This window comes from Oenanthe melanoleuca, chromosome 10, assembly GCF_029582105.1.
Source record: "Oenanthe melanoleuca isolate GR-GAL-2019-014 chromosome 10, OMel1.0, whole genome shotgun sequence".
Taxonomy (NCBI): domain Eukaryota; kingdom Metazoa; phylum Chordata; class Aves; order Passeriformes; family Muscicapidae; genus Oenanthe; species Oenanthe melanoleuca.
Window position 1 is genome coordinate 14,030,208 of NC_079344.1, and position 281,059 is coordinate 14,311,266.

Below are 281,059 nucleotides of genomic sequence, written 5' to 3' on the forward strand. Positions count from 1 at the left end.
AAAATAACCTCAAAGCAACATGGACTTTTTTCCTTTTTTCACTCCCTCCTTTAAACTCCCACATACATAATTCTTGGATGCATTTTTCTATTTGTGCTCGTGGATATCACACTTTTAGTAAAGATTTGGATAAGCCAATAGAGGGGATCTCCATTCTGATGAGTTAACCCCTTTTATCTTGTGAACCAACAGGTCAGCCTGGGACTGCCTGCGCTGCAGTAAGAAAAAAAACAACAACATTAATTAGGAAGGTCAAAAACTACAGTTTGATGCAGAAAGAGACTGACTTGCACAAAGGCACTGTAATTCCTCACCCCCTTTTCTACAAGCCAACAATCTCATTCTCTTCCTTAACCTACCATCCCACTAAAGCTCTCTCACCCGTGCCTTTGCAAATGACTTGGAAGCTTTAAAGGAATTTAATAAATACAATTAAAATACACCCTGGCTAATTTTCCCTCCCAATCAGTTCACTCCTCAGCAACAGAAGCCACAGATTCAACTGGTATTTCTCAACAAGTGGTGCCATTAGATGGCCACTCACTGTAGCCCGAGCATCCCTAGGTTCAAACTGCTTCCTTGGCAGCAGTGCATGGTGTGGGATGCTGGCTCCCAGGAATATCCACTGCCAGGACATGGTGGGGCTCAAACTACCCAGAGGCTGTGGTCAAGCAGCCAGGACTGATGTGCCCTGGAATGGCTGCTGAACAAGCAAGGTCAGTATCAGAAAGCAGCGACACTGTGACTTTCACCCTGGATGAGTTCCAGCATTCAGGAAAAGCCTTTAGCCAAACTGGCACTATATCGTGTGCCCCTGGGTTCTTTTCTGTGCTTCTTTGTTTTCTTTCTTTTTTTCAGGCTTTTTATATAAAAGCTGTCAGTCCATGCTTAATTTTTAGGACAAGTGAATCCCAGGTAAGTCGTTTTGAATCGATTGCAGATGCTGGCAGGGCTCTGTGAGGGAGAGCAGCCTGCTCTAAGGATCTGTGTAACTCCTGAGCAGGATACAAAAGGGGAGAGCAGAACTGTGCCTGAGCAGCAAAAACCTGCAGACAAAACCAGGGGGCTGTGAAAAATCTGTAACAACAGTGAAGAACACAACTCAGCCCATGCCACCACCATATGAGCTCATTGTCCTGGGCAGGGGTTCAATCATGGGATTTGGCAGAGAGGATTCTTTCTGATCAGAGTTACACCAATCCACTGCCATAAGTACAGGGAATAATCCAGTATCAAAGCTGCCAGGCTTGTATTTCCCTGCATTTCCAGGTCCTGAGCAATAGCATGCTGTCTGCCTCCTAGATTTCTAATACCAATGACCTTTTCCCTTGACTAGGACAGGCAATATTGGTTGTCCTGACCCTGCTATGTTGAGAGGTGAACTATCCATGTATGTGTTACCTCTCCTTCAGATCCCATTGCTGGGATCATCTCTGCCACTGTAATTACACTGCATCAAAGAGACTGACTGGTCTGAGACTAAGCCACTGCAAGGCTACAACCAGGCAAAAATACAGAGGCAAATCAAAAATCAAGCACTTCTGTTGCTGGGAACTGATGTCAACTCTGTCTTTGGTAGAAATCTGCCTTCCCCTTCCTCTGTAGGCCCACTGCACCACTCCGTGAGCTTAGGCCTATAAGTCAAAAGCCAGGCAAGGACAGAGCACAGCATGGAATATCCATCTGTGGAAGCAAAGGCTCTCTGAAGCTCTCAGTCTCAGTTACCTCAATGACTAGAAAGACATAAGGTCCCTCCCTCCCATGCCCAGCATGGCAGAGCAACGTGCTTTGCAATCTATTTGACAACTCATGAGGATATTACCTATCGAAGTGTTCGTGTCTTTGATGCCTTAACTGTTCAGGCAGGACATGCTAAATATCATCTTGCAGAAACTTCTGATGTCTACAGGGAGCAAGACCCCTTCTTGACCTTTTCTCTTGCTATTTTGCTGGTTTTGTTCTGTGCTTCTCAGAGCTGCTCCTCCATCCCAGATGCACAAAAGGGGTCAAACTAGCAGAGGTGGCTTGTGCCAAAGGCTTTGGCTTCTACCAAGAGACACTTTAAAAGGAAGATATTTGTGCTTGTGACATAGAGCAAAGAGGGACAATGCGTCTTTCACTCCAATTGATTTACCCATCAACCTTCTACGCAAACAAGGATAAAAGCAGCATTTCAGTCTGTATTACAGCAGATGGGCTCTGCATGCAGCACAAGAGAAATAGCTTTAAAAAAGATTGAACCAGCCCCAAGATCTGGAGAGGGCGGGGGAATCAGAAGGCTCTTTTTTATCATGAGACTTGAAGACAGCATTTACCAAAAGGCATCTTGGTTAAGATACTTATCAAAGAACTTGGATGAGAGGGGACATGTCAAGCAAGTAGAAACTCAGAAAATTAGGCAGTTCAACAAATCCTTTTAGGAAGGGTTTTTTTGTGTTGTCCCTCTGCACTCTTTGCAGAAAGCTGGGACAGGATTACTGGCTCCAGGTAGGAGGATTGAAGGTATGCTGCACATCTGTATCTTTTAAAAGCAGCATGAAATTAAAGCCATTAAGCCACGGCCACTGTGCTGACCAGAGGGCACACACTGCTCTGAAGTGTTTCTCCTCTCATGGTCACTGACCTTTAACATACCACAGTCCAGAGAGGCTGAACTATTAATTTACAAATCCAGTGTTGGTGAATGAATGCCGACATCCCCAAATGCTCTCATCATGGTGAATGCAACCTCTGATCTCCTCCCTGAGAAGGCAAAAAAATCAAAAGAGAAAAAGTTCAACTTCATCTAAGTGTCAGGTGGCTGGGAGAAGAGAATTCTTCCATATGGAGTTTATTGATTTTCCAAAAACGGAGCCTTCAGTCTAAATTAAAACCAAAAAGACTTCTTAAAAAAACACCACCAAAAGAAAAAAAGACCAACAACTTTCAAAATAGAAAAAGTCAATAAAGCCTAATACATATAGAGGAGATTAAACTGGGACTTCACCATCAAGCTGGACTGCAAGAGGAAACAAACAGTAGCAAAGCAGGCTAATTACAAACTCCTAATTTTTTTTCCCATGTACTTTAATTTTATTGCATGCCCATCTGTAACAAGAAATACATAAAGGAAGGCCTAAGACAGTAACAAACAATGAACTACAGCTGGATGCATTCTTTGCTTACGCAGTTGAGCAATAAAGTTGACAAAGCAGAAATTCAATTTGGACATGTTACTTTCCTCTTTTTCTGCAACATCGTTAATATGCAAATGTTAAGAAGTATCCAGGTAGATGAAGTTCACACTGCTCCCTTCCTTCTTCATCCACAGGAAAGGACACTAAAATGTCAATCTAAACATCCCTGATTCTTTTCTACTTTGGCACCTACTTGTTTGGTAGACTTTGGGATGGCTCACTTCTCAGAATCAAGTCATAAAAGTCAAAAGTGGTTATTAAGTGGCAATTTCTATTCCCAAACATCTAAAAATTTTGCACAACAGAACCAGAATCATCTGCTTGGAAACAATGAGATACAACATGGAAAGTCACCCAGGGTTCCCAATGAGACAAGAGTACAAAGGAGCAAAATCTGGGTGCAGTTTGCATTTTGGGCTACTCCGACCTCACCTTGACTTCACAAACATTTGAAAAAAAATCATCCTGGAGCCCACTGGAAACAAACTCCACAGAGAAATGAGCCTGAATGACAAACACAAGACAAGCTTTGCCACATCCCCATCCTCCTTCCCGAGGAAGCCAAGCCAGCCCGGGATGCCTTTAAACCCCAGGCAAGGTCTGCAGCCCCGAGAGATGACGACAAAGTTACGCTGTGTAATGGTGCCATCTCGTGGTACTGAGACAGGTGACGCTGCAAAGGCTGCATTTTCATGCAGATACCACAAACCAGCCATCAAAACAGATTGGTTTAAGTTTTACAGGGCATGGTCATCCAAAAGCACAAGAGAATTTACAACCACAGGTCACGGCAGCTCCGCACTGCTCAGTGTGACCAGGGACCAGAACTGGGGCTCTGATGGTGTTTCAGCTTCTAAAAGGAATTTGAAAAATTGAAAATCTATCTGAAAGGACAAGAGGAATGCAGCAAGGTCAGGAAAAGCTGCCTCACAGAGGCAGATCCAAAAACCAGTGCTGTTCACTGATGTTATGATGGACCACAAGGTCTCCATCCACATATCTGAAAGTATCTTGACAGTACAGAGCCACAGCTCAGTGTTAAACAGAAAACAAAAATACATCACAGGAGGCTGAAACAAAATTAATTCAGACTAAAGAACCTGGATAAACTTGCAAAGACGAAACTTTAGAAAAACTTGCCAACAAACGTTGGGCAGTGGGAAATCTGCCACATCTGAAAATCAAAACTGCCAAATCAAAACAATCCCTCTTAAAAAATGGCTTGCTTCAACCAAAACCAATGATTTTTTGACACAGCAACCATGCACGAAATTGTCTGGCTTACATTATGTGAAACATGACAGATTAACGTAATGAAATTTCTAGCCTTAAAATCCATATGTTTACTTGTCTTGAGAGCAAATGAAATCCTTTTTTCAGTTGGCACACACCCACCAGATGACTGCTAACATTAATTTTGATGTTTAACATCTTATTTGCAGGCCAGAGTTCAGTGTCTCTGCTTGTAAGAAGCATAGATACAAACTCCCTCTCAGCAGATCTGCCACCCCTCTCACCTCCTTGTCTCCTGAGCAGAGCCATCACCATGTCTCCTCATGGCCAAAGAGGAGATTCAGAAAGAGATTAAATCTGAGCTTTTGAAAACTTTCCTCCAAAAACTGGAATGTTCTTTCAAGCCTTTGCCAACTTTTTCAGCACCCTGAAACCATGCTATCCTTAAGTAAATGCAGATTTGTTTTAAATAAAAGATCTTTCACTGAGAGAAAAAAATATGTTTGTGCTGTTGGGTGTCTTTTTTCTACTCTGTTCTATTAAGACAGCGAAAATATTGGATTTGTTTTTGCTTCAGACCCTCTTAGGATTCTTCTGATCTCATACAGCAGTGCTTCAGACTGCTAAGAATGAGTTGCAGGTCCAAGCTTCTGCATTAATCAGATACCCTTAAAGCACTAATATAACAAAAAAAGGGGGAAAAAAGGAAACAAAATCAATATTTAGACTAATTGTTCTGCAAATCAGCATTTCTGAAATAAGATGGAACAAGCCCCTGCCTCTTGGAAGCTGTAGCCCTGGAGTTCAGTACAGCTAAGTAGGACCTCAGAATTCCTGTCTCTAATTGTCAAAAGTTTTGATGAGAAGGATGATCTCTGTGATTAGAGAGAGAATCAAGCACCTGCCACCACAACCTCAGCAAATGCACCTTTAATTACTTCAGCTGTCATCATGAGAATTTTTGATACTTAGAATACAAAGAGATACTGAGAAAACAAAAACCTAAACAAAATCGAGGAAGGAGATTCATACACAGAGCAAAGAAGTAATTTTTCTGTGAGAACAGCCAGCAGTGGTGGTTAATTTAGCTGTGGATCACTGACTAATAGGTGAAACAGAAATTCATTTTGGGGACTTTGAAAAATTTATCCTCTAAATAAAAGTGTCTCCAGACAGTACTTTATATTTCTCCTTTATCATCATGTAAATTCATTTAGAGTTTCCTGGGGCCTTCTTAGACAAAATTTTGTTGAAAGACTTAATTCAGATTAAAATTCTTAATGTTCTTCACTGGAACAACCCCACTTTTCCTTATGCTGCCATTATAATACAATGTGTAAACTGGACATGAGTTCAGTTTGCCAGGCTCCTGCAAGTCCAGCTCAGCTCTCATGAGCAGAGACATAATTTTCTATTTTATTTCAAAGCAAATGGTATTGCAACTCTTGACCAATTTTTTTTTTAAAGTATGTATTTAACCATACCTTTAACAATAATACAGGCTGTTCCACAGGAGGACATGGAGTTTCTAGCAGTCTTCACAGCACGCTCTTGGTGACTCTTCAACAACCTTAAGATTAACCGACTTTAAAGTTAGTCCTAAATGCACTTTCTTTGCAAAAAGAGAACCATAGCAACATGATTAAGGCTGGCACACGATCCAGTGTTTTAATTCTCTTGGCAAAAACTTGTGAGTTCCAATTATAGCATTTCTTTTATTTTTTTTTTTTAAGAGATGCTTAGGAAGGTCTGATTTCACTGTGTCTCAGGCATATGGTTTACAGAGCAGCTCAACAGGGAAGGAGTTACTTGGATACATGAATAAATGCTACATTAAATCACAACCTTAAACAAAAACAGGGTGATGGGGCTATGTGCTAGCAATTATGCTGTACAGGGAAAAAAATACACATCTCTACAGTGTACATACAATGCCTGCCTACAGAACTGTCTCCCTGGAAATGCTGGATTAGTTTCTGGAAAGAAACAACTACCTCTCCTTGTTCCAAGGAAGCCACTTAAGAATTACAGGCTGCTGGATCTGTTCAGGATTATCAGGACCCTCCTGCTGTTCACCTCTTTGCAAAGCCTTCTCTCTGCCACTGGACTAAAGACCTGATCCTTGGGAGTTTCACCTGTAATTCATTAACACAACATTCAGGGTTTTGAAATTCCCCACTAAAAAAAAAAAAAAAGTCAATATTCTAACACCAGAACCAGCCTGTGGTAAAAGAGCAAAAATTCTTTACCAAGCCACAGCATGATAATCTAGTGAAGAATGTTATATTTCCAAGTTAATTGAATGCAAAACATACAGAAAGAGTGTACAGGAAATAAAATATGCAATAAGGAATCTACATGAAGTTCTACACCCTGAGCTTGCACACAGAATTATCACAGTGCCTGAACTGAAAGGCAGTTTAATGCCTTGTTCATCTTTTTCTCTGCACCAAACTTTTTCTGCATGAATGGCCTTTGTGTGCCATCCTGTCCACCACAGGGTTTAAGGCAGATTTTCCTGCTAGAAAAGCTCAAATGAAAGCAATTCGAGATCAATTGTTCACTCTGAAAAGAAGGTTACAACTGTCATTCTGATACCAACGTGTGTTGTGGTATCTCTCTTCCATAATGCAGGATGTGGTTTCCATAGAAATATCTTCTTACATCAGTACCTACAAGCCCTCCAATTATTCTCCTTTGGACACCTCATGCAATCCAATAAAATCTTTTCAGAGCAGGGAAATAACTAGGCTCAGCTACTACTTAATTACTTGGTGAGAAGAAAAAGAAAAGGACACTCAGTAAACAAAAGCTTTATTTAAAACAAAACATAAAATTAAGAACGTGTGCTGCAAAAAAAATTCATTGTAAGAATAAGAAATTTCTCCACTGTTACAAATTAAGAACAGTCAATTATAATTTTTAAGATCATACTGAATTTTGATGATTTCTGAAATAGCAATTATGGTGTAGTTTTAAATTGTTTGGTGGCTTTGTCTACAACTAAGTCCCCAGGACCTGCTCTTTTCCTGAGTCCTTTATGTTGCTGAGCATCACCTGCACCTTGTTCCAAGTCCTTCTCTTCAGGACCTTGTGAGTTTAGAGTCTCTGCTGCTGCTGTATCATCCTTTTTCTCTGTGGCATTTCTTGCCACTTGCCCAACCCCAGGAAAGCAGTCAACACCCTGAAATTAGAGCCAAGACAGAAGGAACAGCAAATTATAAGAAAATTATATATAACAAAATTATAACAAAATTTGTTATATATATAACAAAATTAACAGCAACTTGATCCTAGTATCAAACACCTCTATCGACCATGGTTGCCATAAATGTGCAAGGCAAACTCTTTTTTGTATAGAACAGCTTCAGTCCTGCTGCTCTGCCTGCCTTCCCAGAAGTGTCAGCAGAAGGAAAACTGGGAGCACAGGGAGCCTTGATCTGGCTGAGTGGGCTCTGGAGCTGTGGCCATAGCACACAACAAGAGTGTGCACTGCAGGAGCCAGAGCCACCACAGCTCCCCCAGCACACTCAGGGCTGAAGGAAACAAACCACTTTAATTGTGTGGCAACCAAAATGTCCTGGGGAAACAACCCCATGGGGCAGCTCTCTGTTGCACTTCCACTCATCTCTCATTTTTCTTTATTACTTAAAAAAGCTTCATTCCTGTGATTTGTTTTCTTATATACATGGCTTAGGCTTCATTTAAAGCTCACTGCCTGTTTCAGGCCTCAATGCTATAAAAAGCTAAACATGACCAGATCTGCAGCTCAGCAGTGAGATAAAATAATTAGGACCATAAAGAGTTCGGCTTATTCATTCTAAAGTCACACTCAAGCTGCACAGAAAAGACCACAAGTAGAGTTCAGAAAGCTACTCCATGTGCAAACCTTGGAATTCACTATACACCTGCTTGGTTACAGCTCCCTTATCTCAGTAAGGATGAAACTAAAGCTTTTAGTGAAAACTATGCTTTCTTTAGCCTCTCAAACTAATACAGCTAAATAAATTAGCTAAAAATATCATTTGTATGTGTGCACATATATATGTATACAATATAGCTGTGACTATCTACATAGATAAATGAGTCAGTAGTAAAACACACCTGTGGAAATCTCTCATATTTAAACCTCTCCACTAAAAAGGAAAACAAAGTCATAACATGGCATATTAGTCACTGTACCTTATTCATCTGGTCCACATCCGATTGTCTGGGTTTACTGGCTGAAGTCTTTTCCATACACGAGCCCACTTCAGCCTCTGGAGAAATTGGAGGAATATTTTTCCCCAGAAGGAGATTAAAAAGGAAAAAACATTATCATACTACCATGGCCATTTCTATTAAAAAAAACTAAACAGAAAGAGTCACCTGACTGCTACCTTCAATTCTTCTTGCCTTGTTTTTGTTAATTAACCAAAACCAGGGTGCCCCACGACACAAAATCCTAAGGGGAACAACTATACTAGAAACAAAATCTCTGTGGGTCTTAAAAGCTCTGCTAAACAGATAATCTGTTCACCTCTTACACCTGGAAAACCCACATATCCCTTTCTCCTTTTCAGAAAAAAAACAACGTACTCTGACCAACCCCGATAAAGAATTATATACAATCACTTGAAATTTATTTTAATTCTCCTCAGCCTGTTTGGTTTTGCATTAGTTTCACATTTACATGCTTTATGTATATTACTAAACTACTTCAAAACAACTCAGATCACTGACTGGTAGATTTAGTAACCACGACCAAACCATGTGAAATGATTTCTGTTCCTCCAATCAGCCCCAAAAGAGAAATGTCACCATGTTCCTGTTGCTGAGACTATTTGCTGAAACTGAATCTCCTACATTTTTCAAACAATAAGAATTAATTCAAAATGAATGACTGCAGCTATGTGTGACAACATGCTAAAAAGCTTGATTTTTATAGATATATGTATATGTGCAGACAGAAATATGTGTGTGTATTCATGCCTATGTGTCTGTGCACACCCAAATTGAAGTATCAGCTGTAGCAGAGGGCTGCAGTTTATATGAACTGCCACTAGATGCAGCCACACAACCTTGCAAAATTGGAAATTCTGACCTCAGGATTACAGAAACCTGTTTTGGAATATCTATGACTGTAGAATTCTTACAAGAACACTAATGGTATTCAATCCTGAATACTGGTATGGGGAAAAAAAATACATAATATGAGCAAAATATTCAATTTTTCTTCTCAGTTATTTTGTTCCAAAACACGGCATTGCAAATGTCAACAGGAATCTAAGAAATCAGAGCAGAATAAGACTTGTCTATTTCACAGTTGTTGCCATAGATCCTGACTGGAGCTGACAATATTAAATTACATTGTGTTTTGCTTTCTGCATAACAGAGAAAGTAGGAATGAAGCCCTTATTCCCAAGACACCCCCTAAAGATAGAATCATGGAATCACAGAATAGTTTGGATTGGAAGAGACCTTCAAAGGTCATCTAATCCAATCCCTAGCAACGAGCAGGGACATCTTCTACAGGACCAGGGTGCTCCAAGCCCAGTCCAACCCGACCTTAGACACTTCCAGGGATAGGGCTGCTACAGCCTCTGTGGGCAGCCTGTACCAGGGTCTCAACACCCTCATAGTAAAAAAATTTTTCCTTATATCTAGCCTAACTCTATCCTCTTTTAGTTTAAAATCATTATACCTTGTCCTTTTGCAACAGGTCCAGTTAAAATCTTTATCCCCATCTTTCTTACTGTCCCCCTTTAGGTAGTGGGAAGCTGCAGTCAAGGCAGTTTCCCAGGCTCATGTGTATTTTTTACCAACAGCCATTCTGGTGGAATGATATTTCCCCATTCTTCGGGTCATTCATCTGTTTGTTTTTCTAGAAGATGGCAAAAAGAAGAAAGAAAAAAGAAAGCCTCCTCTCCCTCAGGATCTGCGGAGTTTTGATCTGATCATAGTTCTGTTCAGTTGCCATTAATAAACTTCACTTAGCAAGATTAAAGGAAAGAGCAACACCAGGTTTTGCTGGTTTAAAGCATGAGGAATACAGATATAATGGCTTCAGAGGAACCCAGCCTAGGGCTAAAGTCTGACTTAACTCTCCTGTGGGTGCTGCAGACAAGATGAAATGCGGTGTCTCAACTGAAGGCTCCTGAGCCAAAACAGAGCAGGATGGATGTGGGAAGGCATGGGAGCAATTTGCTCTGGAGCACTCCTTGCTGCACTTCCAAAAAGAGAATGTGTGCCCTTCTTTTGGAACCCAGTGCTTATCACAACTTGTGTGCATGCAGCAGAGGGGCCTGCCTGGGTCCTCCAAGCAGTTGAACAGATTACATCAATGACATCCCCATATGAACTGTCAAAAGGTTTCCCTACTCTGTCGCTTTTGTGAAGCAGGCAGAAAATGCTCCCAGCAAAAAGGACTTACCCTGTAGGAGAGTACTTGGAATCTTCCAAAACCCATAATGAAAACCTTTGTGTTTCCATCCAAGAATGGTATTGGCAGCAATCGAAGGTAATTAAACACACTGCCCACTGGCCATACAAATTTCTTTTTTGTAACAATTTCAGAGAAACAAACCCCTGTCTATAACCCAGACAATGTGTTGTGCAACAGGGATTTTTTGGGCTAACTTCTACCCTGCTCTAAGTGCACTGCAACAGGAGTTACAGCCACTTTATGCCAAGGCTGTCTTTGTTCAGGATCTCTCAGATGCTCTGCGGTTCCATTTCATTACCTCATAATTTCTAAGAATTGTTCTGTTTACTGTGAAAAGATGAGGGCACTGGACTGCACACTCAGTAGTTTCTCCATGTGCAAACAACAGAGACATCACCTCTCCATGATCACTACCTAACCCTCAATTGCATTTCTTATCTTTATAGAACTGTAACACGGACAAGCTCACACTGCTTGTTTTAACTCACTTCCTGAAGGGGATGACTCCATCTGAATTTTTAACCAGATATTCACTCGCTGGCTCCAATCTCCTGGTGCTTCCACTTCCCACAGTCGCTTCTGCTCCTCAGGATGAGCCTGCAGGAATTTCTGGCAAACTGAAAGGAGAAACCAAGGGGTAAAGTATGAATAAGTGAAAAATACATTGGAAGAAGGAGCATGTTCTATCCCAAAAATTCCCTCAGACCTTCTTTTATTAGTTCCTTTAGAAATCTTTCTTCTCCCTTCTCATCCTCCTCCTCTTTGTTTTAGCTGGGACTTTTAGTCAAAGTCTACGTGGAATGGCCTAAATAGTCACAAGTGAATCCTGCCATCTGCCTCAGTCTAGATTATTTCCTTGTGAGTGCAGAAAGAAAGGACTTGAAATGATTTGCTGAGCACCTTCTACTGGCACTGAAGCACAGAACCATGTCCAGATACTCAGCAGGTTTCAGACTAACAGCAGTGTGGGGATTTTTGCAGTCACTATGAAAGGAAAGGTGTTCCTCTATCTTCCAGCTTTAGCCATTCAGAATGCTGATTTAATTTCTGTTTATAAAGAAAAGCTCTGCTTCAGTTTGGTTTTGGGCCAAAATCACCCTCCTTTTCACAACTGTCACCCTATGCCCAATTGTTAGGTTCATTTCTTTTTTTGGATGTGGAAAAAAAGGAAATGGGAAGAACCAAGAGAAAAATTACAGGATACCTGTGACAGATGTATAATTACCTTCAAAAACCATATTGCCAGAGATTCCTATCAGTGTCTGTACACACTGACCATCCAAAAATTTGGATAAACAATCAAATTTAGGTCTGCTTATGTTATCAAACTGAAGTATGTTCTATTTAGTGTATCCTTAGGATGTGTGCAGTGCCAAGAGGAGGCACATGCTGTAGAACAAACAGTTCATAACATTAAAAGGGTTTTTTTAAACTTAACCACCATCCTATCAGTCACATCAATTGCATAAAGATAATGATCTGTAAACAACAAAATTACTGTCACACTCTGTCCACTGTAGTTCATCCTACTACAGAATGGGTAATTTATCTTCAACATTCAGTTGAGTTTAACAATAGGATGTCAAAACAAAAACCCTAATTCTGGTATGTAAACATTTGCCTTACAGTAATGAGCAGATTGCAGACATTAATTTTATCCAAGGATATCCAGACCAAATTAATAATTTCAATAAAAGGTACTAAAACTAAAATACATACTAGAATCCAGGTATCTGCTACACAGCTTTTTCTTTCTTTTTTAGGCCTCTACAGCAGCTTATATACCATGTCCATATTAAATAAACTGCCCACGGCTTCAGAGATTTCAGTACAGAGATTTAAAGGTTGTATTCATTTGTCAAAGTATGAAAATGTGGTTCCAATGAAATTAAAAACAGACAGTGACTTCAATACACTCAAAATTTAACTAACAGTATTGGTATTTTTATAAAAGAAAACCTAATTAAAACATGATGCAAGTCAAATTTATTCACTATTAGCTCTAAACTTAATTGAGAAAAAAGCACAGTCTTCCAATATACTGCTAGTGTTAACACATAAGAAATGCAGCTTTTTCATCCAAGGTTTCTAAAGCCCTGAGGTCTGCCAAAGGAAAATGGATATTATTGGGAGAAGAGAAGGAATGCTGTCAATACTATTCTCTCTTGAATTTAGAAGTAGCAGTACCTGCTCAGGTGCTTTTGAATACATTCAAGGGTACATAATAACCAAGAGAAAGAACAGATGTGGCCAAAATTTTGTTGACATTTACTAGGAAATAACTGGAAAGCTGTAAGTCAATCAAAACATCTCCCCAAAAATGATGGTGAAGACTGCACCACACAGAGAGCAAGCTCAGAAAAAAGTACTTTTCCAAAGAAGACAGTTTTATAAATAACGTGAGCACAGATTTTTTCTGTGAATTTTACTAGCAAAACCAGAGTTTTGACCTGAAGACAGAGAAGATATATGACTACTTTGTGATCTTTTAAAAGTGACAAATGTTCAAAGACAGTTGATACAAAACAAGTATTGATGTAACTGGATGACTGAGTAAAGCCTGGGTATTTGGCTTATTATAAGTAATTTCTTAAAAATGCACTAAAAAAGATCTACCAGAGCATTATGTGGGCTTGACAAGATCTTATGAGTCTTTTCCTTTACAGAAATAAAATGTGTAAGTCCCTGTCTAGGGCAATGACATAGCTCTAAAAGAAACAGTTCTAGGAACACAAAATGTCAAACAGGCACCATGAGTTTTGTGCTTCTTGTTGTCTTACATAAATATTGGCCTACCTTTCCAGAGGAAATTCCAGATGGCTCTGGAAAAGGAACCAGTTGCAGGCTAACAGTTTAGTTCAAACAAGGGCACTGAACTCTTACACAGTGAAGACAATCTTACCAAGACCATATTGAAAGTTATACATTATACATGACCCTTACCTAACGTGTCCACATCAAAGGATTTACCTTGATACATGGCAGCAGAAATAGGGCAGCTGATCCCCAAGGCATCCTCAGCCAGGAAAGACTGACAGAAATCATGCAACATTTTCATCCCTAGGCCACCTCTTCTGTACTTTCTCTGGACGAATATAGTATCCAAAACAGGCAGCAGGTAACACTGACTGGTTGTACCATCACACAGGCTCCCTGAAAACACACAGGGAAAAACACATCCATTTGCAAACAAAACTGGAATTGCTGCACTAAGTGCTGTGTGATTTCAACCACACACACTGCCCTGGTACCTCTTCACAGGCTGTGAAGATGATCCCAGTTAAAGTCTATTTGCATAGGCAATAAAACACTTTCAAGGAGGATGATTTGTGCCATGAAATGGAGAGGACCTGCCTAACATGTGGCTGAAAAGTCGCACCAGAGTCTTTTCCAGACTCTGATTCTTCAGAATCACACTACCTTGGTACACAGGCAATGTATATAGGAAAGCTCACTGAAAAGATGTAAATGTCTAAACCCAAAGAAACGTAAATATTCTGAATGTAGTGTCAGTATACTCCTTTAAATAAACAACTGAGTGACACATTTTAAGAAAGCACTGTTAAGACTCCTTTGTAAGTCACTCCATTTCTACTGAGTGATAATTTATCACATATGTAGGTGCTTCTATTCCATCACTTGAACTACCTCTATCAGTGTTACACCAGGGATTTCACTCAAGGACAGTCAGTCCTTGCTAACAAACACATTAAGTCAGTTAACTGAAATCACGGGGTCGTGACATAACGCTCTACATGTGGACAAAATACACTCAAGCATAAGCCTCCAAACTATTAAAACTAGTTCTCAGTGAAAACTGTCCAAAAAAACCCCAAAACACAGAACCAAGGGATTTATTTTGCAATCACAAATGGCAAACTCAAACTGGAGTCAAGAGAGAACTGATTAAGAACAGACATTCAGCATCCAAAGTTTTGATGTTCACCCTAGCCAACCTAGGGTCCTACTGCTGCACTTCCATTCAGTGCAGAATACCATAAAAATAGAACTTCCAACTACTTTACAGCATAAGCACTCAGTACTGAAGTGAATGACCAACATCAGTTCAACAACCACCTACACACAGGAGGAGGTCCCATAGAAAAACCTTGCTGATTTATCTTAATTATTAGAAAATATTTATGAAGATTTTGTGCTGCTTTTGAGTATAAGGCAGGTAAAATACAAATGTATATCCAGACCCTTATAAAAGAAAATGGTTACATTTTCATACTTTGTTGTTTAAGTCTCATCAAAACCTTCCTGGTTTATCTTTCTTACCACTTCCTAGTGGACCTGACTCAATCTAGTTCCCAGTGTCTTGAGACATGAAGCTTTCATCACTTCACAGTTTTTCATCACTTTCACAGTTTTATCAACATCCTGTTGAATGTGTGTCCTAAATTTCAATAAAAGACTTTTATTTAACAGGTCCATTTTTCCTTTGTCACATTCCCACAACTGTCTTAAACTGGGGCCTATTTCTGCCCCTTCAGTTGGTGTCCAGCACCCTTCATCAATAATGGACAGCCCTGACTTTTATTCCTCACTTTTCTAGAATGCTAATTCAGCACAGCATACATGACTATGTTTAATTCTAGACCTCCATTTGTCAATCTCATAATTTAGCAAGAATCCACATCTCACAGACTGAGCCATACAACAAGAGTATGTAGCTACATAACCATCCATTCACATCTTGATTAAGTTGGTTCACTCCTGCTTAATCAAAGTGCATGCTTAACTTCAAACACATGTTCCAGCACATTGTTGGAAAAGGGCTAGTTGTGGTGATGTTTATAACCTTTCAATACTTGTAACACATGATGGGTAGATACTCTTTTTGTCATAAGCCAAAAAATTGAGTATACCCCCAGTCCCATTGTTAGCTGCCAACCCAACAGAGATGTCAAATTCCAGCAGAATTGCACCATACGTTCTAAGGGACAAAATTTTCCTCATGGAGTCTTTAAGAATTTCTGCATGTTGCAAGTGTTCTTTTAAGTTTATTATTATCTCATATAGTCTGTCTCCTATAAATCCTGATGAGAATGCTGTGCAGCAATCCCAGGAGTTGAGTGATTTATGTCTGAGCTCCTAATTTTGTGTTGAGAAGATGACAAAAACTTGTCATGTCTAAAGGCACTGTAAATAAAAGAACCATGAAGCCATTCTTCACCTTGTCCCTGGGAAACACATTAGGAGAGTCACAGCCCACAGGCATTTGAAATAAAATAAACAAACAAGCCAACCTTTGGAACAAAGGCCACTTTGTCCCTGTTTCCCATCAAATAGCACAAGGTTACTGTAAGCTAATGGTGGCCCGAAGGTGGCCACTGAGCTCTCACACATTTGGTTGAGAGGTTTGTTTCACTTTTGGAACACACAAAGTTTTGAGGTGAGGGAGGAGACAGGGAAAATAAGGGCATTGGTGATGGAGAGGGAAGCATTCATGCAGTCTGCCCTTTGAAAGCCTTTGATCTGCTTGGTTAGGTCACGAGTGCCAAATGACCAACTTAAGAGCCAGCAAAATGGCAAACAGATATTATAAGGGCAGGAAAGCAGACAGCCATTAGCATTCCCAAAGAGCCACAAACCAGAAAAAAAAAAAACAATCCGGTCCCCACATCCAACAGACCCAAACAAAACAAGGTTGTGCACACCGACTATTTCCCTGCTGAACAACTTGGCTTGGCACACACATGTTTGGACAGGCCTGGAGCAGACTGAGCACTTGTGTAAAGGGTGGGGAATATTTCTGCAGAGCAGAACCCAAGGTCAACCCATTGTGTGAGTTTGTATGTGAAAAGGCGAACAAAGGTTCTGGCTTCAATAAAATTAAATGAATTCATGTCTGGACTGGTATGTAGTCATTTCATTTTCATTACAGCCAGAACCTTCAATCCGCCTCAGAAATGCACATTAAAAATATTATTGCTAGCAAACAGAGGGAGACAAAAGCAATTACTCAACAAGATTCCAGCTAATTATCTGTCAGGTTAACTCCAATGCCAAATTAATTTTTTTTTCTGAAAGAAATTTATGTAATCGATGAAAAAATAAATTCCTGTTATCTTCTTAAGGATCTCTTTCTGCAGAATAGCACCTGGGCCACAAGTAGCAAAAGTATTTCCAAAGGCTTGCATGAAGAAAGGTGTGAAATAAATTTGATCTCAAGAAGCCATTCCAAAGACCATCTCTAAGGCTCTGGTGTAAGAAAAAAGCAGAGATTGGGCCAGGGGTGCTTTTTTTGCCTACTCCATGTCTGCTTAAGAGTTTTTGCAGTCAGGTGTTCCCAAATTGTGACTAGTGGAGCATTTCTAAGAAACTAATGAGAAGCCAACAATGCATTTACTCCTGATACACCTGTATGTTTTACAGCCTCCTCAGAGGATTCAACTTAAGGCTGGTTTGATTCACATCACTCCACACTTTTACTACTAAGATTTGTCAGGAGGGAAGGGACAAGCTTTGACAATCTCTTTTGTTTTTCATACTACAGACAGCTTGGTCTGCAGCTGGGCAGCTCATATGTGTTACAGAGACAGTAATATGTAACAGTAGGAGAAAAAAATGGTCCATAAACAAAGAGATTTTTTTCTGGTTTGTTCTTAAAAGCACTAAGACGCTCCTGGCTCACTGCATCCTCCTACTTCCTTATTGATTTATTTGCATCATGAATCTTCTACATTCTCCTGGCATGTATGTGAAGGTGGTAAAGTGCATTTTCAGTAATTACTAGTCCTCAGTAAATAAGGAAGGAAAAACTTTCAGGGAATTACATGGTCTCACTGCACAAGAAACAAGTGTCAGTAACCGTGGTAATTAATCCTACATCACTACACAGAACACATTCTTTCTGAGGTTTTCACACACAGCACAAAATAAGTACTTTAAACAATACAAAACAGATCCCAAACCCCAAGTACCTCTAAGAAGGCTTTCTACAAAATATTTCATTTTCAGGTTGCTGCCTGCAGAGAAAGGTACAGGAAGAGGGAACTGTCATTTCCTTTTGTACCTTTAAGTAGCTCCATTTAGTGAGGTCTAACTGCTCAGCTGTCTGATATGGAAGCCGCTGACATAGATAAAATTGGAGACATTTATCTTGGCACGTGACAAAGTGTCTTATCAGCCTCATTAGTGGCTTAGTACATCTCATCAATCTTTAGTATACCCAGTGGTAAATGCTGCATGCCTGTCATTGGACAGAAATAGGCACATTCCAGAGAGGCCAAGTTGATGATCTGTGTAGTCATGAATAAATTTTGCTTTAATAAAGGTGTCTAATGCTCACGAAAAGTGATAGCCTTGAAGAATGAGACTTATGTTTATCTATACAACAGGTGCAGGGTGACCAGTGCAAGAAGTGGCCAAATTGTCTCAAAACCTTGACTTGCAGTTACTGCATCTGAGCAAGGCGGGTGCTCGAGACCATCTGTCCCTCCTTAGCTGGAATATTAAAAGAGATCCAGTTAAGGATGGTCATAAGATGGATGGAAGCATGGAACTGGACCAACATTACTGAGTTCACTTTGTACAGGCCACCTAGGAACTGGCAAATGGAAATGACATTACAATATTGCCAAGACAGTTAATTGGAATCACTCAAGTCCATTGAAAATTTAGTTTGCATAACGACACATTAAATCTGTAGCAAAGACAGAACAGACTCTCTGTTCCTTGGTCACCACTTCTGTGATTCACCCAGAAGACTTATGTTTGAAAGAGCCATGCTCCACAGACCTTTTCTGGCTTACTTGCCTCCACTGAAGCATGTTTTTTGTCATGCTGTAGATAATGGAAAATTCACAGATGAGAAATACAGTTAAATACAACATCAATATGAGAATCTCAATTACCCAGGGAAGAAAATCAAACTGGAAAGAATGGTCAGGTAATTGCAGACCATGGAAATAAAGGGAATCAGAATCACATGGTGGGCACAAAGGAAAATGTCCTAGGAAAATTTCCTGGGACCAGAAGCTGTAACAGAGGTCCAGCACAATATAAAGTCCTGTAGTTAAAGCTGCTTCTGCTAAATGTTCTGACCAGGACAGCAAAAGGAAAAAGAATTTACACTATGATTTTAAAAATAAATTATGAAAATATGTAAAACAACCATGTGAAATACAGCTTCTAAGCGAAGATATTTATCTCAGTCTGTTTTGGGCCTAATAAATCCAGGGCTCTTCTTAAAAGTAGAGAGAATAGAATCAGCCACAGCCTGGCTGGTATGAAATTGAAATCACAGAACTTCAGAAAGAGGAATTAAATTCTAAATGCGTACATCAAATAGCAAAAAGCAGCAAAAACAATCAGTTTCAAGCTTCCCGAAAAGGCTTTGGCAAAAGACTGCAGTAATTTGTGACACAGGCCAAAAACTAACAAATATAGCTGCCCAGAGAAAAAAACACTGGCAAGAAAAGGCAGATGCTGACAAAGCTGGACTTGAAGGATTTGTATTTTATGTGGACCTGGTTTAAAACCAAACTGTGACTCTCAACTTACTCAGAAACAGTTTCAACTTGGCTAATACTCCACCCATAACAGACTACTGTGCACATTTATTTTACTGAAGCATGAATCATTACAGCCCCTACAAGTGTTTCTTTCCAAAAGCATTGCTCAGGAATATTTATGGACTTAAATGAAAATGCACTTGTGTTTGCCATTACAAACCAGCTCATCAGCATAATGAGAGATGCACACAAGGCTCCTTGATCACAGGCTGAGTCCTGATTCCTCAGTGATGGTGCAGCAGCACCAGCACAGTGCTGTACAAGCCACACCTCTGTGTGTATCAGGATTTTTCCATCCCAAGGATCAGAACATCTTATTGTTGCTGGCCTTTGGGACTGCAGCAGAGAAGGCACCTTCAGAGTGTCCTCTGGAATCCCAAACAACCCATCTTTCAAGCCATTTCTTTTTCTCCCATTTTGGATGGATGGCTATCAAATCCTGACTTGGACAATATTTTACTTCCAAAGATCCCACTCTTTATTTTTAAGCTGCTGGTATCAAGGTGATTCCCATGAATCTTAAACACAGACTGGTAACCAGCTCCCACATCAGGGTACAGGCTCAACTGCATACCTGGAGTTATTCCAATTAAGCCTCTTCCACTCCAGACTGGTTAAGAGCAATTATTTGCATTAATACAGACTCTGTGTTTAATGAAAGACCTTTTCTAAAGCTAATCAAGTATCCCTAAAGAATTAAAACACATTTTGTTTCTTTTCTATGTCACTTAATCAATTAATTATGAAATGAATTAATCATCATCCTTTAAACTAAGAGTACCACAACTGCACAAAGCACTCCAGGACTGATCTAGTGCACACACCTTCCTCTGCACAAACCAGACACTGCTCCTTACACATTCAAGGATCCTTCCTCTTCTTGCCACCACCAACTCCCAATATGTTTTTCCACTGAGAACTGCACTCCTTTTACAGGTATCATTCTTTCCAGGATGCAGTCCTCCTTCCTGTGGATAGGCCCTACATTCTTTGTTCCTAGATGTTCCTCCTACTTGGCTGCATTAAAGCACATTTTATTGGAGTAAGCCAGTACCTCAGATCACAATAGGGTTTGGAACTATCATGTTTAAATGAAAGTAACATGGATGGCTTCCAAATTCTGGGAAGGTTTGTTCCCCCGATTAATTCTGAGGGAGATTTCATATAAAAATGTAAATGAGAGCCAGGATTATTTATACTGAAAGATAAACAAAAGGATTACATTTCTAGCTATTAGGAACCAGTGGAAATGTGTCTCTCTAAAATGACCTTACCTTTCATCTTGACCGAGTAAAAGGCAGCAGCCTCGCCGTTTCTCCAGAGTATCTTGGCACGCTCGGTGGCAGAGTGAGGTAGAAAGAATGCATCATTAGCTGAACTCCCTTCCAGCATTCCAAAAATAATGCAGTTCAGAACAAAGAGGACAATCCTTTCTCCAAATGTCTGGACCTTAGAGAACAAACAAAAACAGACCAAAGAAAAATGAGGCAGAGAATAGTATTTTGCATCTCATAAAAGGTTTCAAAATCAAAAGAGGCTGGGAAGGAGGAGGTCAGGAAACATGTACACTTAATTTGGGGAAAATACCTCCTGAGTTGGTTCAGCTAAAATAACAAAAACAGTTTTTCCTAGTGTTTCACCCTCTATCCAGAGGGCATAGAATAGTTTAGTAACTATTTATAAAGCTTGACATATCTCTTTTTGCCACAGAGAGGAATTGTAAAGCAGCAGAAATATCTTGATTGCAGGCACAGTGAACTAGTCACAGATTTGGAACCAGGATCAAGGCAATCTAATCCTACTGAAAAATGGAAGGAAGATTGGATTCATTCTGTGGCCTGGTCACCTCTCCCCTATTAACTGTGTTGCCACAACATCAAAGAATTTCATGGGCCAGGACCTTACTGAGATAGACACTATACAAAACAGAGAATAGTCTATCCCAACCAGCTATAATCTAGGTGTAACATAAACAATTATGCTGTGCTGGGCTCCTTAGGAGAGAACTGACAGGAGAGAGAGATGGAGGAATATAAAGGCACAAGATTATATTGACCATGAAGGTAAAAACTGGTTGCCAACAAGCTTCACACAAATGTTGAAAATGCTGAAAAAGAAGTGAGTATTTCCTCAAATCACGGCAATTTACCTTTTAGCAATGAGCTACAGGGGGTAAGATTTCTATTTTCAGACATTATTTTCATTCTCTGTTGATACAGAGATGCTTGAAAGCCTGAAGGCCTGTGTTCCTGAAGGTCCATCTTGCAAGGATTGCTATCTCAAAATCCCTCCAGTTCAGTTACCTATAAAAAACCTACTTAATTCTGCAAATAATTAAACACTATGTGTCACATGAAAAGATGATAAAGGAATGGAATCATTAAAGACCAAAGACACTGAGGGCTGGGTAGGAAACAAAACTGACTTAATAACCTCACACCAACACAAAGCTCATATGCAGCAGGTATCTGACTTTTCTGTTGCAAGCAGACTACAGGCTACCCAAATCTTTCAAATTATGAAAAAGTAGTTCTATCTTACCAAAATAATTTATTTAGAAGAAGAATTATGGATATAGAAATTGCTAAATAGCAACCACTTCATAAAATGAACCAAATATAAGCATTATCCAAGGAAAAAAAAACCCTAACTAGATACATAAGACATTGTTCCAAAGGGTAGTAACACCTCCCACCAGTCAGTAATTGTGAGAAATTATTGCTAATGTAGTAATTCAGTTTATGATTATTCCTTTAGTAGGCGGTGAGGGTAAACTAAAAACCAAAAGAAAAAAATTCCACAGATGAATCATAAACTGCATGCACAGAGCTGTTTAGAGAGGGCTAATGTGCATGTCACTGTGTCCTGGAGACATGAAGCACTTGGTGAGCCACAAAGCCCAGATCCCACAGGTTCAGAGCAGGAGCTGTAGGAAACCAGAGACAATTCTATATAATTGTTCTGGCTGGGAAGCTCCAGGGTAAAAGCAACTGTTTAAAATAGCATCCTCACCAAAACAAGCCCATCTCTAGCAGGATCAGCCGTCTTCACAACATCTTCCACAGGCCACCAACGCTGGCTCAAGTAAACTGCCAAAACTACAGAAACAAAAACAGGGGAGCACGTTACCAGCAAAGGCAAAGTAGTTTCTGAATTTTTCCACAGGCAGCCTCAGATCTACTTCTCCCTCCAGCTGACTCCAGTCTGTTCTGCTGTGAGACAGCAGAACAACAATTGTATTTCAATTTCACCTCCACGTCCCTTGATATCCAATTTTCAGTACTGCACGAGGCATCAAGTGAAGGTAATTTTTCTCAGAAATTGATGTGACTTTGGTGTGACAGCCTGCATTCCATATGAATAAAGCACTTCCTGCTTAATAGTAAGTTCAGTAGCAGAGTAGGTTTGAGTGGCATTTGGGACAGTGGAGTTACCTGGATAAAGGTTACAGTTTTCAAGTTTCTTTCAAACTTTCCCCTGCCCACACACACATATTTGCATATATTTGAGTGCACATATTTGCACTCATGCAAGTCAAACACAAAAATTCTCATATCTGCTTTATCAAACAGCTTTTCAGCTCTCCCTCTGATTGAATTTCTATCTACAGACTCCAATCCCTGCACGGACAGATATTCTCTGAGGTTGAAATGCACACAGAGAGGTTTCTATCAACAAAAGACAGACATAGACACACATAATAAGATACACTTTTGCTTCAGGGCAAAGTGTATCAGCAACCCACGTAAGTCAAGTCCTCATGTAGGTGTGATGCAAAACTTGCACCCCACTTCTTCCCATCCTTCCTCAATTTTTCACATATGCAGGAACAAGTATTTAAACCCTACTCCTACATGTTCATCTACAGAATTCATTGCCTGCCAATAGATTTACAAGTAAAAGACTTGAAGCAGCAACAGTGACACTGAAATTACTTCCAAGCCTTGTTCAGAAAGAAAAGTTTTGCCATGGGGTCATTTCAAAGGATAGAGAATAAATTTTAAGGGTTTAGATGAGGTTTTGGAATAAATACAGAAATATGATCATTTATGACCACAAGCATGTCAAACAGCAAGTATTTCAACAAAAAGAACTTTTAGTATCTGTATAGTGGTGGCATTCTCCTAAAGTACATGGCCACAATTTCAGGATTGCTCAAGAACACCAGTATCTTTAATATCTTCAAATAAACCATGTCCATTTTTATACAGAAAGATAGAATATATGAAAAATGTTGCAAAGAACAGCACAGAGTCCACATGTCTTGAGTCCTAAAAGAGTACTCCAACAACTGGATCTAACCCACCTAGCTTGGGAAAAATATAAGAAAGTTCAAAACCATCTGTGAGTTAGAAACAAATTCACATACAAAGAAATGAAATTACTTTAAGGATAGGATTCATTATTTACCTGTTTTAGCCTCAGGTTATACAAATGTCACTGATACACACAAGTTAATTTCCCCTTTTGCTTCAGACTCTATCACTCCTGCTGGCTTTAAGGCTTAGCTAACTTATATTTCCAATAAATTATTAAAGCATGTGCCAGAAAGCATTACACTTTGTGTGCTGGGTTAACAAGGAAGAAGTATTGCACGCAAGGGCAGATGCCTGTTTATAGCAGCAGACTCAATTCATTAAATATTATGCACTTACTTGCATGGGATTTTCATATTCTTTCTGTGATGGATTCAATCTGTTCCCTGAAACCCTTCCCTCTGCTTTCAAATGCAGCAGCCACTGCTCCATTACACATCCATGAAACATGCAGCTACAAAGGGAGCTGAGTCACACAAAGGGGACATAATGGGCCAAATGCTGACTTTAATAAGAGCTGCAAAGAGGTTTGGCACCCAGTTCAGACATACAAGACACATAGTAAAGGTCAGAAAAGTTTTTAAAAGCTTTGAGGAAAACAGGAAGATGTATAACCAAGTTGGAAGGAGTTGCTTTTATAGAACATTTACTGTGCTATTCAATAATTTAAATGTGTGGAAGGGAACACTAGTTGACATAGCAACTGTCACATCACATTACTTGAGCAACCTTATCTATATGGATGCCTTCCTTGAAGGAAAAAACATTTCTCCAGATTTCACACAAACATATGTACTTTGCTTTTTGTTATCATTTTTCAAGTCAACATCTGGTCCGCAGTTAAATCCATCCATGCTTCCCCATACTCTCATTTTCATTTTATAATCAACTTTGAAGAACACTATTTCAAATGCAAACATGATTTGTGAAACCACATGTTCCCTCTCTCTCCCTTCCCAGTCTTGCTGCTCTTTCCAAGACATTCAGTTAAGTTCACCTGATCATAAGAGATGGAGTTATTGCCAAAACACATCACCTGAACCCTGTGAATCATGATGTGTGTGATTATAATGACCTTGCAACTGCAAGACCTGATGTGCTGGATCTTGCAGTTGCAAGACCAGGTAAAATGCATTTCAGGTCAATTAATGGGGTTTACACATGCTCAGGTGGGTGGCTTGCCCTGTAAGCAACAGCTTGCTAAACCTCTGCACTTTCATCACCTGCACTCAGACAAACAGAGAGTGTTGCAAGAAGCTGACAGGCAGTGGAGCACAGGATTCCACAGCACAGGGTGTTCGGAATCCAGGACTGAGCTGAATTAGGCACCAAGCATAATGCAATTGTGATTATGAAATGTCTACTTTTGCTGGGCAAATATGGATCCCTTCCCAACTCAGGCCTGGATTATATTTTTACTTTCTAGGCTATGCTGGCCAAATGTTCCCACACTGGTGTGCAACTATTTAAATGAAATGTGCACATCAGGATTCTATACACAGAGCAAAGAAGAAAAAATAAAGCAACATCCAGCTCGGCCTTTCTTTTTTCTCTGCCTTATCTGAATTGCTGAAGCACATCCCTCACTTACAAACTAAATAAAGGTGATGTTACATACGAGAGATGTCATTAGAGTTTGTTTAATAAATATCTAAGATAAAGTAGTGGTACTTTCTGTAAAGTCCTCTTCACCTAAATTCTGTCACTATTTCAGATTACTGACACACTTAAAGAGGTTGCTTTTGCAAGGCTTCCACTCTGGAAATACTCTGACACTGGAGGAAACTGAGAATTTCTGCTGCATTCTCCAGCATTGACACATCCTGAACTAGCTGGGTCCCACAGTTCCCTGTCTTTAAAATGGAATAAAAGCATTTCCCACTCTTTTCAAGGAATTTTATCAAAACAAATACATTAAAGCTTGGGAGACAGGCAGATTCCTGCTGAAATAGCAGCCATTCAAGCATCTCAGATAGATCTTTCCTGCAACCAGTTACATTTTATTCTACAATTCAAGCTTCACTCAGTGATTTGTTGCAAATGTCTTGTGATAAATGTTCCAAGGCATCTCACAGTTATTGTGAATTATTACATGCAGCATACAGAAAATGCCACAATAAGGTATGTTTATTTAGTGTTATAAAGATGTTAATCACCCATGTTATGCTCTGTAAGCCCTAACAATGCAATTTACATTCTCATAAAAATATCTGTACAGATATACTAACAGAACACAACACTCAGCCTATCAAAAATAAATTAAAAATGCTTCCAACCAAGACCAAGTCCTACAGAAAAGCTGCCATACCTTTTTTCTCTTTGAAATATGCAGATCATTTCAAACCACAAGCTACACATCAGTTCTGGACAGCCCATCTTATCAAGATGACCAGAAATAAATCTCAGTGGTGGAATCCACCCCTTTTTAAAACCAATTTTCAAGAATTAAACGCCATCAAACTGAAACACAGTATGTAGGGACAAATAGAACATTTGTTTCTAAGAGTGCTCCTGCTGTGGAAGAAAACTAAAATGCAGATGCAGTGGTCAGGTAGAGGAAGAGAAGAGATCAACTACAGCAAGATTGTTTCCCTCTTCCATCTGGATGTTTCACAAGAAAAGCGTTAGGCTCAAGTAAGGAAAAGAAAATTACGTAACTTGTTAAATGTTTTCATTTTCTGCCCTTAAAATAAATGTCCTTAAAGTAACAAAGGCTAAGTTAAAATACATTGCCTTTCTCTGAAGGAATTGGTCTTGAATTAATTCATCTGTTCATTGGTCAGAACAAAAGGCCATGTAGGTGAGCAAATCCAGGTGGAGTTGCCCCATTAGCACAGTCTGCCACCCTAAGAGTAAATTTCAAATCTGCTGAGCTGTAGGAAAATTTTAAGACAAAATACTTCAAACATATATGTCCACATGTATAGGTATGCACACACACCCCAGCAGGTTTTAAAGAACTAATGAAAATTTATTAAAACTCACCTAAAGAAAAAACAAATCACATCAGTCAAATTTAATGTGTGCAGAACACTGGCCACATGTTTATAGTATATAAAATCCAGAAACAAAGAACTTCCAGAAAATGCTTTAAATCACACTTTTGGAAGGAAATATCAAAAGCCAGGTGATATAGGCCTTATTTAAATAACCAGGCTTAGAGAACTCTCTGTTCCTCTGACTCTGGACTGGTAACTTAAGCTGAAATTTTGCAAGCAGGAGGTCACAGCAGTCAGTCAGGCTGTTGTTTATAATATAATAAGGTGTTTATTCTGCTAGGTTTAAGCTTTTAATGAAGATAGCTATCATGTAATTTAGGCTGCAATTGGACTTGTTTGACTTGTTCCTGTGAGAAATCATTTTTCCTTGTGTGCTTGTATCTCATTAATACTTATTGTTCCTAATACTATGAGATCATTTAACTGAAGAGCTGTGCTAAATGCACTTTCACCTGCATTCATTTAATAATTCTTTATTTCTGCACTGTACTTACAGATCCCAATTCCTCTTGTGCAGCCTGAATTAAATCAATGCTGTTTTCAGCTACATTCCTTTGAACATGAGTCAGCAAGCACAACTGCACTCTGAGCAAGTCTGGCCTCTGGTGCAGATGCTTCTCCCCTTTATCACACCAGTGAGCATCTCTCTTCAGAAAAACATTAGTGGGATATATAAATTAGTGTCAGAAGAGTAATTCTACATCAATAGCTCTAGAGAAGCCAGAAAGTCTTTTGACTCCACTTGGAACTTGGAAAGGTCTCCTACCTTCTCCTGTGGATCACAGCCCATTAGCAAAGGTCCAACTGAAATCCAGTGTAGAATGAGCTGGAAAACTGCAGAGTTCACCTCTAACCACAGGTGATTTTAATCTACTTTTTGTTCTTCTGAAGAAATTTCCTGGTTACAGAGTAGGACTGAACATTGAACACTTACACTAACAGAACCTGTTCTAGAAGTGCAAGATCATTACCTGCCACACTTAGAAATGAACAGAGAATTTTGCTTTGCCCTTGCAGAATTATTAAGAATGCTGGCTATTAAAGACTTTCAGGCATAATTTATAGCTTATCCTTTAAAAAAAGTACACCTTTAATGACAGATGTTATTAGTTTGCTGTCACATTTGGAAGCTGAAAGCTTAAGAGGTTTCAAGTGTTTTGTATTTCCTAAGTGACACAGTGAGTCAATGCAAAAGTTCATGTCCTCATTGCAGATATTCCAAAAATTCTACAGCCCATTGCTTCACAACAACACCAACACTCCTCACTTAAGCTACACACCAGTAGATAGCCATCAACACCAGCACTGGAAATAAAAAACAATTAAACCAGGACTGAAAAAATATAAAGTAAAAAAAAATAAGAATATGAGTAAGAATCAATAAGAAGCAATACAATTTCATACCTGTATTTTACTGTTTAAGGATTTCAGGATTCTACCCAAACCATAATGTGTTAAATTTCACATCATTCTGAATTAGAAAAATATTATCCTGTTGAATAAAGTCAGAAAGAATAACAGGTTTACCCAAGGTGATTTTTCAGCTACCAGCAGAGATTTTATGCATAGAATTTAAAAGCCCTGATTGTCAATTCTTCCAGCTAATCAGCAGCCCACTGACACAAATCCTTGACAGATAAACTGAAACCACTTCATATTCAAAACAAAACCCAGAATATTTAAATACATAAACAAGTAGACCATCTTAAAGGTAAAGAAATTACAGCTACTCAAATTTCAAAATATTTTGACCAATTCTAACCTGTCTCTTTATCCTTTGGATCAGTTAACAGCAACAGTTTGCAAGTAGGATTATTTCGGTAGAGAGGGACAAAACACACACAGGAATCTTCAAGTTTAACCTAAAAAACAAACAAGCCCTGTAGCTCTTTGTACTGCAAAGCTTACAAGTACTTCATGTGTAAGATGCACTTATGACATGTTTATTGACATGTTTTGCTGACATGCACGGTACAAGCACAACACCCTCTTAACTTCAAGCCACTGAAATACACATAATATTCTAATATTATCCATAAGGAAAGTTAATTTAAAAGAAATCAAGCTACTGAAGTTAGTTAATGCTGACTTGCCCTGATTAGTACACAACCTGGCTTTGAACACTGTCACATGCAGACAAATGGTGTTATGAAAGACCAGACACATCAAATGAAAACAAACACAACTTGCACTTCTTACAGCATCCTCCAGCTGAGTACTTGTGGTGTTTTGCAAACAATGAATTAAGCCTCAGGGTACAGGGAGTATCAAAGCATTAGGGCAATGCCTGGGCAGTTTATCTTCGAGGCACAGCGAGGGTAGATAATTGGCACAAGGTGGTTAAGTTGAAGGCAAAGCTAAAATCAAAATGCAGCTCTCAAGCTTTTGCTCTTAGACTAAACTTCTAAATGATGTGACACATAAACACAAAATTACTGTGCTCAAACAGCTCTATATGCATAGAAATGACGATTTCCATATGAATATTGCAAATGCTGTCATGTAAGTTTAGGTACAGGCAAAGAGCGTGCATGACTTAGCACAGTATGTACTGTACTTTCCAAAATCTGGTCCATTGTGTATGTGTGGGTGTGCCTCTCTCTCTAATTGCACCCATTTGTCAGTTTGCTATGAAACTCAAATCAGTCACGTGTTACATTTAATATTTCTTGGTACATGGAAGAAAAATGAATATGGATTATTCAGGATAACAACTCTAAGCTGAAACCAGTGTTCAGTAGTTGGCAAGTGCCAGAATCCTGGAAGCATCTATGCAAACACTGGACTCCAGGAAAAAAAAAAAAAATAAAAAAAAAAAAAACAACTTGAAAACTGCTTGAAATCTGTATTCATGAGCTTGCCTAAATCTGAGGATTCAGTTGCTCTTTGCATGCTTCAAACATTAACAGCATCGATGTCATTAAGGCACCTGGGTGCATTTCCATAATGAAAAGGCCAGGACTACTTCCAGTACTGCCACGATTGTTATTTTGTTTGATAAGGTAATGTGCACTTTCACAGGTGTTAACAAGAGCAGCACAAGCCAAGCATAGCTTTGAGTGTGGCTGCTCTCCCATCCTCACTCACACTAATCCCTGCTATTTGTGTCCTGGATGCTTGACCAAGTCATACCAAAAAGAAGTTCTGTGACCCCAGCAAGTGGGCTGACAGCCACTTAACTCCTGCTAAGCAATTATTCACTGTTGCCAGTCCTGCCACTTGAAACCTGCTTTAATTCATATGCAGAAGGGGCAAAAGATGCTTGGTAACGCAGCCATTATTCAAACATCAAACTCCTCATCTTCCAGATTGTGGGTCTATAATAAAGACTGTTAATTAGGGTGTTCACTGGGAACAGGAGTTTTGCCTTATTACATTTAAATTATTTTAAATTCCAAAATTTTAGCTGTTTATTATAGACTATGACAAAAAAGACAGCAAGGACACTACCATTACTTATGCCCCTGACTGCATATTAGATTAGACCTGAATTAAATGAATGCAAAGAGAAATGTGTTGCTATGAGACTCAAATCAGTCATGTGATACATTTAAGGGCTGGTGACAAGCCACAAAATGAAGACAGTTGTGAATCAAAAGCCAGAAGTCCACCTTTAACTGATCTCAGTGTGTGTAGCTATTGCAGGAAAACACAGAGCACTGCCTGGGATTTTAACCTCCCCTTCCCTTCTACTGGAACAGCAAATGAATCTAAAAGTACAAGCAGGCATGGAAGATAAGGACTCAGAAGCCCTGAACTGGGGGATCTTTGCATGTTCAGTGTGTTTGTATTTAGCCCTACAGGCTCCACTAGAGGGCATTAGAAGAGTATTTAAACCCTGCTACATTCCCGACTCAAAGCTGAAGCTGATCCCACCTGGAACAGTATTTTCTGGAAATTACTGCATATTATTTTCCTAAATTGCAGAAAAGCTATGGTATTCCAAATAGTCATTTTAACTAATCCAATTTCTGCTTTGATAGTACAGTAACAGGTACCTCAGCACACCTTTTATGATCTACAAAATGCCAGAACTAAAGATTTCATAGGTTGACTGCAGTAAAAATGTTTAATAGACCTGTTCAGTCATCTCTATTCCACCCAGGTGTCTTAGGAACAGCATTCCTTTGGGAGAATCCACACTCAAAATTACCAACATAAGTATTGAAAAGAATAGAAACAAAAGATAGAGTGTATCACAGTGCCTGTGTAAACTGCACAGTAGAGGCAGAATACAGAGCAGCACCATGGTATAAATGTCTATAAAATTTGCTTTTGATTCAGTCCTGTAAGGAGGCAGGTCAAGATGCAAAGTTCACCAAGTACTTCAAACCCTCTTCCACAATCAGAGGGTTTAGACTTGGAGTTTAAGCTTGTCTCTCATTTACAGCATGCAAATTATTTGAAATAATGCTGGATTGATGATTTTAAGAGATCTGCAATCCAGTCACACCAGTTTACCCCTATTAGCAGATCAAGAGCACAACCAAAAAACTAATCTGCAAGTATCTAACTTGCAGCATGAGAAACATCAGCCTACTACCTCTCCTCCTCCAGGGATGGAAAAAACTTCAGGAGTGAATGACTTCTTCAAGAGTTTTTCATAGTATGTTTCAGCATCTGCTTGAAGAACCTCTGGATCTCCTGCTATTGTATCAACCAAGTAAAGTCGACCTGTGATTAAAATAGAACACAAGATATTTTTACTTTTTATATTAAATAAGAAACAGTCTTAAAACCTCAGTTTCCCCAGCAGCTGTTGGTATGGCTGGGCCCTTAATGATCTCATTAGAGCCTTTTGTATAATCATAATCTAAAATAGTAAGGATGGTAAAAACCTGTCTGTATGTTATTTATCTATACGTTATTTACCTCTTGACATGCAATTTTACAAAGCAGAACCATGACAGCATCAAATCACACTTGTCTTCTTTGAATTCAACAAGCACAGCCTCAAATTTCTATAGGTGTAAGTAAATTGCTTTAATGCTGGAAGAGCAAAAAAAATTCTTCAAAACACAGCCTGAGTTTAGCACTGTCCAAAAATATAACAGGGAATGAATTCCAAAGCTTCCATTCTTTCTTGGAAGACTGCCCCTTTTTGGGTCAGTCTATGATCTACTGTTTTGTTAACTTTTTCCTTCCTTTTTTTTGACTAACATCAGTTGGGCACTTCCACAACAATGAAATAATGTAAAATAATTACCTACACAAGACTTTCCAAAATAGTAACATCATCTTTTATAAAACATAACTTTGAACTCATGTGACTCAGTGCTGGCAGGTATTTGTTAATGGTATGCAAACAAAAATTATATATATCTGATGCCTGTTACCTAAATGTCAAGTCCACAAGTAGTGTTCCTAAAGAAGCAATAACCTCCTTCTGATAAATTAAAACAGACTGTCTGGTGGTTCATCACCAGCCCAAGAAAAAAAAACATGACGAGAAATGTGTTAGCAACCCAAATGGTGACCAGCCACTCTTCCATCACAGGAACAAAATAGCTTCAATTTCAGGGGTTTTCAATCAATAGACTACACCTGCAACTCTTGTAATCCCCAAAGTGAGGACCAAATCTTCTACCACACAGCTGTAGTTGGTATCTCAGTTCTGAATCCTCCCTTTTTAATGATGGCTTGGTCTCACATGGCAGCTCCCTTGGTAAGTTAAATGTGAAATAACTACACTGATAGTAAATTAAATGGCTGAGACAAGGAAGAGTCTTAAAAGGACCAGTGCAAGACCTGACTATACCAAGATTAAGAAACCATGAATCATATAGGTACCATATTGAAAACAATACCTTTCCACATAAAAGTAAGAGCATGGGATTTGTAGTAGCAGGTCAGACTATCCACCCATGGTCCCACCACTCTCCCTCCAGCACTGATCAGTATCTGATTCCTCAGCAAAAGGATGAGAAAGTTAAAATGCTTTAGACACTATTTTCCTGCCCTTTGCAGGCAACCAGCTTCCATCCCGAGGCTTGGCAGCAAAGCTGTGTACTCAGAATGCAGAAGAGAAGCTGTTCTGTAAATGGGTTTCATAGCATATTTGTATGTGACAAAATGGGAGAGAAAAAGAGCATTGCAGCACTGGCAAGTCGAGTCATTATAAAATCACAGGCAGAACTTAAACACCATTGAGCAAAGAAGTTATGTCAGGAGAGAAATTAAAGGTTATTATTCCAAACTTTGGTAATTCACAAAAGCAAATTTACTAGTAAATTAATCCTTTACGAAACAGCAGCATGTAAAACTTGAGTTTAGCACAAAGAAAAATATTTGCCATGCTAATAAATACTGTTCATGAGGTGCTGCTTACAAGGCTCCCTCCTGCCAGGGTGCAGCCAATGCAACTTAACAGCACAGTCATGTTTTCTCCTCACTGAACAAAGCAATTAACTTTCTGCTACACAATATGCTTGTACTCTAAGGTAAAAAGGACCATTTGAAGGACAAAATAAAGTCACAGATTAAATAATGAGGCTTTAGAGGAAACTTCTGATCAACTTTCCATCAATACAGCTTTGCACAGAAGTAATCCTTCCCTTTAAAAATGCTTTTAGATTTCCAGTGAACCTGTCTTTCCTGTACAATACAATGAAAAGGCCCAAGTGGGTTAGGAGCATATGTTCCAATAAAAGCAGCACCAAAAAAATGCATTGTGAAAAAAAAAATGTTGAGGGGGGAGAGAGAGTGAGGTTCTTTTAGGAACACCATGGAACAGAAGGGTCACTTTAGATACTCTAGAATCAAGAAGTCAGTGATGCTAAGGGTGACCTCTGTGAAAATACCCTCAAAATGTGCACACATGCACATACCACTTCTCAGCTGCCATAGGCAGGGAAAAAAACACTTGTCTGAATTGCTTTTTATGTCAACTAATGTGTTTCCCAGTTTTTCCCAGTATAAAGTGACAAAATAACATTTGTCCAGCTGTGTATGTTCCTTTTACACTTCTTTTGTATACAGGCACAAGAAGAAACCCTCAAAGTCTATCCATAACTATTGTTACTAGGCAAACAACTAAAACTATAATTATTGCTGGCCTACAGGATGTTACAAAGGTTGCTAAATCAAATGCAAAACAATCTAACCTTGCTTTAGAACAAAAACAGTGCTGTTCTCACAGTGCTTAGTCCAAGGCCCAATCAGCATCTTGGGATATCAAAATTACGATGTTCCAAGGACAGCCTTTTGACCTAATTGGAATTACAGGATTTTATTTGAATTTGATCTTACCTAGCAGCAACAAAAGAGCCCATGGTGGCAGCCAGTCTGCCAGGACCCTGCCAGCAGCTCCTGCAAGGGGCTCTGCGCACAAAGGGTTACCAGAGTCACAAAAGGGGCCACCTGCTGCAGCCACAGAGCAGGGACCATAAACCAGGAGAATAAATTTAGAACAGGAGCCTCCTGCACCAGAGGGATTTCTGACATTGGGGCTGACATCCTGAACAGCTAAAGCTGCTAAACAAGGTCAAGGCATCCTCGAGGTGGATGGTGCAGCAGCAGTGACAGGGAGGGGATGACAGGCAGGTACCAGCCTTTGTCTTCCACAGGACACCTGCTTTCAGGGCAAAGGACATGGAAGCTCTGCAGTTCCACAGGGAAAAAATATCTAGAGACAAGTAACTGAGAAATCCAATGAGCACATTTCCATTTCAGGCATGCAGAATAGATTTTAAAGCAAGAACTAGCAGCGCATCTGCTTCTCTCTTTTGTTTCCATGGAGCAGTCTGGGCCACATTCTCAAGCGAGGATGTGCAAGTACATCTCATCTCACTCTGGTGATCTGTCATCAATTTGCACTAAGATTCTGATTTTTTGAAGTGAAAAGCTACAGCTACAGCCAGCTATAAATATCAGCAGGCATTGCCCATACAACTCAGTCATCTTTAGGAGATTCTACCCTCCAAAACCTCAGCCTAAAACACCGTCCACCTCTGCCAAAAAAGAATAAACCAAGGCCCCTGATTCAGTCTAGACACCTAAACTCAGCTTTTTCTACTCCCACTGCTATTCCACACCTAAACTCAGCTTTTTCTACTCCCACTGCTATTCCACCCCTTGTCTCCTCCAGAAGAGAGAAATTAATTTCATGGGGATTTCATCAAGTGGACAAATATCCTCCTTGAAAGGTAACAGTCAGACAAATTTTACTTCACTTATCACCCAAAAAGATCAATATGTGGGAATCCAGCTATATCGCATCAGCACACATATGTTCTGCATGAGGTACATAAATGCAATCACAAAATGGGAGACAAATATTCTACCCTAAACTAAAATTAATTTTTAAGAATTAGAGACAGACCCCCATCATTACAGATTCAAGATTTTATTCTATCAGTTAAAGTAAGCAGGAAATATTTTTCCATGGCTAAAAGAATTTATTCTTAATACAATAGAAAACATATGGTGCATACAGTCATATGTGAAATTCCAGAAGTGAAACTGCAGACTATTGTAATGTCCAAAAGTAAAGGACATCCTTCCACCTAATCAGATACTCTGAAGCTTCTTTGCAAAGCTATTTTTGACCATGAAGCCAATACACAATTTACTAAACAAGGGATATTTCCTGGAACCATGGAATGGTTTGGGTGGAAAGTGACTGTAAAAATCACTTAATTCCAACCTCCTTTCCGTGGTCAGGGGCACCTTCCACTATCCCAGGTTGCTCCAAACCCTGTTCAACCTGGCCTTGGACATTTCCAGGGATGGGGGTATTTACTTTCATTGTTAAGAATCTTCTATTCCTGTATTCACTCATAGATAATTAATACTGTTCCCTTAAGCCAACAAAGTTGGTGATGCAGTTTTTTTCCAGACTAGACACAACACTGGCTTGATTAAGACACACTGAGGTATTGCTGGTCCTTCCAGGAAAGTCAGACTTGTTGAAATGCCCATTTCAGAGTAAGGACATTTAGGATGCAGCCAGATTGTAAAGCAAAATACATCAACCACACCGTAGATGAAGCATGAAAAGTGTTATGTCTGAAGTGAATTAATCATTTATCCTACAACTACTTTTTCATGTTCTACAAACAGAGAGAAGGATACTACATGCATCCATTAAGAGCTTATATGTTTACAGAAGACCCATCAGTCACCACAGGACTTGTTTCTGGATTTTGTACATTTGAGCAAATTTGTGCATAATTTTACATGTAAAAATATGAAAAATACCTCAGTCAGATTTCCAGTGGTGTAGGAACAAGAGAGATAAAAAGAACTTAACATTTCTAATTTTCAAGTTTCATTATTTTTTAATTCAGTTTTGCATTTCTAATGCTTGCAATAGCAGCAATGGCTTTGTTGATTGGCTTTATTTTCAGGCCAGTATATTTCACAATAACAACAAAAAAAAAAAAAAAAATCAAACAAACAAACCACACCAAAAACATCTTCAGCAGGTTTTAAGTGTTTCTGATGATATTCTGAGGGGGTTTGTCCAATAAGTATTTTCCTATTTTTTCTTTTTACATCAAAAGCCACTTTGCAATATGAGACAAACACATACCAAAACAAAATGATAGTATATCAAGTCAATATTTAGGAGGGAATGTTGTTGTAATCAAACCATACAAGTGAGACTCAAACTCCTAAGATTTATTCTTATCACAGGTGTGGTTTTGTGGTCCCCAACAAATCACTGCATCTTCTGACTGGTTTCTTATCAGTTAAGTGTATGTCTTATCTACCACTTCAAAAGGGTGTGATGCTTTCCTTATCAGTGCCTCTGAAGCCACTACCTAAAAAGAGCAAGAAGTCACATAACATAAATTGTTCTCAGTTCTCCATGGGCTGTCACTGCCATACTACAGAAGCACACCCAGGATAGTGTCTAGGATTAAATAACTACTTTTTTTTGCCCTTCTGAACCATACACACATGACTGAAGTGCTGTTCCTCACCCTCTCACGGGAGCAGGAGCTCTGTGATGAACAGCAGGGCTTCACATCAACTCTTCTCCTTCCCTTCCCATGAGCCTGAACAACTGCAGGCATGTGGTTATCGTTAGACAACCGTATTTGTTTAACCTTCCAAAGGAAGGAAGAGGTCTTTGGCACGCTCCCGGGAGTACACGCAGAACCTGACTCTCACATCCTGAATTTAACTGAGCAAATACATGTCAAAAACCCAAATTCTGGTGCAAGTGAAACTGCGGGATCATAACAGCGTGTGGTGGCAGCAGAGCCAGCGGGTGAACACCGTGGTGTGGTATCTGTCAGCACAGCAAGGCAGCTCTGCACATCAGCCATGAAAACAATGTCCTTCCCACTGCTCTGCTTTCCCCATTTCTAAGAGAACAAGGACTCCTGGAATATTCAGGATGTAGGCTTCAGGTTTGTATGTTTCAATCCCAAAATTCCATTCACATGTCACTTACTGTTCTATCACAAACAGCCAGAAAGGCTTCAGGAAACAAACTAAATAAAAGTTTCTGTCTGTAAATAATCTTCAAGTGTGTAATCAATAACTGAAGGCAGAGGGCAAAAACTACTCCTAACCCCACTCCCAATCAAGAAACCTGTTTGATTAAACAGATGAGTTTATCTATATATGTCATTAATACAAATTTTGTCACTCAAATGGAGGTCAAACCAAATCCTAGGTATGCCAAACACAGGCTGCTATCCCACTTGCCATGCTATTCCCACAAACACATCTTTACTACTGATTTCAGAAAAGAGAAGAAAAAAGCTTTATGTATACACATATATTTAACTGGACATAGATGACAAAAAGGAAAATGCCTTCAATTTTCACACATTTCCATGAGTTCTGAAGGCCTTCTGAACCCTCTATTACCAAGTCTATAAAACACATGGTTTTCATTTCCCAAAACTTAAGGTAATCCACAATTTTTGAAATGGAAAAAATAGATGTGGAAATGAAATAATTGATTTAATTATTTAGCTTTTTTTTATAAAAATACTTTGCTGAAACCACACTAATTAAAATGTTTTGAAGGCTAGAAAAGCAAGTGCATATTGAGGGGAATCATGTAATGGCGAGTGCATACTGAAAGGATATTTCCTCCACTCTACCTGCACTACTCCCATTGTGAAAGTTCCAGCAAATAGGTTCCAACCATATCTATTTCTCCTCAGATGGATCTTTAGCAGTGTTACACTCACAAATATAAAGCCACATCCAACTCATAGTAGAAATAAACTAAAATACATCTGTGTAAACAGGCTACCTCTGTCCTATTACACACACAATGCACATCTGGACCGCATGTTTAGCACAAAGTTTTAACTCAATGTAATTGAAAAGAGCTGAGGTGTCACAGCCCACAAACAGACTTTAACAGACAAATAAAAACTGCAGCATACTGTTAAACCATGGAAGTGCTACCAGCTATAGCTATGACATATCAGAATTCATACTTCTGCACATTTAAGTTTGTTTTTCACAGAGCTTAGATGTAAAAAAGAAAGAGGCAGCTTACAGAATTATTCAGGGGAAAATGCAGTGCTGGAGAAAAGTGAGATTCAGGACTGTCATTAATTAAGGCTTTGAAGTTCATGTTCACATCAGGTTTTCCAAGGAAATTCTATCCATCTACTGTGATTGCTGCTAACACCTCTGAACTTGTGAACATCAGCATCAAGTTCTTAATAATACTGGTTTTTATACAATCAAAACATGGGCAGAAGTGTTCCTGGAAAAGTCTAACTTTGAGTACTGAAAGCAGAGGTATGGATTTTGGAATCATAAAATGATTCAGGTGGGAAGGGACCTTAAAGAACATCAATTCCCTGCCATGGGCAGGGACACTTTCCACTAACCCAGGTTCTCCAAGCCCTGTCCAAACTGGCCTTGGACATTTCCAGGGATGGTGCAGCCACTGCTTCTCTGGCATCAAACTTGTCTTTTCTTGCATATGGAAGCAAATATTCTAATGGCAATAATCTGTCAACTTAATTATTTGCCTATCCCCTAAACAAAATAAAATACACAAGTTTTCCAGAACAACTGGGAAGAGGTTGATTTGAAAGGCAAATGGCAGGAAAGATTCTGTGAACAGCAGCAGATCTTTTAGGAAGCACAAATGCAAATGCAGATAGTGGCAACTCAATCCTCTACAAAGATGGAAGGTAGAAAGGAGCATGCATTGGTCCAAAGTCATTCTGTAACTTGAGGGAAAGAAGGAAAACAATGACTCCCATTGTGATAAACAGAGAATAGTGAAAGAGCAGGAAATGACAACTGAGTTTGACAAATGGTCCAGCATGGAGATGAATTCATCCCACAGGGAGAAGCCAGACAGACTGACAGGACACTTTCAGAAAATAGCTGTGTTTGAATAATTAACAGTTATTACTGAAACACACAGAGTTACAACCTGGCACCAGGGCTAGGATTTAAGTACCACATCAAATATATTTCCCCATTACTACTATCATCCAAAGGAAGTGTGAGAAAACCTAAAGTCACACCACACACCCTTAACATCACCTCATGCAAACTACAGCACTGTGTGGCACACCAGGAGTACCTGAAAGCCCTGCTTTGCTATCAGAAAGGACAATATTCCCCAAACAAAGTAGTGATGAAAATATGAGACTGTCTGGATTTTCAGATATACCTGCTTCAAATACCACATAATTTGAGTTGCAAATGCTTTATATGTGACAGGCCAACTGCTCCCACCAGCAGAGAGCATAAGTCTGCCTAAGAAAGCCTTGCAGCCTTTCTCCAAATTACTTGCAAGCATCAATTTGCACAGCCAAAATAATCTCAAAATAAAGCAATTAACCGGGGGGGAAGGGGGAAAATTAAAGAAACAAAACCCAATATTCCTTCCCCCAGTTATTTCCACTTTGATAAATTTATTACACAGCTGTAAATTAATACATCACCTGCACCAGCTATCACAAGGCTGTCTCAGAACTTGCTGTAATAAAGAGCTGCCAGTAGTGGAGGAAATATGTAAACATTGCTCTTGTTTCTCTGTGCCATTGTGTCAGCTATTCTACATGTCTTTGAAGGTGCTCCAAAATCAGCATGGCTCTGCTTTTCCCTTTTTCTCCTTTTGGGAGGAGGAAAAAGCAGAGAAGGAAAGACAGGCTGGCAACAGAGGGCTAACTCTGTGCTTGCTGTGCTCTTGATAGTGAGGCTCAGTGTGTTCAAATTCAGTTTACACAGGCTCTTCTGTAAGGACAAAATAAACCACTGCTGGTGGTTAAAAATGCAAAAGGTTTTGATTGCAATTGCTTGACAATCAGCCAAAGATATGACTAGGGGGAAAAACACAGCAAGGCAGCTATGACCAGAATGGAAGAAACAAGGAAAAACACATGGCTCAACTTCAGAGCAGAAAATTGACTTAGGCTTTGCATAAACGACAGCATACCTCCAAGCCTGCCTGATCCACAGTCTGCCTGGAATGGGAACATGTAGGCTAAAAGCAGAGCCTATTAAAAGGCATAATGTTTCTAAATGGCATCTGTTACGTACTAATAAGCATTACTTAAAGGACACAGGCCTTAAAATTGCTACCAAACGTGCACTTATCTGAAACTGCTGCAAGGCAATCGTTACCACAGTGTCACATGACACCACTGGAATCTGAATAATAGAAAATGTTTTTATTTAGTTTTTGGCTTGAAATCATTACGCAGGAAAAATATGGAGGCACTTTCTGAGATTTTGAAAGTGTGCAACTTCACAGGAATGAAACACCAGCAAGAATTACATCAGCGGAGCCATTTGCCATCTGTTGTCAGGAATACTGTAAAGCCCAGCCACCAGACAGCAGTTTCAAAGGTTACAAACACAACGTTTTTAAGCATCCACAGACCTCTGGGTAACTGAGCAGGACACAGTTTCCTTCAGATATGTGCGACCTGAGGGTCTGCCAATCCTTTTGCAAAGAACAGCATGCCAGAGCTGGGAACTGCCAGGCGAGGAGTTTGGAAGTCTCTCAGTATGCAACCTTTACACAATGTGGCAAATACATACCAGCCTCATCACGTAGGTTCCTATAACACTCACAGCCATAATGCCTGCACACCTCCCACTTGCAAATTGGAAACAGCCAGACTTTCTCCTGTGCTGTTTGTTTTCCCAAACTTTCCCTTGAGGCAAGGAGTGTGTTCACTGAAATGCTACTATGGAAAGGGACTCCGGTTTGTTTGCTGGGGTTTGGGCTGTAGTTTTCCTTTGTGGGAATTTTGTTTCCTGGTTTCTTTTCTTTCTAGACCATAACTATGTATTTATGTTAAAGACAGCAGGGTTTCAACAACTTGCCTTAGCTGTGGCAATGTTATGGCAGCCCTTACCTCTTACACATACACAGTCTGAGTAAAATTCTGTTCCATACATGAGATTTTAGTTCCACTATAGAAGTCTGGTTGTTAATCAGTCCCATCTTGAGCTCTGAGAAACTTTTTAAGATGCAGAGGCCACATTCCTGATAGTGCCTGTATACTACCTGAATTTTGTGTTTCCACCTTCCAAGCTGTTGACCTCCTTCCTATAAACTGATTAACACGGATTTCATGGAGGACAGGGAGATTTCCATCTTCCTAGAGAGACAGATGGAAATTTAAGGCTTCATTAATGCAATTGCCAAACTAGATATACAGGTTTCTCATCCACTATTTCTCAGGCTCCAGAGCTGCATATAAATGGTTTCTCACTGTTTCTCTTAGGTGGTTAACACATACAAGCCTGACTTTCAAGGTGTTCTATAATCAAAATGAATTTGCAAGAAGGCTGAATTTAAAACAACAATCTCAAGTTCTAGGTCAACAGCTGGCCTGGTTTTCAACAGTGAGGTTTGCCTAGGAATTGCAAAGGGGCTTAGAAACCTGGAAGTGTAAATAATCTTCCCCTGTGAAAAACAGTTACAGAACAGTCATCAAGACTGAATTGTAGCATCTCACAGCACAACGCGAACTGAAAAGCAATATTTGCACAAGAGCTAATGGCTGACTCTATGTGCTCTCAAAGTGTCCAGCATACTCAACTTGCCTATTGCCAACTGCACCATAATTATTTTAAACATGTATTTATGCAACTAAAAAACTATGCCAAAACTCAGACAACACCTAAAAACATCAGCTGTCCCAAAAGAGGAAGGGGATGGAAGAAGAACTATTCTAAACATTCAATCTGAGGGTGATGAAAAAGTCTGGGAAAAATGTAGACATTAATTGAATCACCAACACTACAATGCTTCCTTAGACATGAAAACCCAAGTTCTATTCATCTAGAGATATTTTATTTAAGAACACCAGTAGAATTAAGAGTCCTCCCCCCGCCAAAAAAAAAAAAAAAAAAGCATTATTACAAATGTTTGGCTTCCATAAGTGGTTGATAGGAGGGGAAAAATAGAGCAATCTGACTGCAGTGCATTTAGCCATGAGCAGCTAGAGGAACTAATGAACAATATCATTATTTTACTGAAGGGGATGAAGTAGGTGCTTTAGATAAATGGCAGCAACCTAAAATGTGTTTCAGAAGATAAATTCACTTTCTCTCCATTTACCTGCTAGCGTGACAAATTAAGAAAGAAGAGTATAAAAACAGAGCAGGAGGGAAAGCAGTGCAGAAGCTAACTGAGGTGATGCAATGGGCCCTTATCCAAACAAGTGCGTGAACAGAGATTCCTGGAAGTCCTCCTAGTCAAACACACACCCAGAACACTGCACATGCCAACTCCTCTGGAAATCCATGGTGGAGCATGTGCAGAACTGATCCACCTAGGTGAAAATCACCTCCCTTACCCAACACTGGGAGCTTGGCCATTTGGTAACTGATACAATGTGCTAGGAAGCTACATGAAAGTGATTTTTCATTTCAAAGCACTGTAAATCCACCAGGTCCTGAAGGGATGAGTTCTGCAGGGCACCACTGCCACAAACACCAGCAAATCAACTCCTGCTGAAAAGAGACACAGGGACAGTGGCTTTTTCACAAAGTTCATCCTCCATGTCCCTGTGTCCTTGTACTAGTCACCTCGTCAATAGCAAAGAAAAGCTTTAATGAATACTTTTTAAAGGAAGGATACTATATATATAGTATACATATACAGTAACATATTTGTATGTTACACTTTGTACACTACTATACAAAGCCTTTTCTTTCTCATGTCAACACCAAAACAGTCCAACTGTTTTTGTGTGGCCAAGAACCAACGTGTTTACTGCTCCTGTTAAACCCTGGTTTTCGCTCAGTTTCGTAAACAACTGTCGATGGTGCCTTTGAAAATGAGTATTTTTATGCAGTGCTCCCAATACTCCTTAAAGGCTGAGTACTTGAGATCTACTGAAGTCTTGACCCATCCACCTGTGCTGAGACCCCAAACACACACTGCCACCAGGTCTTCGGGGATCATCCTCTGCCCAGCATCACCTGCCGGGCAGGAACCACCAGGCCGGCTGTCTGTGGGCAGGCTTGGACTAGCCGAACACCTGGTAAAGCCACCTGCACGCTGGGAAATGGGAAAATAACCCCGGCAGCACCTGCTCCGTGCGACCTGTGCTGCGGGCTCGGGCTGTCCGCCTCCCTGAGGCGCTGCCGGGAGCGCGGCCATGAGGGGCCGGGCCCGCCGGGGCACGGCCGCAGGCGGCCGGGCTGAGGTTCCCTGGAAAGCCCCGAGTGTTTCGCGGCGTCTCGGCGGCCCGTGGCCACCCCGAGCCGCCTCCTCCCTCTTACCCGCGGCCGCTCTTCCTCCTCCCTCGGCCGCCATCACTTCCTGCAGGGCGGCGCGGGCAGCCCTGAGGGCGGGCCGGGCGCGGGAGGGCGGCTGAGGGGAAAGGCGTGGAGGAGAGGGGCCATGCCGGGCCGGGATGGCGCTGAGGGGAAAGGCGGGGAGCAGAGGGGCCATGCCAGGCCGGGATGGCGCTGAGGGGAAAGGCGGGGAGCAGAGGGGCCATGACGGGTCGGGATGGCGGCTGAGGGGAAAGGCGTGGAGGAAAGGGGCCATGCCGTGCCGGGATGGCGCTGAGGGGAAAGGCGTGGAGCAGAGGGGCCATGCCGGGCCGGGATGGCGCTGAGGGGAAAGGCGGGGAGCAGAGGGGCCATGCCAGGCCGGGATGGCGCTGAGGGGAAAGGCGGGGAGCAGAGGGGCCATGACGGGTCGGGATGGCGCTGAGGGGAAAGGCGGGGAGCAGAGGGGCCATGACGGGTCGGGATGGCGCTGAGGGGATAGAGGATGATGGAAGGCGAGGAACAGAGGGGCCCATGCCCGGAGCGGCGAGGGCAGGCTGGCGAGGCCGGCTGCGGGCTGAGGGAATGCCCTCAGCTCGGGGAATGCCCTCAGCCCCCGCCATGGAGGCACGGCCCACGCTGCCTCTGAGCTCACAAAACTCCGACAAAATTCCCAAATTATTCACTTAAAAGACACAGAATGAGAAACGATAAACCTAGAGTCAGTTTGTGTTAACGCGGGTGGCGTGAGGCAGAAGGTTTAGGAGGGGGAAATAAGTACAAAAGTAACATTTTTATAGCGTTCTGCAGTGACCACTGTTAAACTGAAAGAGGCTTTTGGAAAGCCTAGGCATGCCTGCCGTTCATTACCACAAACCATGAAACTGAGGTACAGGAGCTAAAAGCAATACACAGTTTTCAAAATTAAAAGCAGAATTCAGGAGGTGGCTCGGGAGCCTTCATACGGCCATAGTACTGTCACTCAATTATATTTAAAATAACAGATACAAGTATCAAAAGTCACAGAGGTCTAAAGTACATGGAAATAGCAGTATGTTTACAAAGAAATAAACTCACCTTTGCACTTTAAGCACCCAGGTATGCTGCTGTGACCTGGAGACCCAACTCAGTAGGGACTCATTGCCTGTCAGCACAGCAACCAAAAACTCCTTAGCATTGCTCCTCCTTTCAAATACTTTAAAACACACGCTAGAGTAAAACTGTATTTTTTTTTTTTTTCCTGTACAGGACAAAGTGATTTCAGCCCATAACACTGACACCCCAAGGAGCAGGTGTCACATCACCACACCTTAGACCCTCAGTGGATTTCAGCACGTGCTCGTGATCTCTTGAAGCTTTGCACGTTCCAGCTGTTCCCATGTCTCCCACAGCCCAGAGGTTTGGCCCTCCTGTGGTCCAAGGTCTAGTTTGATGCAGCAGGAAAGACAGGAAGCTGAAACTATGAAAGTACTATTGGGATGACAATGGTTAGCTGGTAAAAGATTCAAGAGAAAAGATACAAAAGAAAAAGGAAAAAAAACAAAACAATCGACCTAAAAAACATGATGATAACTAATGGTGAGGATCAGAGACCGACTTTCCCCAGCCTATTAGAAATTTCCTGGCCAGCTAAAATTCATCCATTTTCTTATCAGCAGTGGTAAGCAGCCCAGCAATCTGTTAGTTCTAACTATTTTGCATATTAGCTGATAAATAGTTAATTAAAGTGTGTGTATCCTGCTGGCAGAGTTTCTTTGTGCTGGTAAATGACACCGGAAAAAAGCAACCTGTTGATCATGGGTTGCATGTGCCCTTCTAAGTCCTTTCTCTCCATTATAAACAAAAAATTAAATTAAAAAACCTGTCCATTACATACACAGCCATTAGTTTTGATAATGCAGAACTGATATTGTAACAGCCACTGAGCAACTTGGCTACATTCAACCCATATTCCGTTGAATTTTTTTCCATCAGTGCTGAGCAATAGGTACATACCAATGGATTCAATTGTCAAAGAACTAAAATAAATCATTGAACATAAAATATGTGACAATTTCTATCCAAAACCAGACATTGGCACCACTTGCCCAGAGAATCTGTGGCTGCCCCATCCCTAGAAGTGTTCAGAGCCAGGTTGGATGGGGTTTGGAGCAACCTGGTCTAGTGAAATGTGTCTCTGCAAAAAAACCCTGAGTGAAACTGCCATTATATTTTTCCATTTACCATTTCTATGGATTTTGTTGTAGAAGAGGCCTCATTCCACAGGGAACAGTGAGCTTTACACTGAAATGTTTGTATCCCCTCTTTTTGTGACATTGCTTTCTATCTACATAAAGACCAGCTTCAGTCCTTCCTGAGGACCATTTATTTTTATTAGAATGGAAAAGAAATATGGAGTGTTAGAGCCTGAAATTTCTATTTAAAGTCCCATTATGGTTGAGTGTTAAATAGCATAACAGCTTGATTTCTCCCTCCTCTCATTAAGTATTGAGCAGCTGAGATAAAAATTTGAATATATTAAACACTTCCACTTCACAGTTTAAAACACTGGTCAGTGCCTGCCAATAACAAGAAATAAAAAAAAAATATATAAGTAATAATAAAAGAGATAAAAATTAAAGAGCTGTTTCTAAATGAAGGGCCATATTCTGTTCTTCTTGCCATCTACTAAAAAGCTACTCAAGCGTTGTGTTGCCAGCTCTGCGGTGTGGTCAGAATGCACTTGCAGAAAATATATTTTTTCTCTTACTCAGCAATTCAAACAATCCTTAAAAGTATCAGACAACTGTGCAGAAAAACATTCAAGGTGATAACCAGGATTTTCATAGTTGAGTTGCTTCCATTTTTTCTCTACCTCAAGATGAGTGCCTTGCCAATCACATCCATGTGTAGCAACAAGAAAAACAGCCAGTGTTTAGCTGATTCAGCTGTGTCTGTGACTTGCCTTCAGATAGCAAGGACTTGGATTCTTAATTATGGATGGGGAGATTAATTTGCACAGACCTCAAATATCCAGTGACCCTCAATCCATTGTTTTGGGCACTGATACACATGGGAGTGCTAATATTAAAGCTACAATAAAACTTTAACAAAAACTTCAAGAGTTGCTTCAACTTCAGCTGAAGAAATGTTAGAGGAAAGAAAATATTTCATTTCTGAATAATTTCTGAGTAAGGCCTAATTCAAATTTTTCAATTCTTTTTTTTAACTGTGTGGCACAGCTGTAATAAATGCATTAATCCTCCAAGTTTACTACCATGCACCCAAAGCTTGGGAACATCAGCAATCAATTAAATCATGGCAAAAATTAATTTCGGTGGTCTCTGTCAAATTCCTGGTTTATTTAAACCACTGGCATCCCTCCCACACTTGCACAAGCATTTACCAACACTGGAAAAGCCTCAGAATCTTTACTTTCAATTCAGCAAACATCTGCTTAGGAAAAGAGACTAACTTAACTATTGAAGGCAATACTTCTCCACCCCCTCCAAAATTCTATCAGCTTCTTCATAAAGGCTTAGTGAATTAATCTTTGCTACTCTATTTTTTTTTCTACTCCCTTTTGCCAGCTGTGAAAACTTTAAAAACTAGTACTACATTCCAAACAGATTATATCAGTTGTTTCAGAGTGCATGGAAGCAACAGACTTTTATCTCTCTTCTGGAAGAATATCTAATGAAATACCTAATATTTTACAGCAATTCAAGCAATACCCTTCAAATATAAATATAAATAAATATAAATATAAATATAAATATAAATATAAATATAAATATAAATATAAATATAAATATAAATATAAATATAAATATAAATATAAATATAAATATAAATATAAATATGGATATATCTAAAGCAGCTTTCACATCCCAAAGAAAATAGAAATTCTCACTCTGGAAATCAATTAAACAACTATAGACTTTAAATATTGCCTTATTCCTTACAAATCCTTTGTTCATCAGACCACCCTGTACTTAGATTTTTCTAAAAAAAAACAGCACAAATGAAAAATATCTATGAGAAGACTGGTAAGTCATTGCCCTGTTCAGAATCATAAGAAGTGTTTTAATGACTGGTCAAGCAGAAAAATTAATGGATCAAAATCTTGATTGACATAGGAGTATGAAGGACTGTAGGTTTTTAAAAGTCATTCAGTGCTGCCAGTAGCAGATTTCACCTTACTTAAAGCTGCAGAAAGCTCTGTTTCCTGTATTAGAAGCTCTTTCAGCCCCAGCAGCCAGCAAAAGTTAAGTCTACAAGTTGTGCTACTCAGGGGAAGAATGGAATCAGTCTTTTAAATAAAGAGACTCCACACATTTCTTTGTGTCTCAGCACAGGACAATTTAAATGACAGACACAGGTCGTAGCTCCAAACCTCATTCAGCCACCACCCAACCCAAGGGATTTCTTCAGAGATTTTTCTTTTTTTCCCTAAGGTCTCACAATCATCAGCTCTCTTGAGATAATATAGTAGCTTTCTATTCTTAGCTTATTTCTCCCCTCCCTCTCTCTCTCTCTCTCTCTCACACACACATACACTTCCTACTCAAAACAAGACCCAGTGAAACCCTCTGCCCACATAGTTATAATTCCCTAGAGAACTTGCATATGCTTTTGTTTTGGGCAGTGACAATGTGCATATGTTTTGATTTCAGCCCCCCCCATTGGCTCTCAGGCTCCACTTTAATGAAGACAGACCAGCTATTAAACTCACCAGTTTCAGCAAGCTACAACCCAGCTTCTAGAGTTCCTCTGACCTTGCAAGTTGGAGTGAGATTTTCTAACATGTTGCCTGTTAAAGGATATGTTTTGGGTTAGCAAATACACACATTTTCCTGTTGGTGTTTGTTTGTTGGTGTTTGGTTTGAAAAGTGTACAGTGCTTGGACTCTTTCATAACAAGCCTATGATAAAGATCAAGAGTAGTAAATCAGGTAAGTGCTGTGAAGAGGAACAGCAAAGTTACCCCTGAGCTTAAGTTAGTAAAAAACAGTCCAAGAACAGTGGAAATGGAGAGATAAGTTTTTGTAGTTGTCATTCTCCACCAAAGTGAATTACAACTGCTAAAAACAGAATACCCAAAGAGATATAATCAAACTGATTCAATTAATTTTCTGTTTACTTGCATATAAACAAGCGATAAAAAATATTGGTGGATATTTTGAAAGAAATTTCTTTAAGCTTTTCTTCCTAAAATACTCCATGCCTGGGAAAGGAAAGAGTTTGGGGCAGTCCCAGTCAGGCAGTCAGTCAGATTTCTATCTTTAATAGAGACGTAATAATTTTTGCTTTAAAAGTTACATGAGTCACAATCATTCCTGTCATGTGAAGCCAGTCTCATCACAGTTGGAAGAAAAAAGGTGCCCCAAATGAAGTTTGCCACAGATACCTGAATTGTAATACTGTTTGGAAGACAAGAAGATTCCACCTTCTGGAGCATAGATTTCATGGATTCAAATTCCAACACTGTGGTGGTGACTGGTGAGATTTTTATTTTATTCTTTGAGTCAGAGATAGTATGCACGCATGCTTGATCTTTGTCATAAACAGTTTCCTGGAGGGAAAAAGAGTAGCAAATGGTCATACTAGCATTTCCAAATGGAAAATAACTTGCTGTGCCTTCCTAAGAAAAATCAGATGCATGTCAGAGGAAACAGACTGCAGTCTGCCCTCTTTAGTGCCATCCAGTTTGGTTTGTTGTTCATTCTCTCCATGTTTTAATCTTTGTTGACATTCTCTCTGATCCAAACCACATAGCTCAAGGCAGTGTAGGCTACTATTAGATAAAGCTTACCCAAGGAAGCTCTGAAGCAAGAAAACTAGGTTGCATCACAATGTCATACAGTCAGTGTCCAGAATTAGAGCAGCACATGGCAACTTTCAGGGGCTCAGTTTCATGGCAAGGTAAGGGCCTTTTAAACAGGAGATGCTGCCTCATCATTGCTAAACTAAACCATTCCTTTTAAATATACCAAAGGAACATGCCTGAACATGCAGCACAAGGGACCAAATTTGGAGTTTCTCTTGCTGGCTTCAACTAGTGCAGCATCACAGAGGCAGAACCACCAGCTCAGAGAGTGCTGAGCTTTAAAAGGTTAAAGCTCCTAAGGAATGCTGCTGCTCGCTGTTCCTCTTGTTGCCACTGGCTCATCTAAGGGCAATCATTACACATATCTTGACATGTGAGTTGCTGGATAATTTTCCACTGCAGGTCATCTGAGGATATAGGAACGAGGGTGAAGCTACATCAAAGAGATTTGCATCTTGCTGTTTTCAATTAAACACTTTTTTTTTTTTTTTTTTTTTTTTTTTAATAGCTGCAAGATGGGCAGAACTAGTCTGGCTTGCTCCAGACATAACTACAGATGAGCTGGATGGGAGTGCAGGAGAGGGCAAGAGGTTTTTGCTAACCTCCTAAAAGGCTGACAGTCTGGTTCTCTCCTATGATATTTATGGCACATACCCTTGTTGGGAACACTTCTTAGCACCCTGTTCGTTTTTTCCTCCCTTTAGATCACCATTTATGTCCAGAAACCTCCTTGGTCAAAAAGCTTTAGACTAGTTAAGACACATGTGCATCTTCAATCTACTACAGAGATTATCACAGCATGTCTCTGTCACATTTTCACCTGCTCAGAATATAAACCTGCTGGCAGGGAGCCCAGTTTATTATATGGAGCCCAGTAACATTCAGCCAGTTAGCCCTCCACATTGCTGCAGGTATTGCAGTAAAACTCTCATACATTTAATAATTTTTCATAGCAATTTTAAGCAGTAGTTTCTTAGGGCCACCACTGACACAAGTGTTTCATCGTGAGCTACTTAATAACTTCATTATAATTCTGCAACTGCACACACAGGTAGCAAAACTTGTACAACTACAGCTCCAAAATGGAGCAGGTGCCACCCGAATTTTGCTCTCAAAGCAGAGTGGGACTAATGGGGTTTTATGTTTCCTGGAAATATGAAATGAGCACCATTTGTTCCCTCACCATAGGAGAAACTCAAACCTGGAGAAAATATTGTCAAAAATATAAGCTTTTCATAACATTAAAGAGAAAAGATGGAGCAGTTATGAAATAAATATTAGTAAATTAAGAAATGCTTAAAATCTAGCACTAATTAAGCTGTCACAAGTCTGCATTTAGGCTTAATTGTCTCTGCATACAAGTAGCTTTCACTGTGCAAAATGGCAGTCATCTGCTGTCAAGTATTTACTTGTCCATTTAAGGATTTTAAATATTTAAGAGTTATAGCATTAAAACCATTTCACAAACTCATTTTCCTGACACCCAATATCTAGGACTTGGCAACACTCTGGATTGAGAACATTAATTGAGATTAATAAAGACAGTGGGAGTTTTCCATCAAACTTTTTAATGACAAAATGCCCATCTGCTCGAAATTAGGTCTTTTCCCTTTTTATTAAAAAAAAAAAAAATCCTTTCACAAAGAAAAAAAAAGGCATAAAATTGAATGTAATACTTTGGATTCAAAGTGTTCTTTCCCCTTTTCTCCTCTCTTTTCCTGGGGGAAAAAGTGAACTAAGACATTTTTCCTAGCATCACAAAAAGCACATTTTCCCAGATAGAAAACTCTAAATTTTCATTGCTTGCAATTAAAATAAATCACAAATTAAATATTTTTTACTCTTTCCAAGATTTTCATTAAATATGCATATCTTCATGAGCTTTAACAATAAGAATGATACATTAACTGTGACCTGGGAGTATTTAATACCTTTTAATACCATAGCTTTTAGTAGTGGTATTTCTATGGATGATGATCCTTCCCCAAATCATCATTTACATGATCTGTCCTATTGGTTCCACTAAATTTAACCAGCTCCAGTTAAGGCTCTATCATAAGAAAGTCTTGACATGAATGAAGATTGCAGGATTAGTTCTTTTATCAATGAATATACAAATGGAAAATACTGTTCCCTTAAGTGTTATAAAAGCTAAATCCTATCTAAAAAACTCAGCCTCCATAACCAAAAATAGGAAGACAAAGATCAAATATGTGTGTGCACACATCAGCACTTAATCTGCAATTGCAGAGTAAGCACAGGTTAAAACCAGCTTGCTTTCTTTCTTTTCAGGTTTTGGTCCCTTCAGACACTACCTCGTTAATTCTAGCTGGGAAGCAGTGAAGGTAGGTATAAAAAAAGGAGGGAGGCATTTTATTTTTTAGACATCCCAACACAAACGGGTTTTAGGCTTTCCATTCCCTTTTCATGACTCCTTAAAGAGAACTGTGCCTCATGGAGCAGACACCCAACATGGAACAAAGAGGATAATGAAGTCAAGTATTATTTTACTTGCATTATTTTTGGTGCTTTTAAGCACTTCAAAATATTATTCTTTATTTTAAAAATTTATTTTTACTCATAATGCCTTCTCTACAACTATTGCATATGCCACAGGTTATGTCTGTCTTCAGTAAACTGATCATCTGTCCTACCACAGTTCATTTTATCCTGTGTGAGGTGATTTCCTTCTCACACAAGTGTAGCCTATTGAGTTCTCAGTGCCTGCTTCAGAAACACAGAACCTCAACTGTGCCAGTTCTAAGTGTGAGTTCACATTTCAGCTTTGGCTTCCACTTTCAAATGACAGTGAAGTCTACAGTTAAATTGAAAAAAAAGGTCATTCAGAGGGGGTTTTTTTCCTCCATACACCTTGACTGGCAGTAACAAGTTTCAGATGCAGTCTTGAAAATTCCTGCCTGTTTTCTAAATCTGTGTATTAGAACAAATTTAGCTGGGGGATACAGAGACATGGTTTGGATTCCTGGCTTTCAGCATCAACTGATTCATTCTCCCTGTCACTGACAACAGCTTTCCTGGAGTTCAGTTACTCTCATAAGGTACCTAGGAAGAGAGTTATTGTGAGAGGGTCTTTCACATAAGATTTTAGCAATCCCAAGGTAGATAGAAGGTTACACAATGAAATCTGAAACTAGTGGGGAAACAGTCAAATTATTAAAATTAAATTGGAGCATTGGTCCAAAATGTACAAGAAATGAGAGATAATACTAGTAAAATAGAAAGCAGGACATGTGAAACAAACCAAGGAGACTGTATTCTATTATGAAAACTGAAACATGTCCATACATTTTTTAATTCTTTTGGACACTGAAATGAGAAAGTCAGCTATGGGAAAGTATGAGTAATGACAGAAAGGTGGTGGCTGTACAGGACTATAACCATTGTACAAATTTTGGTGACAGCTACTGAATATCTGTTTTGGAAATGAAGTGCAATCAAGCCAAGATGATTGAAAAACAAGAAGTCAGTATGTTTTTCCAAAGACCAAAGCTATAGCAATTCCACCAAAAGATACATCTTTTCTATTCTAGCTTTGTTGGGTGAAGAATGCTGAGTACAGCTTGGTGTTTGGTGGAATTAATCTATTGCCCCTTCCAAGTCATGTGGGATGTTATCCCTGTAGGCTAACAAGAAACAAAAATACTGTGATACCTTTCCACACCCCAGTCATGACAGGAGACCCATAAATTATCTTAACTCCAACTTGACATGTGCCCTAAACCACAAATATTTGTCAGTTGACAGTGTTCTTGCTCATTATTTCCTGATTCCTATTGGTTCTAATTTTGGGTGCAAGATCATCCTCTTCTGGCTGAAAATAGAGCATGTTCTTTATCTGCAAGCAAAACAGCCTCGGGCGAGAACGCACCGATGGGATGAGTTTCCTGTAACAATGCCATGAGCTGGCTATGCCAGGGAGTTACATAAGGGCCACAGCATTCCGTAACAAAACAGATGTCAGTCCTTGTGCATGGAGGAGAACAAGTCCATTTCCCTCTGATGTGGCACCCTCTATGTGGAATTAATTTGTATTCAGACTGGGGATGCAGCTTTGATTTCCTGCTCCCTGGTAAAGGTGGTTAATTCAGAGAAATTTGCTGCAATCTGGAAGCACTTTGAATTTCTATAGGCTTCTCCACACTGAATAGCAATCTCATAGTATTGTTCCATTGGCCTCATTCATAGGAGTAGCCCTATGATCTTCAGGAAGCTTATGCACATATATTAAAGATAGCAAAATTTAGTATTTACATCTGGAAGTAATCCTGTCTTGGCTTGGGGCACCTGCATGGATCACTGGGGTGACATAAAACCCTCCTGCCAAGTCTCTTTGCTGTGAACCACGCAAGTGTGCACTCAAATTCATCCTCAGGAACGTGCTGAGAAGCCAGAACAGACCTACTAAATATGACTGGTCAGGCTTAATGCCTTTGTAGCATTACCCAGAACTATCCTAATTATTACCCCAAAATGAAGTAGGTGCTTATCAAAAGCCTGGATACCATGGCACCCTCAGTGATGATGTAATGCTGATACACAGAGTCTTAAAAGTTCACATCCCAGAAGGGTCCTCATACCAAAAGCATCTGAAATCCTGTAAAAATATATTTAACAGTCCCAGTGTCCTAATTCCAAAGCATAGCCTCACTCTCCATGCTTTTGAAATGGATCCTTTGCCAAAGAACTATGGCTGCCCTTCTGTGAGCAATACTTGCTCTTACTCACAACTGCTTCCTTAAGCTCCTCCACAAGATGCTGCTGATGGGATCAGCTCTGCTCCTGGACCTCTCTTCTCGCTGTAGGGAGGATTGGAGATTGATCCAGTGAGCACACAGCCCATTCCAATAGCTACACCCCTTCTATGTCCTCATTGGGCACACAGAAAAATATTATTTCTCTTACAAATTAACTATTTACTACTACAGCCTTTTTGGTGAATAAGCCAATTTCCCTTGAAGCCCGCAGGAATCCAGTGATAACTGTGAATAAAACTCTACAAAACTCTGTATCAACTGGTTTAAAAAGTTTAAAAGAGTATTTGTCCAGAATTTCCTCTTTAAGAATATGAAGATACAATTTTCCAAGAACATGAGGAAATACCCCATAGTTTTTGTACGGACCCAAGTTCTCATGACGGAGACTCTCACACAAGGCATTCATCAGCATTGCATTCTTCATCCATGGAGCTTTTGTTCCTCAGCAGGTACCCCTTGAGTGTTCAGGGAAAAGGGGGTCAAATGGACCCAAAAGCACAGACAAACCTGGCAATTCAAGGTCATGGAGAAAAGCTTCAGGGCTCTTACAGACACCATCACCCAGCCCAGCATGGTTGTCTAGCACTAGAAAGACAGCTTATCTTTTAGAAACATGTCTCACTAAGTTTTTCATGGTTATCATAACTTCATTCACCTGAAATACCCTCCTAAGATATCCACAAAAGCTCTGCCAGCAACACTTTTAACTCTAGAAGTGCAGGACATTCTCACTAAATGGAGAATGGTGTTTACAGGTATGTACTCTGCATTTGCTGACAGATCACACTGAGTTATCATGATGTGTTAGTGCTGCAGCACCACATGGGACCTTCAGAATCCCAGATTCCCTCATTTGTTTATTCCATTGATGGTCCCACCTAATAAGCCTTGATCCAACCCTGTTGCTGTGTCTCCTCCAGAAAGTCCTGTCTGCAGCTTGGCAGCAGAATAACCTATCAGGGCACTCCACCATCAAGGTCAAAGTCCCCAGTTAATAGGGCACAAATGTAAGTTGAGTGACAACATTCATAGTAATTAAACTGTTAGTGCAAGAACAGGTCACATTTCCAACTGCTTCTGGGAATTATGTTTGCTATCAGGAGAGAAGGATCAGATCTCCCAGTGCAGTTTTTCATCTGCCACTGACCATGTGGTCTTTGGAAATCTGTCATTTAATCTGTCTGTCTCCCTCTCTGCTTTAGTTTCATCATCTGTGAAACTAAGACATTGCTATTTAGTGCCTTCATATCTGTTTTGGAACTTTCTTACATCCCTGAAGTTTTAAGAAGGTTATCTGCAGGATGAAAAAAAAAAAAAACCCAACAGCCTAAAACAACCAAAAACCCAAACCAAACACATAAACGAAACCCCACTAACCAGCCACACAAAAACACCTTGGTTTGCAATGTACTTGCAGTCTGGCTGGGGCAACTGAAACCACCTGCTTTCCTTTCTGCACCAACACAAGCAGTTCACAAAATTAACACACACTACCACCTTCCCAGCAACCCAAATCAGTGAGAACTCAGGCAAAATCAGTGATGTTTCCCAGAGTTTTCCAGAAGTTCAAGCTATTTACAACACAGTGCTTCCAGCACCAACCTGAGCACAGTGCTGTGCAAATCACTTCTCTTTTGGCCAGAACACCAGTGGACCAGGACTATGACCACAGCTCACAACAGCTCAAGGTCAGCAGCTGGTAGTGCTCCTTTCTAGAAGAACTTCCCAAAACGTGGCTCTTTCTTTTCCTACAAAACAGTCCTCCAAAACTTTTCTCCTCCTTTGAAATTTCCTTCCCTGTTTCAGCTACAAAAGACAGGCAGTTGTTTACTGAATTCACTCCCCAGTGTGAGCTCTAGTTTCCAGGTGCAATTACTCTCCTCTAACCATCTTCAGTCTCCCACCTTAAATGCAAAATTGGTTCTGGTTAAGGCTGAGACAAAGAACAACCTTTCTTTTTTCCTCCATGTTTACACAACATCTGGTCTAATGGGGTAAGCCTATGGCTGGGATTGTTAGACAACACAGTAATACACATTATTGACAACACACTGAAATTGCTTAGGACATAGAGAATCATCTTCCTTTGACACAAATTCTCAGCCATTTGCTATTGGCCAGCTTCAGTTTGGTCCTGCACAAAAGTATTTCTCTGTGTTTCTGCCATGGCAGCTGGTGACAACAGAATGTCTCGACCCAGAGAGCATGAGAGGAGAACAGCATTACAGCTGGCTTTGGGTCTCCACACTCTGCACCCAAGTAGTAGTCGAGTCCTCTAAGCCTTGTCATTTAAAAGAAAGAATTTCATTAAATGTAAAAATTTAAAATGCTTTGGAAAAGAAAATGCTAATTGTGAACCAGCTGGGGTTTTCTTGTGTGGAGGCTCAGGCACAGTACAGCATTCTTCAGTGAGATGATGCAATGGGCTCTCAAAGGCTGTCAGCGCCCACAGGAAAAAAGGCTGGCACTGTTCTCCAAATGTGTTTACTTCCCTGCAGGCATTGTTTCCTTGCTTGTGTCAAATAGTTTATTGAGCACAGCTAATCAATGCTTCCGCTGACAAGAAAACTGGAACAGTTTATATAGGAAGCAAGTGGTAAGGGGCAAATTTCCCAGAACTGTGGGCCTCATCCACGTGGGAACTCTGAGAAACAAAAACCTGAGAAGACAGTGACATTGAATACAGTTACAGGTCTCCTGGGCTAATCAAACACCTCCACTTTTGCCTGTGCCCCCTTAAAAACTTAACCTGTACCATCCTTTGGTAGTGGTTTACTCAAATGGGATTTTCAACCACCATTCTACTTTTCTGGAACAAAGCTTTCTACCTCAGATGAATTCCTTCTGTATCTTGCCACTGCAGCTGCTTACCTTCTGCTGAGGCCTATGCTCTGTTTGTTCACCCTGTTCCACTGACAAAATCATTTCAAGTCAGTTCCATGTGACATTTATTCTCCAAACCACCTTCCAAACACCTGACCTACTGGCTGCTTTGAAGGGTGCCTTTACTCCATTCACTCAATACTGGGCATAATATTTCTTTGGGAAAATAGGTCCTGTGTAGAAATCCAACTGTACAATTGACAGAGAACTAACATCTCAGGGACATTTCCTTCTACTAGAGAAACATTCTAGACCAAAACAATAAATTAAACTCATTCTAAATGTGACTTCCTCATGTTAACAGTGACCTTCAGCACAGCTTACCTGAACCTGGTCAAGCCAGCAGATCTTGTGCACCTGGAGTGAAAAAGTCATGCTTAAGGTGAATTCTTGGTTTTGTCCCTTGGCAGTGCAGTTTTTCTACCAGATCTTTCACAGAAACAGCTCTTATCTACAGCAAAGCCTTTTCAGATGCTTTCAAGAGTGGAGCTTTTCTGAGAGATGCTGTCTCATGGCTCCCCAGGGACCACTCCCAAAGCAATAACCCCTCCCACCCTCTGGAGGCTGAATATCTCATTGGAAAACACAACAATGGTTCCACATGCACAGACGTGACATTAGGAAACTGCTTAGCACATTTTCGTCTCTTCCAGTTAAAACAGAGGGAGCAACCATAAAACAAATCTCATTGCAGACCAATGTTCAGGAACTATGGGCTAAGGTGTTGTTCTTTCAGGTGTTTTCTCAGTTGAATCAGCCCAGTTGCTTTATCACAGTCAGAAATCCAGTGCTCCTTCAAGTCCTCAGTGGCTTTTTTGTAAACATAGGAGCTGTCCAAGAGAGGCCTTGGTGAAAACATCGACCTCCGGATCATGCAGCTGCCAGTGGTTTACCAAAAAGCAAAGAAGCAAGTCTGCAAGATATGGACAACTCTTCAGCCACTGGTGGGTAATGAAGTTACACAATTTCCTCCCCTCCCCTGAATACAATGAAAAAAATCTCCAAGAGAGTATTGCAAAACATCAAACAACTCCGGAAAGTGACTATTGAAACTGTGATCAAGGTTCCAAGCTGAAATTCGGAGCACACACTAATTAGTATGCTGGTTTAACCCTGTGCCAGTTAAACACATAACTGATGCTGAACAAAGGAAAGGAAAATATCTACCATAAACTGCAAAAAAGATACTGCAGCTCTGCAGTCCTGACTAGACACAACAAAAACTACAGCCTAATCTGGTTCTCATTTGTAATCCCTTATCACAGTTTTCTTTAGACATGAGGAAAACTTCCCCCCACCTTGAAGCCAGTAATTCACATAATGCTTGGCACTTTTGCATCACATGTTTTTAAAAAACAGGTCTCATTTTTAATTTCCTGTTATTCACTCTGGTGGGAAAAACCAGCTTACAGTTCACGTTGGGCTGGCTTCATCTGCCACAGCGCTCATCATCCTGGAGCAGTGTGGGAAGAACAAAGGCTACCAGGAGAGGGATGCTTGTGGCTTTCACCCAGAAGGTGCCTGCTGTGTGCTAGATGGCCCAGAAAAGATTGAATCTACAATTAATATGAAGACTCTCTGGAAAAACATCTCAGTGGAAGGGATTGATATCATCCTTTCCAGAGATGCGGGAAGGTAAACATCACCTATCAGGGAAACAACTCAGTTCATTTAACCCTGGAGGATCTTTGCCATGACCTCTCCTCCAACCAAAATCACTCCAAAGCAAAGTCTTCAGAGGGGCACAAGTATGAAATTGGGATGAATTTCAATTTTATGTAAAGAAGCCTTCATGAAAAACTACAGCCAGTAGATATTTTTCCATAGATTTTTAAATTCTGAAAGAAACAAGTTCCAACATAGCACACCCTGTGATGAGCAACTCCAGTAAACCTCAGCTATTAATAGAGTCTGAAAGCAATACCGACTAGTAGCAGATTTTAATCTATTTTTTTTCAACTGGGAGGGATAAAAAAATGTAAATAGATACAGTGCAGAACAACAATCACAGGTACTGTTAGAACCAGGCCTGTGATCTCATCCTGTGTTCCAGTAGCACTGAAGCAATTTTCTACTATGCCAGTCTTCACTGGAAAGGAAAACAAAACAGTAACTTTTATTTTATGTTAAATAAAAATCAGCTAATACTGGCCCTTGAATTCAAGATTTACACCTGAATTTTAAAAGGTGGAATGATAAGAAAAATCCCTTCAGACAGAGAGATTTTATGACTTAGACAAAAACTGTGTTACATGCTTGTAATTTTCAGCAGGGTGTGTTACCTTTCCCACCCCACAAGAATGCCTGTCTTGTGATTTTATTTTTTTTTTTATTTAAAGTTCTTTGTGGGTGGATGTCTGAGAAACCAAACCATCAGATAAGCAACATTTGTTTCTCAAACTTGGTTTATTTCAGCATTTCCTTTATTCACTAAGTAAATATGTTCTTAATAATTCCATAAACCAGATCTGGTTTGGCTGCTTAGAATATTTAAATTTAATCAAGGTTTACTGAGCCTTAATTCAGGTTTCTGGTTTTGTTTTGCTCTTAATATTGCAGGTACATCTGTGATTACACCTACTACTCTTCTCTGTATTACGGCAATGGAAGAGCTGCTTTCATCCACGTCCCTCCATTATCTGAGTCGGTAACAGCAGAATTTCTAGGAAAAGCATTACAGACCATTATCTTAGCAATGTTAGAACAGTGTGGGGAACAAAGAGAGATGGATCACACAGAGAAAAATTGATGATTTCTTAGAATGCAATTCCTTACCTCTTAAATGAAGCAGATCTAAAGATTATTTAAAACCCACACACAAAGGATTTTATAGCCCATGTTATTTCAATGAAATTTCCTCAGAAAACCCAACCAACCAACCAACTCTTAGAAAAGGCTTGAGGGGAAAAAACCAAATGATTGGTGGTTCATATTACCAAAAATAAAGTTGTTCAGATTTCAGAAAGTGTGAAACTGGATTGAAGCATTTTAGTTGTTTAATCCGGGTTGGTTACAAAGACTTGCTGACCCCAGATGGATGCTCACAGCTGTAAGAACTCAGCACAGGATGGATGTAACAGAAATCTCCCTCAGCCCCTGTCTGAGTCCAGAGTTCAGCCCACAAAAAACGTGGTATGGGAGAAACCAGAACACACTTCGGACTTCTGGTTTGTGAAGTTTTACAGTTCTGTCTTACTGACCTGCTGTAGATGCTGCTTTCCACATCAGCAACAGGCTCTGACCCAGAGTGACTTTGGAGTACAGAGAAAACTGGAAACCAGCAGGATCTGTAATGTTCTTGTTGAGTTTCAACCCAAAACCGCCACTATCCCCAAATTCTCAGTGCCTGTCCCAAGGGAAAACCCCATAGTCCTTCCACAGAGTACAGCCCAAAGGTAAATCCATCAGCAAATCTGTCCCAAGAGAGGCAATCCTGAAGCCCTGTGCTGTGGGGAGGGTTAGGGCACATGAGGTTACCTACAAAACAGGCACCAAAGGGGACACGGGACCAGACTCCTCCACATCTCAGACAGCTCTGTACACAAGTGCTGGGTACCACAGAGGGTCACAGCACTGCCCCTCAGCACACAGGGAATGTCCACGCTCTTCTCTGAAATCCTGCTGCCAGCACACAAGGACAAGATGAAATCACTCAGTGGAACAGCACAGCAGCAGCTTTATCTGGGCACCTGGGATTTCTTGAGGGAAACAAAAGCCTGTTCCTCATGCACCATCAGTAAAAAGGACAAGAGGCAAACATAACAGCACAGATAGCTGCTGGGGCTTTGGGCCACCACTGAGCCTTGTTTTAGTCAACACTTTGATGCCAACAGTCTGAGAACTGGAAACTCCAAGATAATGCTTGTTTTCTTGCCACTGCCTTTTCCAGTGTTACAGAGAGCTGAAAACCAGGTGCTGGCTGGCTGAATGCCTCACATGGGGATTGCTCTGCAGGTAAAAAATAACTAACAATGCTCACCTTATTCACAGGAAGCTCCTTGTGCAAAACTGCTCAAATCTCAGCCATGAAGGATCCAAAAGCTCAGTGTCTCTGGATGAAAATGCTTTTGATTTCAACCAAACAATGGCAGTACTGACTCCTATTAAGAGTAGCTCAATTAGACACAGCCAGAAAGGGCAGAGGAAAACCAGAGCAGCTTTACTCTGAGTTTTCTAACCTGTACTTGCCTTACATAAGGAGCAACAAAATCAGAAACAAGCAAATGCATACAGAATTCTTTTATTTAACTTAAATCATGTAGTACTGAAACTACTAGAAAAAAGCAGAGTAAGAGAAACTAAAGGAGCCTTAGCTTCAGCCATTCAAAATAGACAAAGTTTCTTCTTTTCATAATGTAAAGAATCCCGAGTATATCGCAATAACAGGAATAAATTCTTACAACAGAATATACAAAAACATTTTGAAATTTTTTTTATCTACTGATTCATTTTAATATAAACACAGGAATTTCTTTAGGAATAATTTATACACAGCAAGTCTTTTTATGTAATAAATTGGCCACTTTGTTTAATTTTCTCTTAAAAAAATCTAAACAAGAAAAATTGGAAAATGTCTTTGCAACTGCATCCATTCCTTAGCACTTTCTAGATTTTTGTCCCAGAGGTAGACAAACTCTGGCCAATCCTTTCATCTCAAACCTCACTGGTTCAGAAAACAGAAGAAGAGAAAGGTGTCCCTGTCCACAGCAGAGAGGTTGGATCTTCAAGATTTTTAAATAACAATAAATAGGGATCCTGCCTTGCTCATTTCAACAAAGCTTCCAATGGTGCTCAACAGCTTTAGAGGCTGCACACAAGCATTTAAAGTGATAAGAAATTTGCAAAGAGTTCTTCAATAGCAACTACCAAAACCACCTTCCCTCTTTCCCTGACGCAGTTGCATCCTTCCAAGCACGAGGCCCCCAGAGCCGGGGGAGGAGCAAACCCCGCTCTGTTTCCAACCAGTGAGGTTCCTGCCATCCATCAAGGTAACTGCCCTGGACAGCAAAGTGAAATGACCAGGTAAGATGATCCCACCCCAACCAGAGGGCTCTGGAAGACCGGATACTGAAGATACAGAACATTTTCCCATCTCCTTTACTCACTCACTGTATACTGGGTCACAAAGCTTGGGCGGGACGGGGGAGAGGGACAAACCATGAATTGGACAAGTCAGCGATTCCTTTTTGGCATATTGTAAAGCTAACTAGTAACTGGTACCATGGAAAAACTGATCACAGACAGACACACCCACACACAGACACAGAAAAGTGCCCTTAAATTATATTTTAGGCATTTATAAACTACAAACATTTTATAAAATTATTCTATGTACTTACAAAACTCAATGAAACATTTAATTAGTTCTTGTAAACCAGATCTTCGTCAACTGACTACCCGTAATCTACTGGACTTAAAGCCCTATTGAAAATGCTAATTAATGGTTACTAATCAACAGAACACATACCCAAAAAAATATATATGAGCACACACGCATATGCACACACACAAACTAGTGAAGTCCTAAGGTACTTGCAGAACCGACTGTAGGTGAGAACGATCCGTACAGGCCAATGACCAACCACTGTCACACTCCTGGCAAGGAATTTACTGCTGCAGCTTCAACGTCCAGAGGTTCAGCTGCAAGTACCAGCAGTCACAATTGTGACACCTCAGCGCTGATGCTGTCCCACCTGTCCCACTGATTAAGCTCAGGGTACTGCCTCAAACTTCTGCCAAGCCCTGTGTCTCTGTACATCCCCACTGCTGCGTCCTTTGTTTTCACGTGTCTCCCCACAAACACTGTGCTGACTGACCCGGCTGCTCCATGTCAGAGGCTGCTCCACCTCTAAGCAACTAGTTCTGAACCAAGGTGTCCTTCAAAGCCCTCCTGTCTACTTGAGTTCTGTATCTTCAGCACCCCTGGCCACTCATGTTGTTTCTACACATCATTCTTCAATCCTTGTCTGCACATCTACTCATGGGTTAAGTTGCAATATGTGGCTTTATCACTGGTTAGTAAGGAGTGGATCCCTTGCACCCTCCTCCACTGTTGTTCAGCCCAGTGATTGAATACACAATTAACAAACAAAATAAGAATAACAGGAAACAAGTGTTACTCGTACTAATGGAATGAAAAGGGTTTAAATATAGATATATATCTATATTATAGATATACATATGCAGATATATATATGTATATATAGATATATATGTATGGAGTTACACCAACAATAGGAGTGTTGTTCACTTAGACTCTGATTGTACCCAACACCCCTCAGCAGTTCCCAGAGGGCCTGGCAGCAGCTCCCTCTGGTCACCAGTCATCCTGGGCAAACTGGGCTTTCTTTCCTTGGTTTTAAGAGACCAAGAGCAGCATCAGTGCAGCCACACCTGGAACCACACAGCACTTGGCACCAGCTGGGAGGAGCAGGGGCATCACTCAGGGTGGCTCCACACCTTGCACCGTGCTCTGGTTTATCATCCCCCCCCGCAGCACCTGATGGAGTGGCACGCTGTGTTTGCACAGCAGTCGTGTTCCTGCCACCAAACCCCTCCTCTGCCACAGGCACTCTGCAATGCCAGCCAGGACAGAGCCACAGCCCAGCCCTGCAGCCCCAGCCCCTGCTCCCCTCGGCGACGCCAGCTCCTCATCCCACTGCATCCAAACATCTCAGTGCCAGTCGTCAAAATGCTGGTTTTCAGGGCTGGGTGGGCTTTTGTGTTTAATTTATAAACAAACTGGATTACTTTAACTTTATTCAAACATAGCTGAAGTTCTAAATAAATTTTCCATACCAGACAAGCCAGTGGTCTCAGGGAAGAACAACATTACAAACCATATTATGACTCTATCAAGCCAACATTAATTCTCAGTTGTTCACATGCACAAACAACTCGATTTACTGTCCAAGGGAAGTCTGCATGAAAAACCCATGTGAATAAAGCTATTCAAAATGCACAAAACACAACAAAAAAAGCTATGGAAACAAACAGAACAAAACAGGAATTAAGCTTGAATTGCAAACACAGAATGCAATGGTATCATGAAGGTGGTTTGGTCCAGGAGAGCTGACTGCCATCACACACACGGACGTGAGGCCTCGTGGCTGTCTTCTACTGAAGTGCTTTTTGAAATGCTTCTCATGATGCTACGTCATTAGTGTTTCTTCCTAATGCATTGTAAAACCACCTACATACAATTCTACAAACCAGTAACTTGGACAGTTTTAACGAAACCCTCCTAGCCAGCTGAAAGATCTGAGGATCTCCAGTTGTGATAATCAATATGTGCAAGGGAGAGGAACAGCCACTGCACCCAAAGGTCACTAGAACATCATCAAACATGGAAAACCAAACCAATCTAGTGAAAGTTTCCAATTTTGCTGGCTTCTCAGGACTAGGGAGAAATGCTCCCTCCAAAGACAAACTGCAGTAGTTAACCACAGCACTGTGTATCCAAGAGGCTGGGTACAACTCCAAGTAGCCAAGCACCACATTACTCAGATACCACAACCAACACCTGCACGAACAGCTGCCAGAGCTGGAAAAGAGGAAACATTATACAGCAAGTTGATGGCAAGCTCATGTTAGTCCTGTGTGCTTGTAAACCAGTTACACGCTGTCAGAGGGCAGTTAAAATTTGATGGCTGGTCCATCAGAATCCACAGTTATAATGCATATAAACAGGGGAAGAAAAGGGAACTGACTTTTTACTGGCACATTAAAAGAAATCAATTCAATGTAAGCTTGGAAAAAAATAATTAAAAAAAAAAAAATCAGTGCTCTCATCAAACAGAAGCAGCAAAGACCAAAGCTGCATATTCGATGTAGAATTATCATCAGGCAGCCTATGACAGGTTTTGGTCAGGAAAGCAATGCCATTCCATATCAGCCAATTTATTTTGGGTTTTGATTCAGCCAAATATCTTTTTGATGCTTGTGACATCTGAGCAAGAACTGGCAGGAATGACTTAGTCCATTCTACAGGACAAACAAAAAGACCATTCCCTTTAGTATTTCTTCTGGACCTTCAAACACTGTAAACATTTGATTTCTGTAACAGATTTCAAGAAATACTCCTAATTTGAAGTTCCCATATCAGGTCAGCTGCATTTCCACTCTTCCAAACATGCAGTGTTTAGCTGCTGACTCAAGGGCTGCTGTGACAGCACATTAAAAAGCCTCTGTGTTTCCTTAAAGAACCCTAAGTCAGACAATTCTTGGATTTCTTCTCACAACAACAGATTTTAAAAAAATTGGAGAAACGCCTTGGAATTGAGGGAAATATTCTGAGTTGACTCTCTGTGACAGGCAGTGACTGTTCCCCTCCAGAACCTAGAGCATGTGGTATATGGAGTGAGAGGTTACCAGTATCAACGGCATTTATTGGCTGCTGAGAAATGTGAGATGTATTTTTTTTATATACACACATATAAAAAAATAAGAGTGAGGTAGATAAATGTTTGAAAAAAAAAAATCAAAAACTGTCCCCCTGTCATACTCTAAAACCCTTATCTCAGTATTTAAATTCATTATGGGGCATCTCTACAGTGATTTAAACTGATATCACAAAAATAAATAAAAAATCCTACATAGAATACCTTCTTAATTAACTTTTTTGTCTTTTTCATTTTCAAAAGGGAAAAATAACTATGGGACAGAGGCAAGAGAAGATAATGGGACCTAAACTACACAAGCAAAAAGCACTACAAACTTTTAAAAATCTCCAGTCAAAACTAGCAATCAGTATATTTTAACTCATTGTTCTTACTCGAAAGATTTGAACATTTCCATCCCAGAACCACCTCTTCCTGCCATCGTTTGGTTGGATCAGTGCTAAACAAAGGCCTAGACTGGAACTAAGGTAAGATGAGCAACTGGTACCACTCCTTGGGTGTCGACTTCCTGACAGCCCCTCCTTCCCCTCTCACCAAGGCTTCTGCAACTGAACAAACAAGCTCACTCGTCTTCTTTTGTTCTGAGGTTTGGTCTGTGATTTAAGCCACAAGCTTGGACTTGTACAGGTTTCCATAGCTGCCAACACTTCACTGTTTGCCAGCCAAGCTGCCAGCCCTGAGCTTCCCTTTGCTTGGGGGTGGTTTTCTTCACCAGGGCTGGGAAGTGCAGCCCAGGTGCCCCCACAAAGGCTTCCCTCCAGCAGGGCTTCCCCATCAGGAAGGTGAAGAGCTGGGGCTGGCTGGAGCCACCCTAGGAATGCCTGGCATCGCCAGCTGCACCTGGCACTTGTTCACAGGGTAGAAGGGTTAAAAGAATCTATTTAAGGATCAGTGACCCAAAAGCCTGGTGTCTGCTGTTGTACCCAACTAATAATTTAAAAAGAATACATGTGTGTGTGTGTGTCTGTGTGGGGATGGGCGGGTGGATGTGTGCCACGACCAGAACAAGCGGGGAGGGCAGGAGGGGCAGGACCCTTGTACAACAATGAATATAAACACTGAACAAGAATGTACTAAATAGTTAATTAACCTTTTGTTTCTGACCTGAGTTTGTATCACGCCTTGCACTGTAAGAGACTCACGTGCTGTCTGGGCAGAGGTGAGTGGGAAGGAAGGAAAACTGGGGCTTAAAAACACCACACCACAGCACTGCCAGAGTGTTCCCATGCGGGGTGTCCCTTCTTTCTCCTTGTCCCCCTCCAAAGCCCTGTAGCCCACACAGCCAAGATGTTGTAAAATAACTAATGGGAAGGAAAAAAATTAAAAAAAAAAAATAAAAAAAAAGAGGAGGAAATGTATTTATAAAAAGGCATTAAACAGTTCATGGCAAATCATATGAAAGGTATCAGTTACTGGGAAGGAGGAAGAAAAAGTTACACACTATAGTACAAAGCATAAGAAAATTTGTTGAAGTGGAAGGGAAGGGAAGGAGGGCAGACCTGAAGGTTTTCATAGATTAAATCCACAAAGATAAAGAACAAAAAAAATAGCAGCTTTTTTCTGTACAGACATATAGATGAGTATCTGAACCGTAAGAAAGTTATAAAAGTGACACAAAAGACAATGTGTATGCAAATGATCCATGGTCTAACATAGAACTGCAAGACCCTTCGAGAAGTCTTAATAATAAAGAGAAAAGGTCAACAAAGCATCATATACTTGAATCCGGTTACTGCTTTTTTTTGTCTTCTCCAATTTATGTTTCTAGGTGTTTTTTCCTGGCAAGCCTGTGAAGGAAGGCAGGCTGCAACGATGGAGATCTCGGCCGCTTATTTTCAGGTTTTTCGTAACTCATTTTTGGCAGGCGGTTGACTTTTTTTGTACGAAATGCACGTGTTTGTTTAGCTCACCACTGCCAGTTTTGTCCAGAATTCACTGGGGTGGGGACAGGGGTGGAGGGAGGGCTGGTTCTTTACCCCATCCCTTTTATCTTCTCCATCACAAGAAAAAAAAAAAATAAATCACATTTTGTCCAGTTTTAAAAAACGATCTAGACAATTTGACTTTTTAATTATTTTTTTTAAATACCAGTGCATGACTGAGTAGAACATATTGGTCAGGATCTGTTTTGAACAGAGCAGTTGATTACTGTGCTCCTTCCATGACTACAAAAAAAAAAAAACAAAACAACAAAACAAAACAAAAAAACAAACGAAAACAAAAAACAAAGAGTTCATTTTTTTGGCAAAATTTGGCAGCGTTGAAAATGGTAACAGCCTTGGACGAATGATGGCCCTTTTTTATTCTTTTACATGTTCCTAAAAAGATTAAAGAGCAACATTAAAAATCCAGTCTTTTTTAGTTTAGGGTTTTTTTGTGTGTGGTTTTTTTTTTTTTTTTTTTTTTTTTTTTGTTTGTGTTTTTTTGTTTGTTTGTGGTTTTTTTTTATAAAGACCTACAGTGTTAGGCAGGTGCTTGCAGGGGTACCGAGAACCACCTGGCCTGCAGTATCTTTGATCTGATAAAAGTGCTGTACGGTTGAACTTGCACGCAGATATGTTTCCCATTATGAAGCAAAAAGAGACAGAAAGAAAGAGAAAGAAGAGAGGAGAGAGGAGAGAGAGACATCAGATCTCAAGTTTTCTGTTGCTATTAAGTGTTAACATTAAGAGTTTTAAAAGGCCAACTGTGTGCCCCATGACTGGAGTCCTTGACTGAAACAAACATCTGCTTGCATATTGAAAAAAAAAAAGAAAAAGACGGTAACTTGTTTACTGAAAAAAGGGTTCTCCCAAGTGCAGCTATGGCAGTTCTGAAGATCCACTGAGGTACAGTAGGCTTTTGAATCTATTGTGATTTTCTTTCCGTCTTCCCCCGATGCCTGTTTGTGTGTCGCTGCGGGGCGCCGGCCCCGGATCAGCAGGCCGAGGACTGGGGCAGCGGCAGCGCCCGCTCGTTCTTGCGGCCGCCGTTCATGTGCGCGTACGGCTGCCGCTCCTCGAAGCTGGCCCGCAGCACCACCACGCCCGGGCCGTTCTCGCCCTTGTGTCCTGAGTGCTTCTCACTGGGTTGCAGGGTGGAGGAGGGGTCTAAAGGAATGCTCTCCATGTTTTCAGTCTCCAGGTCAAGCTCCTCTGTGTCTGGGGGCTTGTTCTCCTCACTGTAGAAGAAGGAGACCTCTTTGAAGGCTGGGTCCAGCTCGTCTTTGATGCTACCGATGATTTCCAGGAAGGAGGGTCTCATCTTCGGGTTGTACTGCCAGCACATGCGCATCAGCTCGAACCTGGGCAGGGAACACACGGGAGACACGTTTACTGAGGTGTTTCAGAGCCATGACTGGGTCAGACCACACATTTTAGAGAATCCTTCCATTCCAAGGCAAGCCCAAGTGACAGAACTTTCACAGACTGAGATCCCCAGGGCTGTGGGTTCAGCCATTTACTCAAGAGTTGAACTTGATGATCCTGCTGGGTCCCCTCCAACTCACAATATGCTGTGAATCTGTGCCACACTTCCATCTTCCTCCCCATCACCCATTTACTCCCATACCTCACCTTTTCTGCTCCCTCCCACACCTCATGTCAGAAGGGTACCTGACATTCAGAACCATTTCATACTTTTATTCTGACTTGGTATTTCTCTTTTTCCTCTAAATTACTTTGTGCTTACTCAGCCATAAGCTACATGATTGCACCTCTTGGAGTATCTTTTTCAAACAATTCATCCCACCCCATCAATACCGACTTGGAAAAAAATTTGAATAGAAAATACACGCAAGGTAAAGCACTGCCTTTTTCCCCTGAAAGAAGAAAATTATATTAAAATTAATTGTAATCCCCAGTGGACCTTTGCCAATCTCAAAGACATTCTCTAATCTTTTTATTTTAAAATTAGGTTGTTTTCATTTACGGCCAGGGATGCATTAATATTTCACAGAGTGTGAGATCATCTGTTTAAGCACATCCATGATTAGATCTGTACAATGTCCCATGCTGGCAAAACAAAACCACAAAATGAAACAGTAATACACACATAATGAAAACAGCATTTTCATGACACAGCAAAATTGGATATTCCCAGGAGATCGCCCTGAGCTTTAAACGTAACACAAGAAAGGATTTCACCGTCTGTGAAGGTGGAATAGGGATGTCTTCTGCTAACACAGCGCAGTAATAGGACAAATTTAAATGAGAAAAGGAAGATTAGCATTAATTCTTCAAGCCAATCCTCTGTGTACACATTGCTCAGAGGAACATGCTGTGTGGAGGAAATCACTGCTGGCCAAAACTACTACTCTGTGCTAGAGTAAGAATGTAACTAAAAATAAAATAAGGCCAAGAGAGATCTCTCAGTTAAGGTAATGCACAGTCTCTGACTCACCTGCCAGCACTGGCACCTGCAGCCCCAGTTAGATCCCCTTGGCTTGCTGGGGGTTATTTCCCACCTCTGCCTTCCCTTAAGTCAGGTCACCTGAAGTTTCAACTTAAATTCTAGAGAACACCACTGTATTCCCAACTTCCACAGATCTTCTGAGTGCAAACAAACAGTTCTATTTCATCTTTTCATTACCTCTCACTGCCTTGTGCCCTCAGTTTACCAGATCTCGGCATCAGTGTGGAAAGATTTTATTTTTTAATTAAACAGACAAAATCAAAACAAACAAACAAATTCACTCTTTTTGTATCGGACCTAAGTTCATTCTAGACTAATGTGCCTGCTCTGGAATAACCTTTCCACAGAAAGGTCATTCAGACTGACACTGAGCTGGAGAACCCTGGGCTCTGCAGCCCATGGTGGGTCTGGAGAGAGCTCGGGAGCCCTGGCCCGAAACAAACCCCAGCAAAAAAAGCCCCTGCCCAGAAACTCGGGAAATTGGGAAATACTGCTGCACCTCCAGTGTGTTCTCAGCTGATGGGAACCAGCAGACAGGGCAAGTGCTTGGCTGTGTTTGGGCTGCAAACACTGCTGAGTGCTTCAACCAAACCCAAAGCAATCTTCACTGAAGTGCATCTGAAGTGCCCAACATCCCTGCCAGAGCTCCACTGGCAGCACTCCGCCAGAACAAACGTCAGCCACCTGAGAATGGCCTTGTGACACCCAACAAGAGCTGGCAAAACCAGTCTGTGCTGGGAGAACTCCCCGGGTACTCAATGCTGCATTGTAACCGCACGTAGACACGTAAACACTGCCCAGCTCCTGCTTGTTTCTGAGTCTGTGAAAAGCCTTTCAGAGCAAAAGCAAAGCCAGACTATAAAACTGCACCGTACCCTCACCCACAAGCGGGGAGGAAAGCTTGAGACATAAATATATAAAATCCATTTCTGTTACTTCATTGCTGTTTCCCTTCCAGCTGACTGCTGTGTCCCTGAATAGAAGCTTGGCTGGAGCCAGGAACTCTGGATATTCGCTGGCGCCGCGCCCCGAGGCCTAAGGGCAATGCTAAGGAGATACCACAAGCAGCGGAGTAATGCATGTGACATCAGCACAAACAAGGACATGTGATGTTTCTTTTAAGCCATTCCAGATTTAAAAACCCTACAGAGTTCCCATAAAAGGATTTTTTTTCCTTTTTAACTCTGTGTGTTCGCAGGCCTTGTTTACATTATCTTAAACAAAATAAAAACCTTTCCAATAGACAATGGAGGAATTTACAGGCTGTTAATACAACCTGAGCAGATTTATAAAGTACGTTCCTGACTGGTGGCAAGTGAGCTCCAGGGAGCTGGAGGCACCACCAGGGTTAGGGGAATGGCCAGCATCCCTCTGTGCATCTTTTGCTCAAGGAACTGAGCTGAAACTGAGTTCTGTTTTGCACCAAGACAATAAAAACAAAACAAGCAGAAAATGGAAAGTTCCTATAGAAGCTGCATTCCATCTGTGCTTTGCAATACACTTGATTTGGTGGGGAAAAGCAAAAGGACCTCTCCTCCCCTGCTGGTGCTGTGTGCTGCCAGTGCCTCTGCAGAGCAGACCCCGGGTTCTAAGCAGGAACAAAGGGAAATCAGCACTGCGTAAATAGTCTACAATGCATGTGGGGGAAGCAATCCTGCTTCAAAAACAGAGTGGAATTCCAGCCTCCACAACTTTTAAAAGCCCCATGGGAACACACTGTCTGAGAGCTTCAGCTGTACCAAAGCTCGGTGCCACGCAGCCGTCACCTGATGAGCAGTGCCATAACAATGGGAGGACATAAAAACATCACTGAGTGCACAGGAAGAGGAGAAAAACAGCAAAGCTTCTCCTGGCACCGTTGTACTGAACCATCTGTCTTATTGCATGGCTCTGTCTGCACAGCCACACGAGCTATGCCAAGAGGGTGTAGCATAAACACAACTGAGGCTTGTTTCACCCTGTACAAGAGTAAAGAGCCCCCAGAAATACCCTCCCCTTTGCTTTGCCCTTTTCACAGGATTCACCACCTCCCAGCCACAGGACAACCCCCTGTAAAACCCCCCTTTGCCCAAGCATCCTTTGCCCTGCACAGCCACACTGCAGAACCAGCTCCACCTAAAAGACCCACTGCTGCCAGGCTCAGGGGAGCACAGGCACAGCCAGCAGGGCAGGGATGCAGACAGAGTGCCCCAGCCTGCCTGCCCCCTGCACAGCCCATGGGGAACACGAGGTCCTGAGGGGAGCTCCTGCTCTGGGGCTGGAGGGTGCAGGGCTGTGTCAACATCACATCACCTGCACAGCTAGAAATAGCAGATTTGGTGACAGCAAGAGTCTTCTCCATGTTCTCATCTACACTTCCCCACAGCAGTTACCTCCTCCACCTGTTCTGGAGGTTTCTCTCTGTCAGCACACTCTCCCCTCTCCACAGACAGATCCACTGATGTTTTGACCAGAATTCCAGTTGCTTCCAAGTCAAACTAACTTAAAGAACAGTCCCCATGCTTTTGTAGCTACCTTGTGAGACACAGGAGCACAGAGCTCCCCTTTTCACCTGCTTCCAAGCAGCACCAAGCCCAAGTGACCTCCCTGCAGCCAGACTTTGCTTTGGGACATCTTGAGTTAATATCAGGACTCAACATTAAAATATCACAGCAAGAATTTGTGCTGCCTAAAAAATAACTCCTACTAGCACAGACATGCCAAGAAACCTGCCTTTAAACACAATCTTTTAGCAATCTCCATAAAAAAAAGACGATCCCTTGGTTTACAAAAGGTTTCATAAAGCACTGGAGAAAGCAGTGGCCTGGAACATGCTGGGATGCAGGGTAAGATGCATGTGCAGTTTCAGGGCTCTTAGACACTGCTAGAAACTGTTCTGCCCACGTCCTAATTTTCCTGTAGGTCCCAGCTGAGAAGGAGGTTACTGGACCCTGGAGAGGATCTCTGCCTACAGACCAGGTCTGCCCTGCCAGCAGTGTGTGGGTGAGGACTGGGAGCAGGGGGGAGGTCACCGAGGCTGGCACAGCACTGTCACAGCATCCCAGGCAGGGAAAGAAGTGACAACATGCAAAGAATAAAGCACCACAGGAACCTAAGAGGTTTTCTGATTGCCAGTGTGCAGGGAACAAAGGTGAAGGTTACTCCTGGAGCTCCCTACTGTTATTTCTACAACTGCCTATTTGAATTTCAGCAGGTTTGGGTGTCTGTACTAAAACAAAGACAAAACAAGCTGAAAGGGAGCAAATGCAAGTCACAATAAGGTCATACTTTTTTTTTTTTTTTCTTTTTACATTTGGGATGTAAAGCCAAGATGTTTTATACTCAACTTTATCACTAAAAAAAAGCAAACCAAAAAAATCACCACTAATGTGGATGGGCCTTAGGTCTGAGTTCAGCCTCTTTCCTTTTTCTGACAGAGCAAAGCAGCACAATTCAAAGGCAGATATTTTTTTATTCTGCACCTCTGCACTGTCAGGCTGAATCCTGCTGGGCAGAACCAACGTGTGAACAGCTTCTCCACGAGGAGCAGCACAAGGAAGCCTTGGCTGTTACATACTGGTGCAAAGATTTGCTCTGCCAGATTTTAACCAAGTTCTCCCAGCTCACAAGCCAGGACCTTGAAAGTGGATTCATCCAGTAGCAACAGCCCTGGAGCAGGAGATTCCCTGAGGAGGGGGAGGAAGGAGAACTGGGTGGGCTGCAGCAGAGAGAGCTGCCAGCCTGACTCCCCTCCCAGCCCTGCTCATACCACACACACCCCAGCTTAGCAGGGAATTTCTAGTGCTGGATCTCTCCCCAGAGAGTGTTCTCACTGCAGAGGTGCTTTCTCCTGTGAGCCCAGGGAGCTGAACCCGTCACATCCCCATTCCTCCCCATCTGTGCCCACCCCACTACACAGCTCTGTCCCTGTTAAACAATGTCCAGTCAACCCGACTGCCAGGGATTCTCCACAGCATCGGAAAGGGAAGGAATGTGAAACCAAGGAATCACATGGCAGCTACACCTCCCCCTGCATATACCACCCACCCCCCTCAAACAACAAAACAACACTGCCTGTCATCTGAAACCACAGCCAGGCTCCAGCCAAAAAAGCTATTTTCCTAAGAATCCCAAACAGCTGAGGCCCTTAAGTGATTGTATCCCTTCTGTGGGCCTCCAACAAATTTCAATAACTGCAAGACACAGTATTTCCTTCCCAAAAGTCAGTTTGGGAAGTATATCAAAGCAATAAAGTCTGAACAACTGAAACTGCTGTACACAAAGGCCAGCAGAAGTATTTCAGCAATGTAAAGCTAAAAACTGAAGCTGCTGCTCTGCATACCCTCTGCTGCTGTGAGGCTTTGGGTCGATCCTGGGGCAGGGAGAGGTTTTTCTGTGGAAAATCTCATCCTGTGCTTGCAGGGAAGGAAACTGTCAGCAGGGGGGATTTGTTTATCTCAACAGGACAAGTGTTGTGATTGAAACAGCAGATCCAACCCAGCTTCAGATACACTGACTTACCAACTAAAAAGTTGAATTCCAGTGTTTACACACCTTTCAGCTTGTCCCCTGCTCTTTTCTCTCTTTATGCTCAACAGAATTACTTTAAGCAGAAGAGACATGATTTAGGCACAGAGCCTCCTGATGTACCAAATGTCACTTATGAAGTGACATTTTTACTGAGCCCAATTTTATTCAGCAACACAAAGCTTGGATTTTGTCTGCTTATTAGAGGAGATGGCCCAAGGTGAGATTCTGGCCACAAGCAAAGCTGTTTTCTGGAATGTCTCACTGCCATAAAATACTGGATTGACAGAGACTGACTGAGCAGCCCCTCCCACTCTCTAACAGCCCCTCCAGCCGTAGCTGGCAAGAGCAGAGCCTGCAGGGTGAGGAGGCACAGGCTGTGCCTGCAGGGCAGTGGTGGCACTTACAGCATGTCAGGACAATTGTCAGGCTTCTCCAGCAGCCCCCCTTCCATGACGAAGCGCAGCACCTGCTCGTTGGTCATGCCCTGGTACGGCTGCTCCGCCAGCGTCGCGATCTCCCACAGCACCACGCCGAAGGACCTGCAGGAAAGCACAGTCAGGGCTCCCAGCCACCTTCACAACGCTCTGTTTCTGACAAGATGCTGAGTGCTGGGTGTCTGTAGGGATTTTGTTTTACCACAGTAGCCCAGCTGCTCAAAAACCATGTGTCTGGGGTGACAGTCCCTCCCTCAAGAGGCTGCTGACTTCCAACACCTCTGCTCTAGTGGGAAAAGGGCTCAGGTGAGAAAAACTCAGTTACCCCTTTGTGACATGCATGTAACTGTGTTCCTGAAACAGTGCCTCCAGCTCCTTCCAGATAACTACAAAGGACAGCAGAAGTGAAAAAAACAGTTTGTCTAATAATAGGAATTGATTACTGGCGAAGGAAGATAAGCATAGTTATGTAATTGGGTAGTTTGGACGTAAGTATGGACGTATTGACACTTTCTAAAAATATCTCCATTTAAAATTAGATTATTGAGCAGACACAGCTCAAATTGTCTGCCCTGCACTGAAGAGTCATCTACTTTTAGAGCTGCTGGGCAAAGAAGGAAAATCTCGATGCTGTCTGACTTGTGTGGTAAATGCTGAGTCAAGCTGAGTGAGAAACACACAGTTCCACTGGGGGGGGTTATGAAAACAGGAGTCCAGTGTCATTAGCTGGTTATGGCCCAGTGGTTTTATCTTTCAGCCATCCCTGGGATCTAAACTGGTTTGCATTTGGAGCCAGAAGCCACAAACTGCCTTGCAATTGTTTTCCTTTCAGGGGAGGGAGGGACAGGGGGTCAGCTCAACATTTGGGTGCCTTTGAAGCTTCTTTGATCACTGCAGGGATAACAAGGACGAGTCTTGCACACCTACTCGTCAGATTATCCTAACAAATAAACTCAGGTTGCTCCTTCCAGGCAACTACCAGCCCTGAAAGAATGCAAGATGCTGAGGATTTATTTATAGAAATCCACCCTCACCCTGAACAGTATTACATTAATTTTATAATGTCCTCCTTCCCTAACTACAACAAAAACAGCCCTGGCTAATTACCTCATTCTTCAGCCTGAAAAGCAATAAAAGAATGAGTTGCTAAAATAAAGCTCCACCCTTCAAACCTCCAGACACTCTTCCTTCCTGCAGTTGCCATTTCACCTTACAGCTTATAAATCCTGGACTCCAACCACTCAACAGGGTTTTGTCTTTTTGACATCTTGGCTTCCAAAACTGATCTCTAAGAACATGGAGCTACATGTCACAATATCTGCCCAGAAAGGCAGGAAAAACAATCTCAACCTTTTGTTTACTGTTTGATGCAAATAAATGGCCCCCAAAACAGCCAAGCTCCACAGTTTACACAGAGCAACTTCAAATCTGAATCAACAGAAGGATTCAGGGAATTTTTCCTGGCATGAAGAGACTTCCAATGTATAGTGCCTGATGTAAAAGTCACTGAGAAGGAATGATCCTTTTAGCCATAAGCAGATCAAGTAAATGGACAGTATTTCGTGACAGTGTTAAGTCAAGTTCCACTACATTTGGAATTTAGATTGAAATTTCTCTGTAGCTGTGGATACATGTTCTAAACAAACAGCAAATTTCTTGTGTTGAGCCCATTTTTTTGTGTCTCCAGACAAGTACACCCCTGTGAACCAAATTTCAGAGTAAATCACTTCCAACAATTAAGATGCCAAACCCTCCCAAGGAGAAACTCTGAAATACCCATGAGTACTGTCAGCCTCCTCTCCATAAAGAAAACAATTTTTTTACTCTCTATGTTTACAAGTAAAAATCTGTCAAGATTTTACTGCTCCTCCTCTTCAGCTTTCCAATTCTGTAATCAGTAAATTACTTTCCAGGCCAGGATATTCACTCAGATTGTCCCACTGATGAACTGCAATACTGTTTGCACTGCTTTGGACTGAGCAACTAACAAATGCCAAATCATGGAATCCCAGGATGGTTTGGGCTGGAAGGGGCCTTAAAGCTCATCTTGTTTCACACCTTGCCATGGGCAGGGACACCTCCCACTATCCCAGGCTGCTCCAAGCCCTGTCTAACCTGGCCTTGGACACTGCCAGGGATAGAGCAGCCACAGCTTCTCTGGGCATCCTGTGCCAGGGCCTCACCACCCTGAAGAAATTCCTTCCAATATTCTAAATAATAAATAATCTAAATAATCTAAATCTCCTCTCTTCCTTGTTAGGGAAACACTCACGTACTTCCTGTAACAACTACAGCACTAATTTACATCTGACACCTCATTTGGTGTCACACCTAGGGGTTTTCTGTTTGGAATTTCAATTATATTTAAAGAATAACATCACTTAAGAGTCCCAGGCTAAATGAAAGCATGTGTGGGACACACATGGAACACCCCCACTGCTCACCCTTCAGAGGCAATGGCTGGACCTGAAAATTCCTGTTGTGTGGTAAGAACAGGCAGCTCTGCCAGCTCCTCACTCCAGGCTTGGTCAGTTCTACATCTGGGGATTTTCTAGTGATATAGTCCAAATTTCTGTCTGCTTTGTGAAGCCATTACAAGTCCCAAAATTCTTTTACTGGGAGGCTGCCAAAAGCATGCCTGCACTGTTCCATCAGATAAATGGTTGATACAGGGCTTCCCTTCAACTCAATGTGGTTGTTTTCATCTGCTTCCAAGTCTGAGGGTTACTGGATTCAAAAGTAAGTTACTAGCCATATGTAAAATAAAATTTAAGCATCATTCTGGTGCTTTGCTTTTTCACTTAAATTCCTCTTAGGAACTTTTTGTTCAGAGCTGGTGCTGTGAACTACAGACCACTGACTTCAAACTCCTCAAGCTGCTCAAGGAAAATGCAGTTTACTCCTAAAACACCATTCCTACTGACTTCTAGACATTTGGAGGCAATCAGCTGCCAATTCTGTAACAGATCAGCAGTAAAAACATCTTGTTAGGAAGGCAGAGAAACCATAAAAGACAGAGGAGAGGTTTTGCCAGTACACAACCATCTTCTGCCAAGTCCTCCCTACCTATCTCCAAAAGCTGGGGGGTGTGTGGGGAATTGTTCCAGGGGATTACTTCTCCTAAGTACACGCCTCTATTAATAACTGCACAGATACAGCAAGCATGCAGTGTGCTTTGAAAGAAAAGCCTTTTTCTCCATCTTGCAGTACATAAAACAAGCAAACAAAGCTCCAAATGGAGAGGGATATGCACAAGGGAGAACTCCCCAAAAAAGCCTGCCAGTGTACACAGCCCATCTGGGGGAAAGTGATGCTATTTACACAGAAGGTTTTGATGGAAAAGCAGGTCAGCACTAGGAACCTTTCTATATTTTTGGCAACTTTTAATGCTTTTCTTGAAGGAGGACAATTTAAAAAATGACAACTTGCTCTTCCAGGTGAAGGTAATGTTTTTCCCTGCACAACTGATTTTACAACTAACAGCAGGAAACATGCTGCCACCCCCAGTTTTGGAAATCCATTCAATTCAGCTCTCCCCAAGAGCAAAATTTAACCTCAGGAGTTCCTGCTGAAATGTGAACTTGTGGAACAGGAGAGCTACTTTTGAATGGACAGGAGAAGCAGTACAGTTAGTTAAGCCTACTAAAACAAGAAGAGAGGCTGGAGAGGAGTTAAAGCAGTTTTTCAGAGCCCTGTTTGGTTACCAGACGTCGGAGTGCGTTGTGAAGACTCCATCCTTGAGCGATTCCGGGGACATCCAGCGCACAGGCAGCAAACCCTTCCCTCCTTTCCGGTAGTAATCCGTCTCGTAGATATCTCTGGTCATGCCAAAATCTGCAAGGTACAAATACTCTGAGTCTGGGTGAGAAAATGATGAACACTTCCCCTTCCTACAAGGCAGAGAATCACACTTGGGTGTGATGAATCTGTGCTGTGTTCCCACGACACTTGACTTTGCAGACACTTCAGCTGCTGCCTCGGGGCTGGTGACCTTCCCTCCCAACACCAACAGACTGTGCCACTGACTTCAGGGGTGACATGAATGGTTTAAATATAGGAATGTGAAAAGTTCCAGCATTTATGCTCAAGCTTTGCAGTAAGATGAGTCTTCTGAAGGTCATATAATTCACTAATTGAGCCTCAAATTCAGCGATTTTCTTTTTTTTTAAAGGAGCTCCTTTAGTACTTATAACTATTATGTTTAATTGAACAATCTCACATGCTGAAGGAAATACCTCTCTTGGTTCTCTTTTTCTTATTTCCAAAGGTAGTTCCCAGTTTCTGTACAATATTCCATTTCAAGTGCTACAGAGGATTATGCTGTTCATTTGTGATTAACACACCCAAATATTAAAAACATACTTCCAGTTCATATTCATGCTTAGCTGTAAATTCACAAGCACTTGCAAGACTTGGATCTAAAAATATGCATTCCCCTGACTGTAACTCAAATTTAGTCCAGTGGCTTTTTCCCTACAATCAGCCTGAGACAGAACTGCTGGGTCTCCCACTTACCTATTGAAACCAGTCACTGCTTTCTCAGACACCAACCAAAAAGTTAATAAATTAGAGGTCATCAGTCCTTTGACTGATATTAAATGCTGTCTGATGACACACAGGGCAAAATCCATTTTACCAACTCAGACCTGTGATTGCCCCCATTTTTCCCCCAGGAAATGTGTACAGAAGTCCCCTAGCTCTCTCAGCTGTCACCAGGCTGTGGTGAGTGACCAAGCAGGGGGACCAGGGACACCAGTACCCTCAGTGATTGTGACTAAAACCCATCTGTGCAGCTCTTCCATCACTCCCACACAGCAGGGTGACTTTATCCTGGCTGAACAGAAGATTCTTTCAAAATGTAATGCAAATAAGAAACAGACACACAGTGAGCACAGGGTAGTGTGGCATAAAGCTCTTCCTCTGAGATCTGAACAGTCTGAGTTGGTGTGTTCCAGCTAAGATGCTCCTCAACTGTTTCTGCATGAGGGGATTTTCAATGCTGCTACATAAACAAGAGCAGTGCAGCACATTTACAAAATGCTTTTGGGGTAACCATGAACATGTTAAAGGGAAGAAATGCACCATATCTTCAGTTTACAGAATTGCAAAACAAGCTGGTGGGGGCAGGAGGAGAAAACTGGAATGGAAAGGATTTAGGCTGACTTCCCACGAACCTGCAGAAAATACACAAAATCCCCAAAAGATCTTATTTCCTAATTAACTGACTCAAAATGAAATCATTTTTTCTTTCTCCCAAATGACAGGATTACTTACACAAATTATCAAAATAGCTGAGTTAAGCTCAGAGAAAAAGAATTAGTTTCCTACAGCAGAAGGCTGTTGCTATACATGTTATTTTAATATGCACAACTCAAAAACAGCCAACAGCTTAAAATCACTCTCTCTGGAGAGAAGACTGAAAAAACCCATCTGACACTATTTTGGAGAGATGGTGAAAGGAAAAAAAAATTTGGTGATCTAACAGCAGAGCAGAAGAAAAGCCATTCAGCTGTCTGGGAAGCAGAACTCCAGTTTAGACTGGAAAGCACCCAGCTGAAGTCATTCCACTTCCAACTCAGATATGATTTAAAATAATCCTAAAATTCTAATTCTTGAATCAATAAACAGGAGGTAGAATTATTTCTGTGCTTTAACAGAGACATGAATGACACACCAGTGGTAACTACACCACCCACCCAGATGTCTGCAGTACCTGAACCTAAATCACTGCCTCACCAGCCCTTTTTAAATCCACATGCTGTACTGTTGCCTCACTGGAACAACAGCAAGCAGAGGTATTCCAGAGGTTTCAACTCAGTGTTAACTGCTCACAGGTCTTAAATCACAGCAAGTCTTCGCAGGGAACATATTTCATTCCGCAGACATTCAGAGTAGAGCTCAGCTACAAATAAATGAATAAATAAAAAGCCTTCCAAGACACTGATGCTGCAGGATGGTTCTATGAGCTGTGTAAGGCTCAGGACAGCCCACCTCCAATTTTGACAGTGAAGTCCTCGGCCACCATGCAGTTCCTGGCGGCGAGGTCCCTGTGCACGAACTTGTTGGCGTTGAGATAAGCCATGCCGTCCGCGATCTCCCCCGCCATCTGGATCATCTTCTTCAGCGTCGGGGGCGCCTGCCCAGGGTTGTTCTGAGCAACAGCAAGAGCAAGCAATTAACACACCACAACCACTCTCTTGTGCACACACTGTCCTCGTGTTCTGTTCCTTTCATTTATCCACATTGGAATTTCCAGATCAAGGACAAAAGCTGCTGAGCTCATTTTCTACACTGGCTGCTGTGATTTCAGTGGCAAGTGACCTGTGTGTCATCTTTATCCTTCAGAGCCTGTATCACATGTTAGATTTTAGCTGTTAGACTGATGGCCTATGCATAAGAGTTTGCACAGGAGCTAAGATAACAGATATCTACTTTTCAGCAGGGGCAATGGGCAGGACACACAACATGAAACAATTATCCTAACACGTGTTCTTAAGCCAGCCAATTTCTGTAACATCTTGATGAGAAAGTAGATCAGGTAAGAAATCTAATGCAAATCTGGAAAAGGCGACTTGGTGACACAAGAAGAGACCTATTCCATGTGGCACCCTGGGCTGCCTCATGAAAGAGCTGCTGGAGATCACACAACAGCTCATGTTTTGCCCTTAGACTGAAGGAGAAGGGCAGGAAAGGCTAATTGCCTGCTGCTTCCAACGTGAGGCTGTCTTGTTCAAGATGATTCAAACTGAAGAAATAAACATCCAGCAACTCATGACTCACCTCTGTGTCTGGCCTCAATGATCTCAAGTAACTTTTGAGGTCCCCACGTGTCATCAGCTCCATGATAACCAGTGTAGGCTGGCCCTGAGAAACAACACCAAGCAGCCGAACCTGGCAGAGGAAAAACAAATATTCAGTACAAGTACAGCTAATTATCATTTATTCATATTGATATGCAGCCTTGTGGGAACCTGTGGGAAAGGTCTGAATGTAGATCTGGTTCCACTTTCTGACTGGGGTTTCATGATAATGTTACAATGCTGCACAGAGTCAAAGCTAAAATCCCAAATTCTCAACTCAGGGCAGACGTGCCCAGAACAGCCTCGTGTCGATGAGCACCAGGGCTGGGTGAGTCACAGCCTGGTCACATCTTCAGCACTCACCACATGGTGACAGTTGAACTCCTTCATCACCGAGGCCTCGTTCAGGAACTCGATCCTCTCGCGCATGCTCGCCGACTCATTGACCGTCTTGATGGCCACCCTGGTCTCTGGCTCATCCTTCACCACTCCCTTGGCGATTCCCTCGTAAACCATCCCAAAGGAGCCTTGCCCGAGCTCCCGGCACATGGTGATCTTCTCCCGGGGCACCTCCCACTCGTCTGGAACATACACTGAGGGAGAGAGAACAGCCTGTGATGTGCCACTGCCCCTGCTGGGATCACTGTGAGGTGTCACTGCCTGTGCTGGGATCACTCCCTGCTCCACTGCCCCTGCTGGGATCACTGTGATGTTCCACTGCCCCTGCTGGGATCACTCCCTGCTCCACTGCCCCTGCTGGGATCACTCCCTGCTCCACTGCCCCTGCTGGGATCACTGATGTTCCACTGCCCCTGCTGGGATCACTGTGATGTTCCACTGCCTGTGCTGGGATCACTCCCTGCTCCACTGCCCCTGCTGGGATCACTCCCTGTTCCACTGCCCCTGCTGGGATCACTGATGTTCCACTGCCCCTGCTGGGATCACTGTGATGTTCCACTGCCCCTGCTGGGATCACTGTGATGTTCCACTGCCCCTGCTGGGATCACTGTGATGTTCCACTGCCCCTGCTGGGATCACTCCCTGCTCCATTGCCCCTGCTGGGATCACTCCCTGCTCCACAACAGCAACTGTCCCAACAGCTCTGGTGTTCAAACCCCACACAAAATGCTGAGACCTTGCAGCATGTGTGCAAACAGGTCTGTCCCATACAGAGGCAGGGGGATGTATGATGGCATACAAATAAATCTGAAAGAAAGGTGGATTTGAAGTAGCCTCACTATGGTACTGACATACTGGGACAGAAATAAGGAACCTCAAAGCACAAAATCAGGGTGGGAAGAGGCTCAAATCAATGCTTTAGGTTAAATCTTTTCTTGGACCCCTTGCTCTCCTAATTCTCCCAGACAGCATCAAACATACTTGATCATCTGTATCAGTTCAGTGTCTGCTATATTCTTTATTAACACTGATTTTATGGCTAGAGGGAAGCAGACTCTGATCCAGCAGCTCTTTGCATGGCACTATTCTGATCCCTTGCACACACACCAGTGCACCAGCAAAGGCAGAACTTGCTGCTGCTGCTGCAGGTCTTTGATCAGAGGCAGAAGAGAGCTCTCAGAAGGTGACTGCCAGGAGGCAGGACTGCCTCAGGCAAGAAGACATCCAAGTACTCACTGATGCTGCTCCTATCAGTCACCAAAGGAGGGGACAGTAGTGTCACATGCTCTGCATGGGTTAAATGACAGGATGGAAACAGAGGGCTATAGCATGAACAGTGACAGACCTTTAACCCCAATGGTGTTGCTATAAAAAATAAGAGTAAAATAGTCTGCTGCCACTCTGGGTAAGCCCATTAGTCTCCTGAGGGCTTTTGGAAATACTATTTCAGCAAGAATTCTACAACAGTAGCACCAAACCATAAACAGAAAAACTGAGGCCTCAAGGACATTTGTCTGACGTTGTGATTTCTTTAAATAGCAGGTTTGTTTCAATAGGGCAAAACAGAGCTTAAAAGGGCAAACATGAAAGACCACAAATTCATTCATTCTTCCTTCATTCCAGTGAAAACATCACTGGAAGAGTAGATGATAATCTGAAAGTGAAACTAGTGAATCGGAATTTGCCTCAGGTGAATAAAACTACAGGAAAAAACAATTCAAAATTCAACAGGCAAGTGGCATTTACATATTAGCAACTGTGAATACCAGGGCTGTCCTAATAAAATAGGGAAAGTGGCTGCACAGCACATCTTTTAGAGTTTCATACTGAAAGTTTCATACCTTTCCCAGTCAGACACCCACAGAACACAGGACAGTAAAAGCATCACAAGTTCAGGTCACACTCACCATCTGAGGCACTGAAGTACTCGGGGTTCACAGAAGCATAAAGTACCCCATTGCCCAGTCTGTCACTGTTCCTGTAGAAATATTGGGGTTTATTTCTTTTATCTTTAAATCTGAGTATATTTCAGACCATCTCTTCTACAGCTTTTGCACTGCTTGCTCAACCACAGAATATTATTTACTGCATGTGGAGTTTTTCAGACAAAGGGGACAAACTGAGATCTTATCTACCTCACACAATCAATGGGAACACAGTCCAGAACAGCTTCCCAGGAATTCTGGAGTCTTTTCTACATCAAATCAGCACCAGGAAAATGTAAACACAAGGTTATTTTAGCTGCTGGGTAAACTTCTTTTAAAAAAGGCAGTTATATTTTTATACAGCCAGTAGACCTGTGGCTCAGAATGCACTTTACCATCATCAGCTCTGCTGTGAGAGTGAAGTTTTACAGCAAAAGACAAGACTCTTTTTAGTGGGGGATTCCATTCAACTATTTCTTAAGTGTTTCTAATATTTTATTTTAAAACCACACAATGCCACGCCTCCCAATTTTACTGAGGTGACTTTCAGAATAAGACAAGTAATAAATGCACTTTGAGAGCTTTTGAAAGAGACAGGCTCACAGAGAAAATATTCTTGTGTTAGAACAACAGTTTAAACAGGGAAAAATTATCAGGAATTTCACCTAGGAGAGCCTAAGGAAGGCAAAGCAGGTATTGTAATCACCAGAGACAAAGCCCTTTCTGGAGAGCTTGAGCAGAATTGGTACCACTGTCTGCAGTGCTACCAGTGAATTAGAGCTGGAAATCATGGGATACTCGATGAGCATAACTAATGTGAGAGTAATAAAAAAACCTCCATAGCCAGAAAGTTGCAAGATTGAACATTTGTACTGCTATTAAGTTCTCATTATGTGTTTCAATGAGATTTAAAAAAAATAAATCACTAGTTACAAAAAACAAAATCAAGGAAAACAAATTAACAGTCCTAATGACTGCTCTTGGCCAGGATATAACTTTTTAAGTGGATGTAAAGACTTCAAAAAACACTACAGAATTTGAAAAAAATCAGAATAACCTAAATGGAACTAACTTTTTGTGACTTCTCTTGACCCATATTTCAGTCAAATCTGATTATACATGTCCAGTGTGTGCCATCACTGCCCCACTGACATGTCCCTTACAAGCTTTCCTCTTCCCACTCAAACATGATACTGCAATAAAAACTCTCCTCATATCAGCAGCAGCAGCCAGATGCTGGTAACTCTAAACCACCTCCTTTTCCATACCAATGAAAAGCCTCTCAGCCTCTCAACTCCTCTGAATTCATTTCTCTTTTTAATTTCTAACTCACTCCATGGGCACAGATTTGAAAATAAACAATTCCCCTCCTGCAGGTTTAAGCACCAGCACATGGAACTCACCTCTTTTTGTTAAAGACATAGAGCATTATCAGCAATCCACCAAGGATGAGCAGCAGAGCAATTGGGAGCACAATTACCAAGTGCAGGAAGTTTCCATAGTTTGCTGCTGCAACCAACAAGAAAACAATTGTATCAGGGTTTCTATAAAACCTCTGTTAACAAAGAAACATTCAAAACCCACTCAGTGTATTTCCATACAGGGAAGAAATCAAAGTTCTCATTTTCTTGTCTGATGTGGAAAAATGTACTCAGAAACCCTCCCTGACTGCAGATGAGTGAAACAAGAAAGCAGACACTGAAAGGCATTAATTTTTTACAGAACAGTGTCTGTCTGGGCTTTGTTTTCACAAGCTATACTTAAAGGACTTGCATTCCTCAGTGAACAATATCCAATTGTTCACTTGCACATTCACCTTTTTTTCCACCTTTTGTTCACCTTGCAGCTGCTTATATTCAGAATACACATGCACTGCACTTTACTTCCAATTGTTCAAAGTTCAATAACCAAAAAACCAAACAGGGATAAAAGATGGAGTTGCAGTTTTCTGGGGATATACCTGCTCTACAACTAAACACAGAATGTCTTAAAGAGGGTCTCTGTGGTTATGTTCTTCCAAAATATGACTCCCATTGCCAGGACCAGCATTACCCTTTCATCAGGACACTTTTTTTATTAAATGCCACTCAGAACAGGTCAACCCACCAGCCAAAAACCTACACAAATTACTTGTTCCTCCAATTATTTTGCAATTTTAAGCAGGTTAGCCTTGTTGTCTGTACAGGTTTTGTAAATGGCAAAATGTTGTTATAACTAACATCACATTCCCAAGATAGCTGCACATCACAGGAAGCCACAGCAGGGTGTTCTCCACACCCACACCTGGCTGCACCTCTCACTGACACCCAAAGCTGCAAGGAAAGGACCACACCTCACATACCCCTTCTGGCTGTCAACACTTGCCAAAAAAAAATGGACCAGAGAAGACCATCAGCAAGTAAGAGGAATGTTCAGAGGCAAGAGGCTCAGATACCCACTCACACAAACATCAGCAATTATTAGAAAGACAATAAACCCCCAATTAAACAGACTACAAACACTTGTCTTACATTTGGGCTGCACATAGAAAGAGATGGGCTCAGTCCAGGACCCATTCCCAGCTAAGGAAGTGGCCTGAACTCTGGCAGAATAGTTTCCAGGGTTCAGGTGAGTTAGTTTAGCTCCTCCAAGCTTCTTGTATTCCTGTCTGGAAACACATTCCCGCTTCTCCTAGAAGAAAAAAGCAATTTACACATGTTATTATCTTCACATTCTGGAGAAAGCAATATAGCTGCAGGATAAGCTCATTTTTATAACTAAAAGCCCCACCTGATTAGGTTTACTTCAGCCACCACAAGGAATTTAAGAACTCAAAGGAAATGCTGGCAGGTGCTGGGTGTCTGAAACCACAATTTCTGCTTGTGCAGCACTACACAGAAGCATGTTAAGATCCTTTATTGTGTATAAATTAAGAGTTATGAGCAGTAATGTCAGATCCTCACCTCGCCGTGCTGCCCGTATTTGATTTCATACATCAGGATCAGCCCATTTGGATTTGCAGGCTCCAACCACTTCAGGTAGACAGTATTTTCCTCTTTTGCTTCCCATGATACTGTTCCTGGAATGTTATCTGCTCCCTCTGTAAAATATTTACAGGTGATGTGAGAGGAACACCTATGACTGAAACAGGAACTTTGGGAAGAGTTGGGGAAAATGGAAGGTTCATGATATTCTTCAGGTGCAGAAGCTCTGCAGCAAGAGCCATTCAAATCCAGGCAATCCACTGGCCAAACTGGCCTGCTGGAGATTAGCTCAGTCTGAACTACTGGTTCCCAAAAAATCAGTGCAGAGCACACAGCTCCACCAGGCATGGGCTCTGTGTGCCAAGACACCCTGGTTATCAGCACCTGATTCTTCCTTCCCAACTCCCTCCAACACCAAAACAGCACAGGGAGCTATTCCCACCAAATGGCTGCAAAGAGCTGTAAATACACAACATCTGCCCCACTGACAGCCTTTTCCTCAAACTGTCATAGGAAATCCATCCCCATTTAAAATAGCCTCAGTAGCAATTCAGGAACTGCTTTATCCCTATTTAGTTCCTAATAATTTTATGTGACTTATTCCAAATTTAACAGGAATGTGAAGTGTGTTTCAGTCTGGAAGGAAAAAATACCACCTTCTCAAAGATCTCAAAGATAACAGAAGAAAACAGAATTGTTTAGCCTTTAATTTTCAGAGGCATGTGTTGAAGTCTGGAAAGAGTTCTTTCCTTTTCCCTGATCTCAAGATTTCCTTAGTTCCTTGAAATAAGCAATACTTTTTGGTTTTTTTTACTGACACAGCTGGATCTGGATTATGATAGCCTTTCCTTCCAGAAACAAAACAAAATTGCTACCATTCTGCATCCAATATCCCCAGACATCTGCTGGAGTCAGAAGCTCATTGCATACGAGCTTACACTAAAATCATCTCTATTCTTCTCAGAAGTACAATCTGCAAAAGTCCCAAAGACGAGCACAGCATTCAATGCTTCCTATTTGAAGTAGTCTAGAGGCCAGGGATTGGGCACAAAGAAACACAGTATTCCTCCTGTTCCCAGGCTGGACAAATGCATGGTCGTTCTGTGACAGAAGAAACATTTGGCAAACATTCCCACCAGCAAAACTCCAACATCTGCAAACAGTTCCGAGTGAACACAGCAAAACCAAACATTAGCAGAGAAACGTTGCCTTGGCTCTATTCAGCACACTGGGAGCTGAGGAACAAAACCCTCCAGCCCACCATGTCTGGGGGTCTCACTTCTACTGCTGGGAAACAGTCTCTCCTAATTATCCTGGCAGTCAACTTCTCCCTTTCTGCAGCCCCCAGCACAGACTCAAACACATCACTCAGTACACACAACACACCAGTTAAGGACATGAAACAAAAAAATCTATGCAGCTCCAATTTATCCTACTGCAGTTTTTTTTATTATACCCCATTGTTAATTCTAACTGGTTTGGGAGAGCTTGTCCCCCCGAGCCTGATCTCTGCCCCACGTGAGCATACCTGAGGGCATCGTTCTGGCAAACACGAAGTTGGAGGCGCTGCAGCCAAGCGTGTCGGCCTCGTGGTTGCAGCTGTGGATATCGATGCGGTAAAGAGTGAAAGGCTGCAGGTGGGAGATCACAGTTCTCTCCTTGCCATCCACCTTGGTCTCAAAGAAGGGATATTCCACCTCGCTCTCCTCCGTGTCAGAGGCGTTGCTGAAGTGGTCGGTGCCCGTGGCGTTCCTGCTCCGGGTGGCCAAGGTGGCGTTGGCGATGCGGAACACGTCCCTCCGCTTCCGGTCCGGCCTGGGGAGCACACGGGACAGAGAAGGGCTCTGAGAAAATCCACTTCTCCACAGGGAAAACTGTGCCAAGCACCCCAGCAAAACAGGCAACAGCTAATAAAAAAGCTAAATAAAGCAAACTGCAAAACAAGAGGAAAACGTTCTCTAAATCTGAACTTTCCACGTGTCAGCACATCTCATTTCTCTCTCTTTTGGTCAGGAACCAACCAAAACTCTGAAGCTCACACTGCACCCCAAGATGAATGTGCAAACTCCTGACCTCACACAAACCAACCAGCAAAGAACAGCTTCACCTTTACTCAACAAGAATCCTGGATTTGTGTCTCATGACGGTGATGCTGATGCTTAAAATAAAAATCAGATGCTGGAGGTTGAAAAGGTTAGGGGGGAAAAACTGTTTTGAAGTTTGCTGGATTAGCAAAGGAAGCTGAGCCTACTGAGAGTTAGCTTTGCAGTTGTGATGAAATTAGAATGCATTGCACTGAGAGGAGAAACCTTGGAAGGCAGCTGAAGGCCATGAAGGTTCACCACCACTCGGGTGGTCATCTGTGCATCTCTGCTTCTCTCACCCAAACAAAAGCTCTGCAGAGGAACAAGCCTCATATATAAGAAAACTCAGCACTAATATTGTGCAGAGAAAAAAGTTCAATGAGGTGCTTTGCCTTACAGGCATCTGGGTGAAATTCAAGCAGAGTTAAAAAGCTGAGGATTTACAGCCACACCATTCCTTTCTCAAGCCCATGGAACTGCTGTAGCAGACAGCCCCAAGTGACAGGATAAGGATCAAGACACTCTTAGAACCACGTGGACCAGGTAAGCAAAACCCTGTGGCCATACACTGGACCTGCCCCTTGGTCCTGCCCCAGATCTGAGGCTGTTCTGCACAGGGCAGTCTGGCTTTACTGCTCCTGCTCCTTTGTCTCCAAGGGCTGCAGAAATGCTCACAGCCAGAAACCAACACCCCAGGGGAGGTAAAGGAGAAAGTAAGAAAATTCATACTGCAAAACCAATCTGGGCTGGAATCCTACCCCTGAAATCACTTCAGCAGTGCCCATGGAACACCTGGCCAGTGCAACAGGTACCAAGAGCATGATGTCCAACAGCTCCACCAGAGAGCAAGTTACAAAGCAGGCAAATGAAGCCTCCCTCGAACACTCAACAGGAGGAAAGATGACTCAACAGGAGAACTGAATTCACTGTCAAATATATCATCTGAGTACAGGCAGCCACAGAGCAGCATGCTGCAGAGAGAGCCAAGAACAGGCTCACTCAGTTTTGAAACCTCCTGGCAGAGGGTTGGATGAATTTTTTTCTTTAGAAGCTCACTACAAAAATTTCCAAAATCCCTTTACTACGTCGTGAGTAGTCGTTTTGACACTCTAACCACCATGTAAACCACGTCACACAAATCAACACAGACAAGAAAGAATTTCCTAAGTTAGCAACAAATTGTTTTAAGCAACACACAAGTGTCTTGTCAGTTAAGGCAATTTCATAGGATATAAACATTTGTGCCTCATCTACACTGGTATCTATGAAGTTACTAAACCTATTCACCCTGCTTACAATGTGTATTGATTTATTGCTTTAGCTCAGTGGAAAGAACAAACCTATCAGTAAGAAGTTGGATGCCTAGCCCTGAACTGATGAACATTTGTGCAGACTCTGTGGTTAAAGCAGTGAAAATAACAAGTTCATTTTCAATCAACCACAAAAGCATGTGCCAGTGCAACAACCCAAAAGGCCTGACTTTATCACTGCTTTTATGGGATGCAGGGAGCTTCAACTCTTAGTGGCATCTGAGAGTGGAGGGGAGTACAGCCCTACCCTGTCTTTGGAGAAAAAGATAAAGGAACACAAAACTTGGTGGTGAAAACTACAGTTGTGTCAGGAAGAGAAAAGAGCTGCAGGATAACCACAAGGCAAACGTAATTAAAACATCATGAGATTTGACATCAGTGCTTTTCAATCAAGCAGCTTCCTGCATTCATGAAATGGAGAGATAAAGGCAAAAAACAAGCATCCAAGGAAGTAAGAAAAAGTCAAGAGAAAAAAAACTTGAAAAATCATTTATTCCATTAAGGGAGAGGAAGGAAAAGAAATGCAAAAGAAAAATAAAAAAATAACACTATAAAAACTAAAATAAAATAAAATAGATTTTTCTAAAAAACTGAGCTATTTAACATCAAAATTCACTCTTTTTCTACTTCATGGCAATTTTAGTATTACTTCTCAAACTACACACAGAGCTTGTCCCATCCTGCTCATCAGAGCAACAAAAACCTTGGAGAAGAAACTCATTCTTCTCTGGTAGTGAGTGTCTCTCCAAGACTAAGCAGAGTCCTGTCTGAAATCCACCATGGCACTAATACACATGGGGTCATCCAGAAGTTGCACAAGAGATTAGATATACAGACTTCTTAAACAATCTTAAAATCACCCAGCCAAATACTTTCATGCTGTATTACATGCTGCAAACTCTTTCATAATAACCTGGAGACAGGTAGAACACTGGAAACAAATACTACTATTGAGGCTTGCATTAACACATTAATTAACTTCTCCCCTGGGAAAGAGAGAAAAAAAACTGACATCAAGTAACAAGCTGCTTAGATTTGTCCCATGGAGATGTCTCACCAGCTCATAAACTTTAATTTCCCTGACATACAGTCTCTTAAAAGTTGCCTGGCTATGCAGCTATTGCTGAGCATTGTCCCTTATCTGCCCCTGCTGTTACAAAACACCCTAATGGCAGTAATTTAAGAGAAAAGGACAAGCTTTCAGGAAATTCTCTGTGAACTGAGCAGTTTATTTGTTACTGAGTTCAAGGTTCTATGAGTTTTCTTGGAGGGGGGCAGGACTGCAAGAAAGTTTGAGAGAGGACAACACATTTTGAATTACAAATGTTTGGGGAATAAGAAAAACCTTCTCTGAACAGACTTCCAAGTAGTTTAGGCTTGACACATGGCTTTCAAACTCCCCACTGTGCTATTTCATGGAGTCCAAAATCAGATCTTGCCATTTCCCATGGCTCAGGATTTACATCATGATCAGACACAGAGGCTGTAACTTCCCTGTACCTGATCTTGGCTGCTGCTTCTCATTATCACTGGGGAAACACTGTACAAATGCTCAGTGTGACCCAAACAGCTCAGATAAGATACTTCACACCTCCCAACAGAGGCAGTATTTAGTTCCTCATTTTTTTGGATAAAGCTAAGAAGCACTACAAATATCAAAGTCTCCATCCCAACAAGTCAATCCAACACATCCTTGAATAAAGGTCCAAAAAAATCACAATGGGGAATTATATGAACCAGTATCAATGAGCAGCAATGGCAGACTTTAGAGTTCTCAAACACAGGATTTGACCACGGGCTTCCTCTGCCAGGAGGGAGAATGAGACAAGGTGCACCACTGAAATCTAACAGTGTATTAAAGACTATAACACAACAGCTGTACACTGTGTGCCCTGCCCCAGCATCCAGTCACCCAAAGTAACAACAGCTTACCTAAAAGATAAATTGGAAACTCAAGGATCAAAATCATCAATTAATTCAATGGGATCTACTCTTGTGCTGCAGCACAGAATCATTACACTTTCACTTAATATGCAAGCAGGTGTTTATCATGGGAGAGTGGAAATATTTAATACTTCTTTGCAGAGCTGACCCAGGAAACACACAAGCCCTTTGCAATTAGTGCAGTGAGTCAAGAAAACCAGTTTCAATTCTGTGAGGCAACTGTGCCCTTAATTTCACAGATAAATCTTCAGATTAGGAGCACAAGCACTTCAATGGTTATTTAGAGAAATCACATCTGAAACCCTCCGTCTGCCTCATGTTGCTCATCTCTGAAACCCTTACAGACAATGAGCTCCTCAAGTGACTCTTGAGTCTGAAAAGAAGCCATCACTGAAATCTTGATCAATACAGCTAAGAACCCTTACTATGGGCTACAATTGAAAGAAAGAAATAAAAATTGGCAAATGAGAGAAACTGCCAAGTAAAGCAAGGCTGTGGATCGTCTCACATGAAAAGAAAGGCAATGTTTAGTGTTTCAGGTATTTCTGTGTGCTTTCATGTCCAGGAAACCTCAGTTCTAGGAAATGCTAAAAGATGAAATTATCAGCCCTATTTCCAAAGAAGTGTCCAAAATCCATTACCTGGGGACAAAGATGGAGTTATGAAGGAAGTTCTCAAAGACTTTCCGGTACTCTGCTTCCTCCTTCTCCGCTTGCTTCTCTGCCTCTGTCTTGGGACAAGCACAGCAAGGTCCTTTTTCTCCCCCACAGCCCTCTGGCTTGGTGGGCTCAGTGGCTTCTTCTGTATCAATGGTCCCATCAGCATACCTTCGAATTGGGACTTTATCTTGAAAGGAAAGAACAGAGCTGGTTCATTTCTCTCCAGATCACGGATACAGTAATTTGTATTTACCATTCCCTCTACTTGCTGTTATTCAGCTCTTGCCAGTGAAGAGCCCTGGCAGGCAGAGTCCCAGGCATTTCAACACTAGGGAATTTAGTTCTCCTACCTTTGGAGCAGTAGTTGTGTCTGTACAGGTAACTGTCCTGAGGCTGCTGCTGCCAGCGCACGATGTAGTAGGAGAGGTTCCCATTGGGAAGAGAGGGAGGATTCCATTTCACAATCAGCTGGGATGAGGAGTTGGATGCTGAAATAACATCTAAGGGAATGGATGGCACTAGAGAAGGAAAAAAAAAAAAAAAAAGAAAAAAGAAAGGTGTTTAAATCTAGAGCACTCTACAATGTATTTCCACGCAAGCTTTTGAGTGAATCCCAGTGCATTTCTATACTGCAAGGAAAAACACCACCTTCTATCAAAGAAAGGATTTTCTACTTATGCCAACAGTTAAGGCTTCAACTGAAACCAATCTCAACCTAAAGCTGTACTTAAATTAGTCTTTACAATGGAACAAAGTCTGAAATTCTAAGTCCAAGAAGCTCCTACAGTTCCTAAAGAAAGTAATATCTGAAAAATCAGAGTTTGAATTCAAATTTTAATACTACTTTCATAATCAGTGAAACTGCTAGCACTATGCACATCATCTGCACATACATTTTATTTCTGTATCAACAACAGAACTTGCACAATAATGCACTAATCACACCTACAGCATCATCAACCTCTCACCCCAGAGCCCAGCATCTCACCTGCAGCATTGGTTCGAATATAGATAATTTCACTTTTTGCTCCATGAATATGATGATTTTCCATCATTGTGAGGGTAACAGCCTTGACATAAATGGCATATTGAGTCCAAGGTTTCAATCCCTGCAGCAGAATTCCAGGATTGTTCTCTTTGTTTGGTGGCAGGTCAACATCAACCATGTTCCAGCTATTGGAGCCACATGCATCTTGCCCGTCATACTCTGTCACATTTTTGAATGGTCTAAAATATTCAAAGAAAAAAGTAGCACAAATACTTATTTTCTCCCAAAGATTGTCATATACATATGAGAGTGCCTCACTTCAAAGCTATTCAGTGAAACAAATAAAGCCTACTTGCTTTCCACAGCAGAATATACCAGAAAAAAAAAGTATTTCCAAGCAGTACAAAATTCAGAGTTCAGTTTTAGTAATGAGCAATAAAACAACATTCTCCAAGAAAACACTATATTTATCTATTTTTTTACTCAAAACCGGCAGTGAAATGCTTCAGGCAAATTTAGACTTTAAATAAACATATATCAAACAGAAGCAACTCAAAACAGTTATTGATAGTGGCCAAGCTTTTTACCATGAAGAACCCAAAGTTCCAACACTGGCCTTGACCAGTCCAATGGGCTTTTTACCCTTTTATTTCCACACAATACAAACACACTTATATAGTTCTACTTTTCAGAAGTTGTAACGCTGGTGCAAGGGCATACAAACTCTTGTTATTAATATCTGTACACTTGCCAGCACTGGCTTCATTGTAGAACATCACAATGATCTTTCTCAAGTGATGCTGGCCATGAACCATTTGTGCTTCCATGTCTCATTACCAGCATTCCAAATCTCCCTTTCACACCTCCAGGCTGCTTGGAGAGTTATTGTTGTGCTCATTTGGGTTTTTTTTTATTATTTTAAATTGAACCATTACAAGGATATGCTAAGGCAGAGGCATCTCCCAAGTAATTTGGATTTCTCCAATAATTGCCCCACATCTTCATTATCAAGAGATACTAATGCAGGAAATAACCAAAGATGGATAGTCTAAATAACCCCAAATCCTGAGCAAATAAGTATCCAGGTGGCAGGGCAAACTCCTGGCCTGGAATGCTCCCTAGTCAGTCCTTTGACTGGAAAAAGAAAATATCTCAGCAAACATGATGACTTAGGAGGAGCTCAAAATCAGACCCCTGAGGAGAGCCATCCACCTTTCCCTTTTTTCAAATTTGAAACTTCCTGATGGATTTGCAATCCATTTGTTGCACTCATTCAAACCCATCCACTTTCTAAATGAGGCTTGCGCTCCACCAAGAAAAGAATCAGCGCTAAAGCAGGACTTGAGGATGAAATACACAAACTGGAGGAGGCATCCCACAGTAGGAACAGGATCATCTGCCCTCCCTTAGGCTGCCCTGGCTCATCTCTGACGACATCTACTTACGCCTCTTTGTAGTAAACAGTGAAGCTGATGAGGTCTCTGTAATCTGGAGGGCGATACCGCTCCCATGTCAGCTTAATCCGATTCTTCAGCGTCGTGTTGGAAACAAAATGCAGAATTTTGCTTTCACCTGCAATACAAAAGGGCAGGACATGCCAAAATTGGCATCACATCACCTGTCAGTGTTTTTTGTTTCTTAGATATCAGTTTTAGCTAATAATGAGCCTTTCCAGGAGCTCATGGCACCACAGGATACCAACAGCCTTTGTCTCTGTAGAGCTTCCCCTCTCCTCCTACTACATTTGAGTGCTTAAGCAGTGACCTTGGCAATCAGTTTAAAACACGCTTGAGCCACTTGTTATTAATTTTTTTGAAGCGGATTTTCCTTTAATGCATCATCAGAAAGCTCTTGAAAACTACTTCAGACTCTCCCTGAGCGAGGAATGGAAGCACTGTTTATCCACAGGACTGGTTCTGGAAGCACTAAATTCATCATCCGGCTCCAAAGCACGCGCGGAGCAGCCACCGGCCTCTGTGTGCTCACTCTCCAGGACAACTTTTGACAACTACCATTTGTTTTTCTGGAGACTGAACAACATGGAAAAGACAAAGGAGTTTACATTCCTATTCATCAGAGGCTGGACCAAGAACTCCAAAACTCAGTTCATATACGGCACAACCATTTGATGGCAGCAGCTTCCAGCTACTCTTCTGAACAGACCTGGATGGACGCCCACAGCTTTGAAATGAATGGCTTCCCACTACCAACTCACTGAGCTTTCCAACCCTAAACAAAATAGCATTTTAAAAACTTAATTCTTGGATGAAGAAATTGTGTTCTGTCAACTGTGAGCTAGTTTCTAATGCTCCATAGAAGCTCTGAAAATAAAGAGGTTTTCACCCTCGTGTACACTGGCACTGTTGGTGCTATCTTTGCAAAGGCAGTTGAGCTTTTGTTGATTCTTTTGCCCTTCTCAGAGTCAGAAAGCTTTCTGTACTGGTTTCTTAAAAAAGCAGGCAGTGGCTGGCACTGGCCTCAGTGGTAGTAAGGCCTGGCTGTATGTCTGTAACTCCTCCAGGACTGCAAGGCTTTGCTCTATTCAGTGTGCAAAGAATGGAGGGTGCTTACAACAAGGATCTGGGCCATCTGCGCGTCTGCATCGCGCCCAAAGACACATTCAACAGACTACGTGTCCTAGTTTGTAAGCACCATCCACAACAAGGGGACTTGACTTATACACAAGATCCATTTTAGTTTACTCAGCTCCAAAAACACCACAGACCAACCAAAGGAAAAAGGCATTGTCAGTTTTAGGGGTTTGAGGTGAAACTTGTAGGCATTCTTAATTCCTAGAAGAGAGATTGCTTTTAAACGTGCTGTTACACCTGGAGACCTGATGTGCAGACCACCAAAGCCAGGAGAGGACTTTCCAGTCACTCTAGCCATTGCAGAATCCAAAATTAAACACAGGTTTAGAAATACTGCAGAATATTAAAACGTGTTCTCAATTCAAAAGCAAGTAATTTGAAAATGAAGCAGAGCCAACTAAGTTTGAAACAACAGGTACAGTATTTATCAGGAGCTTAAATGAAGATGAATGTAACAGAAACAGTTTGTTTTGGTGTCTGTGAAATTGTTTGTTATTCAGCAACTTCCTTAGTATCAAGAAAGGGTAACAGAGAGAGGAAAACACCTATAATGATGCACAGTTACAAAGGAGACTGAGAAATTGCTCTTTGTTGGATACACCAAACTACTGGATTTCATTTCTCATTTCACAGGTATGCTCTATTGTTATCTGCTGCTGCTATTGCAAAACGGGATTTGGGAAGAAGTCATCTTCTACAAGTGGGTTTTACAGATGAGATAGGGACTGTGTAACCACATCATTTTCCACTCATGCAAAGGTACCTTCACAGCTACAGTTTAAAGCCTGGACAAGCAGAAGGGCTGAAAGCCTCCTGCAAATATCCTAAACTCTAAATACTGCAATAGTCAGCAACATGTCAGCATGTTGGGTTTGTTCTTGTGACACCCTCCTGTGAAGTTGGCACAGATATTTTTTTTGTTTGTTTACTTACAAGAGGCTCTCTCCCCATTATTCCTTGGATTTATATCTCCTTTGCTCTGTCGTCCCTTGGTTCCTGAAACTTCCTCCATACGGTAAATCTCGGAAACACACAGTTTAGGATTAAATGCAAAGTACATTTTCCCCTCACTGATTGTCAAGTTATGATGGTTCCAGTCCCACAGCTGCTGAAGATTGTGGTTGTCAAGCACGTAGAAGGAGTAATTCCTAGAAGGAAGTTTTTGAAGAAAAAGTACTCATTTTAATTCACAGTCCATTCCAACAAATAATACCTTAATATAAGAAAACTTTGAAATACTGTTTTTTCTCCCCTTACTTGAAATTGGTGTTCAGCAAAGGGCTTTCTTCTCTCCCCTGTAGCAGTTAACCCTGAATGTTTAAGGGGCAGGGAAGTGAGTGTGACACAGGATTCCAAAGGTGACACATCATCTAAACCCTACCCCAAAATGTGTTTTAAGAGTTGTACAGGAGTTGCTATGAGGAACATATAAATTCATGTCCTCTGAACAGCAGGTCTCTACACTGGATTTTCCATTTGGTGGCAAATGGGAAGCAGTAACCTTAGATACTTTATGGAAGGAAAAGCCTTCTGGAGTTCTGACAATAAAACAGTTATTAACATAGCTCTTGCTTATGTTTACAAAAGCAGCTCTGAGAGTTTGCATAGTGAGGTTTCCTTGCCTCTCTGTTCTACCTCTTGGTCCAATGAAGATTTCCTACAAGTGCCAAGTACAGTTGCACCTGTACATGGAAACCCAACAGCAAACAGTTGTCCTGACTGCACAGGATCCACACTTCAGAGCACAGAACTAAACACAGGCAGCTGTGCTGAGCCCACTCCCTAAGCACAGCCCTGGAAAACATACACATCCTTTATTTCCACAGATACTGTATACAAAGTTGTGTGCAAAAGACCTGTTAAATATTATGAAAACCCTATTAAATATTATGAAGAAATTCCTGGTACTACTCAATTGGGCTGAACTGGAAAAAAACCATATATGCAACAGAAGCAAGACTGTAGGTTCTACATCAGCTGCAAGACAACACCTGCAAGGACACTGATATTTTGGGTAACATGGACAGGAATGCACCACTGGGAAATGAGATAAAAGTTTGTGTAGCTGATGAACCTAAATCAAGATAACCACCATGGAAGCATTTACTTCACTCTGGTGGGAAGCTCCTCCATCATTAACTACAGCAAGACATAATCCACTATTAACACAATGAAGCTCATCTTACACTGCTCAGCCCTTGTCAACACAGCTACACTGGGCTTTCTACAAACCCTTCTAACTACAGAATTTCTGCAGGGAAATGTGGCAAACAAACCATAGGGCTCATAAAAAGCTGCCATATTATTCATTTATGGTTTTCCATCAATTATTCCATTTAAAATTTAGCAATAATTCCTCCTTCACCCAATCCAAAACAAAAACTGTGCATTCTGGCTCCAATCTACACAGATTTGTCATTTCTTGTATTGCAGAATGTATTTTCAGAATAATGTGGAAGATGCTGTTTCTCCAATTTCCACCTGTCCCTAATTACCCAGAACTTGATTTGTAATGAAGTCGATTTACCTGGTACCACTTCACACAGATGCTGAGAAGCATGTGCTCAGTTAACAAGGGAGCAGAGATATGTCTGTGCTTTAAATGAATTCTGCCAGGAGAAAACAAGGATGTTGAACTGCCTGTGAGATCTGACAGACATCACAAAATCTTGTGTTGATTGGAAACTACTGCACCTTACTAAAGTTCAGTGTTCTCTTGTCTTGTTTGAAAAGCTAAACTTATGAGCTTCTGAAACCTCCACACAAACCCAGCCTCACACCTCAGTGTACAAACCCCTTTTTCAAACTTCACTCACACACAGGCAGTTGAGAAACCCCCCTAAAATCAGGACTGAGCTGAGGAGCATCCCCATGGGAGCCTGCACTGCAGCCAGGTGTCACCACAGTCTGGAGGGTGCCATTCATTCCCACCCACTCTCAGCACAGGGTGCCTGCTCTGCTGGAATGCTGTGGTTAGACCAGGCCTTGCTGCTCTCCTGAAGTCTGAATTCACCACACCCTGACAATAATGATCCCAGGAAAACAAGCCATAAATTCCTCAGTGAGGAACCACACAACAGCTAGAGATCCTGTTCACACCTTCCAACAGCCCTGACAGCTTATGCCTTGCCTCAAAACAGGGGGGAGGTTGTTTTGATTTTACAGGCTGTCCCCCAGTTTGCTGCAGAGGTTGAAACACAACATCAGAGCAGGTCAGTGCCACAAATTAAACTCCTCCTCACTCACCATCTCCTCACTTGCTCCTGAAGGCCACGAACTGCTCATTTTCCAGTACCCAACCTGGGATGCTCAGGGATGCCTACACACCATCCCCGCACACAGAAGTGAACACACAGACCCCAGCAGAGGATGGAGGGGCCTGGCAGAGTCAGCACCAGGTGAGGGAACAAAACCCTGCAACAGACACTGAGACCCTCTGGCAGCACATCTCCATCTCAGTTTCCCTATTTGAAAGGAGAAATTATTCTCTGTGGGAGCACATTCACTGCAGACATGGTTTTCAAAAGAGGCAATGAAAACTCTACAGACAAAGTAGATTCTCTCTAAACTTTCTACTTTCTGTGATAACCAAGGTAAGCAACAGGAACTGAATAAGGAACAAAGAACATTTGAAGTGCTGTTCTGTCAGTCCAGTTCAATAAATAAAAGGACAGTGGCTGTGGGGTCAGTTGTGTAATGAACAACAATCATAATGAGCCCTAAGTTACCCTCTCTCTTATCCCTCAAGGCACTGCTGGCACAAACAGCTCTTGTTCCAGCAGCCCACTGCTCTCCAGGTTAAGATCCCACTCCCTGTTCCCAGTTCTGCCCAATCTGGTCAGGCTCAGTCCTTTGTTGTCAGGTGCCTACTTCCACCTAAGTATCCTTGGACATGTTATTTAGACTGTGGTAATGCCTGAATTATGCCAGGTGCTTTCCAAACAGAGAGACTGCCCCTGCCCCTTAGTATGGAACTGCAGTCATTCCCTAAAACAGGAATTCTAGCACAAGCAGCTCTCCCATAGATCTGTTTCACCTCCCCACTCAGCCCCGTTTTCTTCTCCAAAGTTGCACCTTTTTACTGCTCTGTTTGGGAACTTCCCTCAATTCTTCATTTAATAGTTCTGTCATTATGGAGGGGACTGATTTATTCCACAGAACACTGTAAACTTGAGATGGCTACTCAATTTGGGATGAGAAAGAGCAAGACAGTTTGCTGAAGGACTCTCACCACACCTCAGCATCACACACTTTTGCCTTGATAAGCTTTCACCATCATAGGAAAACAGGAGTTATGCACAGCAGTAAGTATCACATGGTGAGCAATTATAGAAGCAATATAATCCACAGCACACATTTCAAGGGATCAACTTTTCCTTGTTGACCAGTCTTTTGCATGCTCAGTAGATAATCCATGTAATGCTAACATTTCTGGGAGCTGCAAACAACTGGAACTTGCACTGTGTTTCATTTCCAGTTGCACTCCCTGGCCGGTAAAATTCGTATTTCTTTTCAGCTGACTTCTCCACAAAACTCTTATAAAACCCAACAGTAACTACAAAGAAATCCAATTGTTTCTGAAGACACTTTTTCCTCAAAGAGAGCAAAAAGAACAAAACAAAAAACTTTATTGATGTAAAGAATCTACCTAGAAAAAGCTAAAGTGAAAAGCAACAGCAAAGGTACCATAAAGTACTTGTAATATACTCAATTTAACATGCTGATTTGGACAGTCATGCAAACAAGCAATGCTGTGCAGAGGTGATCATGGGGAGAAAAACGCTGCACACTAGTGGAAGAGAAAGATCCTGTAAGTGAAAGTGAAGGGTTTTTAGGAGATTTATTCTCCACAGTTTTCTATTACAGTGAAATTGCATCCACAAGCATCTGGACACTTACCCATCCACCTGCTCCTCTCCCAGAATGTACCGCAGGTTCTTCAGGAAAGACAGGGAGACCAACGCGTGGGAATGCCGAATCTTCACGTACCCCGTTACTGTCTCAATCAGACCCATAAAATTCTCCAGTTCTGAGGCAATGTTATCTACAGTGAGAAAAAGATGATCATTATTGTAACAGAATTCACAGCTTTGCCTGATATTCTGCTTTGTGCAGTATTAGCTCAGTAAAAGATAATGTTTGTACTTGTTGCTTTTGAAAATGAGAGACACTGGTTCTCCTCCCCCAGAACAGTTGCCTGTGCAGCCAGATGGCTGAAGAGCAAAATAAAGCCACAGAGTAACAGTGGGAAATCAGTCTTGCTCTCCCATACTGGAACACCTGGTATTTCCATGGGCATTGCCCTCTGAAGGCAGCACCAAATGGTGAGCCAGCACTCTGGCAGGGACGAAAAGACCCTTGTGTAGATGTACACACCATGAGAAGGAATTGCTCTTTGGGTATGGAGCAAGGCTCAGGCAGAAAGCTCCACTTCAGAAAAAAGAGAATGAGACTGAAGATGGAGAGGAGGGGGTATGTTCCTGGTTTGCTCTGGGCCACAGAGCATTGCTCTCCACAACCTGAAAAGCTACAAAACTGAACCAGTTGAAACAGCAAAAAAAAACAAAAAACAAAAAAAAAAAAAAAAAAAAAAAAAAAAACCAACCCCATCAGAAAATCCTCCCGCAATGAAGCATGTTTCAGACAACTCACTGAAGTTGACTTTTTATTATAAATTACTAAAATGACTGCTGAGGAAGCTCCACTCTTCAGAACTGCCTCCTCTCTATGAACTGTCCCTGCCCAGAGCTGCAACACCCCATCCTTCACAAGCTCAAGCTTTGATGTCCTGACCTCCAGCAACCCCTGGCCCAACCCCACTGCTTGGTGTCATCACCTCACCAAGCTACGCTGCAGTTCCAAGGAGAAGTTTTTAAGGATTTGGGAGAAGCTGCTTTGAGGTGTGTTTGCTGCCACGAGCACACCAAAGTCCTAACAGATGGCTGGGAAGACCAATTACCAAATATCAATGTTTGGTTCTCATACCAAGCAATCAGATGCTCTTTGGCACTCTAAAATATGCTTAAATAAAATTAAAAACTCCCACATGCTTGCCCCAGGTAACTGGAACATTTCTCATAAGGGAACCTTGTACCTGTAGTAGTGGTACCACAAATTAAAAAATCCACATGCTGCTGCAACTGAACCCTAGAACTTTCATTCAGCATGAGGTAGGGAATCAAACAGATCCCAGTCTTTCAACCTTATTCATAAAACCAAAAGAGACCTTCCATAGGGACGTACAAGGCCAATAAAAACTAACAGCAATTTTTACTCGGCTTTTAAGAGCTCATCAACTGTCAACACCTCCCTGGCTTATGAATCACTGCTCTGACAAATTTAAACCAGTACTTGTTCAAGACATGTGACAGAGATGGCCAGCTCACTACTGCTGACCATCCAGCAGCACAGTGTTAGGCTTCATAAGAGCTCTCAGCACTCTGGATTCCATGTTCTAGCAAAACACCACACCTTGCCTTAAAAAGTGAGGATCTGCAGTCTTGCAGTGCCATGTGACAAGTTATTTACCTACCCAGATGCAAGGATTTTCAACTTTTCCACCTTCTTGGGCCTTTATTTCTCCTTTGGGAGCACTGCTTGTCTAACTGCCTAACCCTGGTTCCTTGTCCTGCCAAAAAACCTAACAAAAATACCAGCTTTCCCTGGGAGCTGAAAACCTATTGCACCCGCCTGGGGCAGGATGGTGCTGCAGTGGCCAAATCAAACAGGAGCACTGCTCTGGGCCTGGAAAGCAAACAGCTTGCTGAGTTTTTAATGTTCTTATCATTATGCTGACGACAGAAGGAAAAATGTGAAAAGCAGCCTTATCAGGGGTTCAGAAGGAGAGGCCATCACTTACTTCCACGGCGGATGTTGATCAGCAGATTTCCCTTGAGAATTGTGCATCCCTGCAACATTTGTGCTGATGTGACCGAGTCAATGGTCTTTGTTTTCCCATCCTCGCAGATTTTGGGGCAAGGCCCCTCACAAGGGCTGCAGAACATGCTGTGAGGAAAGAGGGGGACATTAAAAATAAATGGTGATACGTGATTCTGAGTCTACAGACTGCTTTGAGTTGAATTTTGGATGGTATTTCCCTCTAAAGCTCAGGCAAATCCTCCATGCCAGAAGGAAAGCTGCCATGCTTGTTCAGGATACACTTGCCTGCTGCACTCCAGAGAAGCTGCAGCATTGTACCTCCTACAGTGGCTGAATGGACCCAGAGCCGTGGTCTGCCAGCTTCTGAAGGGTTCTGTGGTCCTTCCAAAGTCAAAGGCCCTTCAGGTAAACCCAGTGCCCTTACAACTGTGCATTTACTCCAACTGAATTGTTCCCAGCAACTCCTCCCCTCCCATTTATGAAGGCAGCCTCAGAGTGTAGGGAAGTTTTGTGCTAATCCAGGCCCAACCTCACAAAACAGGCCAGCCAAGAACTGGAGATGGGAAAATACTGCTCACATTCTTATAAAGTTGTCTGTCCATGTCCATAAACCAATACTTAAAGCTCAGCACCAGGGAATTCCATGTTCCTGGTTATTTAACACACAAATACAACTGTGGGGGCACACAGTCAGGAGAGATGTGGAGAAAGTGAGCAGTAAATTAGTCACTACTTTTTACAGCTTAAGAGGCATTAAAGCAGCAAGTTTAAGGAAACAGAAGATTGTGTCTTGATGCAAGGGCAACTAACTGGCAATAGGAATTGGAAGAGGAAGGCCAGAAGTCTAAGCAAGTTCAAAGTGGGTGATACAGATGGAAACATCAAGAAAGCCCCAAAGTCAGAGAGACCAGATTGCCAGAAGCTAGGAGGCAACACTGAAACACAGGCTCATTTCTGTTTCTTATACTCACAGGCACTCAGAAGCATTTTTAGCAGCCAAACTCAGGCAACAACTCAAGGCAGACCAACCTTTTCATGCAGGAACTTTTTAAAGGCTCCATGTTATATTAGCTACATACTCATCTCAAAGCTGGACACGTCATGTGTGCACAACACCCCCAATCACTCCTCCTGGTAGATGTCTTTCCTGATTCAAGGTAATTTTTATTTTCCAATTTTTTCCAGCATTTCATTTGGTATTTCATGATTACTTACTCCACTTAGTAGCACTTTAGAGAGGAAAAACAAAAAATTCAAAAAACCCAAACCCAGCTCCAAAGACAAAGGCTTCTGCTGACAAGACTGATGTACACAGGCTATTTATTTTTTTAAAAATAAAGTGAACCCACTTTCCTCTGAGGCTTAAAGAAACATGTAAATTGGTAACAGTTTTCCATGCATAAACCATAACAGAAAGAAGCTCCTTTCCTAAGCAGTAAGCTCCTATTTCAAAATCCTGCTCTATAACCTGCCACAAACCACTAAAAGCTGCAGACACAAGAAAGAGGCTTCAACTAAATGTACAAAGAATGCTGGAAATGCTTTCCATTTGCAACTATTTGTTAACAGCACCTCTGGGGAACAGAGCATTCACTAGCCTTGAGTTACAGCTCCTTTCAATGTCTGCAGAGAGCACAACACCGAGATAAGACAGGATGGCCGCGCACTCCAGCGTAAGCGGCTCAAACAGCTGCTACTACAAGCTCCAGGAGATAACAAAAGCTGCATTTCTCAGGTGAATATCTGGATTTGGGCAAAGGCTGTGTTAAGTTGCTTGTATCCAAATACCAACTGGAGACTGCCTGGAACGGATGGATGACACGCACACAGACACACAACTGCTGCATCACCACCGTCACCTTTCCAGAAAACACAGCAGCCTACAAAGACATCTTTTTAGCATAACCCTGAAGCATCACAAACTTTAGCAGACTGATTATCCTTTACTGAAAGTTCATGACTTCCAAGGGACAGTAGGCAATGAAGGCTGCTTGCTTAAGCACTGGAAACTACAAAAATCACAAGCAAACATTGCTCCAGCTGTCAGAATTAAAGAACAGGAGAAGAAGAAATTATTCTGTGTAATACTGTTGACTGCTGCATTATTTTTGTCACCACGTATATGATTACTTCCTTCTAAAACACCATTGTTATCTCCTGGAAATTGTGAAAAAGGGAAATTAAATTAAATACACTGAAGGATACGTGTACCTAAAATGCAGGCACGCATAAAGCAAATAATATGCAAGGCAAGGTAACTCCCTATGGTTTGTTCTGTGTGATAATGGTCATCAGCCAACTCCAACCTTGGGCTTCACTTTGCTCTTGGGCCTCACTTTTGTTTTGTTACTCTCTACTTGAAGACCTGGCTCTGCACTGCATGACTCCTCCAGCCCTTCTGAAGAGCCAGAGCCCACTGACGCTGCACAGGAGCACACACACCCGCCAGGTGGGTTCATCCTGGAAAGGTCAAAGCCAGCTTCTACCATCAATCCCCCCTCTACCCCACCTAATCTGCCCCCAAGCTGCCCCTGCAGAGGGGGAGGCAAACCCAGAGAGGGCAGGCAGGCCGCAGCCGCGTTACCTTTGGCTGCCGTTGCGGATGAAGCCCGAGGGGCACTCGGCCATGCACTCGTCGTTGTGGATCACGAACTTCTCGTACTCGCTGGCGTCCGTGGCGGGGACCTTGGAGCAGAACTCCCTGGTGACACAGCGCCAGCCCTCGAACTTGTAGGTGTTGGGGGGGCAGGTGGGCAGGCACACGCCCTCGTAGTAGTAGTTGCGGCAGGCCACGCACGCCGTGTTGTTGTCGGGCGCCGTGCAGCTCCCCAGGCACTCGGGGTGGCAGCACTCGTTTTGGTCTGTGCAGGCTCGCTTCCCGCACGAGCTGGGGCACACTGCAGGACACAAAGCAAGGCAGCATGAGCAACACCTGCTGCGGTGAGCGGCACTAAAGGACAAGCTCTGTTCTCTATAGCTCTACGGTGATTCATTCCCCGAGCTCTAGAGCATCTCTGGGAAGAAAACCAAACCCACTACTGTAAAAATTTCTGGTTTTCTCAGCTTTAGTTGCCTGAAAGTATCTTTTTCTCAGATCAAATTTATGACATGAACCAAGTAAGTAATAAAGAAAACTGCTGAAAGCAAGATCAACATAAGGATAATGGAAACAGGCAGTACTGGAACCTATTCCATAGCCCCAGTATTACCGACTTTTTTTTTTTTGGCATGCTGACTTATTGTCTTTCTAAGCATTTCTTGTCTTTCCTATTTGTACTTCAAATTGGTCTTTTATTGGCAAGAAAACAAGCTTCCTTCAAAACAACTTAATTACACTGGTAGAAGGAAGCACTGCTCTACTGCAGCACACATGGCTGGGCTGACCCCAGTGTAGCATCCCAATGCTGCTTATGTGAGCAAAATGCGGTTTAATAAAGTATCAAATCATCATCCACATCAAATACCAAAGAATTACGGAGCTACTATTTTCCCCTGAAGAGCATAACAGAATTCTGCCTTATCCTCAAATTCTGGGTTCAGAGAACAAAATATGAAAGGGAGAAAAAAAAAACCAGGGTGCAAATTTATGGAGACATTCGTTTTATGTGAAAGCATTTCAGCTTGGAAGACACGAACAAAGAGCAGAATCCTCAGCAGCAGAGCTCACCACTGCTAGATCAAAAGAAGTGGCAGCATTATATTTATGTAACAACAGCATTTTGATTACAGCACTCTATGGCCTTTTAGCCACAGGAGCCCTGTGCCAGAGGCTCTGGAAACACAGACTGCAAATCTGGTTTGCATTAAGTAGCTGTTTGCCACTTTCTAACTTAGCTAAAACACTGTATCAGTAACAACAGCAGAAAAGATTTCAGTGGTGCCACTACAGAGAGATCCAAGTGAAGCACCACAGACATTTAAACTGAAAGATTTCAGCAGAAAGGAGAGAATCAGGAGAGAAGTTAACATCCCAAAATGACCATGGAAGCAGCTGATGAAACTCCACACAAGTTCTTCACTGTTATTTATCTCTCAGTTTGCAGCTATGGTGCTGTGTTTTAATGCAGGATTAAACACCCTAAAGTTTTAATGCCCCCCTCTTCCCATAAATACCAGGCTTTCCAGTTTTTACAATCCCATTCAGCAGAACTCCACCATCCTGACACAGGACAAAATGCTCAAGACTGCTATTAAGCAATAACAATAACAGTAATAACAACAACAACAATTCCCCCACAAAAACAAACCAAAAACCACAAAAACTCCCATTGCTCATAGCTCTGCATCCAGGATGTTGATATCTTTCACTGACTTTTGATTATAAAGAGACATTTTCTGACACCTTTAAGTAGTGCCCACCTTGAAAAGGACTTGCCAAAATGCCATTGAAGAATTTTGCATTTCTTGTCAAAATGATTCTATATTGACTCTGACTAATTTTCATCACCTTATTTTGAAATAGATGGAGGGGAGAGACAAGGAGGTGGGACCATGAGCATTGCTGGTGCCTGCCCAGGTACCACAAGTATCATAACTATCACATGAAAACCAAATTAAGAAAATTTTTGCAGAGCCTGTAAGACTACAGAGAGCACGAATGCAAAGACAATCACTGCTAAATAATTCATTGTCTGAAGATGGTGGATGATTTTTTTCTTGAAAAGGAAATAAGCCATATACACCAAACCCACATACCAAAATAAAGCATGCATGCAGGTGTGTATCCCCTTTTGGACAGTAATCTGCACAAGTGCAAAAGAAGTCTGCCCAGATGCCACCTTAGTAAGGCATCACAAATTGCCTTTCCCCTTAAGGTACATAGGACTTGCATCTGGCACTACTGAGGGCTTAAAAAAAAAATAAATAAATCAGTGTGTCTTGCTAGCAGATGGACTGCTGTGCTGAGTGGGTGCCAGAACTCAGATTTCATGTGGTAGCTACATTTCCAGTTCAAAGCCCTACTAAAAAAAACACACACCCCACCCCATGCCTCCACAAAGTTCATTACTGAATGTATTGATTAAATACACCATTTTTTTGTTTTCATCTGAACAATTTGCTGGAAAACAAACACTGCTGTACTAAGTATTGGGATAAACATAGATTAAGTTTATTTCATTCCTGGGAAAGACTCCTGTATTCCCTTAATGCCTCTGCCATTCATGAGCAGTCTGCTATAAAAATAGGATTCCCTGTATCTCCTGGTAAATCTGCTGACTCTGGTCTACAGAAATATAAATTGGAGCACAGAAGGATACACAAGTTCACATGAAAAAAGCCATCAGTGAAACACATTTTCAAAACTATAGCAATATTTTAATCACAACCATTTTAACATGAACTCTTGAAAACTTTATAAAGATAATTTTTCAAAAGCTCAGCAACCTCACTTTTTCCTCAGTCCCATTTTCTGCTTGTTCTGCTAACGTTGGCATAGTTTTCAGCCTGGAGACAATACGGGTATCCTGTTTCTTTGAAGAGGAAGAACAAGAACTTCTGTGTGTGTGTGTGTAGGATGTATTATCAACAACAAAAAAGCCTTATCTGCCTTACACGCCAGCTCCCTCAGATATCCCTGTTCTAAAAACCTTACTAAACAACACTGGCTGACCTCACAGCCCAGACCCATCAATCCTCCCCCACCCACCCAAACTGTGCCACTTGGGCTCCTAGATTTGTACCAAAACATGTAAAACTCAGCTTCCAAAATACTTTGGCCAAAAAAAGCACCCTGCAATACACTCAGTAACTTGTTGACTTAATTCTGCAAGAACATTAGAGACACAAACAGGAGCAAACAGCAGGCTGACATTGGGGGACAGAATTTATCAGCCAGGTACAACAGTGCCTTGGAATATGAAGGCTGATGACGATATATACAGAAAAAAACAACCCCCTGAACAAATCCTTGCTGACAAGCCCAAGGGCAAAAAATGCTTAATTGTCATCACATGGAGATACCAAAATAATGGAAAATTTCAGAGACCTTGGAGGGCAGCCATGGGAGACAGAAGTCAAAGCAAGATGTGGAGAAGGACAGATCTTTAAGCACTTTAATAAAGAGATGATGGAGGCCTGCCTAGACCAGCATCCCTTTACATTTAGGGAGTGAAAGCAGTGTCAGATCTTCAGAGAAAGACACTACAAGAATATCAGTAGCCACAAACACAATTTACTGGAGCAAAACCAACAAAAGAACTTTCATTGTCCATCCATAATTCACCTTCTCTCTGGTTTCTTCAAATGAGTTTTCCCTGTCAACAAAAAATTAAGATTTCCCAAATACTATTAAGATACTATGGTCATCATAAAAACAAAATTTAAAAAAAGGCAAAATTTTTCATTCCAAGATGCCTGTTTACTAAGCAAATCAGATTCAGACTTGACATATAGCAAGGAGACACCTTAAAACTAAATGCAAGAAACATCTTAGAAACAGGAGGAGCCCCAAGAGAATCTGACTCAGAGACTCATTATCCTCAATTAAAACCCCCAAGATGCTAAACCAGAACTGCAAACACAAAGCAAGGTTTGGAAATCCTCAAACACAACTCTGGGGGGGGGAAAAAAAAAAAATTAAAAAAGCAAGCAACAAATCATGTGTATTTATGACAGCTCCCTTTTGGCCAGGCTCAGGCTGAAGAGGTGGCAGTAAGTTTGTCTGACATCTCAGCCCTCCCTGCTATGCGGAGCGTGCACCACGCCAGCGCCGCGCTGACTTCACGGCTATCGCACAGTTCGGGCAGACAAAGTGCTCTTATCATCTCCAAGACGCCATGACTTCAGCGATGCTGGAGCACAAAAATCAGGTGAATAAACAATCAGTCACAGGGAGTGAAAAGGAGCCAGAGGAGGAAGACTCCTGGCAAGCGGAGGCGCCGGCCTCGGCCAAGGATGGCACCGCGCCAGTCACATGCGGGCAAGCAAAAGGTTGCCAAGTGTGGGATAAATATTTTTTAAAGATTCTTTCTCTCCTTGTAAAAAGATATTTGATCTTTCTTTGGTTTGGTGGTTTGTTGTTTTGGGGTTTTTTTTGTATACTCTTTCGGCTTTTTTAGAGCATCCTTCGGATAAAATGTTTCAGAAAAAAAATAGAGGGGGAAAAAAAGTGCCTCGTTTTGAGCAGCAACCAGAGGAGGAAGGGAGTGTTTTCTCCTAGCCAACTACTGAAAAAAATTAGCTGTCTAAATTTATCCACAAAGACAGAAAAATACAGTCACTTTTGGAATGTTAATCCTTCTACATGACAGAATTTTAAAAATATTGCATTTTAATGGGCTAAACTTTGGTACGGCCTTTCAAACAGCTGACTTCAAATGCTCAAACAGCCTATACAAGACCTGATTTCTTCTGCCCAAAATTCTGTGAGAATAAAGAGACTGGAGAGACATTACTCAGAAAATCCAGTTCCAGTGATTCATGGTCAGGGCTGGAATCAAAAAGTACAGAATAAAAGGAAATACACATATTAAATACATGCAGTAGCATGTTCTGATCACAGAAATATGGGTAAAAGTCATCTCCAAGGCACTGAAGAGGCCACTCAGAGCAGTTGTGTAAATCTTTCTATTACCACAGAAACAGCTATTAGAAGCTTATCAACAATGGTGTATTTTTCTTCTTTCCCGTTCCCCCGTCTCCAAAACTCATAATCTCATATTCAGTGAAAATCCTGAAGGCAAAAAATGCTACCATGTCGAACCACTTTCTAATAGTTAGGGCACAAAGTCTGGCAGCTTCTGACATTAATTGCCAGATCTCAAAAGTTCAGTTCAAGCCAGCACTGATCTAGACCTGAAAGATCATCTCCTCTTCTGTTACACCTCGATGTAGAGTCGTGTCCACCAGCAAAATACTTGGATAGGTTTATACAAACTTACACCAAGAGGGCACTAAGTCTACAGCCCACAAGCTATGTCTGACTCAAGATCAGTCATGCCTTTCCATGTTTAAATCCTAGTCACTACCAACCCATTTTTATCCCTAAGACCTTTCCAAGGATCCTGAAATTATTCTGAAGTGGTTCAGGGAATTATTTTCTTCCCACTACACCTGGTCAGCCTCCACACAAAGCTTTTTGGTCTCTCGCTTCTCGGTATTTCTGTTTGTCACAGATGCCTGTATGAAGGGATGGGTGTGATGAAGCAACCAGAACCTCAAAATAATCTCAGTGGATTTGCCCAGCCTGACATCAGCCCTCAACTGCCCAATTTTTAATGATATGAAAGATTGATCAAGGAATCCATTCTTGCATTCCCCTCCTCAGGATTTTACAGGCGAAAAACAATATGCAGCCAGTTGTGCAGCAGTTGGAGCCAGCTGCTCAGATGGAAGCACCTGTAGATGATTCTGGAGCAAAGGAAGTGGAAGAAAGGAGTAGGAGACCAGTTAAGAGAGCAAGGTCCAGCACCATCCAGCACCTGGAGATTCTCAGATTCCACCAGATGCAGTGAGGTCTATAAAGCAGAGAGGAATGTTCATCACTCAATGAGCACATTCCAGTTGGATGACCCCGCACATCCCTCTTTTGGCCACCTCTCATTCATTCCTTACCCTAGAAATTATACTGAAACAGCTTCCTGCTTCCCAGCTGTGATACAAAAAAGCCATGTGTGCCTGATCAGTTTTATTCAGAGCAGAGGACTTGGGGACACTCTTTGGCACTGCAAAACTCCTGTCCCTTCAGGTTTCTGCAAATGAAGCAATTCAACCCTGCTCTAAATGCTCCAGCAGCATTACAGGAACTCCCATCCCACCGAAAAGAGAGCAAATGGAAACCTGAGTGAAGAAAACAACCAGCTTATCCCACAGTCAACAGGAACCCCTGGGTAGCACAGGTAGTGTGCATCTGCTCCCAAGTGTGTAACACACGGCCCAGGAAGGTGCAAACAAACATGAGCTATTGACAAACCCAGGCAGCACAAATTGCATTTTCTTCCAAAACAGTTTGTGTTGCCCAGCACAGCCCAGACTGGCACTGTTGCAGCTGGCACTGGGGAGAATGAGGAAAAAAACAAGTCCATTTAGTCCCTTCCACGCCAGTATGAATTCAGCACATAAACAAACCCCACGGAGGCAGATACACAACCATCTCTGGGGATTTGGGGCCAGTTGCACTCTGTCTTCCACACTGGGTAAACAAACTGGTTGGGAATGTTTTACCAGCAGCACTGCACTGTTCCAGAAAGATTTCCTCTACACATGAGGAAATTTCCTATGGAAGATGCAAATCAGAACAGTAACACTGATCGGAGTGGGGATGAAGGCAGGAACATGAGGGTCCCCCCATGGTGGTAAAAGCTGCTCCCCCATCCACTGCCATCCCCCAGCATTCACTGTCACAGATTTGTCCACATTCCTAAAGGGACAACTGAAGTTCCTGAACTTTACAGTAACAGATAAGGAAAGCAAAGTGCTGCTGAAGAATGGCTCTGAGGCAAATTATTTTTCTTTTTGCTGCAGATTATGAGTGATATATTTGGGTTTTGCTTGTTCTTCCTTAAAGCTAGATTTAATCTGCCTGTCTTCCAAATGCTGCAAGTGTAAGGCAATAAGCTTTACAGGATTTAATTAATATACTGCAAGCAAGGAGTGCTGGTCAGCCATCTCCTGGCAAAAGCCCAGCTGGAGGAGGACTACTATTCACATTCCAGATTTATTCTAAAGGAGGAAGACAGGTTGATAACATTATCACACTGGCCTAAATTATGTAGTTCTCTTAATGCTGCAGGATCACAGCCGTTTAATCCAGGGCAAACAAGAGTCACTGGTTCGGAGGGATTCAGCTCCTGCTTCCTTTCAGGAATGCCCTTTGCTTTCATGCCTCACACCCATCAACAGCTTAACCATTCTGGCACCAGCAGTGAAACAGAATGTTCATCTTGGAGGCTGAATCAACACTGCTCCAGCCGAGGGCTAATTACACTAAAATTAAAGGGAAAAAAAAAAGCTTCAGGAAAACTGTTCACAATACACACAGTGGGGCAAACCTAGGAAGTTTTTGCTCATCTGCATCTCACAGGACAATAACAGATGACAAAACCTGTCAAGTTCTAAACATTAGAAAGACAAAAATACAAGGAAATAGCCAGAAAGACCAAGAACATTCAAACTGTTTTACTACAGAGCAAAGATTTTTCAAGCTGTTCACCAGTTACTGAGATAGGCCACTAAAACCAAGACTAAGATCCAGATGTTCAGGAGCCCGAGAAAAGAGCAGGATGATAATGAAAGGGAAGAACAAGTTGCAAGAATGCTGATGGTTTGCAAAATTATCAGAGACACCTGGTGCGTTTGTTTTAAATTAAAAACTACTAAATCTGAGATTATTACATCACTTATGATATTTGTACATTGCAAGTGAAAAGCACCCTGTTAACAACAGCAGCAATGATGCTCCAAACAATATTAAGGCAATTATGCTAAAACGATCAAATAAAGTATTTCCTTCAGGACTTCCAGAAATACAAGAGTGTAAGCAAATCTGACAGCAACTGAAGATTGTGCTCTAGAGATCCACAACAATCAAAGGGTGAGCTGCTCTTTCCTTGGTTTTAATAATCACAGAATGTATTTTTCATTCTAAATCTTCCTCTATTATAAACACAGAGGGAATACAGAAAGTTCCTGAATTTCTAAGACCTAAAAGCAGACAGGAAGACTGTGCATTAATCCATTTCTTAATGTATTTTAACAAATTTACAGGCAACACTGACAGTGGGGAGAATACAGCTGACTTTAAAGCTCTATCAGAATTACTTTCTTCTCATATACCACAACCATGGATGGAAGCATCCATGGGAAAATGGGAAATGTTGAGTTATCTTTTTTAGACTTGATGAAAAAATTGCTGTAATAATCTGTAAATCACCCTGAACTATCTGGACCTAAACTTTTAACTCCATCCTCCATGGTCTGATCTGCAAACAACAGAACTGCTGCAACAGTCACCTGTTTGCTTAGGGGTTCCTGGCTGGGCTTCAGAACCTGCTTTGAGATGTGCAAGGATGCTCCTAGTCCACTGTGGCACTGGACATGACCACAAACCCAAAGCAGGCCCCAAGTGAACCACTGCAAGTTCAGCAGCTCTGAATCCCCAGACAGCCCAAGCCAAGCAAAGGACTCAAACACCTGAGTCAAAGGCACTGGGAGAAAGTGCCGTGGGTCAGCAAGGAGCAGAGATGGAACAGCAGCAGCTGGGAGTGCTCAGTGCTTCCTGCTAACCCAAGTGAGGGATGACAGTGTCATCCTGCCTGTGCTCAGCTCACTATCTTTAAAAACCTCCTCCGTCGTGAGACAGAACTATTTCGGTTCTTCCAACAGTTTGATAAATAAACTGTTTGACTGTGACATCCCCCAGAAACTGCAAACACACAGAATGTACTCACGGGACAAATGGCACACACAGCCCTGCTGACCATGCACTCACACACTGCTGTGGCTCGGATGCTTGAGCTGTCTCTGCTGATACACTTCCACACGCTTTTCAGGAATTCCTGCTAGCATGACTGGGAAAAAATAATAATGACATTGCTTCGGACTTTCTAAATCCCTCCCTGTAGGAAGGATTTGTGATCAGATTAGGGAGCACCAGAGGTTTATTTATTTATTTGCAGGAAGGACAGCCAAGGTGAACTGTATCCCTGGATCTGACAGGGGCTCCAGGCTGCAGCAAAGCCAGCTCAGACACTGCCTGGCTGCTCTGGAGACGGCATCAGACAGCACTTATTAAAGAAAAAGAGGGGATTCATGTTTTTGATATTGGCACAAAGTGGGAAGCAGCGTGCTTCCCACTCTGTTTTTGCTCGAGTTTGGCACGTTTGAGCTACGCTTTTCTTCTCCGGTACCTTTTTTTGTCATCTCAAGTCACATTCACATGAACATATAAATACGCAGATCCTTACGCTCTGTGTATAGCAGATACTTACAAGGATGGTCTCAAAAAAGAATATTCTTTTCACACACTAAAAAAATTATACAGAGTTATTTTAAATTCAGAACTGTTTGTATATTCCTTATAAGTTTATAAAACTCTCACTGTCCTCCCATGACTAACGAAACTGGAATTGAGAGAGTATTCTATATTTATAACTCGTCTGGTTGCTCATGCCTATGGCCCTATTTCCACCCTCCATTACTGTACACAGAGCTATGTGAGGTATTGTGGGTTCCCAAACTTCACCGATTTCCTAACAAGGCAGGCCTGTGTCCCGGAGGAACAAGCTGGGGGCTGTTTCGTTCGAGCATTGGCCCAACTCAGAGGGAGAGGCCTTGAGCACTGTGGTTTTGGCAGCTCATCCTGAAGCTGGTATTAGAGGCCATGTCTGGGCAGTGACACGCCGAGCTGGCACCGGGCTGGGATCAATGCTGTGTCTGCACACAAACCCTCTGGGACTCCTGCACACTCACCCCAGTGATCTCAGGCTGCACGGAGCGGCTCCCGCTCACCTACAGCATGGACACACCACAGGCACCAGGCAAACCAAACACTGGCCTCTCAAAATCCAAAGGAGGCAAAACCCTCCAATTTTATCCAAAACTCCCCCAAGAGCATGGTGTGCTCACTGATGCTGGCCCACTACAGACCTCCAGTGGCTGGCACAGAAAGAGACTAACAGGTATCCAAATGCAGCAAAATAAGGAAAAAACTGGATTACATACAAATGATGGCTGGATGACATTCCTTATCCATATGAACACCATGCAATCATATCCCATATTTTGAACAAAAATACTTAGCTAGCTCAACAATCCCAGCAAAAGGTTTTGTCATTGCAGAGGTGCCTCAATCAATACATTTTTAACTCAGGCCAGACACTTGTGGGGCACAAGGCTTTTTTCAATTCACAGCTCATATATATGCTCAATATAAATAAGTATTTATCCAAAAAGCAGACGGAAAATAGGCAGACATTTTTTTAAATTCAAAATATGTTGTTGGTGGCTGGGATTAGAGTCTAACACCCATGGAGGTGGATTCATTACAAGGCCAGGATGGATAAAAGCCTTGAGTAAACAGGTCTAGTGGGAACTGTCCCTGCCCATAACAGGAGGTTTGGGACTAGATAGGCTTAGGGTCCTCTCCAACCCTTGACATTCTAGGCTTCACTGATTCATCAGAGTACTAGAACTATAAAAAGCCCACAAAAAAGCAAGAAACCCAGAATTCTTCTTTAGAGTCTTTGCTGATAAGCAAGTTCAGAAGAATTTATGTGGGGGTCTGAATGCTTCCCATATAAAAGAAAGGCAAGATCTGGACAACGCTCAGAAAGTTTAAGGCTCCAAAAAACCATTACCAGGAAAGCAAGAGGTGAACATGGACAACTTTGTGTAACTGAATTGAGAATGTTTTCCCTAGGAAAATAAATGTTGCCTTAGAATACTGTAGCTGAGAGAGTGACAACTCCTGAATTCTTTTATGAGACAAACCAAGAACACCTGCCTCTCCTTCCCTTTAATACCAGGGTCACTGGCTCTGCTGTGGGGAGGCACAACTGCAACTTCTTTTCCCCCTGAATTTATTCAGCCACTTTCTTTGCCTTGCAATAAAACTGTCAGGATTAACAGGCAGCTCTGGTGAGTCAGATGTTCAGAGAGAAAACATGATCTGTACCTCTCCCCATCTCTACGGCAATGCTACTGGTGGAATTGTTTTCCATCACTTGCCACACAAGACAAACTTTTAAGAGCTATTAAACACTCCTTCAGCTTAGCAAGAAGAAAAATTATCTAAATTTATCAAAGGAGCGAAAGTTCACTACACTTTGAGGAAAGGATTTAAATATGGATTATGTTTTCATTCATCTAGACCACTGAGTAAAATCATGAAAAGGTTTTTGAAGAATTAAATAGAGCAAAACTTAGTATTACCATTTAAAATTATTTTTTTAAGTTTCATATTATTTACATCATCTATAATATGTTTATGCTGAAGAACAGCAGTGATGTTTTTCCACAGCATGTGATAATTTGTCAGACCCTTTTCTACAGTTTTTAGATATTCCCTTTTAATGTTAAAATTCCACTAAGTATTTCATTAATTCTGCAGAGGGCTCATATCAGTTACAGGAGAAAACCCAGGCTCTCAAAACAAACAAGCTCTACAATTCAGTAGTATCAGTATTTACAGGTTCTTCATGCAGAACGTGCAGACTTCAGACAGACCATGAAACTTTCCACAACCTCGTTTACTCCAGAAATTACTGCATTTATAGGACACCCACGAACACCTACAAATGGAAAATTTATTGAATTCCAAGCTTTATTTCTCAATAATACTGTAGTAACAAGACTGCAATTACCTTTTCCTCCAGTTACGGGTCTCCCTGAGCCAATAACTGCAGATATCTTTGGTTATAGAGGTCAAGGGGGTGAAAGCATCACCACACTTCCCATTTTCCACCTCCTCATGATGCTACACTGTGTTTTTACTATTCAGAGGTACATCCCCCTCCTTGTACTGATCTATTCTGAACACACCAGCCATGCCATTCCCTACATTCTCCAGCTGTGCATGTACAGAACACAAAGCAGACCAAGAACAAAATATTTCTGGCCATGCTGCAGATATCAATACCACATCACCCCCACAAACATTTAATGCTGATGCTGAGAAATGCTGTGACAGCTATGTACCACCTCTGGTCCAGCTGCTCCTCACTATGAAGGGGGACCAGTGGCTGGTTTTGGTCAGCTGGAGGGGGACAGGGCTGTATTGCCATCACTTCATTTGAAAACCACTTTCCTATTCCATCATCAGAAATGGTATTTCTCTTCCAATGTTTACAACTGCAACATGAAACAACAAATGGATCTGTCTCTATTTCACGAAGGGCCTGCTTTCTCTACAGTTACATGAACTTCAACTTCCATACCTGTTAAATGAAGTTTTCTGTAAATTATGCAAACAGTAGCCAGAACGCACTGTTTAAAACTCACGCTGGTTAAAAACAAACAAAACCCAGACAAACCCAAATTTGCAGACAGAACCTTCACTGAAAAATAATGAAAGGGAACTACCAAAAACAGTAGATCCTGCTTGTTGATGGCTCTGAAACAAGAAACAGGGAGGGGAAAAAATAATTAGTATTCCAGGATGTCCCACGCACACACCCAAAACTAAAAGCATTAAATTGGATGGGAATAGAATAGATGATCTTGCCTGCAGTCAAATACAGAGAAGTAACATTTAAATTGCAAATTACAGAGCAGCAGATTTTTGCACAAAGTTCAAGGCTGTTCTATAGTTTGTTTTTATGAATTAGGAATGACGTGGGGAAAAATTAAGGGGCAGAGCCAGCTACTACCCTTAATACATATTTCAGCTTAAATATTTCTCAGATTCATTTGATGCAGTTTATCCAGGCACCATGGCTCGTTAAAGTGATGACAGAAAGTAAAGCAGCTTCCCAGAGATCATCCCCAAGGATGCAGCATCCGCTGGTGGCCAGGCTGCTGCTGGAGGATTAACTGCTACACAAGGATCTCCAAACTGACTGGTTACTCCCTTCTCCCCACATCATCTCCTTCCCCACATGGGAAACTTTTAATCCATTTACACCTTTCCTGGACAGTGCTTTTCCACCAAGAGTTCAGACAAAACTTCTGCTTCCATTTCCCGGGTTTTAAAGAGCTTGTTCCTACCAACATCAGCTTCTTGGCCTTGGTTCCCACAAATTAAGCTTGATGAGTGCTTAGTAACTGAAAAATACATACTTCACATTCATACAGTGCTTTTTAATCAGCAGTTCTCAAAATGCTTTACCAAGTATGAAATCTAATCAAGTGGCTGGTTTTAATACAGGGTTTGGGGGGATAAATGCAATAAAAATTTAAAAAATAGTTACTCCATGTTAAAGCAAAAGGCAGAAGATCAGGAACAGAAGAAGCTGTTTGCCTTGATATGCAAAAGCTTCTGACACTACATGACCATAATAACTTTTAAAAAGCAGCCAGTCCTGAATTACAGACTTCAGGACATGATTACAGAACACTATCCAGAGGACCTGGGGCTCAAGTATTTTCTTGTCAGGTTGTTAGCACCTAATAGAGAAAAGACCAAGTAAAAGCCAGACGATCTTTTAAAAATTATTTTTGAAATCAGCTTGCTTTGGGAGTATTTGTAAAAAATTCTACTAGTGAATATGTCAGTAGCCATAAAAACCAGGTATTTCACTCTAACAGTGGAACCTAGCCTAGTCTAAAATGTAAAATACCTCTGCAATTTCAGACTTGGGTCTTTTGGGACAAACACAAAGACAGTCTGGTGAAGATTCTGCAGGCTTTAAAGGATGACAACAAATGTCAACATCTTCAGCACAGAAGGAAATGAGGCTTGTCTGACCAAAGAGTATTGAGCCAAAGGCTTTACAGTGACATAACAGATCACAGTACCATAAAAAATAAAGGCTGGAAAGGACCTCCAAGATCATCAAATCCAACTTTTCACCAATTACCACCTTGTCCAGTAAACCAGAGCACTGAGTGCCTGTCCAGTCATTTCTGGAACACCACCAGGGACAGGGACTCCACCATCTCCTTGAGCAGCCCCTCCCAGTCCTGACCAGTCTCTCAGTGAAGAAATTCTTCCAGATGGCCAACCTGAACTTCTCCTGGCACAGCTTGATGCCATTTCTCTTGTCTGCTGAGACAAGAGCCCGACTCCCTCATGCCAGGGGGGTGTAGAGGCCACCCCTGAGCCTCCTTTTATCCAGGCTGAACACCCCCAGCTCTCTCAGCTGCTCCTCAGAGGGCTTATTTGATCCAGACAAGTCAGCACCACATCACTCAACAGTAAAATTCAGCTGAAAGGCTCATTATAAACTACAGGAGGGTAAAGAATGTAAAGCAGAATCTTGGGATTCTTTTAAGAAAATGTGCACAAGGTATCTTCTCCAAAGGTTTCTAGCTTAGATGTATTTTAACTCAAGGACTTTTTGATTTTTGAAGGTTTTCCAATTAATAAGCCAAATGGCTTTACAAATTAATTTCACTTTTTAAAACACATTGTTTTCTTTGTTTTGTTGTTCTGGGTTTTTAATCACATATGCAGATGGTGCCACCTGGGAAAGTTTACACGCTTACATCATTAAGTGTCTTTGAATTAACTTCATGCCAATATTTTTTTTTAAGACATAACACTGCCAAATTTGTCACTTGAGAAAAGTTAATCTAATTCTTTTCTTGCTTGCTGGAGAGAGATGGTGACTTCTCCCATTGAGGGACACACATGGACAGAGCTCAGCCACTTCCAGCCACATAAAATTCCCACATTTTTATCTCTGGTCCCCACTTGACTGCCCAATGTCTGATGGAACTTCTACTGCACAACCAATGTCAGTAACAACTGGATTTTCTCAGCCACCACCAGCCTCAGTTCCCTGCAGTCACAGCTGAATTTAACAGGGGGATGTGACAGCATTTCACTCAGAGCACAAAGATGGAACCTGGAGTCTCCATGATCTGCCCACAGCTGCACAGCTTGGGACACAGTCCAAACCATCTGCATCTGAACCTGGGAGATTGCTCCAAACTGCCTTTTTTAAGATTAACAAATGTGTCTTCCTCAAAAATTATCATTTAGAAAATGACATTACCAGGTCAATGTGTTCCTGAACCCTGTCTTTGAGAAAAGACAATTTAAAAAGCATTTTGTGGCTGTTGGTGCAATGGGTAACAAAAACCAAATAGGCTCAGAACAAATAACTTAATAGCAATGTCCGTGGAAACCAAAATCTTTTTAAATGCAGTTTGAAATCTGCCAAGTTACACTTAAAGGAAATTCTACAAGGCCACAAGCCCCTTTGGCCAGCTTTTCATTCCCTCAGATCTCACCTCACCTGCATGGCAGTGCACAGCTTGGCTCACATCTTTCCTGTCCCTGGACAGACGAACCTGGCATCCTGTTCACTCTGCTATCTCCCACCCTACATCAGCTTTTCCCCTGCTCCCCTGTTGGCCTAAATTATCCTTCAGGAGCTTGCACACTCTGCAGACTCTTCCTTGAGCTCTTAAATTACTCCTCAAGCCTTGCTCTTATCCAGACTACTAAAAATGCAACCTCAGGAACTATTACCTATAAAGCATTAAAAACATGATCCTCATGAACCTGGTACTCCCCAAACATCCATACAGCCTAGTGGGAACCCCATCAAAAACCAGAAGCTACAAAGTTGATGCACATGTGAATCTAGTTTTTATTGATTTAAATCAGCTTGATAAAGCAACAATCTTGACATGCATCCAACAAATTGCAGCAGAGTCCTGTATCTAAGGATGAAGGTCACAATCAAGAAATATTCAGCAGCTCTAAGACTAATCTCATGATCCAAGTTATTTTCTTAGTAAATTTCTGCAGCATATATTGCTTCATGGACAGCATCCTACTCATTTATAACGTGCATGCTGTCAATCAAAAGATTCAATAATTGAGCTACAATCACATTTAGAGCTAAATGCTTTTGAAGTCTAATCATTCCAAATCAAGGCTCAGCAGACTAGTCCAAAGAATAATGTCATATTCCAGAGCACTGTGGCTTCCACCGAGTACACAGTGTGTCTAAGTAATTACATGCCAGAGAAATCCACTTTTAATAAAATTATATTGGTTAAATAGGAAAAAAAAAAAAAGCATAGAACAAAATTTTTAAATCCTCAAGTATAACCATTATTTTATCTGCACCTCTACAGCCTCTCACATGACAGTAAGTGTGTGGTGTTGGTGCATTTTTGTCAACAAAGAAGACGAGGCTGCACTGCAAACACCTGCATTAGAGAGGCTGCTTACAGGTTCAACGACTCTTTGTGCATCCTAAATGCCACAACTGAAAAAATAAACAGGAAAAGAAGGGATGAGGAAAAAGAAATAAAATAAAAAAAACGCCTTGTGTTGTTTCATTCACCACTGATTCCGAAACACTCAAGGCAGCCGCAGCTCGGCGGGGAAACGCAGCCGGGATAACGCCAGGGCTGTGTCACTGTGCCCGCGGGACCACACAGCCCCGGCATGGTTTGGGATGGTCTGGGATGCTTGGGATGGTTTGGGATGCTTGTGAGTCTGGAGCAGCATCACGAGGCGCTGCCCACAGGGTTGCTCCATGGGCAGTGACAGCAGAAATATCCCCTCCCAACCCAGCTCCATTGAAACATCCCCTCCCAACCCAGCTCCATTGAAACATCCCCTCCCAACCCAGCTCCACTGAAACATCCCCTCCCAACCCAGCTCCACTGAAACATCCCCTCCCAACCCAGCTCCACTGAAACATCCCCTCCCAACCCAGCTCCATTGAAACATCCCCTCCCAACCCAGCTCCACTGAAACATCCCCTCCAACCTGGCACACAAACCCAGCTCCACTGAAGTATCCCCTCCCAGCCCGGCACACTCCGTGCCCACAGCTCTTGACTCCAGGCTTCAAACTCAACGGGAAGCAGGAGCAGCAGCCATTCAAAGAGCAGGGAAAAAAGCTCTTTTAAAAGCTCACATCACAAAACAAAGGAAAATTTAAAGGCAGAGCTTATCATAACCTCAGTGTGATTCTGCAGGTATAGATTGCTCTTCATAAAAATCAATAGAAGATGATTTTAAGCCGTTTGATTTCATTATTGTGTATCAAATCTCTGCTCTGAATGGAACATCTGAATCAATGCAAAGCTGCTACAGGCTACACTGTCACAGGCTTTCACGTGCCTTTTCTCTACCACTCTCACCACAAAGACAGCGAGATAAGAACCCCACACTGGAGGTTATTTGATATTTCTAAACAAGTACCAGCAGCAGATAGGCTTTTTCCCTTTAGCCTTCTGATTTTTCACACTGATGTTTCAGATGGAGAAGAAAAACCAAGCATGAACTGCACACAATGCACTGGTTTGCTGCAGTGGTGACTGGAGAACTAAAATGTCCTATTTCCAGTACTGAGAGATGAAAACATGTTGAATTAAACAAATACACATGTACGCTCTTCATGCTGAGGCTGTGGGGTTTCACCACAAAAGAAACACATTATAGATCACTGAATGCATTAAAAAAAGATGGCACAGTGGATTTCTATGCTGTGCTCTGAATCATAACGAGGGGCTTGTTAAAACCTGAGCAGACACACAAAAACAAATGTCGTGGCAACGGGATTATTTTTTATATCTGTTTCAGTCAATATGTCACAATATAAAAACCTGGAGTTTCAACCTCTGGGTTTCTCTGAGCCTCCACCCCTAAATGATGTCCCTTTAGTTAAATAAATTGCTGCCTTCATAATCCAGTCAGCACATCCCAAGCTCCACATTCAGAAAGGTTAGGATCCCATTTGTTTCCCACTCGTAAGACTGGCAGCGAGAGGGAGCGAGAGGCACGGCACAGCCTCCCACTCGTATCCTGAACGCCCCCAATCCATATGGGAGTCACTCCAACACCCCAGCTCTGCACCTCAAAAGCTGCACTGCTCACAACTTCAAATAAATATCTCTTTTCTCCTTGCATCGTTGTCAATTTGCTTCTTTTGAGCACAGACTACTCCCGACAGGATCAGTATGAACAACTTGGAATTTCAAGAAAAAAAGAAAATAATCCAGAAAAAGTAATGTGAATAAAGTATCAGGCTTCAAATCTGTTAAATAACTGCTATGAAACCTATTACTGATATTTTTTACGCCTTTTTTTTTTTTTTCTTTTTTTCTTTGTAATATGGCTATTTGGGATTACTGTAAGACTTCTTTGTTCACTGAATACAGACACTCCTATTACCTGCCTAGTAAGCCAGTGGATGGTACCACACCCCCTCTAAATCCTCCAAATCATGTATCTGCAGATGTATTTACAATTTAGAGGAAGCAGGACTCAGTAGGACTGGGGTGGGGGGGGTATTTGTTTTCTGTATTGAGAATAAGAAAGTGAAAATGAATGCAAATACCTCCTTTCTTGGCAGCAGGCAGCGCATTGTGAGCATCTCAGCCTCCCAGTCTGAGCACTGCAGCTGCCGAGCGGAAGAAATAAATAAATAAGAGCCCAACCCTAACAGCAAAGTATTTCAAAGGACAAAGGATATAAAAAGAAGAGCTGCAATAGAGATTTCAGCACAGCCACGAGTGAGACATCCCGAATTCCTGCGCGTTGTAGCTGCCCTCGGATTATTCCCTTATTTTTAAGCTCCTTACAATAAGTCCTACTTATCAGTTATTCACATCCACCCCTCATTTCCCACCCTGTTGTGATTTGCTGCAAAGGCCATCCCCCATCCATCACCCCTTGGTGGTTGTTTCTTTCACTGAACCGACATCCCATCAATCTGAAGATCCAGGTAGCAAATCCCATGGGCTCTAGATGCACTCTTATTCTAAATGCACTGAATAATAATTTATCTGAACACCTTTCAGAGCTGATCTTGAGGTGATGGACTTCAGGTGCTTGGCTTTGTTTTTGAAATCACCTAGGCAGCCCAGGTCCCTGTGAGTGATGCAGGAGCATCAGGTATTGTGGCCTCCTGTTCTGGGCCACAAAACCCGAAGAGACACAGGAAGCAGCTACTCCAGTACTCTCACAGTTTGCATTTGCTTCACTTGGGCTGTCTCACCAGCTAGGAACAAACCTCAGCTGGGGCATGATGTGGCTTTTCCCCTTCCTGGCACAGCGAAGAAACAACAAACCCAAAGATGCAGGTCACAGCCTGGAGCCTGCACAGGTAAAGGGACTCGTTCCCAAGCTCACACAAAACCCCAGGTCTGCTGAGCTCTGAAGGGAACAGGAAGCTCATCAGCCCACATGGTTCAATAAGACAAAGAAGAATACATATTTAAACTTTCATTTAAACTTTTTTTTAAAAGCAGCACTCCATTCTGACTTCTCAAAAGTAAAAATTTTGGTTTAGAAGCCATGTCAATTAGGATGGTTACCTGAAGTAGAAATGCTCTATTTCTGAACAACAGATAATTGGACATAAATTATTTTCTGCAAAACTTTTGCTGATTATTTTGAAAGCCAGAAGTATGGCCACAGAATAACACTGTGCCTCTTCACAATCACTGCAGAAATGTGATACTTTACATACAGCCACCATACAGCACAAGAAAAACATTTTTCCGGTGAAAGAAGAAATTACATGCCTGTATCCTTTAATCAGAAGAGAGCTTGGGAAGTCAGCAGATTAACCTCATGATATAATGATATAGTGATATAATACTGCTAGCAAAATTCACTCTACAGAAATATTAATTGCTTAACTTGTTACAAATTTGGCCTAATTCCTTAGAAGGATTTTATCAGATCCACAGTACTCCACATATTTGAAGAGATCTGCGACCAAATATATCAGAGCACAAGTCAAAGGGATAAACACTAACATAATTCTTCAGCTTCTAAGGAGCTGTCAGGTTTGCTCCTCGACAAACACGTGAAGAAACTCTTCATACCCTGCCTGCTGCTCTAAGCCACACATTTCACTCCACACAGAAAAACATATTTCAAAAGCCACTGGTAAGCTACCACTTTGCACTACTCATTATATGAATTTAATTTAAAAATATAGTTAAGTACATCTGTCCCAGAAAGGAGAGCTATCACAACAAAGCGAGATGTCTCCATACACACATTGCCTCTGGTATCTGCTGCTTCCCCTGGAGCATGTGTATCATTTCTGCAACATGATGAAATTCAGAATGAACAAATAATTCCAGCAGGAACTCCATACAAGTTTCACAAAAGGCAAACATTATTTTTTGAAAACCAAAACGCAGTTGTGAAGTTAATCTTCACTACAGAAGACTACGAGAAGCGTGAAGCACAGAAAAAAAGCCCTTACTTGAGTAAATATGCATAGAAAGGTGGTTAACTGTGGGGTTTGGAAACTGGAATCATCTAAGGATATGGGCAAGGGATTCTTGCAGCAGAAAAATCTTTTAATAGATACTCTTGGAGAAGGAGGGGGGAAAGTAAATTTTGGAGCATACATGAAATTTTTCAGGTCAGATACATCTGCTCCATTAAGGGATTTCACTAGCACTGGTTTTCAACACAGTTTTCCTCTAGCCAGAAGTTAATGCTTGTTCCATTTGACCCTGGAATGGAGCAGACAGTAAAATATTTAGAAGGCTTGACAAAGCTGGTAACAAGAATAAAGTGCTCAAAATGAGAGAGTGGAATTAAACCACCAATAAACTAGGTCAAATTATTGGAGTGCAGAGTACCCTGAAATACAGCAAAAAGTAACTATTATAATTGTAATTTCCATCCCAGGTCATTTAAATGATTAATAGCAGGAGTTAGAAAAAGCAAATTAATTCCTGCAACTAATTCAATTTTGTTTTATTTCCTTGGGTTGTCTGGACTTTTAAGCTTAGTACCCGAAGTCCTTTATGCTTTTATTGCAATAACCTGATGGACTTGTACTTTTATGCATTTTATGGGGGCCTAAATCTCATTCCTATTATTTGCATTTACAAACACGTGCCCTAAAACTTTACTTCACCAGGACCTGCACAGAGGTACCTAAAGAACAGAGTTGTGTTGGAAAAGATATCTAAGAGTCAATACAGCAATGCCAAGGCCATCAGTAACTGATGTCCCTAAGTAAGGGCAGGATGCAGGCACACCTGGGGATGCTGCCACGCCTGGAACTAGTGAGGATCATCAGCCACACGGGTGTGGAGGCTCCGCTGGTCACCGCAACCACAGTGCAAACCAGCGCTGGTGTGAGCAGCAGCCCGGCCAGCAGAACAAACCCCCGGACCGACACAGCCACACCCGAACTGAGCCGCTGCTGTGCACACACAGCTGGCTCACAAACACCTCCAGCAGCCCAGGGAAGCTCCGCCAGGGCCAGCACCAGGCCGTGTGACAGCACAGAGTGACAGCACAGTGACACACACAGTGACACACACAGCGACAGCCCGGCTGCCTCGGCCGTCCCTTCCCACGCACGGCTCCACTCCACGCCTGCCAGCAGCCCCGACACGAGCAATTCCCATCCCCTGCTCCTCCACCACACCCACTGCCAGCTCTTCGTGCTGCTGCAATGGGGGAAACCTGCCTCAGGTCACGGCAAAAGCTACAAATCCGCTTATTTTAACACGACGCCGCCACGCTTCCTTCTCCACGCTCCCCCGAGACGGGGACAGCACCTCCCTCCCGGCAGAACGCAGCCTGTGCCTGGGAAAGGGAGATGGAAAGGCCATCAGCCGGGTCCCCCGGCACGGCAGAGCCAGCCTGGCCCTGTCCCGGCCGTGTCCCGGCCGTGTCCCCATCACAGGAATACGAGGAGGGGATGCCCCAGCCGGCGGGCGCCGAGCGCGGTGCTCGCACACAAAGGAGCTCAGAGCAGCGGACCCTCCCCTCCGCCCCTTCCTCCACCTTCCCCCGCCTCCAGCCCTCCAAACAGACCTCGGCCTTTCATCAAGGGTGGAAAAAAACCCCCCAGAATAACCCACCCTACAGCAACCCCATGTTTTTCCCTACAGGGCGATTAAACAGCTCCTGTATTAATGAGGAGAAACCCAAATTTAGAAGAGGCGCAGCATCCAAATATAGGTTGCAACACACCTCGCTCTTGAAAAGGGTCTCACTGTTTCCCTCCCGGCCCGAGAGGAGCCACGGGCTGAGCTCACAGCGCCGGGGGCTGTGTCTGCCCCGCAGCCTTGCAGCATCCTGCATCCCACCGCAGCATCCCACGGGAACGCAGCATCCCGCTGCCCCCACCCAACACCCCCGAGGGCAGCATCCCGCCGCCGCCCGGCCCAGCACAGAGGTGGTATTTTGGTAGATGCCAATAATCCTGCTCCCCAGGGAGGATCCCTGGGACTGGCCTGTTATTCCAGGCTGAAAGTAGTAAACAACCTCCCAGGGGCTGGAGACAGAGGTAAACCCCAAAGATGCCATGTCCTTTGCTGGAGCGAGTGCTATTACAGGACAAAAACAACATGGAGCTTCTCAGGCTGTGCTAAAAAAATGTAAGGCAAAAGTTAAGAATGCTGTTCCTATAAGAGGAAAAAAAAAAGACTGAAATCAAAGTCATATGTTTCTCCAGAGCATTTTACGAGCTTGTTTACGACAAACTGTGTTCACCAATGCTCTGAAATTTAGAAGATAATTTGACTTATTTTCTTATCCAGGTAGATTTTTATAAAGATCTTTCGCCCCCTTTTACAAACATTTACTTTTTTTTTTCCTAAGAGAGAAAACAACGCGGGGAGGGAAATATCAATGCACTCAAATCAGACACGAGTTTCTCTATACATTCAGAAACATTCCAGCAAAACCAAGGCTTGGTATTTAGCTTGATAACATACAGATGAAGGAAGAACATTCCCAATAAATCCACCCCACAGGGGAGGATTTTAAAATTTGTTAAAAATGCTATTTGACCACATTCTGTTGCTATAGTCGAGTGATGTCACGCTTGCTGCAAGACAGAAAATGTGCCACTCAGAGTAACATCGAAGACAGCTCCAGCCAGGATGGGGGGATTAGTTTGGCCTCTTTCAAGAGAATAAATTATTGCTGAAGATGTTTACACAATGCAGCTCCATGAGCTGAAAGGTTGCTTTCAGAAGAGGCCCAGGCCCTGCCGGAGGAATGCGAGCACAGCCCAGGGCAGGCTGAGGCTCAGCAGCTCCGTTTCAGCCTCTGTCTTTCCCTTCAGGTGACTATTTTTGGGAGGCACAGAGTTGTGTGCGTTGGGGCTGGAACCAGCCAGCTCTGAAAACATTTGGAGTATTTTAGACAGGACAGTCTCAGCATCATGTTCTAAAAGCAACCTGAATTGTAGGAAATGTTAAAAAAAAAATGAAAAGTGCAACAGCAGAAAATAAAAATGGAAGTAAATCTAAAAATCAGATCACAGTGAAAAGTTGTCCTTCTTGTTATCACTGTACAACTACACTCATCAGAAAACTCACTGTTTTACAGACAATGACAACACAGAGCATCATAAGGGAGCACAAATTTGGCCTCAATTTACTCCTCTAGAACATAGCAATCCCTAGTTTTTACACAGCTGTATGTAGACATCCCTACTACCACTGCCTAGATATCACACATCAAGAAACACTAAAACACAAATTTAGATGAAACATCATTGACATTTTGTTTCCATCTTTTCAAAACAGAGAATAACCAGACTGAACCCTTTGACAGCACTCAAAATCTGTGCATCAAAAAAAAAAAAGAGAGGGGGTGGTGCAGGGAGGGAGAAAACGCTCTCAGATGTGTGCCCAGCTCCTCACTACTGATTCTTTTGTCCAAATACACAGCAGAAAATAAAGAGACATGGGGATTGTCAGGGTACTGAGATTCAAAACAGAAGGGCTTAGGAGGAGGAACAAAAGACCTCCTGTAAAAGCATCTGCAAAGTAAGCAGGAGCTACAATCCACCCAGTACCCACTTTCAAGTCTCCCATTAAATTCCTGATGTAGTGATGACAAGAAAACCCTGGACTGACTTGGACTATGAAGAACCTACATTAAATCTCACGGTTTTACCCGTGCTTTAAATCAGGAAGCAACTTCAGGACCTTGACCAACAAAGCCCCAAGGCTCCTGCACTGACCACAGTGGATGCCCCAAACCCCCCAGAGCAGGGAATCTGAGCCTGCAATGCAGAGGCTCCAGTGAAAAGCACTCTTAATAACATAACAACAGCTAGCTTACTGTCAGTAGGCTTAGAAGAGTTTGCACTTCCTGTGTGTTGAGTGGGTTTTGTGTGTGTGCTTGATTTGATTTTTAAGGAGGACAGTGCCACCAGGAAGGCTGAAACTATTCCACAGACACTACACAGCAACAGCTGCAGTGGGAAAGAAAAACAGATGTCAGCACACCTTGTTTCTATACCTAGTAATAAAATATTTATGGATCATTCTCCTTTCTTCCCTCTCCCAGTTTCCTCTGCTCTGCTGGACACACATTCTGTGAAAACTCACTTTCAGCTGCTTAAGCCTGACTTTTGCTCGACTTGGCAGTTTTCCGTGTATGGTTGGATTCAACAACCTTAAAGCTCTTTTCCAACCTAAATGACTCCATGATTCAGGTATCTCCTGTTTCCCAGAGACACTCTCCTGAGTCCCCACAGCACGTTCTGCGTGAGCTATCACCTCCCACTCCCAAAAGCCAAAGCCACTGTCCTAACAGGTTCCTCCACAAGGAACCTTAGGAGAGCAGGGTGACAATTCCTGGGGATCAGGCAAGGTGAGACATGCTGAGTCACTCAGGAGGAGTGACACTGTAGCAAGTAACAAAATACCTGCAAAGCAGTGTTTCCTGCATCCACCTGGTTGCCAGCAACACCCAGCACCCGACTTTGAGGTGTAACCTTTCTTTATGCACCCCACACCAAACAGTGCAGCTCCCTCCCTCATCCCCACACCTCCTGTCTCCCCTTTTAAAGGGGGAGAAAGCCTCCCTTTGCTAGAGAAAAACTTCTTTAAAAAAACTTAAAAATTAAAACCGTCATTTAGGCAAGAGAATATTCGGAATTTATGGCTTAGATTTGCATGCCTGCAGGCAAATCAGAGGCAAGACATCTCTGATCAACTTCAGTAGTCCTTATCTCCCGTAGACAAAGCAACACCTCCATCAAGCATATGGATCATCAACGTGCCTCCTGGAAGGGACAAGGGAGATTAGGTATCACCAGTTATACAAGCTGCACTTTACAAATCCCGTGTCAATTAAAAGATGCTGTGTATTCTGAAACTCCCACACTCTCCATGCCTACACATCTTCTGTAGGCTGCATTGGCAGCAAAAGTAGTGGCATTTGGCCCAATAACTGAGAGGATGCTGAAGCTTAATTCAATCCTCTTCCCTGCACTCTGGGTGCAAACAAAACTAACAAACAGAACATGTCAAAGCTGGCCAAAAAGTTTTTCCAACTACTACATCATTCATGCACAACAAATGCTCCATCCAGCATTTTCTGTCGCATAACAGGAAGCTGCAGCACCGAGGCCCCCCCAGAACACCTCTCCTCATCCTTCCCACAGTTGCATCCTCCCTTTGGGACCCAGAGGGGTGACCTCACCAAAACCCACCCCAGGGAGGACTTTGAATTGCAGATACTTTATTGAAATACTTTAAATTTAAAAAATAAAATAATTCTAACACTGTAAAAGTGCAGGTTGCTCACATCTCAAATACAGACTGCAACTCTGAGCCCTTCAGCTCAGAAAGGATGGAAGAAAACTAGAAAAGGCACAAAGCAGCATGACAAAAGACCCAGAACTATTCACACATGCATGAAAACAAAGACTTGTCTTCAGTACTTCAGCCTGAAGAAAAAAACAGAATTAAAAACCAGTTACTGTCAGAGTAATTGCAAGTAAAATGCTTAAACCCACATTTAATTCCTACTAACAACTGGACTGCTCCCCCACATTCCTTCTGCTACCCAGAGATTCTGTTAATGTACAGAAATTAATTCTGCTTTTGAAGCAGAAATCAGAGTGTACAGACCCCAAAATTTTATGGGTTGCCCAAACTGTCCAATATCCTCAAGGTTACACCTCACCTCCTCAGAAATCTCCTCTTTATCTGTAAGAATACCTTTTTCTACTGAAGGATCTCTCAATTCCTATTTTCACATTCTTTTGCAAAACATTCAGATGTTTAGTTCAATTATGTTTTTTAACCCTGCTACAGTTAAACTAAATGTTCTCATTAAAAAAGAACACATTCAATTATGAAATCTGCAATTTTAATTACAATTTTCTATCCCCATCTACTTTGAAACTCAAAACCAAACCAGGACTGTTGTTTGTTCATGTCTGAACAATGTTTCTATTTACTGTGGATAAACGGAAACTTATCTAATACCACTTACACGGAGTCATAAATTGATTTTTGATTAATGTTTAATCAAAAACAAAGACACCCATCTGTCCAAAAAAAGTAGGAAGCAGAAAGCCCCGTCCATGGGAATTTTTTCTGTGTCAGCTCTCCCGAGCTCTGTGTATCGACACGAGATCCTTCCTCTCCTGCTGGTATGAGGATGCAGCTCTGTTGACAGAGCACTTTACAATAGCCAGATAGCTTCCTCCAGGAAACACTAATTTAAAACAAGATTATTTATTTTAAATACAAAGGCTCTACAACGACAACATGGAGTAAACATTTTAAATCTCAAACGCTCATAAAAATTAAGAGCATTAATGACAACCTTCCCTGCTTGTGGCAGGCAGCCAGCTGTCACAGCTGACTGTGAACAAAGCTCAGGTACCTGCAGGTCCCTCCCTGCCCAGCACTGTCAGCTGGCAGGGCCACAGGTGAAAACAGCATTAAAATCCCATGTCTCACTGAGGATGAAATCACTTTTAATGAAAACTGAATATCCAAGTCTGCATTAGAGCACACGAGACTTCGCCATCAAGGGATCCAAGTCCAGGGGAGCACCAGAAGCAGGCAGCACTCCAGATCAATACAGTGTAATAAAATTAAAAAAAAAAACAAGAATGATGAACATTTCTAGCTGTAATCAAAATAATAAAAGAGGCTATCTAACCTCAGAAGGAGTCTCTCTCTTTCAAAACAGAAGCCTGTTTTCCAGTTTGGGGGTGTAAATGCCTTGAGAGTACATCCTTTGGAAGGATGGAGTGGGGGGGTCCCCAGGATATTTGGGGGATCAGAAACATCAGGAATGCAGTAAGTCTTTAAAAGCCAGGGGTGAAGTGGCTGCTTTCTCTTCTGAATGGAGGCTGAGCAACACCTGAGTTAATCCCCAGGATCTTTTCATTCCTTTCTCAGTGTCTCTCTCTGGTATTCATGGTAAGAGCCAGAAAAGCAAACAGTGCTGCTCTAAAACATTTGGTCCCCAAACCTCTTTTTGACAAATGTAAATACACACTAATTTTTTTCAACAATTAAGAACTCCCAAAGGAAGACGGAATATTAAAAAAAGTGACAAGAACAATCTTAATTATAGCTCTGTTAACACATTATGATAATAAGTACTTGTTCTTTATCAGACATTTTTTAAAAATTATTATTGTTCTTAACTATACAAAGGCTGGTCTAAAGAACAAGGATCTTTGTCTCTTGCTGCCAGAAGAAACAGCATTTCCTGAGACCTGTTTCTGCCTCCAACTAACAGTTTTGATTTGGGCTTTAGAAAAATAACTGCATGTCCTCAGCTGGAGGGGAAAAAAGTTCCCTTCTTCCCCCTCTCCCAGATGCTCACAGGAGAGCAGCATCACCAGTGGTAATAACACTGTGTTTCATCAGCCTTCAGGAAAAACAAAGCCCAACCTCTGGCTGTCCTGGCTCAGGTAAACAAGAGGAGTTCATTACAGAGTTAATACTTGTGTTTGTTCATATTCCTCTTCCTCCTTTCCACCTCCCCTCGGAGCCCCCGGACTAGAATTACAGCCCAACAATGGCCCAATTGTCGCCCCCGGCAGCAGCTTCCAGCCCAACAATAGATCTTTCCCTTTTCTCTCCACCCAAAGGAAAATTAATAAGGAAAAATTTCTCTGATTACAGGGTAAAGAAAAACATTTTTAAGGGGGAAGACAGAGAGACCTATGTATATACCATGAGGTTCTGAGCTTCCTTTGTACAGAAGAATGTGCATTCCCTTTCCCAGGCTGCTTTGTATCCCACAGCCTCCTATGCAGGGGAAGAGATGGGGAGGAAGGTTATGTGCTCTGGCACGAATGGCATTTCCTAAGAAGGTCACTTTAACCACCACTTTAAAGGGTCCTTCCTTTAGGGAGTCTCACCTATTCCTACAGACATGCAGGGGAGAGCTGTGAGCCCCCTTTATTTCAGTGATAACCTGGAAGAACACGTGCCTGCTCTGCAAAACAGAGCTCACAGGAATTCACACTCAGAGAGGAGAAGCAGGCTGGATTTACAAAGCAAACATTGTTTTTTGTGGGGAAAGAGTATTTACACATAGGAACAAATATGTTTTATTTCCCACTTTTCAGATGAAAAAATACAAGTTACTGCACTGCAAATATTTTGGTAATGTGTGCCAAAAGCCAAAAACAAAAAGAGAGAAACCCTTCCTTTGGAGAGGGAAAAGAACCCCCACCTACTACAACCATGGCTGCACAAAGTCCAGCATTAGGCTCATGATTTGTTTCTGCCTGCTAAGGAGCCTAACATTTATTTCAGCAACAAAGCAATAACAAAGATTCAAAGCTGCTTTCCAAAAAAGTTCTCAAGTATTTAAAGAATTTGCTTGTGCTCTACCAAATATCCCTCTGTTCCTCACAGGGCTCTACCCCTGCAACCAGGGCAACATCTGTTGGTTTGGGATGACAAGAGAAGAAACAGGATATTTTGTGATTCTGCACTGCAGAGGCTGCCTAACATGTAATTCATATTGATATTAATTTCAGCTTCTGCCTACACAGTATTTACTCATGCAACAGCTAGTTAAAAGCTCTGTCCAAGTACCTTTAAGTATTTGATATTTATCTCCACTAATCAAGGTTTATTCTCTTTTAGTTATAAGTACTTTACTAAATCACTGCTCTCCGGAGTTCTGACATCTGACTTCTCCTCACTGAAACTGTTAAAAAAGTTCCATCACTTGGCTATTGCAACAGGGAACATTTACAAAAACAAATTTGAGTTCTTATTGGTTTCAATAAGAAAAATCTTGCTGATGTTTGGTAAGAATATACACACAGAAAAACCCAACACTACAAGTGTGTGAGCAGAGTTCCCACCTTAGCTCAAGTCCCAGTCCAAGGCCACAGGTTCTAATGACTAAATTCAAGGTTTGAGTTTTAACACAGCTCACCAGGACCATGCTCACCTCCAGTTAAGGGAACCTCTAGGATCAGGCCAGAATTCCTTAGTCTTGCTCAGCAGGAGCCAGGCACTGGCAGTGTGCAGCTCTTGGGCAGCACTGCTCAAATCCTGTTCAAGATTGTCCCTGTTCCACCATCCCAGAGTCCTTCACCCACTCTCTTCAGGCAATTTCTCCAGTGACATGTAGCTCCTGAAGCTGTGATTTAGCTCCTAAATTTGAGGAAACGTTAAAAATTCAAGAGCAATGCTATTCCAACAACCAGCAGGTATCTCTGTAGGAGATAGGAATTCTCTTGCCTTTGAAAAAACTCTGCACTCACCAGCAAAGCATTTTAACAGCCAGAGATGATTTTTTTATTTTTATTTTTTTTACAAAGAATTAATACTGACATCGTTACTTACAGTCCTTAAGGAGGATTACTAACATCTCTTTGCTTCATTTCCTTTCTGGTTTATGCTTAAGGACAAATATTTTGTTTATAGTGAACTAAGCACACATCCAGCTGATCTCTCTCTCAGTACTTCCTGCAAGTTCACTTGGCAAAAATCTCCAGACTGCCAAAGGCTGCCCCACGGTCCCTGAGATAACCAGGGTATGGCTGTGGAGTTGGACTGGAAAATGAGACACACCAGCTATTCTTCTTTCTCCATGAAGGCATTTATGAGGTGAGGATGTCATGCAGAAGTCCAGTATCTACAGCAGCTCGTAAATAATGCACCGTTTGACACTTCTATCACAGCCACAGTTAAAAGGAGCAACAAAAATGTACCACCCATGGTTTGTTTATGTAGGTAAATTTAAAATTAACTTCAAACTCCATTTCATTTTATGGTTGTGAATAATCCTCACCTCTGCCTGTCCTTTCCACAGTTGTGATTATAAAGGAGCATTTGAGGAAACTGCATTCTTAGAGCTTTCTAGAGCTTAACCCTCCCTGCCAGCTTCTCTTAACCTTCCAGGGAGGGAACACACAGGTGAAGTGAAATGCTGCCACTACACAGTGCCTCCCAAAATAAGAATATTTGCCCACAAGAAAGTGATCTTGCTAATAATTAAGCCCTCTGCTTTCTGGAATAGATTGGAACTAATTCCCAAGCAGAAATGTTCAAAAAACAGGTTACATTAAATTGCTATGATGGTTAACAATGGTATCTCTCCAGAAATTCCAGGTTTTTGGACAGCTGAGGCCATTTGAAGACCATGCAGTCCATCTCTCAACCAGTACCTGCAATTCCACAGTCAAGTAGAACACAAGGACTTCTGCAGATCTTTATAAAGGAAGTTTAAAAAAGAAAATCAAAGCACAAGTGTAGAAAGCCTTGCCCAAGATCCCCACAGATGCCAGAGCCTTCCCAATGCTCTATACCCATTCCACAAAATCTGTAATAACAATAATAATATTCTGGAAAGTGTAAATGAAACCTTTGCAGGAGGTGCTGCAGGAGGCAAAAAGGAGAGAGAGCAAGGATAACAACAAAAAAACTCAGCACAGGAGTACCTTTGGCTGACATGCCCCACAATCTGTCCTGGCCTTGCTCCTCTGTTGAGTTACAGCCACCTTGGTTTCTAGGCTAGGGCACGACCAGCTCCAATCCTCACTCACACCTTTCCTGTGCACCTCCAAGAAAAGCAGCACCAAGGAAGAAGCACCAGGAAACCCAGCCCTTGCCCTGGTCCCTGCTCCTGACTCACATGTAGCCACACTTACAACTTTTAGCAGTCTACTGGGGCAGCTATGATTCCTCACTTCGGTTCATTTAAGGACCTTAATTGTTTGTTTTGGCTCCAACCAGCAACTGTGTTTATGAAAAACAGGTTAAGCTTTTGGCACCAAATTGTTTTCAAAAACCCTCAGCCTTTGAAATAGCCTTCTTTAAAAAAATGTTTTTCTACCTTGAGATGCTGCATTTCTCTCCAGAGAGACATTCCACCTCCACTGCTCACTACACTGGTGTTACCTTTTTGTGTTCCCATTAATAACTTGTTTTCCTCAACAGTTCACAATCTGATCTAAAAGATTCTGTCTAAGCTAAGGCACAACATGTGACCTCTCAGGGAAATCTGAAGTTATTATTTCCAAATAAAAAAACTCCTGTACCATGTGACCACTAGTGAATTTCAAATTTTCACAGTAGATTTGCATAAACAAGGTGGACTTGTAAGTGGACACTGTGAGTACCTCTACATGGAAGCTAGATTGTACAATTTATCTCTTTAATTCAAGAAACTCTCCTGATGTCCCACTGCATCCTGTGTAGTGCTACTAAAAACTGTGACTGTTTTCCCCTGAAAGTGCAGTCAAAAGTGAAATGGCTAGAAGTCTCAACAGTGCAAAATCACCAAAAGCATCTATTAAAACAATAGACACCTATTTTTCCACCAAAAAGGGTGGTGAAAACAGAGTATCAACACTGAGCTTCATCGAGCCACGCTAACATTGTAAATGCCCTGATGTCATTTCTTGTCCATTTGAAATGGTTTTGGTCTCCAGCTTGATCATATCCAGGAAAAAATTTCCAATAGACTAATGCCAATACAGCCACCCCCTTTTTGGGTTATAATTGGTACATTTTATAAGGTCTAAAAGCCACAAAATGTTCCAAAACAGCCTGGAGTCAACTAGGACAATGCTCTCTTGGGACAAAATCACTCCAATATTCTTCAGTCTACTTCCTAGAGAAACCAAGTGAATTAAAGCAGCCATCATCCCTCTACAGGCAAGAATCCCAAAGTGCAACAGAATCTTGCTCACTGTTCTTTCCAAATGTTTGGAATCCAAGGAGACCGAGCCATCCTGCAGCACTCAGGTAAGACAGCTTGGGTTGGGCAGCTCCATGGAGATATCTCCAGGGATGCCACTTCAGCCACCAACAGCAGACAGGCAGGAAAGAGGAAGGAGTGATCAAAGAGCACAAACAGATCCAAGCCCTCTGGGTAACTCTGTCTATCAATTTAAACTTGGTATCGTCTTACTCAAAGTGAGTCCAACCCCAGCATGCAGCTTTGGTCAGATAACTGACATATAAAATTAAAGCTCATGCAATAGAAGGCTCTGGTGGAAAGGGAAGCTGTATGATTTCAACTCCTCCATTAGTGCCAGCCAGCATTTCTAGCCAACTGCCTACAGTTTGACCCCCAGCTCCTTTATTCAGCCTCTTAAATGCCAGTCTGGGTTTTAAGAGGAGAAAACCCTCACCACTATCTCAGTTCTGTCAAAGCACCCTGCTGGCAAAGAAGGGGCTGCTCAAGGGGAAGTGCAGAGGGTGTGGAGGGAAGAATGTCCAAGCCATCTGACAGAACTGGAGTCATCTCCACCACCAGCTGAGTTATCACCACATCCCTCAGCCCTGGTGCTACACTGGGAAATCTTCACAAATCACCACACTCAACTACTAGAAAAGAACCAGGCCATCAAGCAAGTCAGCACAAATCATACACAACAGTTCAGAAATTCCTGACACCCAAAAGGCCGCCTAGAACTTAATGCAGACTTAGAGCACTGCTGATGCACTTCCTAATTCACACAGCTCAAACCCACCTTAGGAATGCAAAACTATTAAAGGACCTCAACAGTTTGGTAAAGGTTCAGCATGTAACCATTCCACCAGGTTTACTTCAGAGATAAGCAGTCTCCTGTGTCAGGTTATTATTTCTATTACCATAAACAATCCCAACTGTGCCCTGTTTACAACTGCAGAGGGAACAAGGATACACCCACACTTACTGATTGTGCTTGGGCCACACAGGCTGCTGCAGTTTTATACCACACTTTACCAAATAACCTATTCTATGGTCATTCTGCTGGCAAACTCAGCCCCACAAACATCTTCAGTTTTTGTTACAATACAGAATTTACCATTTTAATGCATCAGGAAATAATGTGAGTGCCAGCTGCAGGTAGGAAAAGGATCCTTATGTCTAGTCATCAGTTTTCAACTCAGCTAGGTAAGACTTTTCCAGAATTAAACAGGCTATTAATGGAAGCACTTAAGTTTTACTGGTTTTGCTTTCAACTAACAAATGCTCCTTTAGGAAACCACTTATGAACGATGTCCTATAAATTGTGATTGAAAAAAAGAATTTAGTTTCTGGTTTTCAACAATGCGCTATAACAAGTGGCTGTCTAGTATAGAAAGCTGTAACTTGCCTGTTTAAAGGGGACAAGGATCTGTTTGGGCTTCACCTCCCCTGTCACAGAAGCCCTGAAGCACCAATCCAAGTTTGCCATGAGCACAGGAAACGTGTGAACAGCACAGTGGTGACGGCTCCTCTCAGAGCATCTTCCTCTGCTAATCTCTTGTGAAACTCTTCACGTGCCCTTGGCTCATTCCTTTCTCATGGAATCCACACCCTGTATCTCTGTGCACATACAAGAACCCACACCAACAGGCATCCATCAGCTGGAATATTTTACAGTCTCTTCTGCTGTTTTGGAACACATTGATAGCTGTAAAATATGGGAAACATCTCCTAAGCTCAGCATCAATGCTGCTAAACCACCCAAGATGAACTTAAATGCGTCATGTTATTTTAATTATTTTTCTAAAACATCTTATTTTTATGTCAATGCTTGTCATTACAGCAGGATTCTTTACAAGAAAAGAATAAAACTGTGAGAAGAACTAAAATCTTAAATCTTTTCTGCTGTTGGCCTAATGGTACAGCTCTCCATACACCTGGCAATGAAGAAAATAAATTCAGAGATGCCTTCTGATTTATAGCTCCAGTGTGGTTTCTCAATAATACAGCTATTTTAGACTGCTGCATGCATTTAAAAAGTATTCCAGCTCCTTCAGAGATGAATTACAGTAGCTACATCTTTAACTGAAGCTCACATAAATTTCATTTTTTTTTCCTCCAAGAAAACAATTACAAAACATTAAATCACTTTTATAACGCACTGTGAAAACAAAAACCTTTTATTTGGGTTATGATCTGAACTGTTTGTACAGGACACTCAGGCTGCTCCTCTGCTTCACTCCCTGCCTGCAGCAGCTCCAACTCAGGAGCCCCAGGTCAGGAGGAATCACCTGCTTTAATCTGACCATTTCTCAGTTTATAGAGACATCACACCTCTTTCTATCTTCTCCTGCCCCACAGAAGGGATCCCAAACACACTCAACACCACCTTGCCCAAGCCTCCTGCTTGGCTCTTGTTCCAGCAATAGTTTCAGGCATCGCAAATTGAGTCACATGGCTGAAGTTGATCAAACATCTCTTGCACATGTCATAGGAAATCCAGTGTAGACTACAACAGGAAAGAAATTCCAGTACCTGGACTGGAAAAGATTATCTATCCATGAAAAGACAAAACCATCAGAGCCCTCTGACACTACTTCTTACCCCAAATACAGATGAAACTATGTAAAAAACTTATAAATTTCCTTGCTTCTTTACCATTATGCTTCTGGAGAAAAATACAAAAATAAAATAAAAGGAGGAAGTACTACAAATTATAATAGGGCACTTTGTCTATCCTCCGAAACTAGATTTTTTGTTCTAGATCTGTTTGCTCATATCTTTCTTTCCCAGCATCAACAATGACCTCAGAGTAAAATAATTTATTTCTTTTAAATCTACCTCAAACTGTAGATACAGTCATTGTTTTGAATATCAGAAAGGGTGCCTCAGCTCTCTGGTTTGAAAACCTATTAAATTTCACTCAGAAATAATAAACAGCTCTTACAGCCTCCAACAGCTTGAGCCACCAAGATGCTCAACACAGCCTCTGCTAAGTGGATAGGAGGAAGCAGAAACAACATGAGTAATTTAGAGCTTATCTGTGGGATTTGCTAATATAAAATGTATAACACAAAATAAATATGGAAGTAAGAATGGTGTACAATACACATCAAAAGCAGCAAACACACGAAACCTACCCAGCACACACAGGGCAGAACAGCAAGTGCTGTAAAGAAAAAAGCCCAAAGAAAATCGCTTTTCCTGCTTGTCACGTGCTCCATGGAAGACCTGTAAGAGCTCCCACCCAGCTCTACAGTCTTTGGAAACTTGGGAATCATGAAGTGCAGAGTGATGGATTGTGTTTTATGTGCACTTAACTCTGAAATAATGAGCTTCAGCAGGTTTGCTCCCCAGCATTCCTGGTGGAGAGGAAGGGACAAATGGCGAGAGGGGGCTGCCAGGCGTGTGGGTGACATCAGCCCTCGGGATTGGCTGCCAGTGACATCATTTTATTATTCAGCCTCATGTTTGCATTTCAGCTTCCCCCTTTGAGGACCTCCGGACCGCACACAGCTCCCGGGAGCCGGAGCAGCGCGGCCGAGCCGACGTGCCCGGCTCGGAGGAGAACAGGCCCCTCTGGAGCTCCTGGAGCTGGCAAAGGGAGCCCAGCCAGGGTCACGGCCTTACAGCAAAGCTAAAGCAAAACCCTGCAGAAATCTGTTGCAGAAAAAGACCTGAAGAGTGGCAAATGGAAACCACATGCAATGCAACAGCGGAGTTAGCAACACCCATGCACACAGGCGGGATTGCACGTGGATGTAGCACTGTGTATGGAAACAGTGCAGAGACTGCTCATCACCAGCATCCATTCCTATGTTAACACCCACAAGGGACCCACCACAAAGCAGCACCATCCCTGTTTACCCCTCCACAACACGAGGCTGCCTTTGTTCCAAGCTCACATCCTGCTTCCCCTTACAGCTCGCCCCTCCTGAACTCGGACGCCTGTAACCTGATACACAAGAATGTTAATTTCTCAAGTGATTTTTGTAAAAGCACAGAATGGAAGTAACTCGATATTTTCTCCATCTTGAAAAATATTATTTTATAGCAACACAAGAGTAGGAAAATATATCTGGTCTACAACAACGCTTTGGGAAAATAAACTGAATAAAGGACTGCTCTGCCTCTGGGTACCTACTGGCCAGTATGCTTTCTGTTCAGCACACACCAGGATGTGTGTGTGTATATCTGTATGAATTATTCATGTGCACACAAACACAGATCAATCAGGCAAAAGATCAGTTTCCAGCAAGTACAAAAACACCTAAGTTGATGCTGAGCTTGAGTGACTGCTCTCAGGCACAGTGTGCTGCACCCGCCTGTTCATGGATCCAGAAGTACCTACAGAGCCTGCATCTTAAAAATATGTTATGAGCAATTTACACAAAATCAATTAAACAAACATAATCATGCTCTCAAAACTGGTTAATCTACAAAATGCATTTTCTGCTCACTCCCAGCAGCATGCATGTGAAGTGTATATCCCACAACTCACTCCTTCCCACAGAGAGAACAAACCCTGAAGGACAGCTGTCCTACAAATCCTGAGCCTCTGGCCCATTCCCAGGGATATGGAGAGGCACCTTGCCATGCAGGAGTGCAGCTCAGACAGGCTGCACTGCTGGCCCAACTCAGCCTACCAAGAAAAGCTTCTTGTGCATGACAGGCACTACCACAAACCACTGTATAAATTCAAGCCAACATAAAGTTCTACCTTAATTCACGTACAGCATCACTACCCTTTTTTACACTTTATGATGCCACTATTTCTCCTATATTAAGAGAACATCAGTATTCCAGGACAGTAAATCAATATGTTTGATTTTATTTTAAAAAGTATCCCCCAAACTCCAGAACTACTTTTAAGACTGCATCTTGATTTAATTTAATATATACTGCATCCTTGAGGTGGTGCATTCCCCATCCCCCCACAGCAACCTTAAGACATTCACTCATGACATTCCTACCTTGGCATGTTTTACCAGGACAATAATTCAGCCCTCTTTAGACACAAGGAAACTGAATGCTTTTATGTGCAAATGAAATAAAAATGCTATAAAACTCTTTGGCTTCAACTCCCAGACAAGATGAGGGAAAACCATTGGTGAAATTAGGGAAATACAGAGAGAGATTTTCTTTTGTTTACCATGTGTGGTTTGGAATATGGGATTTCACAGGGATATTTTCCACCGACCATGATGTCAGTGATCAGAGTTTTCTTCCTGCCATGTGAGAAGAGACTCGAAAACACAGAATTTGCTCTCCTCAACACGAGTGGTTAACAGGGTGAAGTCCCTACGGATCAGGGACAACACAGGTACAGCTCAGTCTGCTCTGCAGCAGGCACAGAGAGCTGCTGGAGAACAGATCTGCTCTCTGCTACCATCACAAGGGAGCAGGTCATGCTTGGAGCACCACACTGAGCCCTCTGGCTCAGAAAGCTTTCCCTGACTTCAGCAAAACAGGCTGCAGTAAGCAGGACATGTACCAACCTCTCCATTTATCACACGCTTTCCAGAATGCTCTAAAACTCCAAGCAATGTGTTTTGCACAAAGCAGTGCATTCTCATCCCTCACAAGAGCACACATTCTCCCTCCATACAGCTCAGCAAGAGCACCCAACACTGCACCTGAGCATACCTTGGGGCAGGGATGGCCCTGGGGAACCATCCTAGTTTCCAGGGAAATTGCACTTCTTGAGCTCCTTTGGCAAAAGGAAAATGTTTACTGGCTGGTCTGATCTAGCTTGTTCAAAGAATAATGAAGTTGAGCTCTCCTCACTTTGATTTTGCCTATGAGACTGTGAAAGTTTCCGGACTTTTCCCTAATCACCACAGACCTCAATGAGTCTTCCTAACATTCCTTCAACAAACCAACCAGAAGTATCAGGCAAAAATGATGCAAAGAGGAGGACTGGAAGAGTCACCACTGCAAGAAGATTCTTCCATTACAAACCAGTTGCAAGAACATGCAAGACAAGGTATCATGAGTCAATTTCTACAGATGAATCAAAGCCAGCAAGCAGGGAAGTTCCCATATCCAGTGAAATACTTCCCCACATAGAAAAAGAAAGCAAGCTCCCAGCTGATGAAGTAAGATGGACAAGCATCAGTCTCAGGCAGATTTCTTTCAGAAATCATGTTACAGCAACCACTAGTCACCTAAAAGAGAGTTTCTCAAGCTCAATTTAAACAAATGTGAGACAACCTGGCCTTTAAGAAAATGGTTCTGATATTTATTCTGCACAGTACTGGAAAAGTGCAAGGCATTACACCTGTTGGGCATTTATTCGTTGCTTTTAGTAATTTCTAGTTCAGTTCTCTTCTGCAAATGTGGGAAGGCTTGTATTTATTAGCAAGAAACTACACTTCCAGTGACTTCTATGTCACCTGCAGAGAGGACTCAAGCTGAGAAAAATGGGTTCAAGTGATGCCATTTATTTTGAGTCTCTCCATCAGGATCCTCCCCAGCTCCTTCCTTCTCTCACTTCGCCTACACTTCAGGGAAAACTAAGGAAAATCTAACACCTCCAAGTGCTGCCACATATAAAAAACATACTAGACAAAACGTGAAGGACATGAACCAAATCCCAAGAAGGAGCTTGTGGGTATCTTTTATTTATAACACTGAATGAAATTCTGTAGAATTGGAGGTGGGGGGAAGGCTGTTTTCACAGCAGGACTTTCCCTGCAGCACAGACTGCAGCATGGGCACTCTGCTGCTCAGAAAAAATTTGGAACAACTGGACAGGAAGAACAAAAGCAAGAAATACTAAGCTCCAAACAAGAAGAGAGGTAAACTCAGCTTCCCCCACCCACCTTCCACAAAAACATCAAATATTTCCTTTCATAAATAATTGCAATAGGATGCCGTAGACTTTTCCAAGCAGACAATAGCTGGATTGTGAAATGTTTTGCCCCAGGCAGGGCCCAGGGGGAGGGGGACACAAAGGCTGGCTTTCAGGGCTTGGGGCCTCTTGCTGCTGCTCCACAGCCTTGCTCCTTCCTACTCCTTTCCTACTCCCTTCTTACTCTCTTCCTACTCCTTCCCTTCCCATGCTGGCCATCAGAGCCTCCTGCTACGCACACACAACAACAGGCAGCAAAAGCAAACAAACACAAGTTATGAGGCCCCTCTGGCCCTGCTATAGACCTCACACAGAACAGCACCTCTTTTTTCCCCAGGAGGGGACACTGCAGGAGGAATTTGGGGTGCCAGTGAGAGCCATGGGGGACCAGCGAGGAGAGCCACGGGTGACCAGTGACAGCCATGGGGGACCAGTGAGAGCCACGGGTGACCAGTGAGAGCCACGGGTGACCAGTGACAGCCACGGGGGACCAGTGAGGAGAGCCATGGAGAACTAGTGACCAGCATGGGTTACCAGTGAGGAGAGCCATAGGCGATCTGTGGCAGCCATGGGGGACCAGTAACAGCCATGGGGGACCAGTGGCAGCCACGGGCTGCACCCTCTGGTCACGCTGCTCCCCTGGCCCATCGAGTGCCCCCAGAGGAGCCCAGCCCCTCACTGGGTCTCAGGTCAAGCTGTCTGAGGGCAGAGCTGAGCTGGGGATATCAACAGAAAACAATCAAAAGGCCTTTCCCGCCTGTAAGGTGTTTTGAGAGTCACCCATTCCCACTGGGAAAGCTGAGCGCTGTAATTCCAGGACTGATCCACCTTCCTCCTTCACGTTCAGAGCTGGAAAACCAACTCTGGCAACATCAAAGGAGCCCCAGTGCGCCCCAGTCCCCAGGTAGCCATGGCAAGCACTCCTCCCCTGCCATGTGCCAGCCCAGAACTCAAACCAGCCACAGCTCTGCCTGTCCCAGGCTCTGTGCAAAACATTTCTGCCAAACAGATGATTCAAGCTGCCTGCCCCACCTCGGAGATAAGCATGCTCAAAAAAAAATTTTATATATATTTATTTTTATCACCTGCATGAGGAAGTTCTCAGGCTGGGAAAAGCCAGAATAACAGGAGTGCCCAACCCTGCCTGCCCAAAATATGCATTAATTCTCCTTAGTAGAGCAGCCTGTACTTGTACCACCTCAGCACTGTCATCTCCCCAAAGCCACATGTTTACTGTAATACACTGTTTATATATAACCTAGTATATTATTCTGTGTAAACCAACTATAAAAGCATGAAGTCAGCTGTGAGACCAAATAGACTCTTCTTTACAACAGAAACAAGCAGAGGACACTTGGCCAGTTGCAAGAGTGTGGGTAATTGTGCCAAGTTTGCAATAAATCAGGTTGTTTTGTTTGGGTTTTGAAGTGCTGCAAAAAGACATCCATAAGTGCATCAGTGCAGGTAAAATGATCTGAACCACACTTCAAAACACCCACCACGTCAGGTGCACAGAAAACAAGGGACAGGTGCTGGCCACAGAAAGTAAACCAAATTTATGACAAATTTATGCAAAACACCTGCGGCAGAACTGGCAGGGAAAAAAAAAACAAAACAGAATATAGAAGAAAAATGTATGGTCAAAAAACTTTCCAAGGTGCATCTAGAGATGGAGGCACTGCCTGGTTTTCCATAGGTTAAGCCTTAAAGAAGAACACAGAATATGGGGGAAAGCTAATGGAGCAAAATCACCTTATCATTGACCTTACCTGGTCATGCTTTTAAAAATGTGCTTTGAGACATGAGAGTGCATTTGAACGACAGTCTCATTTTCTATAGAAGGAGAATTTCTCTAAGTCACTTGGATAGCCAAAGAACACACCCAAACACCCAAAGGCTGAAGTGTCCCTCTGTGCCCCAAATCAGAGCTGAGTGATTTCACCTCTGCCAGCCCCAGCCTGGCAGGGCAGCACAGGCTCTTCTGCACTTTGGAGCCCCTTCAACCTCTGCCTGTCCACCTCAGTGCATCAGCACTTACCAAATAAACTAATAGAGACTCAACCAAACTTCACTAAGGCATGTAAAAAAAGAATAAAATTAATCAAGCACCTATATTTTTTTTTTCTCAGAAGTATTTGCCCCACCTCTTTACACTTAGGTACCTATTTTTACCTACAGACTCATGGTTGATAATTTGCAGAGATTTAAGCCACCACCCATCAACTAAAATTTCCACAATACATATCTGTAAGAGCTTAATCTGGGGTTACAGTGGTTCTGTGTTTTCCTCTTCTCAGGTAAAAGAAGGTTTTGACTGAAGTCAGAACATGTGGAAATGTATTTTAGAGACACAGTAACATCAGGTATACACTAGAGAGTGAAAACCCTGAGTACAAATCAAATTAGTCCAAAAGTGCTTTAGAAGCTCATTCCACAACCTGCTTCAACCAACCTCTGCTCTGTCGTGACAATTTCCAGCCTGGGCTCAGTAAATCCCTCAGTTTAGACCATGGATGATTTTGGGAGAATGGTGAATCACTGGTACAGACATATATTGTTTTACTGAGGGCCTGGGAGATCAGGCCAGGCCTTGTATGGATCACCATAGCCAAGAACCAGAAAAGGATATTTACACCTATTCCTACTGCTTTTTTACACGTGTTACATTTTGAAATACATGGGTGAAAAACAGGAGAACTTTAAGAAAAGCTGCTAGTTAGCAAAACATTTGTTTCTAACAACAAATTTCATACTTCCAAAAAACTTTTATTCTGAGAGCCAAACTGTAATATTTAGATGTGAGACACATCTTACATCACCTTGGTTCAAGACCAGGATTGAGTCCTTTAAATTAAAGGCTAAACCTGTGCCATTCTTGACTAGTGGGAGCCTGGGCTTTACAAGGCACCTTATCGTGAGAACAGGCTCTCTCAAGATTCCCAAACCCAATTTCTAAACCAAAAAGATTCAGATAAGTATCTGAGCATTTGCAATGCTTATCTGCTAGCTGTTCTTCTCCTTTCTTCCTTGATGTTTTGTAGGGTTCCACAATGAATGTTTGCCTAAACTCTAAAGATAATTTCATGGCTATGCAAGTTAAAATTCCTCCACACATAGAGATAATTTAGAGGGAGATCTCCCGTGTTTTTCTGGAGAATGCAGAAACTACATTTGCCTTCTTTATATGTGGTGCAGTCTTTGACAACACTGACAAGAGTCTCCTATATACCCACATGACCAGTGTCGGGGTCTCCATGAAGTTTGCCCTTAAGTCATATGCATGAATTGACAGAAAAAGAGGTGATTTTCCTCTGTAACTTCTTTTTTCAGTTCAATTTTCAAAAAGCTTATTTGTTGGCACAATTTGTTTCTGTGATCTTTTAGGATGAGCTATTTACTCAACAAAGCTAGGAGTTTCTCACCATCCTCAGTAAAGCACAGCCCCTTATACAGTTCTGTTTGACCTGGGGTGCTTCATCTTTCCCTCATGGTCCTCATTGTTTTTTTCCCAGTTCATCGCATTCTGCTTTATTAAAACACCTTCCAACAATAAGACATAGTATTATCCAAGGTTAAGATCATGTGCTTAGGCTCATCTGAATGTGGAAACCCTGCTTTGCAATGCAAGGTAGTATTCCATAATTACACAGCAAGGCAGGTACTTGCTAGTAAAAATACTCGGGGTACAAAAGCAGAACGGCAGCGCAGCAGCTCCCACCCGATCTGCAACACGAGCTCCGCTCTGTGCAAGCCTGGCAACCCAAGGATTTCAAAACCACTTCAGACCCACAAATTCAGTGCCAGCTGGGAGAGGGCAGATCGCATGTTGAAGCTTTATAACGAAGTGAGAAGGTAAGATACAGCAACTTCTGCAAAACACCTCCTAATGACAGCCCACACAGCCATTACAGAGGCCAAACATATCAGCTTCCCACTCAGCAAAGCTGCCAGAACTCAACTCAAAGCAAAATTTATATAAACGGAACAAACAGTATCATATTCAGCTATCGCTTGTGACTGCCTTCATTTTGAGAGCAAGAAACCAAAGGATTCTGAGTTACCAAGAGAAGGGGGAAAGGCCCTTCCCACCCTCACAAACAGAACAATCCTTCTGTTACCCCGTTTTGAAACTTCTCAATACTCCAAAGCAGCTCTGCAGCCATAAGGACTTTCAGCATTTCAAGATAGTAGTTTTCTTATCCTAAAAAAAAAAATCCAAGCACATAACCAAAAAGCTCTTCACATACACTCTCCTTGCTTTCACACCCCAAACGCCATAAACATCATTAGCATCTTACTGCCCATTTTCCTTTTATTCCCTTTTATTCATTAGATCAGAAGACTTTAGTGTGAGAATATTAAAACACCGAGGAACACCAGTATCACACAGAGAGAATCCTGGGGAACCCACACTGACCTTCCAAATATGAACTAAATCCCTCCAACAACACCAAACATAAGGCATTGTGTGTAGCAGGAGCTCACTCTCAGGGTCTCTACAATTTGAGATTGGGAAGGAAAAGCTTCTGAGAGTATGAAAATAAATTGTTTATACACTGGGTGTTTGTCAGATTGAAAAGACAACTAATACTATTCACTTTTTACTTTGAGGGACAAGCTTAAAGAATTCAGGATTTCCAGTGCTTCCTTCTTAAATTACATGACATGATATTACTGGAATCAACAAGTTAGATCACTAGTCTTGCACATCAAAATGCATAAAAAGATATCAGGATGAAATAAAGAGGGTGGTGCAAACAAAAACAAATACTCTATGAATAAAAGCATTACCTAAGAGCCAGCTTCCCCTCTCAGTATTTTCAAGAAAATTCTAAGAGGATTTGCAGAGTTAAAGATAAGGACCAGAAGAGAGATAACAGATGGCAATGGAAAGAAAGCAGCATGTAATAACTTGATAGGGTACATTCAGTACTCCAGTGCGTTAGAAGAAACCCAGAGACAACTTCCACGTGCGTGTTACTTGGTTCCCTATTTATGAACAGCAGCATCATCAAGGGCTCAACATATAATATTTAGTTTTATATTTACTGGTCTCTGTTTCAGCAGGCCAGCCCAGTAAGGAGAGACTTTTGAACATGACCTGGCCACCAGCCTGGGCTCCTCACCCTGCACAGAATCCATGGGAGCGAGCCTGCAGCAGTAACACAGCACCTGCAAACACCCAAGGCTGAACAAAGGCTGCTTCTGTGGTGGGGCTGCTTGGCTGGGGGATTTTGCTGGGTTTTTTGTTGTTTTCCAAGGCTGCTCTGTGTTTTCTGAGAAGCAGCAGACAGTGTCTCCCAGCTCTGCCAAGCAACCAAAATACCGCTGGTCAATAACCTTCTCCGCTATCACCACAATCGTTGCTGTTTTGTTTTGCTGAAATTTCCCAGGCTACAGGCCAAGCCTTTCAGAGGCAGTGCACTGCCTTTAAGGTAAAGGTTGGTGATCCTGCATTTTTCTTTACATTCCCAGCCTCACAGCCCTGGTAAAAGCACTGCTGACAAACACCGTCTAACCTGTTTGTGCCATTCCACCCAGGGAGGAGGTCAGGCACCCACAGCTTCTGTGCCTGGGCCCCCACGCTCTCAGCTCCAGAGGTGGAGGCACATCAGTAGCTACCTGAAAAATGGCAGTGAGCAAAAGCAAGAGAAAAAAGCACGTGTTGATCCAGAGGTCAGAATTACTACACAAGAAAAAATTTAATAGGCCTGAACCTGTACCTGGAGAATTGAAATGTGAAAATGTTTTGCATCCCCGTGGCAGGGATAGAACACACACAGAGGCAAAGCTGCCCAGCTGTGAGCTGCATGTGCTTAGACTGTGGAGGAAGGAGACATACAAGGGACACAAAACTGCCATGAACTGCTGAAAAAAACCCAACCATTTATTTCTAAACAGACTCCTTCATCACCACCTTACAGGAGCAAACACCAAAAACTGTACTGAAAAAACTATGTAAACTGTACAACCCAAGGCTGCCAAGGCACTTTTTACCACCCTTCCCCTGAGTGTGCTTTGTGGAGTTTAGTCTTTCAATGAAGCCAGGGTGCTCAAATTATGATAAAAGACTTTCATCTCTGGCCATGAGATGTCAAGTCCCCAGTACACAGTCATGATTTGAGAAGGACAAACTGCAAGGTTATCACAGATGGGACCAGTTTCAAAGCAAGTCACCCCCAATGGTAAGGAATTACAGTTCTGACCTACATCCAAGCCCATCTTTTTATTTGTTGGGGAGACAGGGGCATGGAGTCAAGCTACAGTAGTCTGAAAAACAGAAACAAAAAGAACTAAACAAAAATAAATAAATAAAAGCACACAAGCAAATAATAACCCATCCGACTGCACCTCCCTTGGCAAGTACAACATGGTCTGTACATCTGCATGGCCAGAGGACAGAGATGTACCAGCAAAACCTGCACCCCCTAACTGCACCTGCCCTTCCCAAGGTCACTTCAAAAAGCTCTCCAGGCTACTCTGTACAACTCAAGCTGCTCTGCAGGATCTGCTCTTAAATAAATACATAACACACGCATGTATTTAAAAACTTAAGTACAACACCAGCCATTTCTCATGTTTGTTGTGTTTCTCTTCAACCAGCTGCACACAGACTTGCTTGGTAAAAAATACAGCTGTGTGGAAATCCCGTTAAGGAGAACAGCTATATTTTTAATTACCTCCAAGGCAAAGATTCCAGCACACAAAAACACAGAAGGGCAATGTTTTGCTTTGGTGGTGGGGTTGGGGTTTGTTTTTTAATTTGTTTAAAAAGTGCACAAGTCAGTGGCAATTAAAAAATTCCTGCAGTAGCTTAGAATCAACTAAAGCCCAGAACAATCTGTAATAACATCACACAGTATCACCTTATTTATCAGCCCATTGCTCATGAACCACAGATAAAAAGTTTCTGCCCCAGACATAAATAAGCAAAGGCAAATTTACGTCATGCAAGAAAAGCTCTGCAAGGAAAGAAATCAGTGAGACAGGCAGAGATAGAGATAACGTGTTCTTTGGGTTCAAAACACCCAACTGGTCTGGAAGCACTGCACTAAGGGTGTATCCTACAGGAAAAAAGAATTCCCATGGAGATCACAGGGATGTTTTAAAACCAGATGCAGCCAAGATGCAGGAGGACAGAGTTTCTCTCAAATGTGTGAGCTGAAAGCCTATCCAAGCCTGCAGTTTGTGCAGGATTTTAACCTGCAGCAAGGTCACAGCTCCATGTTCCTACACAGAATTCTGCACGCAGCCAGCCTTGGCTCTCTCCACATGGCTTCTCTTGGAAGAATGGGAATAGTCCATCAGTTTACCCCAAGGGCTCACTTTAAATCTTTAATTTTGTTATGTTCGAGCTCTTCAAATGGAAATCACCTAACAAGCACAGAACAGAGGCTTAGCTCATGCTAGATATAAAGATTAAAAAATTCGGGATTTCCCCATCTCATTTCAGCCTAACATTGGCAACAAATAAATTTATTTTAAAGAAAAGATAACCACAAAACAAAATAATATCTATTTTCCACACACTAAAAATAACTGACAATTGTTATGGGTTTGTTTGTTTGTTTAATAATATATTAATATGAGGAAACTAAGAGGTATTTTCCTTCTTTGTTTCAGCTCAGTTTCACTACATAGCTTCTAAACCCCCAAAGAACATGTCTGAAGCTGCAAAGCCACAAACACATCCCTCCCCACTTCCCTTCTCAAGTCCTAGTCCCTAATGTGCAGCTAGGTAAAGCTCAGGGAAGGAGCAGGGAGTTTTATTAGCAGAGGGCTCAGAATTGGAGGGCAACCACTGAACGTTGCCTGGAGCTAAACCTCTAAAGTTCCTCGTTGGCGAAGCCTTTGATCCGCCGAGTTCAGAGTCCGCTTGCTTAACCTCCACAGGAAGAGCTCACTTATGTGGTGCAAGATGAGCTCTTTCCTACACTTTCTTCCACAGTTCTAGAGAACTGGCACACTGACAGGCTTTGCACATTTCCAAATAAAAAAAAAAAAAAATAGCTCGGCAAGAATTTACAAGTAGTGATATCGCTGATGACAACCCACAAACCATCTACCTCCCAAAATACGACTTTTTTTCTTTTTACGAGCCAGGTCCACAAGAGATCACAAGTTCCAGCGTCAAGGATATCTCCTGAACTAAACATGATAAGCCAACAATCTCACAAAATATTTTAGTGTGTACTTTGTTGAGCATCCTATCAAAATAATTGATACAGAATTGCAGAGAGAGACTGACAAGGTCCTCCCAGAAAAGATACCCGAAGTATTCCAGTATCTTCCTTGTTTATAGAAAACTTAAAACTGTCCCAAACACATTTCCCGACACATTTAGGGCAGGATTTTGCAGATGCCTCTGCACCACTTTGGTGGGGTCATACTAAACACGTCTGCAGCCTACACTCACACAGAAACAACACGTTGCTTTGGTTGACTCTCAGGAAAAACAAATGGAAATAAGACTGTGCAGACTGGGTGGAAGAACAGCCAGGTCTGCCTGGTTCTACTGCTCAAGAGCTTTCTGTCAGCTGGGTTTGGAAGGTACAACTCCTATGCCCAAACTATGCCCCAAGTACTCAACTCTTCACATGAAAACTTATTTCTGCACTATAGTCCATTATCTGTGTATTGCTCATCATCAAAAAAACAACATCATCTGCAGACATCTTTTGTAGCAACCTGAAGCCTCATTCCAGTCAGTGTGAGGCAGCCTTTTGTAGCCCAAAAGCCTCTAAAGTCAGTTTACTCATCCCTCAAGGCTTTTCTTCAGAGAGGAGTCTGCACTAATGGATACAGACACAAAGTGGCCCTTAATGCCAACACTAAAAAGGAGATGGATCAGAGGGAACCAGATTTTGTATCATTAGAAGCTTATCACTGCTTACTTTGATATCACCAGAACGCAAACTAGTCTGGCTAGAATTTGCTTTGAGGAGGTGAGCAAAGCTCTGTTCAACTCTGCCCACACACATGGGGAGTGTAATGTAAATGAAAAGGTAAAGTGCCCACCCAGTTCCATTATTTCAGAATCCTAATATTAACAGGAAACAAGCAGGACGAACCCGCTTCCCCCACCCCGAGACAATTCTCCTACATCCAAGTAATGACCTGCAGTGGAAGTGACTTGCAATGCTTCCCATCTAGGCTAGGAAAATTAATTTACAAATAGGGTATTTCTGGCAGTTCTGATGAGACTGATTGCAGAAAAATGATACACTTATATGAATGAAGTGGGAAATGAGTAATTATCATGGAGTTCCAGAATAGTTTGGGTTGGAAGGGACCTTGAAGCTCATCTTATTCTAACACCCCTGCCCTGAGCAGGGACACCTTCCACTATCCCAGGTTGCTCCAACCCCCATCCAACCTGTTGAACAAGCACTAACACCAGAACTTCACTAGGACAAGTGAAAACTGCAAGAGAATATAAACTCAACCCAGCACATCCTGCTTAAATATTTTTTTAAACTTCTGGCTTAGCTGAGAACATATTCTTGATGCTGGAACTTGTGATCTTTTGTGGATCTGGTCTGGGATACAAAAACTAAACCAAATTTGGGAAGCAGGTGTTTTGTGAGATGTCATCAGCAATATGATGACTTGTAAATTACAGTCAATATCTTAAAAAGAGACATTAACTTACACACGTGAAATTCCAAAGCAATGCTGCCCTGGCTTTAGAAAGGTTCCTGTTGGAAATTAAGTTTCTAGTCCTAAAACTGCCTTCACTGTTACAGCTCAAACCAGCAGCTTTAACTGAGTTGCCCGACTCCTTGTGGGTTTGTTTTGAAAGAAGCTCAATTATGCTCAGGACAATGGCCTGTCTCTTCATTTTGGGTGAATAGGAAGCAAGGGTGCTATTGTCACCCCGCCTCAATGCAGTCACAACAAAGGGCTCTGAAGTGCCGAAAATAATGGGCTACCTACAGTGTCCGGGAGGAGGAAGGAGAGGGAGCTGTGCACTAGCCACAGTTCCCCTTCTGCTGGCCTCCAACAGGGCTGTGCCAGGGGCTGGGAGAAAGCACAGGGAGCTGCCACCAGCTGCACCGAGCTGGGGACACGGAGGGGACACAGCTCTGCTGGGCTGGTTCAGAGGAAAGGCAAGACCAGGAGACATAAGCTATAGTGTATAGATGGGCTTCAGGGGGAAAGGGGAAGAGGAGCATGGAAGCGAAGAGAGCCACACGGCAGATTCAGCGAGAAAAAAAGGGATGTAATTTGTTTTTTAAAAAAATAGGACATAGTATTGCTGAAAGGCAGCGGATGAATGAAAGGCAGCGCAGGCTGCTCGTGTAGCTGCAGTCCCTCCTCCCCTTCTGGTGCCTCATTCATAAATGGCTGCTGGGGCTGGCGGCACAGCCGGGCACGGCCGCGCACCGGCCTGCCAGCGCCTGGCTGCTCCTGCACACACACAGGGCTCTGCCTGCACACACACACAGCGCCTGGCTGCTCCAAACAGCGCCCTGCCTGCTCCAAACAGCGCCTGGCTGCTCCTGCACACACACAGGGCTCTGCCTGCACACACACACAGCGCCTGGCTGCTCCAAACAGCGCCCTGCCTGCACACACACAGTGCCCTGCCTGCTCCAAACAGCGCCCTGCCTGCACACACACAGTGCTCTGCACACACACACACAGTGCCCTGCCTGCTCCAAACAGCGCCCTGCCTGCACACACACAGCGCCCTGCCTGCACACACACACACAGTGCCCTGCCTGCACACACACACAGAGCGCCCTGCCTGCTCACACAAACAGCGCCCTGCCCGCACACACACACACAGCGCCCTGCCCGCACACACACACACACAGCGCCCTGCCTGCTCCACAAACGCCGCTTTGCCCGCACCCAAACACCGCTCTCCCTGCTCCACAAACGCCGCTTTGCCCGCACCCAAACGCTGCTCTCCCCGCTCCAAACGCCACTTTCAGCCCGCAATCAGGCGAAGGAGATTTTGGGGAGCCCCGCTCAGCAGCACTGCCGTTCCCAGGCCTCGGAGCAGAGCGGTTCCAGTCTCGGCACCTCTCCCGCCAGCCAGGCTCCTCCAAGCTCGCCTTTGTCCCCCCTCAGTGCTGTAAAGAATCCCTGCATCATAAAATCACAGAACACACCGAACTGCAAGGGACCCATCGGGATCATCGAGCCCAACTAGATGTTTGCACATAGAGAAACAAACAAGGCACAACTTCAAGAAGAAATCACCCCAGTCTTGTTAAACACAATGAAACCACTTTCCTTAGCATGCCCAGCTTAGGTGTACGTAGGTAACTCTGGTGTTCCCTGTATTTGCAGCTAAGAATTCCTTCAGAACATTGTAATTAGGAAGAACAAGACTCAAACGTGCCATAACAATATCAGTACTAATAAATCATGGGCTATACAGTATCCTACTGTTTGTAGCTACAAAGGGGAATTTCCAAAATGCTTTTTTCAAAGAGGAAAAAAAGGAAGAAAAATTAAAGAAAATGTGCACAGAAGTGAGGCAGATGCATAAAAGAAGGTAAAGAACCCATCTGTTACGCTCAGGACTTGCACAAATGCAGAAATATTAAGAAAAACATTTCTAGGCATTGCCTGAAAACTGAATAATTAATGATAGATGGTAAAGGAAGCCAAGGCCTGACCAAGGACCTTATTTCATTATCAGAAAATAAATTAACTTACTGAAATTGTCACCATCAGTCTGAGTTACTTATTTCTGATTCTCCTGGTAAACAAACAAATTCCTGCTGAAAAATGAGCAATTCTCCTCCTAAACAATAAATCAGGAGTTTAATCCACTTTTTACAAAGCCATTTAATAACAGACCTACTTTTACAGCCAACTTTCCAAGAAGATAAGTAATTCCCTTAAGAAAGCAGTTTCTCATTCCAAAATTAGAATAATTTGACAATGTAAAAGATGACAAGTAACATCTCTCTTCCGTTCTGCTAACCCTCCAGAGGGGCCCCAGCCCAAACAGCAGGCAAGTGGGAGCAGGCATCTGCCCAGCTCACCAGCAGGAAAAGGCAGCCTGCCCTTCTCCTTTTAATTTTACACTGGGCAGGAAGAAAGGAAGAATCACATTTACACTAGTGAAAAAAAAAGTCTTGTGAGCTAACTCAATATCCCAACTACATCTTTTATCACCAGAACAGTTTTCTCTCTAGACCAGGAAAAAAATATAAAGGCCTTGGATTAACACAAGCTCAAACTTGAATCCAACAGATTAAAGATGCAGATATTTCCATGTCAACGTTTCACAAAAGTGCCCACAGAACACTGTGAGATGGTGCAAGATCCTCAGCACTGATCCATCATCTCACAGGCGTTTCAAAAGAGAATTTCCAAACTGCCAACCAGGTAACCATTACCACACCTGACTCACTGGATGTCTGTTACCAAAAGGAGTTTACTCCACACATGCATCAATCATCTAAGATTCTAAAAGCACTTTAAAAATGCAGGCAGTGTCCACCCTGCTCCCATCCCATATCACCTCTCAGGTTCCATCTCCTCTTGTCACACATCTGTGAAACCTGGAAGTCAGTTTTTTAATCCAAAGTGTGGCTTCTGAAGAACAGCTACTGTTACCAGAGCCAAAGGCAAACCACAACTGGCACCTCTCCCCTAAAGAACTATTTGTGAAATATTCTGCAAGTTGTTTAAGTCTAAAGCATACTTCTGGAGAGAAATTCCCACTGGTATTTGATGAATATGTTGCTCCTCACAGGTGTGATCACCAGAGATCTTCTACTCCCAAAAAAAGAGTTGAACCCACAAGCCTGCAGGAGAACATGATCACATCACACAGAGTTTCCATGGGTGGAAAATAGTTTTTTCACTAAAACAGCACTAGCAAGGGCAGAAAACTTTTATAGCACATCTGTAACACCAAACTCTTGTGTTCATCATCTGGGCCACCTGCAGGACAGGTAAATCAAGGGGCAACACCCATTCGGCTGCTTGTTTGGCCCAAATCATCTAGAAGGAATTTTTTGTTTGGCCAAGACACACACTGAGCAGTTCCATATTCCCAATGCCCTGAGCCACTGTACACTGACCACATTTCAAAAGTTATCAACTACCATGTTCATATTTATGTACATACATATACATATAAAATACATACACAGACATTATTTATCTTAGCCTGCTTCATAGCACAGCATCCCAGGAAACAACACAGGGGGAAGGAAGTTCCTCAATTTCCCTTAAATTTTGTGGCTATGCCCTTAAAGTACATTTTTTGCAGAGGAATTATGTGATGATAGAAAGTCCCTGGACAGCTTCACAAGGAAAACAGCCCCTTCAGGTACCCCGAAGAAAAAGTAAAAAAGCCCAAAACCCAATCCAAACTTTGGATTATGATATCCTTTAAAGACCTGCAACACCCTGCTGTTTTGTACCAAAAGCAGATCAAGTTTTGCAGATAAACAACATATTTGGTTGTTTTTGCAGCCTGTAAACCACAGCTCTTCCTCCTGTTTGTGAATTAGATCTTCTTGTATAGCAAACATGACAAGCTAAACGAGGTGTTCTCTGTCTTAACCTCAATCCTCCATGACCTCAAGATGAGCAGAGAGATGCTTTTTGTCCACAAATATCCATGTCACCTGTATCCAAACACCATGAGCCACAAGACACACCCCAACACTCTATAGCTAAAGTAGAGTTTCTGGGACAAAACCAGAAGCCACAAACTGCAAGTGCCAGCGATCATATCTTGCAGGAGGAAACCTAGACTCAGATCTCAACAATCTACCAAGATCTAAGACAACACTGGGTGATAGAAATAACTTGTTCACCTTAAATGAGAAACTCTAGAGGAGACAGCTTAGTACTTAATATACATTAAAACCATTATTTTTGCAGCCAGCCAGAAAGCCCACATATTTTTCTATTTTTTTCCTGGGGGTGTCAGCTCAAAGTCTCTTACATAGGCTGAACACCGGCTTATGACTAGTAAAACAGCTTTTATACATTCCTCTTCCACTTAAACATTATTATGTATTTTCCTGCAACTTCACCATGATCAAAGTCCTAACAAAACAGCAAAACAAAGTGACAAACAGGATGTATACTTAGAACTTCAGTTGTGCTGGCAAAACACACAGTATCATTTACGTTTAATTTCAGATCAGTTTGTCCAAAAAAATAACCAGTACAAATCATGTTATGTTCATAGCAGCAGGAAAAACAAAAAAAAAAAGATAAGATACACAAAAACAAGCAGAGCAAATGAGTTTCCATCTCTGTCACCAAACAAGAACAGACTATTTCTGTTAGCAAAGATAAAGCAATTGGAGACAAAAGTAAGGAATTAAACATTTCCTCTACACTAGCAACCACCATCAGGAGGTGTATGGCTTGGAGCCAGGCTGTCCTGCAAAACACTGGAGAGATCACATGCAAGAGTCAAGCCAGTATCAACAATTCCCTGTGTCCCAACCCCAGAGCACTGCCCTTGAATCACCACTGGAACACGAACTTCACTTATCTCCACTTTATTGCTGTGTGGACACTGATATATTCTTGTACTTCCCATTTTTTCATTCACCTGTCAGTCCACTCCTCATCACCCCTAGCCCATATTTGAGCATTGTAATTGGGATTGCAGGTGTCACCACTTGATCTCAAAGCATCTCTGTGTGGCTCAGAAATTCAAGAGTGTCCCAGTATTTTCCAAAGTTGATACTGGAAAGAGAAGCAGGACACCTTACAGAGCACACATTTATTCTCATATGGAAAGAACTGGTGCTGACTTAAGTTAGTTCTCACTTCCCTGGAGTACTCAACCAGTATCAACAGGACTATTCAAAAGTTTGAAGCACAGTGAAGTCTTAAAGCATTTGCTGAAGACAAACATTCATCAGTTGTTTTGTTTCTTAATTGAGGTTCTCCACAAATGGTTTTGCTGTGTATGACACTGAGAGGCCAAAACAACAGCAGGGATTCCTCTCTCTGTGTAGTTTTCTAATACTGTCCAAGAGCTGATTCATAGCATGATTACATTTACCTATCAACTTCCATATTACTTTTCTTGTGCTGTCAGATTCCTGCAGGAACTCCTTGGACATCTTTTCATCTGCTCTTCCACCAGATGGAAGATGCTCACTTCTGCTCCCCAGTTACCTTCTAATTTTACCAAGTCCTCTTCCAGACCCTCTTTGCCCACAAGCCACCCAATGTGTGTGCAGACAGTTCACCTCTGATGTTCTACTCCAATCTGGATGCACACCTACAGGAGGGAGATCATCATCTGGTGTCATATTTACTCCTAATGTGGATTTGTACCTCAGTGTGCTGTGGTAACAGCAGACACCAAAATGGAAACCTCACCAGGGCATGGAACCTATTTTCCTGTTTAGCTCAAGAATTACCCAATGCACAAAATAGTTTTAATAATTATCATAAACCAGTTTTACTCTAAGCTGTCAGCTCTAGCAAGAGTCTGTCCAAGGAGGGGGAACCTCCCCAAACTTACTTGGGTACGGTATTTAGCTGACTTAATTTGAAGCTACTTTTCCCTTCCAAACACGCACGCCTACTCAGCAAACGGTAACCACAGCTGACTCAGAGGAGGAGGACAGGCTCCTCAGCTTTTTTCTTCCTGTGCAAGAGAAAAACAAGAGGGCACAACACTCACTGCCTCCCTCCTTCCTCCCAATCACAGCCAGCTCAAACAGCACTGCCTCTAAATAGAGCCAGGAGAAAACCTCTTTCTGGGATACAAGCAACAATAAAACCTCTGGTCTCAAGGCAAACAAGCATCCTCAGCTGAAGCCTGGGGAGGCTCTGGGTTTAAAACGCTGTGTGGAAAGCCAAACCCCGTATCATTCCTCTTCCCACACACACAGACTCAAAGGGCAGAACCAGGCCACCCTCTCCTCTCCCCTTTCCAGGCGCCTCACGCTCCCTTCAGACGAGGCTACAGTGCCTGGAGCAGCTTAAAACAGACACGGGGCCTCAAAAAGACGGGAGGAGGAGGCACAGAGCCACCCTCCCTCATCCGGCACTTCTGCTCAGCCCTTCCTCTGCTTCACCCCTCCTGGTGCTGCTGCTTGTTTTCCTGACTCGGGAGTGCAGAAAGCGCCAGCCTGCTACAACCGCGCCCTGGAATAAAAAAATCATAAACACAAGGCTGATTTACATGCATGCATTACTTGGATAAACACATCCCTGGCACTGAAAAATCCTCTGGTACGGCAAAGCAGCACCTCTGCCCAGAGAGCTGCTGCACAGACAGCACAACATCTCAGTCAGGCATGCGGAGCAGAAAAGGCACTTCCAGATTCCCAGTAACAAGGAGCAGGAATCTGCCCCATGTACACATGAAAGTGGCAACTCTGGAGAGGCAGTACAAACCTTTTAGAGGCAACACTCATCAATCTTTGTGCAAAAGAGATGTTGGTGTCTTCCAAAAGCACAAGAAAATATCGTACAAACCCCGCAACCACAGAAACCCATCTTTCAGTCAACATCATCTCCTTCCTTTCTAAGGAATCGAGACTGCAAATGAAGCACAGACCACAGCTTTTTCTGAGGACTTTTAAGTGTTTTCTGTGTGCAAGATTTCAAAACACTCCTGAGATGGCTAGTTTCATTTCATAAAGGGGAAAGTGAAAAGACAGATTTCCAGGTGTTTGTTTAATTATTGATTAGACTGAGGAAAAGCACCTTCCAAAGCTTTGAGCCTGTCACACCAGCCTCATTCCTCAGAGCAGCTGCTCACTCCCTGCAATGCTGCATGCTGAACACACAAGCTTCAGAACTGAGCCTCTCATGACAGGACACATTTTCAAAACAGAGTTATTCAAACTTATATACATTCAATACTTTTATATTTTGTAAAGTCACTAGAAACTTATTTTTCCTAGTGTTTTGCCTTTGCAGTGCTTTAAAACCCACACAGCAAATACAACAGAAGCACGGCATTCCTGTAGGGGGTGCAAATCCATTTCAACCCCACTTGGCTACTCTTCTAAAGGATTCTTGGATTTTAATATCCACTGAGAAATGTACAGCTACTCCTTACAGCTACACTTAGGTCCCTGTACAGAGAAGGGGAAGAAGCAGAGCCCTCTGCTCAGGGGCTACACGAGGAGGATTTTCATAGAGGAACTCATCATTTGCCCTTGCAACACAATAAGACACTGCCAGGCTGTGACAAACCATCCCCTGGGACCATCTCTTGGTCATCCTGATCTCCAAGTCTTGCTCACTCACTGACTGTTCCCACCAGAGCACAGACTAAATGACAGCCAGTACACCACCTTCCTCCAGCTTTGGAATCAACAAAACCTTTCCAACTACTCCCAGGACTCCTCCAGCAGAGCACAGAGTGGTGCATGCCAGGGATGGAATGCTGAGGAAGGATCTGCAGCACTGTGACGTCGAAATTGTCCCTGAAACTGTACAATGTTTGTATCAAACATTCCTCTACAATGAATTTTGATTTCTCTGAACTTCCCTTTGTTTTCCAACACATGGATTTCGAGCTGCCTCTACCCAACAGGCCCACTCCTGACTGCTCTCCTGCATGACAGGCTTTCTGGATTTTTGTGTTTAAGGTAGGAGGAGATGTTTGAGTTAATGTGACCTTAATTACACTGTGAGCTGCTCATCATTATCAGCTCAGTTTCTGGCAGCAGCAGGTCTCCACTGAGCAGACGCTCCCAGCTGTTGGCTTTGCTGCTCCTCACCACTCTGAGATTACGAAAAACAGTTTCAGTCCCCCCCTCAAATGAATACAATACTACTAGGGGAAAAAACCTAATTTAACTGACAAGCTGCCATTACAGCACTCATCTTCCCCTTTTCTTCTGCCACAAGTAGTGGCATACCAGTAAGGACTTGTTTGAACTAAAGAAAGTCAAAGAAAATGGTGTCATCACCAGATAATAAAAACTATCAGACTACCTGTTCATTTCAGCTACAGAAAGAACTTGTTCATGGGAAAGGGAACTAATACAGAGCAATACAAGTTTACAGCAACCAGTGGCTTTAAGATGTAGAGCCACGTGCTCAAGCTTTTCAAACCTCAAAACCATCCCGAGCTGAGGTCTCAGCCTTTCAAAGGCACTTCTGTGTACAACAAGAGATGGGAATCAGTAACTTGCCTAACAGGTAGGAAACACACTGATCCCATATCCAAAGTACCAGCACTGCTGGCTCATCACACACTGCCTGTGTGTGGTTTCACACACAGTGAAACACAGGTTGCCTCTGTACCATGAATGATCCGTAAGCTGAATTTAAAGGATTTATTAGCCCACTGCCAGCTCTGCAAGGATGTCATTCCTAACACAGGCTCGTGCAAGGGTGGGCATGAAAAAGGAACTGCTCTCAGTAAGTGGAAACAAAGCAGCTTGGCAATCAGAGCTTCCAGTTCTGCACTGCAAATCAAGTCCAAGACAGCTAAAATTAAAGGTTATTTCCTGCAGCCAATTAGGCTAAAGATGCAGTTAAAGGTCTGCTTTTCCTAAAGTGCAAGGTGTGATAGTTCACTCTTGAACTACCATCTAGACTGCTGTTAACTGTGACACTCTTTTTAAGATTTATTCACAAATAAAAGATTTGACTGCCCTGAAGATATTTTCCACATGTTACACTTTATTATGCTTCACTTCAAAGCTCTGGAAATTCAGAAGCCTGAAATACATTGCAGTTAATAGCACTTCCAGTTTCTTAGATCTAATTACAACCTGAGCTACCACTGCAAGTTAACTTCTAGGCAGTTCCGGCTCTTCTCCGACCCAAAACAAAGTTTACATTTGCATTCTTAGTTCCCTGGCTACATTTGCCTATTTTTAAATAGCAGAAATTATTTTTATTGTTAAAAATAACGACCATAAAGCAGTTGAGAGTTGCAGTTAAAATACTTGACTGCATGATAACTAGACAATAAGAAAGTGATGACAGACTGCAACTAGACCCAGCAGAAAAAACATGTATCTATCCACTTTTTTCTCTTTTTTACCTCCTTTCTGAAGGAGCCAGAAACAAACTACTTAGAGAGAACAAATGCTTTATTCATTACCATATAACACTGCACATACACACAGAATATACTATACACACCCATACATGATCACAGTATATTTCATCTGCAAATTAAATTAATGCAGTAACTTGTATTTTGAACTGGTCAGCAACACACAAAGTGCAGCAATGAGACCACCAAAGGTGAGGTTATTTTCACTCAGCTGAGGGGAAAGCTCTGATCACAAATTATCAGAGAAATGCAACAGAAAATGTGTAAGTTTTAACAGTTAGAAAAGCATTGAGGTTAAAGGCTGAGGAGTGCAAATGCCATCTACTCTTTTAGCAGTTAGAGGGATTCCAGAGAGATATCTGCTCTCAGGGGGGAAAGACCCAAAAAAAAAAAAAAAAAAAAAAAACCCTTCCCTGGATGGCAGAAGTTGAAATGGTTCCTACAAAATAGCTTACTAAATAGATTTAAGGTCAGCAAAAATTTCTCACATGCAGAATTGATTTGCAATGGCAGGAAAGGACTCACCAATTTTGTGTTTGACCCCAGTTTGCAGTGTGTGCAAGCAACCCTATGGCCATCAGAGGTTTGGCAGAATTCAAACAGTTAATTTTAAACTGTCTGAATGAGGAAAAAACAATAAAACTAACACAAGAAAGGTAAAAGAGTTACAGCCTAAGGATGGACAAACCAACACCCTGTAACTGTGACTGGCCAGTCAGGTGGGTGGGGAAGAAAAACTTCCCCCCACCTTAGAAACAGGAAAAGTTGCACTGCAGACCAGTCATCAGGAAACCCTAGAGGAAACGAGCAGGTTTATCTCACTGAGCCCCTGCAGACTTTTCAGGAAGTACTCCAGGAAGTAATGAAAGGCTTCCCTGGCCAGCCGTGGCTGCCAGCAGAGATCCAGCAGCCAAGTGAGGTCTCAGCAGCAAGGGGCAGGGGTCCAGGTGGTAGATCTGAAGCATTCTTCCCTCCAGGGAGCAATAAAGAGGCTTCATCATGTGGGATGCACTCCATCCCCTCTCAACAGGCTGATTTGGCCAAGGGCAAAAACCTGCCACTGATTACAACAACGATCTTAGCCAACATACAAAGGAATTAAACTTGAGGGGGAAAAGAAAATACCGCATTTACAGACTATTTCCATCTCTTTTGGTAACATGAGACGCAGTCTATTCCAACAGCAAGCAAAAGCTTTCAGTAGAATACACAAAACATTAATATTTTCTGTTGTGTGGGTTTCACAAGTCTGCTGTGGCCTTAAGGGAAACTCAAAATCACTGCTCAGGTACTGCACAGCATTTGAGCCATCCAAACCCAGCACTGACAAAAACACAGCATTGGGATGACTAAAGCCATCAGGTGATGCTTCCAAGCATTGCCAACTGTTGCTCCAACTGCTGCTCTGGCAAAGGGTTGGGATGGCATCTGACACATTCAGAGACATTTTCCAGGCTCTGGGAATAAAACAAACTGACCTTGCTACTCTAAAAGCAGAGCGCTGAATTTCACCCACACAAGTTTTGGGTGGAATCAAGACACCAGTGAACAAAGCACAAAGGCAAGTGAAGTGTCTCAGCAGCCTTTTGCAGGCAACACCACCTTTATTTTTAAAACATTCAAGCCAATTTTTAGAATTTTTTGCTACTGATGTGTATATATACATCACTGATTCATTAAAAAATTAGAAAGACCAAAATGTGTAGGTACATATTAAAATTCTGTCTTGGGCTGATTGAGTAAGGGGATTTTCATCCTTTTCTCTGGTGAGACCCCACCTGCTGTGCTGCCTCCAGCTCTGGGGTCCTAAACATCAGGAAGATGTGGAGCTGCTGGCACAAGTCCAGAGGAGGCCACAAAGATGCTCCAAGAGAGGGAAAAGTTCTGCTATGGATACAGGCTGGGAGCTGGGTGTGCTTTGGAAGAAATCACCCATTTTTGGGTGGCAATGAATCAGTATCACAGTACACTATGTTGGTGCTTGTTGTGTTGGGATTTGAAGAAATTTGAAGTACAGTCTATCAAAATTAGTGTAACTCAGAAATACAAGCCTGGAAGGCAAGTACTGAGATCATTACATAGCTCAATAAATGTGACAAAGGATCTGCTGCTACTACAGCCACCAAGCAAACTCCAGTTCTTGGGGAAAACTCCAGATGCAAAAGCTACCCAGGAAGCTGCACCATCCACACATCCCAGCCTCTGAACCATGGCTCCTTACAGAACTCCACGGGGTTACTGAGCTGCCTAAAGTACCAGCATTTCTGTGAACCTCTCTAAAATCGGAGCTGAATCCCTCCCACTCTGTTCCTCTCACTGCATCCTTTTCCCAAAATGAACTGCAGATCTTCTGTACACTCAGTGAGAGGGAAAAAATGAAGAAAAGAGGTTTATATTCATCTCATGCATTCGTTTTTCATGAGCTCTGTTACAAGCTGTCCATAAAGCAACGAAAATTTACTCTTTAACCTCAACTCCTAGCAACATTTTCAAATACTGGTAGCAGCATCTTTGATGCCTAAAGACTAGGCTGACTTTTTGAGTCAGTGGAAAACACATCTATGCATTGCAAATAAATGCTTTTCCATTTCTTCTATTCACATGGTGCAAGTTATTTCTGAAGTTGCAGATTTTAGTTTTGGGCAAGCAAAGAGGGGAAAAAAGGGTTTGCAACACCATAATGAGAAAAACCAGCAGACAGACTACCAGACACCAGAATAAATCCTTGATAAAGTCTATGTTTGTACAAGTAATTCATCAAGAACTGAAGGAATTTGAGGAATACCTGCCTGATAGATCAAAAAGTGAAGGAATACGATAACAGAAATATTTAAGTGTTTACATTCTCCTTTTCAGCCTTTTTTTAAGGAAAACCCTGCTGCACTGCATGGAGCAAACTGACTTTTCAATGTCAGCTATGTTCTCTGCAGATATCCTGTAACTCCTGTGCCTTCAGCTGCCTCCACGCTGCCTCCTTGCACTCAGATCATACTCTGTGTGTGCAGAAAGTAAACCCAAGGCTGTGAAAGCTCAGTAGTTCCTCCTGCAGAGCTCTCTGGTGCTCCCAGGCTGGAGCAGTCACAGCTCAGGATGCACTTGGGGAGAGCGTGTCTGCTGGTTATGTCAGAGGACAGCAAGTCTGGCATCAAACTTCTATTTCAAGCGATGCCAGGGACTGTGACCTTGAACAAGTCACTTCACCAGCTGTTAAGGTACAGACTTCACTGTGCAAGGAGGAGCTGTGATGCTTTAATCCTTTCAGAAGCAAGGGGTTATTCAGCAGAAAGGCATGTTTTCAAGTACTGGATTAATATTTTCTAGATTATTGTTTTTTTCTTATCTCAAATGGATGCTTTATCCTAGGACAATGAAAACTCACAAGACTCACCGCTATAAAATATTGTATTCATAAATACTAGTGTTAAAAACTCTTGTGTGTAATTATTTACCTGTTTTTAATCAATCATCACAACTGACATCAAGTCAAAAATGCATTTTGTGGTTTGTTTCATGACTACTCTTTCCTCCTGCCTTTCAGTGAAGTGAAACTTTTCCCATCCCAAAAAAAAAAAAAATCACTTCTTGGTTTCCCCTTTCAGATGCAGAAGCATCCAAGAGCAGTGCTCTGGGATGGGGCTGATCCTTCTAGGGATGAAGAGATAAACCAACCATTTTTGATTAAAATAGAAAACATTCTTATTCATACCAGGCCATTCAACTTCCCCGTTTCTTTTCTTAAAATTAAGTAAACAAGACTTAAATTCAGAGCTAAAGTGAAGTTGACAGTGACCCTGTTATAACAACAGTACTTCAAGTGCTTTACAGTCCAGTGCCAGTTCAAAGTTTAGATTCTGGCCAACTGACCGTTGGAGAAATAAATTAATATTTCATTACAAAAATAAATTTCAATAAACTGTTCTGGTTTGAACTCCACATCTTTATCAGGAACATGAGGTAAAACAAACACTCTTTTTCCAGAAAAAGAACATCAATAAATTCAAAAGGAAACAGTAGGTTTCAATGATGGAAAAATATTATTTCAGCATCCCAGTTAACCACGCAATGTCACTGCTGATCTGCTGGCAGCACACTGGCAGACAGGTACTTCAGTTCTTAGAGGGGTTTGTCTCAGCCCCTTTACACCATATACACTGGAGCTGTCAAATCATTAGAAACAAGTTTAAGGATCGTTTATCCAACGTGCAATTTTATTTGATCCCCCCAATCAATCCACAATTTTAATTTCATTTTAACCACAAAAGCACAGAGAACACTCGTCTTAACAACAGGGCTGTGCTCACACACCTCTGACAGCACACAGACTGGGGTGGGTTCACCTGTCATTCCAGACAAGGCTCCTTTCTTTATTTACCCAATTTGCATGGCGGGACACAGCTTCCCTCCAGGATTATTTTCTATTTCCAGGTAGCAAAGCTGTCCCTGAACAAACTGCACTATTTCACAGCTATCTATAGCACATACCAGGCAGCAAGTAATTTTAATCCCAAATCCTCTTCCCCCTTCATGACACCAATAGCTTTTAGATACAGCATCTCTGGCTGAGAAACTTTGATGAAACAGCGTCTTTGGATAAAAACCTCTGGATTATTCCCTGCAGTAGAACATTAACTCTCTCAGCTTTGTCAGGCTCTCACAGCTGCCATGAGGAAGGGTTCACCTCCAAAAGCAGCACCTTTTGTCTGCAGCTGGAAAACCTGAATCACTGAGCCCAGAACCCCAGCTTTGCATAAACATATCCCAGCCAGTGACACATCCTGAAATCCAGTCTGAAATCCAGCTCTGCCTGTTCCCCTGAAACCCCCAGCACAGCCCAGCAGCCCCTTTGAGGTTCCAGGTTTCACACAGCACCGCAGGGAACAAATGCCAGCAGCAGCTCAGTCTCTGTTTTGGTGGGTGATCTGACAATGTCTGACTTCCCCACAAGTTCCACATCTTCCCCTCTTGCTTTCATACCACCTCTCTCCCAGCAAATCTCCCAGAAGGAAAATAAGGTGTGGACAGATTTATTTGCCAAGTTAAGTATCCATAACTTGTTCCACACTCCTAATCCCTGCTCAGAAAACATAACCTTCATAAGTGAGAGTGAAATATATGCAAGAACATGAACCAATGCAAAACACCTCTAATTTTAGATGTTCGGCTCACATTAAACTAATCAAGCTTATTAATCTTTTTTAATTATTTCAGTCATTTCATTTTAAAAGGGCTTTTTGCTGTAAGTCTAGTTAAGTTTTGTTAAAGTTCTGCCCTACTTAGTCAAAGCTTAATAAGGAGTATTTTCATTTTTTTACATTTAGTAAGATTTACAGAGCTGAGAGGTGCCCCAAGAATGTGACTGACAGAATGAAAAGAGTGATGCCATTTATAGATTTTTTTTTATTTTGAGTTCTGTAACTACATTTATTGACTAGCCAGCAAATGCAGTTCTGCAGTGGTCTATTTTACTATACCAATTACTAAGAAATTTGAATGTGAGAACTGAGCTTTACATCACAAGTTCTCACACTCCCACTGAGCAACTACTACAACTGAAAAAAATGAAGAATCCCAGTATTCCAGAACAAGCAGGGGAAGAGGGGAGAGAAGAAAATGTGAAGACAGACCACACACAACAAGCTCCTCTGTCCACAGAGTGGCAGAAGCTACACTGAAATCAGTGCCATGAGCCTCAACCTGTATTACTAAAATTACAGCTGACTGAGGAGGAAGATTTGTTTGGAGAGGGGAAAAGTATTAAAAATTTAATTTTTTCTCAAGTTTTCCTTCAGTACTCAGAAAAATATTCAGTATTCCAAGAGATTTGTGACTAATACTTCTAGCTTTATGCCTCCTCTCATCCCAGCAGAACCTGTAGTATTTCATGAGTGATACAGAGGGATGGATAGAGAGATGCTCCAAGGATGGCTGCTTTCAGTAACAAAAGCACAAATTTGGATCACTTTCTCAATTTAAAACTATTTCCAGGCTCCCAGGTAACAATCAGAACAAGTCTGTTCCATGGTCCCTTATCACCCAGCCAATGCTAACTGAATGCAGACTTAGAGACTTCACTCCAGGCAAAAAAGTCACATACAAAGAGCTTAAGACCTCCAAACACTCAGAGCTGCAGACCAGGTTTCAGCCCTGCCTCTCATTTCCCTGTGTTTCAAGTGAATCATAACATAATCCTCTAAATACTTAAGAGTTTCCCAAGGCTGTGTTTGTTAAAAATCAGAGCACTGAAAGAACTTTCTAGGGATTTTCTAGTGTACTTTGACTACCTCCAAGTTAATAAAAACATTGTGTCTTAAAAAAGACTCCACTAGAAGATATTTGCTGAATCAGAGGGACAGAATGACTGAAAAGGGAAAATTGGCTTTTTAGCCCATGATAAATAATTTGTGGGAAAAATAGATCACCTTTTTCCTTGTTTGAAAAAGAAGCCTGGATACATTCTGTGTCATACCAATCCTGTAGGACTGAGTTGAATACAGAAATCATCACTGAGATTATGCACTGATGTCTACAATGCTCCAATCATCCTCCTCTATAGATAGGATGGGACAGAGAACTTTAACCTGGATGGTACATGCAGCATAAAAAAGGAGATCAGAAACCCCAACTATCCTTCCTCTTTTCTGGAAATTCACACCCTCTAGGAAAAACACATGTTTAATCTCCTACTCTTTTACTATCAGCAGTCTTCCTACGAATACATGCAAAGGCCCTGCTTCACACAGATTTAAACATTACCACGGCATTCTTGTCCCTTACTGCCTCCAGGAAATCTGAGCAATTTGTAGAAAGCATTCCTACAGCTTTCCTCCTCCTCCTCCTCCTCTACTCCAACAAGCTGCTGCAGCACTAGAACCAGTGCAACTCAGCGTATACAAAAGCTAAGTGCTCCCAAGGATATCAAAATCACTTCTCCAAACACAGTTAAAGGCAAAGGCAGAAGGCACTGCCACCCCAAGTGCACAGATGAAGGAGGAGCTGCAGGAGCACTCCCAATCCCCTGAAGAAGCCTGAGCCAGCCCCGCTCTTCCCATCACTTGGGAGGTTTAGGCAAACTTGACAGACTTTGCCTGGAGGAAGTTAGCACTCCAATTATTCCACCAGCTCTTGAGAGGAGGTGGAGCAACTGCTGGCACAGGAGCAATAGAAAACAGCTGGGAATCAGCAAAGTCTCAACAAGCACAGGATGTAGATGGACAACAGCTAAATTCATTTACTGAAATGACTTAAGCTCTTTTGTAAGCTTTAGCCCTGGCTTCAGATATGCCAGACGATACCCTGGTTACTCAATCTCAAGCATTCCAGCCAAGGGAGAAGCAAAACATCCAATACCCTCCCCTTCTGCAGCTCCTCCCACCCAACCCCCCAAAATCCCCTCTTACAGACTCGAGCCAGGTTTAGGGTTTCTCCAAGGGGGGGGGTGAGAGGAATAAAATAAATAAATAAATAGAGTTGGCAATTCCCTCCATAGTACTTCCTAAGAAGGTCTTATTTAAAAGCCTTTAAAAACCCCATAAGCTAATAAATTATTACATTAGGGAGCAGTAACTCATTATCTTGCTTAGCCAAGTCAGAGGTAGCCAATTTAGGCAGCCGAAATTTCCATTGATAGTTAACCCTCACTTCCACAGCCTTTGGAGGGAAACAATATCTGTGCCAGACAGCAGGAGCTGCAGAGGTAATCCAAGCTGGGTGTGCAGTCCATCTCAGTGAGAACAAGCTGAGACAACCTGAATTTCCTCCAGCTCAGCTGCAACCTGTCATCCTTTTCACCAACACACCTACTTGACCCCCACAATACAACCATCATTTTAACATGCTGCAGGAAGACTTAAAGTGACAGCTTCATTTGCTGTATGTAACTGATTTTTTATGTGAACAAAACGGTTTGCTAGTTATAAGAGACAACATGACAATAATAATCCCACCTCAGGATGATTTAGAAGCTTCCAATATTGGAGTATTGTTCTGCCTTCCACTGCTCAGACTCTGAAATGCCATGTCCAAGGCAGACTCGTGCTTGGGAAGTGTTACAAGATGATTACTCCTGGATGGTATTTCAGTAACAGCAGCATTATTGCTACACTTATGTCCTACTTTTGCTTGGTATGTCTTAACTAAATTTAACCCACTAATCCCAGCACACCTGAGACAGACAGCAGCCGCTAACACTATCACTCCTACCTTAAACAGGAACACAAACCACGAAGTAAGATTACTGAGATTAAGTGATTGACTCGAGGTCAGAGGAAGTATATTGTCTGTCCTGAATGTGAGCTCTGGACAAGGTAACGTCCAGCCCCAAGCCTGAGCCAGCAGACCCCTCTGGCTCTCTGCATGCTGCTGCACCAAAGCACATCTCCCTTCCCATTTCCCTTCCCAGCACTGCCAATCTCTGTGCATACTTGCTCCTGCATTTCAGCAGGGCAGATTTAGGGACTGTGGCTCCCTCTGCTCCGATTCCTTGGGGCAACACGAGCTCTGAGGAAGCATCTCACAGCTGCAATTTGCCCTCGACACTCACCACAGAGCCAAGGTTAGCTCTAACACTGCACAGCCTCACAGTAATTGGCTTTCCACAGCCAGGGAGACTCTGTGTCTCCTTCTCAAAGCACATCTTTTAGCCATTCACCAGCCTGAGGCACCAAACCCTCCCTGCCAGGCTCCCTGTTCCAACCAGCAGCCGCCCAGGACACAAGGAGAGAAACGAGGGAAACTTAACGTGGTAAGAAGGAGCTCACTGGCAATTCCACCAAGCAAGCAGATTTAATGAGCTTTTAAAACCATTAGGAAAAACAGGTATTGGCAACATCTTCCAGCACATCAGCTTGTTGTCCAAAAGGGCAAAGCAAACCCATTTATTTCCAGTGGCACAGAGGAGAAAAGAGCTCACAGTCTGGAGCAGCACTCGGTATCAAGTGATTGAATCCACAACCAGCACTTCCAGTCACCTGGGAAAAGACAAGAGACCTCCACATCCACCACAGTATTTCAACATATTGACCACTGCAAATGAACAGCATTGTGGGCTGCCCTGAAAAGTCTCTGGTTAAGACAGAAATGAAGCAACAATTCAAACAGAATAACATCATACAACATTGATGACTACTAGACTGGAACTGCTCAGCCCTCTAAATTGGTAGTCTTTAGGGTGAGAGAGGGTAATTAAAATATAAAAGATTCACTAGATTAATCACCTTGCACACGGTATAAAAAATATTTGTGTGCATAGTATATGTCTATTTCTTTTTGAATATGCAAAAAGCCCTGCATACATTATCCCCTCCAGAAAAACCCCCCTACATGGAGCTTGGGATATTCAAGAACATGAATGTAAGTCTGTTGAGTGCTCTTCAGGATATGTCCAAGTTCTTCATACTTAGAAGGTTGCACTGGGCCTACAAAAAGGAAAAGCTGTGCCCTAGAACACACGTCAGGTGAGCCCCATTCCTCAGCTACAGGTGCAACTGGGGACATACCCTGAAGCCCCTGCTCAAAGGCAGTACTGGAATATGACAACCACACAGCAAATTAAGCACTCAGATATGCAGGAAAGGCCCTGCTGGACAAGACTCATAATGAAACCAGAATTTTAAAAGACCCTTCTTACTTCTGCTGAACTCACTGGAATGAAAACTTAAAACTTCTACTGAGAGACAGACCACGTATGTTGTACTCCTAAAGGAAAAGGCTATATATTTTATTCACTACCCACCCTTTTTGTCTCATCTTTTTTCATTCTATTTCCTGCCAAAGCATCAAAACCACAGCAAAAAGAGGTCCCTAATACTGAGTTCATCAAGTATCTGCACACCACCACTATGCCAGATCCTTTTGATACTGTGCTCTCTACAAGCAATGACTGAAATTATCAAGATTGGTCAAAGTAATAAACTATGGCTTTAAAAGTAACCAGAGATATAAGTATTTTCTTATCTTATTAGTTGTTCCCATTTTGCTTTTCACAGAACACTACAATTATGGAATTTTTTAAAAATCACTGATTTTAGTACTGTCTCATTTGTAGTTGCCATGGATGCAGTATTTTGTTCTATTCTGCATTAATAGTTTGACTGTTAACTCCCAACTCACGCACCCTAAAAACGTGGAGCTGCTGGAAACCCTTAGGCATAAGGGAAGGTGGGGCCATACAGGATTCAGCATTAATTCTGAAAATTCATGGTTCATCTTCAACAGATTATTGTGGTGCAGACATTCTTAGCACAGAATTTTAAATATGAGGAAGGAATACGCTTCAGTATTAAAAATCCAAGGGCCTAACCCTTCTGCACACACTTTTTATTCAAATCTGCCGGAAGAACCGAAGAACAAAAGTACAAACAGCTTTTCTCTGGCCTGATGCATCTTGGTCCAACAGCTTCCTACTGATTTCTGTAGTTAAACGGTTGACCCTTGCCAGGAATGGGACCCAAAGTGAAAAGAGTCATAGTTTGCCAAGCAAAGCAGAATCCATAAACAAGCATCTCACACTGGCTACGGACTGCTTCCTTCGAGAGATTTAAGAGGGAGAAGGGAAGGAGGGCATACGGGGATGGGGCTGGGTGTTCTCTGAAATGCATCATTTACAAATCAGAAATTAATGCACAAAAATGTTTCAGTGAAGAGAGGGAGACACAGAACTTACTTTCCAAAGCCTGGTATATTTTTCCATTTCATCTCCCCCTAGTATCACAAACACACATTGGCCTAATGAAATAAGTTTGCTTAACTTGTGCATTTCTAGTACTAGCAGAACACTGTCTAACCAGAGAAAGTTGCCACAGAAATAATGAAACTTCTCAAGATTAAGTCTTTTCTGTGTGTACACACTGTCTAGCTGTACAAGTTCACCAGAAAATAATGTGCATTATTTATTATATGCACCACTAGGAAATCTGTAACACTTACAAAGACCATTATGATGCCATTAAAAAGATTTCATGTTCAGCTTTCTAGGCATCTTGGGCACACAGCCACTGCTACAATAATTATTATATTTATCACTATGTAAACTAACTGTAATGCTTCATTAAGATGGAGAAAAATGGTATCACTGAGGCCCCTGCAAGAGCAAGTAACACTCTCCTCAGTGAGATGGAGGTTTCCTGTCTGCAACTGCTTACTGGGATGCTCCAGGAGATTTTATTCCGGTAGGACAATACAGCAACATGTTAAGGAGGGTCCTGAGCTACCACATAGAGTCTGCAAAGGCATTTTGGAGTAACTGCACATGCTGGACTCTCCTGAAGACCACAATATAGGGGTTTTAGCTTGCATGGTGAACTGCTCATACAAAGCTACATGTCATTCAAAACCAAAATCCTTAAGGGATGCCTTTTAGGGTCATCCAGGAAGTAAGGGATGTCTCTATCCTCTGAAGAAATGCTGGATGGGAAGACAACAGGTCTGGACTCCAATGGGTTAAAAACTAAACCAACGGGCATGGAAAGCCAGAGTTCCCTGCTATCTGTTTGGCCTAACAGCCTGGCAGGCACAGGCAGCTTTTGTCCTCACACATGCATCTCGCTGGAATCAGAGGGATCCTTCTAACATGGAAAAATACTGACGTGCCTTCGACGTAAGCTATAAGCCTTGGAGAGATTTCAAACACGTTTGACACTGATATGGGACTAATTGTACAAAACTCCAAAGATCCACGGGGACAAAGAGCTGCCGGCAAAGCCCTTTTGAGTCTGTGCAACCAGAGCCTTCAAACACAGACATTTTTCAACAAAAGAACCCCCACCAACACCACACTGGTGTGTTCTCCGTTTTCCCTCTGTCTCCCCAGAAAACTCTGGTGTAAGCTAGAGAGAAGACTGAGCTCTTTGCTGCTGGATTTTCAAAACCACTTAACACTGGGTCTCTTTCATTCTAAGTGATGGGGACATTCACCCAACCCAGCTGCAGGACACCACAGCCTCACAGGATGGACACTGGACACTGTCCATACTGGTTCTACCTGTTCCATTAAATCAATCAACTGAAAAAAACCAATAAATGTGTTGCCTTTGGAATTCTGTGTGATTAAAAGGAAGTGGTGAACAAAGCTACCAGAGGCAGCTGCCTGAATGATACCAGCATCAGTTGACTGTGCCCTCTGCACTGACTAAAACAATTTAAGTCAGTGCAGCCACCAGAGGATATTGGATATTCTGGAATTTACATTGCTGGTAACAGCAGAGCTGTTTACCAGTCCCACATTCAGCCATCAGAAAGACACAGTCTCAAAAGCCTAAATCTTTTTTATACTTTTCTACTTTCTTTTAAGGGTTCTTATCTAAAAACTCTTATCCAGCTTCTAAAGCAGGATTCAAACTGCCAGAGAGTCAGCAAGAACTGCAGTAATTTCCATTTACGACCGGCAGAATTTGCTCTCAAAATAAAGTCAATGTGGCAAGATAAGACAGAGTGGCCACCCAGATCCAGATCGACTGGTCACTAAAGCCCTGTCACTACAGATAAGGGTCATTTAGGAAGCACAAGCACACCAGAGAAATGGGGATTTGCAGCATGAGGAATTCCTGAGGAGTGACAGTTTTAAGCTCCTAGGGACAGGAAAAACAGGAGGGGTGATAAGTGCTGCAGTTCTTCTCTGCCACACACAGTAAACACTGCAAACCAGCCCGCATTGATTAAGCTTTTCCAAGCTGCCTAGATTATCAGAGAAGGATGGGAAGATGCTTCCTGCCTCAAGTCAACCCCCCTCATTACTGTCAGACGGGAGAAAGGATCAACCTCAGTGCATTTCTTACAGAGAGCATTACACTGCAGAACACCGAGCCTCCACCTCAGCGGATAAAAATCCCAGATTTACCTCCTTTAATTCTGCATGAAAAGAGTAAGGACAGGGGGGGTTTCTTCTCCAGAGGAAAGACTATAAATCTGAAGCACTTTAGCAAAGGGCTAAGGTACAGCCTCACAAACTGACTCCACAGCCTGTTCTCCCTGCTCAGAAGGCACAGACAGAGCATCCCGACTGCATTTGGGCCTCTCATGCATTTCCTTACTCAAACCCCAAATGGCATTTTACAGTCAAATCCTGTTATTTACTGAGGAATGCAAGACCTAAAGAATACGACCAAGATTCCATCAGCATTCCTGCTTTCAAGGGCAGGATCAGAGCAGCAGCAACATTATGGGTTTCTTCTACAGCCTCTCCATCACCACTCGGGCATTCACACAGTGCCTGACCTGCAGCCCCACGCAGCACACGCCACATGCTGAGTGCACTTCCCTACAGGAGAGAAAAGGGCCACTGCAATGTCAACTACAGGCCTGGCAGTCCTGCAAGAAAGCAGTTCTTATAAATGAGGGGGGGGAGAATAGAACAAACCACAGGTCACAGGTAAAATGGTGATGTTTCACATGAGAGCAGCACATACAAGTTCATGATCCACTCCAAGACAGAAAATTCCAAATGTCCCTGCTCTAAATACAGCAGTCTAGGGAAACTGCTACACCCTATTTTCTAAGCAAAGTACTTGATTCCAATACCATGTGACAGGGTTTTTCCATCCCTATTATAAGTAAAAAATACTGAAAGCTTTAGAAAATTTTTCTTATTGCAGTCTTAAGTCCCAGGGATGGGGGCATAAGAACACACACACAAATTACAGCTCTCCAACCATGCTGCTTTATTCAAGGTAAAAGAATATCACAGTGACCTGTGTTACTGCAGATCTGCTGCTAACTACAGACACATTTCTTGTTGGAGGTGATTATCAGGGCTAAAGTAGCAATTTGCTCCAATTCTTCATAAAATAACACCAGAGGATTAATTGGTGCCCAGTCTAACCCTATAAATCCAGGCTGGGGAAGGAAAGGCAGTGCTGGAGCAGGCAGGACAAGCAGCCCTGGAGGCTCCTTCCCTGGCTGGGATGGGGCAGGGGGCACTGGGCACTGCAGGAGAGCAGGCAAAGCCTTGCCAGTGCCCTCCACCTTCCCTGCCTGACACACGGGGAGCTCTGTCTGCTCCCAGGAGCAGCACCCCAGGTCCCCTGTGCCTGGAAGAGGGAGCTGGGTGCCAAAGGTGCTCAGCACCTTGGGTTGTGGGTGTCTGCCTTGACAACATTCACAGGAGCTTCTCAGGCCTGGGTGACTCCAGGGGAGATTACAAGGTTCATGCACAGCAGGGAAAGGCAATGGTCAGTAGTTGAAGCCAATGAAGGGGAAGGAGATGCTGCACAAAACAAAACAAAGTCACACATTTCTGAACATGCTATGCCCTCAAAACATCCCCAGAGTTCACAGATTCTGGCTTTACTCATAAGCTAAAATAAGCATTTATCTGAGTGCTCTACCTTCCATCTGCAATGCCAATTCCACTAAATTCCTGGCATAAAGTACACTTCTCCTAACACAAAATACCTGTCATAACTGAGAAAGTTTGGGATTAGTCCCATTTCTCTGATGCTGACCCCAGAATGCAGGACAAAGGAAATGGACCTCATAACTCAAGCTTGCATCTACTGCTTTTCTCTTTTCATGGCAGACATGGTACCAGAAACACTAAACCTAGGATAATTCCCACCCACTGGAACAGAATGATTAAGAAGAAATTTTCTCCTTTGTTACTGGTAACCAAAGTTACAACCATCAGTTGTAGAGAAAGAAAGAAAAAAAAAAGCCTACTCAGAACAAAATACAAAAAAATTTCTTACGCATCCTTATCATAAACCCACACAGGTCAATCTCCAGCAGTCCCCAAGGAATCATGCTAATTAAAAAGACACAAACAAAACTACACCAAAGGAGGACTTTATTTACTCTTATACTATCATAATAAATTTCTTCTCCAGGGGGCACTGATCTTCAAACAAACATTATTCTCCCCACCTCCTCCACTCCTACCACTCTGAAGACTCTGAAGTCTTTTGTCAAACATCATAGCACCCAATACCCAACACATTTTCATTCAGCAGCACACATCCACAAATAGTTTAGATTTTTATACATGAGAATTTTCAGGACTGGAGTTTATTTCTTCTCACCAGAAAAATCCAAAGGGAGTGTGAAATAGGGATATCTCTGAAAATCACACACACCTCCCAAGCCAGACGATTAAGTCAGCATTTCTCACAAGCAATTCTTTAAACTTATGCTCATGACACAGGCAAAAAAAAAAAAAAAGAGTATTTTTTAGTATAGCAAAACAGAAGATATTTCTTCACAAGATAAAGAAAAAAAGATCAGACATAGAAAAAGATGGTAAGGTAATTATGTAACAAAAAATCAAAACCCTGAAGAATTTCAGGCATGATCCTGAAGCACTGGCACAGAGAAGCTCTCTTAGAAGGTCCCACACTTGGAGCACTCTCATGGCTACCAGCACAGATAAACCTGCTGTAAAACCCATCTTCTCACATCTCACCCTAAAACCAGTGAATTCCAGGCTCGGGCTGGTATCACACACACCAGAGTTCCAAGCTAAGTGCAGCCAGGAAAGCTCCTCATGGCCCCAGATAGCATCACTTCAAACCCTGTCCACTTGGAGCCCCTGATTACTGCGTTATTCCAGACCACAGACTGAAAACGCCTCGAAAATAACCAGGGCCAGTTCCACAAGGGCTTTGCAGATTACAACCCAGACCTAAAAACACGTCTGATAACATCCAGGAAGCAGATGTAGTATCTGCCATATTAGGAACCAAGTCATCCCATTGCTACATCCCTCATTAAAGGAGATTGAGCACACTAGAGGAGTTTTCTAAAGTGAAGGGGGAAAAAAATAATAAAAGAAAGGTGGTTTCACTCCATTTCCTAACACTTCTAAATCACATTCTAAAAAAAACTGAAACCACAACAACCCACATACTAATTTTCCCCCCAGCCCCACAGCACACATGGATGCATTGCTCCCAAAACACTGATGGCTCAGCTGTGATCCTCACTTCTTCACACTCAGCTCTCCACTGTGATACTCAGGCAGAAGCAAAGTCCCAATAGGGCAGAACATCAACCAAAGGCACACTCAGTTGTCTCAACCAGATGCACAGTTAAGATCAAAATCCCCAGGCCCATGGGATGCACTCCACCTTCCTCCCCACACCCAATTTTTTGCTATCCTGAGGAGAACCCCGAAATTAAGATCCACATTCAGAAGGAGACTGAGCCTTCTGGCAAACTTCACACATGAAAAGCAGGATGTGCTCACTCCTTAGCAACTGCATGTTCATTTCTATCCATGTGGAAGGTATACACAGGGCTTTAGTTCTCGCTAGAATTGAAAAACTCAATGGTTTTGCTTCAGAAATATTCCAATTTTACCTGCTAAAAGCAAGTCTCAAAGACCTGGGTTGTTTCTATGACACTGCTGGGACTAGAAGATGGCTCAGTACGTGTTTTGCTAGGCAGTGGAAGACATGTGAGAAAGAGGCCACTGAGAGAGGGTGACAAGAAACAATAGACAGACAACTCGTGAACTGGCACATCCCACCAAGTGGATGACACACACTTGTACCAAAGGTGTCCCTGAGTGCCACATGGATCCCTGGCAGCCCCTGGATGTCTCTAAAAGGTATGGGTGACATTCTGTCCCCACGTGACAAGCCTCCAGTGCCATCCTACCTTTGCAGCTGAGCCCCGCCAAGCACCCAGGAGGACAGAACCTGCAGAAGTACACTTTGTGAGCCTCCAGAATTCACCATTTCTCCCTCCTGTCACATGGCAGATGCTCCCCAAGCCATTCCACTAAGATACTTCAGTAATAAATGGATGGATTTTTTTAGCTATTATAATTGTCAAAAATTATGCCTGGTTGGTTACTTCACAAAAAAAAAAAAAAAAGGAAAAAAAAAAAAAAAAACCAGCTGTTTTGCTAACACAATACTCAGAACTCAAAAAGGTCCCAAACACCCACAAAACACATTCCAGGCTTAGGATACAGTTGAAAATGGTTCCCATGTCTCTGCAAAACTTATTGCAACTGGGATATAACACAAAACCTGGCTCAGAGTGCCCCAGTTGCCCCAAACACCAGGGCAGCACCTTCCTTGTGTCACTGCAAGTGTTTGCAGGGCTGTACAGTGTTCTGGACCAGGAAACTTGATCCAAGTTAAAAATACAGTTTATTTTCTAGGACCAAGTTATTTTTAACGCAGATGGAGTTCTCTGCTCCCAGTCTCTGCTCGAGTCCATAAACAATTGTACCAGCACACAGATTGGTACAGGGCAAGGAAGCATTTAAGCCAGCCATGCTACTAGGAGGGGGGAAATAAAAAATAAAAAACAGGAAAAGGAAAGCACAGCTGTGCTTGGGATTGGTGACTGACATCTTCAAGGTATTTCTCCTTTAATACCTATGAAATACCAATTTCATTGCCACTGCAGTAATCCACAAAAAATCCTTACATTCCCAGATCCTTCTAAAGAGCCATCTGGGGTTTCCCCCAGCCCTACACCCTCTGAACATCCACTCCTCTCCCATCAGTGAGACCTGTAGCTCTATTTAAGGTGAGATTCCTAGAATTCAAACTAGGACCCAAGGAGGGAAAGAACACAACCAAAAAACTCCCCCAAAACTTCTAACACAGAGAGAAAAAATCCCCACCCACTCATCAAGACTTATTTCTGACTCTGCAGGTTTTCGTTTCCCCACCACCTGAAGGTTTTCTTCACAGTGGTAACAGCTGAAGGATTTTTTGTGTGTCAGCCTGACTCTGCACAACAGATGGGAAACCCATCCCAGCCCCATGCTGGGAATCACCAGCTCATATCCTCCTGCCCAGCTACAGAGAAGAAAATCAGCTCCAGCAAGGAGAGACTGATGCCAGTATAGCCTTGACTTGATACCAAAGTAATCAGCCATGGGCCTAAAGTATTTTCAGTTTCAAACCTAGACCTAGCAGAGAAATGTCAGCAATAATATAAATCACCACTGAGTGCCTCCAATCAGCCTTTTTCATGGAGATTATTTTGTTTTTAAGGGCCATCTTTTTGCATGTGCTGATGTTGAACACACAAGAAAAGTGTATTTTCCTTCATTTTATTCTCATAAGATTAGATCATGGTTCTCCAAATAGAGACATAACACTACACATCTTCACTCTTATACACTCCAAGTACTTTGTCTTACTTTTTTAATACTTCTTATCTTGTGCCTCACTGCCCTGGTATTACAGAGTAGATTTGTGTGCAGCAAGAGAGGCTTGCAGCTTTCAGTAATTCAGCACGTTACAGCTAAAGATAATTCCCAAATGAAGTTTTCTTACTTCCAACACAATCCCAAAAATCCACATTCAGCTCTGACTTACGTAGGTGTGGTCACAAACAGCAGCTGAACACACGCAGCTGCTGGAGCACCATTCCCTGTGATTACCCTGCAACCCGGCACAAAATTAAGGAATTTATCTTGTGGTGGGTGTGGCAAAACTGAAAAAAAACAATGGTGAGGGCTTTTAAATTTTTTTTAATAAAATTGCTCCCAAGTACAAGGATGAAACTTATTTGTGCATTTCAAAGAACAAGAAATTTTAAAGGCAGTGATGGGTAGATGAATTAGATAAATTAATGTGGATTAGAGCTGAAGCAACAAAAGACTTTTTTAGCTCAGTAAATGCTTTTACGGTTACTTCAAAAAATTGCCAGTTTAAGTGTGACTAATTTGCAAAATATTTAATTGTCTGAAAAAATGTATTGGTTTTGTGCAAATATGAAATCCAAATACTTCACACATCTACTTAAATGCATGTAAGCATGGCTAGTTTTCTTTTACTTGCTTGATTTGCAATGACTTTTTTAAATTAAAAAAAAACAACTTCACAGATTCAACATCAAGCATTTCAGGGTTTCAGATCAGGCAAAATGCAAAGGTAATCTCTTGCAGAATTTTAACAAGATCCTAACATAAAAGGACACTCCAACATTAAATCATTGAGTATTATGTGATGTGGATAATACTTTTTTTAAATACAAAACTGTCTTGTCTCAGAGCATCACCCTGTAGCACAGGGCTTAAATACTTAATAAAAAGATTGTCTGATCTAAATAATGTTGATTAAGTGCTTTTTATTTCAAAACATCCCATCATGCTTTGCAATCTGTATCCTGTTTTCACTCACTCCTTGGGAGCTGCTGCTCTGAAAGTGATTAACAGTGCATCATACTTAAGTCCACAAAGCCACAACGATGACAATATCAAACTGAAAAGTAAGGAAAACACCAAATAGTTGTGTGCTCTGAACTACTGACCCAGCTCCTGCAATTCTGGAGAAAAAGTACCTTTGCTAAGTGCTGATTCAAGCAGTGAAGATCTGCACTGAACTCTGTAAAACCACTGCTTGGAACACAACACCACCTCCAGCATTAAACTGCAGCATCAGTAATTAAAAATAGGACTGTAATGCAAATCAGTCAAGCTCTTCCAAGGTTTAAGTTTTCTTTGAATTCTCCCTTCCAGGACTGAGTAGTCCTGACCCTCCTGTGTGTACCAGACCTGACAAGGCAGCACCCAGGGCAGCCTGCAGGACAACACAAATATGTTCACAGTGCATCTAAAATGGGACTCCAAACATGCAGAAGCTCTGCAGTTCAGCACACTGGTGAAAGCTTTGGAATGCTTTGCATATTTTTCAAGGTTTACTATTTTTGGCAGAGAAATGAGGGGAATTTAATAGTCTTACATATAATTCTGCAAATGTTGCCTAAAGAAGTTTGCCACTTGCACCTTGCTGGTGCATGAAAATGGTAACACCACCCGACCTGCTTTAGAGAAAGGAGGAACAACTGAAATAGTAATTCTTCCTCATTATCTGAAGTCTTCCTTTCATCTAAGTAACATCCAAAAAGCAAAACAAGCCAAATATAATGAATAAATTCACATAACTGTGCCAGTAACTCTCAAACTGGCCCAGTTTTACTATAACTTGACTGCTTTCAACAACCAGCCACCTGCAACCCCCCTCTTTTTTCCCTTGGGCTTTTCCAGGAGAATCTTCAATGTAAAACAGGGACATGAACATTACTAAGTAAACTCTTGCAGGTCACAGTTCAATACTGTCCAGCCCTGCTCTGGCAGAGCAGGCTAGACAAAGAGCTCAGTCCATGTGTGTGAGCCAAGAAGAAAACACCAAGCTACAGCCCAGGAACAGTGATCCCGACTCCTCATCCACACAAACAGAGCTGTTTGCCACCTGTGAGCTACAAAAAAAAATCCCATTGTTGCTCTGCTTGCTTGGGTTCACTGGATAAAAGCACTTGGATAAAAATGCTGCTGGCTGAACTCTGCAGTGCAGCTTCCGCCAGCGCTCTCTGCGCCGAGCTGGAGGAGGATGCTCAGACAGAGGATTAGGAGCCACACAAAAGCCATGTGCTCTCCAGCCATACATCCCAGTTACAGGGAATCCAAACAGAGCACAGAGAGCACTGACAGCCCCCAGCCAGCTCCCAGGGACTCTGAAAACCACCATCCGGAATTGGAACGAGGGGCTTGGGAAAACATGTTTGTTTCTGCAAATGTAACCTGACCAAGTCAGTGCTTCTCAGTCAATGCAGTTCACAGGGATGACTCCCTGGAGGATTTCTTTCAAAAGCTTGAGCTTCTTCAGAATTAAAGTTTGCTGCATCTTTCTTCTGCCTGCAACAAATTAAATGCTCACTATCCAGCCACACTCCAGTAAATCCCCAACTCCAACAGATAGATAAGAGTGAGAAAAACAAATCCATGCCACCACCTCATGTTAGTCCATGGATGTGATTACACATAAAACAGATGCACAGAGGGGGTTTTTACAGTTTAAAAATCCATAGGCACAGCAAGTTCATGGAGGGAACTCTCACTGAACGTCATGTCCTTGCCACTGCCACTAAGCTGGCGAGGCACAACCTCTGAGCTGCATTACCAGACAAGCAGCACACCATGCTCCTTCCACTCCCACCCTCTTGGGCACGTGCATCTGAGCAAGCCCTTCAATGTCCTGCATCTCATTCTCCCCATACACGAGCATCATGTGTGCCCTGTCCCTCCAACAGCATTATCCAACAGCCAAAGCTGCTGAGGACCAGGATGTTCTCCCTCATGAGCACACCTAAGCCTCTCTCACCTGACTTGACCTCTGCTTACCTTTCCAAGCCATGCCTTACCTTCCAAAATGGATCCTCCAAGAAGAGCTTTTGCTTCACTCACAGAAATGGACATAAACTTCTGTCTTTCCAACATTCTCCTACCACAACATTCAAACTTCTGTATTTGTTACCCACAACCCAGTTATTCCTGAGGGAAATTGTTCCATTTGAAACAAACAAAATCTCCTCTTCGTAAAATTTCTCCTCGCTAAATATTTATTTTATTACATGAAAACCTTTCCAATTTGTTTTATGTCCCAAAGAACAGTCATGCTCCTAGAAGGCTCAGAAGAACACACCTAAATACCCAGGATTGACTATAAGACAGATCAGCATCGGTTTACTCCTTGAAAATGAAAATAAACATGCACCAAAACTTTATACAGAATACATTGCTGAGTGATACCTGGGACCAACTAATCTGACCAGACTTGTCATTTCATGTGCAGTGATGCTTTTTCTGTGCTGTCTGGAGTGGCCTCAAGAGAGGCCAGATCAGGCAGCCAGGCAGGGCTGTGCCATGGCTGACATGCTCACCAATCAACAAAACAAAGTCACTCTCCCTTTCTGCAGGCTACCCACTAACTACCACTTACACACTAAAGTACAGAACTGACCTATTTTCCTGGGCCAAATTTACATTATTCCTTCGTAACTGAACTTGGCTGCAGAAGGATGCTAAAAGGAGACAAGCAGTTTTTACACCACTGTAAACAGAAGTTAAAAAAAACCCACGAGATATTTCAACTACAAATTCAAAAAAGAGGGTTCATTTACATGGATTTTCAGGCTGTCATGGCAGATGTTATTTTTGAAATGACTATCCTCCCTCACGAGGAGGAACAGCAGTGTCAGGATGCACACACACTGCAGGCTTCTCAGCAAGTATCAGCACAGCAGTTCATGTTCCCAGAGACATACCTGCACCAGCATTTCTGCAGATAATGGATTTCACCTTCCCATTCACCTTGACTGCACAATTCTAGATTCACAGTGCTTACACCCCTTTTATGCCTAACTAAACTGGGCTTGGAGATGAGAAAAGGATCTGAAATTCGTCCTGTTCCTAATGCAGATACAACTAAGTAGAACAGCTAAGTTGCTAATACAACTCAACCATGAACAAATTATAAAATAAGTTACTGCATTTATTTTCAATCTTTTAGAAGAGCTAGAGTTTGAGTGTTTCATTCAAGCTGCTAACAGGTAACACTGGCTTCTCTCACTGAGATACATTTTAAAACACTTGTAAAAATCAGACCTTCCAGAGGTCACATAGTTAATTCTCATTAGCTACTTCTCCATCAGTAGTGACAGAACAACGTCAATTAATATGATAACAACCAAGACAAGCAGAATATTATCTAGACAGGCCATTTGTTCCCTAACTTAAGAAAAAACTTAATGCATTTTGTTCTTGCCTTACATATATGAGTAGAGACATAAAAGAAGGTGTTAAAGATGAACAGAGGAGTGGGTATTCCTTCTTGTGTGTGTTTCCTTCCTCTACAACACCTCAGCTCCCTAGGCAGCAAGCTGGAAGAAAAATCTTTAAACTGTCCTGTTGGATATTTATACTCAAGTGATGAATTTAGATCTGTTTTGTTTAATGTGCTTTACATGTGCTTCCAAAACCACTCCAGCATACCCACCCAAACAGATTCCTTTTCCAGAAGCAGTGAGCTGAAATATGCAATATATAGTCCTATATATCATTGGTCCAGGGAAATACAATAAAGAGGGTTACAAAATAACAAAAAATGCTTTTAACAACAAGACTTCCAAGCAAGATGTTCATTCATTCTTATGTTGCAGATAAAAGGTACTGGCAGCCACTCACAAACACTGGTACACCACAACACTCATGTTAAATAAGATTATCCTCCAGATGGGACACTGCAACTTAAGTGACTGTCCCATAAACCAAGCCCAATCTCACACCTTAAAATGCAAAACCCATTTTAAAGAGCTGCCCACACAGAGACATAACACAGGGAGACACAGACACAAAGCATCGGGTAAAGTCCTTCAAAATTCAGACATGTGAGAGATTATAAAGATACTAAAATACTGGGAAAGAGAACAAAAAAATCAGTTTAAGGATTTTTCAGTGTATTTTCCTAAGAGAGCAATAGTAATAAATTACCTTACTTTCCATACGAGGGGTAGTCAGGACAGTTTTAAACCCATAACCCTATAAACTTCTGTATACAGGAAACATTCAACTGACATGTTTCCCATCATTATCAACATGTTTAGCATGTAAATTGACAAAGACACAAAGTGTCTACAAACATTTATTTTTAAGCTGTTTGGAAAGCAGTAAATAATTGAATGTTTTTTCTCTTTGCCCACAGGGAAAGGAGAATACAGAGCATAAGAAGCACTGCTCAGCATCTTCCTAAAACTAATACATTTAATACATGTCAAACATATTGGGAGAAATGGCTTCATCTTGCAGGAAAAAAAAAATCTTAAAAAAAAGAACAAACCCAAATTAAATAACCCAATAAAAATACAGCAAAGCATTCATCATTTGTCTGCTGATATTTTAATGATACCAATGATCTAATGATTGAGCTTTTGAAAGATACAAGATAAAACTAAGTTATCCTTTGAAAAAAGATATGTAAGACTTCTTTCACAAGCTTCAAAATCAACCTCTCCAGTTTTCTACACTTTTGTTTCAGATGCTAAAAGCAGACAACATTACTTTTCCCCTTCTGAAATCCAACTTTCCAAATGTAGCATGACAAAAGCTGAAGTCCTGAGTTAACTTCCACAGCAAGCCAGAGGCATGCAGGGGAATCTGGTGTGCCAGAGCAGTTCCCAACAATATTGTTATCAGAGAAATGCTGACATCCAGCATTTAATCTACCAGCAAAACTGGAGTCTGCATTCTCTCTCACCAGAACCTCCAAAGCTCATTTGCAGCACAGACAGATCCATGCTTTAACAAGACATATTAGAAACTAATTAAATTTATTTTCTGGTTGATTTTTGGATTCAAATAAAACATGTCCTTAGGCTATAACCAGCAAGAAATTCTTCACTTACAATTAAATTACTGGTTACTTTTCTGCACTCCTTGTTGGGGTTAAATAAAAAATAAAAAAAACCAAAATGCCTGGGGTTCCACAAGGCCTTTCTCCTACCATAAAACAATCAAAGCTCCATGGCCATTTTCCCATCCAAACAATAAAAGTAATAAACACTATTCAGACATTCCCAAAACTGATGGATTAACAAAAGAGGATGAAGGGTGTGGGGGGTAAAATGAGGTCTGACAACAACAAACCCTGGGGAACACACAGGACTGTGGAGATTCCACCAGCCCAATTAGAGCCACGTGACCCACACAGGGTGGATTTGCTCTGGATCCCACAAAATCCAAGGGGATTCACACACAGGAAGAGACCCAGCAAAGCCTGGCATTTCCACCTCCCCTTTGTGAATGGAGCACGGGACAGACACACAGACACAGCCCAGGTCTGCTCTGTGCCCAGCCAGGCTGGGTGGGAGGTGAAGGACACTGCCCCATGCTGGGACACACCTGCAGCACCTTGCCCATCCCTCTGTGCTTCCAGGGCAGCTCACTGACATGCAGATGTTGGGTTTGCAGCTTCTGCCATGAAGCACAGTGACATCACCAGGAGTGTCACCACTGGCTCCAGCAGGAGTGGAATGGAACCCAACCCCACAGCTAAGCTGGGCATTTTTTTTTCTAACTACCTACAGAAATAGCTGCAGTAATCAAAGGCTCTCTGACTTCCAGGCTTAAAAAAAGGGAAAAAAGCAATGGAAAGACCCAGTGAAACTGCTGTCAAAGCCAACTAGAAGATTAATTATAAGGTGCCTGCTTTAATAAATAAATCCAGTGTAATTGCAGAATCTAGAAATTACTACTATGGATTATAAAAGCCACTTCTGGTTGGCCTGCTCTAAACCAACCAATTTAAAAACCCATCAGATATATGAATGGCATAAAAGCCTTGGTATAAACAGCCATGTCAAGTGCATTGTCTGTCTTCAAGTAAATTATATTAATGAACCAAAATTGTTTGGCTGTTTTTCACACCATGAGACAATGTTTACACTTGGCAAAATCCTCTGGCCCAGATTTTCAAATAGGACTACTGGTTTCAGGCACCTTACATTTGATCTGTCAGACCACCCACCAGAGAGCTGTGGGCCAGAACACTTCTTAAGAGAAATAAAATCTATTAATCAATCAGGGTATCTCGCTGACAACATCAAATTTCACCATTTTTTCTTTTTCATTCACAGAAAATATTGATAACACATGTCAATTGTTAAAATGAGAATCCAAATATTATGTTAGAGTATGATGCCACTGTGTCATAGAAAAGAAACACACTGATGACATAAGGAGTAGGGAACAAGATAAGAAATCAGTGGCAAGACTGCAGCAGTTCTGTCAGTGACAGGAAGCTGATCTATACAAAAATGCTCCCTATAAATTGGAGGATGCTTTATATTTATTGATATTGCCTTAGGATGGAGAGTGATTCAGATAAATACCCAGCATTAATTCAGAAGCCCTGGTTTGCAAACCCATTTTGGCAGAACGTCCAGAGAGTAAGAACATGAGATGATTCCTTAATTAAAGTTCACTTGATGAGAACAGGCCTCTAAAACACACCCCAGTCTAGGCTTTACCTGAAGCTGCTATACCTGCACCACTTTGTCTCAAGCTAGCAAAGAGTTTCTCCACCCAAGGAACAGCCCAGAGTAGCAGAAATAAAAGATGTAAGAAATCAAGTAGCACTCCATGCTCCAAAGCAAACCATCTGGCCTCAAATATTTTTCTCTACAATTACTATTTTCTTGTCTAGTCCTACACAATAGGTAGTGAGGAAATAGAGTAAAGCCCGTCAATAGAAGCCTTCCAAAGGAAATGCACTCAGAGCAGACCCTCAGGAATACTTTCCTCACCTGGAGACAAGACTGCTACAGATGTAAGAGTCATTCAAGTACAGATAATGATTTATCTGGAAGTCGTTTTGAGATGCAATTCCCTCGTATAATTAAGGCAGCTTGGCTCAGGGAGAGCAGAGGCAAAGTCAAACAAACAAGTTTGCAATCAGAGTAACTTGTATCCATGTTTGTGCTCAGAAGAGAAGGGCTTGCTAAACCAGAGTTCCTGGTCCCTGTTTAACTGGTTCATCACTTGCCCCTGGCTGTCCCATTAGCTTTCACATCTGCAGCAGCACAAACACTGTGTTTTTATTATTTCTGCTAATCTTATTTTCCATGTATTACACACAACACTAAGTGTTTATTACTCCAGCATGTGGGTAGGTTAAACCACACCTGCTTCACAAGAATGGAAAAAAATTACTAGCACAACAAAGCACGTAACAAGAAAATTAAAAAAGAGTTGAATACCTCCTTCACCTAATTCTCAAGAACATATTACTATAATAACATTTCTAGACTCTTCCTCTGTTGGTATTGCAGTTATTACACTTCAGCTATCATATCCTAGAAAGTTCCATTTCCAGACTGTCTTTCCAACTGTACAATGACAGAATCAGCCTTCTGTACCTGCAGCTCCAGGTAATAAAGTTCAAAGATATTTCATATGCTCCAGGGAAATGGCACAAGCCACCCAAGAGATCACTTCACTGCTGGGAGTGCAGCCTCCCACAGCAGCAGCATTTCACTGGATGGTCACTGAGAACAAAAAAAAAACCTCACCAAATAAACTTAAATCATAGAAAGTCAAACCTTCATGTAAACTGACTCCAGAAAGCAAAATGACCAAAGACCTTACAGCTTCCAAACTAAGGTACAAACATATTCTCAAACATATTCCAGCTCTCTCACAATTAATTTTTCATCCACAAGACACACCCACTCACCCACACAAAGCAAAACAAGCCCAGCACAAACCCTATAAATTTAATCAAGGAAGGAAGAGCAAGCATGAGATGTTTATTTCTATTTTTAAATACTTGGGAGGTGCCCCAATACTCCCTGCCTAGATAGGTAACTAAGTAGGTGCTCCAGAACTGTGAGATCCAGTGCACGATCTGGCACGAGCAGGCACATCCAAGCAGCAAAACATGAGAGAAGCTCAAAAGGTGATTAAGAAAGCTATTAAGAAAGCCTTTTGAAATAATTGTTTCCTCTAAGCCAGGATAGACACTAACTCAGGGTGTTGCTGCAGAGAAGAAAAAAAATACATATATATACATATATATGTCTGTATTCAAGCACACCAAAATGCTCTAAGCAGACTATGGTTTATAAAGAACAAGACAGTCTCCTCCTTGTTCCCACAGTTCGTTTCTGCCTCAAGCAAAGTTGGTTGCCACTCTGGTTGCTCTCTCCCTCACTCAAATGGTTTGCATAGCAGATATGCTGAACAATCAAGTTTGAACCAGGCCCTAATCCTGCTGACTTTTCTCGCAAAACTGCTGGAAAGGAATTCCTCCTGGCAGCTGCAGTGCCTCTGCTCATTAGTTTACCAAGCAGCAGCAGAATGAACTGGACAGGCACATCATTTCTGTGCTGCTGCTGCTGCTGCAGAGGACAGCAATAAGGGCCAGGCAGGCAAAGGGAAGGCTCCCAGTTTCCCAAACACAAACTGGGAAGGAGAACAGAAAAGCAAAGGTTAGAGAAAAGACAGCTTGCGAGAACCCAGGCAAGTTACTGCAACACTTGCTGCTGTTGTGGGAACACAAGCTGGGAGGAAACTCCTTTCCCTTTGCTGTAAGGTTTGGGGGTGGGGATGTCATCCTTTTAGGGTTTTTTTAACTCCTTCTTTAGGGCATTGTGTTTAACCAGGCATGACACAGTTATTCACACCAATTCCGGTGTCTCCTGGATACTAGGAGAATGAGTAGGATAACATTGCAAAATAGCTGTCCACTTGCTCATGACATCCTTTGTCCAGACAGCACCCTCACATACAGGTCAGATCATGCAGCCCACTCAGCACACACAGAAAAACAAAACGTTTTTGCTTCTTGCTATGCAATTTCCTTGAAGTAACCCCATTGCAGCACACTTAATGTAAACAGAGCTTTGCACCATTTATGGGGACGGGCGAGTCCTGTGTTGTTGAACAACATTTCCTCCTCCTCCCTCATCCCAGGCCAGCTATCATTTCAATAAATATTTAATAAGTATACGAGAAAACCAAGAAAGCTTCACAGCTTGAAGTTTTCAGGTACTACACGCATGATGTTGAATTTATCTACAGGAAAGCAATACTGTGTCCAGAATCCAGAGCATGAACAGCACAGCACAGGGAGAGCACACTGATCTGAGTACCATTAAAACAGTGCCATGATTAAAACAGCAATGCTGGTTCACAGAGCAAAATGTTCCTTTTAGACCAGGCAAGAAGCTGGAGCTAGGACCTGATCACCACAAACTTCAGGGACCTCCCATTGTCACCAGAGACGTGCTGAAAGATTTCCACTGCATTCTCCACTCCAAAAATGCCCTCTCACTCCCTCACACCTTTTCTCCTAAAGAGATCATCTGACAGGTGCAGATAACTCTAACCATTCAAAGAAGCATTCTAAGTGTAGAAAATAATAAAATTTTTGCCTAGGAAGACTATGATTTTTTTTCATCTGTAAGATGAATTCCAACTACTTATATTTTCCTGTAAACCACTTGATCCTAAAGCAGCCCTTGAATTTAAAATCTCTCTACAGCTGGTTTGCTGGAAGCAGTATTTGTTTTCCCTGCCACCACTCTTCATCTCCTGTGCAAGGTATTACTGATTATTTTAATTTCTTTTCTACAGAAGTGAAATGGATGCACACAGACAAACAACTGCAGAGAGCAGAAGAGGAAGAAGGCTTCATCTCTGAATTAGGGATTTGCATAGTGGTTTTATCTGTAACACCCACTGCAGTACTTTATCCCAGACTCTCAGATCACAAAAGACAGAGCAGACAGTGACTCACTGCAATTTCGGTTCTGCATGTAGTGCTTCACGCGGACCAGCCAATTCTGATTCTGCCAAACAGCCTTCACAGGCACTCAAAGTAAACCAGCTTCTCTAAGAAAGAGTTCCTATTCATGTGCTGCCTTCATGAGGAAAGCTCCAGAGATGGAAGGGAATTTAGTCAATGTTTCCCCTTTGTGCTGTAATGATTTAAGATTCAATTAATACAACACAGGGAGGCACTAATTCCGAAACACCTGCCTTCATGATAACTGGATTAAGACCTCCAAACTTGCTGCACTCCTACCAGTGCCAGCCTGCCAAATGACAGCAGTTGTCAATATCGACCAACTGGAGGCTGGGTTTCTGCTAAATCCTCTAGCACTCTTTAAAGAGGATTCCCCACAAAACAGGAAGAGAAAAAAATAGAAAAGAACACCCCACTTGACAGCTCTGAATTTGTTTAGCCAGAAGTCACAGCTCCTCCCCTGCACACTTTGAAGGCTGGAGACTGGAAACGCTCCTATCAGATCCTTTCAAATCCCTCACAGGGAAGAGATAAAACCAAATAAAGGGATAGGGCATCCTCAGAGACAGAGCTACTCCTTCACTGATCAATACACTCTGGGCACTAGAGAGAACGGCTTCAAGAAAGATTTTGGGGCAAAAGGCTGGCAGGGTGGGGAAGAGAAGAGCAGCTGGTTGCGTTGAGAGAGGAGCCAACAGGTTGGGTGCTTAGTGCAGGGTTTTTCTCCTCTCCTTGATCCCCTCAAAACAGGGGTTTCTTTGGATTAGCTGGGGTAGCATGGAAAAAAAAAGTGCCTCAATTAAGACCACGCTGGTCTGAAATCAAGGGAGAAACTTCAGAGGCCCATGTGCCAATCTAATAATTAACAAAGTGAAACACTTTCTTACCTTTTCAACACCACAAAAACTATTTCAACCACACAAGAAGGAGTTGAATTTAATTTTTTTTTTCCTTTACACCCCTTCATCACCCTGACCTATTGGAACGACACTTGAAAGCTGGATGGGAGCGCTCACTGATACATAACTTCCATTTTAGTGAAACAATCCATCTGCTCCATGTGACTCAGAGCCTGCTTTAAGAATGCAATACTGTTTAGGCCAACGGTTGCACCGCACAAAGTGTTTTGTTCACACGCATTCCTTTGGGATGACAGAGCCTATCCACGGCCGTAACGGTTGGGGCCTGTGGTTTTTTTCCCTCATCCGCTGAATGCTGCAGTGACTAAGCTGACAAAAATTCCTAGCCAATTATAAACCCACTTAAAGAGACAGTCAACCCCCCTGCAACCTTCCCTTGCTATCCTATACGGGAAGTTTCTATACATAGAAAACCATCTCCTCCTCCTCCCAAGGCCTGCGTTGATATAAAAGACTTGCTCTGCGCGCCCAACACTTCAAACATGCTTCCTAAATGGCATCATTTCCCAAAACTACAACCTTTAATCATCCATCTATATCCCTCGCACAGCAACTGAAAAAATAAAAAACCCAAATTAAGGCACATTGACCCCATAATTGATTGAAAAGTTAGAGAAGCCATTAATGGAGGAAGATGAGCACGCTGGAGAGAGATGAGCCTGGACACCTCTGGAGCAGTGTTCATTAAGGAGGGAACAGTCTATAAACCCAATATATTGCAACCAGAAGGAACACATCAGGAGGGTCACACTTGGTATATACAGCAGAAGTTTGATCCACCAAAGAGCACAAACTGAACTTTGACTAGCAACAACTGAGAACTTTTGAGTTGCCCCTCAAATCCCTCTCAGCGACCAAATTCCAAAGAAAACACCAGCCTTTCCCAAGAGTCATGTGCTGAATTCACTCTCGCCTACACTGTCAAGGGCTACACAAATATATTTAATAATTAGCCCAGGCATATAGAACTGTGCTTTGGGCAGGTAACTACAAGTTCCCTTCCCTTGCCCAGCAAGAAACAGTAAACAAAAAAATACAGAGAGAATGGCACATAATTTCCAGCTTTTAAAAGCCAGGCTCAGGGGCACCTCAGACTCTCCCCATTTTATGGTGGGCAAACTCGTTGCTAAATCATTTTTAGCGCTCGGCTGATAGCACATGCACATTCCATTCCCGACGCTCAAAAGGAGGGGGAGGAAGAGACAGTCGACAACTGAACCAGGCTGGGTTCACCTCAGAAGAAAAAGGCAATTCAACAATCTGTATTAACATATTATTATCCAAGCATCTTTTTATTAGAAGTTAATTCTCGGAGTCATAGACAAACTTGAGAAGGAAATCCCACTATTAGTGGGAAAGAAGGCTAAACAAAGGCTGCTTCAGGACTGTTAAACACTGAAAAACTTGTTTGCCACATAAAAACAATTTATGAAAATGCAGAAGGACAATTAATTCCTACATTCACATGTGTTTGGGGAAGGAAAAATAGGAAAATGGTTCCTCCCATTCAAAATTTTTAAAGAATGTGATTCCTATCCAGGATTGAGCCCAAGTTTCCCTTTCCTTCAGCCCGTTTCAAATTTAATTGCAGATCAGTCATCACAAAAGATGTATTTCTATACATTCCATGAAAATGGGACAACTGGACAGGTGGAGGACAGATCACTTTAGGGCCCCCCACCAAGATAAGAAGGCAGCAGCTGAAGTTCACCCCTTTTCTGACACCCATACAAGCATTACCTGCCAAAACTGAAATCCCTAGGAAAACTCACAACCCACTCCAAGCTGAATTCATTGCATGGATAAAGCCACAGAGAACTGCAGCAAATGCTAAGCCAGGCTGAGTTAGCCTTGTCCCTGTGACATCTGCAAAGAACACAGCAAAAACACAGCTTTCTTTTAGTTTTACACTTGACATTTCCCTGACATTTTCCCTATAACTCTGCTAGCTATTCCCAGCTCCCAGTTGTTTTGCAAATTCATCATAAAATTAAAGCCTTACATTACATCTAATTAACTGTCCAATACAATTGTCTATTCTATTAACAAACATTTGTCTAATATATATCAATGGGGCCTGGAAATCCATGTTAAGCACGTTAATGAAAGACTTGATTCAAGATGAGATTAGTATTTAATTGCATAGATTTAACATAGCACTGCTGCACAGGAAAGTAAACCAAAAAATTCTCTAAATAGGGCATCACACTCAGTGTGCTCCAGGATGAAAACAAATTGTTACAAACAGCAAACTGTTGCAAGAAAAACCAAAAGGATTCTGTTTCTAACCCTAGCTAGGACCAGATCATCAAATTTCAGAAACATCACTAACACCCAGTACCTCTAAAAGTAAATTTAGGATGTGACTGAAGTTTTAAAATAAGAAAAATAGAAGGAAGTGCTTTAAGTTCAAAATAAATAAACATTATCTTAGAAATCCTCACTGAATGTGATGGAAGCCATCATTTCCCTCTCCCCCTCTGCTCCACAGCCCCAGGCCCCTTGGGCTGCAGAGTCATTCCTTTCTCCCATGAGCTTCCACATAATGGGGGGTTAGACCAGGACTTCTTTTCAAGTACTCCCTGTTAGAAGGTTGTCAGGCACACAGTGTGCAATCTGGAGATGCTTTTGTATCCTCCTGTAAGGAAGAACTTTTCTTTTCTTCCCCAGCCTTTACCACACAGCATCAGAGAAACTGAACTGAGGAATGAACACACAATTACTATTTCCTATCAGTGACCTCCCAACTGCATTTCTACAGTTGTTTTTTTTCTGACAGTGAAACAGTTTCTTGGCACAAGCCAACTGAAGTAAATCCATTAGAGTTGTCTTTATGTAAAACAGAGTTTGTATTACTCAGAGTAACTGGGCACATACATTTGATCACCCCACTGCCTATAAGGAATTGCAGCACCACTGAAACAGCCTCATTTACTGTCTCATTCCACAACACATGGATTACCCCTTCCCATCATCTCAAACAACACTAAGAAAAAAAAAAAATTTCTCCAATAGCATGGATGGCAACTAAAATGTGGCTAACACATCACCTGGTGACCATAAACACACCTCTGGACTGACAAAGATAAAGTAAGTTGGAGCAAGCACAAAATGCAACCTCTTCAGAAGATGAAAGTAAACGTGTGTGTAAACGTGAGTAGAAAAGGCACAGGGTATTTTCAAAAACTTCAAACTTTTTTCATTCTTTATACCAAAATGAGGGGAAAAGTTCTAAATATTTTCAAAGTATTTTTTAAAGTTCACTGGTGGACTGAGCTCACTGCAATGTCTTTTCATACTGGAAAATGAAACTCCCAAATTTAAAGACCTCTCAAAACAAACAGTCCTCTGCAAATCTTTGTGCCAAAAGAAACTAGGAAGCCATGATGAGTACTTAACATTATCACATAGTTTTTGGTGGCTAGTGCAGACTGCAAGATTCTTCCCAGGTTATGCCATTTATAACAGAACAAAGAAAAATGGCAAGTATACATTTGTTTAATTTTAGCCCTTTTCTCAGAATGTAAACCACTGCTACAGTAATTAACTGCAGATTGGCCTAAACTGCTCTGCGGCCATCCCAGCTTACTAATTAAATATGCTCTCACAGCCATAATAAAAATTCTGGGAAACCTCTGGCTGAAGAGCAAACTTCTCAGGAGGGGAGCGAAAGTCAGCAAAAAACTTCATTCAGAAGGAAAACACTAACAATTTTTTTTAACATACTCCAGATTTTTCTAACTCAGTGACACCAACTGTGTCTTTTACAATTATTATCTTTTTGTCTGTTTATTCCTTTCAGAAGATGTTTATTTGCTGGAGAGTTTGCATACCAACCAAAGACAACCAACAAACAACCTGTCCATTTCAAAACATGGTCAGGTTTATATACTTAATCTATTTTAAACCAACAAAGGCAGGATTAGTGTTACATAGACAACCTTCACTTAACATTATACCACACCTAATTTGCTTGCTGAAAGAATAAAACTTAAAGAGTAAACTTAAAGCATGTTGTCCTATATCTACTATATTTCAGTGTTTTAGGAAAAAGTAGCAGCAAACAGAAAAAAAAAAAAAAAGCTTGCCAACAATTTTAAGCAAAATAAGAATAATTTGATTCATCATCTCTGGCTCCCAACTTCTTCCCCTCTCTTGCTGCCTACACAGTTCACGTATGTTCACTATTTCTAAAGGACAGAGGAATACAGTGAATACTCCTCAGAGAGAGAAAGACAAGGAGAGAAAGGGGGGGAGAAAAAAAAGTGCAGCACATGGCTTTCAGCACTACTCTGCTGAATCAACAGGGAGCAGATTCCCAGCTGGTGCACACTGTAAGCACTGCACAAGTCAATGGAGCCATGTCAAATGACACCACTCAACTGCATTATCTTCTGAGCTCCGTGTAAACAAACAGGAGCAGATTCCGAATATTTGTGAGAATACATCATGTTACTGTCTCCATATGTTTAAACATTTTAGTAGAAGGCACATATGGACCACTCTTCCCACTCACTGTCATTCTCTCCCTCCTGCTCCTCGTACACCGCATCTTCTCGGGCCATTGTCAAACCAATTCAAAAATGAATAAGGATACATTTTCATTAAAAACATTTTGTGCTTAGCTGCCATCTGCTTCATCGGCCTCCAAATCCTCACATGCCTTTTCCATGGTCCTTAGTTTCACACATTCAGAAGCTCAAAGTTTTCTCCTGTTGTATTGTGCAGTGAGGTCTACACGAGCTATTGTTTCGTATCAAATTCACCTCTTTTGAACCAAGTGCTTAATGCTTACAGCCCTAATCCATGTCCTCTCTACAATGCCAGCTTACACATCCTTTTTTTTAATGCCTAAACTAATCTTAAAGCTGCCTCACACACTTCAGATCCTCCCTGACATTGTTTATATGGGAAGCATGGCTATTCCACCCCTTCTGGGAAATATGGGAGCTCTAATTTACTCTCTCACAAGGGAGGGGACCCAGACTCTGCTCTCATCCTATCCCACAAAAGCAGCAGCTGAAGTCAACACCCATTACCCACAGATGCAACAGCCTGCCTCCCCCATAACCAGACCACTTGCCTCTTCTCTGAGTAGGGAAAGTTTCAGCAAGTATTTGAGTATCTCCAGCTTAACTGGGGGAAAGAAGACAATTAACTAAGACAGGGGGGAAAAAAACCAACAGGGCACCATAGGTCTTATATACAGATCACTGCCAGTTTTGTTATTACTTTCCCAAATAGTTTGCCAAGATCATTTCTTATGGTCCTACCAATAGCAAAAATATCTTAGGAAGCATTTCCTGGACTTGCTTGAAAAAGAACACAAAGGTTATGGTAGACAAGGGATCCTGAACTTCCAGGCAGGCTTTCAAGGGTGTAATTTACATTTGGTTTCTGCAGGCTTGGAAAGGCCTAGTGACTAAGGCAGCAGACCTCAAAAGTTAATCATCAGCAAGAGGAATACAGAAAACAACCAAAGTTTTCTTTACAGCAGACCACTGGACAGGCAGAGCTAGTGTGTCATCAGACACAAGTCTTGCAAGGGGTAGAGCAGAACAGTTTTTCTGGTTCTCACATCAGTTGCTGTGCAAGATGCAGGCAGCTTCCATAAAACCTTTCCAGCAGTCAAAACTGCCAGAAAAAAAAGTAAACATAAAAGGCCATAGTCTCATTTGTATGTCTGGATGCTCAGTTTTTATCTTTTCCATCTCTACCTGTGCCCAAAGCACTGATGCAAACAAACAACTTCTGTACTCTTCTTTTATCTCGAGGGATTCTTCTATGCGGACCTGCAACCTCAGCGAGGCACAGCTGGCATTTAACACACCAACATAAAAGTAGGTGCAAGTCGGAGAGAAGAGAGCATGCCAAGCCCAACACAACATGCTGCAGCTCCAAAGAGAGCAAACTAGTATTGCTGCTGCCTTGGGGCACTCAAAGGTAAAGGAATGTACACTGCACAGAAACCAGGGCAACCAAACTGGCAGGAGAGCTGCTGACGCCTTATGCTGAACCTTAAAAATTTCCCAGAAAAATTTCAAAGTTACAGTTTCTTCGTAGCTTGCTCTTCTATAGAAATGTCCATGGATTATTCTAAGTCAGACACAGCATATCCTTCCCTCCCTCCTCCCTCAGCATTGTTCCTGCACAAGTTATATTGAAGGAAGCACAAGCTTCTTCCTTTGTTTGTGAGCAAGAGAAAGAAGGAAAAAAACAACTTACACTCAACTGCAAAACTACAGAAGCCAGGCTACTTAAAGTACCAAGTGTTCCCACACAACATTTACCCACCAACTTCAGATCTTTCAGTGTAAAACCTAAACAAGGACAAGAGAGATTTAATACACACTCCTCCACAGAGCCAGAGCAAAGAAAAATAAAAAGGCACAAAGGAGCCCTGAATGATAGAGAGCATTTTCAACTTGACATTACTGTGACGCACAAGGAGAATGTCAGGGTTAAATTAGATACTGCACTAGAAAAATATTCCCTGGAAAATAACATAGGTGTCAGATCTTGGCCAGTAGGAAAATGCCGACTGAAACACTCAGTAACTGAAAAGTCCTTCCTTCTATTCTTTTTCATGTCTTGTGTGATTTTGTACTGCAAGAGTCCTCTCCTGATCAGGAGTTCATTGCCAAAGTGCCCAAGCAATCTAGCAGGGAAGACAAAAAGCTTCCTTTGGAACAACTGCACTTTTATACCTCCCTTGTTTTTCTTCAGAGCAGGAGTACTTTGGGGTTGTTTTCTTTCTACATGAATGGCCTGCAAATTTAAAGTCATCTTCCTCAAAGTCTGTGGCTTATCACAACAAACAGATTAGAACAGGTCCAAATTTCTCACTCTTTTTATTGATCATTTCTTTATATGCTGTACATCCTAAGATTCTCTAAACCAAATTGTTTTTCAACACTGTAATGCTCTTAACAAGCCTTTCAAGGCTCTTTTCCAATACTTGCTTTCTTCTTCACAATCTCCCATGAAAGGAGATGAAAGCATATATGGAAAAAAAAACCCATTACCTACACTCTTGCCTTCAAAGTCCTATCACAGTCTAACTATGACCTCATTTTATTTAAACAAATTTCTTCACATGTGTATTTGGAATCCAAATTATTTTAACAGTTCCTTAAATGCCAAAAAAGTTTTTTTGCATGCTACTTTTGCCTACTGCCAATAGGCAAAGCATACAATAGAAAGCAAGTAAGTCGTTATATCTCGTTAAATACACTCTTGTTACATCCATTCAAACCACTGAGGGCAATGAGGTTGCACAGGAGTCACCTTGGTCACCCTCTGCAGACAACAGAGTTACACTCTGTTAATGAAGACATAAATTTGGCCTGCAGGACTCATAGCAACACTCCCCTTGCCCTGGGCAAAGCACAAAGTCTCCCAGTAACAGGCTGAGAGGGTTCCTTTGCTTTGTTTAAAAAACGAACTTTATTTCCTGTAAGTATTGATAAAAGCACATACTCCAGATGCCTTTTTGAAGAGGTATTTTTGGCATGTGTTGACTGAAACTGCCCTACAAGCTACTTTAATTGCAGTTCTAATTGAACAGGAGGACTCCACAAGCAACTGACAAGCCACTTTAGAAAAACACAACATCCCCAGATGAAGGTAACCTGAACAGAGTCCTAATTTCTCTCACACTGGGGTATTTTCTATCATTATGATAGCTTTGGTCAAGACTGCATGTGGAATTTAGGGATTGTTCCTCCCAGTGACAACTGTTCGTAATTAAGCCCTACTGATACTGCAGGGCTCAGCTTCTGTAAAGTTACAGGATGAACTCAAAAAGCCTGCCATGTAATCATGTTACCTAAGTAAACTATGTGTTTGTTTACTCTATTTTTAAAAAGTGGGAAGAGATCAGGTTTTGTTTTTGCTAATACTTGCCTCAGAAAGACATAAACCTGCCAGATAAGAACAAAGTAGGCAAAGGTAACTTCACTGGAAGTCGAGATATTCATGGACTCTTTGACTCTACTGTGAAAATTAATGTCAGTAAACAAGTCCTTACGTACAAGATTTACCATTACAGGAATGTCTGGAGGTGCATGCCAAGAGAAGCAAAAAACAAAGTCCAGTTAACAGCTTCAGCAGAGCAACAGCTCTGGCACACACAGAATGTCACTTCAGCAGGAGGAGATGGCGCTCAGTGGCCACCTCCTGCCAAAGTCCTCAAGGGAGGTAAAGCTGCCTCCAGCTTTGCTACAGTGGCATTGGTTCCATACTTACACTTCCCACCTTTTCCATGAGGAACTAACTCAGGGAGTTTGTTGGGGTTTGTTTTATAGCTGCTGATTTGTTGTTTTCTCGTTTTTAATTAAAGTGAGACAAACCTTTACTGACTGGGGAAGAATCTGTTTGTGTGGCAACTGGGTAACTCATATAATCTACACACAACTAGAATAAAAGTTCCAGTTGCTGAAGAGCCTTAAAATAAAACCACAAAACTAAATGTTTACTTCCAAAAGAGGCAACAAAAGCAGGATATCTACTCAAATCTTACTTTTCTGGCAGTGGTTGGTGGTCCAGCAGCGGTAGTTGTACTCATTGTTAATAGATGTCTTCTCACACAATGGCTTCTCCTCCATTGTTCCAGGACACAAGTCCCCACATTCCTTTGGAGGTTTATTCCCAACAATGTAGTTATTGGACACTGCATCGAGGATGAGAGACCAGTCCACCGTGGAGAGGTAACACAGGTCAGAGTTCTTCTCGATCCGGATGGCCCCGCGCGTGATGTTCCTCAAGTTGTGCAGCCCAATCTCTTTAAGATTTGTCATTTCAAAGATAACCAAGGCATAGTTGTAGAAGAGGTTCCTGCCACGAATGACGGTGAGGTTGGGGAAGAGATCACTGAGGCTTTCCAAGCCTGCCACACGGAACAGCAGCAAGTAGTCAGTGATGACAGTGAGCTTTGGGAAGCGGAAGTTGCGGTAATCCTCGGCTTTGGAGATGAGCAGGATCTGCAGGAAGCCCTCGATCACCGTGCAGTTCTCCAGGCGCTTCAGCTCGTGGATATCGTTGCGAATGTCGACATTTGGCCCGCAAACTGAAATGGAAAAGAAGGGAAGTTAGTAAATAAGGCACTCCTCAGCCTTTTGAAACTGGAACACAAGAAGGATATCCTGACGGATATAAAATTTTTAATTAGGTTGCCGTGTTAAAATAGAAAATGAGTGCTTGATTTACACCTACGTGGAATCTTCATTTCATTTAACCTATCACACTAAGCACTACCAGGAGAAGCACAAGGATGGCAGCTCTCCCTATATTCTGCACACACAGAGAAATGCTGGAATGTTGGTTTATTACTGATGATGACAAGAGCTGCATTACACTGAGAATACAAAGACAAACCAAATGCATTTGCACACCCAGCTTCAAATTAGACCATGAATGTTTGCCCAGAGCAGAGCTTCAGCCACATCACTTTAAACCAGTCAGGTAAAACAGAAAGTGATCCACTGATCACTCCTTTACTAATTCACCCCCCACTCCACTTAAGACACATGCACACAAAGAGGGCATTTCCCAGAAAATTAAACTGTGGCCTCAAATCACTCTTTCTTTCCAGGGTCACACGCCAAACAAGCCCTAATTCTTGGAATACTAGTCTTGCAGTAGGTCAATAACAACACTAAATCCACAGAAAGCTGGTCAGCACTTCCTGCTCTGTGACTGGGAAGAAAACAAAGTGCTTGGACTTATAGCACTGAATTCCTGTTTGCATGTTCCAGTAAACCGAGTTTCACTAATTTTGGCACCAAGATATAAAAAAGTCTCTTGAGTTCTAAGAAGCACAGGATAAATTTATTTACAAGAACATGCAGCATCACAGTGAAGAATCTTTCCTTGAAAACAGCAGATTGAACTCTATGAACTCTCAAGAAAACAATGACCAAAAGGATTATTCCCTAATAAATCTATGTATTAAGTCTTTCCATATTAGAGACATATCACAATAACAATGTTAAACGGGCTGGAAGACATGTGTTAATAATGTAATATTTAGACACATACAATCCACTTGGATGTAAAACAAAGAACTACAGAGTGTAGAGAGCTGTTGTTCTTCAAAACTCTCAGAGCTGGTATTCTTTGGAAAACATGGAAAAAAGATTCCCCATTAGAGATACTAAGCTGCTTGTAAGCAAACAAAGCAAAATGCCCATTTATTTAAGCAACCCAAAACTCAAATAAACACCAAGCAATTCAATTTTGTGGAAAGGTTCTCTTTTAATGCATGCTAGGCTTAATTATTTTAACAACATCTTTTCCTCAGACAAGGGAAAGGTCTAAACAAGCACTGGAGCCAAAAAACTTAAATTCTAACCCAGACAAATTGTCCAGAGATTCAGAAATTGCGCTGACAATAGAAAGCAGCCCTTCCATCCCACAACACTTATCTAAGGCTAATAACTTAAGCTAACAAAGGATCCAGAGCATGAGCATGCTAAAACCACAGCAACTCTAATACCCAACAAGGACTTAAAGACTTCTAAGTCTTTAAAAGACTAAAGGACTTTCTGGTTAGTGGGACAGAATAAAAAAATAAAATAGGGCGAGATCTTTGTTAGGAAACAGATGTTTCTACACAAACTATTACCTAATCTTCCTTCTGTAAAGATTCAAGCTGAAAGCAAAGGCTATTAAATGTGACTTGCTGCACTGAAGTAGTTATGTGCAAGAAAGTTCATACCCTAGACCTTAAAAAAAAATATAAACACTAAGACTAATGTACCACCATGAATACTTGGTCCTCATGAGCACTGAGACAGGAAATCACCATTTTTGTACATACAGATTTCAGAAAAATTGGACTCTACTGCTGTGTCAAGGCAGGAATATGTGTCAAGGCTTGAACTTCTGGAAAGCTTTAGAAAGGGTGAATGGGCTGGCACTACCCAGCTTTGGAAACCAAATGGAAAAGGCAGAATGTTAAAGAACTCCAAGATAGTAGATCTGGTAAGAGATGCACTGGTTGGTGCAGAAGAAGTGAGGGATTCTCCCCTGAACCAGCAGGAAAAACAACCTCAAGCCTTATTAAATTCCTCTAATGAGCTGGTACCCACATCTTGCTTTCAGCTTCTGAAATCACCTTCTAAAGCCACAAACCCTCCACCCACTCTACAGATAGTGCCCTCTGTCCAAAGGGGATTTACACTCTGACACTGGGCTTCTCTTGTTTTGAAAAGCTGGATTAAAACACACAGAGTGTCCCCCACCAAACCCTTTTGGTTCCCATCTCTGCCTGCTGCCAGGCCAAGGTGAACAATATGGCTCCTGCTATGGCAAAACAAAAGTAGTAGAATTTATTCTCCTGCCATAAAAGTTTAGAAAGCCTAACTGCTCCAAGCCCTTTATTTTGTTAAAGAAATAAAATTTGCACTTGTGCTGACATTTTGCAGGCAAGGTTCCAGAGTGATGGGTTTAAAAACAGCTGAGTTACAATACCCTAAAGAACAATTTGTAAGAGAAATGGCAGCAACCCTTAACTAAAGCATTATATCTGTTCATGTCTCTGTTTGAGGCTGGGCTTTCAAAGTCATTGCTTTTAGCTTTATGTTTGTTTCAGCTCAAAAGTTACTTAATTTTAGATATTTAATGCGTTTATAAATCAATGAAATTTCTAGAGCTTTATGGCAAAAGTATGCACTCACTTGCCTCAGTTTTGAAACATCATCCCCTTAGCATGGAGAAGGATGAAGTCCAGTGGGGTCCCACATTAGAAACTGATCACAGATGAGTGGCTGTTGACATTTTTTATTTAAGAACTTATTAGTTCATCTAGCGAGTTGCGTTTTGCAGAACTTTACACAAATAATGAGAAGTGCAGAGACACAAACGTGAAATAGGACAAGCATCGTGGGCCATCCTGACACTTGGAAAAATCAGTTCCCATTAAAGTAGATATTTTTTAAAAGAAATTTCTTTTAAGTTCACATTGTTCAACAGAGTTAATTATACCACAATGCATCATCTTTTTCTCACGTTTTTCCTGCTGCCCTGAAAAGGATTATATGAAAAACAAATTAATCAGAGCTCAAAGTCAACTCCAATTTCCATCTGGCTGTGCTCTGTTTTCTTTGGATGCCATTTGAGAGAAAGCATATATGGACTCACAATATAAACTGGTCTGTCAGACACAATGAAGTGCACAGAAAATACTCTTTAGAACATTTATACTCCATTTAACACTTTTGGATATTCCAGTTTAGAGAACTTTTTTAATATGACTAGGATAACTTGCCTTTGTTTCATGTTCAATTCAGAATTGGAAATTAACTATTATGTATTTATTTTGCTCACTAACAGAACATAAAAATGCAACAGCTGTTTATTACCCTGCCCCACTAGTTCTGGGTAGATTATAAACACCCAGGATAATTACCAATAGCCAGATTCATGCTGTTTTCATTCAGCTGCCTACAGATTTCCAAGCCTTTCCTTAAACTGCCTATCATTTATCAGACTCAGCCTAAACCAAGTACCTAATTCAGAGTCAGAAATTTCTTCTTTAACAACAATGTATTTAATTGTTTAAAAGAAAACTCCTCAATATAGTAAAATACTGAAGAGAAGCAACATACTCTTTACCTAAACAAACACAAATGCCTCCCTGGAAACAGCTCTTTAATCCACAGGTCCTGCAACAAGAAGACCACTTGAGCTCTCTTCTCCTGGGAGCATCCCATGGGCAAAGTGCAACAGAAATACCCACTGCACACACCCCAGTCATCCAGATGACCTGCAGCCCATTCCTAGCCAGAGGATAGATCCAAGCCTGCTCATGTAACTGAGATGGGGTCAATGAACTACCAGGAAAAGTGATTGCACATAACAGGTTCATACGACAGGAGTAATTAATGCTCCTTGATCTGGCAGAGCCTCCTGGCAAGTCTCTGTGTAAGTGGTGCCTTGGCTGGGAGCAGAGCTGGGGCTGTGAACACACATACACACACACAGCACCACTGCTGAGGACAGGCTGGGCAGGCTCCAAACAGGCTGTGTCACAGAGTGCAGTGATCCAGCAGATTCCTCTCGACCTTAACTACGATTTGCCAAAGCTTACTTGGATCATTAAAACCATTTTGACATGCACAACTGCCTTGTCACCTTGAGAAACACCTGCTATCTCACCACCATCTATTTACAAACAGTCATTTACTCCACACAGCAGCTCTTCACTCTTTTCCCATACCCACCAGTTCCTTCAGCTCACTGGTGACTCCTGAAAGGACCTGGCTGTTGCCCTTCAGTGTTTGGAAGGAACCCTTCCCTTCTTTCTGCAAAATCTCATGCTAGCACAGACAAAGCAGCAGAATGCTTTCTGTTCAACATTCACCCTACACTACAACTTTTGCTGGCTACACTACACGACTTTTGCTATCCCAGTTGGACATAAATTCATCACAGCTAATTCACTACCAATACCAAGGTGTTCGTGGGCAGCACTGACAACTTACACATTCACTGGTGTTAATAAGAGAAGGATTCATTTCCTACATGAAGCAATTTCATCATGGTGTAGTCACAAGTTTTGTATTCCTCCTGGTTGCTCCATTTAGAAGTTCTAAAGAAACACAACTACATATGTTTTTCTTGAAAAAAACCACACTCCTCGACATTTTAAGCCTTGCCTTTGACCCTTCACTTTTTTGGATGACATTAAAAGTTGTACTGCACTGCACAGTCTCAATATCCTCTCAACTAGCCAGAAGTTAAAGATGCAGCAACCACCACTATCTGGCTCTCTCAACACCAAAAGGTCTCAGACAAGGCAGCTCGGAGTCACTGAGTCAAACCAGTACATGCCTTTCACAATCCTAAAGCCTTTTCAACACAAGTCTACTCCAGCTGGGTCAGGCTTTCCCTAGCAACAGAGACTTGTTCAGCCTGAGCAGTCCTTTACATCCCTGAAACGAAAATGGGGATAGACAGCCTGCCATGAGCATCTCACCAGCAACCTCAATACCAACTCACACTCACCTTTTTCCTGATTTCCCTTTGTTTTCCCCCTTCTGACTTCACTTCTGTGAGCACAGTTTCCTTTACTTCACAGTAGAGATGCAAAGTTAATTTTAAATGAGGATACCTTGAGTATTTCAGTTTTACAAACAGCATCCCTTCACATTGGTTGCTGAAACACAGCACTAAAGGTGCAGAAATTGTTTTAATTCCATCTTGTTTTCCTGCCCAGGGGTTGTAACACCCATTCTGAGGGCCAATGCTGTGATCCACAAGGTTCCAAAGGGTTCTTTTTTAAGGGAGGGCATGAGGTTGCTCAACTTCTCATCTACACTGAAATTCTGCACAGTTGGTAACAAGCACAGTGTGTTACCATCAGTGCTGGATGAATTCCCACACAAAGAAAGAACTACAAGGCTTAATACAAGAACACAATTGTGGCTGGTTCTACTTTTAGAGAGTAGCTTGCTCACACCACCACAGCTCACTTTGCCAATAATGGCTTTTCTGAGCACACTCCACTCCAAGGAGAGGTTGGCTTTCCCAGACAGTGACTGCTGCTCTCTGGTCAGCAGAGCTGATGTTACTGAGTGCAGAACATTGCTCTCTCCCAAACTGCTCTAATGAAAGAGGCATGACCACATTACCCCTCAGTAATGTCAGCTCAGAGCTGTGGGTCTTTCTGGGAGATCAGCACATCTTCTGAACAGTGTTGTTATTTATTCCCAACAGAGCCACTTCCTTTTCATCATGTGTTTTTTAGTTTTAATCTATGGCAGGTCCTTATAAAAAAAGAGCCCAAAACAGCTACTGAATGTGGCTGCAGTCCAGCTGCCCTCATCCCAGATTCCCAGCATGCTGCATCTCTCTTCAGGCAAGCATCTCCAGAGTTCACATCCCTCTCTCACAACAACAAAACATGTTTATTGCACTGAGTGGATTTAGATCTGCATAATGTATCATGGGCTGCATATTGACATGTTTACTATCTACTGGATCAACTCAATGGAGGGGTTGTCTGCCACACTGGGGAAAAAAAACCTTAGGGCTCTAAAAAAAATTCCTAGAAGACACTAAAAGGTTGAATCATGTTAGAGAAATGTTGTCAGATACTGCTGGGAACGAGGGAAGCAGCTTGGATTTCTGACGCTGCTCAAGGGACACATAAGAGAAAAGAATTATAACAATGATTATGCACCTGCAGGGTGTATGGGAGCCATGACCAGGGGTGTCACCTCTCTTGCACCAATGGAATAATTTCTATCCTTGCTACCATGAACTATTCCATATAAGTGTAGTGTTTCCTTAACTAAAGGACTTTTTGCTTCTCCACAGCATGAAGGAACTTTGTTGCTATATTCTCTTTGCCAGTCCCATAGCCCAAACGCAACAGGAAAAAGGAACTGAATTTAGGATAAAGCCAATCATCAGGTTTATAAGGAGCCTCTATCCTACATGACTATAATTGCTCAGAAGAGAAGCAGAAGGACACTTGAGCGAAAACAGAAGGAATAGTCTGAAAATGAGATACCCATACAGACAATAAACAGGGGAAAGTATAATTTGACCTTAATATCTCTCTTCATTCTTACTCCTAAGAACTATGCACGTTTTAAGGAAGCCATGAGGACTATCACGTAGCCCTATAAAAAAAAAAAAAAAAAAAAAAAAAAAAAAAAAAAGCCAAAAAAAACCAAAACACCGTTTAGGTGTTAGTCATCACTGAACAGAGAGCCACTGCAACCCATGGCCTGGGCCTAAGCCTTCTTTGTTCCCGTAGTTTCAATGGCAAAGCTAGAAACTCTGAGAAGGAACAGCTTAGCAACCACAATTTCCCTTCAAGCCCATGAAAAGTTTCAGTACAGTTGCACCATTTGCAGACGTAAGGAAAAAAAAAATTACTACTGAAGTCTCAGGATTCTTTAATTGCATACTCTGCAAAGAAGAAATTAAATGTGGAGTTCACAGAAATCAGTGGTTGGAGAGATTGCTTATGACACTTTACATTAACACAGGATTCCACCACCCACTGAGCTCTTGGTTTTGCCTCCGTAGTGACACTATGAATGAGATATATATTTTAGTGTCTTTAATGTACTTACACAACCTCCCACAAAATTTCTGTACTCTCTAAGCTCACCTATCCTGTATGTGTCACATCAATCACTAGATCTCTTCCCAGGGAAGCCAGCTTCTGTGTTACCTCTTGGGATGTCAGAACCAGTAACAAGGAGGGAACTAAATCTACATCACGATTCAAGCTGCTTCTCTACCCACTGAACTATTTCTCTTCACTGAATATGCTACATAAACCTCTTTACATTTACCAAGATTTTATGAAGCTACATCTCTCAGTGTGGGGAGGGGATAGATAAAAGGCACCCCATAACCCAGAAAATGTCAATCATTTTAGATTTTGCTAAGCAAGACCATAATTGAATTTCAACTTCTGTATTTCCAGCACTAGCACAACGCTGCCATCTTTGGCTTTCAAAACATGAAAGGGAATACTCAAACTCAAACAAAACCCCACTGTTTCCATTTGAATGTAAGTCCTGAGAACATTCTTCATAACATATCTAAGGCCAGGAAGGAAGGCTTGGGTTGTTTTTTTTTTTTTCATTTAATTACAAGTTAAACTTTGGAGGACAAAGCCAGACCACTACGATCTTCAAAACACTCACGGGACTGGGGATTATATTGCAATGTAGCTTGTAATTTCTGAGAAACATAGTATATTATCATTAATTCACCTCACTACTTATCACTCCTATCAACCTTTTACAGAATTGTTTTCACCCAGATTTGGAAGGAAAAAGTGGTGTCACAAGAGGCCAATCAAATCTGGTGCAAATACTTTAAAAGGCAACTAGATTTCCCTTCTCCACACACATTCTCCTTGTCTCCCACAGCCTTTAGAAAAATACACACATCCTACTTTAATTTTCTCTTCTGCCACTCTACTAACTATATATTCCAAATCCAAGGGCCACTATGTTACCACGCTGACCAGAACAAAACATTCACAAAAATAACACACAAAAGGGCTACAACCCACATCACAAACTCAAACCGTCTCTGCCTTTTTGCTCTTGCAATTTTCAGCTGTCAGTGCTAAAGATATCTCTGGCATTGCTGCTTGCCATGAACTTCCTCCAATTTCCCCATAAGTTTACACAAATAAAATTTCAGAATAAATCACGTTTTTATCCCTCATCTCGCTTGCTTTCTCTCTGCCAACATTTTACTTTGAATATCAACAGGAACAGCAGCTTAGCAAAAATGGAGCCAACAAAACAAACTGAATCCCTTTAATAACACTGATTGATGCCTTCTCTACACAGCTCACCAGAGCAAGGAGGTCTAGAATTAGCCCAGCTCACGTGAAAGCATCCTCATGACAAGTCATCCCCAAATTAATCCTCTCTGACCGACTGCTCTGATACACCACATCCCCCAGGGGTTCCTGTGAAGCCACATCCATTACCTCCTGCTGCTGAAATAGCACATCAGTGGCTGGGTTGGCATGGATTCCTGCTCATCCTCCTGGGTGCACAGGGCAGGAATGGAGGGAGGATAATAGCAGCCCAGAACTCTCAGCTACCAAAGCCAGGAAAAGATGCACCAAACTTTTAACCCTGATCTGTAGTGCTCAGGTTATGGGGGCAATGCCTGCAGGACTGCCAAAGAAGAGCTAACTCGAAGATGAACCTCACTAGCAAATTCCTCACCCATTAACACCCATAGGTGTCAAACACTGAAAGCCATTGTTTGAACCTCAGTGTGACCTGAGCTGAGCACTCTAACCTCTGGCAAGCTGCTCCTGGGCATTTATAGGCAAGGGAAAGCTGTCAGAAGCACCAGAAGCACCAGCTGAATGCAATTCCAGGATAACTCCCTGCAACACTGGGGAGTCACAGCCTGGTCCAGTTTGTGAGGAAACTGTCAAACAACAACAAAAACAACCACAAACAAAGAAACAAACAAACAAAACCAAACAAAACAAAACAAAACAAAAAAAAAGAAAGCAGGTAATGCCTAAATCACTAAAGATGAGCCTTCTCCTCACAGGAGATGCACTTTAAACCCCTGCACTTTTTCTTACCCCATGCTCTAACTTCCCTGACAGCACCACAAAACGAGCACGTGCCATTCTAAACAAAATATGTAACATACAAGAGAGTAGGTGGCACGTTATGATCAATAACTATGAGAGTAAAACTTTTTTTTAATGGTGCTAATAATGTTTAAACCCAATGCCAGCAGCTTCAGTCTAATTCCTGCTAAAGTAAAAATGGAAAACTGAAATTACAAGCTGTTTATAACACTGAATTTATGTTTCACAATCCGTGATGACAATAGAGCTTTGCAAAAATTGTCTCTCCTGGGGACTGTTCTTTCCACCTTTAAAAAAAAATAGTTGCGCTCATGATTTTATTTATTTGTTTTTAAAACAGTTGTCTGCACATCCAAGTGACTCAGCAACTGGCTGACAGAAACCTATGGGATATACACTTAGGTAGCTGGGATAAGCAGCCAAATCCTTCCAGAATGAAAATTCATCATGTGGCTGGGCTCAGCAACTCACATTTAGGAAGACTTTACCAGGTTCTTAGCCGCCTGCTGGGTCGCACCCTGCAGTAATCTAGGAAAGCTACCACTCTTTAAAAGCTTTTGGGGAATGTTTTTAGTATTATTATTTTCCAAAAATGGCTGGCTAATCAGGCCAGATCATTCAGGCTTCATTAGAAGCCAACTGACAAAACAGTATCATAACATACAATTGCATCCATAATGGTCAGCAAAGGATTTAATAGTGAGTCATAGATCCACAGAAAAATTACAAGTCTGATGCAATTACTCTTAACAATATGCAACACAGGGCCCTACTATGCTGTGCTAACCAGCTCTTAAGCAATCAAACACAGAAATCCCACATTCTCTGGCCTTCCACAGCAATGTTTCTGTTTTAACAAACTGAACAAAGACTTCCATTAGTCCCGTATTTCCACCAAAAGAGAAATTGAACATGGTGCTAAAAAAAAAATAATTATCTAACCGAACAGAAGAAAAAGTTAATGCTATCAAACTTCATTTAACAGAACAGGGAGCTCTCCCACCCCTCCCTTCACATGGCAGCTACACAGCTTAAAAATCACATAGGTCATGCTGTAACCTGCTTTCTCAAGGCAGTTAAAATATGACCAACTTGCAACCCCCAAAAAGGGCTTTAAAGGTATTAAATTACATATATGCAGGTGCTGTGGGGCTTTCCAGCCATGAGCTAACTAACTAGATTGAAAAAAGAACCTTCCTCTCCAAATACAAGGTAAAACATGTGGGCTGGCGCCAGAGACAAGGTAACGTAGTTCAGGTTTATCAACCAAAAACATTTGCACCAGAACACAACTCAAGGCAAATGTAAACCAAAGCAGCTACACCAGGAACTCTCACGTGAACTCACTTTTCTGGTGAATTGGATGCTTCTGACTCGCTTTTAGTATCACAAACACAACCCAACCAAGGGAAGCGTCCTTTGTACAAGGGCTGCATTCACACGGTATTTACTGACTCAGAGGCATCACAGCACAATAACCACGGAAAAAGAGAACCAAACACCTCTGTGATACCACTCAAGGTGAGTGTCTCCTCAAACAAAACATCCTTAATGCACACAGGTGAGAAGCTACCAGAAAAACAGGGTTAAGCATGGGAAACCAGCGCCCTTTAGTCAACCACTGGAACTCCAGGAGTTTCATTTCTCTGAAAATACAAGGAAAGCTTGAGTACAGGATTTTTAACATATCTATGCAGATATTCTCATCAGTAACTGATTGAAACTTACTGTAAAACAGTAAAAATTAAAAAAAAAGCTAAATAAATATAACTTGTTAAAAAGAGAAGAGCCAACAGTGGTTTACATCCAGCCACCTTCCACACTTACATTCAAGGTGACATTTCACCCCATACTGTCTATTTCACATTTGCATTTGCCCAAGACATTGGATTTCCAACCTCATGCACAGTTTTTAGACGCTGCCGAGAAGCACCGTGGGTGATGCACGATGCTGCAATTCTGGTGAGCAGAACAGTTTGGGTATTTAAGCAACCAGGCTCTGCTGAGCTCTATTGCTTGGCAACTGCAATTCCTGTCACCATATCCACTCTGATCAGAGGAGCACTGGAATGGCAGAGCAAGCAGGAGAATTACTGTTCACCCTCTGGTAGGTGCTTCTGGAGAGCCTGGGGTGCAACAGGTTACCCTGATGCATTTCCAACAAATCTCCCCATGAGAAAGCAGTGGGTCCAGCAGGGTGAGACAAATAAATCCATGGCACCTTTCATTCAGCAGCTCCTCATCAGGGATTACCTGCTCCACCCCCATTCTCAACTAAAACTGGGGGAAGAGTGTTGCAAGAAGGGTGTTGCAACACTTTGGGGGGAAGAGGATGTAGAAGTTACAGGAGATGAGACCAGGACAAACCAAGCAGCAGTATCAAACCTGGACACTGCTCTACAGACTCCCAACTTCAGGAACCTCCCCTCACTGGGATCTGCAGCAGCACAGATTTATTCCAGAAGGTGAATCAAGGCAAGACCAAGATGGAGAGCTCAGTCTTCATCACTGTTTTCATCCTTTACCTTGTTTACACACCCCTCTCCTACCCAAAGGCAGAGATGAAGAACAAACACTTAACCTGACTGTAGCCAGCTCCCTGGTACTATTGCACTATTTGTTCTGGTCATGAAGAAGATAACTCAAGAAATTAGATTAAATTTGAGTCAAAAAAATATGGATAACATCAAGGAGAAAAAAGCAACTGAGTTAAAATTTTGTTTTTATAGTGGATATGTACAGAGGGATGTACACAGAACGAGATTTTAAGTCAGGCACACAACTTCAAAGTCAACTATAAAATTAGCTTGCTGCATTCACCAGGAAAAAGTGGATCTAAACATGGTTTACTAGGTTTAACCTGAACTGATTCTTGAAGTGCAAAATTTTTGAAAGATCGCTATCTTAAAAGATCTCATCCTCTCAAAAATCAATGTTCATCTAGGCAGGGGGGACATGACACACTAGCAGTTTTCAGACTCAACTTTTTTTAACTAGAAAAAAGTTAAAACTTAAAAGTTAGAACGCAACAGAACTTAATTGTCATGACCTGGTTGATGGAATTAAAAAAAAATAATCCTCCCTGGAGGAACTGTGGAATGGGCAACTGCTGTCAAAAGGTGGTTTAGCACTAGAACACCTGGAACCTCAGCCTGTGACCAGGTGTGTTTCTTTAGCAAAGTATTAACATTTGTTACTGTACTATTTAATATTAAAATTATTATAGAAAATAAATTTATAATTAACCTATGATAAGAAATCTTTCCTTAGAGAACACAGATTAAAAATTAAACAGTGAACTTTATCCACTGCAAGAAATAAAAGGAGGAACTAGACAAAGGGAAGCAAGAGAAACCACATGGAGCCTGTAATACACTCCTAAATATATAAACCTAAGTGCCATATTATTTAGTTTCATTGCATTCAGAAACCCTTTTATCATGATAAACAATACACTTTGCATTCTGTAAGACAGAGAAGAAAATATTAGCTGATCTCAATAGCTGCTATCTCTCCAACAGAGTGAACACCCAAAAAAATAATCCTGAACATCCCCTGACGAGAAGAAAACTGACACATAGGCAGAAGCTGCTCACAAGACTTCAGAATTGGGCTACATGATTGCATCAAAGCAAACCTCTCTCTGGACCCAGACTACATTCAAAAAAGTTTTGGTGAGACTGTTTCCTTCAGACACAAGGAAGGTTTCTCCAAGCTCTGAAATCCCACAACTAATTATAGCACCCCACATCCTTCCCCACCATCATCAATAGCAAAACCAGCTGCCAATCTGGGAGGCAGAAGAAGAATCTGATCTCCACTGTGCCACTACAGCCACCCCAAAAAAGCATTCTTCTGCCTGTAGTTATGATTTGCCTGCCCAAACAACATGAAGTCCCATCAGCCAAACAGCTCCTGCCAACACAAGCTGTGCTGGGTGTTCGGTTCGCTGGGTAACCGTGCCACATCCACGTCCAAACACAAGGCTTTAAACCAGAGAAAGAAAAACAGAAAGTAACAGAAGGGGAACGAGCACAGGTAGGAAGGATTTGGACAGGAAGACCCTCCTTTCCAGCTGCCAGCTCGGAGGTGAAGCGGTGCAGGAGCAGAGGTGATGGACAGCCCTCGGCCTCGCCTCGCCCGTCTGACAGCTCCGCCGCTGTTGTGAAAGAAAACCACGGTATTTGTGCAAGGCTGCTTGGTTCCATGTTAAGAAAACACATCTGAGCCGACAGTGCTTTGCTTTACCACATGCCAGCTTCACTCAGCTTCAGAGTGAGAAACCAGGACTCAGTCTCCTCATTGCCTCCACAGCTAACCAGAAATTTAGGACACAGACAAAGTCCTGAGCTCGGAACCACCCCCAGATCTGTGAAAGGGCCATGCTGCATTTAACAGAAAACTTCCCAGTCTGCTTTGGAAAACACGAGTGCCTAAAGAAGGAGGTCCCCAAGTGACAGGAATGACTGTGTTAGGTAAAGACGTGTACAATGGAACAGATAAAAACAAAGAAATTCAAAGAAAGAGATTGGGAAGCAATCTTTGTTTTGGAGTGAATTGGTGCACTGGGAGAGGTGAGAAGCAGAAACGGGTCTTCATGGAGACCATTCATTTATTAAAATGTCACAACAAAAAGAGAGTAGCTGTGACTACCAGACCCAGTGAGCTGCAGGCAGCTGAACCAATCCAAAGGATGACGGTTTATCAGAAAGGAAAGGCTGGTCAAAAGGAAGCAATGAAGCAGATATCCATCAAAGAACAAAAAGCAGGTCCAGCACAGAGCCAGAAGCAAGGCTGCACCAGAACTTCCAAATGAAGTGTAAAGCATCAGACTTGGCAATCCTGCTGCCAAGGAATTATTTACCACACGACGATCAATATTACAATACACACTCACAGACGAGTATTTTTATCTCAACCTCCATTTGACCCGGTGGGAGCTACAGACACTTTCTCACACTAATTCACATACTTCAAGGAGAGTCAAGATGGGAAAAAACGAGTTGGAAGCATTTCAGGTTCTGTCTCCTTTCAGACCATTTTCACTGAATCATACCAAAAATATCTGAGGGAACAGTTCAGACTCGAACTATCTGAGAGAACAGCTCAGAATTGATTTGTGCTACCCAAGACCTGATCAGTAAAGCAAAGTATTCAAGGATCACAGGAAGAGGTTTCATTTATGCACTGAGCCAAATCCTAGTTGTGCTGTCAGTCCTTTCAAGTCTTTGCCCTTCCTTCACTGCATCAAAAGCATCTCTTAAAAATTCCTCTGAAAAGCTTGGACAAGTGCCTGAACTTCCAAGATCTATTATCTATAGCCTTGAGCAAGAGTGATGGGAAATAAACTTTCCTTCTCAATGGCTACTTTTAAGTTTAAAAAAAAAAAAAAGGCAACCACTACTAGACCTATTACAAATTTGGAAACTGCAGCTCAGAAAATAGGGAAGTAGGGGAAGGCAATGTAGGGAAGAAGAGGAGGTCTGATTTTCAGACAATCAGCTTGAAAAATCCTTACTTCAGTGAACTGGCAAATAATGTGTTAGACATCTTGCTTCTGAAACACAACCATGCTAAAGGGAAAGGGTTAATTATATCCCTTATGCTCCAGAGTATTTCAACAGGCTACACATTATGTTCTTCTGAAGGGCAAGTTGTTCTTTTATTTATTGTTTGAAGCACAAACATAAACACGAAGTGTCCAACCCTAAGGTGGTGATTACCACTTTTGCTTAAACAGAAATGCAGGGCTGCAGGCTTTCTCTGCTATAAAGCTTTTAAACCTGTTCTGTTCCTCTGACACTTTCCCCCCTCACTCTTCTCTGATAGAGATCACAAAAACAACTAAGACATCTGACATACAGGAGAACATCCTGCTGATTAAGAGAAAACAAGAGCACATTACTCTTGAGAGGATACAAAGTACCACTTCCTAATGGGTTCTACTCTGTCAGCACAACAGGCTTCTTGTCATTTCAAAGGGAAACTGGTCATATTGATTTTTCCAAAACACAAGTATTATAAAAATATTATCCATTTAATTGGCCTTAACAAAGTGCTCTTGTAGTGGGGCACATCAACAGATCCTACAAGACAAGATATAAGGTATCAAGGTGTGGGTGCAAGTATTTGAAGATTCTCTGCAAGCAACAGCATTGAGAACTGCCAGGATTGCTCCTTGTAAAGCTTTTTGCAGCTCCTTTAAACCTCAGTACGACTGAGACGTGTCTTTAAAGTGTGGCAACTCTTACTCTTACTCACAACACCCTGAACAAACATCATACTTTGCTGAAAATCAGTGTCCTTTCCACGCCTCACCAAATTTCAACCATGCAACTCAGTGCTCCGTGTTTGCTCAACTTTTTCTAGAGGAAAGGAAAGTTCTTTACACCCTCTCAGAGCAATTTATTCCTCTCGTTGTTCCCTTGCAAAAGCCAGACCAACTGAATCAGCTCCTCTGACTGAAAACCACACACCCTGCCTGTCAGGAAGCCGGCAGGATTTTTTTTTTCTGTTTTGTTTACAAATTCGAAAACTGAGCTGTTCTCAGCAGGATCAGCCATCTCTTTTTCCCCTATTCCCAGTTTTCTACAATCCTAATGATGGCAACATTGGGGAAAACTTGTATATGCTTTCCAAGGAAGAAGTAAGTATATTTCTTCTTCTCTTGGTTCTTTATTTCTGTTTTAACACAGTATATCAGACTGTACAGCCAGGACAAGATTCAATGGTCCAAGGATCATCTGAAAAGTCATGAGGCAGAACACAGAAATCCTTTAAAATCAGAATTTTGTGAGAGATGCAGCAGAGGAGCATCCTCCCACCTCCTCTTAGTCCTCCAGGGAACTAAACTAAGTTCTCTCTTCCTGAAGTGATACTTCAAGGCTTCTTTATAGCTTGCTGCCAGTATACCTCAGAACAGTGTACATCCTCCCTTTAATTTCTTCCAACAAATCCCCTTTCAGCAGAATTTACTCTCACATATGCACCGTGGGCAGAGTCTAGTAATGTGACTTATTAGTTCCTAACCAAAAAAAACAAACAAAAAAAAAAAGTTTTGCTAACACTAAGTTCTAGGGAGGAAAAACACGAAATTTTAAATCTTACCTGCATGTTACCACAGTGCTTCTAATTAGTATCTGTCAAAAGAGCACTTCCATCACAAGAAAAGAACAAAGCTGCAGAATGACAGACAATTTGCCATTCATCAAAAGGTAATTGCAAACAACAACAGGCACACAAAATGTTCTGTGTGCCACCCCACTACTGCCCTTGCATTCTCCCCTCTGCCACAGCAAACAGCAGTGGGAGGATTTCAGGGGAGAATGGTCTGAGCCAAGCAACAGGAACACAGGTCAGTTAGAAAGAACTCCAGGATGAGGAGACTAATGAAAACTTTAATTTCAGCTTCTATCCTTAGACACTGAAGACACCTCTTCCCCCCACCCTGCTGCAGGGTGAGCATGTTTTAGTGTGTGGATTATCATTCCTTGGAGGTAACTCAGCCAGCCAGACCATCATACACACACACACCTGTTCTCACTGCACACATCCCTGTCCTGACACCCAGGGCAGCGTTGAGTTACTTCAGAGAGAGTCACTTCCACATTCCACCCTCAAACTCCCCTCCAAGAAGTGATCAGTCACTCTCAGCTTTCACACTTCAGTAATTTTGGAATCAACAGGAAACGGAGATCAATTGTGATTTTACTAACTCAATAGTGACTCATCATTCCCTGTAGCCTTCGAATTCATCTGTGAAGAGACATGATAGCGAGGCCAGATTAAAAATAGCAAATCTGGCTCACTCACAATTAACACTCACTTGTCCATCAGATTGCGACATTTTTGGGATTGCGACATTCTGACCGTTTTGCGTCAGATCCCAAACTCACTCACAATTTGTCTTTCTCAACTCAACCAGGAAAAATCATCAATAGGAAAATTTATTATATAAACCAACTGTACCACACCCTCTAACATCCACCCATCACTCAACCTGAACATGTCTAAATAAGAGTTAACTCTGCCTACCAATGTCCCCAGCTACTGAAAATGAGCATTCTATTCTCTGCATTATGAAAATACTCTCAAATCATTAATTTCCTTCTGCTTACACAACCTTCAAGCCAAAAAAAAAAACAAACCCACATTTGCATGAAATCGAAAGTCAATAAAAACCAATTATTTCATTTACAAAAATAGAAAATCATTTTATATAAACCACTTAAATGCATTCTTCTAAAAATAAACTTAATTACAAATCTAACATGAAATTGTAACAGCATATATTAGGGCAAATGCCTACTGTAATTTAAATAAAATAAAAATAGTAAGCATATAATTTACACCAAAAAAAAAGTTGGGACTGGTGAATTTGCTGTTCAGCACTCTCTTGGAGCCACCCTTTGATGAAATGCTCGGAGAGCTTTTACCTTCAACAGCTACTTCTACAGTGCCTCATTTCAGTTTACTTTAATGGTGCAGCTCAACGAGCTCTTAATCCCAAATTAAAAAGGACTCCTGCATAGAAACCTGTGAAACAGTCAGTGGGCAAGATCTATGAACTCTAAACTTTTGAGAAACAATGACAAACTATTTCTTCTGTTTATTTTTTTTAATCACGTCTCTCCTTCACACTTGGAGTTTTAATTAAGTCTCAAAACCCAGATCTTCTGGATTTCAATTAAAATTCCATTTTCCATCCAAATAAAAAAATAACACAAATGAGAAGTAATCTACCAGAAAATACATCATTTGCCATTTTGTCACTTAAAAATGTGAAAATTAAGGATCTGAGCCAATGCATCCAAGGCATCTAATTATTTACATGAATTTGTAGAAACACACTGCTATTCACTAGCAAAAAGGTCTGTACTTTCAAAAATGGTTGTTTGTGAATCAGAGTTCTAACAGCTGTCAGTCATTAAAAAAATCCAACTAAAAATAAGCAAAATGAGATTAAAACTGGATATTCAGAGTGAGCTCTTCCTGCTTGCTCTTATAAGTCACTATGAAAACCATTTACTTCATCTGAAAAAAAGAAAATACATACTAGTAGTGCTCTGAGGCCTTCATACTAAGGAAGAAATAAACTTTGAAGAACAAATTAGACCAAAATTCTCAACATTTTCACCAGAAGTTTGCAAGGCCACACAATCCCACCCCCTTGGTCTCTCACAGTGTGCTTTTATAAGAACAGAGGGGAATGCACAAAACCAGTGTGCAGACATCCTAAACAGAGAATCCCTCTCTCCCCCTGCAAAAATCATAACCATGACATGACAATTACATCCTCAGCCACTCCACTCTCCCCTTCTCCCCATTAACCAGGATTCACCTCTCCCCATGTCAGCAGCTCTGGGAGAAGCTGCAAGGGCATTAAGCACAAACCCGAGGCATGAGACACTGGGAGCAGGGACATCATGCTGAGCTCAGAGCAGTGTTCTGATGATGCAGAGGACAAGGCTGTGGCCACGGGTGCAACAAGCAAGGAGCACTGAATAGCTGCACACTGCTGTGAGCAGCTGCTCCTAAAGAAGGAAGAGAAATCCCATGGAATGAACAGAGAGCATCCCAGCACATCCTCGCAGCGAGGCCGAGCCACGCTCAACCCACCTCAACTTTTGTTTCATTCTCACTGCACATGACAGCAGGTAATGCTCACAGTTGCCTGTGAAGATCTGGGTGTATTTTTAGTGTAATCTACTATCTCCTTATCAGTCAGCTGATGCCAACACCCCCATCCTCACACTTCTGTTCAGAGTACAGTCATCGAATGCCTGGCAAGGAGCAGCTTCCCAGTGAAAGTCACCTGGATGACAGAGCCACACGAGCATCCCAAGTCACGTCCCTGCTGCAAACACTAAGCCTTTAACCACCCCCCAAGGACTGCACTTTCTGTATTTTACAAATGGGGAGGGAAATACAGACACCCGGAGGAGGAATACAATTTCTTCCCAACCCTTCAATACTGGCAGCTCCTGAAGCACGAGATGTGATCACTCCCTATTTTAGCATGCATGACTACCAATGCTCACACAAATTATCTGGTTCCTTTTAAAACCTGGTATTTAAAATTACAGTATTTAACTTGAGGCTTTTCTATCCAGCTAGTGGATGGATAAAGGTGAATGCACTGGTAACAACATCTTGCTACCCTTTATTTGCTCTCCGTTAAAAGGAAGACCCTTGCTCTGAATTTATACTTTTCAAATCAGTATTTAAACAAAATTAAATCTGGAAAGAAAAACAAATGTGAACACAACTGTGCAGCATTACAGTACAGCATCTAATTCCCACATTCCAACTCTCTTTCCCTTCCTCACTGCAATGTATTACAGACAAATTTAAAAATAAAGTCACTGATATCAACTACAAAGATACCAAGAAAATCCTCAGACAGTGTTGGCTTAGCCAATGGAATGTGTAATTCTTGTCTACATACTATCACTTTCTTTCATAAAAAATACTGGAAATATCTTTTTGCCAGGTTAACCAACTCTGACTTCAATCTCGCTGACATTTCTTAAGTAGAGCTGAATAATTCCATTCATATGTAAATGGTACAATAAGTCGTGAGTAGCAGCATTTGCAGCTCCCTCAAAGAGATGAGCATTTACTCTCCCCAAGTCTCATCTGCAGTGATGTACCCAAAATGATACTGGGCTCAAAAGGTACAGCCCCAGCAATCTACAGAAGGAGTATTTTCAGCCTTGATGCCGGTTGGGTTTTTTTTACTTTGTGGGGTATTTTTAAATATTAAAGAGATGAAAGAATCAAGAACTGAGATTGCATCTGTTGCCATCACAATTTAACCACAGTCCATGTATTTATACAGTGGAATCTCCAAAATAACACTGCATCTGTTAAGATGACAGTGTTTTTCCATGGGCTGCGCTGTGTTGTAGCAGAGTTACTCTAAAGCTGTTGCTTTTGAAGTGCTGATTGCAATCCTCCCCAAATTCTTTTTGTAATCTTCCTCAAACATGTAGAATTATAAAGCTGTTGTGCTTCTCAGTGTGGCTTGGGAACAACAAAACCCTCATACATCTCATCAGTGGGCATTTGGCACTGAAGCCTCGCAGCTAATGCAACATGTTTATTTAAACAATGAACTATCCAAAGAGCTGCACAGCCCGTGTACAAACAGATGTGTGTTTCATGTGTGCCCTGCTGCAGCCCAGAACCTCCACCACACACACTCCACTGCACTTCTCTCTGCCTGATTTCTGCAGGACATCAACTGCACTGACTTGGAAGGGCCTTTGTTCCTTCACTGGCCACTTCAGAACCACAACCCACCTAAGAATACCTAAGCTTGAATCTTAGAAGAGACTCTCACATCAGAATTTGAATATTCAATATGTTTATTATGCCTCTTGTTGAGACACAATATCAATGAAAATATTTGTCCACTAGTCAGCCTACTCCAATGTGACAAAAATATAAGCATTTTATTAGGAGTCACACAAAAAAAGAAACAAACAAACCTTCAGTGACTCCCAGGCAGGGCCGTGGCAGGCTCAAGTCAGTCTCTAACCAAGCCAAGTCTCAAGTTTGAAATAACAAACTTGCTTTTTTTACACCCCATTGCTACTCTTTTCTACAGGGAAAACTGCAGAGACTTCAGCTCCACTACAGGCATAGCTGCAGGAATACCAGTATCACTTAATAACCCAAAATCTCCACATCCAAGGTGCACAATCAACAGGACTAACAACAGACCCTTTTGACTTTTTGCATCCTTCTCCACATACAAGTGGTCATCCTACTAGTCTTCAACTTCTCAGGTCTGAGGAAGAGGAGCAAAGTGCACAGAGTAGCAGCAACTTACATGTATCTGAACACAGGTGGATATTCACTCATTCCATACATCACAGGAGACAGTGTTTGCAAGGGACCCATAAATTTACATCCATCTCACAAAAAAAACAAGATAAAACAACAAGATAAAAGCTTCAGCCACAATGAACTGAAAGATGATGTTAACTGCAACCAGTACAGCATCACAAGTTGCTTTTTCCTGCTGGGGTTCAGAACAACCAGAGGGAAGCAACAGCAAATCCAGCAGTGGAAGTCAGGCTCTATCACAGTTCCACTGGGCTCCCCCTTCTATGCAGTGGAACTCTGAACTATAAAAGTTTGTGTCATCACCCTGCTGAGTTTCTCTAAAGTTTGTTCTCAGGTGAAAGAAAGGTAGAACCACCTGAAAGCTTAAAAAAAAAACAATACATGCTATGTAAGCCCAGCAGTATTTTGGAGAACAAACCAAATCCCCAGTGGGACACGTGGAATTTCACTAAGGAAGACAACAACTTAACTACATATCAAAAATCTCAGAAAAGAGAAAAAAAGAACACAATAAAACTACTTTCTGCCCTGGCAGAGCATGGGGACAGGGCAAACAAGGAATTTCCATTGCCATTTCAACTCTTCACACTTCAGCCAAGTGTTACTCTGAGGTCAGCTGAGCTGAGCAAACACGTGTCCGCTCCTACCGTGCAGGGCTGGCTCCTCACTGCCTGCCCAACATGAACAGAGTGCACTCCTCAGACCTTTCAAGGCTACTCTCACACAGACAGACCCAAGGGGATGTGAGAAGAGCAACAGGCAAGTAAAAAGTACTACTCATAGAAGGTCAAAATGTGGAGATGACTCTAAACTGAAGCCAATGGAAATAATAAGGAAACCAGCCCAGCGAGATCCAGGGATAAAGCCCTTCCCTGCAAGCACGGCCAATTCTCCTGTAGAAACTTGGTTATAGACAGTTTCCAGGGGCAGCTGTCACCAGGTCTTTCTCCAAAATGCTGTATTCCTTTGACTAAGGCTTAAGATTTGAACTATTCCTGTCTACAAGAAGACCTTCCACTTTCAGAAAAACCTGTGATCATTTTTATGGCTACTCTATCACACATCATTATGGGGGCTTTTTCCCCTATCCCATAAATTCCTTCGGGAGCTTGCTTCTCAAATAAAATGAGCTGCCTGTCTACAGAATCAGAAAAATCAGCACTGAGACAATTTATGTTTGAGGAAACCATTTCTGCATCCAAGAGATCTGGAATTCTCTTTCCCCACCAGTAAAACTCTCCAAACACAATGGCTCAGCTCTTGCAAACCTTTCCTGTGCACACATCCCAGGAAGATTTCTCAAGCTGAGTACCACGATCCATCTGCAAATCAGACACTGAGCACAAGCACCTTACAAGAACACCTCTTACAAACCCACAGCAATGCTAACAGAGAAGAGTAAATAAAACAAAGCGATGCCACCCTAACCTCAGCAACACACAGCAACCAGCAGACCTTTCTACTGCTGTGCTTACAACTTTTCATCCCATAAATGCTCTCCCTGTTTCAGCAGAAATGTGTCTATAACTAAAAACAGAGAGAGCACCTTGGTGCTCCCTATCTCATCTGTCTTACATAAGGAATGGCACTACACCACAGTTTGAAGATGATGATATACTCTCACTTGAGAATCACACTCAGCTGCAGCTACCTACTGTATTCCAGTAGTAACAAATAGGAGAGATACTTCAAAGAGCACATTATCCCAGCTCTAATTTATGCATGCTCCCTCTTACCATCAAGCCATTTATTTTAAACCTGTCAGATATACTTGTAACATAGCATCATGAATAATTTAAAAAGTAATCTGTATAAACCAAGTTTATAAACTTAACAGCAGGTACAGTACCTTTCATTCAAGCAGACTGCTCTCTGATAAAGTACAAGGGATCTCTGACTACTTTAGCATGTATTCATTTTATGCATTCTGAACTTCAAAAAATTTTTCTTTCCTGCCCCAAATCAAACCTTCTGCTATTTGAACAGTATTGCAAAAGCTAACTTAAATGAGCAGTGTAATAATTTGCAAATTGTTCATATTAAAGGAAAAAAAACTACAAAGCTGCTGGAAACAGTCAGTAAAAATGACCCATCACCAATTCAACAGCAGGGGAAAACCACTCATGTAAAGTTTGCCTCTGTCATTAAAAACTCTTATTATTTCCTGCATCTGCCTGATGTTGCCACTTTCTGACAATGCTCCCAGCACAAACAGAAGGGATGTTCAGCAAGGAACTCCAAAAAAAGCCCACCTGTTAGGAGAAAGTGTTTTGATCAGTTGATGCTCACACTTCCAAGTAAACAGAGCTATCTTTACAGCATGTAATGGCACCAATAAGGGGTTGAAGATAACATTCCCTGACCGGTGGAGCTATTGCAGCAACACTGGCAACACAGGCAAACAAACTCATTCAGCCAGGGAGCTGCCCAAACACACACCTTCACAAGCCATGTGCTCACCAAAGCAGGACACACACACGAATTTATAAACTGTGATGGTAAAGCACACACACGTGCAGTACAATTATTTCCTGCTTTAAACAACTTCTTTGTATCACGTACACTTTTTTGAAGTCAGCAAGGAAACAAAGTCTTAAAATCCAACCTGGTCAGCACCTCAGTGACAATGGGAATTACTGCTCTAAGTCCTTATTAAAATGACTTTGTGCTGCTGCGAAAGTGTACATTTGATATTCTACCCAATTATTTATTAGTGGATTTGGTCCTCTAAAGGAATAGCCTTAGTACTTTATTGGGGTGTGAGATCCCTTCTGCTCAGATACGTCAAAGACAACAATCTCATTGAAAAAATTATCTGGGAAGTCACAGAAATACACAGATGTTTGTTTCTGCTCATACCATCAAGTTTACCAAGAAAGACACTGGCTAACCGGAAATTTGAAGGTCTGAATATTCCTAAATAAATAAATAAATGAAATTCTATTACACTAAAGCTTAGGAGTCATATGCAAATCAATCTGTAAATAAAGAAACAACAATTTTGCTTCTCAGCACGTTTTAAACAATCTTGTGCCACAACAGCAACTTCCTGAGGATATCAACACTGAAGAAGTTAATTGGTGTCTTGCAAGATTTCCTAAGGGAATGGCTCATGTTTTGCATTTGCAAAGTTAGAAAGCAAAACTTTCAGTGATAAGGGTGAGTTAAATCTTCACAACACACTCCAGTTTGCCAGAATGCATCTCCTTAATTAATTAATAAGTCAAACTGTTATCAAACTTACTGAGCAAAACCAAGTCCTGTCTAAAGGAAGCAGAGTCTATCTTTGACTTTGAGGACTCAGTGCAGCTCTGTTTGCAGAGCACAGAAACATATGAATGAACACTGTGTGCTGCTGATCGTATGCCGGTCCTCAAAGTTTCTCTCAGACAGTTCTGGACACAAAAAAAGACAAATATAGTACTGCAGAAATCAGTCCAGATTGTACCTGTCATGACTTGGCTAAGAGGGAAAAAAAAGCAGCCCAAAAAAAACCACACACAAGACAGGCTGGCTAACAACCACCAATGTGTCTTCATCAACTGCTGTTTGTTGAGTTCTGCTTTTGTACAATAAAAAAAATGTGAAACTATTCTTTTTAAAGTGGCTTTCATAAATCATAAAAACCAATCCAACTAACCTACACAAAGAAGCTGTCTATACAATTTCAGTGATAGAAAAATTATACATGTCAAATAGATCAAAATACTAAAACAGTATTTCTACCTTTCAAACACATCACTGCATTCCCAAAGTCTTTCTGCAACAAACTCTTAAAAGCAGCACGTTCCATTAGCACCAAAGCTCAGAAACCTTAAAAGCTCTGCTCTGTCAGGAAGATCTGAATTAAACTGCAACTACAAATCTGCAACAACTTTAATTATGAGACTCCCGAGACAATTACTTAAACTGCAGCTTTTTTTAAAATTTAGCATCCACAATAGTTTTCAATAATAAAATGCAGTTTACCCATTCCTATGTACACACTCACACATAAATAGAAACCAGCTGCTACTTGATAACATCCGAAAGCATTTCCAAATGGGAAAGCTTTACACTAAAATCCAAGTAAGAATGTATTTAATTTCATAAACCTAAGTTTCAGGAACTTTTTCAGCAAGTTGCCATTCAGCTTTTCAAGTACAGTAATGCTCATGAAGTTCATTAATTTAACTACAGATAATTCAGATAAATACATTAGCTTCTTTAAAATAATTTAATTCAGCACATTCTGTAAGTTACAAACTTTAGAGCCATTACAGATGATGAGCTAGATAAGTTGTTTGCTGTGTGGGATCACAAAGTTAACATCCAGTGTGAGAAAAACAGGTTTCCTGCATGTATTATTGCCTCTTTCTCTCTCTCTCTCAAAGTTCAGGACCATAAACAAACTTCTCTACAATGAAGTCTGCGGTAGCTCACAATTCACACAGATGGAATACACACACAATATAATTAATCATTTAACAAAACTGCCTCTTCTGCTCTCACTCAGATTATTGTTCCAGTGATCACTGGTAAAATCTACCTCACAGTAAAAAGAAAACAAAAATTACTGGGGAAGAGAAAAAGCATTAGTTAAACATGAACTGAAATTATCCTTTAAAGCTAATAGTTGCAGCCCTGAAATGGATTTTAATTTTAAACGTTAGATGCTTAAAAAAAATTCTCCTCCAAGATCCCCTTAGTAAATGCCAGTTTAGCAGAAAATTAAACAAGATTTGAAACAACTTTTACCATGGTAACACATACTGATAGAAATTAATTATTTACCAATGAAGACAGATTCAAAAATCATCACGTGGATGCTCTTTAACACTAGATTTTGCGTGTATCTTTCAAGATGAAAACAATTTCAGCATCACTGGCATGTGCTTTAACTATACCCTAGAATTAGTTTGGAGGAACAACACATCAGGGAAAAGCTGACACAAAAATTAACACAGTAGTTGATCAAATCTAAGCAATTTCCCTATTAAACCAAGTAAATCGTCTTCTGTTGTGCTGAAGTCAAACTAATTGATCTGTCTTCTTGCTCTCTGCAGCCTCTACCTTCCCTCATTTTTCAGAACATAAGAACTGAGTTAAATTTCCTTCACTTTACATGCACAAAATCCCCCAGTGTTTCTCCCTCAAATGTAGGTTCAACACTGAAACTTCCAACACACCTTTTTTCCACACCCATCCCTCTGCTTCCTCACGTTCAACACATTTTGTCTGGTATTATTAGCTAAGTCACTTCCATTTCCTAACCCTCTCAGTTTCTGACTCACACAAGCCTTTGCTCCAGTTCTGGTTTGCAAACCAGAAGTCCAACCCAATACAATACAAAAAAAGTCCAAGCACTGCCTGGCTTACTCTCCTTCCCCCAGACTCCAGGCACCATCACTCCCTGCGCACTCCCCTCCTCTCCCTTTTCTGCTGACCCCCCCTGACGCCAGCTCCTTACAGGCTCTAGCATTTTCTATTCACAACCTCAATTACAGCAGGAATTATCCAACTCCCAGCTACCAACATTCCCTAACCACCGGGCGTACAGGAAAATGCTGATGCAAAAGCGAGGTGTGTGTAACGCCGACACTCAGCAGGTCATGAGGGCTTTTACTAAGCAACCTGGGAGAGAGATTAAGCATCAGCATGAGCTACTGTTCATTATCAGGAACACAACATCCAGCCTGGATAGACAAACAAAAGCTCAGACCCATCAAGATATCCATCAATCTGAAGTATTATCACACCTAAAACTATTATTTTCCTTCTAAGTGTTTAACCCGTTCCCTCCTAGACATTCCCTCTGTAAATACACAGAAGGCTGAAAATCAAAACCCCATCGTGCTCAAGGGAGGAAAGGAAGAAAACACCGTGTTTATGCCTCATCTTAAACCCACCCCCAGCATCAAACAGCCTCCAACAGTTGTAGCTTTACACATCAAACGCACGGGTACAGCACCACAAACTCTGGCTTAATGAAAGGTCTTCTCATTTCCATTTTTGTGCCGTTCTAACGCAATCCCAGGGAATTCTCAGCATTTTTAAATGACTTTTTCTGAATCAGAAGTTTTCCACTGAAGCTACCTGCATTTTAAAGAGTTTTCCGTCACATAACTACAAATACATTCTATATAATTTAGCATTAAAGAGATGGGTCTCTCCCCTCCAGTTGTAACTCCTTTGTATTCCTATTTAGGAATGCCTTGCTTGTTTGACCGAAAATGGAAGTGCCTTTTAGCTATGACACAGTATATATGAAAAACAAATAAAAATTAAGATTAATCTTCCTTCCACTATTGTGGGGAGAGAGAAGAATATGAAGAGATGTAAAACATCTGCTCTGGAGATCATTTTTCCCCCTAACAGCAAAATTCTTTCAGCAATAACTCGTGAAAACAAAGGCTATTAAACTGTAAACTACAAAGACAATCGATTAGAGGCAGTATTCAGCTAAGACAAGTTTTTCAGCATATCTTCTCATGTTTAAATGCCTGGATCTTCTTCAGAAGGTATTTCATTTGGGATGTTCATTTTAGGTAAGTGGTAACCACAAACACTTCAGAGGACTAGAACCTAAAACCTTAACATACTCTTCTTGCATTACTTCATTGCCAGAGCTGGGTGAGCATTTTTATTTCCAGGTACTTTGTACCAGGTAAGACAAGGAAAACAATTCTAAGTGTGTATCCTAGCAGCTTAAGAACGCAGCAGATCTCCTCCTCCTCCCGTTCTGTTTCTCCACGCTACTGGATCCTTTGTAAGCCCTCCCCTGAAGAAGGGCACGGGGCTTTTGTTTTTAAACTTAGAGATTCATCTTCCCTCTTGAAAACAGCACTAGCCAAAAAGTTCTACTCATGGAAGTGAGACTGCAGCTCTCCAGCCCTAACTGGCCCAAAAGCCTAAACTGGGCCTTAATTTGCAAGGAGTTAACAGGCATTTACTGCCTAACAAAACATAATTATTACTCAACATGCATTACAGGCTCCGTCTATGTGCTTCTTGCTCACTTATCTTTTTTTGTGTACTTAGCCTCACTGTCAGAGCATCCAAAGAACTTCCCTTTCTTTTCAATCTGAAACCACTACTTTTAGAAAAGCCCTCCTGCCTCCTAAATTCTTTCCCTTTACATTTAAAATGGAGAAATTTGATCTCCTCGTTCCTTTCCTCCAACAGCTCGTATCTTTCTGAAAGTGAGAGGCACACAACAACAGTGTTTCAGTGTACTGAAAAACACACGGCAGAAGAAATTAAAGCATCAGGATGCAGTACAGGAACATCCCTGTTTCTGCAGACACTGAAGGAGAGGGAGCACAGTTTAAAATGGTTGGGCTCCAAGGCACATTTACCATCTCTCCGTCTACAGAGATACTCCAGGAAACGAGGGAAGGGATCTCTTTCATGCAAGAGATTCTCAATCCAGCGTGAGCCCGACATACCAGGAGAAAACCGATCAGCCCCGGGATTAATCCGGCGATGATTGCAGTGTAATCAATGGCAGCGCAGCCCTCCCTGCCCCCTCGATTCCCCCTGCGCCCGAGAGGGGCGGGCACTGCAACACAATCACAGGTTGGAAACGCACGAAAACAAAGTCGGGGCTCCGGCGGCTCCCGAGCGCGGCGCGGCCGCGGATGTGCTGCGGCTCCGGGCGGGAGCAGCCGGGCCCGCACCGCGAGCCGCGTTCTGCCGCGCTGCCGGGAAGCGGCTGCACGCTGCTCGGCGCTGCCTGCAACACGGCCGCTTAGAAAAATGCATCACCCCTCAGATCGCAGCCCGTTCGGTCATCAGACCTTTCTATTTACGCACAAACGTAACGCGTTAATGTGCGATTTTTTTTTTTTTTTTTTTTTTTAAATGAACGGCAGCCCGTGACCTTTAGATTGCGGGATGCCGCCGTAATTCCGCACCCCGCATATAGCGAGTGAAACCCCTCCTCGGCGGTAAAGCAGCAATAAAAGGCAAGACGTTCATTTCCAGGAATTCCTCACTCACTACGGCAGGATATTGCATACACCCTCTAAATATTGACAGAGATCAAGCTCCTTCCATGCGGGGAAAGCGAGCCGAGTCCTTCCCAGGCTGCGAGTGTTTACTACGCAGCTCGCAGCCCTGGCTGCGGCGCCTGAGCGCTGCTCCGCGCTCGGGGGGGACACAAAGGAGGGGCTCGGGGCTGCGGCGGTGCCGACCCGTGTGTACAACCAAGCAGCCGCCTCCGGGGAGGGAAGGCGGGCACGGCAGCGAGGGAGACGCGCAGCCCCGGGTTGTTAAACGTGCTCGAGGAGCAGACGCGTAACAGGAGGAAAACACGCAGAGCCCCGCGGGCAGGGGCGAGACCCGCTCGGCGCCGCGGCGGGAAACGGCGCGAGCCCCGGGAGCCCCCCTCAATCACAGCCCCGGGCGGGGAGACCCGCACAGGAACCCCGGGACGAACAGGGACCCTCCGCATCCCCCCAGGACAGGGAGCCCCTCGCACACAGCCCAGACACGCAGGGAAGCCCCTCACACACACACGGCGAGGGAGCCCCTCGCACAGGGAACCCCCTCACACAGACAGGGAGCCCCTCACACACACACACCCAAACACGGGGAGCCCCTCACGCATCCACACACACGCAGGGAGCCCCTCCATCAGCAGCCCACTCACACACATTCACACAGGGACCCCCCCTCACACACACGCACAACACCCACATAAACACATACACAGGGAGCCACACACACACACAAACGCAGGGACCCTCTCACGCCCCCCAAACACACACAGGCAGCCGCCGCCCTCGCCCCCTCCCCGGCAGCCCCTCACCCGGGGGCTCCCTCACCGCGGGGTCCCTCACCGCACCCCGCGGCACGCACTGTACTCACTTTCCCCATTTGTTGGCCACAGACAAAGTGCGGCGAAGACGAGCAGGAACCCCCAGACGACGGCGAGGGACCCTCCTCCAGCGCCAGACTTCATTCCTCTTTCTTTAATTGGACAAAAACCCCCTTTCCGAAAACAAAACAAAGCAAAAAGAAGTCCAAAATTGTTCGCTTTCTTCCCTCTCCCCGTCCTCTAAAAATAACGAGCGGCGGAGGAGAAGCGGGGCAGGGTAAATAAATCCACGTTGCCTCAAGAAACGAAGGGAAGAGAAAAAAAAAAAGCACAAGACCCTTCGGAGCGGCAAACCGGAGGGTTGTTGAGGTCCCTGGGTGTTGATCTTCCGGAGCAAGCACACCAAAAATACACAAATATTCACGATGTATTAACGGCAATAACAGCAAGGCATGGAAGCCCCGGGGCGACGCTGTCTCCGGGGCGGCGGGGCGGGCTCGGGGCGGCGGGCGGGGGGCGCCGCCGTCTCCCCTCAGCGCTGGCTGCGGTGGTACATCGTGCACAGGAGCCGCAAACACGAGGCACATCGGGGCTGGCAGTCGGCATCTTCAACCTCCATTTTCAAACACCGCACACACGCACACACACACAGACACAAAAACTGGGAGGGCCGCGGAGGGAGGGGACAGGGGGGGGGCGCGACCCAGACAATCCTATTACAAAACAACAACAGCTCCGCCGTCCCCCCGCGCGGGGACGGGGCTGCCCCGGCGGGATCCCCGCGGCTCCGCTCCCCGCTCCGCCGGGGAGGGTGGGGGGGACACCCCACGCACAACCACCACCCACAACAACACCGCCGCCGCCACCACGAGTCCGGCTGCCTGCAGAGGCTCGAAATGCAGAATTGGGGTCGAAAATGAATTAAAAAGGCTTCCCCCCTACTCCTCCTCTTCCTCTCCTCGGCGCGGCTGCCACAAGCTCCTTCTCAAAAAAAAAAAAAAAAAAAAAAAAAAAAGAAAAAAAAAAGCCGAATCCAGGACACACACACAAAGCAGCAGCAGCAGCGGCAGCAGCAGCAGCAGCGGGGCGAGCGGAGCGCTCAGCACTCCGCCTCCTCCCCCCGCAGCTCTCCTCTTCGCATCCCTCCGAGCCGCCTTGCCATCGCGGCGGGGGCGGGGGAGAGGAGGAGGACGACGACAACAACAATAACAACAACAAAAACCACCCAGCGAATTTGTAAATCCTTTTCCTTCTTTTTTTTTTTTTTTTTTTTTTTTTTTCCTTTCCTCCCTTTCCTCCTCTTTTCCCTCCTCCTCTGGGTGCGCGCGCGCTGCGAACCTTCCCCCGGCGCTGCCCAGCCCAAGGCAGGGGGAGGGGGATCCGGGAGAGGTGTGTGAGTGTGTGTGTGAGCAGGGGGGGCTGCGGGGGGCGAGCAAGGCGATCCGGTTTGCTGAAGGTCAAACCCCAGGAGCTTGTTGCGAAGGGTCTGTAATTCCTCCGGGGAGGGAACGGGGCGGGGAGGGAGACGGGGGGGAAGGGTCTGCTGCTCTGCTGTTCCTCCCGATTAATTCGCCGCTCGCTTGCAGCAGGGTTCGCAGCGCTCTGCTGCCGCGTCTGCCTTCCCCCCCCCTTCTCCTCCTCCTCCTCCGCGCTGGCTCCCTGTGCACGACGGAGAGTGAGCGCTGGTAAACAAGAGCCCGGCGTCGCTCCGCCGCCGCTTCTCCGCTCTGCGGCCGCGCGGGGACGGGGCTCGCGCCCGCCCTCTCCTCCCCTCTTTCCTTTTTCCTTTTTCCTCTTTCCTTTTTCCCCTTTCCTTTTTCCTCTTTCCTTTTCCTCCTTTCCTTTTCCTTTCCTTTTCCTTTCCTTTTCCTTTTCTTTTCCTTTTCCTTTTTCCTTTCCTTTCCTTTCCTTTCCTTTCCTTTCCTTTCCTTTCCTTTCCTTTCCTTTCCTTTCCTTTCCTTTCCTTTCCTTTCCTTTCCTTTCCTTTCCTTTCCTTTCCTTTCCTTTCCTTTCCTTTCCTTTCCTTTCCTTTCCTTTCCTTTCCTTTCCTTTCCTTTCCCTCGCGCGCGCTCCCGCTCCCCCCTCACGGGCTCCCCTCGCCCAGGCGGCGGCGCCGGCGGCGCGCGCGGAGGCGGCGGCGGCGCGAGCGAGCGCCGGGAAAAACCCGGAGCGGAGCGCAGCGGGAACGGGAGGATGCTGCACCTCGGGATGCTGCGGGGCCGCCGCTGCTCCTGCCTCTGCCGGGGAAACGGGAGAAGGAGACCTGGTGGATATGCAGGAGCATCCTGCGGGATAGCCCACGAGCGAGCCCTGCCAGTGGAAACGCCGCTGTGTTCCTGACAAATAAATAAATAAAATAAAATGAAATAAAATAAAACATAGTAAAAAGGCAGGAATGGGGTTAGGAGGTAGCTGCGGTTTTCACATGGCGTGTTTATTTATTTACGGCATTTAATGCAAGCCACTCCTCAGTTTCACACTGAGAATAGAGCCAAGGGCTGACCCTGGAGCGCTGCTCCCAGGGATGCGGGGCAGGAGTGAGGGGCAGGGATGCCAAGGCTTGGTCCAGCACAGGGGACAAACCACGGGAACATGTCCCCATCCACACTCACCATCCTCCCCCAGCACGCTCCCATCCAACGGTGGAGCTGTCCCCATCCAGCTCTCCAACATTGTCACTCCGTTCCTCAGCTGTTCTCTGTCCCTCAATGACTTTGGGCGCCTGGGCCCCACATGGTGGGGACATGGGATGAGTTGAAGCAGGAAAGGTTTGGGCTCTTCGGGATCGGAAGACGTGGGCCGTGTTCCCGCTGTTTCGCCAGAGCTCGTAGTAGCCATGCTGTGCAGCATATGGGTGTCCTGAGTAATCACAGATTTGTTGCAATACTTTGGCATGGGGAGATAGCAAAATGATGCTGAAGTATAAGAAAGCAGACATCTGCGAGCATTAGCTATATTCTAGGCTATTGGTTTCTTTAAAAAAAAAAAAAAAAAGTACAGTAAGAAATTTGCAAATGGCACATTATTAATGCAAATGTCAAAATTAAGTTTTTACATTTAAACCTGAATTCTTCTTGAGCATCTTGTATTACAATATCCTTCAGTGATGCTACCCCATCACTTCCAACAACCTTGTACTGCACATGTTTTTCTTCTTGTAGATTCTCCATCCATTCTTCTACTGTTTGCCTTGTGAGAATGGTCCAGTTGTCTGAATTACTCATTAGCTCTTGTATGCCTTAGGAAAGATGGAAAGGTTCAATTCTGTGTCACAGAAATTGAAGGGAAGATCACCACTGAGTACAACAGGGCCAGAATTGCCACACGAGCACACCTATGCAGGACTCTGTCAATAATTCAAGAATAACTCAAAACTTTGTGCATTTGGGTGATAGCACAACTCTCCTGAGATTCCCTGTAGGAAAATCAGGCATTTACACCTGAAACCATCCTGGACTGCCAGGTGCGTGTCTGCTGTAGATTTTATCGACCACACATAGGCTCTCATGTCCTCAAATTGAACCAGAGAGATCTTCATGTCCCATAAATTTTTACTGTTGCTGGGTACAGCTGTGGCTGCTACGGGCGCCGGTTCTGAGCAGAACAAGTGTCCTTTCTGTGCGTGTCATAGCATTGATGCAGCATAAATTGTAATGTCTTATTTACCAATTAATGTATTGTTGTGTAAAGGCAGAGCTGAAGTGGGAACTGCATGTCTATCGTTCATCATGCTGTCATAAAGGACTTTTATTTTTGTCAAATAGCTTTTCTTTCATTACTTTGGCGAATAGGGAAAGTCATGGACTAGCCCGTTGTCCTGAGTGATGTACAGGCAGAGAGCAGGATGTGCTGTGCCTCCAAAGAGCTTCCAGTCTCACATAAACACTGTCCTATAGGTGTTGTAACGTAGTTAGTTTCTGGAATCTGTCAGATTATTCGAAAAGTTTAAAAAAATATATTCATAACAGCACATTGTTGAATGGGAGGCATTTACAGTGCTCTCCATCCTCCTGAGCTGCTGATGTGAAATTCATCATTTGTAATTATCTGGCTGCATTCTGCCCAGATGTCTTTGCCTTTTATTCTGTGGAGGTATGAGGGAGGATCCCTTTTTCTGTGAATGTCCAGGTGTCCATAGCTTTGTTCTTTTAACCTCTTAAGAGGAAAGCTGTGCGCAGTGTTCAGCTTTCCTCATGCTTTCTCATTTCAGCAGCTTCAGTGCCAGCCATGCACATGCACATGCTCAGCTTTAGTGCACCCTTTTAATCAGATCTGGCTCCTGTATGTTGGTGTCTTTCTCCAGGAGGGATCCTGCTATTTTCAGTGGAGATATTTAAATCAGGATTTTTCAACATGTACAACCACACCACGGTCATATCCTTGATGATGAAAACCTCAAGCACACTGTACCTGTACCATGTGCAAAATTAAAGTTATAATTTGGACCAATTAAAGCTAATTTTCATAACAATGTGCTCCATGATGAAATCATAAAATGATGGCTCTTCTTCTCTTGTCCTGTTGGTTCTACAATCATTCCTCCTCTCCGTCTGCACTAGGCTTTGTGCTCTCCCTTTGTCCACTGCTGGTTTGTGGTCCTTGAGATAGATGGACAGAAAGAAACACCTGGTTACACACACAACATTTTACCCTCTAGAGTGCAATGCTGAATGCCACCAGCATACCTGTGTCCTGTTTAAAATCCCACTTAAGTGGAAAACTCAGGAAATGTGGCAGTGGGGATGAAACAACGCGGTTAAAGCAGCCACTGACCCCGGTCTCTCAAAACATATATCTGCCCAAGGCAAATATCCTCATACTCAGCCATACTTTAGTTTTAACAGCAGCCTCACCACTGCTTTCTGGGGCCACCACTGGGGAGGAAGAGGCCTCACTCATTCCCCTGCCTCGGTGCTCGGACTCCTTATAGGCCTGACTAGACTTTATTTTGGCTTCTGCAGCACATTCAGGGCAGCCTGACCTCTTTACCAGACGCTCGCTTGTCATAACCTTTATGCATCTGAACATTTTGTATCACCGGCAGAAGGGAGCTGCTGAAATTTATTCTCCTGCCTTCTCCAGCCGTGTCAGCTCCCTGGGATGAAGGTCAGCCATGGCAGAGCACTGCCTGTGCCTGCCCCAGGAGCTGCTTTGTGGAAGGTCTCTACAGCTCCTGGCGTGGCCCTTGCCATGGGCCAGCAGCTGAGAGCACCCAGTGCAGCCCCGTGCTGTGCTCCAGGAGCTGCTGCTGCTGCCAGCTCACCTTGTTCAGCCTCTGCTTCAGGCTGAACGCTCTTTAGGGGAGGTGTGGGCAGGTGAGAGTTCCAGGTGGGAATTGTGCCTGGGTGAGTGATACATCTCTCACACAGCCTGGGTGAGTGGGTTTTGTACACCTGGAACACAAACACAAATCCTTGGAATTCACTCTTTTCCCCCCGTCCAAATCTCCCCTTATAAACTGCATTTTATGGACTCATAACAAGCCAGGCAAAATGTGGGTGCCCCTTTTTACCACGCTGTTCACTTTTTGCCAGTTTTTGCTGCACTGAATCACACCCTGTACCAATGACCTTCACAGGCTCCCGACTGCAGCAGGATGCTCATCTCCTCCCAGCCATGGGACAGGAGCACAGCACACCTCAGACGGATGCTGGGTGGGCAGCCTGGCATTAACTCCTCTGTCTGTAGAGCCTCTCTGACCATCTTCTCTTTCCCAGATCTGCAGGATTAGGGTAGAAGTGGCCATTCACTGTAACATTGAGAGGGCTGTGCAGAATCCTGCACTGCAGGAGAACAGCCTCTTAGGACAAGGAGAAGGGGAAAAAAACCCCAACAACTGGACACATTTGATGTGTGCAGGATTTAACCACCAGAGAGCTAATCAGATAGACCCAAATGAAGGACGTTTCTTTGGCTGGGAGTGATTTCCATTTCTCCTGGCCCTAAAACTACTGCAAGCAGGAGCTGAAGATTGTTCCCTTCTGGAGCAAAGAAAAAGCAGAAAAAAGAAAGGGTACTGTTTATTACCTCTTTCCCATACACATCCCTCCTTCAAACAAGGGATATGCAGTTGCATGGATGATTTAAGGGCAGCAGCTGAGCAGGAATAACAATAAAATTCATGTTTTAATAACAACAACAATAATAAGCACACAACAGCATTTATAACCCTAGTTACAGGCCTGAGATACCATATCCATAGCAACTGCAGCAAGCGGTGAATGCCGTATATTTAGAGTTCCCGTGCACCTGCCTAAAATAGCCACCGATAAATTATGCTGATATTTGTGCCTTTTTGACAGGGTTTTAAAGGGCTGTCGATGCACTCTGCAATCATGCCAAGCCTGTGTGGTGAGGCACAGCAGCAGCCAAACCCCTTCCCTACCAAACCTCCTGCCTGTGTCCCCTCTTGTGCTTCTGGGTGTGAGAAATCAGTGACAAAAGGCACCTCGAAGGTGAGCAGAGTGAGCCAGAGGTGCAGGGGAACAGCTGCTTCCAGAGCCTGCTGGTTCCCCACTCTGGCTGTCAGAACCTGCCTCCCCTTAATGGATTGAATTAATAAACTGTTGCAAGTAATTAGGGCTCCATCCTGCTCCTGTTGCAGGCAGGGGCGAGGTGATCACGCTGCATATTAATGGTGTGTGTGTAAATAGTTTACAAAGAGTTAATGAGTGGCTGAGAGGTGTTGGAAGCCGTGGCCAGTCAGTTGTGGAGATTGGAGCAGAGTCCAACAGGTCAATTGCGTGCTTGTAACCGTGGCTTATGAGCATCCACCAGGCCATCTGTTGATGTGCTTATTACATTTTATAGCACACACTCCTGATGTCTGCAACGTGCTTATAGCAGCTATTAATCTTGTATTATTAACTCTTTCAAAGAAGCATGCGTTTGAACTTTAACACCACCAGCAAGGATTTCTCCAAGCTAACAAGGAGAGGGATCTGATTTTTACCCCATGTGCTGTGCAGAAAGGGTCTGCCCCCACTGTATTATGTGATATTTGCAGTGAGCACTTTGGGTTTTCACACCTTAAATATGGAGGTTCATGAGTCCTATGGAACATGAAGCAACCTGGTCTAGTGGCAGGTGTTGCAGCCCATGGCAAAGGGGTTGGAAAAAGATGATGTTTAAAGCCCCTTGCAACTCAAACCATTCCAGGATTCTGTGAGCCAGGCCCAGGGATGATGTGATGCTGACCCACAGCACTGAGAGGGGTGTGCTCGCATCAATACCTGGAAGAAACTTGCTGCATTTTCCAACTGATTAGTAACATCATCACTAGATCTTAAAATGTGTTTATAGGCAATTAAATGTCACAGTTCACTCCTAAGGAGAATAATTATTGCTGCTGTGAAGAAGGAAACACAGGTGCACATTGACTCTAGTGACTTTATGCTCGCTCCTGCTACCTGCAGGAGAATTAAAAGGGCCCAACCTGCTTCTATTTTTGGGGGGGTTGTTTTTTAAAAAAAAACCTTAAGTATACAATCATTTATTTATGACAGATTTCAAAATAAAATTCTTGTTTGTCTCTGCATTTGCAGTTGATTGAAGATGGAGCTGAATATATGAAAGTTGAGATTATTTGTTCTAGTTGGGCAGAACATAAAAATGGAACCCAAAATAAAGGAAATAGAGGATTAAATAGAATTAAAAAATGGAATTATAGAATGTAGGTATTTATATCAAATATTTGATAGAGTTCTATACAGAATAAAAGGACCTAAACATTATATAAGCACAATATGTATAAAACCACATATTTTTATTTATCCACATTTCCATCACTTCAATTACATGCTGTCATCAAAACTCCTTCGAACCTAAGGAGCTCCAAACTATCTCATACTTACAAGAAGAAAGAAAAAGTTTATCCACAAAGATTATGGGAAAGCACAGCCTTAAGGCTAATATAAAGCATAAAAAAACCATAAGAAACAAAAAATCTTGTTTCTAAAAATTGTTGAAGAAGAAAACCATGACTCTTTCTATGCTAAAATAAGATTTTTGACTTCCTATAAAATCCAGGGCTGGGCAGGTATTTTTTCAAAGACATCAAATTATGGATTGGATCAAATTGGATTTTAGGGTAAATTAATGTGCAACCCTGAATGGCTGCATATACATCTAAATCATATTGCAAATGCTTTAAAGCTGTTGGAACATATTTCCAGGTGGTTTGGGAATGTGTAAATATTAGCACATTCTGAAGGTTGGTTTTAAAAGGCCCTTCATACTCGATAGGTCTTGACATCAATTTTCCCCTAATTTGCTCTGTGTGTTTGTGAGAGTGCTCTGTGTGACCACCACGGATTTTAAAAGGGATGACTCATATGGGTTTAGTGGTAGAAAAAGGAATATTGGGCTAAAGATGGAGGACATGGAAAGAAGGTTGTTAATCATAAGCAGCTTGGAAAAGAAATCTTAAAACTGTTTTTTTCCAGGACATGCCAAATACAAGAAGTTACAATATTCCTTTGAAAGATGGGTTTCCATCAGATCAGCACCTGGGCACTCACTGCCTTTAACCCCTTCCTCTGCCCTTGCCCTTTTTCCACATGTGAGTGTTAGTGGGCACAATGCCCTTGAAAATAAATGTCTCCTCCTCCATATCATGTTTAGAAAACTACTGCATTTAAATAAATTAGTCAAATATAGAAGGTTCTTGATTTGTGTATCAAGGAAATGAACTAGAAATACCAACTTTAAATACTTTCAAACTTTAGGTTAAATCAGAAGACAGACTGTGGATCTAATGCTGGTTTTATTTAGAATTTTGAAAGAATTGGAACTGACTAGTTTTGTAGTGCAGGGGCTCCACGATTATTTCTTGTGTTGTGCTTTTAACTTTCTCTTCCTCTGCTTCCACTACCTACAAATCACTTGCCAAGAACACATGTGCTTTCTGAGGAGACTGGTTCCATTATGCAGCAATTACTCAAAAAATGGACTTTGAATCTCAGTTGTTTAAATCCCAGTTACCAGCCAATTATAACCCCAACAGAGACAAACTGGCTCCTTTACATAATGCCTTTGTTAACTCCTCTGTATTCAATGCCACGTGGATACATTCAGGCTACTGCTTTTTTTTTCTGGATGGACTCCTCTAGTCTGTCTGGACTTTTATTCTGCCCCTGGAGACAGTCACAGCTTAAATTCCATCCAAATTGGGAAGATGTAGAATAGCAGCTCTTGAGACCAGCCATCAAATAGTTTGTATAAATATAATATACCCTCCTTAGTGACTTAGGACCACTTTTCCTACAAGTTAACAAACATTTGGGGTAATTTAAATATTTATCCAAATAATTTGAGCAAACCAATCAAAGCATTTCCCCTGGTATCTCTCCCAACCACACACTCTCCATTTTCTTCTCTCACAGCATTTCTGGAACTGGTTTTCATGCAAATGAACTGGGGGAACACTGACAATTTGTCCTTCAGCATCGTGTGAGCTTCTGGATTTGTTTTGTGCAGGAGAGCTGTCATTTGCCTGGAAGTTCCCATAGTGAATTTATTGGTCTTCTGACGTTCCTGGCGCCAGGTCTGCATTCCCACAAAACAAGCCAGAAGAAACTTTGGAAACAGAACCTTTATAGTATCCACATATTGGGCCATATTCAACTCCAAAGTCAGCAGGTGCAACTCCCATTGATTTCAGTGGGAATTTTGTCTGCTTAGGCTGGAGCTGAACTTGGTCCATAGTATCTGGCACCTTTCCCAAAAACTCTCTTCACTGAATGCTGGGAATGAACCAAAGCTTAATACACTTCTCTGCTGTCCCTAGGAAAGGAATCAGTCTGTCTTTTCAGCAGATTGTAGAGAAATAAATACCTGCCAGTCTTGCAGAGCTGCTTTTGCCATTGTGCCCCAGTGTGAATATCTGACACGTTCTCATGAACTCACACTTCCCCTTGTCGAAAGATGCTCTGTCCAAGATATGCCTTTTCTTTTTTAATAGAGGCTTAAAATGCAGAATTCATTTTGTCTTTTTTTTTTTTCTTCACGACACAGTATTTCTTATGCAATGATTTTTAAACATCACTGTAAAAACCTTCTAATGCAAATAATTTCAGAAAGAATCTCTCCTGAAAAGGAACATGATTTTGTCTGAAGAAATGTTCTTTCTGCTAAGTCATCCTACAGAGGAAAATAGCATCAGATAACATTTTATTTAAATCCCTGAGAGGGGAGGGAAAACTCTCAGGTGCATTTTTAAGACCCTCACATTTTGGGATGTGTCGCTGAACATATGCTTAACTACATTCTTAAATAAGACCCTTTGAATGAGGTCTTACATAACTGTATCTTCATACCAGAGGATTTGCATTTTGTAGTATTTGCAACAGCAAGTGTAGAAAAATTAAAATAGCATTATAATCTCCAGGCAAAATTCTGTGTGGGTTAAGGCATGAGATTCCGATTCGTCAGCGAAATCTGGTGAGAGCAGATTTTTCAGGGGGATGTCCATCATCGTAGGGGCAGGATCTTATCAGGCAGGGCTGTTCTCACAGGAGTTTGGCATAGATTAGTTTATGTAAATTCGAGATAAAGTGCTGAGTGAGATAGGAGGATGCCTGGCTACTTTCTCCACCTTCTCAATCCAGATAGAAATAACCGAGACGAGGCCACGTCCTCACCTGCTCGAGTGGAGTTGTCAGAATGTTCTTCCCATCACTGAGTCCCACCACACTGGCTGTCAAACATGCCTTTGAAAAATCCTCTCGTAGGCTTCTAGCTGGCAGAAATCTGCCCATGGACATTTATGAAATGTTATTTTCACTTTCCAACAAGTAAAACTGCAGGAATTTTCCTGAGGAGGCAGCAGGGCAGTTCCAGCAGAGAGAGATGCGTGGCAGGGATGCTAGGGAGATTCAAGGTATTTTCTCTCCTTTTTTTCTTTCTAGCTGGTGGCTTTTTCTTCACTCTAAATACTCACAGTAGCAGCTATTGCTCACAAATCAAACAAAGCCCTACCATAATTGTGGGATCCTCTAAACTGCTTTTATCCAGATTATTGTCATTTATAGGCAGACCACTCAGAGCAGATTTCTGGTGTGACACATTAGCTCTGTAGTCCAAGGACCATGAACAAATGCACAGAAGTTGCAATCCTGCCCAGTGTGTTGAGAGGAAATCAAGGCAAATATTTGGAGAGCAGGAGAAAGGAACCTGGAGCAGAAGAAAGGATTTCTACAAAGCACCTTCCTGCCAGAAGCCAGAAGGCAGGACTGTGTCATTCAGCAGTGCCACATCATGCACCTCAAACACACCATTTAAGTGATAAAATATATTAAAGAAATGTCAACTTCTTCAACAAACCTAGAGGAACCATGAACAAAATGCCCAGGGGAAAAAAAAAAAAAAAAAAAAAAAAAAGTGAATTTTCTGAGTTAGAAGACCAAGCAGGCAATGCTAGAAGATGTGGTCTGTAAAGGAGCCTTACAAACTTTCTGCTCATAGTCCTAAACACCCTCCTGCATCAGCTGAAACCAAAGATTTTCCTTAGTAGAAATATTTGTGCAGAGCCTGAAATGGGGAGAAAAGTATTTCATAAATTACTGTGAAAAGCATCTTCTGATTTTACCAAGTCTGAAACACATCAGGAAAAGGCTTTGAAGAATATCAGCCTTTGGGGGAGAGGGATGTCATTGCTCCTGAAGAGCAAGAACAGGTCTATAGAGTCACTTTTTTCCCTCCTGGATGCCAGGTATTAATCCTGGCATTTAAACACTGAAACTTCCTGGTTTCCCCACGGATTACAGCACGAGCCACTCTGGCTGCAGTGATGACACAGGAGTTTTATCCCATGTGCTGTAACATTGCCCCTTGTAAAGCCCAGCACTGTGGGGCAGGCACAGTAAACTGAAGACAATCAAGGTCTTAGAGGGTAATATGATGTTTTTATGTGTTTAGCAGCTTATGGTGCTGTATAACTGCAGAGCACAAACGCAGCAGTGGCCTCTTCAGATCACACCATTAATATCAGATAATGAGCAGTGCTGCTACTCCTGAGTTCTGGCACTCCAGGGGGTGATTCCCAGCACTCCCAGTCCCCAGGATCAGTGTCATCCTCCCTAGTGGGAGCTGGGCAGTGCTGCTCAGGATTGCAGTGGTGTCAGGGAGGCTGAGGGGGAGCTTTCTGCAGTGGTGCAGGTGTAGCCAAAGATGGGAATTTGGCTTTTTTGCTGCTAGGGATGACCTACATTGCAGTAGCAGAGACATTTTCAAAGGGAGAATAAGTTTTCTTTGCTCGTGGCACCCATCCAGGCTTTTTTCTCTAAGAACAAGCTCTCCTCCACACTTTAACCCCAAGTCAGGACTCAAGGCCACCTCCATAGTGGCACATCCCACAGTGTGTCCCCAACACCCCAGATCAAATCAACATTTTGAGAACGTATTTTCCATCTGCCCCAATGAGACCACTCCTCAAAATCAGATTGTCCTTTTTCCTGCAAGATAATAATCAAGATTTGAGATATATTACAACCCTCTCCCCACTCAACATGGATGATGCTCTTCGCAGCTCTGGCATTTGGCACTTCTGCAGCCTCCAGATCCTTGTGAGGGTCCAGAGAGCAGAACTTGTCTCCATCTTCCCATCTGCTCTCTGAAAATAACTGGAAATTAAGGTTAAAAACTGCCTTGCCTTTGGGCTTTACTTTTCTCTGCCTCTCTATAGGAGTCACAGGAGCATCATGCCTAGAGCAGCCTCCTGGCACTACACAAGCCTTAGCAGCTGATCACAGGCTGGTGTGCCTGAAATATTTTCCTGACATTCCATTCCTGTGGAAGGACTCACCAAAAAAAAAGAAAAAAAACCCACAAAAACCAAAACCCTAAACCAAACAAGAAACACCCAAAACCAAGCAATCTCCCCAAAAATCAGCTGGAGAAGGTTTCTAGGGTCACTACTGGTGGTAGGATGAAGCTCAGCTTGCATTGCCCATGTGGTTTCATGGGATGCTCCTGCACTTAGGAAAAGTAGGGGTTAAATTACTCTTTTTCCCAGATTTTTTTTTTTTTTTTCAGAAGGATGACTGAGCAAGAAGCAGCACTGTGACTGCAATGCATCCCTTATTTGCCATCAGTAAGAGGTGTGTGAACAGCAGTGGAAAATGACAGGAACAGTGTTTGTACAATGCATTGCCACTTTGGAAAATTTTGGTGCTGGTAATAAACTGTCACATATGCAGGGCTAACACAAATTAAGTCTGTGATACACCAAATGTCATCACATTTTCAAATTGAGAGCATCTTGCTCAGAAAATCTTTTTCATTTTGAGTTCCCAGTGCCTTGAAACAAGTCCCCAGCAGCAGAACATGTCCCAGCACCTGAGCAGTGAGCACAGGACAGAAGGGAATAGTAGAGACCAGGTTTTTTCCCCATTAGTGGTATTTTGCTCCTTCCCACACTAATTGGAATTCAGATACTGTTAACGTTTCCATTCTTATGCTAAAATTAATAGTAGACTGCTGGTATTTCAGCTAGACATTAATTGTATAATATTCATACGACAAATGCTATTAGTTTTAGAAATCTTCTAGATAAACTTATATAAATTTGTCACCACAAACCCATGAAAAAACTTTCATGCATATTAATTAGGGCTTTTCTATAGTAATGCCAGAATCCTGAATAGTCCAATGTTAGCTGCCTACTTCTAAATAAGAGGGAGAATATCCAGCTGTGTTACTCCATTCTTTCAGCCTTTTTTTTTCCTCCTAATTGTAAGCCTGGCATTTCTCACCAGTGTGTAACACTGAAGAAATTCCCTTCATACCAGGACTGTCTGCCACAGAGAGTTGTATAACAGGTTAATATTTTACAGCTATTATCTGACTGCTATTTGAATTTGAGTGATTAGGAAAGGAGAAGAAAACACACACAAGTCTTCTGTAGAGATTGAGTGAACAGCTGGGATACACCTTCCCAAATCCACAGGAGGTAGCAGCAGCCTTTGAGGCTGTTTCAGTCACAGGAAACTCCATGAGCCCAGTTCCTCCCCATGAAACCTCACTGGTAGCAGCCTAACAGCAGTTTTCAGGGGCCAGACCCTGAGCTGAGCTCAGGGGCCTCATGTGGGAAGGAAAACAAAATAATTGCAGATGTGCTGGGGGAAAAGTGCAGCTTTATGTTATCGGCCAGCCCTGCCCCACCATGGCATCCCACCCCATCATTGTCAACATCTGGGCTCTCAGTTGCCATTCACACTCACTCTGAGCCAAGAATTGCCACTTTAGATGTCCTCTCTACTCCTCACATTTTGATTCTGGAAAGAAGCACTCCCTGCTCCCTTCCTTTCCCATATACACAGAGGTAAGCTCTGGCTGGGATTGCTGCACACCCTCCACACCAGCACATTCTCTTCACAAACCCCTCCCTGTGCTGCCACTGACAGGAGCTCCCCAGCTGGCATCACCCACCAGAGACCCACTGAAATCACCTGTCTGATGATCTTCCTGGCTATTCCATTGTGAAAACTTAATGGCAGGTTTTATTGTCATGCTATTTGCACTACAGTGCCAAGCCAGATGTTAAGGTCATTATTCAGTTGTTCCTTGAAGATTCTACCAACCTGGCTTTTCTTCCAGCCCTCCATTACCTCCTCAGCAATTCCATGCCTTACCCAAACAAGTGTTTGAAGGTCAACTTATTTTCAAGGCGAGCCTGCAGTTCTAATCCAGCCCTCTTCTCTAAAAGAATGCACCAGCCTGACTGTGAAGCACAAGCTGGTTCAGTAGGAAACGCACTTAAGAAAGCTCCTCTAAAAAAAAAAAACAACCAAAAAACAAAAAACCCCAAACTTGAGAGGTGAAACTACTTATTTTAGTAATAAAATGTCACATATTAAGGTAAACAAGTACTTAGCAGTACTCAAAATGCCAGAAACTCATAGACATCCACTCTTTACTCATGACTGTTAGAAAATGACTTTCACAAATGTGCTGCAGCGCTTTGTGTAACCTGAGTTTCCCCATTTCCCTTCATTGTATCCCTTTGTGCAATTCAGATTTGTAAATCATTCCAGGAAACTTTATATTAACTCACAAGAGCCCTCCAAGACAATATCCTGTAATTTCCACTGGTCTGAGTCAGACCTAGTCATATCAGCTCAGAAATATCCGTGACCTTTTAGTGTCATTTTCCTTCTGGTGATCACAGAAAATCAAAGTAACTTCTGGATAAAGTTTTGCTTTTCTGATTTGGAAGGGGAAGGTTTTGCCCATACTTGCAGCCCAGCTGAATTCACACTGAATAATTTCATTATGCCTGTGTAAATTCCCCTTGCAGCTCAAAAGGCACCGGGTATTTTTCTTCCATTGATTACAGCTGAGTAGTCTAACGCAGCTGCATTTCGATGGAAGTGAAGTGATTCCTTTATATCACAGCTATTTTGCCAAGAGCATATGGTGTGAGGTGGATGAAAAGGAGAGTATTGCAGGCAGCCACAGCAGAGCCTCATCCATCACACCCTGAGCCTCCCAGAGCAGCGTTTTCCTGTCTCCTCATCCCTCACCAACTCCTCCTTGCCAGGATGTGCAGTGGCAGGAGCACTCCCAGTGTCCCTCAAGCAGCCCAGACATCCCATCTTCTGCTTTGTTTCAGCCCCAGCTCAGTAGAACCCACTTCCAATAGCAAAAAAAGCCTGGCTATAGAGGAAACATTAGTGAGGGTGGCTGTGCTTCCCCATCCTCCTTTATGCGACGTTACAAACAACCAGCCAAGGTAGGAAGGGACTGGTGGCACAGGGATGCAAAAACTTCTGTCCCATCTGTGAATATTGACTGGGAATATGGTCTGGGCAACGAATTCAGGCTTCAGGGCAGCCCTTCCCACAATGGGATCATTTTATTTCTGACAGCCTCTGCTAGAGAATGTTCACTGGCGCATCCAAAACCTTCTCCCAACAAACCTGCTGCTTCCCAAGGAAGGCAGAAACTCATCCTTTTGTTTTCATCCATTTTCACAGTGTGCTGGTGCTGAGCTGACTGACATGTGAATAAGCCCCAGGAGAGTTATACCTAGGATGCTTCTACTAAATATTGCTGGTGTGGTAGGAGGGTGCAAACGCAAGGGAGGCATTTGGAACAGACTTGTAAACAGTTGCCTTGGTACTAATTAGAGTGTTACATTGTCTGGTGGGATCCACTCCCAGGAATGTGCATAGCCTGGATTAACTTTTCCAGAGCCAGGGTGGCAGACTGCAAGCAGGCAAGATCAGGAAATTGCTTGAAAGAGGAGTTGGGTTACTTTTGAATCTCTTTTCCTGAGGGCTTTTTTACTGGTTAGCAGAGAAAAAAAAGTAGTTTTGCCCAACATCCCAACTGCTGCACCTGCATTATCACAGGTCCAGGTTCTTTATGTGAAAAATTGTAATTTATCCTCTGCCTGTGGGGCTGCTCATGTGAAAGCAGTGTGGTCCAAGGAACCATCTCTGGAGGAGGATTTCCCAGTCTTGGGGTGTGCTGCTTTTTGACCTGCTTGGCAACCTCAGCCAAGACACTTCCCTTGTCCTTGCCCATGCTCTCTAAGCTTTGTTGTCCTGGTCCTGGGGCTCTGCAGGTGCACTCACCTGTACAGGAGCCAGGCACACCTGAGTTGCTGCAGCTCAGGAGAATACAAGCACACAGAATCAAGTCTGAGGAGGTCTCAGGACCATCTCATCAGAGCACAGTTTGAAGCATCCTCCTCTTAATGCTGCCATGAATTCTTCCACAGACCTTATGGTCAAAATCATCTTGTGCGTTTCATCTCTTTTTTTATGTTCCTTTAGTCACCTAATCTATCACACCTGCTTATTGTCAGCACCTGTTATTCCTGTGGATTTTCCTACATTCCACTGTGGAAGAGCCATCAGAGGAGTGAGGGTGTTCTGTTTCTTCAGTACCATTCACTGGCTCAGGACTTGAAGACAGAAATCACCTGCCCACCATTTATTCCATCGGGGAGTATGGCAGTGCTTCATCCCTGAATGCTCTCAGGAAAAAAGGATCCATATTTCCCCTCAGCCAGAATTTCCAGGACCATTCTGGAAGTCTTTCCCAGAAAAAAAAACAGTTGAGAATACAAATGCTGGGACTTAAAGCTGGATAGAAGGTATTATGCACATAGGAGATATCCTAGAAAAGGGAAGGGAAATGCTCTCATCCCTCAACAGAGAATCAACACACGAGGTGATCTTTCCTGTGCAAAGGATCAGACCCGATTTAGGATAGATGGGAGATCTCATTAGCACAGTCTGGCCATTTATTGCACATACTAATCACTTACTTAATGGTATTGCTATTTGATTATTTAATGGCTGTAGCATCCCTTTTGATCCCTCCTTTGTACATTCTTAAGTGTAACAATTGCCAATTAATTAAATGGCTTTGGATCTCTCATATTACTCTTAAATACAAAGAAGAGAGGTTAAAGACAGCTATGTGAATTAATTCTGGGATTCCTGAGACTTTTTTCAGTCTCTTTGCTCAGTTACAGAGAATTATTTCCAGGTTCTGAATCCGGAATTCTTGAGTGTACAAAGGGAAAAAGTGCAGGGAACCAGCACAGCCCACAAAATAAAGCGACAATTTTCTGTGGGGTTTCTAATAACCATCTTTGTGAAAAATTCTAGATGATGTGATTTCAGCAATCTTCCCTACCAAGATTATTTTTCTTTTGTAAGGACAGCTGAATTGCAGATATTTAAAGTGACTTAAAAATTTCAAAACAACCCCTGCCCCAAAAATATGCAGTTTAAATGTCATGCAAACCTGACACCACAGATCTGACCGTGAGCTCATCTAGCATAATGTCCACTGGAAATTTAATCAATTCCACAATAAATTCTTCTTTTATTAATGAGTAGCTGATTGGATTTGGTTTCTGTGACTTGACATGTGTGAGTCCACCTGCCAGTTTTTGTGGTTTTAACCACCAGGTTTAAAAGGCATTTTCCTCTCACTCTCTTTACATCACTGTGAAAAAAAAAAAAAAAAAAAAAAAAAAAAAAACCAAACAAAAAACAACCAAACCCCAGAAAAAAAAACCAACAGCAAAACCAAAAACCCAGACGAAGAACAAAAGGAAACTCCCCGAGTGACCGCACAGTGGAAACACTGAAACCAAACACTGTCTCCGCAAAGTGATATCGAATGAACCAAGTAAACAACCTGCAAAGAAAGAGATAAACCCATTCTTCTTATCTCTTTCAATTTTTGTAACCTTAGACATCCGTTTTGACCACAGCAAAAATCAGGCAGGAAAGGCGATTTTAAGAAACTCCTAAAGAATTGGGAGAGGATCCGACGGAGCCGCTCCTGACTCATCCCGCAGAGCTGGGTCGGGCTGGACCGGCCCGGGCTGTGTCCCTCATCCCGAGCCCCAGATGGCAAAATTCGGGATGTTGGCTCGCTCCGTCTGAAACCGTTCTTTTCTATTGGTGTTGAGTGAGTCACTAGCCAGGAACTGCATCTCATGCGGACCATATGCAGGGAGCTGCAGAGATCTGACTCAGAGATGTAAATCTGAGTCGTGGGGAGGCACCGGGGGGGTTTCGCCACGCTTTATTCTTTCAGTCTTTTTTGTTGGTGTGGGGGAGGCAAAAAAAAAAAAAAAAAAAAAAAAAAAAAAAATCCAGAAACACCTCTCTTTTGTGATTCTAGGGATGTTTACTGTTTACTGTGGGAGAAATCAATTGGATGAGAAGCGCGTGGAGAGCGCGCCGGAGCCGGGATGCTCCGGGGTCAGTGGCCTCCAGAAGGGTCCCAGCGCGGTGCTCCGCCAATCCCACCGCTCGCATTCCTGCCTCGGGGACCACCCACATCCCATGGGAGGCATGGAAATCGTTTTGCTGGCCTGTGTGTGTGTGTGTGTGAGCGTGTCAGCCCAGCGCCGCGAGTCCTGGGGCACCACCAGCCCGGGCCGAGCCGGGCTCGGGGGCTGGGAGGGGCGCCCGCAGCTCGCTGGGGAGCGGGGTGTCGGGATGCCGGGATGCTGGGGTGCTCCTGGGGGGCTCTCCCTGCTCCCTGCCGCTGGCTGCTCCCGCCGGGTCCCGATCCCACGGGTGAATCCGCTCCGGGTTTTGGGGCGCCGCATACTTTGCCCATGACATAGGGCGGGGGCTCGCGGCAAGACGCGGGGTGGATTCTGCCAGGGGAACCTGGAGCCTCGCAAGGAAACTCATTCATGCCGAGGGAAGAGAAGGAAAAACCCCAAGAACCCAGGAAGCAAAGAGGTGCTGGTTATCCTACACCCATCTATTGCAGCCGGTTCCCCCGGGGCGGGAGAGGTCTGCCCCGCGTGCTGATGCCAGCGGGCTCTGCCTTGGCCTCTTTGTTTTGCTTTGATTATTCAGAAAATCTCCCAAACTAGGATGCTGAGGAAAAACTAAATGAAAGGTGTGTGGTGTGAATTATTTGGAGTTGTGACGTCCTGAGACAGCACCACAGGTGGGCATCCTCTTGACAACACCTTCCTTAGCATGGGCACTACTTTCCCCAGTGCCTTTCCCATACAAAATCACCCTTGTGATCAGATGGAGAAGCTGCCACAGACTTCAGCAGCACAGAAGGAACCTAAATGAGAGTATTGACAGCCTTTAAATTTAAACAATTAGAATGGGCCTAGGGAACAAAGAGTTTTTAAAAGCAAATGTCATTTCTTGTGTCTCCCCTCTGAGGGCTGGCAGAGCTGCTCGAGGCTGCTGACGCTGCCCAAGGTTGGGTCCTTGGGATTGCAGCCACTGCACGAACCTGTGCAAGAGCTGCTCGAGGCTGCACCATTGCATCACAGCCCTGAACTGCAGAAGGACTTTGCATAACTCTCCACTTTTAATTCTGTTGTTACCCCACACTCTGGGTGTCTGAGATGACTCCTCCAAGGAGTGCATGAGCAGAAGTTTTCCAGAGGCTGGAGCAGACAGAGATCCTAATCTGGGTGGTGAAGGGTTTGTGCTCTGGGGCTGTGCAGGAACTTGCTCAGGACCAACTGTTAGCTCAGAATTTCAGGACTGTCCTAATTAATTTTCTGCTTCTCCCTGATCCCCAGAAGCTGAGCAGACCCCATTGCAGGGAAGACAGGCTGTGTGCTCTGCCAGGGGAACTCTTTGGTGGGGAATACACTGCAGTGGCCTCATTCCATAAATCATGACAAGGGGGTGTTACTGCAGGGCTGAAAACCCAGTGGTGGCTGCTGAGTCCAGGGGGTGAGAGGAGCAGGTACGCCACGAGCAGGGCAACAGGAGCTTGCAATGCCTGTACATCTCCTTCTTCCCATCTCCAGCTGCTGGTCCTGCCAGGGAAATTTGGATTTCATTGTGCTACTCTTGAGAAAAACAACTGGAGGCTGGGGGGCTGGCAGGCAGAGCTCAGTGAGGGCTGGGTGAGGCAGGAATGATGCCATGGCAGAAAGAGAGGATGGGGGAAAGAGCAGGAGCTGCAGGTCTGGGCACAGTCATGCCTTTGGTAGGAATTTTGCAAGTCCCTGTCTGCATAGTGTTGTTGTTGATTTTGCCATCTTTGATCCAGGTAAACAGGACTTGTGTGCACAATGAAAACAAACAAGCCAGGCTGGAAAATATCATGAGTCAATGAGGCTCTTTCGGTGCCTCCACCTTCCCTAACCCCAAGTCAGCAAATGCTCAAGTGCTTGGCAAATCCAGGGAAGAGCCTGGGACCAGAGCCTGGGGCAGCCCAGCCTCCCCACCGAGCTCCAGCCACCCTCTCCTGCTTAATTAAAGACCATCAATGAAATGTTTAGATACTGGGCCATCAGCTTTGCCTTGTGAATACTGTGCTGGCAGCTCTGCAGGTTCCCTCTGCATCTGAGCCTCCCACTGGCTGTGAGGGATCCTCCCAAATTAAACGTGGGGATCAGCAAGACCCCATTTATCACTGATTATCACTTGCTGCAGGTAGCAGCTCACTCCCTGTGCTCCTCCTCACCTCTTTCCTACAGATACCATCAGCCAGAGCTTTACACTTTGGTACAGCCCAGATCTCCTTTCATCTGGAGCCATCTCTCAAAGTTTGGTTCTTTCTTAAAGTCTTCTGCACCAGGCTGAGGAAAAAAAAATAAAAAAGAAATCTAAAAACAATTCATTCTTTTTGTATTATAGTTTGTCTGGATAGCTTCCTACATCAGACTGAAGGCTGGAATTGATGATTTGGAGATTTTTTGTGACTCTAATGATTCAATGATTCTGTTCTTTTGATGATGTAGCACTCACGCTTTCTGACATCAAGACAAATGCTGGCAAATTTCCAGGATGTACAAAGCCACTCTGGATGTCTTCTGGTGTGAATGGGGGGAGGCTGGGGTGGAGGCAGCTTTTCCTGAACTACCCCTGAGCTCTCTAAGCTGCTCTCTCAACTCTGCCCCTCAGTACATCGCACAACTCTGCAGCCTGAGATGCTCAGAAAATTAAATTTATATTTTTGACATAGCAGACCAATCACACACCATGTGGGTGCTTTAAATTTTGTTCTAGCATCCTTCATCCACTTCTCAAAACGTGCTCACCCTCTTCCTGGTTTAGCCAGGGGAACCTGAGATCTCTGAGCAGCATTTCATGGTTGGACTCGGATGATCTTAAAGGTCTTTTCTAACCTTAACAACTCTGTGATTCTCTAATTGCTCATAAACATCTTCTTTTACTTTTCAATATTTTTTTAGCTCTGATGACAGGAAGATCAAGCACCCACTTCTCATCATAAACCACTTTCTGTCTATCTGAACTGAAAACTGTGCTGCCCTTCCCCACTCCCTGGAGAGGCAGCAGTGACTTCTTGGTCCTGTGAGGCACCATAGGGAGACCCAGGAAAAATGGAATTATTGGGATGGAGTCTCAAGATGCCAAGAGGAAAAAGAGACTGGAGACTGCCCCAGGGAACCAGGGGTGGTGTCCCCCCAAAAGCTGCTCCCTCCCCAGGGGTGTGGAAAATTATTTCCCTCACAGGATGATTCTGACATCCAAATGGCTTAATGGCAATTTTTTATTATTATTATTACTTCAAACTAATCATGGGTGTTGGGTATTTGGGAACCTATAGAGAGAGCTCAGCCCCTGCATATATTTTAAATTTTATGCTGTGTAAAATGAACACGAGACACTGAGCGATTTCTCATCTCTGGGTGGTTTTAAATAGACAATAAAAAACCCCAAGATAGTAGATAACATTTTATTGCAGAATATAAATTAATCTCTGTTTAGCTAAGCAGAGAGCATACCACTCAAAGATTAAATGCTGCACACCTAAAAAGCAATAGAATTATTAAATAACATAACTAATAATAAGGATGTCCCACAGAATTATCTCTGTTTTCATCATATGTAGCTCTTTGATTATTCAACTGTTTTATTTTCTTTCTTGAAAAAAAACCCCAACATAATTTTATTTAGTTATTTCCATATTAAAACAACTTGCCCACAAGCGAAATTAGTTTTTTTTTAATGCATTGCTGAAATTAAGTTATGTTATTTCTACCCTAAAAGTACCATATATAAAAGTAGGAAAACTCCAATGGAAAGAGACCAATAAAATTGGTCTTTTATTTGCAATATTTCATTTATGCTTCAGAAACAGCTCTGTCACTTTCAACGGAAATATTTATCTGATCATTTCATGAAGAGGCATTAATTGTAACTATTTTAACATTTTAATAATATTAACTTATTTTAATATTTTCTTTTTTAAAATTATATTGTTATAAGCACGGATTTAATGTAAAACTTACAAAGACTACAATCAATTTCTATAGTGAAACCTCTTTACAAAGGATGTACCAGTCAATTGACCAGAGAACTGTACTGAACCTTTTCTTGTTTTGTTTTTCAGACTAACTGGATATTTTTGCTTCCTTTGTTTCCTTTAGAAAAATCCTGGGGTTTTCCAATTTAGGATTTTTCAGTGAATATCCAGTAAGTAGAATTAAACCTATTACATTTTCCAATAGGCTTCTGCAGAGGCTTTGTGAAAATCAGTGCTGCACATGGATTGTTCCCCAGGTTAATTTTCCCCTGAGTGTAGCAGGGATTTATCTGAAAACGGGCATCAAGCTTTGCCTTGAGATAGATCCAATTTCCAGCTCATACTACGAGAGTAAATCAGGTGTAACTGCTGCACCCAGTGGAGTTGTGCTTGTGTAAAGTCACTGTGAGGAACACTGGAGGGTGAGTGCATCAGAAATGCAGCTTTTCTCAACAGCAATCCAACTGGAAACCTGATTTTATCTGATTGACTCCCTGGAATTTGTACCCCTTTATTTTTAAATCCTCCCTGCTATTTGTAGCCTTGAAATTTCCAACCAGCACCCACTCCTGGGACATTCCCCACAGTGGTGCAGGGGCTGCTTTTAAAGGAGGCAGATTCTGTGTCCCTCCTGTGGGTAACCAGGGCCATGGTAAAAAACTCAGAGGGTTTGGAACACATGACACAAGGAGTAACCAAAATATGGGTTGTGGAGGAGCAGTGGTGGCTCTCGTGGTGGCAGGGGCTGTCCTATCCCCAAAGAAGCTGATCCTATGATCTGTGCCTGTTCCACTTTAAAAAAAAAAAAAAAAAAAGAAAAAGAAAGAAAGAAAACAAAAATTTAAATGGCAAACTTTGTATAGTTTTATTAACACACCCTTTTCCCCCCCAATTACATAAATTGATTTGCAGATGTAAGTGAGGAGTCTGAAAACTTTCTCAATGGTTTAAAGAGTCTCAAAAATATAAAAAAAAGAAAAAAACCCTCCTTAAAAGCTTCCCTTCTTTCCTCCTGATTCCTGAGTACTGTCCCTACACAGCACTATCTGCCTTGGTTAGGATTATGATCATTGGGATTAAAGATCTTAGAGGTCTTTTCCAACCTAAACAAGGCCCTGATTTGATGATTCTTAGAATAATGGCTGGAAAACCCAGCTATGAAATGTGATGCTGGTGTCCCAGGACATGGAGAGATCCAGTGCCAAAAAGATAATCCTTGAATTCCCCAACCTGATCAAGTCACTGTGGTTTTCAGGAACTGTTTGCAGGACTGGTAAGATTTGCATTAAGTATTATTTTGATTTTAAATTCATAATGTCAAAACTACTGGCTCAAATGAAAGGAAAACAAAACCATAATTTTCTGTAGGATCAGGCAACATTTTCCCATTGCAGTTTTATTTTATATATGTTATATATTGTCTATATTCAAAGCGTCACAGAATATCCTGAGTTGGGAGGCACTCACATTCAACTTCATATGGCATATTTCTTATGTATTTAATATACTCAGTATATCATATGATAAATAAATATTTATATATTAATAAATATACTACTTAGGGTTGCATGAAAAAGGGAAGTATTAATTCCACCACACTGCATTACAGAAATTTTTAATAACCTGAAAAAACAAAAGTGTAAACCTAATGTTTTACCTAATGTTTTTTTTTTTGTTTTTTTTTTTTTTTTTTTGCAAGCAAATTAGTAACTTTTCAACCTGTTGCATTTTTTCCATTGACTCTTTCCTGATTGCTGCCATCACCAGGTTCAGAAACAATATAATTCAACACAAAACGACAATTCCCAGAGCTTTCTGAGCCAAAATTCTCTGCCTCAGAGGTTGGGATCATTCAAATAAAGATCAGGACGATACCAGAACTTTCAGTTCTTTATCCAAACAGCTTTTCCAGCTGCCCCATCACAGCTCCATAATCATATGGAGTTCTATCAGCTATGCTCATTCCTATTTCACAGGCTATAATAAACACAGCAAAATTTTGATGGGGTTCCATTTGAGGTTAAATGTTTCCATGAGAGAATAATTTCTGTTTATAACAAGACAGAAGGGAAAAAAAAATAATAATAAAAAAACACCAAAAAAAAACCCGACCACTGCTCTATTTTTAAAACCTAATTTAGAGCTGGTATCCAAAATATCAGTCACAACAGAACATGAATGAGGCAGGATTATGCTCCCTTCTCCATGGTTTTTCATGGAAATGAGGGCACCGGGAGCCCCGCTGTGCAGGGCTGAGCAGAGGGAGCCGCCAGCCTTTGTCTTGCCCACATTGCAGGTGGTTCTTTTGTGTCATCCCCAACGACTCCCGCAGCAACAGATTTCCCTGCCCTGCCCAGGGCAGAGCCTTCACAACCTGTCGAGTTTGTCCCCAAAAATTGATGTTGTCCCGCGGAAGAGGCAGAGCATCCCTTCCTGCTCCCTCACAAGGGGTTTGGGGTCCAGCCCTGGGAGCTCCGGCGAGCACCAGGGGAGAGTGGGAGGTCACTGCTGGGGTCACTGCTGGTGTCACTGCTGGGATGTCACTGCTGGGGTGGCACTGCTGGGGTGTCACTGCTGGGATGTCACTGCTGGGGTGGCACTGCTGGGGTGTCACTGCTGGGAGGTCACTGCTGGTGTCACTGCTGGGATGTCACTGCTGGGGTGGCACTGCTGGGATGGCACTGCTGGGATGGCACTGCTGGGATGTCACTGCTGGGGTGTCACTGCTGGTGTCACTGCTGGGGTGTCACTGCTGGGATGGCACTGCTGGGATGTCACTGCTGGGGTGTCACTGCTGGGGTGGCACTGCTGGGATGGCACTGCTGGGATGTCACTGCTGGGGTGTCACTGCTGGTGTCACTGCTGGGGTGTCACTGCTGGGATGGCACTGCTGGGGTGTCACTGCTGGTGTCACTGCTGGGGTGTCACTGCTGGGATGGCACTGCTGGGATGTCACTGCTGGGATGCCACTGCTGGTGTCACTGCTGGGATGTCACTGCTGGGGTGGCACTGCTGGTGTCACTGCTGGGGTGTCACTGCTGGGATGGCACTGCTGGTGTCACTGCTGGGATGTCACTGCTGGTGTCACTGCTGGTGTCACTGCTGGTGTCACTGCTGGGAGGTCACTGCTGGGGTGTCACTGCTGGGGTATCACTGCTGGGGTGTCACTGCTGGGATGTCACTGCTGGGGTGTCACTGCTGGGGTGTCACTGCTGGGGTGTCACTGCTGGGAGGTCACTGCTGGGGTGTCACTGCTGGGGTGTCACTGCTGGGATGTCACTGTTGGGATGTCACTATTGGGGTATCATTTCTGGGGTGTCACTGCTGGGGTGTCACTGCTGGGATGTCACTGCTGGGGGATGTCACTGCTGGGGTGTCACTGCTGGGGTGTCACTGCTGGGATGTCACTGCTGGGATGTCACTGCTGGGGTGTCACTGCTGGTGTCACTGCTGGTGTCACTGCTGGGATGGCACTGCTGGGGTGTCACTGCTGGGATGGCACTGCTGGTGTCACTGCTGGGGTGTCACTGCTGGGGTGTCACTGCTGGTGTCACTGCTGGGATGGCACTGCTGGGGTGTCACTGTTGGGATGTCACTATTGGGGTATCATTTCTGGGGTGTCACTGCTGGGGTGTCACTGCTGGGATGGCACTGCTGGGATGGCACTGCTGGAGTGGCACTGCTGGGAGGTCACTGCTGGGGTGTCACTGCTGGGGTGTCACTGCACACGAGGGGAGGAGAGGAAGGACAAGGGGGGAAATGATAACACAAAGGTTGGGAGACACGTATCCCAGTCATTGCCACAAAGCCTGTGGCTGCTGGGAGTGGGAGGCCAGCAGGGTCCTGATGGGGAACACGATGCTGCTGCACATCCCAGGGAAGGCAGGACCCCAGAGCTGTCATGAACTGTCCCTCACAGTGTGGCCAAGGCTTGGCTGGAGCTGGGCTGGGTGATGAACAAAGGCAGCAGCCCCCAGCAGCCCTGCACTGACCCTCCCAGGGACCCGAGGGGTGAGAGGGAAATGCATTAGTCTTGTTCTGCAGCTTGGCAGCAGCAGCACATTGGCAGGTGATTTTTCCCCAAGGTCCTACTAAAAGTCCAAGATAAAGATTGAACAAACCTCTGGGGCTGTTCAGCACCGTGATCACCTGCTCCTCTCCCTGCCTTGAGCTGACGGCTGCATTTCCTGCCCTCTCCTTGACTTCAGTGGATTTTTAGGGCACTCAGGGAGGAAAACTTCCATAATTACAGGCACTGATGTGTTAAGAGCACTCCAAATGCTTTCCTCTGGTTTTGCATCGGAGCAAGCAGGCAAGCATAGTTTCCTTTTTTCCTAAATCATGCGGTTATTTGGAATTTAAGTATTTCTGCCTACGGAGCTGCTCATCCTGTTTTTGTGCTGTGTTGTTTTCCAGCCGTAGACTGCAGTAAGAAAACAGAGGAATGACTTGCTTTTGTTTCTTTTCAGAAGACGATACTGGAGCACTACAAAGTGCCTTTTAGAAACATGGCTTTGCTTAAGGAAGAGGATCATTAACATGTTTCAAGGCCAGGCTGGATGAGGCTTTAAATACCCTGGTCTAGGGGAAGGTGTCCCTGCCTGTGACATGGGATTAGAGATGAGATTTGAGGTCCCTTCTAACACAAACCATTCCAGGATTCTCTGACTCTTGGCTTAGAAAATTCAAGCAAGAAGCAAGGGCTGTTTTCTTCCTGGGATGGACAGAAGAATGTCCTGGGCAGCCCAGCAAGTCCCACCACAAGGAGGGAGATCTGCTGCTGCCAGCACTTGCAGGACAGAGCCCAGCACAGACAAAGGTAGCACCACCAAGAAAATGAATAAATTTAATATCCCCTGCAGTGTGTTGCCGTTCCTCCTTCCAGAGAGACGTAGCTGAAAGAGACCAACTTATGTCAAAGCCTGAAAAAAATCAGGAATTACAGGTGTTAAGGCTTCCTTCTAGGAAAATAAAGCCCATTTGGTACAGGAAGAGTTTCCAGACAGGATGTAGCTGCCAGTTCAAACAGGCTGAGCAAGGCAGGGAGGGATTTGGGACTTTTAAGCAGTGTTTAAATGTCATTAAGTTGTGGCTTTGTTTTAAACAAGACAGGTAACTGGGAAAGTTACACCCAACCCAGTTTGGGACTGGAGAGATCCCATCTGTTCTGCACAGCACTGCAACACTCCTCTGTGTTAGCTGAGGGCTCAGGCCCCCAAATCCATCCCCCCCAAAAACCCTACACAAGCTCTTTTCCCTCTCATCTCCCAGTGCCCACCAGTACATGCTGGGGCCAGATCCTGGGCTCCCACCAGGCCTGGCAGAGTGGGAATCTTCTATGGACAGATTTTACACTTCCAGGTGAAAAGCCTTGAAGAGGTGGGAAACAGAAAGATCCTCAGCAATATACTCAGTTTAACAACTTTTTAATTGGGTGGCATTGATTATTTCAGTGATGAAGCGTATTTGGAATATGGAGACAACACAAAGGCATGAATGAAGATTAAGTCTTGCTTCCAACCCCAGAAAATGTTAAAAAGAGTTACCAGAGTATTTGAAAATATTTTTAATAGTTTGGAACAACTAAATTTAGCTAAGCTGCAGATAGGCCTCTCTTTATTACAGCCAGAGTTACTATGGCAACATGCTACAATTATTTATCGCCATGACGATCCACTGGAGATTTTTAAAATGCATTATCTATTTTTGTTTGCATTGTCATTCCTGCCAGGGGAGGGAAGACACCAATTTGGTGCTCTGTGAAATGGTCAACATTTCACCCCAGCCATGGCGGGGTGGAGGCTGGGGGAGATTTTAAATTGAGCGGCAGGAAAAGCCAAGGAACAACCTCTCCCAGGATTATTTTTTTTGCCCTTTTTTTAGTTTAAAATAGGTTACTGTTTCTAACTGACAAGTGAATAAGAGCTTGTTCTTTGCCAGTCTTCCTCCTGACTGCTCTTTGATAATCTGAGATACCAGAAACAAATGGGAATGAATGAGTTCTGCAACACCCAGGAACTGTTATTATCTCTGCCATGGAGAGAGGGAAATGCGGACGAGCTATATTAGGCAACTTCTCTAAGGTCACATCAGCAGGCAGCGATAAGGACGTGATTAGGACCAGCTTCCCTGGCCACATCCTCCAGTGTGGCAGCAGCATCACGATTCCAGCGCCGCTGTCACAAGTGCTCTGCATCTTTATTATACGCACCAGGTCAGGGGAAATTGGAAAATCCTGTCAATCCCTGCGTTGCAGGAGCAAGGGAGGGATGTCTGCAAAGTGCTGCCGCTGCATTTGTTTGGCTGTGACAGCAGAGGAGCTCCACCAGCTCGCCAGTCCTCAGGGGGGACTTTTTTGGGTGCAGGGTGAGTTTCACTGCCCTTGCTCAGCCCACACCAGTGCTCCAGGTGCTCCAAGATAGGAGATGTCCTGCCCTGGCAGAGGCTCAGCAGACCTCCCTCCATCCCAGGACACAGTGTGTGGGTAACCCTGTCTCAAAGCAGCACACCACCATGTCCTGTATCCTCTGCAGGATGATGCTTCAGTGGAGCGGACGTGCTTGAGGAAAGGTTGGTGGGTATTGTTCTGACATCCAAATAATGCTCTGCTGGTCTTGTCCAGAGTGACGGTTAAGTAATCCTAAGGAGGACATGGAAAGAGCTCCCTTTGTGACTCTCTGACTAATGAAAAGCCCTTTATATAATCCTGCAATCAACTGCATGGGGCTGCTGGGACGGGTAATTGGGCTACGAACGGGCTGCATTTATGGGACATTATGTAATTTACCATTCTGTCATCATCTGCTCCCAAAACTGCCACTTTTTCTCCAAGGCTCACATTTCCAGGGACACAAGTAATCATCAGGACTTGGCCCTTCACATCTTATACCATGAGCAGGATCTTTACAGGTGCAGCTGGTTTGGATTAAACTTGGCTCTCGTGTGGACTAAGGAGGGCAAAATGCGACTCCTGGTGGGACAGTCCAATTTTGGCTCCTATACAGCTCATGTAGATGCAAGATCCTTCTTCTCAGAGGGGTTGTTGGTCCAAGCAACACATCCCACAAAAGCAGCCATGGGACTTGCTGTGCCAGAGGGGGGCCAGGCGCACCTTCCCAGAGGGTATCACTCTATTTATGAGATCATTTCCAAGAGTCTTCAAGGGCTCTTGCTGTAGGTTAGCACTGCAAGACCAAAACCAGGCTGAAGAACATAAAAAGAAAGGGAGGCTTCCTTGCCAGACCTGTTGCTGAGATGACAGTGTCCACCCTTGGCACATGCTGTGGCACAGACACTCCACTCCATCAGAGCCATGCCTGCAGATACCCACGTCTCATCCCATGGCAAATCAAAGGAGCTGCATGGCTGGAGCAAACCCCAGAGCACCCCTGCTGTCATGTCAATAGTCCCTGAGCAAAGTGAGTTTGGGAACTGCTGCTTTAGACCAGACACATTGACAGTCATTGATTTAATACTTTTCCTCCACTTTCCATGGTTGAGCCACTGCTGTGGAGATCCACTCTGGTTTTTTTTCCCCTGACTAAATGAAGCACAGGTCCAAGTACAAAATCCCTGGTGTCTGCTGATAAAAGCCTCAGAGGTGTTTGCATAAAGCCTGAGCACAACCAGCTTTGTGGCAGGAGCTGGTGGGTAATGGCTGGGTTACACAGAAAACCAATCTGTTCTCCATCTGGCAGTGGGAATATCTCTGGAAGGAATAGGAGGCAGGACCAGAACTCTTAAGACCTCCAGAGTTCATTGCTGCAGCAAGAGTCCACGAACAGAGGGAATGGGAGCATCTGTCAGCATGGTTTGAGGCTCTGAGGATACAGGAGATGAGCTGGAGAGATTGGGTTCACCCTGACCCTGCAGGTTTGTAACCAGGATGGGGACACGGTGAGCTGCTCTGATGTCGATGCCCAGGGTGGCCTGAGGACCCTTTTGCAATGCACACCATGACCTGACAGCAGCAGCACAGCCCCGTGGAAATGGGGACTCAGCAAGTCCCTTTGCCCCCAAAGCTCCTTGCTCCTCTATGGGAGCTGAAGATATAGGTAAATTACATCTGATGTGTTTTTTAGGAAAAGAGAAAAGCTTTGAGAAATTAAAACCTTGTACCAAGCACTGCAAACATGCAAAGCAAAGCTAGCTACAAAAACAGGTGGAATTGCAATAGGCAGGTGGAAACACACACATGTTCAGTGATTTTTCACAGGTCACACAGAGTGTTTTCATTGCTCAGACTATTTACTGATGTGAAAAACAAAGTCCTGCTTGTAAGATCAGACACACACAGTTTTAAAAGGTGCTTTCTGAGAATTAAATCTGGTTGACATCCTGAGCGAGTCCTTGCAGAGATTACTGTATGGAATGCAAGAGGACAGATTTGGTTTTAGGCCAGGTCTGTGGGATTACAATGAGCCTCTGATGCTTCCCAAGTGATGAATTATTTCAAGGAACAACCTGGGTGATAGCAGCCCCTGTGTCATGGTGGCAGGGTGAGAGAGGAAGACTTTTAAATGTTAATTAGCAGGGAAGAGCTGTCTTGCAGACTAACCACAAAGATCTCCGGTGATGGCAGGAGGCAAAGGAGAGCAGCAGAGCATTTCATTTGTAATGCATGGTTTTATTTCACCTTGGAGATCCTTTCATTGATGGGTTTGGCAGGCAGATAATGAGACTGCATTGCTGTAGGGTCCCTGACTGCAAGGTACTTTAGCACAAAAGGAAGCTCCCTGGAAACCTCCTGTAGGGGGCAGGGAGCCTGGCACTGGGCAGGGATCAAGAGAAGAGGTAACAGGAAAAGTTGTACCTGCAAGCAGGTGAGAAAGAGCAGAGGCTGAAGGTGCCCAGTCCCAGCTGGGCAAGGGGAGGATGAAGTGGCAGAGGGAGGATGAGGTGATCCTACAAAGGTAAGAAAAAGGTTGAGCTGTGTGATGGGGCCAGTTTGAGTTCAAGTGCTCCTTTCCATTGCTTCCTTTGTTCTCGTGGATGTCTCCAAAGCAAATCCCACTCCTGTGCCAATGCCAGCAAGCTGGGACCACTTTCCAGTCCTCCCACCCTACCTTTTTTGTTAAGTGGACAGAGGTGCTGTGGCTCTCCCACGTGGAAAAGGGATTTGGAAACGTGGCCAAACCAGGGGCATGGCTCCCCTCAGCCCAGCCCCAGTGTCACACTGCTCTGAGGAGAATGGAGGGGGAGTTTAACTGGAATGGTGATGTGCCACTGGGAACTGGTCAGGGCAGAGCTCCATCCCACTGCTCTGCTTTGGGTTCCTCCACCAGGTCAAGGGGCTCAGCTCTGCCCAGGCTGCCCCATGAAGAACATCAGTGGGTGTGGGGTAGAGCCATCCTCCCTCCTGAGCCAGAGGAAACATCTCTGCCTTTGCTTGGGTTGCAAAAAACACCCATCTCCAGGCCCTCCTCAACTGGAGGAGTGACTCCACTCAATTACAAATTACTTCATTGACATTGCAAGGGCAAAACACAGTGTCAGACAAGAACGGAGCCAAATGTTGAGGCCTGAATCTTTCCCTCTAATTAACCATAAATTAAAAAAGAAAAAAAATAAGTAAACCATGGGAAGAGGCACCGGCTGATAAAATGTGCTGTGCTGCAGGGACAGGTGACTGCAGTAGCTGCTTTTTGCTCAGTCACACAGAGTTTTTAAAGTGTTTTTCATCCCAGGATGAAAAGTGCTGTATAACAGTAGTATTTCTTTGTCCATCTGTCTGTCTGTCCATCACCAGAGCACGGTCTGAGTGTGCTTAGTTAAGGGGAACTGCAGTTACAGCACTCCTGCACATTTAACACTATTTCCAAGTCCCTCTTGACTTCCTTTTTCGTCCTTCTTCAGGGCTATGTTTAGATTCCAATTTCCAATCTCCTGGACTAAGATTGTTATTAAAATGCAGCATTGGTAATGCTCCATGCATCCCAGCCACAACAAACCACTGCAGGCAGGCACAGCACTGGGGAGAGGAGGGCTTGGAGTGACCACAGAGTGTTTAGGCTTTAAAAAACATCCAGTTCTGCTTTGTATAGATCTAAAGGCTATTCCCATGTACTATAGACAAATATGGCAATGGGGAAGGGAGGGATAAGAGTGTGATCTGCAGAACCAAAGAGAAGGGCTATAATTAATCAGGTAATTGCAGTATTTGCATGGAGTGTCTGTAAATATTACCTCTAGTTCTAAGTACGGTACTTTGGACCACGTATCTTATCATGGAACAACCCGTCAAATAGCAAACACATCCACTTGACTGGAATATAATGAATATTAGGTCAGCCAAATGCAAACTGACTAAATTAATTTGTAGTTGTGTACCAAGTGATGTTGTGCGATAATTTAATGAAACCCTTCAAATAAATATCCGCTGGGGAACAATGCCGAGGAGCGAGCGGAGCGCGCAGGGAAGGATTGCTGGGGGTGGTGTGGTACAGAAGGAGCTCCTGGAGAGCAAACAGGACTGAGGGGGATCCCACACAGCACAGAGGGCTGAGCAGGGACCACGGTGGTGGCTCTGCAGAGAGCCCTGGAGCTCAGAGCCGCTCCTGAAGGAGCTCGGATGGGACACCCAGGGCTGGGCTCAGCCCTCTGCAGCGAGAGTGACGCAGGCAGAGCTCCGTGGGTGGCCCTTGGCCCCCGTGGGGCTGCCCCGAGACTGCTCCCCGGGAGAGCTGGCGGATGGGAGGGTGATCTGGAGCAGTGTGACAAACCGTGTCTCCGTCCTGTGAGAAATGCACAGCCGAGCGAATGGGTTTTAATCCCCTTTTAAATGTTTTGGTTCCTCAATCAGGTTCCTCAGTCTGAAAAACAAAATGCTATTTTTGTCTTTTTCATATCCCCCTGGTTCCTTTTTTGTTTGGGCAAGGGCAAAATCACTGAAACACTCATGTGAAGAGCCACAATACATTGATGGGAATCTGGGGACAGAATGAGCCCTTTTTGAAGGGGGCACGTGTCTGATGTCTGGCACGGGAGGGATGCTGCCCATTGCTGCAGAACACAGGATTGGATGGTATTTCCACAGAAAAGCACAACTGAGGGACAGGGTGCTCAGAGCAGACCCTGAGCAGTGTCGTGGGGCTGGGGTCACCCTCCTGCAGCAGAGCCCAGGCCAGGCAGGGATCCTGCTGGGAAACTCCCAGAGCACTGGAGGTTCCTGGGGGCTCAGCCACCTCGGTGGCAGCACCAGAGCTCTGCAGGATGGAACCCCAGCAATGGGGATGAGAAATCAGTGGGAAACGCTGGTCCCAAGGTGCCATTCCCCTGAACACCCCACTGGCAGGTGGGGACCCTGGTGTCCCACATGCTGCTGGGGTCTCAGCCTGTAACCCTGCAGAAACCAGAACTCTGGGCTGGAACTGCTCTGTCCCTGAGCTGTCCAATCTCCCAGAACAAACCTGACTCCCAGAGCAGTCAGAGCTGCTGTCCTGTGGTCACAGCAGCAAGAGGGGGAATTCCTCTGACTAGAACAGTCCTGGTGCTGCATTCCCAGGGGAGCAGAGCAGCTAACTTAGTGATGTTGACATAAGAGATGCCCTTGAACTGGGATTATAGGACATATGCTGAATTTATTGGGAAGGGGTTTATTAATTTGCCCACATGATGTGTCACAGGACTGTCTGCTAAGTTTACATCAGCTATTCACTGTGATATCAGGTGCCCTTTATCAGATTCTGCATCAGTTGCCTCAGAGTGAGACCACAGAGGAGCAACTGCTAAGGGCTAATAAAGACAGAGCTGCAGTGATAATGGCTGCCAGTAAATGAGAGTCGTGTTTGGGGTGTTCCATGCCAGCACAAATCCAGGCAGACAGGAGTCAGAGACACAAGTGGTGGAAAGGTCAGGCAGGGTCATGCCAGCACAGACTGAGCAGGAGCTGCTCAGGGGCTGCAGTGGCCACTCTGATGACACAGGACAGGCTGGAGCAGAGGCCACAGAGGGCCCTTGTGCCACTGCAGAGGCTCCTGTCCCCTCTGCTCCTCTGGGATGTTTGTGCTCAGGGATGCCAGAGGGGCTGTGCAGGTCCTTCCTGCAGCTCCAGGACTCGTTTCTAGAGCAGCCAGGGGGTGGGAGAGCAGATGGCCATGGGCAGAGGTGGGCTGAAGGTTCAGGAGCAACAGGCTCATCCCAGGTATTGGGCTCCTGGCAGGATGGGCTGCAGCAGGAGCCAAGGGGTGGAGGGAGAAGGCAAATTCAAATACAGGGAGAGGCATTGCTGCAAGGCTGCACTGAATGCACCTTCTGCTACAAAGAAAGACCCAATATTAATTCTCAGACTCATTATGGAGAGAAATACCCTCCTGTATCACTACGGGATGAGATAAGCATCAGCACAGGATAAAAAAAAATTAAGCACATAAGGATAGAGAAGGAACTGAGGAGCTTTTTCAGCATTTACCCCACGCAATGGGGGTGTCCCTGTCCCCACACAACCCAAGGCTCCACCATCACCAGAGCTGCTGCATTTTGGCTGCTGGCTGTGGATATCCTTGGCAGCTCCAGCCCCTACATTTACCCACTTGGCAGGAGGATTTGTTGGGTAAGGCTGTAGCCGCGTTCCTGAGGTGGCCCTGGGAAATTCTCTGCCTCCTCCTCCTCCTCCTCCTCTTCCTCCTCCTCCTCACCTTGCTGCTCAGCTGCAGGGGCAGGGAGGGGAGGATGCTGTGAAAGGCTCTCCAAAAAGTGCCCTGGAGGCAGAGAGAACCACCTCTGTGCAAAGCCTGCCTGTGCCAGTCCAGGCAGAGCCCTCATGACATCAGCTCCCAACCAGCTCCACAACACTCCAGGGAGACCCTGCTGTGTGCCATGGAGGGAACCTGCTCCAGCTGTGGTGGATCCACACTGCAAAGCAGACAGCCTGGAACCTCAGAGTTGGAGTTACAGCCTGGAACCTCTGCTCTGTCCCCAGACCCCTGGGACCCTGCCTGACACCCAGATCCCTGCCAGGGCACAGGTGATGCTGCTCTATGCATGAATGTGATCCTCATCTCAAGCAGTACTGGCCTAACAAAGGCTAAGATTGCCCCAGGATGGCATTTTTGGTAACTGGGGATTTTATACCAATTTAACCTTTCCCTTACCCCATGCTGAGCCTGCCCCTTTTATGTGCACCTGATTTACACCACAGCATCCATGATCAGAACTGGTCCCTACCCTGAGAACCAATTTAGTACCAGGTCTGCTGTGCTGATGCTGATCTGGGAGAGCCCCAAGGGCCTCAGGAGTACTGCTGGGGTTCACACCTGTGATGTTCCCCGGGCTCACTCGGGAAGGAGCAATCGCAGGAAAGTTGTTTTCATTCCCTTGCTTCTCTAAATCCTCCAAACCTTGTGTTTAAGCCTGTCATCAAGCTGACTATGAAATGGCATCAAATTAACCTGGCTGTGAGCACCTGTCTGCAAACGTGACTGTGCTGACTCTGCTTTGGGGTGTTTCCTAAAGGCAGCCAGGAGAGTCCAGACTCCCAGCCCATCATCCCAGAGAGGCAGGAGGCTTTGCTGGGAGCCTCCTGCCAGGGAGCAAGCCCTGCCTGGCTGCGGGCAAGGACCTACAAGCCCACAGGAGCCCGGGACAGGTGTTCCTGCTGCTCCCACTTGTGAAGGCATTGCAAAGTGTGGGAGGGTGCTGGAGACTCTGTAATTATAGCCTGTGAATTTAAATCCCACAGTTTGCAGGAGTTCTGGGATATTTCATGCAGCGTAAGCTCAGCAACACCTTCGTGACAACATGAAGACTCAGAAGTTTTTGCCTCACTGTAGCAAGGTGTGAGTGTTCATTAACCCTCACACCACTGCTGATGCTTTCTGTAAATGATGGGGAAAAGAGCAGGAAAAAAAGAGGAAAAGGGGAAAGAAAACACTCAGAAGCGCCTTTGGTAGCTGCAGAGCTCAGGGGAGGCCTTTGAATCATAGAATCATGGAATTCTAGACTGCTTTGGGATGGGGGGACCTCAAAGATCATCTTGTTCCACACCCCAGCTATGGGAGGATCACATTCCACTAGACCAGGGTGCCCAAAGCCCCATCCAACCTGGCCTTGGCTTGGCTGCTCCTGATTCCCTGCCTGGGTTTGTTTCTGCCTCTGAGCAGTAAATAAAGGAATGTTATCACTTTGGATTTTCTTCACCCAAATTAATCCCTACTGCAAATACAGAGACTCAGTTCCTGCCATTCTACATTAACCCTCTCATTCTCATCTCCTTTTTTCAAAGAATTCCCTTAAGTTTAGAGAGGCTCATATTGGGCTCCCAAACTGAGAGACATCATCAGAGACTGGAATCCTTCACCCTCTGGATCTCAGTTTGCCTCCCACTGGGGAGAACAGCAGTGCTCCACGGTTTGCTCACCAATATGTGCAAAGTGCTCGGGGAAGCTGATGATTTTCAAGCCATGAGTGTTGGTTATGCACGTTGTTTCAGCATTTCCTGTTATCTCGGCATATTTAGTTAATAAATGTATCAGTCTGCACTGCTTCAGAGGCCGCACTGCCCTGTTTGTCACCTGCAGCCTCAGCAGTGCTCTCCTTCCCCCTCCTGCCTGGGGCACAGGCACAGCCTCACCACCCCACCAAAGCCCTGGGTGATGCTCATCACCAGCACTGCTCCTGAGCTCTTTGGGATGTAATGGGAGCCTTACTGGAGTATCTTCAGCCACCTGAGATTTCCTTGATGAACCTGAAACAGGCTGAGGCTCAGGCTGACCCAAGTTTGAAAGTCCTTCCTTCACTCTCTTATCATAACTCACAGAGCCAGCAGGCTGTTTCCTCTGGAATAATAAATATGCCTTGAAACAGAGGTTAAAATGGGGCCAGAGAGTGCTTGGGGCACTGGGGCAGGCAGTGACACGTTCTGTTGCTCCTTCTCCTCTCTGTATCAGAGGCTGCTCTTCCTGCTCGAGTGCTGCCCCAGGCCTCGGATGGGGATGTGGGGACTGACATTTTTGGCCCCTCCTGGGTGAGGGAAGCATGAGGTAGAGCAGGGACACCTTGGTGAGGTCTTTCCCAACCTCATAAAGAAACAAAGCGTGTAACTAAGTAACATCATTGCACAACACTTTGTCTTAAGCATTTTGCTCTCCACGTCCTCAATGGATGCGGGTGACCAGCATATGGAAAGTGTCACTGAGGAGGGACCCTTCCCCGTTCCCAAAACTGTCTGTAACTGGGTTTTAGATTCCTAAGTAACAGTGGAAAATGCTTCTGAATAAGATACCCAAGTGGCAGAGGTAATTTACATGTACCAAAGCATCAGCTTCTCACACAGCTGTGGGTTTTCTAAAAATTGGAAAAAAATTAGTGTCTTCATATCTCTGCTCTTCTGTCAAAAATGACTGTGAAGTTCAGGAATGACTGTGGGCTATAGGCAGACAAACTTTCCATCCATGACCACAGAAGGAAGCAACAGCCTGCAACAGGCAGGTGAAAATGCTGGGTGAATGATGCCTTTGTGTGAGCACATCCTTCTGTGGGAATTGTCAATACACCCAGGAGATGCCAAAAAAGTACATTCGAGCTTAAACTTCTCCTCAGCCCAGACAGGAGCACTTCAGACTGGCTAGTCTTTAGAAACAGCAGGAAAGTTGGGAGACATTGGGAGGTTTTCTAGTGTAACTTGATTGTACTCAGCACTTCAGCAAGGTTGTGTCATAGATAAATAGGTATTTTTCCCCATCATGGCTGGCTTTGCCTTTCACTGCATTCATGAGAGCAGAACAGCAGGACTGAGCCTCCTGCCTGGGTGAAACTCCATTGACACGAGTTTTGAGACTTGCACAAATGAGAGCAGAGTTCGACCTCTGGCTTTGAAGTATCCTTGTCCCAACAGATTTATCACTGGGGCCACACGAAGGCCTTGAAAGAGAGGAAGCAGTTCTGTTTCACCGCCCTTTCTTCCCAAAAGTTTGTTTGCAGTTGTCCTTTTATTATTATCTTAGCTCCAGCGATTACACTTTGGGGCCCCTCAAGCTTTGAGAGCTTTTTGCTCTGACAGAATCCCAGGGCTGTTAATGAAAAGATTATTTTAAAATAAAAATCACTTGTTAAGTGGGTTTAGCTGGTTGTGGCCCTGGTATCAGATTTTAGTTGACGACTCATAATTAGTCACTGCAGAAGGATGGGTGAGTGGGAGGCAAAGGGTTACGAGGGAAGGCTGGAGATACGTATCATTAAATAAAAATTTGACCACCCATGATTACAAGTGTTGTAGTCCTCCTTTTAACAAGCACACACCGTACTTTCATTAACCCGGGCCTGCCTGAATAGCAGCCTGTCTGGCCGAGCGGGCAGTGATTTTGTAAAAGCTGGCCCTAATGACAAAGACAGGCCACCTACCCTGAACTTTTCTCTATGACTTTATTCTTCAGCAGTGCTCAAGTGTAAATAAACTTGTTTACTCCCATCAGGATGGTAATGAGAACGAAGCCTTATTTGTTTCGCCACAATGACAAAGTAATTTGTGCGTGGCCCAAGCGGGGAAAGGGGGGCTGGGGGGCAGCTCTGCTCTGTGGACCCTCCATAGGCAAAGTTGCTGCAGTCAGTGTTTTCCTTTGCTCTTCATTGTGTGCCACGGGTCAGCGAGGGAGAGCTTCCCATCCTCGGGCTCACACGTAGAGCACGGGCTGGGGAGGGAAGAGCAAAGAAAACAGAGCAGTAAGTGAAATGAGGAGTCAGACCAGCCTATCCGGGAGGGAGAGAGTGACTAAGTGAGAGGGAAGGGGAGTTACCTGGTCAGGCTCGTGAGTCACTATAGAAAATGTACATAGAGGCACAACCTGGTGCTTGGTTGGGTTTTTTCCACTCAGACTGGTGTCTCTGAAGCGTTAATGAATCACAGCAACAGCGCACAGAGGATGTATGGAAGGGGGAAGGGGAGCTGAGGCAGGTCAGGCAGAGGGAGCAGCTGGCACCATGAGGGCCAGGAGCAAGGGGAGAGGCTGGAAGGGGACAGGGCCTTTCCAGGAAAGATGAGAATGAAGTCAGGGTGTACTTGTGAGTGGCTCAAGCTGGCTAAAGCTTGCTGTGACAGAAAGGGCCCCTTCTGGCTGCACTCACTCTCTGTGTGTCCTGTGGCCTCTCCCTTCCAAGGGTTTGGGCAGCCTGGCAGGTGAGGACCTGACAGATGGAAATCAATCCTTTCATTTTTTGGCACGGTTTGTTTTCAGCTGATCAACTGAACTGGAGAGAGCATGTAAGGGAAAAGATTTGGTTTGAATGTTTAAACAAGCTGTTTATAACTGGACTTTTTAATTGTTGCTGGAACTAGGAGCAGAGATGGGGTAGTGTGGTCCCAGCTCCCTGTACCCTTAACAAAGCAGACAGTGCAGATTCAGCTGGTGCTTGTTAATAATGTTGTTTGTCAGGAAGTTACAAATAATAACTTTAGAAAAATAATTTAGAAAAATGTAAACAACCACCAATTTTTTCCCCCCCAAAAAATTACAAAATCCAACCAAAACAGAATTGAAGGAGGGGAGGAAAAAGGCAGCCCAGACAAAACACCCCTTGGCAGGATCTGCTGGATCCTCAGGAACCCTTGTCATCAGCTCCAGGCTCCTCTTCCAGAGTTGGGAAGGCCAGTGTGCCTAGAAGCTGGAGAGGATTTTGCAGGGGACACACCCTATGGGAATCAGGTAGAGGAATGAGGGATGGGGAAACAGGAAATTTTCTAGAGAGAAATGCAGAAGAGAAATTGCAGAGAAATGCAGAAGTGGCCAGAGCTGTGCAGTGATTCCCAAGTACAGATGGGTTTAGCAGAGTTTAGGCGTGCCTGGAGCACAGCAGGTACTTGGAAGGTGCTGAGGCACTCGGCAGGGAATAGAAATGTAAAATCCCTTAGGCCCTAGCATGTTACATTCCTGAGTTCCAGACAAGTATGTGGTTTTACCACGGCATCGGGGTGCAGCCTGCTCGGAGCGGTCCGGGAGCGCTCTGCACTCAGTCAGGAGCAGGAACTGGCCTAACTGCAGCTGCCTGGAGTGGATAAACACCCCTGACACGGGTATTTTAGCAGGATAAATAGTGTCTCCTAACAGAGCTTTGAAGGAGGGGAGCTAAATCTACACCCAAGGGCTACATCCAAGGCAGCACTGGATGCCCAGTTCCCTCCGCCATGAGCTCTCACTGGCTCCTGTTGCACCTGAAACCTGTGGAGCCATTTCTTGTGGTGAATTCCCTCCATTTTGCCTGTGCAAATCAGGCCACTGAGCTTTCCAGAATGTATTCCCTGCCTGACTGCAGCTGTGGAAGCTCTGCCCAGCCTTCCATTGGTGTCGAGGTGACTCTGCAGAAGAGCTGCCCAGAAGGCCATGGGTACACGGCGACCTCAGTCCCCTATCCTGCTTCCACCGGGCACAGCACCACTCACAGCTGTGACTCCAGGGCAAAACAGAAACAGGTAATCTGGGTAATAACACTTCGCTCCTCTCTAGCACCTTCTTCAAGCACCTCAAAGTGCTTTTCAAACATGAATGCGTTAAAGCTTTGCCGCTCTCCTGATGGAAGTGAAAAGGAAGGCAAAACACAGCTCAGCGATGCTACACAAGCTGGAAAACTCTCCAAATTGTTTCCATGGGGACTGAAGCGCAGCCCTCTCCGCGAACAGCGGCGGGGATCAGCCCACCCTCCAAAATGCCAAGGGAGCAGGAGCACAGCCTTGACTGCTGGGAGATGGAAACCAGCAAGAGCGTGAGGAAGTCTGCCTGTGGAAAGACCTCCCTTTTAAAAAATAGATTGGTATAACTCTCTGGTGAAATATGTCTAAGAACCAAATCACTGAATCCTCCTGAGCAAGCACCTGATCCGACTCCTCAGGGAAATGAGGGTGTGCATGAAGCTCCTCAGTCTGTAAGAACCAGAAAGCCCAGGCGAGGCTGCGGGGCTGCACACCCGCCTGAGCTGTAAAACCTCCCCAATGACCTCGTTTTCCCAACTCACCCCAGCCAGAACAACACAACACAACGCCCTTCCCAACACCGCCTCTGCTCTCGCTCAGAAATAACAATGTCACCTGGGAAACCTCTGGCACCACCTCACACGTTTGTCCCAGGGCTTTTACCCTACGCCTGTCTCGTTCTGATGCTGTCTAGCGAGGAAAACCTGACAGAACCCCAACACAGAGAAACACAGGAACCACATTCCTTGTACAAGCCACCTCTGCTGCATGACTAAGGATGCAGATGCCCTCAGGCTGTAGAGGAATTGCATGAACGCCCAAAAATCACAGTATCTTTGTGCCTCTTTCCTGTCTGCTTATCCTCACACCCACTGCTCACGGCTGAATTTCTGGGTTTCCAGCTCTGCACCCTCCGACCACAAAGCTGGAGCTTTCACTTGAGAGCTGAGCCTGTGTCCAGGGCACAGGTATTTTGAGAGCTTTGGTGTTATAAAAGATCTCAGAGCAGGAGCCAGATCATTGCTTTGGTTCTGAATGTACCAAAAAGTGCTGCTTCAGAGGTGCTGGCAAAGGTGAGGTAAGGACCAGGTGACTTTTCTCTCTGAGCCATGCTTAATAAGGAGCAAAATGAGGGCAAAAATTAACATTTGGACTCGAGCACTGATCCCTAAAAAGACAAAATAACTGCATGTATTTGTTCCTCTGAATGACAGGAATTCATCACTCTGACATGGCTAAATGTTAGTTCCTAATTCAGATTTGTTTCATCCAGTGAATTGGAATAATTAAAATGGTAGTTCCAGCCTGGCTCACAGGCTCTCCAATACCAAACCACAGCTAAATCTGATGAGCACCAGCAGGCAAATGAAAAGGCCAAAGAGATTATTAAAAATCAGTGTAACACCATAATAAGGACTGAGATAAATGAAAATAGCACAGTACAATTTAATGGTGGGGGTCTGTTATAAACTATTGAGTTATTTGTATTTTGGGATTGATTGCCACAATAACTGCCTTGCAGATGTTCCTGTTGTTAACCCTCAAGGCCTTCAGCAGGACAAATGGCTCAGACTATCATTTATAAAAATTACTCCTTTCAAGGCTTTTTGAGCTTGTGATTAAATATTGTCCTAAATGAGGATGGGTTAATGGTCAGTATGACTGGAATAACAAATTAAATTCATCCCCCTTAGCTGACCGTCAAAATGGGCAAGGGCATGGGAGGAGGAGCATAAAGATTTTCCCTGCCAATCCAATTGCTTGAAGTTTAGACAAGTCTGAGATAAAACTGGGATAAATTTGAAAAGGTCTGTCCCACCAGTGCTTTATAGAACACTGAAAATAGTTGCATGGCTTGAGAAATGCATTTGTTTGCGCATGAAGAGCCTTAAAATGTATCCCCTACGTGGAAACAGCCAGTGTGTTTCCAACCAGAATGACAGGGAGGGTGGAACGGGGTGTGGAAAATTTGGGGAAGATGTATCACCACACGGGCTGGAAACGCCCATTTGGAAGGTTTAACCCAACCTACCAAGGCTAAGGGGAGATGAGAGAGCAGCCTGGCTGCTGTGGGCTGCCCTTACCAGGCTCTCCTGTCCCTGTGCCACTGCTCCAGCCGAGGCAGGACCACCACCTCAGAGCCACCACCTTCTCCCAAGAGTACAGGGGCCTTCAGCCTTAAATAACAATTACAGCTGATGGTCAGACACAGCCAAAAGTTTGTGGGGACAGTGGAAAACAGGATGATACAGCTGAAGTCAGAGGTGGTGCATCTGTGTGAGCAGATCTACCACTTCTCCCTGACAGACAGCAGAAGAGCAGCGCTGTTGCTGAGGCTCCTCTGAATATTTTGGGACTGATTAAATTCCAAGTGCAAATGCTCTCAGCAGTTTCCTTGCAAACAACCTGCTGTTAAAAGAATGTGATCAACAGCCTCTCAGGTGTGTTTTCCAGAACCCAAAATAGCCCAGATGCGGTGCTGCCCTTCACCAACCCCCAAACTGGGGCAGCCAAAACATGGGTGGGAGGACAGGAGGAGGAGGCTGGAGGCCAAAACAATGTAGAAGGCTAAAAAGGGGTGAGAGGATGAAAAACAGCTGCAGTAGGGTGCCAGGCTAAAAACAGGGTTGCAGGCAAGGAAAAAAAAAAAAAAAAACCAGCAAAAGAAAAAGAGGACTGCAGTCCCAGAAGGGAAGGGAAGGGAGGCTGATAATGATGGAAGGTTCAAAAAAGGGTATAAGAGGAGTGTCCAACTGTAAAAGGGGGTGTCTGGCCTAAAAGAGGAGTGGGAGTTTAGGAAGGGATGTGATGGAGAAAAGGGGTTGGAGGCTGGAGGTGGGTGGGAGGCTGAAGAGAGGAATGGGAGGCCAGAAAGGGAAGGTGGGACACCAGGGGGCCAAAGCTGGGTGGGAGGCCAAAAAATAGTGGGAGGCCTGGCGCCAGTGGGAGCTTGAAAAAGAATTGGACACCAGGAAAGGTTGGGGTTCCAAGGAGAGTGAATGGGAGACCCAAAAGAGGAGGAGGCTGGGAAGAGTGAGACACTGGCAGAGGGTGGAAGGCTGAAGAAGACCAGAAAACCAAGAAGAAGTGGGAGGGGCACAGAGGTGTCCTCCAAGAAGGTTCCAAGTGCCATCTTTTCCCAATGATTCCCTGTGTTGCAGCAAGGAATATCTGTCACCCACACCAAAACTGGGGGATATAAATCAGAAAAAAAAAAAAAAAAAAAAAAAGAAAAACCCTAATGATGTAAGAATGAACCCCAATCCCCACCTCCAGCATCCAAACCAGTGAAGGAGAGCATCGCATGAGATCAGGAGCCAGCAAGAGCCGCGAGGCTGCTCAGCCCCGGTGACATCAAACAAACCCGGAGAGGGGCTGGCGGGAGAGGTGCTTCTGATGGCATTTATGGGCCTCTCGGCTATCGGGAGGAACAATCTCCTCGTAAAAGCCCGGTGAAACCCTGTAGCAACACCCTGCGATAACCACATGAAAGGCCGGGTCCTGCCCGTGCCCTTTGCCGGAGCTGCCGGGGCAGCGCGGAATGTCGCACGCAGCAGCCCAGGCTGGTCCCCGCTCCTCCCGGGCTGCTCCTGCAGAAAACAGGGTATTTAGGCAGGCGGAACAAAGCTATTTATATCCTAAAGTGTTCTTTTACGCTTGGGAGCTGAGACTGTAGCCTCGGCATCAAAGATAACTTCATAATAGCCTTTTAGTGGAAATAACCCTTATTTACAAGAAAGTTCTGTCGCTAGGCTGAGATGTAAAACAGGAGCAGTAGATATTACTCATAATGCACTGGAAGAGTTTGTTCCATACATGGCCTTTTAAAAAGCTTCTAAAAGCTTCAATTTCAGGTTGGAAATCATGGAGAAAATCTTGGACCCCTTGAAGAAGCACAAGCAATTTCCTTACCTGTTATGAGGAACATCTTAGCTTATGAAAGCTCGTCAGATTTTTTGATCTAATTTATTTTTTATCATTTATTCCATTTTGATTACTATCTGTAGACCTGGACAGTGCAAGCAGGTTGATGTCTTTTCTGCTCCTGGATAATTTAACTGTACCATTTCTATGCCTAAGAACACTGAACTACTTTCAATTTCTTAAAAATAAAATAAAGTAACCCACAACAGAAAGCAGCAAAACCAAATGGCCTTTACCCCCAGCCCCAAACCAGTGATATTAATTCTCTATGTCCTCCTCATGGCTTTTCAAAGAGACCAAAACAGGGGCAGTTAAAAGATCTTGTGTTGTTCCTTCAAGAAGGGAAATGCTGTCCAGAGACAAGAAGTATAAATACCATAGATGGAGTAAGTTATTGCAACATCACCATCATTTTATCTCTGTGGTTTTAGCCATCTTTGTTCCTTTCCTCTTTCCTTGCATTCATGTACAAGAGCAGTTTTGTACTTAAAAAAAAAAAAAAAAAAAAAATTAGATTCTGTTTTAATTTATTTAGCACAAGAATGATCCCAGAAGACAGGGAATGCCACCAATTAAGTAGCAGATATGGCACATTGTAGATACCTGACAGGTCCTACCAAATGTGCCACATAATACACCTTTTCTAAGTATCTAAGGCATATATTTTTATTATTTTTGCATTACTGCAGCCAGGTTCTCAAGTTAAGAAAACAAGGAAACACTAAAATCTGTGTGGTTTGGTTGGAGAATGTTTGCAACCTCAGACAAGGAGCAAAAGTTATGTAAAGAGCCAGGCACAAAGTTCTCCTGGGTAAAACGCACCATCTAGAGGTGGCCACCACTTCTGCAAGTGCTCCTCAGCAAAATGCAAGCAGAAGTGATTAAACACTGTCTCAGAGAAGGAAAATCACCTTGATAGAGGCAACAAAGTGCCTTAATCACAACCTCTGCATTCTTTGAAATTAATATTTCCAAGGGAGTTTCTAAAAAAAGGCCCTTCTGCACCAGGTCAAATAAGGCTCCTATTTTCAAAGGCCTTTTAAAAAGAGAACCAGGTCACTTCTGGTGCCTCGAACATCTGAAGGTCACAGGAGGATGTGCTTTGCTCTGGGGGCTGTGGCAGGGAGGGATGCACAAATGACTCTGCTGACACACTCCTGCTTTCAGGTTATAGCTTTGCAAAGACTTATCCAAAGGGGTGCAAATATGATAGGATGGCATATAGGGAATTCATCTTCCTAAAAGAAAGAATAAATCCATAAACTGTGAAACTCCCAGTGAAGCCAGAAAGGACAGTGTAGGTGCTGCAGGAATTGTGGGAGTGGCAAAGCATTCTCCTGGTCTGGAAGCATAGAGGAGCCTCAGTTCCAGCCCATCATCCAGCCAGAATCATTCCTTGTCCCAGCGACATTTTAGCCAGTTTTTGAGGGTCTCCAGGTTTTTTATCACCCAATAAAGAGGATGCAGAGAGCTGAAGTCCACCTTTTCCTGGTACTGGGGACATATCTGATATTAATTTAACAGGAAATGGCTGGTGTTTGCTTTATATTCTCTGCTATAAAGTAGGGTGGTCATGAAAGCCAAAAGGTGAGAATGGGAAATACTGTGCTTCACACTCCCTCCCACCCAGCAAAGGGGAATATTCCTCCACTGATTGCAGGAACCGTCTGTAAACAAAAACCTGTTTTGAAACTCCCACATAAACAGCAATCACAACACCTTGCACCATTTTAATGAAGCCTGTTTTCTTTGCGTCAACCCATCTCAGGAACGTCAGAATCAGAACATTTCCCCAGTGACAGCTTCATCCTTTAAACTCTGCAGATGAGAGAGCACGCAGAACAAGCTGTGCTGAGGCAGGATTAGGAGTTACCAGGGTGACACTTTGTAGTTTGGAGGATGCTGACAAGGAGCCTCACAAAAGCACAAGACCTTTGCTGGAGCTGAAGCGACACAGAGACCCAATTTGCCTCAGCTGTCACTGAAGTGGCAAAAGAAGATTGTAAATTCCCTCTCCCCAGTCTTTGATTCTCTTACTGGTTAATTCCTAGGGGCAGCATGTGGCCTCTGGCAGCAGGATTTACCTTGGGAACAGGGATGCTCCACACCTCCACCTTGGAAGTGTTGAAGGTCTTCACTTTTCCTTCTGCCAAGGTCTCCAACATGTTTCTTCCCACAGGGAAGCAGAAATAACTGTGGCAGCAAAAGCCTTTAGCAGTTTTCAATTTGCCCACCGTTGGTTGACAATGTCAGGTTTCTTTCCCTTCTTCTGCAGGTACAAATGAATTCATTAAAATTTTCAGGAAGAAGGATTCCAGTGATTCACTGGGCATTCCAGGTGTCCTCATATTTGCACCAATTAGGATATTCTTGATGGTTCACTGAGTGCTGGAACCCAGTCACAAAACTTCAAGATCTGTCTCAGATATGACTTGCTCAAATTTTGCCCCTTTAAGCATTCCCTGCCCTAACCCACAAATTCCTTGCTCAATTGCAGATCCAGGCCCAGGATTAGCAGGCACCATATACAGCCAATGGAGAAGTAGATCCCCGAGCCTGGAAAGTTGTCCCACATCTAGAGAGATTTACTTATGGTGTTTTTTCAAGAAACCAGAGATTTTTCATAAAAGCAGAGATCCGGCATCTACTGTTTTCAATGACGAAATGATAAAGCTGTATGAATACAGTTGCAGCAAGAAAGCAGTCAAATTATCAGTAAGAGATGGCAAGGTGCTGAGAGTTGGACATTTGGCTGGACACCCACAGTGGACCCCTGGGAGTTTGTTTAGTCCAGTTGGTGCAGTGGCACCGCTCCGTGTGGATGTCAGTGTCACTCGGGGTTTTTAGGACAACAGTGACATCAGAGGGAGAAAAAGGCTCATAAACCACAGGAAGGTACCTCTTCCCAGAAGCATAGTGGTTTCCCTCATAAAACAACAGCAGGTGTTAGAGTGTCACCGAGGGACTTGCTTTGACCACAAAGCCAAGGAAACGCAAGTGCCTTTAGTAAATCTCGCCTTCTCAGTGACCTCTGAGGGAGCAAATCTGCCAAGGCTAAATTGGCTGACTTTTAGGCCAAAGCCAACGATTTATCTGTGTTGGTTAGGCACAAATCCTGGAGGCTTTATTGAGATTAGAAGAAAACTTACTCAGCAGACAGCAAAGCAGCAGCCAAAATTTGTCCTTTCTGAGGGCAGGGAGGTGTAGTGCTGTGGGAAGGCTTTGGGAAGGGTGAGACAGAGCAGCAAAGTGCCCAGAGCAGGTCAGTGTAGTACATCTGTGCCCTGATCCCAGCTTTGTGGGGCTTGTGCCAAATTCCAGCCCTTTCCATGCAAGAGCTTTGGGAGTTGGGAGTGGTCTTAAGGGGCAAGACCACGGAGGTGGGAGCTGTGCTGCCTTCTGTGAAGCAGCAAATCTCTGCAAAACTCCCAGGGCTGCAGCACTGGCTGAAATATAAATGTGTGTGTGTTTGTCAGGGAGGGAGAGGGAGAGAAGAATGCCTGGGGAGATGAGAAAGGCTGAAATGAGTCACTCCTCGTCTTTTTTGTCTAATTTGGTAGATAATGCAGGGTGTGATGCTTCACTGCCTCCTCGCTGAGTTCCAGGCAGTCAATGAAAGGATCCAGCTGGATCCAGCCCTTATATGGTGCAAAATGAGGCCGGGAGCAGCGGGCACAGGGACGCGCAGGCTGCAGGCGCCTCGGCCCTGAGGTGAGACGTTCCTCTGCTGGGCAAAGGTCTATGGTTCTGACACCGGGTCAAAAAATCAGAGCTGTTCCACTTAAAAGGAGTGTTATGAAGTGGCACTTTATATAAACGTAAGCCCAGCCACGGTGCAGTAACAGCGGCAGGTGATGGCAAACAGGGTAAATCCAGAAATCCC

At 43.0% G+C, this 281,059-nt stretch overlaps 3 protein-coding genes across 4 annotated transcripts; 1 reads left to right on the forward strand and 2 right to left on the reverse strand.

The window, feature by feature from the left end:
- Positions 1-7,205: 7,205 nt before the first annotated feature.
- On the reverse strand, positions 7,206-43,932 carry LOC130257548 (protein FAM169B-like). Its single transcript, XM_056500209.1, has 9 exons — positions 43,357-43,932; positions 31,214-31,344; positions 28,433-28,532; positions 22,368-22,453; positions 20,630-20,804; positions 13,804-13,986; positions 11,322-11,450; positions 8,592-8,668; positions 7,206-7,593 (listed from the first exon to the last, which is right to left on the reverse strand). Exons 1-9 carry the CDS (start codon positions 43,772-43,774, stop codon positions 7,372-7,374), a joined length of 1,521 nt encoding a protein of 506 aa, XP_056356184.1. The 5' UTR covers positions 43,775-43,932; the 3' UTR covers positions 7,206-7,371.
- A 4,746-nt stretch (positions 43,933-48,678) lies between these two features.
- On the forward strand, positions 48,679-59,718 carry PGPEP1L (pyroglutamyl-peptidase I like). The gene is made up of 5 exons (XM_056500210.1): positions 48,679-48,830; positions 51,451-51,503; positions 57,644-57,760; positions 58,222-58,451; positions 59,376-59,718. Exons 1-5 carry the CDS (start codon positions 48,797-48,799, stop codon positions 59,563-59,565), a joined length of 624 nt encoding a protein of 207 aa, XP_056356185.1. The 5' UTR covers positions 48,679-48,796; the 3' UTR covers positions 59,566-59,718.
- Positions 59,719-61,040: 1,322 nt separating this feature from the next.
- IGF1R (insulin like growth factor 1 receptor) lies at positions 61,041-233,352 on the reverse strand. Of its 2 annotated transcripts, none has more exons than XM_056499737.1 (21): positions 232,169-233,352; positions 201,884-202,429; positions 105,677-105,989; positions 103,073-103,218; positions 101,113-101,257; positions 97,147-97,361; positions 95,068-95,194; positions 93,623-93,861; positions 92,985-93,152; positions 92,617-92,821; positions 88,166-88,452; positions 86,617-86,753; positions 86,185-86,344; positions 85,078-85,180; positions 83,657-83,727; positions 81,714-81,943; positions 81,331-81,441; positions 80,542-80,701; positions 78,255-78,384; positions 74,521-74,655; positions 61,041-68,498 (listed from the first exon to the last, which is right to left on the reverse strand). In XM_056499737.1, the coding sequence occupies exons 1-21, from the start codon at positions 232,260-232,262 to the stop codon at positions 68,132-68,134; spliced, it is 4,089 nt and encodes a 1,362-aa protein (XP_056355712.1). In that variant the 5' UTR covers positions 232,263-233,352; the 3' UTR covers positions 61,041-68,131. The 2 variants fall into 2 exon arrangements, with proteins under 2 accessions (XP_056355712.1, XP_056355711.1); XM_056499736.1 differs by having other exon boundaries at positions 85,078-85,183.
- Between the last annotated feature and the right edge of the window lie 47,707 nt (positions 233,353-281,059).

Bases quoted from the DNA above. Each gene is read 5' to 3' on its own strand.
- PGPEP1L (XM_056500210.1), top strand. From the start codon at position 48,797: ATGGATTCAAATTCCAACACTGTGGTGGTGACTG. The intron at 51,504-57,643 runs GTAGGTATAAAA...TTGTAAACATAG, and splicing joins CTAGCTGGGAAGCAGTGAAG to GAGCTGTCCAAGAGAGGCCT. The intron at 58,452-59,375 runs GTAAACATCACC...TTAATATTGCAG, and splicing joins CTTTCCAGAGATGCGGGAAG to GTACATCTGTGATTACACCT.
- LOC130257548 (XM_056500209.1), bottom strand. From the start codon at position 43,774: ATGGCCCCTCTGCTCCCCGCCTTTCCCCTCAGCGCCATCCCGGCCTGG. The intron at 13,987-20,629 runs GTAAGGTCATTT...GTGTGTTTTCAG, and splicing joins TTACTCGGTCAAGATGAAAG to GGAGCCTGTGTGATGGTACA. The intron at 7,594-8,591 runs GTACAGTGACTA...CTCTAATTTCAG, and splicing joins ATGTGGACCAGATGAATAAG to GGTGTTGACTGCTTTCCTGG.
- IGF1R (XM_056499736.1), bottom strand. From the start codon at position 232,262: ATGAAGTCTGGCGCTGGAGGAGGGTCCCTCGCCGTCGTCTGGGGGTTC. The intron at 95,195-97,146 runs GTAAGTAAACAA...TTTGTATTGCAG, and splicing joins TAATGGGGAGAGAGCCTCTT to GTGAAAGCAAAATTCTGCAT. The intron at 83,728-85,077 runs GTGAGTTCCATG...ATATTTCTACAG, and splicing joins TATGTCTTTAACAAAAAGAG to GAACAGTGACAGACTGGGCA.